General features: G+C 39.8%; 2 long non-coding RNA genes and 2 pseudogenes across 2 annotated transcripts; 1 reads left to right on the forward strand and 3 right to left on the reverse strand.

Annotated features, from left to right (window-relative positions):
* Positions 1 to 19,271: 19,271 nt before the first annotated feature.
* LOC140500191 (uncharacterized) lies at positions 19,272 to 171,997 on the reverse strand. The gene is made up of 3 exons (XR_011965633.1): positions 171,905 to 171,997; positions 28,819 to 28,869; positions 19,272 to 19,385 (listed from the first exon to the last, which is right to left on the reverse strand). It is a non-coding gene; the product is annotated as an uncharacterized lncRNA (long non-coding RNA).
* On the forward strand, positions 27,259 to 95,861 carry LOC140500192 (uncharacterized). The gene is made up of 4 exons (XR_011965634.1): positions 27,259 to 27,375; positions 28,504 to 28,591; positions 67,731 to 67,902; positions 94,099 to 95,861. It is a non-coding gene; the product is annotated as an uncharacterized lncRNA (long non-coding RNA).
* Positions 99,388 to 100,923, reverse strand: LOC140498186 (vasculin-like; annotated as a pseudogene).
* A 48,870-nt stretch (positions 171,998 to 220,867) lies between the features above and the next one.
* Positions 220,868 to 222,144, reverse strand: LOC140500187 (vasculin-like; annotated as a pseudogene).
* Between the last annotated feature and the right edge of the window lie 11,268 nt (positions 222,145 to 233,412).

Consider the following 233,412-nt stretch of genomic DNA (forward strand, 5'->3'; position numbering starts at 1 on the left):
TTCACTTCTTGTGTTCTTTTCATAAGACACTGGCATTCCTATATCCCTCTTACATTTACAGATCCCCTTGTGACTCTGTCACTTATTCTACTGTGTCCCTATAACAGTCACTATCCTTCCATCTCCTCCCTATCACAAATATTAAATCTCCATATCCCTGTTTCTGACCTCAACCTACCTATGTTCCCATCACATTCAATGACACATCTTTTCCCATCACAAATGCTGAATCCCTGGGTTCCTATCAAATATCTCCTTTCTCCCTCTCTTCTGTTTCTTCCTTGTGTGATGGAGACCATCTGACCATTGAGCTTCATTTCCTCACCTTTCTCTGTTTCACTCCTCCTTGAAATGGCCACATTGACCTCTTTTTTATTTCCCAGAACTTGAAAGCTGAAACCTGAGGACGGAGGCATGATGCTACTGAGATTTTTTCTTCGACTTTGCACAATCATTTATTGCTCAATCCATTCTCTTATAACCCGTAACTACCTTCAGATTCTTCTGTGTTTCTCCTCTTTCTTCTTCCTCTCTGTCTCAACACCTTCTTAGTGCACTGTTCTGTCTGGAACCCCTCATTTGCTGTTTAGGTAATCCTGTCTTACATATAGCAAACCAGAATTTCATCCCAACATTTGATAAAGTACACCATGATTCTTTGTGGACACTCTGGAGATATAAGGAATGTGTGCCAGATAGCAGAAATCTTTCTCAGAATTCATCTATGAGGATCTTTGTCTTGGAAAGTTTTCATATTTTATTAATTTCTATGATCCCTGAATTCCACCTCAAAGTCCATAGTCATTTGTACCTTCCCAGGCCCTCAGCTCCTTTGGTTTTCTGGACTGAGATATTGGCCATACCCCATTCTTAATTACCTTTTCTCTTCTTCTGCCATTGCCATTGCACCTCATAAATGAATGCCATAGTCTGATATCTACTCCCTCTTTCACTTCTTGCCATTGTCTCTCCATCTTCCAGATGATGAGTGATTCTTTTCTGAGAGCTGAATACAAGAAATCATACATAATATACTAGAAAGAGATGATTAGAATTGCACTTAAAGGAAACATGCAAACTAGATGATATTTGAGTTCCTTTTTTGTCTAGTTAGAAATCATCTCTAGTGATTCTCTAGTGACATGGAATGATTATTCAAGAAATACAGTGGAATGAGATAGAGGGTCTGGGTTTAAGTCTAATCTTTGATGTTCACTTCTCCACTTAACCTCCCTGACTCTGTTTCCTCATTCATGTAACTGGGGGTTGGGATAGATGGCCTGTGAGGTCCTTTGAACTCTAGCTCTATAATCCTAATTATTGTCTCTTTCACTAAAATACCTCCAAACTCTTCCACAACACAAAGGATAGAGATTCTTCAGGTTCTTCAATCCTAGGTTCAATCACAGCCAATCAGAAAGTACCACAATCAGCCATCAAATGAACAAGTAGGACTTGTGCTGGGACCTATTCTTGGTTAGTAAATGAGAGGCAGAGAAATTTGGATTCAAAGGCATAGTCAAGAAGCTCTATTTGAATCCCAGTGGGCTTTATCAAAGCCTTGTTTGCCAGAGCCATATTTCAAGAAACCGTGAATGGAAAATCACATGAATGAAAGAGTTAATTGTCCCAGTTTAAAAAGAAATATGTAGAATAAATAAATGGGAAAGAAGAAAAAAAACCCAAGCCACCAAACCCCAAGATATCTTGAGAATAAGCAGTCACACAGCCTTGTAAGCCTCCTAGATCATGAGTTCGGAGATCGTCTTCTCTAATTGTTTGAATTCTTAGAAGCAGCAAAAACGTGGCTCCATATGGGTAATGAAGAATTCAAGAGAGAAAGAAGAGGCAAAGGAAGGAAACCAAGGGTATTTGCATAGAAAATTGTTAGGTTGTTGTTGTTTGCCCTTGCCATGACATCAGGAAGGTGATGCCATGACTTTCAAATGAATTGGACTGAAGCGAGGCAGAGCTGTGCAAAGTCATTGGTCTCACTCTTTCCTACAGAGCCATCTGGGTCCAGTGGCAAGATATGGATCAGGACAACTGGAGATGCCTCCTGATGCAGTACAGAACTTTGGCCTTTTTAAGTTAAGGGCTTTCCCAGGTCTCATTTTGACTGAGGCAATGCCCATTCGGTGATTAGGGCTAGGTAAGAAATGAGGCTCTACCTAATTAAAAAAAAATCAATCTGGGAGGGGGAAGACCCTCAGGGATTCTGGCAAAAGAGAAATAATTGCTATGTGTACTCACTCTGAGCCATCAGAGCCCAAACAATGACCAAGTGAAGTTTGGACTGGGCCCTATTGGTGATCAATCTATGAGACCTAGTGTTTTGGTTTTAAAGGTTTGGTCTTTAAGGAAATAATCAGTGGGGATAATAGCACCTACCTCACAGACTTGTTATGAAGATCAAATGAGGTGATATTTGTAAGACACTTAGCACAAGACTTGGCACATAGTAGGGACTTAATAGATAACCCTTCCTGTCCCCCACCCCAGACAGTTTAAACTTGACATGTGCAAAACTGAACTCATTACCTTATAAGCCCTCTTCCCTCCCCCACTGTATTACAGTAGAGTACCAGCATCCTCCTATGTCCCAGTCTGGGATCCTAAGGGCCTTCCTTTCTCTCTTGGCACCCCCTTGCACATAGATATCTCGTGCATGTTGTTGGAGTTCAAGTCCAGGGTATAGCCACTTCTATGCATTGTTGACATAGATTGGTGACAGAAGCATGAACCGCAGGGCTAGCAGTTTCCTTAAGATAGGAGTAGAGAAGTGGAGTCTCCTCTTGCCCGTTGCATGAGTATCATGAAGCATCAGGGGATGGCGGAATGGTGAGGTTGTGGACCATCTGGCACTAGAAAGGAGAAAGCACAGAAGGTGGGAAGCAACACCTCTCCCTTTCCTGAGAAGGATGTACGAATGAGAGATGCTGTCCTGGTAGTTGGGTGCTAGTACTAGCTTTATACAAAATGAAGACTCACCTTAAACAAAGAACAATACCTTTTGTAAAATCAGGAAAGCTTTTATTAATTCTTGCATTAATTCCCAGTCTATAGCTGGAAATATTTTACATAATTGCACATGTACAACCTATAACAGTCTCAGGGAAGGGGGGAGGGAAGGAGAGAGGGATAGAATTTGGAACTCAAAACTTTAAATAAACATGTTAAAAAAAATAATAAAATAAAATTATCCTTAGAACAGGCAGCAGAAAGACGATGCTCTTAGCATTGCCAAAATTCATTGTAAACATCATTATTACAATATAGGAGGGAAAATATCCAGCTTTGATACGTATTATTATTGTGAATGTGATCAAGATCAACATGAAGCTCCAAGGAAACCAGTTCATCCAGTCCTCCTTGAGAATAAACCCTGGAGAGGAGAACAAAGCTTGTTACTTCTTAGAAACTTGTCCACGGTAGACTATGCAGATTCCCTTCCCAGTGGCTGGAGCCACTTGTCTCTTTTACCCTCAGTTATAGTATACAGCTAGCTTTCTCCCACCATCTCTGGATTAGCAGTCACACCAAATTATACACAGCCTGTTCCACCCTCAGGAATCCTCCCCTCTCTCCACACCCAAATTCCTCAAGACATCTCTCGGCCACTTCACATGTGGAGAAGAGAAATCACTATGCCACTGTGGGAACCTGGGGTGAGTTATGCTAGTCTTTTTTATCATTATTATTCATTTATTTTTTTACAACTTGAAACAATCACTTCCATATGTTTTCAGTTTTCTCCCCATCCCTGCCATCTCCCTCCCTGTGATGGCATGCAGTCTTATATGGGTTCTACACATACATTCTTATGAAATACATTTTCACATTAGTCATGTTGCACAGAAGAATTAAAATGAATGGGAGAAACCATGTGGAAAACCAAACCAAAACCAAAATACAACAAATGAGAAAATAGTTTGCTTCATTCTGCATTCTGACTGTATAGTTCTTTTTTTTGATGTGGATGGCATTTTGCCTTAAGAGTCTTTTGAAAAGGTTTTAGGTCCTTGCATTGCTGTGAAGGGATAAGTCTATGAAAATCAGTACTTGTACACTGTGACTGTTACTGTGTACAATGTCCTCCTGGTTTTGCTCCTTTCACTCAGCATCAGTTCATAAAAGTCCTTCCAGACCTCTCTGAAGTCATCCTGTTCATCATTTCTTATAGTACAATAGTATTCCATTACATTCATATACCACAACTTGTTCAGCCATTACCCAATTGATGGGTATTCCCTTGATCTCCAGTTCTTGGCCACCACAAAAAGAGCTGCTATAAATATTTTTGTACATGTGGGTCCTTTTCCCATTTTTATGATCTCTTTGGGATACAGCCCTAGAAGCAACATTGCTGGGTCAAAGGCTATCTTCATTTTTATAGCCCTTTGGGCATAGTTCCAAATTACTCTCCAGAATGGCTGGATCACTTCACAGCTCCATCAACAATGAATTAGTGTTACAACTCTCCCACATCTTCTCCAACATTCATCATCTTTCTGTTTTGTCAATTTGATAAATATGATGTGGTACCTCAGAGTTGTTTTGATTTGTGTCTCTCTAATCAGTTGTGATTTAGAGCATTTTTTCCTACGTCTATATATATCTTTAATTTCTTCCTCTGAAAACTGCCTGTTCATATCGTTTGACCATTTACCAATGGGGAATGACTTCCATTCTTGTAAATTAGACTCAGTTCTCTATATATTTTAGAAATGAGGACTTTATCAAAGGCACTAGTTGCAAAGATTCTTTCCCAGTTTTCTGCTTCCCTCCTAATCTTGGTTGCATTGGGTTTGTTTGTACAAAAACTTTTCAATTTAATGTAATCAAAATTATCCATTTTGCATTTTATAATGTTCACTATCTTTTGTTTGGTCACAAATTTCTTCATCCTCTATAAATGTGACCAACTATTCCTTCCTCCCAAAATTTTTTTATACTATCAGCCTTAAGACCTAGATTGTGTACCCATTTCGACATTACTCTGGTGTAAGATGTCATTCACTGGTCTATGCCCAGTTTCCACCACACTTTTATTCAGTTTTCCCAGCAGTTTTTGCCAATGAGTGTGTTCTTATTCCAGAAGCTGGAGTCTTTGGGTTTATCAAACAGTAGAGTGCTATAATCATTGATTAGTCCATGTTGTGTACCTAACTATTCCACTGATCTACCCCTCCATTTCTTAGCCAGAACCAAGTGACTTTTATGATTTCTGCTTTATAATACAATTTGAGATATGGTATGGGTAGGCTATCTTTTCTAACATTTCTTTTCATTAATTCCCTTGGTAATTCCCTTTGTTCTTCCAGATGAATTTTAATGTTATTTTTTCTAGCTCTAGAAAATAATTTTCTAATAGCTTGGTTTGTATGGCACTGAATAAGTAAATTAATTTAGGTAGAAGTCTCATTTTTATTATATTACCTAGGCCTACTCACAAGCAACTGATGTTTTTCCAGTTACTTAAATCTGACTTTATTTCTGAGAAAAGTGTTTTGTAATTGTGTTCATAGAGTCCCTGGGTTTGTTTTCGCAGCTGGATTCCCAAATATTTTATAGTGTCTACTGTAAATTTAATTGGGAATTCTCTTTCTATCTCTTGCTATTGGACTCTGTTAGTAATATATAGAAATGCAGATGATTTATGTGGGTTTATTTTGTATCCTGCAATTTTGCCAAAGATTTTATTATATCAAGTAGTTTTATACTTGATTCTCTAGTATTCTCTAAGTATATCATCATATCATCTGCAGAGAGTGATAACTTAGTTTCTTCTTTGCCTATTCTAATTCCTTGAATTTCATTTTCTTTTCTTATTGCTGAAGTTAACTTTTCTAGTACCATATTGAACAACAATGGTGATAATGGACATCCTTGTTTCATCTGATGTTATTGGAAATACATCTAGCTTATCCCCATTATATATGATGCTTGCTGATGGTTTTAGGTAGATACCACTCATTCTTTTAAGGAATTCTCCACTTATTCCTATGTTCTCCAGTATTTTCAATAGGACTGGGTGTTATATTTTGTCAAAAGGTTTTTCTGCATCTCTTGAGACAATTGGATGGTTTTCTTCTGTTATTTTAGTTTTGTTGTTGATTTTATCAATAATACTGATAGTTTTCCTAATATTGAAGCAGTCCTGGATTCCTGGCATAAATCCACCTGACCATAATACATTGTTCTCATGATAAGTGGCTGTAATCTTTTTTGCTAATATCTTATACAAAATTTTTGCATTTGTATTCATTAGGAAAATTGGTCTATTATTTTCTCTGTTTTGGTTCTTCCCAGTTTAGGTATTGGAATTAACTGTTCTTTAAATGTTTGATAGCATTTTCTTTTTCTTTCTTTCTTTCTTTATTTAACTTTCAACATTCATTTTAAAAAAATTTTGGGTTCCAAATTTTCTCCCCTTCTGTCCTCACCCCCCCCACCCCAAAACACCGAGCGTTCTAATTGCCCCTATCTGCCAATCTGCCCTCTCTTCTATCATCCCTCTCTTCCCTTGTCTCCATCCTATATCCCTTTACCTCTATTTCTTATTTCCTAGTGGCAAGAACAGTACTCAACAGTTGTTCCTAAAACTTTGAGTTCCAACTTCTTTTCCTCCCTCCCTCCCCACCCCTTCCCTTTGGAAGGCAAGCAATTCAATATAGGCCAAATCTGTGTAGTTTTGCAAATGACTTCCATAATAGTAGTGTTGTGTAAGAACTAATTATATTTCCCTCCGTCCTATCCATTCCCCCATTACTTCTGTTCTCTCTTTTGATCCTGTCCCTCCCCATGAGTGTTGACCTCAAATTGTTCCCTCCTCCCCATGCCCTCCCTTCCATCATCACCCCCACCCTGCTTATCCCCTCATCCCCCACTTTCCTGTATTGTAAGATAGGTTTTCATACCAAAATGAGTGTGCATTTTATTCCTTCCTTTAGTGGAATGTGATGAGAGTAAACTTCATGTTTTTCTCTCACCTCCCCTCTTTATCCCTCCACTAATAAGTCTTTTGCTTGCCTCTTTTATGAGAGATAATTTGCCCCAGTCCATTTCTCCTTTTCTCCTCCCAATATATTTCTCTCTCACTGCTTGATTTCATTTTTTTAAAGATATGATCCCATCCTCTTCAATTCACTCTGTGCACTCGGTCTCTATGTGTGTGTGCATGTGTATGTACATGTGTGTGTGTGTGTAATCCCACCCAGTACCCAGATACTGAATAGTTTCAAGAGTTACAAATATCGTTTTTCCATGTAGGAATGTAAACAGTTCAACTTTAGTAAAGTCCCTTTTGACTTCTCTTTGCTATTTACCTTTTAATGCTTCTCTTCATTCTTGTGTTTGAAAGTCAAATTTTCTTTTCAGCTCTGGTCTTTTCATCAAAAATTCTTGAAAGTCCTCTATTTCATTGAAAGACCAATTTTTCCCCAGAAGTATTATACTCAGTTTTTCTGGGTAGGTGATTCTTGGTTTTAGTCCTACTTCCTTTGACTTCTGGAATATCCTATTCCACGCCCTTTGATCCCTTAGTGGAGAAGCTGCTAGATCTTGTGTTATCCTGATTGTATTTCCACAATACTGGAATTGTTTCTTTCTAGCTGCTTGCAATATTTTCTCCTTGACCTGGAAACTCTGGAATTTGGCCACAATGTTCCTAGGAGTTTCTCTTTTTGGATCTCTTTCAGGAGGTGATAGGTGGATTCTTTCAATATTCATTTTGCCCTCTGGTTCTAGAATCTCAGAACAGTTTTCCTTGATAATTTCATGGAAGATGATGGCTAGGCTCTTTTTTTGATCATGGCTTTCAGGTAGGCCCATAATTTTTAAATTGTCTCTCCTGGATCTATTTTCCAGGTCAGTTGTTTTTCCAAAGAGATCTTTCACATTATCTTCCATTTTTTCATTCTTTTGGTTTTGTTTTGTGATTTCTTGGTTTCTCATAAAGTCATTAGCCTCCATCTGTTCCATTCTAATTTTGAAAGAACTACTTTCTTCAGTGAGCTTTTGAATCTCCTTTTCCATTTGGCTAATTCTGCTTTTGAAAGCATTCTTCTCCTCATTGGCTTTTTGAACCTCTTTTTCCAATTGAGTTAGCCTATTTTTCAAGGTGTTATTTTCTTCAGCATTTTTTTCGGTCTCCTTTAGCAGGGTGTTTACTTGTTTTTCATGCTTTGCTTGCATGTCACTTATTTCTCTTCCCAGTTTTTCCTTCACCTCTCTAACTTGATTTTCAAAATCCTTTTTGAGCTCTTCCATGGCCTGAGCCCATTGAGTGGGCTGGAATACAGAAGCCTTGACTTCTGTGTCTTTCCCTGATGGTAAGCATTGTTCTTCCTCATCAGAAAGGAAGGGAGAAAATGCCTGTTCACCAAGAAAGTAACCTTTTATGGTCTTATTTTTTTTCCCTTTTCTAGACATTTTCCCAGCCAGTGACTTGACTTCTGAATATTCTCTTCACACCCACCATGCCTCCAGATCTGCCCAGTCAGCGCTTGGGGTCTGAGATTCAAATGCTGCTTCCCAGCCTCAGGGCTTTGGGTGGGGGCGGGGCTGCTATTCAATGTTGGATCAAGTTCAGGTGCTCAGGTGGGGGCAGGGCCACCTCACAGGCTCAGTTCCCTCAGTGGGTTTATGCAGAGACCTTCAACAATGGATCCAGGCTCCTGCCTGCTTGGGGAGCCCTGGTCTGCTCCCACCTCTGCTGCTGCCTCCCGAGGGGGCCTGAGTTATGGGGGCACCCCACTCCCCTCTCGACCCACCAAAGATACCCTCTCACCGACCCTTGTCACCTGTGGGTGGGGGGACCCACGCGGCAGCTGGAGATTCTGTCTCTGAAGCCTGCTTGGATCCGCTCCTTTCAGCACAGTGCTGCAGAGGCAGGGTTGGACTCTGCTCCGGGTCTGGGTGTGAGGGACCTTTTGCGAGAGGTTTTCAGTCTCTCTGGAACAGAAATCTCCTCCACTCCGTTGTTCTGTGGCTTCTGGTGCTCCAGAATTCACCGTGAGTTCTTTTTTTACAGATATTTTATGGGCAGTGGGTTCAGAGCTAGCGTATATGTGTGTTTCTACTCCACCATCTTGGCTCCGCCCCCTTGATAGCATTTTCTTGTAAATCCATGTGGCACTGGAGATATTTTTTCCAAGGGAGTTCATTGATGGCTTGTTCAGTTTCTTTTTCAGAGATGGGGTTATTTAAGTATTTTACCTACTTTGTTGTTAATCTGGACAATATTTATTGTTCATCTGTTTCAATTAGATTGTCAAATTATGGGCATACAGTTGGGCAAAGTAATTTCTAATTATTTTTTAAATTTCCTCTTCTTTGGAAGTGAGTTTACCCTTTTCATTTTTGATATTTGTAATTTAGTTTTCTTCTTTCTTTTTTTTAAATCAAATTTGCCAAAGGCTTATCAATTTTATTGTTGTTTTTTATAAAACCAACTCTTAGTTTTATTTATTAGTTCAGTAATTTTCTTAATTTCAATTTTATTAATCTCTCCTTTAGTTTTTAATATTTCTAATTTGGTATTTAATTAAGGATATTTAATTGGTTCTTCTAGCTTTTTTCAGTTATGTGCCCCAATTCCCTGATCTCCTCTTTCTTTATTTTGTTCATGTAAGCTTTCAATGATGCAGAACTTCCCCTAAGAACTGCTTTTGCTGCATTTCGTAAATTTTGATAAGTTGTCTCATTCTTGGCATTCTCTTGAAAGAAATTATTTATTTTTTCTATGATTTGTTGTTTGACCCACTCATCCTTTAGGATGAGATTATTTAGTTTCCAAATAATTTTTGACCTATCTTTCCATGGTCCTTTAATACATATAATTTTTATTGCATCATGTTCTGAAAAGGATACATTAACTATCTTTGCCTTTCTGCACTGGATTGTGTGGTTTTTATGCCACTAGCACATGGTCAATTTTTGTGTATGTGCCATATGTACACTGAAAGAAATGTATATTCTTTTCTACTCCAATTCACTTTTCTCCAGAGGTCTATGATGTGAAACTTATGCAAAATTCTATTCACTTCCTTAACTCTTTTATTGTTTATTTTTGAGGTTAGATTTATCAAGTTCAGAAAATGGAAGGTTGAGGTCACCCACAAGTATAGTTTTGCTGTCTGTTTCTTCCTGTAATTCTCTTAACTCCTCCTCTAAGAATCTGGATGCTAGGGGGTGGAGCCAAGATGGCAGAGTGGAAAGAAGCACAGACTCTAGCTCTTTCCCCACAGTCCAAAAAATATCTTTAAAAAATGACTCTCAGCAAATTCTAGAGCAACAGAAGCCACAGAATGACAGAGTAAAAGATGTTTCCAGCAAAAGGTAACCTGGGGGGTTGACAGGAAAGGTCTATTGTATGGGACGCTGAGAAGAGTAGAGCTCAGCCCTGGCTGCATGGCACCAGGAGGAACAGTACTGGAACAGGCCTCTGGGGCAGAATCCCCAGAAGAAAGGGTGTCAGATCCCTCAACCCACAAGTGCCAAAGAAAGCTTCAAAGGTCAGTAAGAGGGTTTTCCCAACTGGATGAGACGGGAGCAGGGTCCCCCTCATGTGGGCTGAAGATGGCAGTGGCAGTAGCAGCACCAGTGGTAGTAGCCCTGCCCTGCCTAAAGCCTTGGGGGAATTGAGCAGCTGATGTAAATTTCAGCCCTGAGCATGGTCCTGGGGTGAGAAAGAGCACTACGATACTCCTCTTGACAAAAGATTCAGAAGTCAAGTAACTGGCTGGGAAAATGCCCAAAAATGGGGAAAAAATGGGATCATAAAAGGCTAATTTCTTAGTGAACAGGTATTTCTTCCCCTTTTTTGGATGAGGAAGAACCATGCATACTGTCAGAGGAAGTCAAGGCTTCTGCATCCAGTACCTCCAAAATGAATATGCAATGAGCTTAGGCCATTGAAGAACTTGAAAAGCAAGTCAAGAGCTTGGTAAAGGAGACCTAGAAAATACTGAAGAAAATAACACCTTTAAAAATAGGTGAACTCAATTAGAAAAAAAAGGCCTAATAAGCCAATGAGAAGAAGAAGGCATCAAAAAGCAGAATCAGCCAAAGGGAAAAAGAGATTCAAAAGCTCACTGAAGAAAATAGTTCCTTAAAAATTAGAGTGGAGCTGAGGGAAGCTAAAGAGTATATGATAAACCAAGAAATTAGAAAATAAAGCCAAAAGAATGACAAAATATAAGATAATGTGAAATATCTCATTGGAAGAACAACTGACCTGGAAAATGGATTCAGGAGAGATAATTTAGAAATTATGGGATGATGTGAAAGCCATAATCAAAAAAGAGCCTAGACATTATCTTTCATGAAATTAGCAAGGAAAACTGTCCTGATACTCTAGAACCAGAGGCTAAAATAAATGTTGAAAGAATCCACTGATCACCTCCTGAAAGAGATAGAAAAAGGGAAACTCTGAGGAATATTGGGGCCAAATTTCAGAGTTCCCAGGTCAAGGAGAAAATATTGCAAGCAGCTAGAAAGACACAATTCAAGTATTGTGGAAATACAATCTGGATAACCCAGGATCTGGCAGCTTCTACATTAAGAGACAGAAGGTGTTGGAGTAGGACGTTCCATCAGTCAAAGGAACTGGGATTGAAGCCAAGAATCACCTACTCAGCAAAACTGAGTATAATACTTCAGGGGAAAAAATGGTCATTCAATGATATAGAGGACTTTCAAGCATTCTTGATGAAAACACCAGAGCTGAAAAGAAAATTTGACTTTCAAACACAAGAATGAAGAGAAATATTAAAAGGTAAACAGGAATGTAAAATCATAAAGGACTTTCTAAAGCTGAACTGTTTACATTCCTACATGGAAAGATAATATTTGTAACTCTTGAGACTTTTCTCAGTATTTGGGTAGTTGGAGGGATTATACACACACACACACACACACACACAGAGACACACATATAAACACAAAACACAGGTTGAGTTGAATCAGAAGGAATGATATGCATAAAAAATAAAATTAAGGGGTGAGAGAGGAATATATTGGGAAGACAGAGGGAGAAATGGAATGGGGCAAATTATCGCTTATAAAAGAAATAAAAAAAATCTTTTTCAATGGAGGAGAAAAGGGAGGAGGTGAGAGGGGAAAAGTGAAGCTTAATCTCTTCACATGTGACTTATGGAGGGAATAACATGCTCTCTCAATTTGGTATGAAAATCTGTGTTACACTACAGGAAAGCAGGGGAGAAGTGGACAAGTGGGGTGGGGGGGATGATAGAAGGGAGGGCAAATGAGAGAAGAGAGTAATTAGAAGTAAACACTTTTGGTAAGGGAGAAGGCCAAATGAGAGAATAGAAGAAATGGGGGACAGGGTAAGATGGAGGGAAATATAGTTAGTCTTACACAGCATGACTATTATGGAAGTCTTTTGCAAAGTGACACATATATAGCCTGTATTGAATTGTTTGCCTTCTCAGTGGGGATGGGTGGGGAGGGAGGAAGGGAGAGAAGTTGAAATTCAAAGTATTAGGAATGAATGTTGAGAATTGTTATTGTGTATTTCTGGGAAATAAGACATACAGGTGATGGAATGTAGATATCTATCTTGCCCTACAAGATAAGACAGAAGATGGGGATAAGGGAAAGGTGGGGTGTGATAGAAGGGAGGGCACATTGAGGGAAGAGGTATGCAAGGTGTTATGGGGTGGAGGGAGGGGAGAGATGGGGAGAAAAATTGGAACTCATAATTTTGTGGAAATGAATGTCGAAATATAAAAATAAATAAACAAAACCATAAAAAAAAGAATTTGGATGCTATACCACTTGGTGCATATATGTTTAATAATGATACTATTTCGTTGTCTATGGTGACTTCTAGCAGCATATAGTTTCCTTCCTTATTGATTAGATCTATTTTTGCCTTTGCTTTGTCTGAGAGTAGGATTGTGACCCCTGCTTTTTTACATCAGCTGAAGCATAATATTTTCTGCTCCAATCTTTTCCCTTTTCCCTTTGTGTATCCCCCTGTTTCAAATGTGTTTCTTGTAAACAACATATTGTAGGATTATGGTTTTTAATCCATTCTGCTATCTACCTCCATTTTATGGAAGACTTCATCCCATTCCCATTCACAGTTATGATTCCTATTTGTGTTTTTCTCTCCATCTTATGCCTGTTCCCCCATTTATGCTTTATTCCTCCCTTCTCCCTTCCCCTCCCCAAAAGAGCTTTGCTTTGACCACTGCCTCCCTCAATCTTCTTTCCCTTCTATCAGTCCCCCCTCCCTTTTATTTCCCTTTCCCTTACCAGGTCTTCCTTCCCTTTTAACTCCCCCCCCTCATTTTCTTTCCCCCTTCTCCTTCTACTGCCTGTAGGGTAAGTTAAATTTCTATAGTTAACCAACTGTGTTGTTCCCTCCTTGAACCAAATCAGGTAAGAATAAAGCTCAAACAATGCTCATCTCCCTCCTCTCTTTCCCTCAACTATAATTAGTTTTTGTGCCTCTTCCTGTGATGTAATTAACTTTTTCTGCCTCCTCCTTTACTCTTCTCCCATTATAGTCCCTTTGCACGCATTAATTATGTTTTATATCATCACATCAGCTAATTTATACCCACTCCCTCCATCTATGTATATCCCTTTTAAATGTCATAATAAATATACAATTCCCAAGATTAACAAGTATCTTTCTCCCATATAGGGATGTAAATAGTTTGCCCACATTGAACAAGAAGTTTCTTTTACCTGTGTTTGCCTTTTTATGCCTCTCTTGAGTTTTGTATTTGAAGATCAAATTTTCTACTGAGCTCTGACCTTTTCATCAGCAAGGTCTGGAAATCCCTTATTTCATTGAATGCCTGTCTCCTTGCTTGAAAGATTATGCTCAGTTTTGCTACATAATTGAGCCTTGCTAGTAGTCTAAGCTCCTTTGTCTTACAGAATTATTATATTTCAGTCCCTCCAAACTTTTTTTAAAAAATTTATTTATTTAAGTTTTCAACATGCATTTCCACAAAATTTTGGGTTCCAAATTTTCTCCCCATTTTTCCCCTCCCCCACCCCAAAACGCCAAGCATTTTAATTACCCCTTTCACCACTCTGTCCTCCTTTCTAATAGCCCTCCCTTCCCTTATTCCCATCTTCTCTTTTGTCCTAAAGGGCAAGACAACTTTCTATACCCCATTATCTGTGTTTCTCATTTCTCACTTGTATGCAAGAACAATACTCAACATTTGTTCCTAAAACTTTGAGTTCCAACTTCTCTTCCTCTCTCCTTCCCCATCCACTCCCTTTGGGTAGGTAAGCAATTCAATATAGGCCATATCTGTGTAGTTTTGCAAATGACTTCCATAATAGTCGTGTTGTGTAAGACTAACTATATTTCCCTCCATCATATCCTGCCCCCCCCCCCCATTGCTTCTATTCTCTCTTTTGGTCCTATCCTTCCCCAAGAATGTTGACTTCTAACTTCTTCCTCCTCCCACTGCCCTCCCTTCCATCATCCCCCCCACTCTACTTATCCCATTCTCCCCCACTTTCCTGTACTGTAAGATAGGTTTTCATTCCAAAATGAGTGTGCATTTTATTCCTTCCTTTTGGTCCAATGTGAAGAGAGTAAGCTTCATGTTTTTCTCTCCCCTCCCCTCTTTTTCCCTCCACTGAAAAGTCTTTTACTTGCTTCTTTTATGAGAGATAATTTGCCCCATTCAATTTCTCCCTTTCTCCTCCCAATATATTTCTCTCTCACCACTTAATTTCATTTTTTAAAGATATGATCCCATCCTATTCAATTCACCCTGTGCTCTGTGTGTGTGTGTGTTTGTGTGTGTGTGTGTGTAATCTCACCAACCACCCAGATATTGAAAAAACTTTCAAGAGTTACAAATATTGTCTTTCCATGTAGGAATCTAAATAGTTCAACTTTACTAAGTCCCTTATGATTTCTCTTTGCTGTCTGCCTTTTCATGCTTCTCTTCATTCTTGTGTTTGAAGGTCAAATCTTATTTTCAGCTCTGGTCTTTTCATCAAGAATGCTTGAAAGTCCTAGATTTCATTGAAAGATGATGTTTGCCCCTGAAGTATTATACTCAGTTTTGCTGGGTAGGTGATTCTTGGTTTTAGTCCTAGTTCCTTTGACTTCTGGAATATCCTATTCCATGCCCTTCAATCCCCTAATGTAGAAGCTACTAGATCTTGTGTTATCCTGATTGTATTTCCACTATACTGGAATTGTTTCTTTCTAGCTGCTTGCAATATTTTCCCTTGTTCTGGGAACTCTGGAATTTGGCCACAATGTTCCTAAGAGTTTCCCTTTTTCTATCTCTTTCAGAAGGTGATTGATGGAGTCTTTCAGTATTTATTTTGCCCCCTGGTTCTAGAATATCTGGGCAGTTTTCCATGACAATTTCATGAAAGATGATGTCAAAGCTCTTTTTTTGATTATGGCTTTCAGGTAGTCCCATAATTTTTAAATTGTCCCTCCTGGATATATTTTCCAGGTCAGTTGTTTTTCCAATGACATATTTCACATTATCTTCCATTTCTTCATTCCTTTGGTTTTGTTTTGTGATTTCTTGGTTTCTCATAAAGCCATTAGCCTCCACGTGTTTCATTCTCTTTTTAAAGAACTATTTTCTTCAGTGAGCTTTTGAACCTCCTTTTCCATTTGAATAATTCTGCTTTTTAAAGTCTTCTTCTCCTCATTGGCTTTTTGAACCTCTTTTGTCAATTGAGTTAGCCTATTTTTCAAGGTGTTATTTTCTTCAGCACTTTTTTGGGTCTCCTTCAGTAAGGTGTTGATTTGTTTTTCATGCTTTTCTTGCATCTCTCTCATTTCTCTTCCCAGTTTTTCCTCCACCTCTCTTACTTGATTTTCAAAATACTTTTTGACCTTTTCCATGGCTTCAGACCATTGAATATTTATTTTGGATGTTTGGAATACAGAATCCTTGACTTTTACATCTTTCCCTGATGGTAAGCATTGTTCTTCCTCTTCAGAAAGGATGGGAGAAGATATCTTCACCATGAAAGCAACCTTCTATACTCTTATTTTTTGCCCATTTTGGGGCATTTTCCCAACCACTTACTTGACTTTTGGTTCCTTTGTCAAGAGTAGGCTATTCTCTGGGAATCTGTAAGATCTCAGTTCCTTCTAGTTGGCAAAATCAAGCATGTACACTGGTCTGGGAGCAGGTAAAGATCTTTGTGCCCAGAATCTTAGCAGTTTCCTCTCCACAGCTACGTGGCCTCCAGTTCCACTGTTATTCAGTGTGAGATAAAGATCAGCTCCCTCAGGGCCTCTACACAGGGCTGAGGCAATATTCAGCCCCTTAGTGCCCTCAGCGCTTTTATGATCCAACAGTGGATGCAGGCTGCTGTAGGAGCTGTGGTGGGTACTGTTGCCGCCTGCCTGACGTGGCCTCTGCGGGTGCTGTCTAGGAGCGGAGCTATGGGAAGGCCCTTCTCTCTTCCTGAAAAAAACCCATCACTGATCTTTGGCGCCTATGGGTTGAGGGATCTGCGGACCTGCTGCTGCTGGGACTGGAGATTCTTCCCCTGAGGTGTCCTCCTCCCTGAGCTGCACTGTGCCCCACCACACCAGTGTGGCCATGGCTGGGCTGGGCTCCTCTCTGCGTGTTGTAAAACTGACATTTCCCATGGGTCTTTCAGGTCACCCTGGGCTGGAAATCTCCTCCACTCTGTTGTTCTCCACTTCTGCTGCTCCAAAATTTGTTGAGAGTTCCTCTCTATAGGTATTTTATGGACTGTGTGGAGAGAGCCTCCATATGTGTGTCTTTCTAGTCTGTCATCTTGTCTCCACCTCCCCACCCCCCAGTCTTTTAATGTAGAAGTTTTAAGATCCTGTGTGATCCTGACTGTTGTTCCTTGATATTTGAATTGTTTCTTTCTGGCTGTTTGCAGTATTTTCTCCTTAACTTGATAGTTCTGGCATTTTCTGTTTGGGATCTCTTTTAGAAGGTGATCAGTGGAATCTTTCAATGACTATTTTCCCCTCTCGATCTAGGATCTCAGGGCAGTTTTCCATGATGATTTCTTGGTAGATATTTTCCAGGCTTTTTTTTTCATCATGGACTTCTGGTAGACCAATAATTCGTAGATTTTTCTCTCCTGGATACATTTTCCAGGTCAGTTGCTTTTCCAATGAGATATTTTACATTTTCTTATATTTTTTTCATTCTTTAGACTTTGTTTGACTGATTCTTGGTATCTCACAGAGTCATTAACTTCCACTTGCCCAATTCTAATTTTTAATAAATTGTTTTCTTCAGTTAGCTTTTGTACTTACTTTTCCATTTGTCCAGTTTTCCTAGTTAGGTTTTAAGCCTCCTTATCCATTTGGCCAATTTTACTTTTTAGGGAACTGATCTTTTCATTGAATTCTTTTTTCATTTTGTCAATTTTGTCAATCATTTTGTCAGTCTTTGGTCAATTTTTCTCCAACCTCTGTATTTTGGCGTTTAAAAATCCTTCTTGAGCTCTTCCAAGAATGCTGTTTGGGTATGAGATTAGTTCATATTCCCTTTTGAAGTTTCAAGTATGGGTATATTGTCAGTGCTGTCCTCTTCTGCATTCATATTTTGGTCTTCTCTGTTCCCATTGTAAAATTCTATGGTCTTTGCTTTTCTGATTTGCTTGTTGCCCATGGTAATTCCCTTTTCCTCAGTGTTGGTGCTTACAGGCTTCACCCTCCTTGGAGCTCAGAATCTCCTGTTTTTATGCTGACTTCATACTTGCTGGAATGCCTCTGATCCTGTACTAGTCCCCTTCAGCCAAAGCAAAATATACTCTTCTCATTGATCTCCCCAGCCTTCCAAGCTGAGAGACTGCTATGCTCCTTCTTCCAATTCCCTGGGGAAATATTCTCTGGGTTTTTCAGGGACAACAAGGGTAGGATGAGAACATTTACATTTACTCTGACATCTTGGCTCCCAGATATTCAGGTCAGTGACATTCAAACACCTAATCTGTTGGCTGATAGTCTCAGGAGTGGCTTCTGTTGTCACTAGGGGATCTGGATTTCTCTCTCACTTAGTTCTGCTAGACTCCTGTCCTGTGCTGATATGTTTGAGAGTTTGCATTGCTGCCTCTGCTTGAGTCCACCTGGGGCCATTTATATTGCCCTTTGCTATGGCAGTCTGCCCCAGTGCAGCTTATGCACTCTGTGCTCCCCCAACCCCATGTAAAAAAGATGCTTCCCATTGACCTTCTGGGCTGTCCTGAGTGGGAAATCTGCCAAACTCTGTCTTCTAGTGAATTCTACCACTACAAAATTTGTTCATATTCACTTTTTAAAGGTATGTGAAGGAATTTACGGTAGAGCTCAGGTTCATCCCCTCTTTCCCTCCCCCATCTTGGCCCACCTTTCCATCCCTGTCTTTGAAAGGGAAAAAGGGATTCTTGAGGTCAGAACTGTCCAGAGATTGGAGTAAGAACAGAATGAGTACAGGGAGTTGACTCCCAGTGAGTATTTCATGAGGACTGTCCTTTAATATTGTCCAAATGCCCTCCCCCCATCCCTGCCCCAGGTCAACATTACCTGGGCAACCGTGTGAGGCCCAGAAATAGCAAATACAAACACCCAATTCTATCGAAAAAGTCACTGTCAGGACCCCAATCCGGTGCCACCAAAAGCCACGTTCCTGAAGAATTTCTGAAAGAGGATGAGAAGAGTCAAGGGCATAACCACTCAGACTGTCCCCTAACTTCTGAACTATCAACTCTGACTGAAGGGCTCAGGAGCTGCCAAAGAATAGGAGTACTAGTTTTCTCCAGCTAAATCTGGCTCATAGAAGATGACCACTGATACAACACTCTTGCTTAATAGAAAAGGTACTGAAATGGAGAGATATGAATCTCTTGTAGTCCCCAAAGACAGGTTATTACCACTTCTTTGAATCCATATTTTCTCACACAGAGAACATTCCAGAAGAGGATAGAGGCCACCAGCCGCAGGAATAGAAGATGTAAGTTGTAGGATCTAGGTACTTAGAGATAGTTCCTTAGCTCCAATCATAGACCCCTGAGGAAAGAGGAGTTCTGAGAATGAGATATGTCTTGTACTCCTGTAACTTTTCTGTCTATTATCTTGTGAGCAAAGCACCACAGAAAATCCTAAAGGGTGTTTATTATAGGTGTTACTGGTGCTCTTGTAGGGTTAATGTGTTAGGAGAGGGGTGGATGCACCAAGTGCTCATATCCCTACACCTTCCCTGCTGAAATTGTCCCATAGGGTTCAAGAGAAATTCCTTGCCATGACTTTCATTCATACTTACCTTTTGTGTTGAGAAGTAAAAGGGTAGCAAATAAAGATAACATTATCCACAAGCCAGTGATGTTCCTTATCATATTTGACAACTGGGGATCCATTGGAATGGTCTCTTCCTCACCTGAAACATAACATGCCAACTCAGGAGAATCTGACCTGCATATTCTGTCCCGGCACAGGAATAGACATTCCATATTAGTCTTTGGGAAGCTTCTCCCCTTCTTCAAGTAGAAGAAGGTCAATTAAAGGGACATCCTTCCTGTGGAGAGGGGCATCTTTGACCCTGCTTAGGGAGGAGGATGAAAATCTGGCTGAGCATAGGAAGAACAGGGGCCATGGCCATACACTCCAGGCTACCAACCACTAACCCCATCCCTGGCTCTTTCTATCTCCTGATGCTCCCTCTTCCATTCCTTGCACTCATTCCTCAACCATAGTTACCTCCGTTCAAATTCCAGAAACTGTCTACCAACCTCGGGACAGAGCATATCTATTGTGAACAAAGTTAGACTATACAAAAGGGTCTATAAGGAATATATTAGTGTGGTAGGTGTGAAGAGTTGCTACTTTGTACATTGTGGGGATTCAACCAGTTAGTCAATAAACATTTATTCAGTGCCTACTATGTGCCAGGCATTGTGTTAAGTGCAGGGGAAAGAAAAAAGGCTAAAAGACAATCTCTGCTCTCAAGGAGATCAGTCTAATTGGGAGACAATTTCAAAAGAGTAATGTACAAATATGCCTATTTTGAAAACAAAGCGTAAATAGTCTTTCTTTCCTCCCTCCTTCTCTTTCCCACTCCTTTCCTTCCTCCCTTCCTTTCTTTCTTCTCCCCTTCCTTCCTTCTTTTCTTTCCTCCTTTCTCCCCTTCCCTCCATCTCTTTTTCTCCCTTCCTTCCATCCTCCCTTCCTCCATCCCTCACTGCTTTCCTCCCATTATTGTTCCCTTTCTCTATCCTTCCCTTCCTCCCTCTCTTCCTTTCTTCTTGCTCCTTCCCTTCTCCTTCCCTTCCTCTCCTTCTTTCTTCATGCATCCATTCCTTTCCTCGTGCTTAGCCCAGTGGTTGATACAAAGAAGGTGCTTAATAAACTTTTGTTGAATTGAATTGTTCTCACTTGATCCTCAGCAATAATCCTGTATGGTGTGTACTATTATTAACACTAATTTACATAAGAGCAAAACTGAGGTTAAGGGACTGGGCCAGGGTCACACAGAGAGTAAGTGTCTGAGGCAAAAAGTGAACTTTCTGACTCCAACTCCAAGCTGCACCACCCAACTCCTTTTGAACCATGATGTTCTCAAGGTCTCACTTCCTTAACTGTGTTCTATGGCACCTCATGAGAAGATCAAAATGCTAATGTGGATACCAGTGACAATTTTCCTCTTAATTTATTAGCCACTAAAATCATACATGTGTCAAAAAAATGCAATTGTTTCCCACAAGAAAATAATATCAGTCACTTCCCACATCAAAATCACATCAATTACATAACCTTTGTAACTGCCAAATTTAGTTTGAATCTCCCACTGTGCTTCTGTAATCCCATGGCATGTTCCATGGCCCATTCTGATTAACATTATGAGTTCTGTCAATGTATTTGAAAACCCAAAACATTCCTTAGTCAAGTTAACTTGGGAACTTCTAGTCTTTGGAACTTCTTCCTTTCTATCAATATAATAATTGTGGTGGTGGTTGTGGTGATGGTGGTGTGTGTGCGTGTGCGTGTGTGTGTATGTATGTGTGTACATGTGAGTGTGTACATGTGCACATGTGTGAGTGTGCATGCGTGTGTATATGTGTGTGTACATGTGTGTGCATGTGTGGGTGTGTACGTGTGTGTGTGCACATGTGTGTATGTATACGTGTGTGCTAGGTCACTAGAAGCTGCCAAAATGATACTAGTTTTACACCCCTCCCTTGATACTTTCTTCTTTCTTCCTTGGTTTCCCATTTTTCTATCTCTCCCTCCCAATCTTCCCACTTCCTTTCTTTTTCTCTTTCTGTTGAAACCTAAAAATTGGCATTGGAACCTAGCACAATAGGGAGAAAGAAATAGAATTAGAATTTCTCCTCTGCATAAGAAGGAAGCGTCAGGTGGAGAAGAGGAATAAGACAAATCTACATCTTATCTAGAACACACACTTCCAATGTGTTTTCTCCCAGATCTACTTAGGAGTTTTCTAGACTTCAGACCAGAGCTATAAATTCTTTTTCCACACTGGTTTAACCCCTTGGATTTGGTTACTCTTGAAACTGTGATGCAGTAGGCTGTTTATACTCTCTCAGGGTAGAAAAACACCCTTTTTTCTCCTCTGATGGGACAGATGGGCCTAATCAGGAGTGACCACATGCTATCAGGAGACAGGATTCAAAGTCTTGTCTCAACAGAAATCAGAACAGATTTGTTCCCTCATTCTCACGTAATGCATAAAAAGTTTGAGAGACATAAATTCTGGGTTATTAGTAATTTTATTAATTATGTCTAGCAAATAACTAAGAAAATGAAGGTCATTTGGCCATCTCTCTTAAACCAAAGATGGATCATGACATCCTATTGATGCTTATGTGGCCTTGCGAAGGTGGGTGTTCTCCACAGATGGCAAACAACTCTGATTAGTTAATTAACAATTAATTAGAAGAATCAATATTATGATGAAAAGGGACCTATTCTAATGAGGGGCTAGGGGAATATGACTTTGATTATATCACTCTTACTCTCAGGCCACCCTCATCCCCCAGCCATCTAAACCGAGGAACTACTCTCCCCCACCCAAGCCTAGCAGAACAAAATGGGGTTCCCCTGTTGGGTGGGGTCTGAACAGGATTGAAGAGAATGTTATAGTCAATCTCATTATCAGCCCTATTCTTCAATGGCTGATTTGACCTAGTAGAGGATGAAGAAATAGGAAGGGAAAACATCCTAGATTTCCCCATAGTAATTGGTTATGAGTGAAATAAGGATATTGTGAAGACTTCTCATAATAAAATATGGGGAATATTATATTTTCTAAATAAAATTTATTTTCCATAAGGCCTGTCTCTCTGGATGCCTGATTTCCAGGAATCCAGGGTTTGTGGACAGTTAGGGCCCTTCCCTAACTTCCCTCCCTTCTGTCTCTGATAGTGCTACGTGAACAGTGGTATTTTACCAAATAAGGACATAATGGACTGTAGCTGGAATTTCTTGGAAGTTAATCAAATCTTTCTTTGTTCATTATAATATGGCCACATCATACAAGTTGCCTCTTCACCCCCTCCCCTCGTTTTTACTTTAGTTGTAGAATAACCACATCAACAATTAGTTAGGTATTAGATAAGGAAGTGTGTTTGGATAGGTGGATCCTGGTTACCTGATTTCTGGGGTCTTGTCTAGTTTTTTGCACTTAGACTGTAAACCCGCCTGCCAGCCAATGGAGAGGTGGGATAGTAGGGGTCAGGACTCTCTGTATTAGGGTATATGATGGTGCTTTGTTCTGTGTAAGCTGCCTCCTTCCACTAGTCCCATCCTGGTGGAGGGACACCCCTTTCTTGTGAGAACTGAGTAAAACACTTTCTGTTCTTACCTCGAGAAGCCTCTTTATTATTTTATAAAGTTTTGGGTAAGGGTCTCATAACCCACAAAGTCTTTAATACAAGAGAGCAATAATAATTTCTCTCACTTGGTTCATAAATTAGCAGAATCATAGTCCTTGTAAGCCTTCTAGATTGTAAGGACTCTAGAGAATATCTTCTCCGATTGTTGGAAGTCTTAGAAGCAGCAAAAACAGTGGCTTCATATGGGCTAGTGAAGACATGAAGAGAGAAGGAAGAGGCAGAGTGGTTACTGGGAAGGTTGTTAATGATAACCATTTAAAATCATCTGAACCTCAAAAAGGACCAGAGCTTGAATTAATCAACCACAAGAAAAAGCTTTCAGTCTAACAGATGCTTCCTTGTTTGTTCTCTGAGTGTACTCAGAGAATACCTCTTCCTATGTCAACAAGGTCAGATGGGGGTGACTGAAGAGCATTTTTTCTTTCTATGGCCTTTAAGGATGAGACACTTAACCTAAGACATTATCTTAAATAATGAAATTTTTTCCTATCTTAATATTTTATGGACACATACTATTTTATGGCATGTTAATGGTAAAGAAAGCAAATATCCTGGGTCATAATTTCAATTGACACTTTGTGAATTATTTTATCTTAATGTATTTACCACCTATTCAGTTAATAAAATTCCTTTGTCATATTATGGTTAAACACATATGGAGGTCATAAATTCAAGGGACATAGAGACCCTGAGTTGGGATTGTTCCAAAATGTATTTAAGCCTTTTCGTTCCTCTTGTCAGGCAGTCAAACTTGATCTGGCTGTATACATATATGTATTCTGCTAGCTTGAAGGGAATAAATAATACATGTGTGTACCATCTAGCCTGTTTGCCTCTTTTAACCAAATTTTCAGGTCAATATTAGGTAATAAGTAATTGAAAGACTTGAAAGATTATGGGAAGGAAAAAGAACAGAATCTCTCAGGTTCAGGGATTCTCCTACTCTGTTGTTAATTAGGCCCTGAGAAACAAACCAACAAAAAAGTAATGATATATCTGGACCCTCTCTGAGTAAGAGGGCAGTGTTAGAGATCTCACCGGGGATGTAGTTTAAAACTTCTCTGAGAATTCTGGAATTTGGAGTTTTGCTCATTTTCTCATCCAGGGAAATATTGGGAATTAGCAGATGAGAATGATGCAACAACAGAGATGGCTTGAATGAGTCTTTTAGGAGTTTCAGGAAGGAGATAGAGAAGTAGACACTGATTCTGGTAGAGGGGGTGAAAATGGAGTCGAGCATGGCACTAGGGCAGCCAAGCTCTTCATTTATCCCAGGGATAACGCTGGTCATTAATGGATGTCCTCCTCACCCCCAGCCATGAATCCAGATGAGTGAAAAGCTGTCTTTTTTCTCCTCCCACCCTTCCAGTCAAGGACTTAAATTCAAAATTTTCTGTTCCATTTAAACTGTTCGTTAATGTTTAAAGGTAGTTTTGTTAAAATTCATTTTTCTAGATCAAACCTGCACAACATACAGCCCTCAGTGTCCTTGTGGCTGGCCCAAGGATTTTGGGCAGCCTTCCACTGCTCACTCTCTCCCATTTATCACCTGACCTGGGACAACCAACCATCACCAGTCTCTCTCTAGTTACCTTTACTTAGAAAGTGAGCTTTCAAAAATCTCTCTTTGGCCTGAAGAAGTTCAGCCTATTTTAATTTTGACCCCTGCCTACTGCCAAGTTGAGCAGGCCTGCTCTAGATAAAAGAAATCAATCTCTATTTTGTCTTTGAGTTTTGTACTCCTTGAAGCTACCCCATGGGGGATGGGTATCAAGCTGCACTGGCCATCAGACTGACACTTTAAGACTGGAACTATGGAGCTGGAGCTTTAGCCCAAGAGTCTTTCTTCAGGTGATAGGGCCAGGGAAGAAAGAGCTGGGACCATGACCAGTACTCCCCTGAATCTGAGGCACATGGAGATGAAAACTAGAGTGGCTGGGTCTGGCAACTAAAAATCTCATTAGTTGCTGAAATGAAAAGAGAGGGGGCTCTCTGCCACTGTGCTTTCCTAAGGTCTTAGACATGTAACCCCAGTTTTTAATCCTATTCACTACTTATAAGTGTGGGAGTGATTGGGGGTGGGGGCAGAGGTTTCCATGTAGACCCATTTAATGCTTTTCTATTAATTTTTGCTATATGTAGTTAACTATATGGCCACAGCATGCTGAGTGACTGTGTCCTTTAACGTGAGAAGCAGGTTTACTTGACTGACAGAAGAAATTCTAAGAGCAGGGTAGGGACTACAGAGTTATCGTGTTCATCTTTGGATATTTTCACCAAGAGGCCATAGCTGCATGCCCACTGCTGGCCATTGTGCCAGATCTCCAGCCTGGTCTCTTGCCTTTGGGAAGGGGAATAACATGATTCCTTCAGCTGCAATTATACCTTTACTTACTTTTTTTAGAGGACTCCACCCTAAGGGACTCCAAACCTCTATGTGAACAAGGGCACCTAAGTGGTACAGTGGACAGAGCCTTAACTTGAAGTCTTCTAAGAAGATAAAGGCCTTTCTGAGTTCCAATCTAACTTTATTCACTTATTAGCTATGTGAACCTGGGCAAGTAATTTAACTTGTGTCTGCCTCAGTTCCCTCAACGGCAAATGGGGATAATGATAGAACTTATACATAGGGTTGTTGTGAGGATCAAATGAGATATCTACAAAATGCTTAGCAGAGCATCTGGCACATAGTAGATACTTAATAAATGACTGTTTCCTTCCTTCTTATGGAAAATGAAAATCTACCTAAACACGTTCCTCAAATGAACAAAATTTCCTCTGGTCATAACCTGCCCCCGTACCGATGATTCTAAACTCCTGGTCATCATTCAAATGTCATTTTCCACACCCTCCCTGGGCTCATCCCCCATCCCTTATTGCCATTCCCCTCAGCCCCACCCAGTGTCCCATTCAACAGTTACCCATTTCTTCTACTGTGGTCTCTGATATGTCTGCTCCAGAGACACAAATTTGCTATCATCTTCAAACCTTTCCTTTCCCACTCCTTCCATCTATTGACCCTCACTGAGAACTGGCTTTCTCTTAGTAACAGAATCTTCCTGGTCATATTTCTCCATCTCACTGATCAAGATGGGGGACTTGCAATTCTCCTTGCTCTTCATTCCTGTCTTCAGATTTTCTCTCTACTACTATTACTCAGTAATCTCTCCTCCTTTAAGGCTCACTCAGTCTACATCTACCATCCAATTATTTCTGGTAGCTATTGTCTATAGACTTCCAGGACATTCCCATCCTTTACTTCAGGAGTTCAGTACTTGACTCACAGTCTCTCCTCAACTCCTGCCTTTATGCTAGGGGACTACAACTTATTTACATCGTTCATCAGACACCCCAAATTCCTAGTTCTTCAATTTATTTATTCCCCTGACTAGTTACCCCTCTACCTAATTTAAGCTGCCCATAAAATTATGCCCTTGATCTTGCCACTTCCACAGATGTACCACTTCTGTGCTCATGCGCTTTGAAACTCCCTTATCTAATCATATTCTATTATCATTTCATCTTTCCTTCTGCCTTGCCACCCCTAACCTTGTTCTTCATCCACATCATAACCCTCAGTCTCTCAGTCCCTCAGTTATCTCCCAAGCAATCATCACTCTACCAGCTACACTCTCCTCCTTTCTCCATGTTTACGTCTTGGTGAACTGGTTTAAATATACATTGTCCTCCTCTCCTGAGTCCCTTACCCCTTAATCTCTTGTAAATCTTGCCCTTCCATAACTCAGCCTTGGATTCCTCTCACATTTTGCTTTCTTGTCTACTATACAGTGCTGCTGAATGAAGCTGGAGAAAATGATGAACCTGTGCTGATTAGGTTCACTACAACTATGTGTTATATAACTTCAACTGGGTCTTGAGCAAGACAATCCTTTTATAACTCCCATATCAACTCACTATCCTATTCTCCACAGTGGTTCTTCCAAATCTTTTAATTCATCTTCAAAGCTCCCATGGCTCCCCGCTTCTTCTACCTTCCTAGTTGAGGACTTTGTTTCATATTTTACTGAAAAAAATTTGAGATCATTCATGGATAGCTCCCTTTTCATTCCTCATTTCACACCACTCACATACCTTTTGCTACCATCTCCATGCTTTTCCTTGCAAAGGAAAACTTTCTACATGCACAAGTGATCTCATTCTAGTTCAGCCGATTGATCCTAACATCTCCACTCTCTCATTGATCTTCAAACTTACTCTGTCTTTTGTCTCCTTATTTACTGCCTACCTACACACATCCTCAAAAACCACTCCCTTGACCCAACCATCCTGGCTCACTTTTCTCTTCTTGGTGACTATACTTCTTGAGAAGGTGGGGGCCATTTTACTGTATGCTGACTAATGTCTTGCCACTGTACCCCTTTGACTCTGGAGGAGAGAGTGAGGCAGATGGCTTTGCATAGGCCTGCCTCACTTAAGTCCAACTCACTTATTAGTGAAGATATACACTCCTGATGACACTGGTTCTTTTTGAGAATGAAAGGACAACAACAGTCTGTGAGTAGTACTAGCTAATCCTTTGGGGACCCAAATGAGTAGTTCCATTTGGGCAATGCTGCTATTTCCTCCCTCCTTCTCTTCTGCCACCCCCATTCTCCTTCTCTTTTCCCTCTATCCATGGGGAGTGTCATAACCTTATAAGTGCTTTTGATTGTGTACATTTTGCAAGATATCTTGAAGATTGGAGAGTTGGCTTCTTTTCTTCCCTATTTATTTATTGTATTTGTTTTAAAAACCTGTTACAATTAAACTTTTTTGCTTCATGTAGTTTTCATTCATGATTTTTTGAAATATAGCTCTGATAAACCAGGTTTTGATAAAGCCTATTGGGATGCAAATAGTGCTACTTGACTATGCCTTTAATCCCAAGTCACTCTGGCTGTTTATTGTCTTTTCTGCCTCAATTCCTCAACTGTAAAACGGGAGTAATGATAACACTTAGTTCCTAGGATTGCTGTGAGGACTGTGTGTGACTGGTATTGCAAGTACCAATTTGCTACTGGGGTGATTATTCCCAAATCTTACTTACTTACTAGACTTATTTCCAGTCTCATTTTCCTTTCCTTCTTGCTCTGAATGTTCAGGAACTTGACTGTACCTTTTTTTCTCAATTATTTTTGTCCCTCATTCCCTGACTCCCCTTAGTCCTCCTGGTTCTCAAGTGCCTCCAGCTCTCAAATTCCTTCAGCCCAGTTTTGGTCCTGATGCCTCTTGTCCATTCAGAAACCTGAAGAATGACAGGTTCCAATGGTGACCTGGTCAGAGTTCATATTTTATATCCATTTAGAAATATCTGATATTGTGTTGTCTTGGGCAAAGACAAGAGTTAATAGTCAGTCCTTTTTCTCCAATAACAACAGTGTTATACTCTTTGCATCTCATTTTGAAAACTGCAAGACATTTTACAGACATCATTTCAAGTAAATCTCACAAGAACTCTGAGAAGTAGGTAATATAAGTTTACTACTCCCATTTTACAGATGAGCCAACTGAGTATCAAAGAGAGTAAACTGAATATCAAAGAGTTTAAGGGATTTTCCCATAGTCATAGAGTTAGTGTCACCAGTGGAATATGAGCCCAGGTCTGCTTGATTCCAATACAGTTCATCTTTGCTTCACTCCCAGGTTTTCCTCCACTGAAAGTTCATGCCTTCCTCCCACAACAGACCCCAGAGACCTCCCAGGAAGTTCTCTCTCAAGCCGTCAACCTCTGGTAAAGTATTGTGGGGTGGGGGCAGTGGAGGGAGTGGGATATCATAATATTGTGGAGTCACAAAGAGGGAAGAGACCTTGGAGATGTTCAGGTTTAACCTTCCCCTACTCCACCACTACATCTCACTCCACATTCACTCTGTCTACACATTTTAACACAGAAGAAACAGCCAAAAGACAGAAGGAGACTTATGGAAGGTCACACATGGTATTTCTGACATTGCCTACCTTGGCACGTAGGGGAGGTCTCCTGGAGTGGGGGTAGATTCTGTGTTCTACCTAAAATGAAAGTTAAAATCAAGTACAGAAAGCCAAGACAGTGAGTTTGCAATGTTGGGAGCTCATTGCATAAAGGTGGCTCAGATGATAGGGCTAGTAGGTGGAGCTGAAACACTATCTGGACCCAGAGAGGTGGGAGCCATCTTCAAATGGAGGCTGGACTGTTAGCAGCCCTGCTGTAAAGCAGGGGATGAGGAGGAGTCAAAGGCTATTGTGAATGGAAAAGTGAGACTCAGGAAAGAGAAGAATGGTTGTACAAGGCAGTTATTAGGGAAAGTTTCTAAAAGGGCCTTGTACTGGAAGCCTTTGGTGCCATGGAATATTCTCTGCATAGATAAATTTGGAATCATGCTAAAAAAATGACTAAAATGTCTACATCTTTATCCCAAAATTCCACTGCTTGGAAAATACCATAAGGAAAGCAAGGTCAGAAAGGAAAGCACATAATATGCCAAGATATTTCAAGTAACCTTCTGTAGGAGGAAATAACTGGAAACAAAGTAGATCCGATTGATTGTGGAATGGCTAAAAAAATTTGTGAAACGTGAATGTAAGAGAATATCATTGTCTTTTAAGAAATTATAGGTAAAAAGGATATAGAGAAGCATAAGAAGACATATACATTGATGCAAAGTGTATTAAGGAGAACCACAAAAACAATACATACAATGACTGGAAAGAATAACAACAAATAAAACTTAAATTATGTGTAAATTTTTCACACAGTGTACTTCTCTAGGTGGAACAGGCTGGCATTTTGGTTGAACCCAAGTGCCTTTTTCTTAAGCTTCCCTGTTGTTCTGATAGTTTTCCTTTACTCACTTCAGGAAGCTATTTATGCTCTTGGAACGCTTAATATGCTCAATGTGCACATTAATTGTCTAGGTTAGAATCTTGCCCTTAAACTGTTTGTTTACAACAATGCCTACTGCATGTTCAATAATATTATAGACCTATTCATTCTTGCCATGGTAGCATTTGTGGAGTATTCCTGGCTGAACTGTGCTCATACCCTTGATGTCTACAATATCACAACATATGTATGCATATACATAGCCAAAAGGACAACGGTATGTTTTCAAAAGGGCTTAGAAAGCATGTATCATGTCCCTCTTCTTTTTCCTTTTGTGTTTGTCATTTTACCAACTCATTGGAATATAAGAGCTGGCAGAAAATGTAGTTGGCATTTCTTTTTCAAGTGTAGATTGTACTACATCACAGAATTACACAATATTAGTGGGAAAAGGTTCCTCAGAGACCACCCAGTGGAGCACATGCATAGAAAACACTCCCTACTACAGGGTACCCAATATGCTTTTGCTTAATGACCTCTTGCCATAGTGAACCCACAATGCTCTGAGGTGGCTCATTCCACTTTTGGACAGCTTTAAGTGTTAGGACATTTTCCCTGGCATCAAACTAAAATTTGCTTCTTTGTGACATCTACTCCATTGTTACTAGTTCTCTCGCGTTGGGTCAGATAGAATAAGTCTAATCTCACTGATTTCTCTTTCAGCTTTGACATTCTGTGATACAAAAACGACAATAATAACAACTGATTAAGAACCAAGTTTTTAATATTTTAAAATGTATATGTACTTTTTAAATGTTACTATATTGAATACTCGTAATACCCTAACTATACAGAATGAAAGCTTTCAAAATAAAGACCTAGTGGAAAACATCTCTGAACCATGTGGAAACAAGATGAAGTACATGTAATTCCCATCATCCTCTCTGCTTTCAGAGGTTTCCTGAAGATACCTTCAGGGGTCTACAGAAAGCAAGTTTGCATGCTAGCATTTTTACTCAGTTTTTGCTCAATGACATAAAGTAGTCATAAAATTCATCTGTGCAATAGAAGGAAGAAATTTGGTTAGCCCTGTTGTCTAGGGTGTTAGATGAGAGACCTAGCTCCTTTGGGCACACTCATTGTTCATTACTGAAAATGAATAAAGGTGATCAGGAATTAAATCTGTGACTCAGAAGGTCCTCATAGAAATCCAGACTGCAAGAGATCAATCAGGATGGGCTTCAGGGTGGGCGTTTTTGCCCTATGTCAGCAATGGTCTCAGTGTACCATGGGTTATGGGAAAACCAGACCTGTCCTGGGGAGAAACATGAGACCTGAGATTCCTCAGGATATGTTTCAAGATTTGTCCAGAGTCCTTGCTGTAAGAAGGACACTGGAGGAATATTTGCTGGGAAGGATGAAGAAAGTAGAACAGATATTTCAAAGGAAATACAGCCCAACAAGGAGTTAGAGCTATTGGGGCAAATTCACTGGGGGTGGAAGGGATAGGGACATGAGGTGTGTATGGTTTGGAGGTCAAATCAATGGTACAGCCCAGGGGTGGGGAATGTAAGGCCTTAAGGCCACATGTAGCCTTAGTTAACTTTAAAAAGAACAAAGAGTTTTCATTTTTTGAAATTATTAACTACATAGTACTCAGAGTTTTACAAAATAATATACATTTTAAAATATATCTAATTGATGTTTCTTGAATGTGGCCTTATTTGATTACAGCTAAATTAATAACATGAAAAGCTTCCCCCTCCCTGATAGAACCATTCCCATGCATTGCTGACATAGATTGAAGACAGAATTATGAATACTGAACTTTCTGTTTCCTTGAGTTAGGTGGAGAGAAGTATAGTTCTCTTTTCCCCTTTGGGAAACTTCCTCAGCCAAGGTTCACGATTATCATGAAGCATTAGGTGTTGGAGGGATGGTGAAGTTGTGAACCAGCTGGAACTAGAAGGGAGAAAGGATAGAAGGTGGGAAGTAACACCCCTCCCCTTTCTAGGGAGGATGTAGGGATGAGGGGCACTGGCCTGGTAGATTGGAACTATTTCCAGCTTTAGACAGAAGGAAGGAGAGAGTAAGCAGGAAAAAGAAAAGTGAGGGAGTGCAGTGAAAGAAAGAAAAAAGATGGAGGGAGGGAATAGGGATGGAGTAATAAAGGAACCATGATCTTGCTTTTTGTCCTAGCCCACATCTTCTTCCTTAGATGCCTCCAGCTCCAGTTCAAGTCTCCTCGCCTAGCTTCTTCCTTGGTCCATCCCTTTCCCCTGGCTTCATCTTTGTCAGTCTCCCCCCTTGTGAACATTTTCCCATTACTCCACCCCCCCAAACAGAGTATCAAGTGAGACTCTGGGTCAAACCCTGGAACATCTTTATCTCCTTCTCCAGGGAAGTCTGACCATTTTCTGTATGCCAGCTGGTCTGATCGAAAAGCCCCACTTTCCAGAATGACAAATGTGTAAGGATTAGTTGGATATGGGTTAAAAACTTCTTTAGCACTGGCAGCACAAGGATGGTTTTCTCAGTATTGGTGACATTCATTGAAAACAGCAGTATTGTAGGAAACGGTAAAAAAATTATGTAGAATTGCCCTAACTATTATTCCTAAGATTGTGAAGAAGACCAAAATGAGGCTCCAAGCAAGCCAGTTCATGCAATCTTCCTTGAGAATAAACCCTAAAGAGCAGACTAATTAATGCTTGTCACCTTTTAGAAACTGGTCCAGGGTCGACTATATAGTTTCCCTTCCCTGTGCTCTCCTCTAGAATGGCTGGAACAACTCTTCTCTCCTTCCACCCACATTCTCAGCCTACAGCTGGCATTTTCCACCACCTCTGGATTACCTGACATACCAAATTATATAGAACCTGTTTCATCCTGAGGAACCCTCCCCTCTTCCCATCCCCAAACCTATCAAGAGCAAGAGACATCTGCATACTGCTGTGGGAAACTGGGGTGAGTCACACTTGTCTTTGATAGGAGAAAAGGGATACTTGGGGTCTGGATTGTGCAGAGATTGGAGTAAGAACAAAATGAGGATGGGGAGTTGACACTCAATATATAGGAGGACAATCCTTTAATATTATCCACATACTCTGCCCCCCAAACTCACCCCCATGTCACCATTACCTTGGCAACCCTTGGCAACTGTCCTGTGCCCACAAATAACAAATATAAACGCCTGCTTCCATTGAAATAGTCATTGCCAGGATCTCATTAAGCTTCCACCAAAAGGCATGTTTCAAAATATCTTCTATTGACCTGAAAGTTTGGTTTAAAAAAGGCAAACAGGCTAAATGCATATTATTTATTCCCTTAAAGATAGTGGTTATGTGGCCATGGAGCCAGAGACGGAAATCTCTGACTGATTGTTACAGAAACGACCAGGCTTAAATCTGTTTTAGGACAAGCCTAGGGTGTCTGTGTCCCTCATATTTATGGTCTCTATATGTGATCAACTACACCATGAGAAAGGAATTTCTTAATTGGATGGGTTGCAAATACAATAAAATAATGGAGTTGACAGTTTCAATTGAAATTACAATCCAGGATATCTGTGTTTTCTTTACCATTAACATTCCATAACATACTATATGTCCACAAATATTAAGACATGGAAAAAGTCCCATTATTCAAGATAGTGTCTCACATTAAGGGTCTTACAAAGTATGCTAAGTCAACCCCATCTGACTTTGTTGACGTAAAAAGAGGTATTCTCTGAGTTTACTTTAGACAACAAAGAGTCTGTTGGGTCCAGGCTCTTCCTCTGAATGATTAATTTAAGCTCTGGACTTTATTAAAGTCCAAAAATGATATTAAATGTTATCAGTTCTGAAAGAGGATACCAAGGGTCAAGGTCATAATCACTCAGGCTCTACCCTACGCCCCTTGAGTGTCAGCTCTGACTAAAGGAATCAGAACCTCCAAAAGACTGGAAGTAGGAGTTTTCTCCAACCAATCTGTCTCATAGAAGATGACCACTGGCCCACCTCTCCAGCTGAAGAGAGAAGGTAGTGAAGTAGAGAGAAGTGAATCTCCTATGATCCCATGGTTCTAAAAGACAGCTCATTACCACTTCTTTGCACCCATGTTTTCTCATGCAGGGGACATTCCAAGAGGGGACTGAGACCACCAGTCACAGGGATGGAAGATGTTAGTGGGAGGATCCAGGGAATCAGAGACAATTCCTTAGCTCCACTCATAGACCCCTGAAGAGAAAGGAACTCAGACTGTGATCCATATTGTACTACTGTAACTTTCTTATCTCTATTGCCTTATGAGCAAGGCACTCCAGAAAACTCTCAAGGGTGTTTATTATAGGGATTATTGGTGCTATTGTTGGGTTAAATGGGTGGGGAAGGGTGGAGGCACCAAGTTTTCAAATTCTCTACCTTCCTAGCTCAAATTGGGTTCAAGAGGAATTCCCTGCCCTGGCTTTTCATCATGCTTACTTCTGTAGAAGATTGAGAAAGATAAAGAAAATGAATATAAAATTGTACACACACCAGTCATGTGCTTTATCATCCTTTTCATCTGTGGCTGCACTGGAATTGTCTTTTCCTCATCTGAAACATATCATGCCAACTCAGGAGAATCTGACCTGCATACTTTGTCCTGGCATGGGAAAAGGCATTCTGTATTGTTCCTTGGGAATCTTCTCTCCATGTGGAAGGTCTGTTATAGGAACATTCTTCCTGCAGAAAGGGGTATCCTTGTCCCTACTCAGGGCAGAGGATGGAGCTGTGGCTGATCACAGGAAGAGCAGGGGCCATGGCCATACACTCCAAGCTTCTCAATCACTAAACTCAGCATTGGGTCTCCCTGGTACTTACTTGCACCCATCCCTCACCCACAGATATCTCCCCCCAAACACCAAAAACTATCAACCTCAGAGCAGAACATCCTTACTGAGAATAAAGTTATACTATATAGAGGAGGCAACAAGGAGTGTATTAGTATAAAGAGTGGAAAGAGGTGCTGCTTTGTATATTTTGGGGAGGCAGTCAGTCGGTCAATAATCATTTATTAAGTGTCTGCCATGTGCCACACATTGTACTAAGTGCAGGGGATAGAAGAAAAGACAGAAGACAATTTGTACTCTCAAGTTCACAATCTCATGGGGGAGACAACTTGCAAATAGTTATTACAAATACGTAATATTGAAGATAAATAGGAATAATCCTTCCTTCTTTCCTGGCTTCTTTCCTACCTTTCTTCCTACCTTCTTTCTTTTCTCTCTCCTATCCTGTCTTCCCCTCCCTTCCTTCCTTCCTTTTTGCCTTCTCCTTTCTTCCTTCTTCCTCTTTCCCTTCCTCTCCTTCTATTCATCCCCTTCCTTTCTAACTTCCCCTTCCTCCTTTCCTCCCTTTGTCACTTCCTCCCCCTTTTTCTTCCTTCTTCCTTCTTTCCTTCCTTCCTTCCTTTCTTCCTTCCTTCCTTCCTTCCTTCCTTCCTTCCTTCCTTCCTTCCTTCCTTCCTTCCTTCCTTCCTTCCTTCCTTCCTTCCTTCCTTCCTTTCTTCTCTAGTGCTTAGCACAGTGCTTGGCACATAGAGGGCACTTAATAAATATTTATTGAATTGAATTGTTCTCACTTGATCCTCAGCAATTATTATGTGTGGCATGTGCTGTTATAAATCCCATTTTACATATGATCAAACTGAGACTGAAAGGTTGAGGGACTGGTCCAGGTTTACACAGTTATTAAAAGTGTCAGGCAGAAAGGGAAATCGAATCTTTCTGCCTCCAATTCTGAGCATCCACTGTAACCATCCAACTCCTTCTGAACCATGTTTTTCCCAGGATCTCACTTCCTGAACTACATTCTATGGCACCTCACAAGGTGAAGTTCAAAGGTATAATGCTGATACCAGTGATATTTTTCCTATTAACTTATTAACCATTAAAATCATAACTGTGCCAAAAAATGCAGTAGGTCCTCGTATGAGAATTTCAGCCACATCATAATTGTATCTCTCAGAAAGCAAAGATGGATCATAGCAGCCTATTGATGCTTGTATACCCGGGGAAGAATATTCCCTACACATGGTAATTCCCTGATTAGGTAATAATTAATGAGAATGAATATTATAATGAAAAGTGGACCTATTCTAATGAGGGGATAGGGGAATGAGGCTGATTATATCACTCTTATCCCTAGACCACCCTTAGCCCCCAGCCATCTATACAAAGGTTCTACCCTCCCCTACTCAAGCTTAGTGGAACACGATGGGCTTCCCCAGCTGGGTGGGGTCTGAACAAGATTGAGGAGAATGTTAAATGCAATCTTATTATCAGCCCCATTCTTCAGGGGCTGATTTGACCTAGAAGAGAATGAGGAAATAGGAAGGGAAAAAATCCCAGATCTCCCAGTAGTTATTAGCTATTGATATAAGAGAACAATAATAATTTCTTTTACTTGGTTCATATTTTGGCAGAATTATACGCAGCCTTTTAAGCTTTCTAGATCATAAGAACTCCAGAAACTGTCTTCTCCAATTATCTGAAGTCTTAGAAGTGGCAAAAATGGTGGCTCTACAAGGGTTAGTGAAGACATGGAGAGAGAAAGAAGAGGCAAAGGAAGGAAACAAAGAGTAGTTAATGGGAAAAGTTGTTAGACAGTAAGAAATTGAATGACTTGAAAGACTATGGGAAGGAAAAACGAACAGAATCTCTTAGCTTTCTCTCAACTTTCAGTGATTCTTCTTAATCAAGCTCTGGGAAGCAAACAAACAAGCAAACAAACCACAAAATAACAATACATCTGATCCCTCTCTGTAAGAGAGCAGTGTTGGAGATCTCATGGGGAAAGTAGTTTAAAATTTCTCTGAGAATTCTGAGATTGGGAGTTTTTCTCACTTTCCTGGTCAGGGAAATATTGGGAATTAACAGATGAGAATGATGCAGCTCCAGAGATGGCTTGAATGAGTCTTTCAGCAGTTTCAGGAAGAAGATTGAAAGACCTACGCTGATTCTGGCAGAGGGGGTGGAGATGTCTGAGGAACAATCAATATATACTGGAACATGGAATTAGGCAGTCAAGGTCTTCATCTACCCCAGGGAGATGGGATGGCAGCACCAAAGTAGAAGAGAAATCTGATCATTAATGGATGTCCTCCTCATCCCCAACCATGAGTCCAAGTGAATGAAGAGGTATCTTTTTACCCGCCACTGTCTCTTTCCTTCTTTCCATCCATCCTTTTGGGCAGAGACTTAAAACCAAAATTTTCTCTTCCATTTAAGTGTTTCTTTAATGTGTAAAGGCAGTTCTGTCAAGCTTGGTTTATCTAGACCAGGCCTGCATAACATACTACCCTCAGTCCATTTGCAGCCCACGAAAGGATTATGGACAGCCCCCACTGCCAATACTCTTCTGTTTGTCATGTTACCTGCAGCACCCAACCTTCTTCAGTCTCTTTTTAGTCACCTTTACTTAGAAAGTGAGCTGCTAAAAACTTATGTTCAGCGTGAAGAACTTTATCCTCTCTCAATTTTGGCTCCTATCTACTGCCAAGTTGTGCAGGTCTGCTCTAGATAAAAGAAACCAATCTCTACTTGGTTTTTGTTCCCCCTGAAGCTGCCCCATGGGGGATGGGTATCAAGCTGCCCTGGTCATCAGATTGACACTTTAGAATTGGAACTGTGGAACTGGAATTTTAGCCCAAGACTCTTTCTTTTGGTTAAAGGACTGTGGAAAGAAGAGCTGGGAACATGACAGTGGTCCCCTGAATCTGAGGCACGTGGTGATCAAGAGCAGAGTAGCTGGGCATGGCAACTCTTGAAAATTCCATTAGCTGTTGAAATGAAAGGGAGGTAGCTCTCACTGTGCTTTCCTAAGATCTTAGACATGCAATCCCAACTTTCAATTCTGTTCACTACCTGTGATTGTGGGAGAAAATTGGTGGGTAGAGAATTCCACGTGGAAGCACTTAAAGCTTTTCTGTTCATTTCGGTAATGTGTAGTTACCTATATGACCATAGTATGCTGAGCAACTCTGTCCTTTGAATGTAAGAAGCAGGTTTGATTGACTGACACAAGAGAATCTAAAAGTAGTTTAGGGCTGTAGAGTTAGCATATCCAACTTTGGATATTTCCATTAAGAGATCATAGCTGTGTGCCCACTTGAGGCCATTCCACTAAATCTTCTGTCTGGTCTTTTGTCTTTGGAAAGGGGAACAATGTTCCTTCAGCTCCAAGAACCCTTTCCCTAAGCTCTTTTAGAGAACCCCACCTCAAGCAACTCTAAACTGCTATGTGAACAGAGGCACCTAAATGGTACAGTGGATAGAGCATTGTATCTGAAATCTTCCAAGAAAACGCAGGCATTTCTGAATTCCAATATAACTGTAGACAACACATATTACCTATGTGAACCTGGGCAAGTCACTTAACCTTTGTCTCAGTTGCCTCAACTGTAAAATGGGGGTAATCATAGCATTTATTCCCAGTGTAGTTGTGAGGTCCAAATGAGATCTCTAAAAAGTGCTTCACAGTGTCTGGCACATAGTAGGTACTTAATAAATATTTGTTTCCTTCCTTCTTATGGGAAATGAAAATATACCTAAATTTACTCCTCAATAATTAACAGACTCCTCTCTGATCATAACCCTCCACCATCCCAATGTTCCCAAACTGCTTGTCATCATTCAAACACTATTTTCTGTACCCCACTGCCAGATCCCTTATTCCCATTCCCCTCAATGCCACCCCATATCCCATTCTACAGTTACCCACTCCTTCAGCTGAGCTCTCTGATATGCCTGCTCCAGAAGCAATAAACTTTCTTTCATCTTCAAATCTTTTTGTCCCCTCACTCCTTCCATCCTTTGTTCCTCACTGAGACTTGGCTTTCTCTTGATAACAGAATCTTCCTGGCCAATATTTCCAACAGTGGCTGCACTTTCACTTATTTCTCCAACTCACTGATGAAGACGGGAGAGTTGCAATGCACCTTGCTCCCCACTGCTGTCTCCAGATTTTTTCTCTACTACTATCACTCAGTAATTGCTCCTCCTTTAAGGTTCACTTAATCTCTGTCTATAACTGAATCATTTCTGGTAGTTGTCTAGAGACTTCCACGTAATGCCCTTTACTCACTTAATAAGTTCAGCGCTTGGCTCACAGTCCATTCTCAACTCTTGTCTTCACACTAAGGGACTACAACACACACACACACACACACACATGTTGATAGATAGATAGTTTCTTAGATACCCTAGACTCCTAGTTCCTCAGCTTATTCATTTCCTTTGACCAGTTACTCCTCTACCTCATTTAAGCCACCCACAAATATGATCATACCCTGATTCTTGCCACATGCATTAATGTACCATTTCTACGTTCATGAGTTTTGAAATTCTCTTATCTTATCAAAATCTATTCCTTCTGCCTTTGTATCCCTAAACCTTGTTCTTCATCTACTTCATGATCCCCAGCATCTCAGCCCCTCCGTTCTCTCCCAGACAATCACCTCTTTACTAGCTACATTCTCCTCCTCTCACCATCTTGACCTCTTGGTGAACTGGTTTAAGTCTACACTTTCTTCTTCTCTGGAGTCCTTTACTCCTTGATCCTCTTGTAAATCTTTCCTTTTTGTATCTCAGCCTTGCATCACTCCCACTCACTCTTTGCTTCCTTGTCTGCTACACACACTGCTGCTGAATAAAGCTAGAGAAAATGATGAAATTGTGCTATTAGGGTCACTGTAAATTTGTGGTATATAATTTTAATTTGACCTTAAGCAAGGCAATCCTTTTTGAGCTCCCATATCCACTCACTGTCCCACTCTCCACAATGGCTCTTCCAAACCTTTTTATCCCTTTTCATGGTTCCTTTCCCCTACCTTTCCAGCTGAGAACCTTGACTCATATTTTACTGAAAAAAATTGAGGTCATTCATGGATAGCTCCTTTTCCATGCCTCCTCCTCATTTCACAACCCTCAGATGATGTGCTACCATCTCCATGCTTTTCCTTGCAAGACAAACTTCTCTACATGTGCAGGTGATTCTGTTCTAGTTCAGCAGATTGCTCTTTTCTATTAACCCTGCTTTCTCATTCGTTTTCCATCTCTCTCTGTCTAATGGCTCTTTCCTTACTGCCTAAAATGCCCATCTGCAAGAACCCCTTACTTGACTCATCCATCCTGGTTATCTTTCTCTTCTTCTGTGGCTAAACTCCTCAAAAAAGTGTGGGCCATCCCCAGTAATCCCAACTTTTTTTTTGCCCCTGGACTCCATTGACTATGGAGGAGAGAGTGAGGCAGATGTCTCCACACACCCAATTCACTTGCAAGTCAAGACATCACACTCATGATGTTACTGGTCCTCTTTGAGAATGAAGAACAAGCAACAATGTGTGAGTAGTACTAATTTGCCCCCTTGAGAATGTAATTAAGCAGCTCCAGTTGGCAATACTGCTAATTCCTCTGTCCTCTTCCTCCTCTTCCTCTTTCTCTTCTTCTTCTTCCCCACTTCATCTTCTCTTTTCCCTCTGTCCACTTGGGGAGTCATATCTTTACATGTGCTTTTGATTGCTTATATTTCAGAAGGTATCTTAACATTTGGGGCCTAGACTTTTTTCTTCTTATTTACTGATTTAATTACTTATTCATTCATTAATTTATTTATTCTATCCTTTTTTAAAAACTGGAACAATTAACTGTTTTGTCTCATGTAGTTTTCATTCCTGATTTCTTGAAATATAGGTCTGCTAAACAAGGCTTTTTACAAAGCCTATTGGGATTCAAATTGAGCTACTTGACTGTGGTTTTAAACCCAAGTAATTCTGGTTCTCACTGATTGGCCATGGATAGATCCCAATCCAAGCCTCACTTGCTCATTGTTTGGGGACTGATGGATGAATTTTTGTCAATAGCATTGTTTCTGTTCTGGTCACAAACTCTGAGGATCTTTTCCTCCCAGATTTCTCCTTTTGGGAAGTCTCACACACATATGTCCTACAATTCAGTAACACTGGCCTCCTTGATGCTCCTCAAAGAAGACATTCCATCTCCTGTCCCCAGACATTTTCTCTGGCTGACTGCATGTCTGGGATGCTCATTCTCCTCCTCCTGGCTTTTCTGATTTCCTTCAAAATCCTGCCTTCTATAGGAAGACTTTTTCTATCCCCCTTAATCCTAATGCCTTCCCTCTGTTGATTATTTACCAATTATTATAGATATAGTTTGAATGCATGCAGTTATTTATAACTTGTCTCCCTTATTAGGCTTTGAAATCCTTGAGTGCAAGAATTGTTTTTTTCTTCACCTTCCTTTGTATCCCCAGGGATATCCCCATAATATCTAAAACAAAGTAGGTACTTAATAAATATTTATTGATTGACAGAGAGGCTATTGTGGTCTTTTGGAAAGATGTCTCCTACATATGCCTGAAGCTCTCAATAGACTCCTTGGTTTGAGTAGAGTTTCACCTGGCAGACAATTTAGAGAGGACATTCCCTCACTGTGAAACATCATGTTACCTGGACTTTATGGAAGTTTAAGGAAGGTAACTCAAGAACTAATTTGGAATACTTACAAGGCAGTGCCAGGACTGTAGGACCACAAGCATCATACTGTGGTGGTTCTGGGGGAAAAAACATTTACATTTGGGAGCTTTTCCTTGTCCCTTGCCCACTTGGGTGGCTGTGTAGGGACAGAGCAGGGGACTATCTGTTTAGCTAAGGGTTTTCATGATACTAGGGGTATGAGTGGAGCATCCAAAGCTTACCTAATGCCTGAGAATCATCCTTTGCTTTTATATAATCAAATTTAATCTACTTTTGTCCCCTACAGTTATTTAATTTGTTATACAACTAAAAATGTTCCATTGCTCCACAACTATGGTAGAACATGTGGGAAAATTTCTAATGTTCTCTGATCTCATAGTACTCATTTGAATGTGCTGAATGACTAGGTACAAGAAAGGAAAGGTTAAGGAAAAGTTAGAGCAGCATGAAAGGAAGGAAAGTAGGAGAGAAAGAAGGAAGGAAAAAGGAAAAGGAAAGGAAGGAAAGAAGGAAGAAAGGAAAAAGGAAAGAATGGAAAGAAGGAAAAAAAGCACTTTTTAATACTTACTTATCAATCATTTACTAAGGCGCTGTGCTAAGGGATGGGCATGATCAGGAGACCAATGATTAGGGGGAAAAACAGGGTTTGGTAAGGACTGGTTCTGAAGATAAGAAGAAAGAAATGAGTCAGCGATAGTGCCAAGACTCCCTGGAAGACTAATTGAGACTTCCTTCACAGTTGTCTGAGCACAAGGAGACTTTAACAGAACGACTTCTTGAGATGTCTTATAAATAAAAGTTTACCTTTGATATGGGGGTATTTTTATCCATTTCCCTGAGCATATGTTTGTCCTTCATTTTGGAGGAAGACCATGACACCAGAGAAATGATGATGTGACTTGCACTTGACTTTGTTTTTAGTGAGGGAGAGCTGTGCCAGGTCACCAATCCCACTTTCTCCTCCTGAGCCATCTGGGTCCAGTGACCAGGTATTCATCAGGATGACTGGAGATGACCCAGGATGCAATGGAGACCTTGGTCTTTTTAAGCTGGCCTTTTCACATACTCACTTAGAGGGAGGTAATGCCCGTTGAGTGAGTAGGCCTCTTTAAGAAGCAGTCAGGGAATGGCCCTTTTAATGAACAAAAAAAAATGACTAAATCAACAGAAACGGTTACTAGTGATAATCACTCTAAGTCAGCAGTTAAGTAGAGCATGGGCAGGGACCTGTTGTTGTCCTGCCCAGGGGCTTTAGAGTACACTGGCTTTAAGGTTTTTGAGACAAGAAGGAAGGAAATAAAGAAGGAAGGAAGGAAAGAAGGAAGGGAGCAAAGGATGAAGGGAGGAAGGAAGGAAGGACATCTAGCCAGTAAATCCCTAAGCCCCAAAGGAAGGGGAGAGGGAGACAGACTTGCACTTGTCTTTGTTTTGAGTGAGGGCTGTGCAAAGTCGCCAACCTCACTTTCTCCTCCTCCCTGAACATACAATGCTCATGAGCAACATACATAAATTTCTTAGAGGTCTCTGTCATAATTATTTTACCACCTGACTTGTCATCTTCTCCTCCACCACACCCTCCTTGGTGACTTTGACGTTTAAGTTAACACTGCTATCTCCCTTGGTTCTCAGTTCATCAAGCTCAACATCCTCAGAATTTGTCTCCTTTCTTCACCATTTATCCACAGGGGTGGTGATAGTTCCAACATTACCTGAAATTGCTCACCTCCAACTTCATAAACTCTGAAATTCTCCCATCTGATGACAATACCTTGTCCTACTTTCCTTGCTGCCTACTCTTCATCCTCAACATAACTTATGATGCATCAACCCTTCCATATTCTTCTAGTCTGTGACCTTTGTTTTGGTCTTACTTCCCTTCATTCTCACTCTTGACTCTAAGGTTAATCAGCTCAAAACCATTTGGAAGCATCCCTGAACTTTCCCCAAACATACACATCCTTGTCCTTCTAACATTCATCCTTTTAAACATCAGTTTCTAATCTTCACAACTACCACCTGCCTTTTACTCTCTGCTTGTCTAACAATGGGATCCACTAGAGACGGAATAATAAATGGTTAAAGGCTATGAACAGGCAGCTGTCAGGGGAAGACATTAAAGCTCTCTGAAGCCATATGAAAAATCATTAATAATAGAGAAATACGAATTAAAGCAATTCTTAGATCCCACCTCATACTCATCAGATTGGCAAAGTTGACAAAAAAGGAAAATTCAAATAGTGGAAAGGTTACAGAAAAACAAACACTTTAATGCACTTTTGGTGGAGCCTTGAATTGGTCGAACCACTCCAGAGAACAACTTGGAAATTTGTCCAAGAAGTTACTAGATTGTGCACGTCCTTTGAAAGAGTATTGGGCTTATATCCCAAAGAAATCAAAGAGAAAAATGTCCTATACATACAAGAATTTTTATAACAGTTGTTTTCATTGCAGCCCCAAACTGGAATCTAAAGGGATACCCATTAATTGGGAACATTGCTGAACAAATTATGGAATATGAATGTGATAGAATCTATTGTACAGGAAAACATAAAGTGATTTTTTCCAGAGAAACCCGGAAGGCTTGTATGAATTGATGAGAACAAAGAAAACATTTGTATTCTAACACCAACATTGTAGAGATGAACAATCTTGAAAGACTTAAGAACTCTGATCAATCATGATTCCTGAGAACTGATGATGAAAAATGTTACCCACCTCCTGACAGAGAGGTGATGGACTAATAGGCAGGCTAAGACACATTTGTAGGCTGCCAGTTTGAAATTTGTTTGGCTTCATTCTCTTTGTTCAAAGGGCTTTTCTTATTCCCCACTCTTACATCCCCCAGTGCTGAATGAAAGTGGATGGCAGAAAAAGAAAATAAATGCTCCATAATTGAAAAACAATTAATTAGAAAATAATAAAACCTTCCCTTGACCATGTCATTACCCAAAGTCATATCCTCTTTCACTTCTACACTGCTGGAAAGAGCAACCCATACTTTGCCGTATCTACCTCTTCACCCTAACCCTAACCCTAAATGCCTCTTGAGAATCTAGATTCCATCCCCACTACTCCTTCTGGAACATCTATTTCCTTTGCCACTAATAATATCCTTGCTGCCAAATCCAGTGACCTTTTCTTCCCCTGCCATTGTCTTCCTTTATCTCTCTAAAACATTCAACACCATTGACAACCTCCTCCTTGACATTTTGCCCTTTTCTGCTTCCCATGGTATTATTCTCTCTGGGCTCTCTGCCAGTGAGATACTCTTGCCATGTCCTCCTCCTTTCACCTGAAGTGTTGATGTGCAACAAGGTTCTCTTCTCAGTTTCTTACTTCTCCACGTTTTCTCCCTTGGTGATCTCTGCCACTCCCAGGGCTTATCACCTATTTGGATAATTCCCAAACCGACATCTCTACCCAAGTTTCTCCCTAACACACTCTCCAGTTACCTACTGAACTTCTCTGCACCTTTGTCCAGGAAGTATCCCATCTGGCAGATACAGTCCCTTTATCATTTCTGACAGATAACATCTTTCTCTTCCTTCAAATCCACTTTTAGGTGCTGTCAGAAATTAAAATTCAATGTGACTCAAGCTGAAGATTTCTCCTGCTCTCACTAAATAATCTGTTTCTTTTGATGACATCATCACCCACCCCCCTCTCAGTCATGCAGGTCTGAAACGTTAGAGTCCTCTTTCCTTTCCATCATCTCTAAATCTAAACAATTATCGATTGCATATAAAATTATATGTGGATTCTATTTCTGCATCATCTTTAGAATCCATTTTCTTCTCTCTCTTCCCCCAGCACCCACCCTTCCTTCACATATTTATCACTTCTAACATGAACTACTACTATGACAACTTCTGAAGTTGTATCCCTATGCCTGATCTCTCAATTATGTCATCCCTCCCCAGCTGCCAAGACACAAATTCCCCTGGCATTTAAAGCTCTTCATAAGTTAATCCTTTCCTACCCTCCCAGTCTTCTTACACTTTACTCCCTACTCCCACCCCCACAAACTCTCCAATCCAGCCTCATCAACCTACTTGCTGTACTTTGAACAGGACCCTCTCATCTCTCTGCCTTTGTGATGGCTGTCCCCTTTTCCTGGAATGCTCTTCCTCCTCATCTCTGCCTCTTAGTTTCCCTCAGCTTCCTTCCAGAAATAGCTCAAACCCCACGTTCTGCTGGAGCACCATCCCTCTCTAAGAATGGCCTCAATCCACTCTCTCTATACATTTTGTATGTCCCTAGTTATTCACCTGCTTTCTCCCCCTCACATTAACAGGTGAGCTCTTTGGGGCAGGGATTGCTTTTGCCTTTCTCTTTCTCCTTGGTGCTTAGCACAAGCACCTGAAAACACTAAATGAATGCTGGTTGACTCATGATGCAGATGTGACCAGATCACATTTCTGCTCAAAAAATTTCAAGTTAGCTACTCTCCAGAATACAGACTTCTTTGCCTGGCACTCAAGGTCCTCCACTCTCTTATTCCTGTCTTATTTCACATGATACTCCTGTACACACTCATGCAACCTAACTGTGCTCTTATTCCCCAGTCTTCATTCCATCTCTCATCTCTGTGCATCAGGCCCCCCTAGACCCCGAATATTCTTCCATCATCTGTTGTAACTCTTCTCTTTCTCCAAGTACCATTTCAGGAGCCATCTCCTTGAGTCTCCAGCTGAAAATATTCTGTCCCTCTTCAGATTTTCCTAGAATACTTTGCCTAGCTCTCTCCCTTGTCCCTGTCTTTCTCAGTCTTGGAGAATACCTATGTGAAGTGTGTCTGAAAAGTTTTAGAGCACATTTTATCTTAAATATATGATCAATATAGCCTTCTGATAGATTGGAGGATTCTTAAAGGCAAAGAATGGGCTATTTTTCATTTTTTCTCCCTAATCCATCTTACAAAAAAAAAGAGGTGTCTCTTCAGTTAATGTCAATAAATATTTATTAAGTGTCTGCTTTGTCACTACCTCCCAGAGTGATTGTAAGGATCAAATGATGATGTGTCCAGCTAACTAGCTTAGTTAATTAATTGTCTGGGACACAAAAATGTTAACACTAAATATGTTTTTGTTGAGTTATATAGAAATTCTGCCTCCTGCACGAAATTTCAGCTGAATGATATTGGAAACCAGGTTGCAGAGCATTTAAGAAGAGAGGGAGACTAGTGGGAGTAGAGGCAACAGACTGAGGTTCGCTAGAATCATCCAGGGGTGAATTGAGACTAATAGCTTGCTTTGCCTTCAGCTGGTGGCCTAGGAGGAACTAAGCCCTGTTGGGAGAATGGGTTGTGACTTCCAAGAACACAGCAGTCCCTGGAACTCAACCGAGTGAAGGAAGGGAAGATTCAGGAGGTACATTGTGATCAAGAAGTACTTCTTGTCTTTATTCTGGCAACAGACCCCTGAGCCTCCAAAGGGAGAAGACTTTTTATGTGCCTGATTGCCTACCTCTCAACAGGACACCTACAGGATTTATTCTAACTGTTGCACTGATCCATGGGACCCTGAAGAGTCATTCATTTGAGCTGGGGAGTGGCAGGTTGCTAAATGTACCCAAGAAAGATAAGGAAGGTTGAGGCAGGGGAAAACTGACACATATGTCCTCTGTGAAGGAACATACCCAAGTGATCTCTGAGAGGAGGGAAATATTTGAGTTCTGGGGAGGCAGTACAAGGTGAGGGGGCGGGGGTACAAACCAGTAAGAACTTTAAGGTGGGAGGCGGTGTGTGCTGGAGGGATAAAGCAGGAAATAGGATTTAACATTCACCCTGGGGTGATTTCAGGAGGCCCTGGGTCTCTGGATGTCCCAACCGGATGAGTCTACAGAAGAGACAGACGGGTCGAAGCTGCAGCCTTGCTACGCGTGAAAAACGGTCGTATCCAGGTGGAGACTCCTGTTTGGGGATCCATCTGTAGGAGGAAGGGGTTCTGCTGGCAGGGCGGACTCAAAGGCAACTAGCTTCAGGGACTCAGAAAGCGAAAGTGACAGTGGGGACTGGCAGCAAAGGAAACAAAGGAACTGTCCTAGACCTCGGGCAGGTCCCTGATCCCGCCCCTGCAATTTACCACCCTCATCTTCTCTACATCTTTGTAGACCCGCCCTCATGGCCTCAGCTTTTACTTCATCCTCTTAGCCCCGCCTTCGCCAGCCCTCTGGGTCCTCTGCACAGGGAATCCAGCTCAGCCTCAAGGCCAGTTTCTGGAGGTGAGGTTGCCCAGCGCACCCTCCTGGACGAGGCAGGTGCTGCAGTAGGCAGTGCCTACAGTCAGAGGACCACTGAGACCACTAGGCCTTCGTAGACACTTGAGTGCCCACGGATTGAGTAGACTTCGTGACAGGGGCGGCGGCCCTTTTCTGGTCTGACTCCTGCTGTAGAAGTGGCTTGGTGCCACCCGAGCCTCGAGCTGAAGCCCATTGTGGTGCCTGCCCCAGGTGAGCCTCCACCCCCAGCCTGCCCAGATCCACCAAGCGCAGGATCCTCCTCTTCCACTCTCTCCTAGTTCAGTGCCTCCCTCTTCCCTCCATCTCCCATTCTTCTCTTCTTCCTCCTCCTCAACCCCCTACCCATCCGTCCTCCCCTTCTTCCTTTCCTCTATTTGTTCCTCTATCTCCTTCACTTCAGTCCCCTGCCCCTCCTCCACTCTTCATCCATATCAACAGTATGTCCATCCACTCTTCCCTTCCTCAGCTCCTCTCCACATCCCTTTCTGGCCCTTGCCCCTCCATCCTCTAGCTCTGGATCCCTCCATCCCTGTTCCTTCTACCCCATTAATCCCTTCCCCTTTATCCCCTCTACCTCTTTTCCTGTCCTTTCCATTTCTCTCCCTTCATTCTCCTTAGAGTTTTGACCCTTTATCCTTTCCCCATTCTGTTACTCTAGCCCTGCCCCTTCTACCTCCCTATTCCCACTCCCTTGTGTTCCTCCATCACCCCACCCCCTTCTCCATTCCTACTTTCCCTCCCCCTTCATCTTCCTCAGTTCCCTGCCCCTCCCTTCTTTTCTTCCTCTTTCTCTCCTCTGCTGTTTCTTCTCCCCTCCTCCTACTCTCTCAGTCTCTTCCCCTTATACACCACACCTTCTATCTATCCATTTCATTCCCTCCCCCCTCTCTTCTGGATCTCTCTCATCTTCATTCATTCTCTTCTGTTCTCTGCCCATCCATCATCCTCTTCATCCTTTCCCCTCTCTGTTCCTCCATTTCCAATCCATCCCTTCCCTGTTCTACTTTCTGCTCCAGCATTCCTACCCCTGCCTTTTCAGACCCCTCTATACTTCTCTTCCTTCTCCATCCTCTGTCCCCTTCTCCTTGTTGCTCTGACACCATGCCTGTTCCTTCATCCTCCCTCCCTCTTTCTACACCTCTGTTCTTTTTTCCCTAACCTCCTCAACATGTTCTTACCAATTCTTTTTCTCCCATCCCAAAACCTAGCTTTCTTCCTTTTCCTTTTCTTTACCAGAACCATCCTCTTTCTCTGTTTCCCTCTTTTCCCTCACCTGAAACCTGCCCTTCCCCTTAACTCTTCCCTTCCTCTCTTGAGACCTCTCCTCACCCTCTGGTCCTCATTATCTCTTCTCTTTAGACTTCTTTCTCCCAGTCCTCCCTTCAAGGTTTACTCTGCCCAGTATTCCCCTGGCCTGCCTGGGTATGGAGTAAGGATTCCTTTGGTATCTATTGATGGGGAACTTCATGTCCCCACAGCCTAGCACAGTGCCTTGCACATAGTAGGTGCTTAATAAATGCTTGTTCATTGGTTGCCTTCCTGGGTTCCATGTAGCATCACTCTCATCTCTATTCACCCAACATATGCTTCTGTTGAGTTTGCCGCCCAGCCCTGAGGATTCTTCTAGAAGTCACCCTGAGTCTCTTATGTGATTTTGGGACTTAAAGTAAGGGGCAGAATAGCTAATAGAGTAATAGCTAATAGGGGCTAGGTAGCACTTCTATAGCTTTTCATGGTTTGTAAAGCACTTTATGTTAGCTCACTTGATCCTCACCACAACCCTTGAAGTAGGGGCTATTATTATCCCACTTTTGCAGATGAGGAAACAGACTAAGTCGAGTGACTTGCCTATATTTGTACAACTTCAGTAGGTTTCTAAGCCAGAATTCAAACCAAGGTCTTCCTGAGTCCAAGTTTTGTGTTCTAGCTTCAGTGCCACCTAGTTGCCATAGAAATAAAGGGTGGTCATGTCCAGCAATGGATGTTCCTTTCTGGAGACTGCAGCATAGGAGGAAGGTTCTCTATTGCCCCTGTGATGTTCTTATGATACTACCCCCACATTTCAAGTGTCAGTATTTTTGACCCGTGGAGGGGGAACAGAAAGGAGACCTTCAGCCTATATCCTAAACCCTGGTCCTCTAACACTTCTGTGGATCTATGATCTCATCAATGTATTCTTCCCATTTACTGTAGATTGCAACCCCTCTACACCTTTTGATCTTATGCAATTGATGTTTATGTTCTCCTGTAGGACCTCCCAGAGAATCTACCTAATGTACTTTGGGCCTTTCTCCAGGACCTTTTATATTTTGTGAGTACTAATGTAGCAATCTGACTGTCCTTCTGTTCTCTCTTTTGCCCCATGATCACCCATTTCTTTCTGTTCATTTATAATGAACAATATGTTTTATTTTGCTTATTCTGCATAAAATCTCTTTGGAAATATGCTCCAGTTTATTTATTCCAACCATGTACCTTACTAGTATTTTTGCTGGTATTAGCCAGTAAGTTTGATTCTTTGAAGATTGTAGAATTTCAAATTCCAAACCATATAGTATTATCAGAACTTAGTTCAAAGACAGATTTTCATGTCAGATTCATCTTGGGGTAGTTAAAAACTTTTTTGAATTTCTGAAATGCAGGGTTCTGGACTCAACTCATTCTCCATGAGCTGTACCTGTTTTAGATCCAGGAGACTGGCTTTTCAGGTGCATGTCATTTTCTGGATAGTAAGGATTTTTTTTCATTTATTTGATTTTTCTTCTGTGGACAGTTAGGCTAACTCCTTCTGATATCCATGGACTTCCTTAGAAGGCAGGCCCCTATTATTCTGGAGAGTGATGTAATAAACACAAGATTACCTACAAACAGGAACATCTAGAAGGCATCATTGGGAGGGAAACCTTCTTCAGACTGATATCTGCATAGGACATCCACCATGGTAGTGATACTCCTCTTTGTGCACATATCTTCCTGTGGGGGCAGCTAGGTGGTGCAGTGGATTGAGCACCAGTGCAGGAGTCAGGAGGGCCTGAGTTCAAATCTCAACTCAGACACTTGACACTCACTAGTTGTGTGAACTTGGGCAAGTCACTTAACCCCAATTGCCTCATCCTGGGTCATCTCTAGTCATCCTGTTGAATATCTGGTCACTGAATTCAGGTGGCTCTGGAGGAGAAATGAGACTGGTGACCCACACAGCCCTCCCTCACTCAAAAACAAAGACAAGTGCAAATCATGTCATTATTTCTCCGATGGCATGGTCTTCTACAGCAAAGAAGGATGAACACACATATCTTCCTGTTTTATTCCTCATGTGAATAAATATGAGGAATATTTAATAACAGAGGGTCACTGAATAGAGTTATCTGTTGCGTTTATCAAGGAATCCTGTCTGACCTCGACATACACAAGAGATTTCTTGTGGAAGGGAGGGCCTTTAAAGCTACGATTTACTCTACTGACTCATAAGCTTTTTTGCATTCAAATGTAATGGTATCTTAAAGGAACTCTGAACTTTTCCATTAATTGTGTAACTCTAAAGTCTTTTATTAAAAAATAATGTACAAAAGTTTATCTGTCATTCTCATATTTTCATTCCATACCCAGTAAATAGGTGAAGATTATTCTCATAAAGACTTCAAATAGAAGCATATAAATCAAATACTTGATGATGTCCTCTAACTTACCCCTTGGGGGGTATTATTACCAGCAATGATGGTTATTTCCCCCATTCTTTGGATTTCTTCCTCTTGAGATTTTGTAAAAATGATCACCTAGTGCTTTCAAGATTATGTTGCCCTCTGGGCTAGCCATTCTTTTCGACTTTCTCTTCTGTTATTTCTACTTCCCCAGCGTAGCATTTCATAGATTAAAGAATTCCCTTTCAAATGTGATGGTTCTGATGATATCGTTGATGAAAATATGCAGTTATGGAATAGCTGAGATGAGGATCCTAAAATGGCTAAGTGAGAGGTTATAGCTGACCTCATCTCCCTAAGTTCACCCCAAAACAGCAGGAACTGTGCCACATTTTGTAAAAGAGAACAAGTGAAAAGGAAAATGAAAATCATTAGTGGGAAACTAACCTTAAAGGAAAATGAAAAGTAACCAAAAAGTGAGTAAGAAAAAAATGTCCCTCTGAATGTTCCATTCATCCATTCTTCTTTACAACATGACTCATTTGAAAATATGTTTAATATGAATGTGTATGTAGAGCCTATATGAGATTGCATGTTGTATTGGAGAGGGGGAGAAATTTGAAACTCAAAAGCTTGTGAAACTGAATGTTGTAAACTAAAAATAAAGAAATGAATTTTAAAAAATAACCCCAAAAGTGTAAAAAAAAGATAAAAATGTCCCAATATGATGAATATTTGGGGGTTTAAAAAGAGGAGAAATTTATAGAAAGAACAATAGATGCTCCGAAGCAAAAATGAGTCTGCCTGAAGAATCTTCAAAGTGGTTAACAAACTTCGAAAAATGATGAGAGGAAATGTGGTAGCTATAAAATTGGATATTAAATCAATAAAGAAGAAGAAGACAAGCATAAGTCTTGATAGCTTCGAAGAACTGGTGGACAAAAAATATGTTTTACATGACTGATTCTTTGAAGAATAGAATGGCCCAGATCTAAGAACAAATTATGTGGTGGTAGCAGAATCAATTAGTAGCAAACTAATGTTTTTTTTAAAAAAACTTTTATTCATGTGTTCTCTTTATTCCATTATAAATATTTACAGTTTGTCCCTTTTCCATGAGAGGACTCTCACAAGAAAGCAAAACAATTAAGTGAAACTCATACTATAATGACCTCATTTGAAGGCAAAAGCAAACCAGTTTTTAAAAATGGCACAAGTGAATGTGTGATAGCTTTCTGGATGCCCTCTATTCCTTGGGTTTTCATCACACTACTCAGACCAGTTTGAGTATTCCCTCTCTATCTCCTTTGATGGATCATCTTTCATAACTTAATATTACATGAGTGTATACCCAAAGGATCTTTGTGGATCTGTTCTCTCTGTCTCTCTCTTTCTCTCTCAACTCCTCTGGATTTAGCTATCATCTTTAAGTTGTTGTTCAGTTGTTTCTTAGTCATGTTCAATTCTTCATGATCCCATTTGGGGTTTTTGTGGCAAAGATATTTAAGTGGTTTGCATTTCTTCAGCTCCTTTTTCAGATGAGGAAACTGAGGCAAACAGGGTTACATGACTTATCCATAGCTGGACAGCTAGTAAGTGTATGAGGCCAGATTTAAACTCCGGAAGATGAATGTTCCAGACTCCAGACCCAGCATTCTCTCCACTGTGCCACCTAGCTGGCCCTCAACATCTTTAAGTAAGTGACTGAAATTCACATTTCTACTTACAGTCTCTCTTCTGAATTTCATTTCCAACTGATGTCCTAGAGGGATATCAAACTCAACATGTCCATATTGATCATAATTCTTCTACCCCAGACCCACCTCTCTTCCTAACATACCTGGGTTCGTTATCTCATAGTTTTAATTCGCTTGGTGTTTATTAGGTTTCCACTGGGTGAGAGTAAATGCTGAGGATATAATGACAAAACAAAAAAGTTTTAGTCTCAAGGAACTTACATTCTTCTGGGAGAATATATAACATTGATATACTAGAAAGTATCCACAGGAGAGTGACCAGCATGGTGAAGGGCCTTGACTTCATGTGACAGGGAGATCAGTTAAAAGACCTGGGGATGTTTAGCCTAGAGAAGAGAAGATTTAGGGAAGAAATGATAGTTATTTTCAAGCACTTAAAGGGCTGTGATGTGAAAGAGGGATTAAAGTTATTCTCTTTGGCTTCAAAGGGTAGAATCAGGATAGATGGAAGTTTCAAAAAGGTAAATTTGGGCTTGCTATCAGCAAAAACTTCCCAGTAATTTCACACACACACAGACAGTTGTGTGCACGTATGTATATATTATACTGATAATTATAATGTTTTATATATATACTTACATACAACTAGATGGTATGGTAGATAGAGTGGTATGCTTAGGAAGACTCATCTTCTTGAGTTCAAATCTAGTCTCAGACACTTAGTAACTGTGTGATCCTAAGCAAGTCATTTAACCCTTTTTGCCTCAGTTTCCTCATCTGTAAAATGAACTGTAGAAGAAAATGGCAAATCATTCCAATATCTCTGCCAAGAAACTCCCACATGGGGTCACAAAGAGTCAAACATGACTGAAACAACTGAACAACAACAAATGTGTGTGTGTGTCTGTTTATGAAATGAGCTGCTTTGATAGGTGACAGGGTGCCCTGCACTGGAGCTCTCTAAAAAAGGCTGGATGACTACTTCTCAAGCATATGGTAGTGGGGATTCTTTTGGGGAGCATGGGTTAGGTTATATATAGTTGGTTGCTAAGGTTGCTTTCCAAATCTTAAGTTCTGTGTATATAGTCACAGAAAACTAAAAATAATATAATTTGAAGAGGAAGCAAGCAATAACAATGAGGAGGATGAAGGAAGTAGCTCTTGGATAAGTCCTTGAAAGAAGATAAAAACTCTAAGTAAAGAAAGGAATATAAAGAGAGGCAGATGGAAGATGGACTATTGTGTCTAGGGAGCAGCAAGAAGGTTCGTGGGATGGAGCATAGAGAAGGGAAAGAAAGTGAAATATGCTTAAAAATGTTAGTTGGAGTCTGAGGAAGGCCAGAACTAGGGTGATAACCATGTAACTGGAGAGACAGGAGAGATATTGTAGAGGCAGAATTAACAAAACTTGGGTTATTGGTTGGATATGCAAAGTAAGAAAGAGGGAAGAGTCAAATATGACTATAAGTCTGTGAATCTGGGCAAGTAGAAGAATGATAGGAAAGAAATAGGAAAGTTTGGAGAAAGACAAGTTAAGGGAGGAATATAAGGAGTTTGAATTTAAGATGCCTAGAAGACATTCAGGTGGAAAAGTCCATTGGGCATTTGTTGAAGGAGGAATGGAACTGAGCAGAAGGGTTAGTTAGGGTTGAACATATAGGTTTAGGAGTCATCTGCATAGAAATGACAATTGAATCCTTAGGAACTGATAAGTTCAAAAATAGATTATAGAAGGAGAAGAGGTAATATCCCAAGACAGAGCCTTGAAAGAGATCTATGCTTAGAGAATTAGACATGGATGAAAATCCAGCTAAAGGGACTGAAAGGGTGGTATGGGGGCAGAATAGGAGAAAGCATTTTCATGAAAGTCAATAGTGGAGAGAATATACAGGAGAAGAGGGTGGTCAATAGGGTAAAATGTTGGTAAGAAGTCAAAAGGGATGATCACTGAGAAACAGCCACAGGATTTAGCAGTTAAGAACTCATTGGCAACTTTGGAGAAAGCAGTTCGTTGAGGTGTGGGATTAAAAGCCAGATTTCTATGGGTTCCACAGTAAGTCTGAGAAGTGTGTTAAGTCTTGGAGACTGGGTTAGAAAACAACCTCATAAGTTGCCTGGAGGAAACATAACTAAAGCATAGGGATGTAAAAATATTTAAAGCTATATGACAGAATAAAATTTATTCTATTTCAGTTGAAGCCAAAATATCCAATTCACAAGATTACAGATTTAAAGGTAGAAAAGAATTCAGAGGATATTAAGTCCAAACTCCCCATTTTATAAATGAGTAAACTGGGGCACAACCAGGTTAAGTGATTTTCCCCAAGGTCATGCAAATAAAGAGAAACAGCCAGGGTTTAAATTAAGTTCTACTAATTTCAAATCCACTGTACCACTGTATCCACTGTATTAATGTTGTCATTAATCATGATTTCAGAAAAGGCAGAAAAAATAGCTTTGAGAGAGAAAAATAAGAAGCTACACTGTGGCTAAACAATGGAATACTATCAATATTAAATATATATTCACCAAACTGCATAGAAGCTAATCACTTAAAGGAAAGGCTAATTGAAATACATACATATATATATATATATAAAATGCCTATATATGTACACATATATATGATATATGGATACATTTGTATATGATGTTCATTAACAATATTTTGGAATATGACAAATATAATAGATAAAAAATCAGAATTGAACAGAATATTTAAAATGCTTATTTTCATACATTTTTGGAGAAAGCTGAATGGAAATCTTAGAGAAAACAGTTTAGAGGGATACTTGATACATGTTTTAAAAATCATATTCTAGGCCATAAAGAATTCATAAATCAATACAGAAAGACAAATTATTGGCAGATAATAATGTATTAAAAATAGAAATAAGTAAAAGAAATATAAATAAGAGATCCAGGCCTCTGCCCCACAACACATTGCTTGTGGTAATTTCTTCAGTGACCAAGCAAGGCAAGTCTTCTAACTTGTTCACATGTGGGTCTTTCAAATACTTCAGGATCATTTTCCTACAACTCAACTCTCTTCTTTAGACTAAAGATCTTCAGGTTCTTTAACTATTCTTCGTATTGCCTGGTGTATTTTTTTCTTGTGGTCCTTGTCCTCTGGAAGCCATCTTTTCTGATACCATCTTTACTAAAATGTGTTACCCATAACTGAATACAGTGTTTCAGAACAGAGTTCAGTTAAAACTATTCCCTCTTCCCGGACACTGTGTCTCCTGTTATTCTTTTTCATATTATGCTTTTAGCTCTTTAAAGCTCTCAGGTCTTTTCCATGTGCCTTTTCAGTCATGTCGTCTCCCCAGGATTTGCTGGAACTTCTCAAATATTTGCTGACCTGGATCAGTGACTAGACCCTATTTCTTCTTCCTGGAGGAACATGAACAGGAATAGGAACAGGAACATGGTTCTGGATGGCATTGCATGGCACTGAGATCAAAGACAAAAATCTCTAAGTCCAGTCCTACCTGGATCTTTGTGGCAATGTGGAAATAGCAAGGGTTCACCCTCACTGAAGGGTATGAAGAAGATACTGGATGATCCAGTTTCTCATATTTGTAGATTCTTTTTCAGGTATAAGTTAGACTGAATGATGTCAGATTCCCTTCTAATACTAAAATGCTGTGAAATTCTGTCCAGTGTTTCATATTATTATGGTTCCCATGGTTTCTCTTCTAAGATTAGGCTCATCATTTTCTCAGCACCTCACCCTCATCTATCATGTCCCTGATGGTCCCCCAGTTACAGGCAGTTTGGAACAAAAGCAGGTACTTTAGAGGCAAAGATGGGAGCCTCAGGAGCCTTTGTGAATTAATCTCTTACTCTGCTCTGTGTCAGTGACTCTTCCCTAGGGTCAAGTAGAAGAACAAGTCATAGAAGTAGAAGAAAGTAAGAGTACTTTTGCATAAGGACATAAGGATGAGTCAAAGGCAAAGGGTAAAGGAAGTTGTAGTCTGTTTGCATTGGCATAGCTCAAATTTAGGGTTTGAAAGTAAAGGGTTTTGAAATTTTGAAAAGGAAATTTCAGAAAAAGTCTTAATTCTACTGAAATAGAAAAGATTTAGCATAAAATACATCTTAATTAACTCATTGATAGAGAAAGAATTATATCTTTGCTCTGCTTTAAATAGTTATGCTAAAGGATTAGTAATTTAGAAAATTCAATGGAATTGGTGTGGCTCTTTGGGTAACTCAAAGAAACAAAGAAGCACTAACGGGAAATTGAAAATGTCACCATGAATTTTTTTGAGTGTGAGCCAACTAAAAGTAATGGAACCTTGTGCAAAATGAAGTTTAGTTATGGCCACTAGTCATTATAAATCAAAATTGATTAGGTTGAAAATATTGTAGTGGTAGTAAATCAGAGAATCTAATCTGCCCTTGTACGTACAAAGGGAAAAATAAATATTTACACCTATCTCCCAGGGTAGTTAGGAGAAACACATATTTGTGAAGTACTTAACACAGGGCTTGGCTTGAGTAAAGGAAGAGCACTGCAGAGTTCAGACCTTGCAGAAATACAAGTGAACCAAATGCTGTCTTATTCACAGGCACTTCTTCTGAATGGCATGCAATGTTAACGAAACTGAGATATTATAGACTAAACATTTCACATTATTAGTAAAACAAGCTTAAGCAACTTTGAAGATAGAAAAAAACCTGGCACATGGTAGGTAAGACATAAACTACTGTAATTAGCATGAAAATGCAGGGGTAATAAGGTCAATGGGTTTGGATGAATTGACAAGCTTTAGAGGCATTTAACAACATTATTATTACTTGATTGATGATGCTTTAAGTACAAGAAGGCTGAGGAGCAGTTAAAGCAAATTTCTTCTTCTTTTCAATATGAATACTGTTATATTATAAACATATCTATTATATGATTATTAGAATATGTATTCTTAAAACTAGAAAATTATGATACTAGTAAATGACTTAATGCTGGGAGAAAACCATGGTAAATCCTTTTAAGAGATCTTTGTCTCTGAGGTTCCTGGGAATGAGTCCCACTAACAGGGTATTGTGAAACTGGGCAGCACTTCCACTCGAGGAACTAGGACCTCTCTTTTCCAAAATGGAGAAATGAAACTTTTGAATAATAATTAGGCATCATTTGGGATCATATGGAAATTCCTGTAATTGTATCTTTTAATGCTATTATTTTGAAGCAACTATTCACTATGAATGAACTTGTGGTGAAGAAGTGGAAACAGCAGTACAATGCTAGGCAATTCTCTTGTGTCTGAGTGACTGGGATAGGTGAGCCACTCCTCCTCAGGTTTACCTTTTTTTTTCTTAATTCATTAAGGGGTTATTGTGACACAGAAGGTATAACAGATTTAATTAAGAAAGAGTGGATTTCTCCAGACATCACCCTAGTGCAACTTACATGACAGCTGCTTGTGTAACTTGTGAAGCTTGCCTTTCAAGTCACATTCATCTGCCACCTCTTAGAACACTTACAGAAAAAGATTATTATTGTGCCCAAGTCAGTCCCTGCCCAAGGTTGAACTAACCTGTAACACTTCAAAGATTTGAGGCTTGTCAGTTACTCTCAGTGTGATTTAACCTGTCTGCTGAGACAGTTTTACTGGGGTGTGACTGTTATGCAGGCTGTAGATTTTTTGGAGTCATAGGGTGGTGAAAGGTGGCTACCAGAGGTTGGTGAGCAGCTGTGAAAAGGACTTGGTAGAACTCCTTTTTTGCCTAGTATTCCAAATTGTTTATTGAATATTGAAATGAGCTGATCATTAAATATTTGGAAGAATTCACTTGTAAATCTGTCTGGTCCTGATGTTTTTTTCTTAGGAAGCTCACTTTTGATCTACCTAATTTCTTTTGCTAAAATAGACTTATTTAAATATTCTATTTCTTTTTCTGTTAATGAGGGCAACATATATTTTTGTATTTCACTTAAATTGTTAAATTTATTGGAAGAGAATTGGGCAAAATAACTCTTAACAATTATTTTAATTTTGTCTTTAGTGGTATAGTCACCATTTTAATTTTTATATTAGTGATACATTTTCTTCTCTTTTTAAAAATCATGTTCATCATTAATTTATCTATCTTCCTGTTTTTTTAAAAACAGAGTCTAGTTTTATTCATTAATTCAATGACTTTTTTCATTCAATTTATTCATATCACATTTAATTTTCAGAATTTAGAGTTTATTGTGTAAGGATTTTTAATGTGTTCTTTTTTCTGGTTTTTAATTACATATCAGTTTAATTGATCTGCCCTTTCTCTATTTTGCTGATGCAAGCATTTAAAGATAATATTTTTCCTGTGATAACTAGTTTTGCTGCAGTCATTATGTTTTATTATCTTTTTTCATTGTTACTATTCTGTTTAATAAAGTTTATTTTTATATGATTTGTTTTTGACCCACTCATTCTTTAAGATTAGGTTATTTAGTTTCCAACTAATCTTTAATCTGTGTGTCCATGATCATTTATTAAATGTAATTTTATTGCATTAGGTTGGAAAAGGTACACTTGATATTTCTACTTATCTTCATTTGACTATAAGATTTTTATGCCATAATATATGGTCAAATTTTGTAAAGATGCCATATACTCCTGAGGAAAATATTTATTCCTTTCTATTCCCTTTCACTTTTGTCCAGATGTCTGTCATATCTAGCTGATCTATGATTCTATTCATTACCTTGACTTCTTATTTATTTTTGGTTAGATTTCTCTAGTTCTGATAGGAAAAAGTTGAAGCTCCCCACTATTATAGTTTTGCATTCTATTTCCATCTGTAATTCCTTTAGTTTTTTCCCTATAAATTTGATGCTATGGTATTTGGTGCATATATATTTAGTTCTGATATTACTTCATGATCCTATGATATCTTTTAACGTAGTGTACTTTTCCTATTTATCTCTTCTAACTAAATCTATTTTAGTTTTAACTTTGTCTGAGATCATGATTGCTTCCTCTGCTTTTTATTTTTTTATGTCAGTTGAAGCACAATAAATTATACTTCAGTCCTTTATTTTTTACTCAATATGTGTCTCTCATTTTTAAATGTGTTTCTTGTAAACAACATATTGTCAGGTCCTGGTGTTTGATCCATTTTATGGGTGAGTTCATCCCATTCCTTAGTGGCTGCCCAGTCTCTCATCTGGCCAAGCAAACACATCCAACAAGTAAGCTCCAAAGTAAAACCTCACCTCAGTTATATAATTTTCAGAGCCACAAGGCATCACAACCCTTGAGAAGCAGCACTTCATTAGAAATTAACAAAAGGTTTGGACCTTCCTACAAAAACAAATCTCCCCGAATCAAGCTTCCCTTAATGGGCAGGCCTATTGATGGGTGATTTTCAACTCTTATAATTACCATTACATATGATTTTACAGTTTTTGAGTTGGGAATGTCCTTAGTAGTCCTGCAGCTAGTCATCATAAAAAGGAATCCCTAATCTGAAATATAAGACAAGTAATTATAGTTCCCTTGCTTGAAGATCATTGTTGACAGAGATTGTAACACCATCCTTGGCAGACCATTCCAACACCGGATGATTCTAAATGTGAAGAAATTTTTCTTACATGAAATCTCAATTTGCCTCTTTTGCAACTACCACCCCATTGTCCCTGGTTCTGGCCACATAAAATATGTCTAACTCTACTTCCACTTCACAGTCCATCAGATACTTAGAGACAGTGAACATACATATCCCCACTAGGTTCATCTTCTCCAAGCTAAATGTCACCAACTCCTGATATGATTTGGACTTTTCATCATCCTGGTTACTTTCCTCTGGATAATCTTGACCTTATTAATTTTTCTTTCTTTTGTTCCTAGAACAACACAGTGCTCCAGAAATATCCTCATTAGTGCGGAGTTTCACTTTGTTTTGTTGGTTACTGGGGTCCAACCCTTTGCGATCCCCTTTGGGATTTTCTTGGCAAAGAAACTGGATCCAGTTAATTTTATAGATGAGGAACTGAAGCAGGGTTAAGGTCACACAGCTAGTAAAGGTCTGAGGTGTGATTTGAACTCAGATCATCCTGACTCCAGGGCTGGGACTCTATCCTCTTTAACAACCAGCTGCCCTTAGGGTGAAATGTTGCTTCCTTATTTGTGGAAACAATGCCTCTTCTAATGCAGCCCAAGACTGCACTAACTTTTCAGAAGATATATCATAATAATGATTCCTATTGGGCTTACTGTGCACTAAAATTCCAGATCCTTTTTTCAGACAAACTTCGATATAACCATAGTTCCCTCTTATTTGTAAGTTGATTTTGTGAAGTTGGATTTAAAAGCCCAAACTGTATATATACCACTATTGAATTTCATCACCTTAGACTTAGCACAAGGATTTAGCCTGTCAAGATCATTTTGGATTTTGTATTATCCTCTAATATACCTTTATTTATCTTTTAAATAAATTCTTTGAAATATTTTATCAAATGCTTTTCTAAAATCTAAGTATCTATAGTAATAGCATTTATTGATTTACTAGCTACTAAGACAACTCTATGGTATAATGGATAGAGTTGACTTGGAGTCAAAAAGAGATGAGTTTGAATCCTGCCTTAGACAGTTACTTGTTATTTAAACCTGGGCAATTCATATAACCTTTCAACCTCAGTTTTATCATTTATAAAATGGGAATAATAATGGCCCTTATCCCACAGGATTGTTGTTGGGATCAAAGAAGATAATATATGTAAAGTGCTTTGCAAACTTGAAACGTGCTGTAAGTGCTAGCTGCTAATATTGCTAGTTTAATAACCCTATTGAAAGAAGAAATAAGCTTGGTTTGATGGAATAATGTGATTTGTAATGACCATGTCCCTCTTTTAGATATTTATTAATAATTTATTTATTGTCTACTTTTGAATAGTCCCAATAATTAGAATCACAATTATAGTGTATACTATATTGGTATAGAATATGTGTGTACATGTGTGTATATACATGTATATGTGCCTCAAACTATGAGTCCTTGGGCAAGTCACTTAACCTTTATGTACGTAAATGAATGTGTATATATACCCACATGTACATGTATATGTTAATTTATGCAATATTCTTAATATATTTGTATACAGTATTATATACAATACATTGGCATAGTATAGATTATATGTGTTCATACATGTATATATATATATGTATGTGTGTGTATGTGTGTGTGTGTTCAAATCTAGCCCCAGACACCTACTGTATATCCTGGTCAAGTCACTTAATTTGTGTTTGCCTCAGTTTCCTCACCTGTAAAATGAGGATGGTAATAACACCTCCCATGCTTTTGTGAATGAAATGAGATAATTTTTATAAAGTGCTTTACAAAGCTTAAAATGTTATATAGTGAAAGATATTAATCGAATCTACACTTTGCAGACTGTATTCTTTCCCACTTAAAAAAAAAATCTGGATAGCCTTTGACTTTCCTCTGGTCCGATGGTAATTTTTCCATTTTGCATGCTTTTTTCAAATATTCATGGCAATAGCTCAGTAACCACATCTTCCAGTTCTTTCAGTAGGTGTGTAGTTTGTCTGCATCAGGTGACTTGAAGACTTTCTTTTGGGCTCCTTAAAGACCTGAAACAGCCTTTCATTTGTGTGTCTAGTTTATCCTTGGCCCTGAATGAAAATATTGATGTTAGCTTCTGCTTCAAGGGATACTGCTGGGACTTCAGTGAGAAATCTAACTCTCTGAAGTTCACAAAATTGTCCTGTAGTGAAGTGAGTTTGGAGGAAGGAGTCAGAGGCTCTCTCCTGCCCCCCAAGAGAGTCCTCCTCTGGGGCTTGTCTAGACAACTCTCTCCTCTAGTCTGCCAGCTGTTTGAATTTGCTTTCTTATATAAAATTACATGCAAAATCAATGCAAAGAAATTTTGAGGGGATCACTAGCAGCTTAGGGGTAGAGATGAACTTAAAAGGACATAGGAATTCTAAGAAGGGGAGGTAAGGAAAGAGTGTATTCTGAGTCTGGGCAAAGACACTGAGACAGGAGATAGATTGTTGTGACTGAGAAACAGCAAATAGGTCAATTTGACTAGCACATGAAATTGCATAAACTGGAGTAATATATTTTAAGTTTAGATAGGTAGATAGATTAGAGGCTGAGAGTGGAGGGATTAAAATTCTATGGTGTGAAATTTGTATTCTAAAGACAACAGAGAGCCACTGAAGCTTTTTCAGCAAAGGAGTGAATTGGTAAGCTGTGTATTTTATAAAGATTATTTTGGCAGCTGAGTGGAAGTACAGTTAATCAGGGGAGAGACTGGAGGTAGCAACACTGTTATAATGGCCTGAGTGAGAGGTGGTAAAAGCCTAACTCAAAGTGGCAACTGTGAGAGTGAAGAAACGGGGACAGCAACTGTGAGAGTGAAGAAAAGGGGACAGTATTGTTGTGTAGACAGAGTTAACAAGATTTGGTAAGTAATTAGATGTTGGGGCTTAAAGTGAGGGAGAATGAAGATGCAAGAATATATTGAGGCATAAATTAGGGGAGAGGAAACAAAAGTCCACAATTTTCTTAGCAACAATTAGAATGATTACAATGTGAGCTCCAGGAGGGCAGGGCAATTTTTGCCTTTCTCTGTATCCCTAATGCTTAGTGCAATGTCTGGCATATAGTGAGCACTTAATAAATGCTTCATGACTGAAAAATTATGTGCTGAAAGAAAGGATGCTGGGAATGGCATAAGTTGTTTTAGAAGAGAAAAGTTGGGGGTACTGTGGGGAGAGTGTTTTGGAGTCAATTAGGGAAGAATAAAATAATTCTGGTGTAGTAGTAAGGTCCCAATTTAAATAAGATAACATGGATTTGTGGTGTGCCTTGACAGCACAGTTAAATGACTAGCATTGTTCAGTAATGGTGGAGGAGGAGTAGGGAAGGCAGATGGTGAAGATGACCTAGGGCTGAGGATTGGCAGGGCATGAATATCACTGAAACGAACTTGCAAGTGATTCAAAGGTGGAGTAATCTGCATAGTTTTTTTATTACAATATAAAAATTCTTAACAATGACTGTATAGCAGAACTAGTCACCTCGAGGGTCAAGACTGTGAAGAGAGGGAAATAAGGACAGAGCAGAGATTATTATTTGGAAGAAGAGAGAAGGATGGAAGGATGAGAGATAATGGTAAGGTGGTGGGGGGAATAGAGAAAGAGGGAGAGAGGGAGAGAGAGAGAGAGAGAGAGAGAGAGAGAGAGAGAGAGAGAGAGAGGGAGGGAGGGAGGGAGAGAGAGAAGATTGGTAATAATGATTAGAAGGGGAATTACAGAGTTCAGAATCATGGATGATAGTTATCTAACTCACAACCATCATTGTGGGTAGCTGAGGTAACTAATTATGTATGAAAATATAGGGTATGGAAATGATGTTGATGAGGATAATGATGGAAATCAACATGAATTTTGAAGTTCTCCTGCAAGGAGGCAGAGGTAGAGTTGGAGAGGAAAACGGTGCCACCAGCATTGACCTGTCTGTGAAAGTAAGATGTGTGAACTAGGGACTGGTACTTTGCTTCAACAAACATTTGGATTGGGTGATGTGCTTCAGAATAATGGCAGGAAAGGGAAGTTCTGGAAGTGGCAGAGTTGACTGGGAAGTAGGCAGCCTTTATTTCTTCGTATCTTTTGATATAATCATATGGTATTTTGGGGGAGCTTTTTTGGATCACATATTTTATGGTGTAGTTTTTATATACTTGAATGCACCTTGCATTCTTGATTTAGGGATCCCATGTGCTCATGATGGCTACTTTTGAAACCATCTAGACCAGGGTTTTTGGTGTACTAACAAACACTTTGGTGACTTGTCTTAGTTCTTGCTCTAAAATTGACCCATTTAAATTATTCATTTTCTGTGGTTTCATTTTTGGCATTTTATATTTTTGTACATAATCCTCTACTTCCTTTAAATCCTCTAATTTATTAGTCTATGTGTACCATTTTCTATTAATATTCTGGATTTCTGTTGTGTTTTTGTAAAATCATAGAGTTAAAACTAGAAGATCTTTAAGGTTATTTAGTCCAACTCTATCATTTTGCAGATGAAGAGCCAGAGCTAGAGGGGCCACAAATTTGACAAGGGCACACAGGTAGTAGTGTCAGACCTAGCATTTGAACGAAGCTAGGTCTGTTGACTTCACACTTAGCATAATTTCCATTTTATGATCCTGCCTTCCATTTGCTTTGTTATCTCCTTTTCCATTTGTATTTTTGTTTTCTTCCCACTTTTCTCATATTAGCTTTATTAATTTTAGGGGCTTTATTGACATTTTTCATATTTCACTTTTTTCATTGGTTTTAAAGAAATTCAAGTGTTCTTACCTTTTCTATTCTGTTTATTTTATCCTTTACTTCAATATTTTTCCTCTCTTTTTCTTTCCTTTGAATTATTGCTTTGTTTCTTTTCTCATGAGGTTAGTTAATTTATTTTCTACTTTTCTTATTAATGTAGCTATCATATGCTATCAATTTGCCCCTAAGAATTGCTTTTGTATGGTCCTGTAGATTTGTATACAGATTATTATTCATTTCAGGTTATTTATGGAATGGCTGAAAAACTATGACATTTGAATGTAATAGAATATTATTTTGTAATAAATGGTAAATATTGGTTCAGAGAAACATGGGAAAGACTTGTATGAATTTATGGGGAGCAAAATAAGCAGAACCAAGAGAATAATATAAGCAGTGATTAAAATAACAAATATGTAAAAAACTATGAATAGAAAGTTGAATTCTTTCATCTAGAGACCAGACAATGGGATAGACATTCTTCCTCTTAATGAAGAGGTAAGGGATGACCAGGACAGAATATTGTATATATTATTAGATATAGTCACTACGTTTTATGTTTTTGTTTTATTGCTATTCTCTGTTATAAAGGAGAGAGTTTATTAATGGTGTTGAGATGGCATATAAAAACAAAAGGCATGAATAAAACATGCTGTTAAGGTAAGCTCAGTTCTCACGTGAACGGTCTAGGGTCAGGTAAAGGTGAGGGCTTCTTGAAACCGCTGAACTCTCATGAGGCCCCCCGGAGAACAGCTGGGAATTGAGGAGTGAGTCATGAGTTATCTCCTTTTCCACCTCTTCTCAGTGGAAACTTTCTGGGGAGAGCATCCCACCCTTGAGACTGGTCCGTGGTCTGAGTGCACCTTTTGTATTAGCTAAGGGCCTGAGAGTATGCCTGGTCCACCAGCAAACTATGCATCTGGGAGAGCTTAAATGGTGATAGGAAAGCCTGAGAGGTTGTTGTTGGTTGTTTTTCCTTTCTCCTGGGGATGGAGAAGGAGGCTCCCACAGGGAGCCTGACATGTAGCTTGTATCTGGAATACAGCCTACACCTCTGTTTGACTCTGGAGGTCTCTTCTCTCATATATTTATCTGGCTGGCCACTGAAGACCTGATAGGTAAGAGGACCTGGCAGCCAACAGCATTAGGCTGGTCAACATGCTAAAATAATTTACTATTTTTCTTTAAGTAAACTATTGGTTAATGAACATATGCATAGTATATTAATTAATTTTTTGGTAATATTATTGCTGTTTAGTTCTAATTTTTTCATATGATCCGAAAATATACTATGGATAAATTCAACCTTTTTGAATATAGGTGGGCTTCTGTCACTTATGTATAAGGTGTTGTTACAAGTACTGGGGATAAAAAATAAAAATAAAATAGTCTTTTGACTCAAGAAGTTTACTTTCTACTTAGAAGTAGAACATGTACACAGAAAAAGAAAATATTAAAGATCCTGCATTGAGGTGGGCCCTGCCCCAAGAGAGATAGCAGTGTTTTTGGTGTCTTCAATAGTTGCATGAACTGCTATGTCTGTGAGAGCCGCTAGGTGACACTCAAAGCTTGCTTTATCTGCTTACAAGTTAATCAGCCTTTACTGCCTGCTGTGGTTCCAGGCATTGTGCAAAGCATTAGGGATAAAAACAAAAGCAAAAACCACCTGCTTTTAAGGACGTCATAGTCTAATGGATAATGGATTCTATGTGTTTGAAGACATGGAAGATATTGTGTATAAACAAATGAAGATGCGAAGTAGAATGTTCTGTGTAAGAGGGTCCATTTGGCTGAACTACAGAGTATGTGAAGGGAAATTGTGTACAATAAGGGAGAAAGGGAGGTTGGAGCCAGATTGTGAAGACTTTAAACACTAAATATAATAGTTTGATCTATACACAATAAGGAGCCACAGAAATTTATTTTCTGTAAGTAGGGGAGTGACATGATCAGATCTACATTTTAAGAAATCACTTTGGCAGCTGTATGGAGAATGCATTGGAGAGGGGAGAGATGAAGCAGGGAGACCATTTAAGAGGCCAGTGCAATAGTCTAGGTAAGAGATGATGGAAGCCTGAACTTGGGTCAAGGCCATGTGAGTAGAGGGATGCTGGAGTAGGTGGATGCTAGAGATGGGAGAGAGATAGACTTGACAAGACTTGATTGGTAGCTGATTGTTTATCAATTAGTATAGGGAAGGAAAATAAGGTATTGAAGATGATTCTAATGTTGTAAACTTAGGTAACAGGAAGGATAGTGGTTCCTTTGACAGATGTAGTTATAAAAGTGTGTGTCTACAGCTGCCTTGCCTCCTTCTGACATGTGCTTATCTAGACACTTTGGGGATGTTAAAGCTCCTGACTGATTCTTGCCAGCCATGTGTGTTTCAGTTCTGAAAGACAATAGGTATTTTGAATGTGCCAAAGTAATCCTTTCTTAGTCACTCAGCAGAAGTACTGTCAACCCAGTGGATCTTTAAAAGGGGGATCATCCCTTTTCAATTCCATCTTCTCTTTCTGTCTACAGTCTGAAGATTCTGTTAATACTATTCAATTCTATTTCTGAATTGAAGGAGAATGCTGACAACAAGAACGGGGGTATTCTGAGCCAGGGTCTCTAGCCACCTCTTTTGTTTTATGGCTTGTTTTTGTTTTTGATCTAATCATAGGTAATGTTGAACAGTGATCCTGAGACAAATTCATCAAAATCTGGAGCCAAGTTCATGCGTTTGTGAAATTGGAGATTCCGGATCCCTTGGTCAGAGACTGGTAGAAGACAGAATTTCTGGACCAGAAAAGACACCTGCAAAGAAGAGAATGAATACAAACTTGGACTATCAGGTAGGTCATTTATCCTGAAGGAGACTTCCTTGAAGTCAATGGTGAGATACCTATTCAGTAATCCTATGAAATGCTTCATGATCTGATGCTGAAACTTGAACTTCCCAGGAGAGCATAAAAACAATTATAGGTGTGTCAAACATTTATTTTACATATTCAAAATAACTATTGTTCCTTACATGATTTATACTGAACGTTGAATTCCTTTCTATTCCTTCTCTTGAGGAGTCACTAGACATCAGCTAATGCAGAGCTAATAATGAAGGTTATCATTCATATAGTATTTTAAGTATTTTGAATGAAATGAGAGTGCTAGAGGGGAAAAAACTGGAAAAGAAATGAGCTCTGTGGAAGAAAGGATTGGAAAAGGAATAAATAACTTGACACAGGAGGTAAAAAAAATCTTGCCCAAGCAACAAAATCACTGAAAATTAGAATGGACCAAATAGAAGCCAATGATTTCATGAGGTAACAACAAATATTAAAACAAAATCAAAAGACAAAAAAAGAAGAAAATGTAAGATATTGTATAGCAAAAGCAACTGAACTGAAAAACAGATTGAAGAGAAAAAAGTTGGGAGTCCGTGAACCATCTGAATTCCATAACCAAATAAAAAAGCCTAGACCAAAAAAATCTTTAGAGAAAATAGCTCAAATTTTCTACAACCAGAGGACAAAGTGAAAATAGAATCACCATTCACTTCCTGAAGGAAACCCCCAAATAAAAATTCTTAACAACATCATAACCAGAATTCAGTTTCCAGGTCAAAGAATGTATTGCAAATATCCAGAAAGAATTCAGGTTCTAAGGAGCCATAGTCAGGCTCATATATGAGTTGATTACCACTAGTGCAAAGGAGTAAAGGACTTGGAATACAATATTCCAAAAGGAAAGGAATGTAAGCTTATAAGTAAGAATATTTTACCAGCAAAACTTAGTAAAATGCTTCAGGGGGAGAAAAAGACCATTAATGAAACAGATTGTTTCCAAGCATTTCTGATGAAAGCACCAGAGGTATGAAGAAAACTTGAAGTTCAAAAATAAAACAAACCATCAACAGGAATCATAATGAGGTAAACATGACAGGATAATGATAGAGGACTAAATGAGGATTAAACTGCTTACATTCTAATAGGGGGAGAATTGGTACATGTGTCCCCTCTGAATTCTATCATCATCAGGAGTTATGGAAGAAGTTTAACTAGACAAGGCCTGGGAATGGTTTTGTTATGTGTTGATGATTTTAAGAGAAGAATGGAAATATAGGAATACACTATGGTGGAAGGGAAAGGAAAGTTAGGGAAAATTAGGTCATATAATCAGAATTTATAAGTGGACATCTGTACAAACAAAGAGAGGGATAAGGGAGAGCAGCTAACACTTAAACTACACTCTCATCTGAACTGATCAGAGGAAGGAAGAATATATAGATTAAGGGATGGATTAGTTCTAAGTGAAACAAACTCTAACTAAGAGAGCACAACAATTTTGGTAGCTCTTTTCCACATACCAGAATGCGAATCTGAAGGGTGACCCTAAACTGGAGAATGTCTGAAAAAATTGTAATATATAAATGTAACAAGATGCTATTGTGCTATAAGAAATGAGAAGTATGGGAAGACTTTATATGAACAATATATAGAAATAATATATGGTAAAGGAAAATAGTTTTAAAAGAATTAGGAATTGAGCAAATGATCAACTATGATCCTAGAAAATTAATAATTAAATATGCTATCCACCTCCTGAAAAAGAGGTGAAGGACTCAGCACTAAAGGAGACAAATTGCTTTGTCCATGACCAAAGTGGACACTTGTTTTGATTGGCGATATATATTTGTAATGAGTTTTGTTTTTAGTTTGGGGGGGATTGGCAGGGAGGATGAGAAGACAAATTATTGTTGATGGAAACAAAATATAATTTTAAAGTATTGCCTTTATTTTTATTTTTTAACTTCAATTCCAAATTCTTTTCCCTCCTTCTACCCCAATGCCATTCATTGAGCAGGTAAGAAATATGACATCCATTATACATATAAAGTTATGCAAAACATTTCCACATTAGCCATGTTGCAAAAAAATGCTAGAGAAATAAAGTGAGAAAAATATGCTTCACTATATGGTCAGAGTTCATCAGATCTGTCTTTGAAGGTGGATAGCATTTTCAGTTCTTTCGAATTTTTGTGAATCCTTGTATTAATCAGTGTAAATCTTTCATAGTTGATTACCATTAAAAAATTACTGTTACTGGGGGCGGAGCCAAGATGGCGAAGTAGAAAGATGCACATACACATAGCTCCAAACCCACAAACCACAGAACGGCTAGAGGGGACCAAGCCAGGGCAAATTCTGCACCCAAAGACCACGGAATATTGGAGCGAGGGAGATTTCTGCTCCGGAGAGACCTGCAAACCTCTCACGGGGGGTCCTTCGCGCTGCGGACTGGGCGCCGGGACTGGGAGCTGAGTGCAGCCCTGCTGCGGCCACGACACCGTGAGGAAAAGATCCGAGAGGGCTACGGGGACGGGATCTCCAGCGGCCCCGCGGGTCCCCCCACCCAAAGAGGGACCTGCAAACCTCTCGCAAAAGGTCTGTCGTGCTGCAGACGCGTAGCCCAGCCCGGAACTGCGGCGGCGGTGGCCGCGGCTCCGAGAGGCACAGATCCGAGAAGGCTCCAGAGACGGGATCTCCAGCGGCGGCAAAAGCCCCCCCACCAACAGGTGACTGACGGGGGTAGGTGAGAGAGTCTCTTTGGCAGGTTGAGAGGGGAGTGGGGTGCCCCCATGGCTCGGGGCCCCCCTAGGAGATAGAAGCTGAGAGGCGGCTACAGACAGGGGCTCCCCAAATGGGCGGGAGCCTGGATACATTGTGGAAGGTCTGTGCATAAACCCCCTGAGGGAACGAAGCCAGAGAGGCGGCCCTGCCCCTGACCTCAGCACCTGAACTTAATTTAACACTGAATAGCAGCCCTGCCCCCGCCAAAAACCCTAAGGCGGGAAGCAGCATTTGAATCTCAGTCCCCAAACGCTGGCTGGGAGGACCAGGAGGTGAGGTGGGTGTGAGGAGAACATTCAGAGGTCAGGCCACTGGTTGGAGAAAATGCCAAGAAAAGGGAAAAGAAATAAAACTATTGAAGGGTACTTTATTGGAGAAAAGACACTTCCTCCCTTCCTTTCTGATGGGGAGGAACAATGCTTGCCATCAGGCAAAGACACAGAAATCGAGGATTCTGTGTCCCAGCCCACGCAATGGGCTCAGGCCATGGAAGAACTCAAGAGGAATTTTGAAAATCAAGTTAGAGAGGTGGAGGAAAGACTGGGAAGGGAAATGAGAGGGATGAGGGAGAAGCATGAAAAGCAGATCAGCTCCCTGCTAAAGGAGAACCAAAAAATTCTTGAAGAAATTGGCACCTTGAGAACTAGCCTAACTCAGCTGGCAAGGGAGGTGCAAGGGGCCAATGAGGAGAAGAATGCTCTCAAAAGCAGAATTAACCAAATGGAAAAGGAGATTCAAAAGCTCACTGAAGAAAATAGATCTTTCAAAACTGGAATGGTACGGATGGACGCTAAGGACTTTATGAGAAAGACAGATATCTCAGAACACACCGTGCAGATTCGAAAAATGGAAGATAATGTGAAATATCTTATTGGAAAAACAACTGACCTGAAAAATAGAATCAGGAGAGACAATGTAAAAATTCTGGGACTACCTGAAAACCATGATCAAAAGAAGAGCCTAGACATCATCTTTCATGAAATTATCAAGGAAAACTGCCCTGAGATTCTAGAACCAGAGGGCAAAATAAATATTCAAGGAATCCGCAGAACACCACATGAAAGAGATCCAAAAAGAGAAACTCCTAGGAACATTGTGGCCAAATTCCAGAATTCCCAGGTGAAAGAGAAAATATTGCAAGCAGCTAGAAAGAAACAATTCAAGTATTGTGGAAATACAATCAGGATAGCACAAGATCTGGCACCCTCTACATTGAGGGATAGAAGGGAATGGAATAGGATATTCCAGAAGTCAAAGGAACTAGGACTGAAGCCAAGAATCACCTACCCAGCAAAACTGAGTATAATACTTCAGGAGAAAAAATGGTCTTTCAATGAAATAGAGGACTTTCAAATTTTCCTGATGAAAAGACCAGAGCTGGAAATAAAATTTGACTTTCTAACACAAGAATGAAGAGAACCAGGAAAAGGTGAACAGCAAAGAGAAGTCATAAGGGACTTACTAAAATTGAACTGTTTACATTCCTACATGGAAAGACAATATTTGTAACTCTTGAAACATTTCAGTATCTGGGTACTGGGTGGGAGTACACACACACACACTTGCACACACGCACACATACATAGAGACAGAGTGCACAGAGTGAATTGAAGAGGATGGGATCATATCTTAAAAAAAAAATGAAATCAAGCAGTGAGAGAGAAATATTGGGAGGAGAAAGGGAGAAGTTATATGGGGCAAATTATCTCTCATAAAAGAGGCAAGCAAAAGACTTATTAGTGGTGGGATAAAGAGGGGAGGCAAGAGAAAAACATGAGGTCTACTCTCATCACATTCCACTAAAGGAAAGAATATAATGCACACTCATTTTGATAGGAAAACCTACCTCATAATACAGGAGAGTGGGGGACAGGGGCACAAGCAGGGTGGGGGGGAGGATGGAGGGGAGGGCATGGGGAGGAGAATGCAATACGAGGTCGACACTCATGGGGAGGGGAAGGACCATTAGAAAATAGAAGTAAAGGGGGACAGGATAGGATGGAGGGAAATATAGTTAGTCCTATATAACACAACTAGTATGGAAATCATTTGCAAAACTAAACAGATATGGCCTATATTGAATTGCCTGTCTTCCAAGGGGAAGGGGTGGAGAGGGAGGGAGCTAAAGAAGTTGGAACTCAAAGTGTTAAGACCAAATGCAATGTTCTTACCACTGGGTAACAAGAAATACAGGTTAAGGGGTCAAGAAAGCTATCTGGCCCTACAGGACAAAAGAGAAGACGGAGACAAGGGCAGGGAGGGAGGATAGAGGAGAGAGCAGATAGGTCACAGGGGCAATTAGAAAGCTCGGGTTTGGGGCGGGGGAGGGGATAAAAGGGGAGAAAATTTGTAACCCAAAATTGTGTGAAAATAAATGTTAAAAGTTAAATAAAAAAAATTACTGTTACTTTGTATAATGTTCTCCTGGTTCTTCTTACTTCACTTAGTATCAGCTCATATAAATTTCACTGGGTTTTTCTTAAACTGTCCCTTTCATTATTTCTTACAGCACAATTACATTACATTCAATATTACATTACAATCATATACTACATCTTGTTCAGCCATTCCCCACCTTATGAACATCTTCTTAGTTTCTAACTCTTTGCCACTGCAATGAGAGCTACAATAAATATTTCTGTACACATAGGTTCTTTTCCTTTGTTCTCATTTGAATATATATTTAGTAGCAGTATTTTTGAGTCAACATTTATGTATGGTTTTATAGAGCTTTGGGTATAGTTCTAAATTGATCTGCAAAATAATTGGACCAGTTCATAACTCTACTACCAATGCATTGGTGTCCCTAATTTTTCCACATTCCCTGCAGCATTTTTTTCTTGCCTGAGTTGCTTTAATGTGCATTTCTCTAATTATTAGTGATTTAAAGCATTTTCTTCATATGATTATTCATAGCTTTGCTGGAAAACTGTTCGTATCCTTTAACTGTTTATCAATTTATATCAGTTCTTATTGTTTTTAACTAATGTGGCTCAATTCCCTATATATTTTAGAAATGAAGTCTTTATCAGGGAAACTTGCTGAAAAATAGCCTCCCCTACCCCAGTTTCCTGTTTTTCTTCTAATTTTACCTGCATTAGCTGTGCAAAACCGCTTCAATTTAATATAACTAAAATTGTTCATTTTACCTTCTATGATCCTCTATTCTTGTTTGTATCTGAAAGTTAATTTTTTCTGTTCTCCTTTGATTTACTTATGATGGTATCCTTTATGTGTAAAGCATATCCCCATTTTTAACTTATTTTGGTATGCTCAAATGTAAGATGCTGATCTATTCTACTGTGGTCATTTACTTCTACATATTTTGTACCTAAACTATTCAACTTATCTACCACTTTACTTCTTCTCTAGCAGCAGATTGTTTTGATAATTACTACTTTGTAATAGAATTGGAAACATGATAGTGCTAGGCCATGTTCTTTTTCACTTTTTCTTAAATTGATTCCCTTGGTTTTCTTAATTTTTTTTGCTTCTTCTAGATAAAGTTTGTTAAGATTGTTTTCTAGCTCTATAAAATAATTCTTTCGCTGTTTGATTGGTATGACAGTGAATAGGTCAATTAATTTAGATAAAGTTATCTTTTGTTTACGTTGGCTCGGTCTGTCCATAAGCAATTAAAAGCTCTCTGTTTGTTTAGATCTTTGTGTGAAAAATGTTTTGTAACTGTGTTCTTATAGTTCCTCTGTGTGCATTGGCAAGTATATTCCCAAGTATTTTATATTGTTTACAGTTATTTTAAATGGAATTTTTTTCTGTCTCTTGGGGCTGTACTTTGTTGCTAAAAGACAGAAATGTTTATGTTTCAGGTGTGTTACTTTTATATCTTACAATTTTGTTTAATGTTGTTAATTATTTTTGAGTAGTTTTTTTTAGTTGAGTCTCTAATATTCTTGAAATATACCATCATATCATCTGAAAAACAAATGATAGTTTTGTTTCCTTATGGCCAATTCTTATTCCTTTAATTTCTTTTTTTTTTTTTTGATTGCTAAAGCTATCATTTCTAGTACAATACTGAATAAAAATGGGGCAGGCTTTTCATTTATCCTTATTACAGACAATACTTACTTTCGGTTTTAGATAGATACCATTTATCATTTTAAGAAAAGCTCCATTTATTCCTATACTTTCAAGTGTTTTTAACAGAAATGTAAGTCGTATTTTGTCCAAAACTTTTTCTGCATCTATTGGTGTAATCATATGATTTTTATTGTTTTTGTTACTGATCAATTATATTGATAATTTCTCAAATATTGAACTAAACTTGTGTTCCTGGTACAAATCTAATGATCATAGTGCATGATTTTTATGAATATTGCTGTAGTCTCCTGGCTAGCATTAAAGTACAGTTTTTGCATGAATGCTGATTAGGGAAATGGTTCTATAGTTTTCCTCCTGTTTTTGCCCTCCCTGGCTTAGGTATCAATACCATATTTTTGTTATAGCAGGGATTTGAAAAGACTACATCTTTATTCTTCTAATTGTTTACATAGCACGGCAATTAATTTTTCTTTAAATGCTTGGTAGAATTTATTTATAAATCTGTTGGGTCCTGAGATTCTTTTTTTCTTTCAGAGTTCATTTTTGGCTTGATCAGGTTTTTTTTAAAGTATTTCCTATTTCCTTGGGTTAATTTGAACAATTTATCTTTTTACAAACAACCATCCGTTTCGTTTAAATTGTCAATTGGCATATAATTGTCAAAATAACTTTTAAAATAACACCTAATTTAAAAAAGAGAAAATTGGCAACTTCGATGAGAGTGATTTCCTAGCTCTTTTGCCTTGTTACCCCAACCTTGTTTCTTTTCCTTGAGATTTTTCTCCTCCTTAAGTTACATTACTATTTATCTTTACTAGGTTTACTAAAGTGAAATTGAAAGTAAAAAGTATAGTTTTTCAAGCTCTGGAGCTGTTGATCTTCCCCTTTCAGATTTCCTCTGTCTTACCTTCTAAGGTGCGCTTTTATGGGCATCCCCAAGGACCTTTTGTACCAAGTGCTGATTGATTTTATAATTAAGTGGTGGGAGTGAAAGAATACCTCTCCACCCACTGTCTGTTCCCACTCGATAACTGTTTCCATAGTGACCTGAAACGCTTGACCAATTATGAGATCCATCCATGGTCAGGTAGATCTCTTCACAATCATTTTGCAGTGTCGTTGCAGGTCGGAGTAAAAGAGTGATTTCCCATGAAGAGACAGTTAGAACATAGAGCTTCCTGGGGGGAGGATTGCAACATGCTGGTTTGCCCTTTTAAAATCCCTTATAGTCACATAATTTTGATCTTGTGTAATTCCCCTATGATAATCTTGCACTTTCCCCTTCAGCCTTCTTTCTCTTTTGTTATCTAGAAAAATGAAGATGCAGGGAGAAGATGGTCTTCCGTTGAAAGGGCATGGAAGCAAATGTTATAGAATGAGGAAAATTGAGGAGAGAAAGAGCATTAATAACTTTGGGGGTCAGAGAAGGCTGAGATGATACCTATTAAGAATCCTGAAGGAAGATAAGGATTTATAAATGTAGAGATGAGGAAGAAACACATTTCAGGAATATACATTGTATGTGTATTGTGTATGGAAACAGGAGATGAGATATAGAGTTCAAAGGGAAGCTGGTGTACCTGTTTTATGTTGCAGCCTGGGCTAATTAGGGCTACTTTGGATTTGGAATTGGAAGAAAATGAGACATTGAGAGACCATTTAACAGTCAATAAAAGGAGATTTACTTACCTATAGCCTGGAAAGATTTTTTTTAGCGGGTATATAACATTGATTCATTTGAGTATGTCCTCCTTGTCTCTAGATTGGCTGTATCAGTGAACCCTGAGGGAGAGCAACTTCTGTTTCCCTATGGACTAGTTTTTGTAATTAGGCTATCAGGAAACTATGTCATCAAGGAGAATCTTAATCTCTTGAGTAAGTTAAGTGATGAGAATGACTTCATGAATTTTTAAGGGAAAAACTAGTGTAGATTTTCCATGAAGTCAGTCCTCAGAAAAAGCTAGCCCCTGAGAAGATCTGGGAAGATGGTAGAGTAGGTGAGAATACTTTTGGCTATCCAAATTTCCTCTAATAAAACTCAAACAAACAGAACATCACTTCACAGCAGCAGAAATAAACACAGGGTGAAGCAGCTGTCTTCCTATGACAATTAGAGAAGACCTTAGGAAAGACTTGACCTCTAAACCGCCAGGGGTGGAGGTTTGGTCTGAATGAAATACAATCACTCCAGGCTGACTCTGCTCATTCAACAAGCAACAAGTGCTGGGGGCAGCTGGGTTGAGAGGCATCCTCATCCTTATAAATTTTCATCTCATAGACATTGTGGGAATCTGAAGGCTGAGGAAGTCTGAAGGACCTTCTACTGTTGAGGAACACCAAGGCCAAATGTGCTGACCAGAGGCATCCTGGGCAGTGGTTGAAGGGAGAAGGCCCTAGCACACACCTGATGAGTGCAGTAGTGAGGAGCAGGGACTCTATTGGCAGTAGACACTAGCAGCAGAGCAGAGTCCCTGGTTTCAGTTCTGGGGCAGAGAGGACATATAGTTTGCAGCTGTAGTTTGCAGCCACCTGAGAGACCAATGGAAGCAAAATCATTTGCAGTTCATTGTGGCTGAGGACCCTATATGTGGCTTAGGAGCAGAATGGAAAGCCCACGGTTGGACCTAAGATGGACCTCAGAACATAATAGTAAGAGGGACCCAAGGCCTAGGGTATCATTCCCCATACTTCAGGGATACAACTTGATTACACTAATAGCTGCTAAAAAAACCCCCCAAATTTAAGCAAATAAAATCAACAAAATTGAGCAAGCAAAGGAGAAAGAACCCAACCACAGATAGTTATTATGGGGATAGAGAAGATCTGGGCTCATATTCAAAGGCAGATAATGGAATGAACGCCCCCCCCCCCCCTTTTCAATGAGAAGAGTCAAATAATCCCAAGCACAAAGAATTCTTGGAAGAATTTAAAAAGGACTGTCAAAAGTAAAGAAGGTCAAATTCAACCTCAGCCACTTACTAGCTGTGTGACCTTGGGCAAGTCACTTAATCTTGCTTGCCTTGCCAAAAAGAAAATGAAATAAGGGAGATTAAAAAAAAAATTGGAGGAAAGAGAACAATCCAAGTAATTCCAGAAAACTACGAAAAGAAAGTAAACCAACTGAAAATAGAGGATGAAAAACTTAAGGAAGTAAATAATTCCTTCAAAACTAGAACTGGGCAAGTGGAAACTAATGCCATTCTAACATATCAAGAAATGATAAAACACCATCAAAAGAATGAAAAAATAGAAGAGAAAATGAAACATCTCATCAGAAAAACAACAGATTGAGGAGAAAGAAGAATAGTTGAACTACCTGAAGATTACAATAAAAAAGAATCTTGATACCCTATAACAATCAATTATGAAGGAAAATTGCCCCAAAGTCCTAGAACAAGAAGGCAAAGAAGAAATAGAAAAAAATTCACCAGTCACCACCTGAAAGAGATGCCAGGAGGAAAACTTACAGGAATATCATGGCTAAGTTTCAAAGCTCCCAAGTTAAGGAGAACATATTGAAAGCAATAAGAAAAAAAAAAAAAACATTTTAAACATCGTGGAGCTACAATATGTATTATACAAGACCTAACAGCTACTATGTTGAAGGACCATAGGTCTTGGAACAATATATTTCATAGAGCAAAAGTGCTAGGGTTATGACCAAGAGGAGCTTACCTAAGAAAGTTAAGTATGATCTCGAACGAAAAAAAGGGACATTTAATGAACTCAAAAACTTTCAGGGTTTTGTGGCAAATCCCCTAGAAATTAAGGAAAAATTTGACATATAACATCCAGGAGAAATGTAAGGTAAAAATTAAATACCAAATAGAAGGGACTTATTAAGATCAAATTATTTACTTCATATATGTTAATATATTAGCAGCACTCTTATGATTGTCATCATTATTTGGGTAGTTTGAAAGAAAGGGATGGGCTGAGTTGAGTGGGATGGGTTGAATCTAAAAACATGAAACTATAGGGAGATATAGAAAGGAGTAATTATCTCACACAAATGAGATACAAAGTGAAAAAAATATAAAGAAGAAGCTAGTGGGGGGAAGGGCAGGAAGTGCTGGAAGCTTGCTCTCCTTGAGAATGGGTTAAAGAGGAAACAATACACACACACACACACACACATGCAGGAGGATATAAATATCTTCTAAATTCAGAAAGAAATAAGAGGGCAAGGAGGGAGGTTTGGGGGAGAGGATAAGGGAGGAATTCTTAGAGGGATGGGTTGGTTAAGGAATAGGAAGGCAAGGTAGTAAGTAGAAATACAGCAGGGGAATGAGGAGAGATAGAGTAAATAGGGTGAGAGGGATAGTGAGAAAAAATAGGAAGGAGGAAAGTAACATGTTAAGTAATTGTAACCTAGAATTTGAATGGGATAAATTTACCCATAAAACAGAAATGGATAGCAGATTAAAAAAATTGAATTTGATGTTTTCAGGAAACATTATAAAAATGAGAGATACACGTAAAGATAAAATAAGGAGCAGGAGTAAAACTTAGTATGTCAAAAAAGCAGGGATAGTTATCATTATCTCAGACAAATTTAAAGTTAAAATAGATTTAATCAAAAATGAAAAATAGAGAAACTATGCTATGTGTCCGCAATATTTTCCAGTATTGTTTTAGACCATTTAAAATATCTAGACAGCATAAAATACCTGAAGGTATAACTAGTAAAACAGGCACAGGAACTATATGAACATAAATACAAAACATTTTTGTACAAATAAACTCCGTTATAAATAATTGAGGTAATATTTATTGTTCATAGGTAAGTAAAGCCAAGATAATTTTAAAAATGACAATTTTACCTAACAAATCTATTTATTCAATATTATACTAATTAAATTATTTTAAAATGCATTTTACTGAGTTAGAAAAAAATTGCAAATTTCATTTTCAAGAACAAAACATCAGGAATTTGGAAGAAACCAGGGGAAAAGGATGTAAAGGAAGTAGATTCAGTAGTATCAGACATAACCTGTAAGATGAAAGTATTTTTGAAGAAGAAAAAGGACAATTTTGATCATTTTAAATTAAAATTTTCTTGTACAAATAAAACCTATATAGCCAAGAATAGAAGGAATGCAGAAAACTCAGAAAAATAAACTTTCATAGGCAATCCCTCTGGATGTGATTGGGTTGGAATATTGCTGTGGGTGTAGGAAATGATGATCTGGTTGATTAAGAAAAAACTGGAAAGACTTGAAATTATAAAGGAAGATGCTATCCACCTTCAGAGAAACAGGTAATAGGAAGAAATAAGCATGGTAAAGTTTTACATATATGTGTATGAGCTTATATGTGTATATATATATATATGTATGTATGTTTATAGATATCTGTGCATATGTATATATACACATGTACACATGCACATATATGAATACACACATATCGCTATGCTTAATTGCAGTCTTCTTTAGGGAGGTTGGGAGAAGGAGGAAAAAATAAAATAAAAAGTGCACAGCAGAGAACAAAAGAAAGCCAACAAGGAAGCAAAGAATAGCTGGGTAGCTTTGAAAACAATATATAGTGTTTATTATATAGGTATTCTTGAAATGGAAATTTTTTGTTTTATAATGAATCCTCTCTTATGGTCTGCTGTATAAAAAACAATTTTTTTCTTTTCTCATTTTGTATATAAGTTTAAAGCAATTTTTTAAGATAATAAATAAAGAAAAATATAATGAAAAGAAAATGAAAAGTTATTTCACCCTATGCACCAGGGCAATATTCCTGGTACCATAGTTGGAATGTGGAATTTATGAAGGGAAGCAGATATAAAATAAAGCTAAAAGTGTATATGGGAGCCAAATTATGGAAGATCTTAAATTCTTCCTATAGGCAAAGGAGATTTTTAATCAGGGAAGTAACATGGTGAGCTCTGTGATTTCAAAAGATTACTCTGGCACCTGTGTGGAGAATGGATTATAGAGTGGAAAGACTGGGAGCCAGGGATCCAATCAGGAGGCTATTACAATAGTTGAGTCAAGAGATGATGAATACCTGAACTAGGGTAGTGAATGTGTGACTGGAGAGAAGGAGGTGGATGAGAGATTCTAGGGAGGCAGAATCTATAAGACTTAGCAAATGACTGATTTAGGGAGTGAGAGAGAATGAAGAATCACAGGCAGCTCTGAGGATGCCAACTTTTGAAGGATGACCGATAGGACCACAGGATCTTAGATTTACAGCTGATAAGCTTTAGAGATCATCTAATTCCAACCCTACACTTTGCAACTAAAGAAAGTGAGGTGTAGAAATATTAGGTGATTAAGCAATGTGAGCTCTGGGGTAGAGGGTGAGGTTATTGACCCATCTAAGATGCATGAATTGGGACATTTATTGACTGAATCTTGGAGGGAGTCTCTGACCTATAAGAGGACTAAGCTCAAGGGGTTACTAACCTGAGTGAACCACCCATGGGGTAGATAGAAGGTGAGACACTAATCCTTTGTGAGTCCTGGAGTGTACACTAAGTTACATGAATCCCAATCAATCAACCAAGTAACATTTGTAGGTAGTTTTTGCTTTACTTAAATTCACATTACTCAAATTTGACTTCACATAAAGAGTTCTGAAAGAAATTAGCATTCCAAAAAAAGACAACTCCACCTATGTCAGTTTTATTGCATAGTACTATGCTTGTTCTCTGTGCTCCTGCCTCTCTGTTCATCCTCTCCCCACTCCCATCCCCAAACTATCCATCAAAAATGCCTTCCAGTGAAATAGTCCCTCCTGAAGAGACTGACATTTTGCCGAGACTGGGGGGTTTGGCTTAAGACTTCCGGTGCTAAGAGAGCAGACTTTTGCTCTACTCTGCCCACCCAACCTGTGTCCAGCCCCCTCTTGTCTTTCTTCCATCTATCCATGCTCAGGTATCCTGTTTCTGTTCCCAGTCCCAGAGTGCTGCCTGTCCTCTCCTGTCTGTGTCTGACCCTAAGTGTTTTTCCTTTTGGTTCTGCACAGTCACATAGGTGCATGGCTTTGTCTCCATGTTCTTCTTACCATTTTCATCTTGCATAAAAGTTACTTTATGTAGAGATCTGCTGAACCTCACAATTGAATAAAGTGAGAACTATCTGTAGTAAGTTTCTTATGTACTAACAAAATGGCACAGTAGATGGTGTGTCTGGACTTGAGTCAGGAAATCTTATCTTCTTGAGTTCAAATCTGGCCTTAGATGCTTAATAGCTATGTTATGCTAGATAAGTTGCTTAACACTCTTTGCCCCAGTTTCGTCATCTGTAAAATGAATTGGGGAAGGAAATGACAAACCACTCCTGTATCTTTGCCAAGAAAACCCGAATAAAGCTGCAAAGTATCAGACATGACTGAAACAACTCAAAAGCAACAAAACATGTTGGGAACTGTTCTAGGTGCTGCAAGCATAAACATTAAACATAACATAGTTTCTATCTAAAGGAACTTACCTTCTATTAGGTGTATGCAATGAGTTCTTGGATTAATACAGGATGTAAAAAAGAAAGTGATTGGGTAGGGGCCCAAAACCTGAGAGAATTAAGAAAGGCCACTTGAAGGATGTATCTCTTGAGTTGAGCATTAAAAAAAACTAGGAATTCCAAGAGGTGATGGTGAGGAGGGAGGGCATTCCAGAAATGGGAACTCTTCAATGTAAAAATCACAGGGGGAAAAGGAGAGGGGGAGGATGGAATGTTATGTATGGGGAACAGTAGTAAGTCAGTGGGTTTAATTGGAGCATAAAGTGAAGAAGTGTAATGTATAATCAAGATAGAAAGTTAGATTGGAGCCATCTTGTGGAGGACTTGTTTGCTTTACAAAAAGAGTTTGCAGTTAATCCTCATGAAATTAAAGTAGCGTTTCTTTAACTGGGGGTACTGATCTATGTGATGCATGTAACCTTTGGGAGAAACTACAAGATGGAGTAGATACAGTCAGGAAGACTAAGATCTAGGACTGCAAGCCAGATCAAAGTATAGGCAATTCAACAGTCTTGACTCTGGTGGTGCAAAGGGATTCCAGTACATCTCCTTCTCGCTGTTTGTCTGATCCCCTTACTGTCTATGGGTTGAGAGGTCTGGAAACTTCCAAGGCTTTAGTTGCCTTGAGGCCTGTTCCTAGTTTCCTGGGGCCTGGTCTGCATTGGTGGGGCCCATTCTACTTTTGCATAGTTCTAATTGTTAGGATGGAGTAAGGAAGACTACCCCAGAAACTTCTAAGTTGTATGACCCTGGACAGGTCGCTTAACCTCTTTCATCCTCAGTTTCTTCATCCTCATTTCTCAATGGGGATAAGAGTATCTACCTCTGTTGTTGTGAGGATCAAATGAGATCAGGTATATAAAGCACACCACTGCAATTGAAGTGCTACATAAATGTTAGCTGTTATTATTATTGTTATTGCCATGAAATTTTTTGTTGATATCAGTATAATTTGCCTCTTTAAAATCTGCACCCATTACTTCTACCTTCTGGAGTCACACAAAATCAGTCTGATTCCTCTTACACATGAAAGCTTTCCAGATAGTTGAACAAAGCTATCATGTCCTCCCCTGAGTCTTCTCTTCTTCCACATTAAGCATTCCCAGTTCCTGTAGCCATTCTTCATAGAAATAGGAGCTCAAGGCTCTTCACCATGCTGGGTGTTCTCCTCTGGATCTTCTCCATCTTATCAATGTCTATTTCTTTGTTTTTTTTTTAAATTTATTTATTTAATTTTTAACATTCATTTTCCCAAAATTTTGGGTTCCAAATTTTCTCCCCATTTGTCCCCTCCCCCCACGCCATAACGCCAAGCATTCTAATTGCCCCTGTCACCAATCTGCCCTCTCTTCTAACATCCCTCCCTTCCCTTGTCCCCATCTTCTCTTTTGTCCTGTAGGGCCAGACAACTTTCTATATCCCATTAACCATATTTCTTATTTCCTAGTAGCAAGAAGAGTACTCAACAGTTGTTCCTAAAACTTTGACTTCCAACTTCTCTTCATTCCTCCCTCCCCTCCCATTCCCTTTGGGGAGGCAAGCAATTCAATATAGGCCATATCTGTGTTGTTTTGCAAATGACTTCCCTAATACTCATGTTGTGAAAGACTAACTATATTTCCCTCCATCCTATCCTGCCCCCCATTGCTTCTATTCTCTCTTTTGAGCCTGTCCCTCCTGAAGAGTGTTGACTTTAAATTGCTCCCTCCTCTGGCTACTCTCCCTTCCATCATCCTCCCCACTCTGCTTATCCCCTGCTCCCCCACTTTCCTGAATTGTAAGATAGGTTTTCATACCAAAATGAGTGTGCATTTTATTCCTTCCTTTAGTCGAATGTGATGAGAATAAACTCCATGTTTTTCTCTCACCTCCCCTCTTTTTCCCTCCACTGAAAAGTCTTTTGCTTTTTTATGAGAGATAATTTGCTGCATTTCATTTCTACCTTTCTCCTCCCAATATATTTCTCTCTCATCCCTTAATTTCATTTTTTGAAGATATGATCCCATCCTATTCAATTTACTCTGTTCTCTCTCTCTCTCTCTCTCTCTCTCTCTCTCTCTCTCTGTAATCCCACCAACTACCCAGATACTGAAAAAAGTTTCAAGAGTTACAAATATTGTCTTTCCATGTAGTAATGTAAACAGTTCAACTTTAGTAAGTGCCTTATGACTTCTCTTTGCTGTTTACCTTTTCATGCTTCTCTTCATTCCTGTGTTTGAAGGTCAAATTTTCTTTTCAACTCTAGTCTTTTCATCAAGAATGCTTGAAAGTCCTGTATTTCATTGAAATACCATTTTTTCCCCTGAAGTATTATACTCAGTTTTGCTGGTTAGGTGATTCTTGGTTTTAGTCCTAGTTCCTTTGACTTCTGGAATATTCTTTTCCATGCCCTTTGATCCCTTAATGTAAAAACTGCTAGATCTTGTGTTATTCTGTTTATATTTCCACAGTACTTGAATTGTTTCTTTCTAGCTGCTTGCAATATTTTCTCCTTGACCAGGGAACTCTGGAATTTGGCCACAGTGTTTCTACGTGTTTCTCTTTTTGGATCTCTTTCAGGAGGGGATCAGTGGATTCTTTCAGTATTTATTTTGCCCTCTGGTTCTATAATCTCAGGGCAGTTTTCCTTGATAATTTCATGAAAGATGATGTCTAGGCTCTTTTTTTGATCATGGCTTTCAGGTAGTCCCATAATTTTTAAATTATCTCTCCTGGATCTAATTTCCAGGTCAGTTGTTTCTCCAATGAGATATTTCACATTATTTTCCATTTTTTCATTCTTTTGGTTTTGTTTTGTGATTTCTTGGTTTCTCATAAAGTCATTAGCCTGCATCTGTTCCATTCTAATTTTGAAAGAACTATTTTCTTCAGTGAGCTTTTCAACCTCCTTTTCCATTTGGCTAACTCTCCTTTTGAAAGCATTCTTCTCCTCACTGACTTTTTGAACCTCCTTTTCCAATTGAATTAACGTATTTTTCAAGGTGTTATTTTCTTCAGCATTTTTTCGGGTCTCCTTTAGCAAGGTGTTGACCTGCTTTTCATGCTTTTCTTGCATCTCTCTCATTTCTCTTCCCAGTTTTTCCTCCACTTCTCTAACATGATTTTCAAATTCCTTTTTGAGCTCTCCCATGGTCTGAGTCCATTGAATATTTATTTTGGATATTTGGGATACAGAAGCCTTGACTTCTATATCTTTCCTTGATGGTAAGCATTATTCTTCCTCATCTGAAAGGATGGGAGGAGATATCTGTTCACCGAAAAAGTAACCTTCTATGGTCTTGTTTTTTTTCCCTGTTTTGGGCATTTTCCCAACCAGTTACTTGACTTTGGAGTCCTTTGTCAAGAGTAGGGTATACTCTGGGAATCTGTGAGATCTCAGTTCCTCTGAGGTGGCACAATCAAGCGTGTACTGGTCTGGATGCAGAGAGGGATTTTTATGCCCAGAATGTTTGCATTTACTTCTCCTCAGCCACCTGGGCTCCAGTTCCCAAGTCAGCATTGGGGGCTGGTCTTCAGATAAGCTGAATGGGCAGGGCTGCCATTCAGTTTAAGACAAAGACCAGCTCCCCCAGAGTCTCCACCCAGGGCTGAGGTAAGACTCAGCTCTTCAGTGCCCCCAGGTGTTTTTATGCTCCAACAATGGAGCTTCCTTATGGGCTGCTGTGCTGCCTCTGTGGCCACTGCCTGCTGCCAGAGCTATGGAAAGGTCCTTCTCCCTTCCTGACCAGGTGATAAAACCCTGTCACTGACCTTTGGTGCCTGTGGGTTGAGGGATCTGAGGACCTGCTGCTGGGACTGGAGATTTCACCCCCAAGGTGTCCTCCTCCCAGAGTCTTGTTGCACTGAGCTGCTCGGCCAAGGCTGGGCTGGGCTCTGCCCTTGGCTCAGTGTCCTACACTACCGATGTTTGCATGGGCCTTTCAGGTCACCCTGGGCTGGAACTCTCCTCCACTCTGTTGTTCTCCAATTCTGCTGATTCAAAATTTGTTGAGAGTCCCTCTCTACAGGTATTTTATGGGCTATGGGGAGAGACCCTGCTGTAAGTGTGTCTTTCTAGTCTGCCATCTTGGCCAGAAGAGAATATTCTTAATGAATTGTCACAAGTAAAATTTAATGAAAAGGCAAACCAAGGCAATTCTCTGAGCAAGATAGCAGTTTATTAATAGGGCACCGAACCTACTAATCAAGGGGTCTCTGGCTTGCTTCTATTTGTGCTAAAAGTATCAATGTCTATTTTAAATTGGGGTGCCCAACTGAGCACAGAAATCTAGACAAAGTCTGATGGGCAGAGTTTGGAAGGACTATCGCCTCCGTGTTCTTGGAATCCTGGCCCACTTAATGCTGACCAAAATCACATTACCTTTTTTGGCTGCTCTATCACTGCTGACTCCTATTGAGCTTCCAGTCCACTCAAACTCTCTGATCTTTTTCAGATAGTCCAACAGTCTCTCCCCTCTCTGTTACTTGTGAAGTTAATTTTTTTACCCCTGAGCATAAGACTTTACATAGATCCCTACAAAAATTTTACCTTATTAATTTCAGTCCAGTTCTCTAGCCTATCAGAATCTTATTAGATTCTAACACTATTGTGTACTGTACTAGCTGTTATTTTCAACTTCTTGTCATCTGCTAACATTCAAATGTAACATATGTGCTCTTGCTCACTCCCTGAGAACCCAGCAGGCTACATCCATCTCCTCTTCTGAGTTCCAGGCAAAGGAAGTATTTTTGTCTGGTGAGGTGTAGAGGTCGTGGTGGTGGTGGTGGTGGTAGTGGTGGTGGTGGTGTGTGTGTGTGTCTACTGCCATTGGCTTGAGGCCCTACTAGTTGCATCTCCCTCCATTCTGTAGTTAGGTACCAGTTTTATTGCATTTAAGTAAACGGAAGACAGTGTTGGTGATGAGAACATCATGTGATGCACAAGTCTTCAGCAGTAAATGACATTTGCTGTTGCTGTTTCCAACTCCATTTCTCCCTAGGAGTCCCTGCCGAGTCTGGTACCAATAATGAGCATTCCAGTTCCATTTAACACTTAACATCAATGAGCTTTTATTAAGGCGTATTTTCAGTGAAGACACAGCTAGAACAAACATACAAACATTTCCTCTCAACACCTCAGGAATACACTCTTCATTTAATTACTACATAATATGGGTCTCCTCAACTTCCTGCAGCCTGACTGACAGATAAATCCTTATGTCAAGCATGACTGGCCTGATTCAAGAAGGTAGCTGCCAAAGGACACTCATTTGCATGACCGCAAAACCCAGACTTTGGAACACCAGTGTGCTGGAGAGTTCTCTGGACCTTTTGAAACTCACATTATAGGAAATTTTATTCTCAACCCCAAATAAACAAAGGACATTCATTACAGAGGCCAAGGACCGAGGTGAAGACCACATGGCCAAAAAAGGGACAGCTCCTCAAAAATGCTCTCCTTGTACTTCTGTCTCTCACCAGATACTATGATCCAGGTCAATGAGATCTTTCCAGAGAGCATTTGAAGAGAATGAGGCAGACATTAGGCCAAAGGTGACAGACAGCCTTCTTGACAACGCCCCTAGTTCTGTCTATACCACCAATGGACAAAAGCTCCTCCTAGCCACATGATTAACAGTCTAGAAGCAGTTATAGAATGCCTGTGCATGCTCCATATTATTTCCAAGGTATTTTCTGGAGCCAAGCTCCTTAGTTTTCTCCACATGGGGATTTCCTTCAATGGAATGCACCAATGCACTTGTCAATGTTCCAGTTTCCCATTACACAAACAATTAGTGAAAATATTAAATAGCATTAAGAGGCACAGATCCCTGGGACCCTCCACTGGAGACCTACTGCCACACTGAGTTTTGAGCTATGAATGACTTCTGTGAGTCCAACCAACCAGCTGGCTCTGAATCCATCTAATTCTCTTATCATCTAGTCTACATCTCTTTATCTTCTCCAGAGTATAATTTATTAACAAGCCTTGTTAAGACATAGGCAAACTATATTTAAGGCATCCCCCTCATCTACCAATTTAGTAACAGTGTTAATAAAAAAGTCTCGGAGGTCAGCATGGCATGACCTGTTCTAGAAGAAGCTGTGCTGGCTTCTTGTAATCATCATTTTCCTTTCTAGATGTTTTCCATCCATTGCTTTAACTCATTTTTTCATAGTGAGAATGGGAAAGGAAAAGTGTGTAGTCACTTCAGGAGTCATCTCAATAGTTATTCTTAAGTTTAGCCAAGACCAGACATCCCCAAGGGTCGCCTTCCTGGGATCCTATCAAGCAAGGGACCCTGGAACATTCTCTGAGTCTGCTTTGACCTGCCCTCAGCCAGAACCCAATATGTGGCCCAGCACGGTTTTTAACCATTCCTATGTTTTGTTGACATAGAGAGCTCTCGGTAAGGAAATTCTCTTCAGCAATGGAGAGCAAAAACTTCTCCATAACTTAGTCTTAGAAAGTTTACTGGGACATTGAAGAGTTAAATGACTTGCCCATGGTCATACAGTAAGTCCATGCTGGAGTCAGAGTTAAACCTAAGTCTCCTGAGCCTAAGGCTATATTATTCTGTCATGTTACCTTTTAAAGTCCCCCATTTTATTGGGGCTTCATGAACTTGGTGCATTCTCATGAGCATGAAAACAGATGTCTCTGCCTCTTTCTTCCTAGATCCTGCTGTTATCTTCCAACACACCTCCTGCCAGTTTCTGTTTCCTCTCCCCTTCCCCAGGATGAAAATGTAGGTTCTTACCTGTGGCACAGAGAGCTCAATGGAAAAATTTTGGTCCTGGAACAGAAGTGACTGTGCTGCCACATAAGTTTCCATGTTCTCAACTGGGTGGGAGAAGATGGGCAGGGATCCTATTCCATTGGACCTCCCAAAACCTGTAGGATTATGAGATGAATCTTGGACTGGGCTGATGACCACAGTCATCCCCTACCCAAGCCTGTGGTGGTTATGTGGGGTATATTCCATAGCCAGCCCAATCTTCTTATGCTAGGATATTCCACTCCTGACTCCAGGAATCCCCAACACTAGTGAGTCTCTAAATCTTTGAATCCCAAACCTAAGAACGCAAAGGTATTGATGTTGCGGTTTTCTGATCCTAGGAACCTAACCTTCCAATCCCAAGAAATTCCCCAAACCTGAGAAATTGTTGAACCCAGAGAGTTTCCCCTCCCTTTCCCCTCTTCTCCCCCTCCCTCCCTGCCCTGCCAACCTCAAGAAAAGACGTAATTCCTGGGAACTCCTGAACCTTGTCAATGACCATGTTTGCCTGTTCATGTAGCTATGGGACTCATGTCTTCCATTTCTTTCCCTATGATATATCTAAAGAAAAATTGGTCCCTGACTTTGGCACCTAAAGTCCGGAAGGAGGGGTAAAGGATTTAGGGCAAAATGATATTTAGGAGACATAAGGACTCAAGACATGCACTCCTAGGAGGAGGGATCGAAAACTCTTCCTCCCTACTCTGCCCCCATCACCCTTTTCCTATACAAGAGATGAGATACTGCTGAAAGAGTTGGGGGAGTCCCACACCTGGGTGGAAGAACAATGAGCCTCAAGTGACAAGCACCTGGCTTTCAGTTTAATGCGGGAAGACTAGGCTAGTACCTTTGGTCCCCTGGACATGCCCCATTGTGGCTGACCAGCCTGGATACCACATTGTCAGAATCTAGAAGGCCATATCACCTCTGTCAGGGAGGACACCAGCTGTCACATTTCTCTCCAGATTAAGGACTTTAGCCTTGGTGACTATCATTACATAAGAAGGGTTGGTCATGGAGGTGATACAGACAGGATGATGTTTGCTTCTGGGAAAAATGTGGCTGTGGACCCTGGTGAGTACCACTTCTTCCGTTTTAGTCTGATAGTCTCCATGTCTCCCACTCTGATAATGTGATGCCCCAGGGTTCCTCATGGCTGTGTTATAAAGCATGACATAAACAGCCTAGGTACGTGATAGCTCAGGGCTCGGAGCATGTGCATAAGGGCTCAGTGTGTGTAATGGTTTAGGGACTGAAGGGAGTGATGACCTAGACCTTTAGACTATGTGAAGATCCAAACTTTAGGGAACATGCCAGTCCAGGGCTCAAGGTGGGGACTAGCTCACTTCTATTCTTCCTCACTTTCTTACCTGCTGTCATCCCTCGGTAGTTCCCACCTTGTCTGCTCCTGGTTTGGGGATGCTGAGTCTTAGTGAAGGAAATACTCAACTTGAATTAACTTCATTCATTATAGATTTATGCCATAGCATTTAAACTGGGTCCTCACTCTGAATTCATATTTCTAACTTTTCTTTTGTCACTATAATAGAGGTCAGATCTTCAAGTTAGGAAAACCCAGGTTTGAATTACGCCCTTAATATATACTGGCTGTGTGCCCCTGGGCACATTGTTGTTGCAGGCTGATCTCTAACATAATAATTTGCAGAGAAAATATCAACCTGCATTGATGGAGGGAGTTACTCCCAGGATTGCCTTCTACCAGTAAAATGAATCCTGACACCATCTCTAGCTTTATTCCCTATAGCAGTATAACTTATTTTTCTCCTTTACCCTCTCATCAGCCCACAACTCTCACAGCTTTAGGAGACATCTCAGCATTCTGTTTCCCTAAGGAGCCTGAGGCCCTCCTATAGGGGTGATGTCCCTCTTGGTCCTCACTCTTGTGCTCATGCTTTTTTAGCTTCATCATATACATCCACCCTCTGACCAAAGAATAATGTTTGCTAAGATGTATCCAGCAGTTTAAGGTCCACAAATGACTTTACATACAGCATCTTGTTTGAGCCTCATAAGTGCCCTGTGAGGGAGGTACCAGTGGTATTGCCTCCTCCTCCTTCTTATAAATAAGAAAACTGAGCTTCAGAGAGTTGTATTGATTTGTCCATAATTATACAGTTGATAAAAAGGGCAGCCAGTGGCTTAGTGGACCTCTAGAGTACTGGGCCTGGAATCAGGAAGACCTGAGTTCAAATCCAGCCTCAGATACTTCGTTGTCCTGTGATGTGGGGGAAGTCATTTAACTTCTCATTTCCTGACAAAATGGATGTACTTGAGAAGGAAGTGGCAAACCACTCCTGTACCCTTGCCAAGGAAACCCCAAATGGGATCACAAAAGGTTGATCACAACTGAAATGACTGAACAACAACAACACACAGTTGTTAAATGTCAGAGTCTGGATTTTAACTTGCAGTTTGCTCTTCATTTCAGGAAAGTCATTTTGGTGGTTGTTGAGAATAAGCTTGAGTGGTGAAAAACCTAGGGCAGGGAGACCCAAAGAGAGTGCTTCATAGTAGTCTTTCTTGACTCTTAAGTCTAGCACTCTTTCTAATTCACTCTGACCTTGAGCAGTCGCTAGTGCAGCCTCTGCCATTGAACCTGTCTTCTCCTGACTCCTCCAGGGCCTTGCTCCATTTCTAATGTGTCCTGTACTCTTACCTCCTTCCCTCTGATGATGAACTTGGGTCTTCCCAAATCCCTTGACCTTAATTACCACCCACTTCTATGGCAACACTCCTCTCCCCTTCACTGCCAAAATTCTAGGAGTTGTCATTACTCTCTAGTCACTTTCTCCCCAAGCTCTTCCCTCTGTTTTCCATACTCCTCCCCTCTGCACAGTGAATTCTCTCAGTGACTTCCTAACCACCAAATCCAGAGGCCCCCTTCAGTCTCCATTCTCCTTTGACCTCTTTGCAGCTTTTTACGCAGACTATCAGTCATAACTGAACACCCCTTCCACTGTCCTCCAGAAACACTATATTATCTTCATTTTTCACTCTCCTTTCTAATTGCTCCTTCTCCATCTCCCTCTCTGGACCCTCTTTAGTGTGAATACTCCTTAAGGATCATTCCAGTACTTTTTTCTCTTGTCCTCCTTTGTCAATCTCCTTCACTTCTTGGCTTCACTACCGAGACCCCGCTGATGACTCACAATCTGTATCTCCAGGCCTTTACTTCTCTTACTGGTCCATCAAACTGAACATGTCGAAAATGGAGCTTATTCTCTTTTCTCCCATTTTTGGACAAATTTCCCTTGTTTGGCTGCTATTCAGTTTACCTCTTCTCCTATCTTGGAAGTGACTGTTAGTTCTCCAGCTCTCTTCAGACTTACAGTGAATTAGTCACCAGGTCCTGCCATTTCTGCTTCTACAGTTTTTATTCCTGTCAGCACCTCTTCAATCTTATTGTCATTTTGCTAGTAAAGGCTCTAATTATCATTTTCCTAGATTGTTGAGATATTCCCCTGGTATATTTTCCCACCTCTGCTCTCTCTTCTACATCACAATGCAATCACCAGAATAATCTTCCACATACATGGAAGATTTTACACACACACACACACACACACACACACACACACACACACACACACACACACAGAGTCATTTCACTTCTCTGTTCAGAAATTTTTAGTGACTTCCTTTGGTCTCCCACATGATATCCTAACTCTGTTGTTTGGCATCCAAGGCCTTCCACCATCTGATGTCACCCTGATCTCATTTTACTCTCTTCCATAAAGTCTAAGCTCTCATCAGTCTGACCTACTCATGGCCCTCTGAACATACCATCTCATTGTTCACTTTTTTGCATTCCTTCAGGTTTTTCCATATGTGTTCAATAACTTCTCAATGTCCCTTTCTTGGTATGTTGAATTCTTGCCCACCTTTCAAAACCAAATTCAAATTCTACCTTGTCCATTTATCCTTCCTTGAAGCTCCTATTCCCCAGTGACTTCACCCCTCAGACTTCAGACAGCAGATTGTTTTGTACCTTTCTAATGTACTCATTGTACATAACGTACTAATTGTATATTGTAATTAACTCTGTGTATGCCTTGTTGCTGTGTTTGTCCTTCGTTTGCGAAGGGGACCATGACACCAGGGAGATGATGACATGACTTGCACCTGACTCTCATTTGGGTGAGGGAGGCTGTGCAAGGTCACCAGCCTCACTTGCTCCTCCAGAGTCATCTGGATCCAGTGTCCAGATATTCGTTACGATGACTGGAGATGGTCCAGGTGCAATGGGAGACCCTGGCCCTTTTCAGGTAAGGTCTCTTCAGGATCTCACTTTGAGTGAGGTAACACCCATTCACTGAATAGTCCTCTTTAAGAAGCGAGTCAAGGGATGGCCCCTTTAATAAAAACATCAAACGGGGAAGGGAAGACCCTCAAGGTTGATGTCCAAAAGAAAAAGAGTTTGTGCCTAAAGCCCCTACTACACTCTCAGCTTTGTGAATGTGGGTACTATATATCATCAAAACATTTTATCTCCTTCAGCACATAACATAAAATTGGTATACATTTTAATAATGAAGAAAAGAAGAAAGCCAGGGTTCAGAACCTGTCATAGCTTCCTAGGGGCTGAGAAGAAGAATAAGCCAAATTTTAGTGTCTGTGCTAGTGCCAAGCTCAGAGTATGTAATAATCTAGGAATTGGAATGTGTGATCACCTGGGAAAAGAGTGGAGTAACTCATGTTCAATGCTTGTGATAGCCCATGACACAATAACCAGGAATAACCAAGTGGCCAAAGTGTATGTGATAATCCATTGCTCAGAGTACATGATATCTTAGTGACTGAGATAAGCCATTGTTTAGGGCATGATTTCCCTTGGACTCAGATTCTGAGATGTCTCTTGGTTCAGTGTGTTTGATAGCTCAAAACTAAGGGTACATGTGATAAAACAACACTTAAAGCATGCTGTAGGATGCCATGCTGGGGGAAAGTGTATGCGAATACCCAGCATGTGTGAAATACCCCCTTCTCTAGAGGAAGCTCATAATGTGGGCTTATTTTCCTCAGACTGTAAGGTCTCATCATTGATTCCTAATTAAGCCAAGATACCTTTCTCCCCTCACCTTGACCTTTTTCTCTTTTACCAGGGGAACCAGGACCTGAGCAAGGGAACCAGGTGTTCCTGGGACTGCTAGGCTTGAGGCTGTTATTGATGAAGACTGTGGCTATCAACATCCTGTTCACCACTGTGGTCTTGATCTTTTGATGTTCCTCCCTCCCATGAAATTATCCTATTAATCCTTGTCTATTATTTGCTCCCTCATATTTCCATCTGTCTTTCCTCCCCAGCCCCCATTCATACTCAGCTTCTTTTTTCTCAGTCTTCTCCCTGACCCTTCATCTCCCCCTACCCTAATCTTACAATCTCATGCCACTTCCCCATGGCATTCAGAATCTTCTCTGCCTTCAACCCCTCTGATCCCTTAGACTCTTCTTTATTTTCCAAGTCTCCTCTCTTGCTTATTATTCTTTCTATCCCTGTGATATCCCTTCTGTGGGTGGAAAAGGGAAATAAAGAGAAGGGAATAAGTTGCCTCAAGACAAGTTTTGCCTTTGACTCCCTGACTCTCGACTTCTGACATTTGCTTCTCCAGAAGCCTGGGAAACAAAGTTCTGGGAGACACCATTTGGACCCTGTCATGACCAGTTGAGTCCCAGAATGATCTCAGTGAGCTCAGTCACATTCATTTCCCCTTAAGATTCAAAATAGTCAATCCTCAGTCTGCGTCCCCTGAAATAGTGTATTCTTTTCTTTAGAGATCAGAATATGGAAGTGGGAGTGGGGGACCAGATATTCACAGCCCACATTCTCCAGGTTTCCACACTTTGGGCAACAGCAACAGTTCCCACCATTACCCTTTTCCTATATGAGGCTTATTTTGAGGTTGTGACCTCCAGTTCATGTTCATGGGATTATGGCATGTGGGCTGCTTGGATTCAGTAGGAGTTATATACAGTGACAGAAGTCAGACTGTGAAGTTTGGGGACCCATGGGAGAGAAAATTGACCTCATCGTTTTCCAGTATCTACCTTCTCTTACTATATCCCTGGGAAGGTCACCATCCTCCATTCTTATAGGTGAGGAAGGAATCACATGGGGGAGGAGTCTTAATTTGTAGGTCAAATATAGGGAGAGACTTCTTGGTGGAAGATCTCCTTGAGCCCCTAATACTGTCTATGTCCTATACCTCTCCCCAGGGCTATTCCTGAAGTAAGGGTTATCAAGATACTTTAGGACACAACTCAGAGCCTAGATTTCCTTGAGATGCAACTGAGTCTAATCAGAGTCCTGTGTACCCTCAAAGATCAAATGTTAGTGTGGTGTGAACCACTGTTTCCCTGGTAAGAGAGGAAATAGAAGGAGGCCCCAGGGAGTACACACTTCTAGAAGGAATCCAGGAGGCCCAAGGGGTCCAGGAAGAGACAAACCGTAATGGGAGATAAGGACCAATGACCAAGAATGGGAATGGATAGGACAATTCCTCAGTCTGTAAGAGAAAAGAATAAGGAAACGACTTCGAGGTCTGGGACTTAAGCTTAACCTCAAATGCTGACACTCCCTGAGAAGGAAAGAAGCAAGCTTTTATGAAGTAATTGCTATGTACCAGGAATCATATTGAGCTCTGGAGATGCAAATATAAGCAAAGAAAGGAAGTGCCTGTCCTCAAGTTCACATTCTAGTCAGAGAAGAAAACACACAAAAAGGAGCTAATAAGGAGGAAAAGGAAAGAATGAAGACACTCAAGGGCACAGTTTTGAAGGACGGAAGCCAGGAACAGGGCCAAGGGAACAACAAAGGCCTGCCTGAGTCCCTCCACGAAATGGAGACTCCAAGGGGAATTCACCAATGGGAAAAGAGGGTGGGCCCCATAGAGACATATCCCAGGTTGAAAAGACTGCAGGCACATTAGGATGTTACAGGGTGGGGAGGCCCCAGGTGCTAACGGAAGGCAGTGCTGGGACATTGTTTTGAAGACCAGAAGCCAAGGAGAGACCCCTTGGTCACAAGTGTGAGGAAACAACAACAACAAAAACCACAAATGAGCAAAGAAGTGTTCATGGAATAAACTGAATGAGTGAGATGATATCAGAGGAGTCTGGGTCATAAAACTGACTCATCATCTTCCCTGAGCTCATATCAAATAAATTAGTTGTCTGAGGCTCATGGACGGTGAAACCTGCCAAACTTTTGTGTGGATATCAACCTACAATGATGAGTTCATATTGAGACTGCCATGCTGCCTCTATGGGCAGTGACAATGAAGGTGGGGAATGAGATGCTGGGGTTATGGACATGCCAGCATCTTCCTTGTTCATGCTTCCTCCCTGTATTCTGAGCCTACTTCTTCCCCCCCTCTCGGCCCCCCATCCTTATCCCATGCCATTCATTCTCAAGCCTGTGCATTAAAGGTTGTTCTCAAGACTCCTGGCTCAAATATGTGAGACCCACATCCCATCCCCCAGTTCCTCTTGTATACCTTCCTTGCCCAATCCTGCTTGTGGGGAAAAAATTGCCTTCACAGATTGGGGCTTGTGGCAGCTCAGGAGTCACTAGGTAGATAGCAGGAAGAGGCAACTTGGTAGAACCCAAAAGGAATGCAGACCTACCTAGCTTTCGATTAAACTGATAGGGAGGGGCTTCCCACAAACGTATAAGGGCCACTCTACCCACTCTTGTTCAATTTCTCATCTCTGAAAGGATAATAATAATTAACATTTACATAGCACCTATGTGCCAGGCACTCTTCTAAGCACTTTACAAAGATTACAACCTGAGAGTTAGGGGCTATTTTCACCCTCATTTTACAGATGAAGAAACTGAGTCGAATAGCTGTCAGGTGACTTGCCCAGGGTCCCCCAGTTTCAGAGGTCGCATTTGAACTCAGGAATTCCTGACTCCAGGCCCTGTACTCTATCCCCTGCCCCACCTCCTTGTCCTAATCCTTGTGCTATCTGTTTTATACCTGGGTGGTCAATAAGTCCTTCATTCTGGTACTGCTGCTTGAGAATGATATCCACAGCATCTTATTTCAGGAACCACTTGCTTTCATACCCAGACTCCTAGGGGTACCTGTACCAGGTAAGATCCTTGTTAGAAACAAGTGTCAGAGTTGGCAGGATCATGTGCAATGGCCAGAGAGGAAGTTCAGAAAGAGCGGCAGTCAGGAAGACATGACCTGTCCCCTCCCTCTGAAGCTAAAATGGCTTAATATGGCCCCTGGAATCTGATCACACAAGAACTATGGGACCTGTGAGACAAATTCCAACTTGGGATTGGGAAGGATGTCCCCACTGAGCCTGAGGACAGAGATAGATGCATATAAAAAGATAGGAACCTACAAGGACTAAACAGTGGAAGGGAGACTGTCCCCTGTCTGGTCTTATTGTAATAAAGAAGCAAGAGAGGAAATAGCCTGACTTTGCTAGGATATAAAGGAGGAAAGGGTGACAGGAGCTTTCTCTGAACTGCCTGTAGGCTCGGTGACCCCCACTTAAACCCTCTGGAAGCTGGGTCTTCTAGAGCTGAGTTTGGGTAACCATAGGATATGGAAGGTAAGATCTACAGATAGTGTGTGGTGGGTGGGCAAACTCCAATCTATCACCCACTCTGCTGCCAAAGTGGAAGTCTGACTCTGACCTTCCCACCTCCCAACTCAATAAACCCCAGTGCCTCTTTATAACCTCCAGGATCAGATATAAAATGTTCCTTTTGGCATTTAAAGCTCTTTATAACCTAAACACTTCCTACCGTTCCAGCCCTTTTTACTTTAACTTTCCTAAGTATATTCTACATCCAGAGACAACAGTCTTCACACACTCCACCCCACTTCTCTACTCCCCATCCTTTCACTGACCTTTTTGGTCCTACCTATTCCCTCCCTCTGTAGCAAATGACTGTTTTCTGAAATTGCTTTCCATTTACATGGTATATGGTAAAGTAGTTTGCATGTTGTCTTCTCCCTTAGAATGTGAGCTTCTTGAGGGGAGGGACTGTGTTTTGGCCTTTCCTTGTATTCTTGGTGCTTAGGACAGCCCCAGGCATATAGTCAATGCTTAACAAATGATTTAATAATTGACTGAATGGAAACTCCACACAATCATCCTGGGTTGGAGTATGGGGCACTCCATTTTGTAGTTTGGTACAGACCTTTCAAAGCTCCTTTTCTTTAATCCAATGGGAGGAAGCCTACCTAACTGTCATCCCCAATCTAGCCTATAAGGTGGGGTAGGTACTAAAAGTCAAGTTCTGAGGAACTGGGTCAGTTACAAACCATATTCCTTCAGTGGTCTTGGGAGATGCTTCTCAAATGGCTTCTTTGGCCACAATGGTGCTTGTTAAGTTAACCTTACTGACAGTGATTTGAAGCACCTGAGAGTCCTGACCACTAACCCCTTGATGCCATGGTAGGTTCAACTAATTACTTAAATGTGGCCCCAGCAAGGGGATATATCCTGTTCCAGTGTAGTTACAATGGCTCCCAAAGTGGGACTTTCCCCAGGAATCTAAACCAGGTTGGTAAACTGATCTACAGATATGGGCTGCCTCCCAAAAGAATTTCTGAAAGCAACCCAGCAAGCCCAGAGACCTCCCTGGCATAGTTGAAATGATCTAGGGCCTCCTGCCTGGGGCTTCCATCTACCCTTACTTGTGGCCAGCCCTGGGGAGATTTAGGACCTTGTGCTCATGAACTTAAGGAACTTAGCTCAGGCAGATTTAGGGCACCAGGCCCTAAAGATGACATTATCTGGGGCAAAAGGACCCTCTGCAAGCTATGAATGAAATAGATCCTCTCCTATGGGAGCTAAAGATTTCTTTTTCAGGTTTTAATAAAACCTGAGACTCCTTAGGAGCAGCTAGGTGGAGAAGTGGACAGAGCTCTGGTCCTAGAGGCAGAAAGAACTGAGCTCAAATTCGACTTCTTGGGGTTGTCAGAAGGATTAAATGAGATAATATTTACTACTTAGCACTGGTTCTTGGCACAAAGGAGTCCCTTAATAAATGCTTGTTGCTTTCCTTCCTAAGGAAGAAATGGATAGGAAGAATTTTAGCACCTTGGTGTGGAGGCTCTAGTGGCTCAGGGCAGGGGGAGGAGAGGCCAAATGCTCCTGCTCCCCCCAGTCCTCTTACCCTTTTATCCAGACTTAAAGAGGTTGAGGGAAGAGTATGGCCCATAGGGCAGGGGTCAATGTCTTCCAAATTGACTAGTGCATGGCTCTATCATTCTTTTTTTTATTTTTCTTTTTTTTCAGTGTAAAATTGCCCTTTTTCTTAAAGACCTGGACATTTTAAGACAGAAGCTTTGCAAAACATTACACAATTTTTTTTTTTATTAAATGAGAAACAATCTTATTTGTTATATCATCACATTGCTAGTCAGAGAAATGCTGCAGTGATGAAGAAAGTTAATGCTGGATCAACCAAAGTCCTCATTTCTGCAACACTCATTTACAAAGAAATTATAGTAATGTTCACCACAGCCCAACACAACATTCTTGGTTTTCTTTCTAAAGAAGTCCCCCCAATATTTTCTTCTGATGGGGTATTTTACTACATAAATTATAGTTCTTCCTTTTTACAATTCACTCCAAACTGTATGGGATGTATCACACTAAAACTTCTAAAACTGTTAGAGAATCCTTCACACATCATCATCATCTGATGTGTCACTGCTGCTTGTCTCTGTGTCATCATTCCCAAAAGTGGGTTTGAAAATGCTGTTTTTCCAGGGTCCAAACTCGAAGTCCCAGATCAGGCCATTTTTCAAAATACCATGTTTTCTAAGACCGTTCTTCTGTAACTGTTCACTAATGACTCGGAATTCCCTCATCTCATCCTATGTTAAGGGAGCACATGTGTCATCATTTTCACTGTCTTCCTGCCAAGCCATCTCCTTTAGCAACTTATGTTCTGCCTCAAGTGAACTTGAAAGGACATCAGCTTGTGGAAAGGTAAAAGACCAAATGATCTCTTGGGAAACCATGGAGGCGCTGCCATCTGCTTGAGAAATTTCATTTTCATCAAATTTCAGTTTATGTCGCCTTCCTGGTGAGTGTTGTTGCTATTATGCAAATTAAATGAGTCATCATCCTTTTCTGGTCCAATATGACTTCCATCTTCATGTTCTTCCTCCACTCTGTCCCTTTTCAAAGCTTTTAAGAATTCACTCTTCTTATCAGTGGGCATTCGAGTCAGTTTGGTTAGATGAGGCTGATTGAGTTTGTCCACAGGAGAAGAGGAATTTGAGAGATTACACTCTTTAACTGAATTTGTTGATACACTAAAATTCCTGGCAGTTGATTTGAAGGCATTGAATTTGCCAATGCTGTACGTAGACTCATGAGGACAAGGAGTTCCAACTTTATTTTCTTTGGTTTGGCTTTTCCATTGTGTAGGCTTTGTAGGTGGAGCAGCAGTTTTAGGGCCTAGTCCTTTATAAACAGTTGGACCAGTTCCATTTTTCACTGGCTGAGAATGAAGATTTCCTATTGCAGGGAATCCAGATACCTGTAAATCTCTTGTACCAGCTTTTTTAATGACCAGTCTTCTTGGAGCTCTAGATTTAGGATTCAGAGGATATTCCCATACACCTGCAGCTAAAGATTTATTTTGATTTGTCTCTCTCTCTCATATTCAGGATTTAAAGATGGAAAATCCTCAGCCTCAAATTATTTGTATTTTTCCTTGTCTTCTTTTTTCCCAGTTTCATTGTCAGGGGTATTGTTTTCATGCAGTCCTTGGCTTTTTCCAGAATGGAAAGCACTGCTTCAGGAACTTCGGGAACTTCTACCATGGTATCCCCCTCGATGGTTTATGTTTTCAGCACCATTTCTTCCATGTGCAGGCCATCCAGTTTTTTCTTTCCTTCCAAAGTTTCCAAAGTTAGGACATCCAATACCAGAATTAAAGCCATCTGAAGAGTTGTGTCATCTATGATTGACATAAAAATGATTCTCTGTCCACTGGAAGTTTTCAGAGTGTTTCTCAAAATTCAGTGATGACTTCTGTGTTCCAGAAATCCCACTGGAATTTCTATCCTTTGTTGATGATGGAGTAGGAAAATTAAGCCAGGCTGGAGCAAAGTCATACTGCGCCTTTTAGGTCCAGTCCCTCCAACTCACTTGAACAAAGTTCCAACACCTTATAGCAAGCCCAAAACCCAACAGGACTGTACAGGAAGATGTTTGTTTTCTCTCTGGAATCTTCATTCTTTTCAGTTTTCTTTTAAATTTTGTATCCTCTGAAATGATATCCAAGTTCCTTGAAGGTACCTGACCTTTGGCTATTTGACATAGAGCTACTTCAAGTTAACTACCCATCCTTTTGTTTTAAATTACTCATATGGCTATTTCCAAAATTAGTCTTGCATTTAACAATGTAAAATTTTCAGAAACCTTTCTTCTTTATTATCTGGTGTACATGTCACTGTCATAAGCAACCACTCAGATGAAATAAAAGTTTTGTAACACAAAAAGTAAAAAGCAAAAAGCAGATTTCACATCTGAAGTGAAGAGCCTTCCTAAGCATCAGCGTATGCAGAGAGACAACAGCTATCTCAATACCACGACACTGCTGGTTAAGGGCAACATTTTAGAAAATATATTTACACTTAAATAGAAGAAGCAAAAGACTTCTGGATTCTATTATCTCTTCATCTAGAAAAGAGGATGCATGGCAAAGTGAGAAGGGTGGACTTCCAAATACCTAAAATTTATAATAATGGTAAAAATATCTGCCATGAAACTTCAGCAATGTTTAAACAGTATTTTGAAACTGTTTAAATTATTCATTACACAGATTGAACATATCTTACAGTTCTGGCTTAAGAACATTAACTAAAATAAAAAAAAAATCAGCAAAATTCTTCCAGGTGAACTGCTTTAACCCTTAAAACAACTTGTTATGAACCCAGATACTGAAGTGTCTGTATTCCTGTGGTGAAGCAGTAAAATTGTTCACTGTTGTCAACTCACTTCCCAGCTGTTTCTTGCCAGTTTTGATAAACTTCTGGGTCAAAAAATACTTGGTCATCATAATTCCAATTAATGACCACTCCAAATATCCAGGGGATTTTTTACAGAAATAACTTTCTGCCCCATCAGAGGTGTCCCTGGTTCGGGGGTGTCGCTGCACTCAGTCCCAGGAGGAAGTTTTCGGTACCTTGAATAATCCCCTTTTGCCCCTTTTCTCTCCCTCCACAGCTCCCAAATGGCCCTGGTCCTATCATTCTTGTCAGGAAGTCTTATGCTAGGGTAGTGGTGAAATAGGATGGAGGCATAGAAAACAAATGTTCCCAGGACTATTGGATATAGGATCACAAATTGCAATGATCTAGGGAGATCTAATCTAAGACATGGGGGAAGTGGGTAGTGGAGTGGGATAGGATTCCTGTACAATTAGGATGATTTGGAAGAGTGGACACCTTTAGATCTATAGTCAGGACTCACATGATGGCTGGACACTGACCATTTACCTGAATTTTAGTGGAGATGGCTATCAACTTTAATTGATTATTGCATCATCAACACCATCTCTATGTGGTGTTTTAAGTCTTGCATAAGCTTGCAAAGCATTTTTACAGTTACATTATTTCCTATGACCGCTAAAAATATTATTTCATATAATCCCCATGACAACCCTGTGAGGTGTTATTACTATCACTATTTTACAGGTGAGCAAATAGCCTGAGAAAACTTGCCCAGGGTCACACATCTAGCAAGTGTCTAAGGTAGGATTAGAACTCAAGTCTTACTAGTTCCAAGTCTAGTATATCTATCCCCTGTACCTCCTAGATGCTAGATAATTTAAATAACCAGGAGACTCTCCTCGTTGAGTTGATAGGTTATCAAACCCCAGGGGGTTCTCCGTAAGTAGAACTTAGGCAAGAGACACTGGATCTGCTGACTTCTACCCTAGTCCCCAGTGCAAAACAGTACTACATCTTGAAGACAGAAAAGGACATCACTGCATTAACTGATGAGGTGAACCAAGCTGGGATCTTGTTATAAGCCAATTCCTTTAACACCATACTGGGGGAGGTAGAAAGCTAGTAGTATATCACTATGGAACTAAGCAAGGTGGCGCCCACACTTTCTGGTTTTCTGGAGCAGTCTCTAGCTTGAGAGAGTGTGTCCAAAGTTTTTAGAGAATGATATGAGGTCACTGACCTACCTAATGTGTTCTTGTCTTTCTGGGCATATCCCTACAGTAAGGGGAGAAATAGATCTGAAAGAACTCCATGAGTTGATCTACCCATGAAAGCCACCAGGTGGCACACTAATATTGAAAAACATCAGCTCTTTTTCATTAACTTATGGGCTATTTGACCTTAGCAGAATCATATCTCAGCAACCTTTTCCTCCTATCGCCTTCCCTATATAGCCTATGGGTATACCTGAATTTCCATCATTTTCCTAATTTGTAACTCATTTTTGCTGCATCTTATTTGGTCCTTGGTCTATTCTTCAATCCTTGGCATGAACCCAGTAGGACTGTTTAATCTACATCTAGGTTAAATGTTTACTAAAACAAATAGAAAGCGATACTACACGATTTAAGAAAAAGAAGCTCCAAAGGCAGCCCCAGCTGAATTCCATGCCTCCCTTCTCTGCTTTGCCTTTGCTCAGGCTCTCTCCATCAGCAGACATAAGCAGACTAAAAGACCATGTCGTTTTTAGCTCACTGCATTCACCTCCCTCCATCTCCTGAACCTGTGATCTCCTTAAACTCCCTGTCCCTAGTAGGTGAAGCCACTGCTTGATGATGTCATGCCTAGTTAGCTTTCTTTCAGTCACCAATGTGAACACTGAGAGCTTAGATTACTGGAAGTGTGAGCAAATAAAAGCCCCAAAGAGAGAGATGCCTCATTTCATTAGAATTTCCACTGGAGCTTGAGACCTCTCTAGACCCTACAAGAAAGGCTCTTTATGTTAGCATTCCTTGTGGCTATTCAGATCCACACTTCTGTGTCCCTTTGGAGCCCAACAATTCAGACAGCATAGAGGAAACATGTCAGATCTTCACAGTGGGTAGCTGTTGTACATATGCTGTACAAGCATAATAAATAGCCTAAAAGACATGGGAATGTTAGGTCACTGTGCATGTTCTAGGCAGAGAGTTGTCCAGTTTGGTCAGAATGTAGTGTATGAATAGGGGAGTAATATAAGACAAGGTTGGACAGGGAGAAGGAGAAAGTAACAAGTTCACTCACCAGGCAACATTACCTTTTCTTTAAGTAGAGTTCAAATTTGCCCCTGTGCAATTCCTACTTGTGAATCCTTGCTATCTGGGCCTAATTTATGTAAACAATTATTACCAAGTCCCTGCTAGTGGCACAAGACTATGCTGGGCAAACAGAAAAACAACAGCTTGGTCCTCTTAGTGCTCATATTCTTCTGGGGGAGACTATCATCACAGATCAAGGTAGTGAAATATAGGGCGTAAGGAGAAGACAAAGGAGAGATCTGAAAAATAGCCCCCTTTCTAGCTATTATTTCCCTGCTTCTCTGCTGAGGTTTTACATTATTCATTTGGAGTCACTGAAATCAACTGGATTTTTGGTGATTTTCTCCAGTAGTATTCAGGGGCTCTGAAGTAGAAGAGAAACCAGGGAAGGAGAATTCAAGAAAAGAAGAAGCAGATTGGGAACAATGGGAGTTTCCCCAAGTGAACTGAGTAGACTTGGGTTGTAAATTCCATGAGGGCTTGCTTCTATGCCTCGTCCATGTCTCATATCTCCCTCAAAGCCTTGTCCAATGGTAGGTACGCAATAAACGTTTATTGAAAAGAAAGTGGCTCAGCTCATTAACTTGATCTTGTCCACTCCCCCCTTCCCATTCCTTACCTCACCCCCTCCACCATGGCCTGGAAGAGTTATATGGTACAGTGGATAAAGTGTTAGATCTAGGTCCTGAAGACCTGAGTTCAAATCCAGCCTCAGATACTTACTAGCTGTGTGACCTTGGACAAGTAAGTCACCTGAGGTCTTAATGCCTCAATTTTCTCATCTGTAAAATGGGCATCACAATAGTACCTACCCCCCAGGATTATGAAGACAAAGTGAGATAACGTGTGTGTGGTTGGTTGGTTGGTTGTTGTCCTTCATCTTTGAAGAGGACCAAAATGACATCACCATGATAAAGTGAAATTTCAGTGTGTCTGACTGTGACTGAACAGACCAATACAAGCTCGTAATGCTCTACCACAGGTTGGGTACAGATAATGTGTGTGAATATTTGGGGTGGATATTCCAAATTTGCGCATCTTACATTTACTTTGTGCTGACTCAATTCTGCTTTGCTCAAAGAGCACAGCACCCTTTCTGATGTGGGCACATCATGCTGAGCAGTCCTGTGCCAGTGTATCCCACATTGCACAGTCAAATCCAAAGTTCTTGAGAAAGACCTTGAGAGTGTCCTTGTATTGTTTCTTCTGACCACTATGTGATTGCCTACCTCAAGCTAGCTCTCCATAAAATAGTCTTTTGGGCAAGCGTATAGTTGCATTCGAACAATGTGGCCAGCCCATTGGAGTTGTGCTCTCTGGAACATAGTTTGAATACTTGGCAGTTCAGCTCGAGCAACGATTTCAGTGTCTGGTGTCTTATCCTGCCAGATGATCCTCAGAAGGTTTCTAAGACAGTTCAAATGGAAGCAATTCAGTTTTCTGGCATGGAGCTGGTAGACTGTCCATGTTTCACAAGCATATAACAATGAGGTCAGCTTTGAAAACCTTAGTGCTATGTAAATGCTAGCCATTATTATTATGAACACTTTACTCTATGTTTAGAACATCCAGTATCCCTTAGAGCCTTTATCTCATTTACTCCAACCTGCTGACCCTCCATGTACTCTACTTAAAGAACACCTGCATTCCATTGGCAGGACCCTGGATGCTCCATCCCATATTCTACTGCAACACATCTTATCGACCCCATCTTCAGCATATCTCCTCAACAACACCTTCTCTATTCAACTATTTCACTTCATTGTTTCCACTCCATTCCATCCACTCTGGCTTATCTACTCTACCACATGCCACTATTAGCCCTCATGTACTACCATGTCCACCCAATCTCATCTACTCTTCCTTGTTCACTCTACTATATTCATACCACCTCTTCCTCTCAAACACATCTACCCCACTTGACCAGCATGGCATAGTATAAAGTGTACTCTAAAGTCACAAGCCCTGGGTTGAAATTCTACCTCTGCCTATCTGTTTACCTTGGGCATCATTGAATTTCACTGTACCTTGGTTGTATCATTTGTAAAATGAATGGGATTGGACAAATGGCCTCTGGAGTCCAATAGCAAGTATTTATGTCGAGTGTTGAGGATTTCAAATTGCTTTATGAATATCGTCTCTTTTGATCCTCATAGCAATTCTTTTGGGAGATAGGTACACTTGTTATCCTCATTTTACAGAGGTGGAAACTAAAGCAGATAGAAGTTAAGTGAGTTGTCTGGAGTCACAAAGCTAGTAAATGCCTGAGGTTGAATTTGAATACAAGTCTTCTCGACTACAAGTCCAAGGTCCTTATCCAATGCACCAGCTGGCTGCTCTAAATTTCTAAGCCTAGTACTCTATGAACCATTCCAGCTTACTTATTCCATTGTGAACGCCCCAGCCGACAATGCTCCCTCCTTCCTCTCCTTGACTCCATAGTCTGGACATGTCATCTGGACCATGGGTACCTGAGAATCCAGAGTAGCTCTTGGGCCTGTTGTGATAATGTTCTACTCCTGGATTCTGGTGTTGCTTCTGAAGGTCTAGTGTCCAAGAATCCAGTTTCCTCAGAGTCTTGGAATATAGAGAAAGAGGGACGACTGGGTTGAGGTAAAGCAAGGAGACTGCTTAGGAAGGCCAGACCTACCTTCTAATCTGTGCTGAGTTAGACTGTATAGCTATGGTGTTGACCTCAAGATGTTGATCTATGTCCCAAACATCCCCATCCTTCAGGAGACTAGGTGCACACTCCACATCACTAGAATCACTAAAGGTGAGTGTTTGAATGCCAGTAGAACTAGAAATTAGCCCTGCAGTCACAGTTATTCTGTGCTACCTTCCTTCTGCTCCCCAGGCTCCTGTTTATTTACCTCATGCTCCACTCCCTCTTTGAGAGTCCTGGGTGAGGGTGGTGTGGGAGTGGGGGTGGACGTGGGGTAGGCACAGCTCATTGAGTTCAGCTTCCTTCTTAAAAACATTCCCTATCTGGGTAGAACTTTTATCTGTGCAAATATTATCAGCCCTAGACCACAATTGCTGACCCCATCCTACCTAGAAAGCCCTGCCAGGGTCACCAGTATGTCTGTCAGGGTCCTCACTCTTCTTTCCAGTATCTACCTCCTAGGGCTATTGTTTATTCTCCCAAGTATCTGTCCTGTCTACACTGCTTCTCTCCTCTTCCTCACCCTCTGTATGGGACTGAGGCTCTAAATCAGCTTCTAGATGCCTCTGTCCCTTTCTCCTCCCTGTTATCTCTTCCCTGGTGGTAGGGTCCTGGAAGCTTAGCTTTTCCTTCTATTAGTTGCCTGACTTTTTCTCCTTGGCAACCTGGGTTGGGGTTGGAACCTCTAACTGGAATCTCTGGGCATCCACTTCTCATGGAAGTTTTGTGTAGGATTTAATCTTTTTGGTACGTGTTCTGCAGGGTCCTGGTCCAAGGTGCAGGTAGTAGAGACAGGAGGAAGGTGACATCTGAGGGCCAGTCTGTGACCCTGATCTGCAGGGCCTCTGACTTTAACTTCAAGAATTATTCCATGTCTTGTCACTGGTACCCAACTGAGAACCACAGGGAGTTCATGGCTGGCATCAGTCCCAAAACTGGCAGTATCAGACAGTACAGCCCAGAATTCAGGTCAGGGCTTTCATCAGCAGGAACAACAAGCCCAAAGTGTGTCCCTGCCCTTGCTCCAGCTGCAAAAGGAAGACAGGTAAATATTACTGCACCAGATTCACTCTTCTAGGGCCCAGGTAGAGGCCTTGACACAAATCTGGGATTAGAGCCCCAGATGCTAATACTCTGTTATGCTCTTTCTCTCTCTGTCTCTCTCCCTTCCCTTCCCTTCCCTTCCCTTCCCTTCCCTTCCCTTCCCTTCCCTTCCCTTCCCTTCCCTTCCCTTCCCTTCCCTTCCCTTCCCTTCCCTCCCCTTCCCTTCCCTTCCCTTCCCTTCCCTTCGCAGAAGAGACTCAGGTCTGCTCCTGAATTTCCTGCTTGCAGATCCTCTGTCCCTTGCACTTTACCTTGGGTCTCTTAGGCTCTCAACAGTGCATTGATCATTTGCTAGCCTGTAAGAATCCTCCTTTTCAAGTTCTTTTAACCTCTAATTTGGACCTAGGAATGGGAAAGGCTCCAAAGGTGCTGTCAAGGATGCAGTCTTCTTTAAACTTGTGTGATAATCTTGTCACCACCAAGTCCTTTGGGGCTTTTTGTACTTCAGACTTTGGTCAGCTCTGCAGTTCAGCATGTTGTGAAAGACTCAGATGAAGGGAATAAATACACATAGCAAGGAGGAGCACAAGGAGAGAAGCCCAGAGACACTTGATCCCTATTGCTGTGCTTCTCCAGAGCACCTAGGTCTCATGAAGGTCTTCTATCCATCTTCTATCCCTCTTCTCTATTTGAATTACAATGGGATTTTTCAAAGCCTGTTTTTTTTGGGAGCTATATTTCAGGAAAGCAGAAGTTAAAACTGTAAGGAAAAGAGCTAATTGTCCTAGCTTTAAAACAAATTGATGAAATAAATAAATAGGAAAGTAAGAAAATGTAGCCACCGAACCACAAGATATCTTGCAAAATACCAGTGACCAAAATTTATATTTCTTTGGACAGAGTACCCACATGTAAGGGTATGACTCCCCTGAGGACAGAAGGACCACGTGTGATGAAGGAGAAAGAAAAGAAGAAAATAACAGCAATGCTCAACTTGAATTGCAATAACTCAGAAAACAGTGGGAGACCTTGACCTTTTGAAACTAAGACTTGCAGTCAGAAAGACCTGAGTTCAAGTCTGACCTCAGACACTTACTAGCAGTTTGACCCTGGGAAAATCACTTAATATGTATTTTACTGGGTTTTCTCAGCTGTAAAATCGGGATAATAATAGCCCCTACCTCCCAGAGTTGTTGTCAGGATCAAATGATATAATCATTTTAATTCACTTGGTACAGTGTTTGGCATATAGTACTATATAAATGTTGGTTGCTACCATCATCATCATCATCATCATCATCATCATCATCATCATCATCATCATCATCATCATCACCACCACGATCATCTGACCCCAGTCTTGCCAGACTGTTACTTTCCCAGTCCTGGCTACTATAACTCTTAGTTCAGAGTAAGATTGCACTAACTTTCTTAAGTGCCACATTGAACCTGGGAGTCCATTAAGGCTCCAAGATCTATTTTTTCCTCAGGAGAATTTTTCTCTAGCCACATTTCCTCGATCTTATACTTGTGAAGTTGTTGTTGGTTTTTTTTTTTTTTTTTGCAACTCAAGTATAAGACTTTACATTTACCCCATTTCAATTCCACTGTATTAGATTTTGTTTGATGGTGTGGCTTGTCTTGTGTAGATCTTTTTGAATCCTAACTCATCAAGAATATTAGTTTCAAATAAGTTCATATCTAAACCAGGGAGAGTTAAAAAAATAGAAAGAAAATTATGGATCTATTTCTCTAATTAATTTTGATTCAAAAATTTTAAATAAAATATTAGCAAAGAGACTACATAAAGACAATATACTATACCCAGGCTGGATTTATATGAAGAATGCAGGACAGGCTTCATATTAGGAAAAGTTATGAACATAACTGACCATATCAATGACAAAACAATAAAAATTATATAATTACTTCAATGGATGCAGAAAGACCTTCTAACAAACTATAAGACCCAATTGCTGTTGAAAACACTAAAAAGCATGGGAACAAATGGAACTTTCTTTAAAGTGATAAGTACTATCTAAAACCAAGAACCAGCAGTATATATAATGGGGATAAGCCAGAAACTTTTACAAAAAAAGGTAGCCATGTAAGATATCCATCATCACAATTACTATTCAATATTGTCTTGATTAGCCTGGCAGAAGCTAGGAAGAAGCCAACATCTTACAACAAAATGAACTCAAAACAGGCATATACTTTAGATATAAAGGGTGACATCAAAATAAAATTAGTGGAACATGGAAGAATTTTCTTTTCAGATCTATGTATAAGGGAAGAATTTATGACCAAATAAGAGAGAGAGGTTCACAGGTGGTAAAATGAGATAATTTTGATTGCATACAATTAAAAACTTTTGCACAAACAAAACCAATGTAACTAAAATTGGAAAAAAATCAGGAAACTGGCGGGAAATATTTGCAGTAAGTTTTTCTAACAAAGGGTTAATTTCTAAAATTTTTAGAGAACCAAGTCAAATTTACAAGAAAAAGCTTCATTCTCCAATTAATTAATGATCAAAGTATATAAATAGATAATTTTCAGAGAAAGAAATCCAAGCCATCAATTGTCATATGAAAAATGCACTAAATCACTCATATTTGGAGAAATACAAATGAAAACAACTCTGAGTTACCACTCCAAGTTACCCCTCCACATATATTAGATTAGTTAAGAGGACAAAAAAAGAAAATGACAAATGCTGAAGAGGCTGTGGGAAAACAGGTACTCTATGTACTGTTGATTGGATTGTAAACTAGTCTAACCATTCTGGAAAGCCTTTTGAACTAAGCCCCCTAAACTGTTATATTCTATATACCCTTTAGCCAAAATACTACTAGGTCTATATCCCAAAGAGACAAAAGAAAGAAGAAAAGGACTCATTATGTTAAAAACTATTTATAGTACCTCTTTTTGTGGTGCCAATAGAAAGTTGGAAACTAAGAAGATGCCCATAAATTGAAGAATGGTTTAACAAGCTATGGTATATGAATACAATGGAATACTATTGTGCTGTAAGAAATGATGAAGGGGACAATTCCAAGACTCATGATGTAAAATGCTATCCACATTCAGAGAAAGAACTATGGAATCTGAATGCGTATTGAAGCCTACTATTTTCATTTTTTTTTCCATGGTTTTCCCCTTCTCTTCTGCTTTGTCTTTCACAACATCACTAATGTGGGAAGATGTTTAATATGATTGCACATGTATAACTGATATCATATTGCTTGCTGTCTTGGGGAGGAAGAAAAATTTGAAACTCAAAATTACAAAAAATTAATATTAAAGACTATCTTCATATGTAATTGGAAAAAAATACTATTTACAAAAAGAAAAGAAGTGATGAATGGGATGGTTTCAGGAAAAACCTGGGAAGACTTGTATGAACTAATGCAAAGTGAATACAATAATAGCAGCAATATTGTAAAGAAAATCAACTTTGAAAGACTTAGAAACTTTGAAGAACACAGTGGCCAATCACAATTCCAAGGGACTAATGAGAAAACATATTGTCCACCTTCAGAGGTGAACAATCAGAGAGCTGATTGACTCATAGGGCAAATTTAAGCATATTTTCTTCTCCTCCTATTGCCCTTCTTGATATAATGACCACATCTAACAGTAATGACTGTTATGAAAATGACAGTAATGACAACAATGACAGTAATGACAACATTCTAATTTCTATAAAAGGAAAACATGGAGGTACATTTCCTTACATGTTCTACAGAGCCAGAATTACTCATTATAACTATACAGTGCTTGACTTTATTTTTAGCATTATTTTCACTTAAATTATTGTGCAGTTGTATGCATTGTTTTCCCATTTCTGCTCATTTCATGCTTCAGCAGTTCATTCCCAAGATACGTATGTCTTTCCATTTTCCTCTGAATTCCTCATATTTTTTCTAGTGACAATAATAATCCATTGTCATATACCATAATTTGTACAGTTATTCCCCAGCTGACCACTACACACTTGGTTTCCAGTTTTTGTTTTTGTGGTTTTTTTTTGGTACCAGAAAAAATGCAGCTGTGAATACTTTGTTATATAAGGTATCGTTTCTATCTTTGTCCTTTTGGGAACATATGTCCAACAGTGGAATATCTTCCAGATAAGGAATATAAGCAGTTTAATGACTTTTCTTGCCTAATTCGAAGTAAGTTGGAGAAGTTCTCAGCTCCACCAACAATGTTTCAGTGTTCCATTCTTCCTTTAGCCCTTCCAATGCTACTTATTTTTCTTTAGTGATCTTTGCTAATTTTCTGGGCATGAGGTAAAATCTCAGTATTGTGTTAATTAATATTGCCCTTTTTGTTAGTGATTTGAAGCTGTCCTTTTGTTTGTTAATATTTTTTCCTATAGTTTCAAAAAATGATCTAGGACAGATTTTTGTTAAGATACAAAGGACTCACAGCATGCATGAACAAGTAGAGGAAAAAAACCCACGATGATATTTCATTATATGCCTTCCATGAGGTAAAGATACTTTCCAGTTACCTCATTCTACCTATTTCCCTCAGACCTGCTTGTGTTTGTCCTTCATTCTTGGAGAAGACCACAGCATCAACTTGATGACATGACTTGCAATTGACTTTGATTTGAATGGAGGAGGACTGTGCAATGTCACCAACCTCATTTTCTTCTCCTGAGTCCTCTGGGTCCAGTGGCATGATATTCATGAGGACAACTGGAGATGGCCCAGGATGCAGACCCTGACTTTTTCAAGCTTAGGTCTTATCACAATCTTATTTGAGTGAGATATACTGATGCAATGCATAGGCTTCTTTAAGTTACTCAAGTAATGGTCCCTTTAATAAAAAAAAAAAAATCAAACTGGGGAGGAAGACCATCAGAGTTCCTGGGTAAAAGCAAAACAATTACTATTTAGCTATTACATCCACTCTGTGCTAGGTGGGTGGGGACTTGTTGTTCAGTCTTTGAGCTCCAGAGTGAATTGGGTTTAAGGCTTGATCTTTGAGCAAGAAATGGAGCCAGTAAACCCAGAGGAAAAAAGGAAGCTTTTGGTCATGGAGTTAACTTCCCCTGGGCAGAACACCAGGACAGGAGAGGAGAGGAGAGACCTCAGAATTGCACCATATGAGCAGCTCACAGTGAAATCATGGAATGTTGGTAGATCCAAAGCTCCTGGATCCTCATGGTAGGGCTTCAGCCTTTCACCTACAGAATGATCCTGTTAGCAGTCTTCTCCCTTCTCTGAAAAGTGTGCTGTTGAAAGTGTGCAATCTCCCTTTGGGTGGTTGGTGTCCAGCTCTTAGAACTCAGGAAACCTTAGCACTCTGAGGACCCTTGAATTCAGAATTACCCGTGAAGTAACTCCTAAAATGAAATGTTCGTAATTATAGTTCCTACTCTCTGCCCTGTTCTTAGAAAGGGAGAAAGAAAGAATAGCAGAGGTAAGCAGCTCAGGCTTAGAAGGGGAATAATTCCCCTCTCATGCTGAATGCATTCCACTGCCATGTGTTCCAACTTTAAGTTGCTTTCGCTGTTCTTTTTGTAGAAGGTTTTGTGTATGGTGGTGGTAGATGAAATACTCCCCTTTCCCACTGTCCCATCTGTACACTACTCTGGGAGTCCAAAGGAGAGAAAATGAACAAAAATAATCCCTCCTCATAGCTTTCAGCTGAAGCTACTCAGAGTTAATAAAATCCTTAAAAAAAATCAGTGCTTACTATGGTACTTCATAACCCTCTTGACCATGACAATGTGTTTGGGGAGCAGTAACATGTGGACCCACTCAAAGAACAGGTAAATCATCTGTTGAGTCTGTGTATCCTCTGAAAGAACCTATGCAACTTTTGGGACGGGCTTATCCATCTTCTTTTTTTAAAAGTTTATTTATTGATTTTTAGTTTTCAACATTCATTTTCACAAAATTTTGAGTTCCAAATTTTCTCCCCATCTCTTCCCTCTCCCACCCCAAAACACTGAGCATTCTGTTTACTCCTTCCCCCAATATGCCCTCCCTTCTATCACACCCCTCCATTCCCTTATCACCACCTTCTCTCTTCTTATAGGGCAAGATGGATTTCTGTAACCCATTACCTGTATTTCTTATTTCCCAGTTGCATACAAAAACAGTTCTCAACATTTGGTTCTAAAACTTTGAGTTCCAACTTCTCTCCCTTCCTCCCTTGCCACCCACTCCAACTGAGAAGTCAAGCAATTCAATATAGGCTATATATGTGTAGTTTTGCAAAAGACTTCCATAATAGTCATGTTGTGTAAGACTAACTATATTTCCTTCCATCCTATTCCATCCCCCATTTATTCTATTCTCTCTTTTGACCCTGTCCCTCACATAAGTGTTTACTTCTAATTACTCCATCATCCGATTTTCCCTCCATTCTATCATCTCCACCCCACCCCACTTATCCCCTTCTCCCCCACTTTCCTGTAGTGTAAAATAGATTTTCATACCAAATTGAGTATGCATGTTATTTCCTCCTTAAGCCAAATGTGATGAGAGTGTCACTTTTCCCCTCTCACCTCCCCCCTATTCCCCTTCATTGAAGAAGCTTTTTCTTGCCTCTCTTATGAGAGATAATTTGCCCCATTCCATTTCTCCCATTCTCCTCCCAATATATTCCTCTCTCACCCCAAAATTTTAGTTTTTTAGATATCATCCCTTCCTACTCAACTCACCTTGTGCTCTCTGTCCATGTATAATGTGCACAACCCTCCAACTACCCAAATACTGAGAAAAGTTTCAGGAGTTACGAATATTATATTTCGATGCAGGAATGTAAACAGTTCAACTTTAGTAAGTCCCCTATGATTCTCTTTCTTGTTTACCTTTTCATGCTTCCCTTAATTCTTGTGTTTGAAAGTCAAATTTTCTATTCATCTCTGGTCTTTTCATCAAGAATGCTTGAAAGTTCTCTGTTTTATTGAATGACCATGTTTCCCCCTGAAATATTGTACTCAGTTTTGTTGAGTAGGTGATTCTTGGTTTTAATCATAGTTCTTTTGACTTCTGGAATATTATATTCCAAGTCCTTCAGACCCTTAATGTGGAAGCTACTAGGTCTTGTGTTATCCTTGTTGTATTTGCAGAATACTCCAATTCTTTCTTTCTATCTGCTTGCAATATTTTCTCCTTGAACTGGAAATTCTGGCATCTTGCTACAATATTCCTAGGAGTTTCTCTTTTTGGATCTCTTTCAGGAGGTGATTGGTGGATTCTTTCAATCTTTATTTTACCCTCCGCTTCTAGAATATCAAGTCAGTTTTCTTTGAAAATTTCATGAAAGATGATGTCTAGGTTCTTTTTCTCATCATGGCTTTCAGATAGTCCCATAATTTTTAAAAAAATTTATTTATTTAACTTTTAACATTTATTTTCACAAAATTTTGGGTTCCAAATTTTCTCCCCATTTCTCCCCTCCCCCCCCACGAAAATGCTGAGCATTCTAATTACCCCTATCACCAATCTTCCCTCTCTTCTAACATCCCTCCCTTCTCTTGTCCCCATCTTCTCTTTTGTCGTGTACGACCAGATAACTTTCTATACCCTATTACCGGTATTTCTTATTTCCTAGTAGTTAGAACAATGCTCGACAATTGTTCCTAAAACTTTGAGTTCCAACTTCTCTTCATCCCTCCCTCTCCACCCATTCCCTTTGGGAAGGCAAGCAATTCAATATCGGCCATATCTGTGTAGTTTTGCAAATGACTTCCATAATTGTCGTGCTGTGTAAGACTAACTATATTTCCCTCCATCCTATCCTGCCCCCCATTGCTTCTGTTCTCTCTTTTGATCCTGTCCCTCCCCAAGAGTGTTGACTTCAAATTGCTTCCTCCTCCCACTGCCCTCCCTTCCATCATCCTCCCCCCCCCATGCTGCTTATCCCCTTCTCCCCCACATTCCTGCAGTGTAAGATAGGTTTTCATAGCAAAATGAGTGTGCATTTTATTCCTTTCTTTAGTCGAATGTGATGAGAGTAAGCTTCATGTTTTTCTCTCACCTCCCCTGTTCTTCCCTCCACTGAAAAGTCTTTTGCTTGCCTCTTCTATGAGAGATAATTTGCCCCATTTCATATCTCCCTTTCTCCTCTCAATATATTTCTCTCTCACTGCTTAATTTCATTTTTTAAAGATATGACTCCATCCTATTCAATTCCCTCTGTTCTGTGTGTGTGTGTGTGTGTGTGTGTGTGTGTGTGTGTAATCCCACTAACTACCCCGATACTGAAAAATTTCAAAATTTACAAATATTGTCTTTCCATGTAGGAATGTAAACAATTCAACTTTAGTAAGTCCCTTATGACTTCTCTTTGCTGTTTACCTTTTCATGCTTCTCTTCATTCTTGTGTTTGAAAGTCAAATTTTCTTTTCGGCCCTGGTCTTTTCATCAAGAATTCTTGATAGTCCTCTGTGTCATTGAAAGGACATTTTTTCCCCTGAAGTATTGTACTTGGTTTTGCGAGGTAGGTGATTTTTGGTTTTAGTCCTAGTTCCTTTGACTTCTGGAATATCCTATTCCACGCCCTTCTATCTCTTAATGTAGAAGCTGCAAGATCTTGTGTTATCCTGATTGTATTTCCACAATACTTGAATTGTTTCTTTCTAGCTGCTTGCAATATTTTCTCCTTGACCAGGTAACTCTGGAATTTGACCAAAATGTTCCTAGGAATTTCTCTTTTTGGATCTCTTTCAGGAGGTGATTGGTGGATTCTTTCAATATTTATTTTGCCCTCTGGTTCTAGAATATCAGGGCAGTTTTCCTTGATAATTTCATGAAAGAAGATGTCTAGGCTCTTTTTTTGATCGTGACTTTCAGATAGTCCCATAACTTTTAAATTGTCTTTCCTGGATCTATTTTCCAGGTAAGTTGTTTTTCCAATTAGATATTTCACATTATCTTTCATTTTTTCATTCTTTTGATTTTGTTTTGTGATTTCTTCTTTTCTCATAAAGTCCTTAGCTTCCATCTGTTCCATTCTAATTTTTAAAGAACTATTTTCTTCAGTGAGCTTTTGAACCTCTTTTTCCATTTGGCTAATTCTGCTTTTTAAAGCCTTCTTCTCCTCATTGCCTTTTTGAACCTCTTTTTCCAATTGAGTTTGCCTGTTTTTAAAAGTGTTATTTTCTTTAGTCTTTTTTTGGGTTTCCTTTAGCAAGGTGTTGACCTGCTTTTCATGCTTTTCTTGCATCTCTCTCATTTCTCTTCCCAGTTTTTCCTCCACCTCTCTAACTTGATTTTCACAATCCTTTTTGAGCTCTTCCATAGTCTGAGCCCATTGAATATTTATATTGGATGTTTGGGATACAGAAGCCTTGACTTCTATGTCTTTCGCTGATGGTCAGCATTGTTCCTCATCTGAAAGGATGGGAGGAGATATCTGTTCACCAAGAAAGTAATTTTCTATGGTCTTATTTTTTTTTCCTTTTTTGGGCATTTTCCCAACCAGTTACTTGACTTTTGGGTCCTTTGTCAAGAGTAGGGTATACCCTGGGAATTTGTGAGATCTCAGTTCTTCCAAGGTAACACAATCAAGTGTGTACTGGTCTGGATGCAGAAAGGGATTTTTATGCCCAGAATTTTAGCAGTTACCTCTCCACAGCCACCTGGCCTCCAGTTCCAAAGTCAGGACAGGGAGGGCTGATTTTCAGATAAGCTGGATGGGCAGGGCCACCATTCAGTTTGAGACAAAGATCAGCTGGGCCAGGTCCTCCATCCAGGGCTGAGGTAAGACTCAGTGATTCAATGACCCCAGGGGTTTTTACTCTCCAACAATGGAGCTTCTCTAAGGGCTGCTTTGCTGGCTCTGTTGTTGCTGCCTGCTGCTAGAGCTATGGGAAGTCCCCTCTCACTTCCTGGCCAGCTGATTAAACCCTGTCACTGATCTTTGGCACCTGTGGGCTGAGGGATCTGAGGTCCCGCTCCTGTGACTGGAGATTCCGCCCCCGAGGTGTCCTCCTCCCAGAGTCTCATCCCATCATGCTGTGCACCAAAGCTGGGCTGGGCTCCGCGCTCATCTCCGTGTCCTGTGCTATCGATGTTTCTGTGAGCCTTTCAGGTCACCATGGGCTACAAATCTCCTCCACTCTGTTGTTCTCCACTTCTGCTGCTCCAAAATTTGTTGTGAGTCCCTCTCTACACGTATTTTATGGGCTGTGGGGAGGATCCTGTGTAAGTGTGTCTTTCTAGTTCACCATCTTGGCTCCACTCTCTAGTCCCATAATTTTTAAATTGCCTCTTCTGTTTGTATTTTTCAGGTCAGTTGTTTTTCCAATGACATATTTGACGTTGTCTTCTATTTTGTCATTCTTTTGGTTTTGTTTTCTAATTTTTTGGTTTCTCATAAAGCCATTAGCTTCCATCTGATCCATGCTAATTTTTAAAGAACTATTTTCTTCAATGAGCTTTTGAACCTTCTTTTCCATTTGTCTAATTCTGCTTTTTAAAACATTCTTCTCTTCATTGGTTTTTTGGACTTCCTTTGCCAGTTGAGTTACCCTATCTTTAAAGGTGTTATTTTCTTCAACATTTTTTTGGGTCTTCTTTATCAAGCTGTTGAATCACTTTTCATGATTCTCTTGCATTGCTTTCATTTCTCTTTCCAATTTTTCCTCCACCTTTCTTACTTCATTTTCAAAATCCTTTTTGAGCTCTTCTGTGGCCTGAGACCACTGCATTTTTATTTTGCGTGCTTTGGATGCAGAGGCCTTGACTTTTAGGTCTTCCTCTGATGGTGTGCATTGTTCTTCCTCATCTAAAAGGATGGAAGAAAGTACACGTTCACCAAGAAAGCCTTCTATAGCCTTATTTTCTTCCCCTTTTTTGATCATTTTCCCAGCAAGTTACTTTACTTTTGAGTCCCTTGTTAAGAGGAGGGTGTACTCTGGGGAACTGTAAGTTCTCAGTTCCTCCAAGGTGGCACAATCAAAGGAGAAAAGTTTATTCTTTTCCTGGCCTGTTCTCTTGTCTGTGAGCAACCAAAAACCCTCTGTTCTGCCCAGGATCTGCCAGTAGGATTCCCTCTCCAGAGCCTCTACCAGCTCCACCAGGCCAGCCAACACTCCTCCTCACCCCAGGGTTGCCACTCAGGGCTGAGATCCAGATTATCCACGCAATTCCTCCAGGGGCTTTAGGCTGAGGTCTCCTAAAATGGATGCTGTGCAGCAGCAAATGCTGCTACCCTGGGGCCACCAGGGCCAGAACGTGTTCCCTTCTCATGCAGGTGAAAGAACTTTCTCACTGACCTTTGAAGCTGCGTTTGGTGTTTGTGGATTGAGGAATCTGGGAACTGCAGCTGATGCCAGGGATTCTGCACTCAAGGCTGCTCCAGTCCTGTCCCTGCCACACGGTCAACTGGGCTGTGCTCTACTCCACGCCCAGTGTGATACACCTTTCCTGTCAGCCTTCCAGGCTGTCTTGGGCTGGAAATGTCTTTCACTCAGTCGTTTTGTGTTTTTTTCTGCTTTAGAATTTGTTCAGAGTCATTTTTTACATGTATTTTATGGGCTAAGGTGGAGGGAGAGTGGGGCTTCTACAGGTCCTTCCTTCTGCTCTGCCATCTTGGCTCCACCCCATGACAACTTTTCATCTTATTTATCTTCTGAATGAACATAAGCATCCCCTGTGATTCTTCCATATTGCACTGGTTCATCTTTTGCTGGACCTGCATGTTCTCTGCAACAACCTGGACATTCTTCTTGAATCTCTACAACCTCTGTAAGTTGTTTGTTTTCTTTGCCTCTTCTATAGAACCTCTGCATTCTTTAAAGAGGGACATGCATTCACTGGAAATAGAGATACATTCTCAGCAGAGCCTGGGCATCCTCCTTAAGGATCCTCTATATTCTCCATCAAGGGCATGAGCATCTTTTTCAGGGCCTGTTTATCCTTTGTTTGTCCTCTATAAAGACCACTATGTACATTGTAAAGAGAATGGGCCTCATCCGACCTCCAGTTCAGTCTAGCACAAATTCTGTATAGAACCTGTACATCCCCTGTACACTTCAGTGTACTCTTGTCAGGGTCTGTGCCTCCTCTTTGTAGATCCATAGCTTGTTTGCTTGACTTGTGTATTCACTGTAAGAAACCATGAATCTTCTTTAAATGCTTTGGCTTATTTTTCCTAGATCTGTGAATCCTCCTTAAGAACCTCTGTAGCCTTGCCAGGACCCCATTGCTCTCTGGGTTTATAGTGAGCCATGTGTCACTGTGGTGATAAGGAAGGGAACACAGTGATGTGATCTCAAGGACACCTGGGATAAAAACATGCTAGACATTTGGAGGGGATGGTGCCTGTGGTAGGGACACCTGGGACTTATAGTCATGCAGACATACCTTGATGCTACAATATCCCTGAAACCTTGATCAATGTGGACTTAGCTCTTCTGCCACCAGAGAAGGTGCGGGTAGAATGGAAGGGGACAAGGCTACAGATGAGAAATTCAGTCCTTGATGTAGGTCCCCAGTAAGATGGAGCCCTTATAGAACTGAACAGGCCAATATCAGGCCTTGCCTTGGCTAATTCATTGGAGGCTTCCTGGCTCTTTCCCTCCTTTAGTACCCTTTTGGATAAAAGTCCTTTAAGTAATTGAAATATTATCATGGGGAAGAGAAATTAGACTTGGTTGTCTTGGTTCCAGAAGGCAGAACTGCATAGAAGTTTTGAATGGACAGATTTTGGTTCAATGTAAGGGAAAATACCTAAACCATCAGAAATGTCCTGAAACTGAATGGGTTTCTCTTTGGATTAGTGATTCTTTACCCCTGAAGGTCTCCAAGTGAAAGCTCACTCATTGGTAAAGTTGGTTAGTTACAAGTTCATTTGCTGTTTATTTCTTCATGTGATTAATTTAACTTCTCTAAGAATTAGGATGTTATGCCACTTGGTGCATAAATATTTAGTACTGATATTGCTTCATTGTTTATGGTACCTTTTAGCAAGGTACAGTTTCCTTCCTTATCTCTTTTAATTAAATCTATTTTTGCTTTTGCTTTATCTGAAATCAGGATTGCTACCCAGGCTTTTAAATTTTTCTTCAGCCAAAGCATAATAAATTCTGCTCCAGTCTTTTATCTTTACTCTGTGTGTATGCCTCTGCTTCAGATGTTTTTCTTTTATACAACATATAGTAGGATTATGGCTTTTAATTCACTCTGCTATCCACTTTTGTTTTATGGGAGAGTTCATCCCATTCCCATTAACAATTATGATTACCAGTTTTGTATTTCCCTCCATCTTCTTCCCTGCCCTGTTTCTACTTTTCTCTCTCCTTTTCCTCTATCCATCCTCACAAGTAATTTACTTCTGAACACCACCTCCCTCAATCTGCTCTCTCTTTTATTGACCCCTTCCTTTTTCTTTCCCCTTTCCCCTACTACCTCCTTATAGGGTGAGAGAGATTTTTATACACAACTGTGTATGTCATTCCCTCATTGAGCCAAATCTGATGAAAGTCAGTTTCAAACAGTGCTTATCTCCCTCTCTTCTTTCCCTCTACTGTAATAGGTGTTTTGTGGCTCTTCATGTGATATAATTTAACATTTTGTGTACCCCCTTTTCTCTTCACCCCTTAATTCTTTATAATATTATGTCAAAGTCAACTTATATGCACATCTTCTGTCTATGTAAACCCCTTTTAATTGCCCCAATAAAGACACAATTCTCAAGAGTTACAAGTGTCTTCTTCCTGTGTAGGGATGTAAATAATTTAATCTCATTGAAAGCATAATTTTTTCTTTCCTGTTTACCTTTTTATGCTTCTCTTGAGTTTTGTATTTGAAGACTGAATTTTCTCATCAGCTGTGGTCTTTCATCAAAAAATGACTGAAAGTTCCCTTTTTCATTGTGTGTCCATCATTTCCCCTGAACGATCATGTTAAATTTTTCTGGGGAGTTGATTCTTGGTTGTATTCCAAGCTCCTTTGCATCCCAGAACATCGTATTTCAAGTCCTCCAATTATTTAATGTAGAAACTGCTAAGTCCCGTGTAAACCTGACTGTGGCTCCATGATATTTGAATTATTTTCTGGCTGCTTGCAGTATTTTCTCCATGATAATTCTGGAATTTGGTTATGATGTTCCTTGTATTATGTGCCTTCTTCTGTCTTTGTCTTAAGAATCTCTGGGTTAGAAGTATAGACATTTTAATAATTTTCTTAGCATGATTTCAAATTGTTTTCCTCAATACTTGCATCACCTTGCAGAACCCCCAGCAGTACATCAGCATGGCTATCTTTTTACAGCTGTGACAACATATAGATATTCCTAATTTTTGTCATCTTTTCCAATTCACTAGAGCAAATTTAATTTGGAGGAAATTTTACATTTTCAGTCATTTAACACTTTTTTGTCTCATATTCTTTGACCATGTATCCATTAAGGAATGGTTCTTAGCCTCATATATTTTTCTAGTTCTCTACATATACTGGGGTATCACACCTTTTGAAAAGAGATGTTTGATGCATTTCCCCCCCAGTTGGCCACTTCCTTTTTAATTCTGATGAAGTTCATTTTATTCACACAAAATATTTTTAATTCATGGAATACAGATTATCTATTCTAGAGAGAGGTGATCCCTTCTCTCTCTCTCTTTCAGCATACTTCTGAAAGATATCTGGTTCTCATTTTAAATATTTAAATATTCATATTTTATGTAATAAATTAATGATATTGAAATATTAATATTTAATGTTCAGGTCACATCTATTTTAAGCTTTTAGGGTATATAGTGGGATTAGGCTAAGGGATTTTTTTTTCAAATTTCTTTCAACTTAAAGTCATGTCTTCCTGACTCCAATACTTTACCCATCCACTGCAACACCTTGACTCCTCAAATAGCTAGCATGTATATAACACTTTTATGTTTGGAAAGTCCTTGATTACTCCATCATTTGATGAGACTCAGTAAAGGTGTAGTTTTCATTATTGTAGTCTGAGAATGATCATTTTTCATTCCTTATCTTCCTAAGACCCAGCTCAGTCATCACTGCTTCCAAAGAAACCTTCCTAAATCCCATAGATTAGAATAGCCCTCTTTCTCTCCTCCCACTGCTTGACTTCTCCTATTCACTTATGATATTCTATCCTGTATCATAGTGCTATCTACCTGTTTGTCTGTCTATCTATCTGTAGATCTCTCTCTGTCTCTCTCTTTCCCTCTCTCTCTCTGTCTCTCTCTCTCTCAGTACTTACCTATCTCTTCCATTGCTGAGAACAAAGCCTTTCCTGTAGCAGGTGCTAAATAAATATTTATATTGAGGTTGAATGCTTTGGATGAGCAGCTCCTCTTCTCACTGGGTGTCTTCTTCCCCCCCCCCCCCCCCCCCAGCATCTCGTGATCTGGTTTCTATGCTGCTTATTCCCTCAGCCCAGCTCATTATTGCCAGTCACATACCAGAGTCCCCTTTATCAAAGAACATAAACAGGGAATAGAGAGCCATGAGATTTATCTATGAAGAGAACAACCTATGGCACCAGAGACCACCAATCCAAGGGCACCTCAGAGATTGTCCTTGATAATGCCTTATACAACCACCCTGTTCTTTCACTTTCCCCTTCCCAATAGTCTTTGGCTCTAGCTGATTCCCTCTTACAACTGGGCTACTAACAGTCCAGCCTCCATCTGAAGATGTCATTTGCCTTTCTTGGCCCAGCTCCACCTACTGGGTGATTTGTCACCACATTCTGTCACCTGACTCAGTCCTACCCAATGAACTCCTGCCATTTCAAACTCACTGCCTTGGCTTTCTATACTTTATTTTAAATTTCACTTTAAGTAGAATACAGAATCTATCCTTATTTTAGGAGACCTCCTCCAGATGCCAAGGCAGACAATGTCACAAATACCACGTGTGACCATACACAAGTCTCCTTCTGTATTTTGGCTGCTTTTTTCTACATTAAAATGTGTAGATTGGGTGAATGTGGAGTGGGATGTAATGGTGGAGTGGGGACATTGTTGGACTTGATCATCTTCAAGGTCCCATCTCACTTTGTGACTCCACAATGCTATTATTTCCCACTACCTCTGCTGCCCTACCCCCAATGTTTTATCAAATGAAATGGACTAGAGAAGCTGATGACTTGAGAGAGGACTTCTGGGAGGTCCCTGGGGTCTGCTAGGGGAAAGGTGAGTGTGTGTGTGAATTTGCTGTGGAGGATGGGATACCAGCAAGTGAAGCACAGATGAGGTAGAGGATAAAAAGTTGGGATCAAGCAGATCTGAGCTCATATCTCACTAATGACACTAACTCTGTGACTATGGGCAAATCTCTTAACTCTTTCATATGCAATTTCCTCATCTTTCACAATGGGGATAGTAAAACTTGTAGTAACTTACTTGTCAGAACTCTTATGAGTTTTATTTGAAATGATGTCTGTAAAATGTTTTGCAATATTCAAATTGTGATGCAAAAAGTTTATCACTGTCATTATTATTATCACTATCTGTATCATTAATTGTACAACAATACACATAATGTTGATATTTTAATAATATTGTAGAGAAACAATAATAACACAATATTAATATTGTAGAGAAAGGACCAGTTATTTATCTTCTCTTTGTGAGACTCAAGGTCACACAATATCAGATACTTTCAAATAGGTCCAAACTATAAACTCTAACTAGGTCCTCAGTAGAACCTGTAACTCTTTAAGCTTTTGAATGGAGAAGAGCCTTCTGGACTAAAATAGGACTAAAGAAATTTGAGAGTTGAAGGCACCTCAGGACCAAGGGAATTAAGGGGGCTCAGGGAATGAGAGACTGAAATAATGGAGGGATATACGTATAGTTCAGTGCCTGAAAATGATTCCAGAGCAAGAAAGGCAGGATAAATGAGATCAGAGGGGAAGAAATTAACTAGAACTAGGGGAAAAATCAGTCCAGTAGCAAATTATCTGTTACTAGGGCAGTCAGTGTGAAAACTAAATTTCCATTGACATATGGGGCTTTCACTCAGGAACTGAGAGCAGACCACAAGTATGGGACTCATTTTTGGGCTTCCATATACCCTATTCTGGGGAGTGGTAGTTTTCATCTTTGAGCTCAGGTCTCTCTTCTGGTTTATAACCCTACTCATGGTCAAAGACTATAAGAGGGAGAGGCAGGGTACTCAAGAGGCTAACCCAAAGTGGGAAGTGATAGTTCAGTGCCCAGACAGAGGATCTACCACATCGTAGCTCTGAGAAAAGAGGACACTTCTTTCTATCTAAGAAGGAGAGGGTAGAGAATCCATGTCCCCCAGATAGGGTACACTCTTCCCAAAGAAGGAAGCAACTGCCCTCCCATATACACATACAAAAGACGTTGCCACTAAGGGACCCTCTCTTAGCAAGGAAGAAAGTATATTTTACTCATTTTGAGGTGTCTGAACCTTGTTGTATAGCCTCAAATGGGAAGACAGCCTTCTCTCCATCAGAGGAAATCCTAGCCATCACCCCAAGTGTAACATAGGCAGAGGGTCCACTCTACTGTCTGTAGAGTCTACTGTCAACTTACCTCTTGCTCCCCTCCCAATAAAGTTTCATTGAATCACACTATCCCAGTTTACATCTCTGATCCCTGGGGAATTGAGGGCAGAGTGAGAACCAGAAGTAGCTATACTAACACCCTGTCCCCAAAGGAAAAGATATCTTTGTCACCATCCCCAAGGTATGTTCTCTTTTCACTAGACTCATATTGGTCATTGCTCCTGAGATTGGTTTAGAGATGCTTCCTTATTTCCTTGAAGTCTCATATATCATCTCTGCTTTTATTTTTGGCATTAGTGCTGCTAAAGCCATCTCTCACAGACTTCTTCCCTCTATCTCTTGCTCTTTGCTGAAACCATGTATGAGGAGACACAGGCATCCTTCTCCAGAGTAGGGAGCTGAACTTGGTCCAGATTGAAGTCAGAGGTATTTGTATGTAGGAGAAAGCTTGGCACATTCCTGTATTTCTGGAGAAAGTTACTCCAGGACACTACTGGCAGCTACCTGATTCCAGAACTCTAATCAGTAAGTCTGTCCCATTTACTGATTAACATCCCCTGCCCCCATCACAAGCATTCACTTCTTGCGTTCTTTTCATAAGACACTGGCCTTCCTATGTCCCTCTTACACTTACAGATCCCCTTGTGATCCCTGTCACTTACTATACTGTGTCCCTATAACAGTCACTATCCTTCCATACTCCTCCCTATCATAAATACTAAATCTCCATATCCCTGTTTCTGACCTCAACGTACCTACGTTCTTGACACATTCAATGACACATCTTTTCCCATCACAAATGCTGAATCCTTGGGTTTCTATCACATATCTCCTTTCTCCCTCCCTTCTGTTTCTTCCTTGTGTGATGGAGACCATCTGACCATCGAGCTTCATTTACTCATCTTTCTTAGTTTCCCTTCTCCTTGAAATGCCCACATTGACCTCTTTTTTATTTCCCAGAACTTGAAAGCTGGATCCTGAGGACTGAGGCATGATCTTACTGAGATTTTTCTTCTCTTTTGCACAATCATTTATTGCTCAATCCATTCTCTTATAAGCCAAAACTACCTTCAAATTCTTTCCTGTTTCTCCTCTTTCTTCTTCCTCTCTGTCTCAACACTAGTGCACTGTTCTGTCTGGAGCCCCTCATTTGCTGTTTAGGTAATCCTGTCTTACATATAACAAACCAGAATCTCATCCCAACATTTCAAAAAGTACACCATGATTCTTCATGGACACTCTGGAGAGATAAGGAATAGGCGACAGAGAGCAGAAGTCTTTCTCAGAACTCATCTATGGGGACCTTTGTCTTGGAAAGCTTTCATATTTTATTAATTTATCTGATTCCTGAATTCCACCTCAAAGTCCATAGTCATTTGTACCTTCCCAGGCCCTCAGCTCCTTTGGTTCCCTGGACTGACATATTGGCCATACCCCATTCTTAATTACCTTTTCTCTTCTTCTGCCATTGCCATTGTAACTCATAAATGAATGCCATAGTCTGATATCTACTCCCTCTTTCACTTCTTGCCATTGTCTCTACATATTCCAGATGACATGAGCAATTCTTTTCTGAGAGTTGAGTATAATAAATTATACATAATATGCTAGAAGGAGGTTATTAGAATTGCATTTAAAGGAAACATGCAAACTAGATGATATTTGAGTTCCTATTTTGTCTAGTTAGAAATCATCTCTTTTTTTGCCTCCACAGTGATTCTCTAGTGACATGGAATGATTATTCAAGAAATACAGTGGAATGAGATAGAGGGTCTGGGTTTAAGTCTCATCTTTGATGCTCACTTCTCCGCTTAACCTCCATGACTCTGTTTCCTCATTCTTGTAACTGTGAGTTGGGATAGATGGCCTGTGAGGTCCTTTGAACTCTAGCTCTCTAATCCTAAGAATGGTCTCTTTCACTAAAATACCTCCAAACTCTTCCACAACACAAAGGATAGAGATTCTTCCCCCATTGAAGAATCTAGAGGTTCTTCAACCCTAGGTTCAGTCACAGCCAATCAGAAAGTACCATAATCAGCTGTGAAATGAACAAGTAAGGCTTGTGCTGGAACCTATTCTTGGTCAGTAAATGAGAGGCAGAGAGATCTGGATTCAAGGGCATAGTCAAGAAGCTCTATTTGAATCGCAGTGGGCTTTATCAAAGCCTTGTTTACCAGAGTCATATTTCAAGAAATCATGAATGAAAAATCACATGAGATGAGAGAGTTAATTGTCCCAGTTTAAAAAGAAAAATGTAGAATAAATAAATGGGAAAGAAGAAAATAAAGTCAAGCGACCAAACCTCAGGATATCTTGTGAAGTGTAAGCAGTCACAAAGCTTTGTAAGCCTCCTAGATCATGAGTTCAGAGACCATCTTCTCTAATTTTCTGAATTCTTAGAAGAAGCAAAAACGTGGCTCCATATGGGAGAGAGAAAGAGAGAGAAAGAAGAGGCAAAGGAAGGAAACCAAGGGTATTTGCATAGAAAATTGTTAGGTTGTTGTTGTTTGTCCTTGCCATGACATCAGGAACGTGATGCCATGACTTTCAAGTGAATTGGACTGAAGTGAGGTAGAGCTGTGCAGAGTCATTGGTCTCACTCTTTCCTACAGAGCCATCTGGGTCCAGCGGCAAAATACGGATCAGGACGACTGGAGATGCCTCCTGATGCAGTGGAGAACTTTGGCCTTTTTAAGTTAAGGGCTTTCCCATGTCTCAGTTTGACGGAGGCAATGCCCATTCAGTGATTAGGACTAGGAAAGCAATGAGGCTTTACCTAATTAAAAAAAAAAAATCAGTCTGGGAGGGGGAAGACCCTCAGGGATTCTGACCAAAACAGAAATAACTGCTATTTATACTCACTCTGAGCCATCAGAGCCCAAACAATGATCAAGAGAAGTTTGGAATGGGCCCTATTGGTGATCAATCTTTGAGAGGCAGTGTTTTGGGTTTAAAGGCTTGGTCTTTACGGAAGTAATCAGTGGGGACAACAGCACCTACCTCACAGACTTGTTATGAAGATCAAATGAGGTGATATTTGTAAGACACTTAGCACAAGACTTGGCACATAGTAGGGACTTAATAGATAACCTTTCTCTTCCCCCACCCCAGACATTTTAAACTTAACATAGGCAAAACTGAACTCATTACCTTATAAACACTTCCCTCCACCTACTGTATTACAGTAGAGTATCAGCATCCTCCCATGTTCCAGTCTGGGATCCTAAGGGTCTTTCCTTTCTCTCTTGGCACCCCCTTGCCCATAGATATCTCATGTATGTTGTTGGAATTCAAGTCTAGGGAATAGCCACTTCTATGCATTGTTGACATAGACTGGTGACAGAAGCATGAATCCCAGAGCTAGCAGTTTCCTTGAGATAGGGGTAGAGAAGTGGAGTCTCCTCTTCTCCTTTGCATGAGTATCATGAAGCATCAGGGGATGGAGGAATGGTGAGGTTGTGGACCATCTGTCACTAGAAAGGAGAAAGCACAGAAGGTGGGAAGCAACACCCCTCCCTTCCCTGAGAAGGATGTAAGAATGAGAGACACTGTCCTGGTAGTTGGGTGCTAGTTCTAGCTTTACACAAAAACAAGACTCACCTTAAACAAAGAACAATATTTTTTGTAAAATCAGGAAAGCTTTTATTAATTCTTGCATTAATTTCCAGTCTGTGGCTGGAAATATTTTACATAATTGTACATGTACAACCTGTAACAGTCTCAGAGAAGAGGGGAGGGAAGGAGAGAGGGATAGAATTTGGAACTCAAAACTTCAAATAAATATGTTAGAAAAGATAATTAAATAAAATAATCTTTAGTACAGGCAGCAGAAAGATGATGCTCTCAACATTGCCAAAATTCATTGAAAACAGCAGTATCATAAGAAAGAAGGCATAACGTCCACTTTTCAAAGCTATTATTACTACGAGTGCGATGAAGATCAACATGAGGCTCCAAGGAAGCCAGTTTAACCAGTCGTCCTTGAGTATAAACCCTGGAGAGGAGAACAAAGCTTGTTACTTCTTAGAAACCTGTCCAAGGTAAACTATGCAGATTCCCTTCCTAGTGGCTGGAGCCACTTGTCTCTTCTACCCTCACTTACAGTATACAGCTGGCTTTCTCCCACCACCTCTGGATTAGCAGTCACACCAAATTATACACTACCTGTTCCATCCTCAGGAATCCTCCCCTCTCTCCACACCCAAATTCCTCAAGAAATCTCTGGGCCACTTCACATGTGGAGAAGAGAAATCACTATGCTACTGTGGGAACCTGGGGTGAGTCACACTTGTCTTTTTTATCATTATTATTAATTTATTTTTTTTACAGCTTGCAACAATCACTTCCATATGCTTTAAGTTTTCTCCCCCTCCCTTCCATCTCCCTCCCTGAGATAGCATGAAGTCTCATATGGGTTCTATACATACATACTTATGAAACACATTTTCACATCAGTCATGTTGCACAGAAGAATTAAAATGAATGGGAGAAACCATGTGGAAAACCAAACCAAAACCAAAATATAACAAATGAGAAAATAGTTTGCTTCATTCTGCATTCTGATTCTATAGTTCTTTTTTTTGATGTGCATGGCATTTTGCATTAGGAGTCTTTTGAAGATGTTTTAGGTTGTTGCATTGCTGTGAAGGGATAAGTCTATCAAAATCAGTACTTGTATACTGTGGCTGTTACTGTATACAATGTTCTCCTGGTTTTGCTCCTTTCACTCAGCATCAGTTCATAAAAGTCCTTCCAGACCTCTCTGAAGTCTTCCTGTTCATCATTTCTTATAGTACAATAGTATTCCTTTACATTCATATACCACAACCTGTTCAGCCATTACCCAATTGATGGGTATTCCCTTGATCTCCAGCTCTTGGCCACCCCATTTGTACATGTGCATCCTTTTCCCATTTTTATGATCTCTTTTGGATATAGCCCTAGAAGCAACATTGCTGGGTCAAAGGCTATCTTTATTTTTATAGCCCTTTGGGCATAGTTCCAAATTACTCTCCAGAATGGCTGGATCGCTTCACAGCTCCACCAACAATGAACTAGTGTTACAAATCTCCCACATCTTCTCCAACATTCATCATCTTTCTGTTTTGTCAATTTGATAAACATGATGTGGCACCTCAGAGCTGTTTTGATTTGTGTCTCTCTAATCAATTGTGATTTAGAGCATTTTTTCCTATGTCTATGTATATCTTTAATTTCTTCCTCTGAAAACTGCCTGTTCATATCTTTTGACCATTTACCAATGGGGAATGACTTCTATTCTTGTAAATTAGACTCAGTTCTCTATATATTTTAGAAATGAGGCTTTTATCAAAAACACTAGTTGCAAAGATTCTTTCCCAGTTTTCTGCTTCCCTCCTAATATTGGTTGCTTTGGGTTTGTTTGTACAAAAACTTTTCAATTTAATGTAATCAAAATTATCCATTTTGCATTTTATAATGTTCACTATCTCTTGTTTGGTCACAAATTTCTTCATCCTCTATAAATATGACCAACTATTCCTTCCTCCCAAAATTTGTTTATAATGTCAGCCTTAAGACCTAGATTGTGTACCCATTTGGACATTACTCCGGTGTAAGATTTCTGGCATTGGTCTATGCCCAGTTTACACCACAATTTTATCCAGTTTTCCCCGCAGTTTTTGCCAAACAGTGTGTTCTCGTTCCAGAAGCTGGGGTCTTTGAGTTTATCAAACAGTAGAGTGCTATAGTAATTGATTACTCCATCTTGTGTACCTAACTATTCCACTGATCTACCCCTCCATTTCTTAGCCAGAACCAAGTGACTTTTATGATTGCTGCTTTATAATACAATTTGAGATATGGTTTGGGTAGGCTATCTTTCCTAACATTTCTTTTCATTAATTCCCTTGGTATTCTGGATTTTTTGTTCTTCCAGATGAATTTTAATGTTATTTTTTTCTTGCTCTAGAAAATAATTTTCTGGTAGTTTGGTTTGTATGGCATTGAATAAATAAATTAATTTAGGTAGAAGTCTCATTTTTATTATATTATCCTGACCTACTCACAAGCAACTGATGTTTTCTCAGTTACTTAAATCTGACTTTATTTGTGAGAAAAGTGTTTTGTAATTATGTTCATATAGTCCCTGGGTTTGTTTTCGCAGCTGGATTCCCAAATATTTTATAGTGTCTACTGTAAATTTAATTGGGAATTCTCTGTATATCTCTTGCTATTGGACTTTGTTAGCAATATATAGAAATGCAGATGATTTATGTGGGTTTATTTTGTATCTTGCAATTTTGCCAAAGATTTTATTATATCAAGTAGTTTTATACTTGATTCTCTAGTATTCTCTAAGTATATCATCATATCATCTGCAGAGAGTGATAAGTTAGTTTCTTCTTTGCCTATTCTAATTCCTTGAATTTCATTTTCTTTTCTTATTGCTGAAGTCAACTTTTCTAGTACCATATTGAACAACAATGGTGATAATGGACATCCTTGTTTCACCTGATGTTATTGGAAATACATCTAGCTTATCCCCATTATATATGATGCTTGCTGATGGTTTTAGGTAGATACCACTCATTCTTTTAAGGAATTCTCCACTTATTCCTATGTTCTCCAGTATTTTCAATAGGAGTGGGGGTTGTGTTTTGTCAAAAGGTTTTTCTGCATCTATTGAGATAATTGTAGGTTTTCTTTTGTTGTTTTAGTTTTGTTGTTGATTTTATCAATAATACTGATAGTTTTCCTAATATTGAATTAGTCCTGCATTCCTGGCATAAATCCTACCTGACCATAATACATTATCTCATGATAAGTGGCTGTAATCTCTTTTCGTAATATCTTATACAAAATTTTTGCATTTGTATTCACTAGGAAAATTGGTCTATAATTTTCTCTGTTTTGGTTCTTCCCAGTTTAGGTATCAGAACCATATTTGTATCATAAAAAGGATGTGAGAGGACTCCTTCTTCACCAATTTCCCCAAATACTCTATATAGTATTGGAATTAACTGTTCTTTAAATGTTTGATGGCATTTTCTTGTAAATCCATGTAGCTCTGGAGATTTTTTTCCTAGGGAGTTCATTGATGGCTTGTTCAATTTCTTTTTCAGAGATGGGGTTATTTAAGTATTTTACCTACTCTGTGGTTAATATGGACAATATTTACTATTCATCTGTTTCAATTAGATTGTCAAATTATGGGCATACAGTTGGGCAAAGTAATTTCTAACTATTTTTTAAATTTCCTCTTCTTTGGAAGTGAGTTTACCCCTTTCATTTTAGATATTTGTAATTTTGTTTTCGTCTTTCTTTTTTTTAAACCAAATTTTGCAAAGGCTTTTCCATTTTATTGTTGTTTTTTATAAAACCAACTCTTAGTTTTATTTATTAGTTCAGTAATTTTCTTAATTTCAATTTTATTAATCTCTCCTTTAGTTTTTAATATTTCTAATTTGGTATTTAATTGGGAATGTTTAATTTGTTCTTCTTCTAGCTTTTTCACTTATGTGCCACAATTCCCTGATCTCCTCTTTCTCTGTTTTGTTCATGTAAGCTTTCAATGATGTAAATCTTCCCATAAGAACTGCTTTTGCTGCATTTCATAAGTTTTGATAGGTTGTCTCATTCTTGTCATTCTCTTGAAAGAAATTATTTGTTTTTTCTATGATTTGTTGTTTGACCCACTCATCCTTTAGGATCAGATTATTTAGTTTCCAAATAATTTTTGACCTATCTATCCATGGCCCTTTAATACATATAATTTTTACTGCCCCATGATCTGAAAAGGATACATTAACTACCTTTGCCTTTCTCTACTGGACTGTGTAGTTTTTATGCCCCTAGCACATGGTCAATTTTTGTGTATGTGCCATATGTACACTGAAAAAAATGTATATTCCTTTCTACTCCCATTCAATTTTCCCCAGAGGTCTATCATGTGTACCTTATGCAAAATTCTATTCACTTCCTTAACTCTTTCTTTGTTTATTTTTGAGGTTAGATTTATCAAGTTCAGAAAATGGGAGGTTGAGGTCACCCACAAGTATAGTTTTGCTGTCTGTTTCTTCCTGTAATTCCCTTAACTCCTCCTCTAAGAATTTGGATCCTAGGGGGTGGAGCCAAGATGGCAGAGTGGAAAGGAGCACAGACTCTACCTCTTTCCTCACAGTCCAAAAAATATCTGTAAAAAACTACTCTCAAAAAATTCTAGAGCAACAGAAGGCACAGGTTGACAGAGTATAAGAGGTTTCTATCCAAGGGTAACCTGGAAGGCTGACAGGAAAGATCTATTGTATGGGACGCTGAGCAGAGTGAACCTCAGCCCTGGCTGCATGGCACCAGGAGGAACAGTACTGTAACAGGCCTCTGGGGCAGAATCCCCAGAAGAAAGGATCTTAGATCCCTCAACCTTCAAGTGCCAAAGAAAGCTTCAAAGGTTAGTAAGAGGATTTTCCCAACTAGGTGTGATGAGAGCAGGGACTCCCCCTATGTGGGCCCCAGATGGCAGCAGCAGTAGCGGGATGAAGGTGGTAGCCCTGCCCTGCCTAAATCCTTGGGGGAATTGAGCAGCTGATCTGAACCTCAGCCCTGAGCATGGTCCTGGGGTGAGGAAGAGCACTAGGATACTCCTCTTGCCAAAAGATTCAGAAGTCAAGTAACTGCCTGGGAAAATGCCCAAAAAAGGGGAAAAAATGGGATCATAAAAGGCTAATTTCTTGGTGAACAGGTATTTATACCACTTTTTTGAATGAGGAAGAACAATGCATACTGTCAGAGGAAGTCGAGGCTTTTGCATCCAGCACCTCCAAAATGAATATGCAACGAGCTTAGGCCATTGAAGAGCTTGAAAAGCAAGTCAAGAGCTTGGTAAAGGAGACCCAGAAAATGCTGAAGAAAATAACACCTTTAAACATAGGTGAACTCAATTAGAAAAAGAGGTCCAAGAAGCCAATGAGGAGAAGAAGGCTTCAAAAAGGAGCATCGACCAAAGGGAAAAGGAGATTCAAAAGCTCACTGAAGAAAATAGTTTCTTAAAAACTAGAGTGGAGCTGAGGGAACCTAAAGAGTATATGATAAACCAAGAAATTAAAAATAAAGCCAAAGGAATGACAAAATATAAGATAATGTGAAATATCTCATTGGAAGAACAACTGACCTGGAAAATATATTCAGGAGAGACAATGTAAAAATTATGGGATGACGTGAAAGCCATAATCAAAAAAGAGCCTAGACATTATCTTTCATGAAATTAGCAAGGAAAACTGTCCTGATACTCTAGAACTAGAGGTTAAAATAAATGTTGAAAGAATCCACTGATCACCTTCTGAAAGAGATAAAAAAAGAGAAACTCTGAGAAATATTGGGGCCAAATTTCAGGGTTCCCAGGTCAAGGAGAAAATATTGCAAGCAGCTAGAAAGAAACAATTCAACTATTTTGGAAATACAATGAGGACAACCCAGGATCTGGCAGCTTCTACATTAAGAGATAGAAGGGCTTGGAATAGGATGTTCCAACAGTCAAAGGAACTGGGATTGAAGCCAAGAATCACCTACTCAGCAAAACTGAGTATAATACTTCAGGGGAAAAAAATGGTCATTCAATGATATAGAGGACTTTCAAGCATTCTTGATGAAAAGACCAGAGCTGAAAAGAAAATTTGACTTTCAAACACAAGAATCAAGAGAAGTGTGAAAAGGTAAACAGGAAAGTAAAAACATAAAGGACTTTCTAAAGTTGAACTGTTTACATTCTTACATGGAAAGATAATATTTGTCACTCTTGAGACTTTTCTCAGTATTTCGGTAGTTGGAGAGATTATACACACACACACATAGACACACATATAAACAGAAAGCACAGGTTGAGTTGAATCAGAAGGGATGATATGCATAAAAAATAAAATTAAGGGGTGAGAGAGGAATATATTGGGTGGAGAAAGGGAGAAATGGAATGGGGCAAATTATCGCTTATAAAAGAAATAAAAAAATCTTTTTCAATGGAGGAGAAAAGGGAGGAGGTGAGAGGGGAAAAGTGAAGTTTAGTCTTTTCACATGTGGCTTACGGAGGGAATAACATGCTCTCTCAATTTGGTATGAAAATCTGAGTTACAGTACAGGAAAGTAGGGGAGAAGTGGACAAGTGGGGTGGGGGGGATAATAGAAGGGAGAGCAAATGAGAGAAGAGAGTAATTAGAAGTAAACACTTTTGGTAAGGGACAAGGGCAAATGAGAGAATAGAAGAAATGGGGGACAGGGTAAGATGGAGGGAAATACCGTTAGTCTTACACAACATGGCTATTATCGAAGTCTTTTGCAAAGTGACACATATATAGCCTGTATTGAATTGTTTGCCTTTTCAGTGGGGATGGGTGAGGAGGGAGGAAGGGAGAGAAGATGAAATTCAAAGCATTAGGAATGAATGTTGATAATTGTTATTTTGTATATCTGGGAAATAAGAAATACAGGTGATGGAGTGTAGATATCCATCCTGCCCTACAAGATAAGACAGAAAATGGGGATAAGGGAAAGGTGGGGTGTGATAGAAGGGAGGGCACATTGAGGGAAGAGGTATGCAAGGTGTTATGGGGTGGAGGGAGGGGAGCGATGGGGAGAAAAATTAGAACTCAAAATTTTGTGGAAATGAATGTAGAAATGTAAAAATAAATAAACAAAACCATAAAAAAAAAAAGAATTTGGATGCTATACCACTTGGTGCATATATGTTTAGTAATGATACTATTTCATATTCTATGGTGACTTTTAGCAGAATATAGTTTCCTTCCTTATATCTTTTGATTAGATCTATTTTTGCTTTTGCTTTGTCTGAGAGTAGGATTGTGACCCCTGCTTTTTTTACATCAGCTGAAGCATAGTATTTTCTCCTCCAACCTTTTCCCTTTTCCCTTTGTGTATCCCCCTGTTTCAAATGTGTTTCTGGTAAACAACATATTGTAGGATTATGGTTTTTAATCCATTCTGCTATCTACCTCCATTTTATGGAAGACTTCATCCCATTCACATTCACAGTTATGATTAATATTTGTCTTTTTCTCTCCATCTTATGCCTGTTCCCCCATTTCTGTTTTATTCCTCCCTTCTCCCTTCCTCTCCCCAAAAGAGCTTTGCTTTGACCACTGCCTCCCTCAATCTTCCTTCCCTTTTAACCCCCTCCCCCCTCCATTTTCTTTCCCCCTTCTCCTTCTACTGCCTGTAGGGCAAGTGAGATTTCTATACTTAACCAACTGTGTTGTTCCCTCCTTGAACCAAATCAGGTAAGAATAAAGCTCAAACAATGCTCATCTCCCTCCTCTCTTTCCCTCAACTGTAATTAGTTTTTGTGCCTCTTCCTGTGATGTAATTAACTTTTTTTCTGCCTCCTCCTTTACTCTTCTCCCATTACAGTCTCTTTGCATCCATTAATTATGTTTTGTATCATCACATCAGCTAATTTATACCCACCCCCTCCATCTATGTATATCCCTTTTAAATGTCATAATAAATATAGAATTCTCAAGATTAACAAGTATCTTTCTCCCATATAGGGAAGTAAATAGTTTGTCCACATTGAATAAGAAGTTTCTTTTACCTGTGTTTACCTTTTTATGCCTCGCTTGAGTTTTGTATTTGAAGATCAAATTTTCTATAGAGCTCTGACCTTGTCATCAGGAAGGTCTGGAAATCCCTTATTTGATGGAATGCCTGTCTCCTTGCTTGAAAGATTATGCTCAGTTTTGCTACATAATTTAGACTTGTTAGTAGTCTAAGCTCCTTTGTCTTACAGAATTATTATATTTCAGTCCCTCCAAACTTTTTTTAAAAAATTTATTTATTTAAGTTTTCAACATTCATTTCCACAAAATTTTGGGTTCCAAATTTTCTCCCCATTTTTCCCCTCCCCCACCCCAAAACACCAAGCATTCTAATTATCCCTATCACCAATCTGTCCTCCCTTCTAACAGCCCTCCCTTACCTTATCCCCATCTTCTCTTTTGTCCTAAAGGGCAAGACAACTTTCTATACCCCATTATCTATGTTTGTCAATTCCCACTTATATGCAAGAACAATACTGAATATTTGTTCCTAAAACTTTGAGTTCCGACTTCTCTTCCTCTCTCCCTCCCCACCCATTCCCTTTGGGAAGACAAGCAATTCAACATAGGCCATATCTGTGTAGTTTTGCAAATGACTTCCATAATAGTTGTGTTGTGTAAGACTAACTATATTTCCCTCCATCCTATCCTGCCTGCCGTTTCTTCTATTCTCTCTTTTGATCCTATCCTTCCCCAAGAATGTTGACTTCTAACTTCTTCCTCCTCCCACTGCCCTCCTTTCCATCATCCCCCCCATCCTACTTATCCCATTCTCCCCCACTTTCCTGTATTGTAAGATAGGTTTTCACACCAAAATGAGTGTGCATTTTATTCCTTCTTTTAGTCCAATGTGATGAGAGTAAGCTTCATGTTTTTCTCTCACCTCCCCTCTTTTTCCCTCCTCTGAAAAGTCTTTTACTTGCCTCTTTTATGAGAGATAATTTGCCCCATTCCATTTCTCCTTCCAATATATTTCTCTCTCACCACTTAATTTCATTTTTTAAAGATATGATCCCATCCTATTCAATTCACCCTCTGCTCTCTTCCTCTCTCTCTCTCTCTCTCTCTCTCTCTCTCTCTCTCTCTCTCTCTCTCTCTCTCTCTTTGTAATCCCACCAACTACTGAAATACTGAAAAAACTTTCAAGAGTTACAAATATTGTCTTTCCATGTAGGTATCTAAATAGTTCAGCTTTACTAAGTCCCTTATGATTTCTCTTTGCTGTTTACCTATTCATGCTCCTCTTCTTTCTTGTGTTTGAAGGTCAAATTTTCTTTTCAGCTCTGGTCTTTTCATCAAGAATGCTTGAAAGTCCTCGATTTCATTGAAAGACAATTTTTTCCCTTGAAGAATTATACTCAGTTTTGCTGGGTAGGTGATTCTTGGTTTTAGTCCTAATTCCTTTGACTTCTGGAATATCATATTTCATGCCCTTTGATCCCTTAATGCAGAAGCTACTAGATATTGTGTTATCCTGATTGTATTTCCACTATACTTGAATTGTTTCTTTCTAGCTGCCTGCAATATTTTACCCTTGATGTGGGAACTCTGGAATTTGACCACAATGTTCCTAAGAGTTTCTCTTTTTGGATCTCTTTCAGGAAGTGATTGGTGGAGTCTTTCAGTATTTATTTTGCCCCCTGGTTCTAGAAAATCAGGGCAGTTTTCCTTTATAATTTCATGAAAGATGATGTCAAGGCTCTTTTTTTGATCATGGCTTTCAGGTAGTCCCATAATTTTTAAATTGTCCCTCCTGGTTATATTTTCCAGGTCATTTGTTTTTCCAGTGAGATATTTCACATTATCTTCCATTTCTTCATTTTTTTGGTTTTGTTTTGTGATATCTTGGTTTCTCATAAAGTCATTAGCCTCCATTTGTTCCATTCTATTTTTAAAGAACTGTTTTCTTCAGTGAGCTTTTGAACCTCCTTTTCCATTTGGCTAATTCTGCTTTTTAAAGCCTTCTTCTCTTCATTGGCTTTTTGAACCTCTTTTGTCAATTGAGTTAGTCTATTGTTCAAGGTGTTATTTTCTTTAGCATTTTTTTGGGTCTCCTTTAGTAAGGTGTTGACTCGCTTTTCATGCTTTTCTTGTATCTCTTTCATTTCTCTTCCCAGTTTTTCCTCCACCTCTCTTATGTGATTTTCAAAATCCTTTTTGACCTCTTCTATGGTTTGAGACCATTGAATATTTATTTTGGATATCTGGGATACAGAATCCTTGACTTTTACATCTTTTCCTGATGGTAAGTATTGTTCTTCCTCTTCAGAACGGATGGGAGAAGATATCTGTTTACCATGAAAGCAACCTTCTATAGTCTTATTTTTTTCCCTTTTTTGGGCATTTTCCCAACCATTTATTTGACTTTTGGTTCCTTTGTCAAGAGCAGGGTATACTCTGGGAATCTGTAAGATCTCAGTTCCTTCTAGGTGGCAAAATCAAGCATGTACACTGGTCTGGGAGTAGGCAGAGATCTTTGTGCCCAGAATCTTAGCAGTTTCGTCTCCACAGCTACCTGGCCTCCAGTTCCACCGCCATTCAGTGTGAGATAAAGATCAGCTCCCTCAGGGCCTCTACACAGGGCTGAGGCAATATTCAGCCCCTCAGTGCCCCCAGCGTTTTTCCTATCCAACAATGGATGCGGGCTGCTGTAGCAGCTGGGGTAGGAACTGTTGCCGCCTGCCTGATGTGTCCTCTGTGGCTGCTGTATAGGAACAGAGCTATGTGAAGGCCCTTCTCTCTTCCTGGCCAGCTGAAAAAACCCCGTCACTGATCTTTGGCGCCTATGGGTTGAGGGATCTGCAGACCTGCCGCTGTTGGGACTGGAGATTCTTCCCCTGAGGTGTCCTCCTCCCTAAGATGCACTGCACCCCACCACATCAGCATGGCCAAGACTGGGCTGGGCTCTGTTCTGTGTCTCATGAAACCAACGTTTCCCATGGGCCTTTCAGGTCACCCTGGGCTGGAAATCTCCTCCACTCTGTTGTTCTCCACTTCTGCTGCTGCAAAATTTGTTGAGAGTTCCTCTCTACAGGTATTTTATGGACTGTGTGGAGAGAACCTGCATATGTGTGTCTTTCTACTCTGCCATCTTGTCTCCACCTCCCCACCCCCCCAGTCTTTTAATGTAGAAGTTTTAAAATCCTGTGTGATCCTGACTGTTGTTCCTTGATATTTGAATGGTTTCTTTCTGGCTGTTTGCAGTATTTTCTCCTTAACTTGATAGTTCTGGCATTTTCCGTTTGGGATCTCTTTTAGAAGGTGATTGGTGGATTCTTTCAATGACGACATTGCCCTCTCGATCTAGGATCTCAGGGCAGTTTGCCATGATGATTTCTTGAAAGATATTTTCCAGGCTTTTTTTTTCGTCATGGACTTCTGGTAGACCAATAATTCTTAGATTTTTCTCTCCTGGATCCATTTTCCAGGTGTTGCTTTTCCAATGAGATATTTTACATTTTCTTATTTTTTCATTCTTTAGATTTTGTTTGACTGATTCTTGATATTTCACAAAGTCATTAACTTCTACTTGCCCAACTGTAATTTTTAATAAATTGTTTTCCTCAGTTAACTTTTGTACTTATTTTTGCATTTGTCCAATTTTCCTAGTTAGGTTTTATGCCTCCTTATCCATTTGGCCAATTTTACTTTTTATGGAACTGATCTTTTCATTGAATTCTTTTTTCATTTTGTCAGTTTTGTCAATCATTTTGTCAGTCTTTGCGCAATTTTTCTCCTACCTCTGTATTTTGGCTTTTAAAAATCCTTCTTGAGCTCTTCCAAGAATGCTGTTTGGGTATGAGATCAGTTCATATTCCCTTTTGAAGTTTCAAGTATGGGTATATTGTCAGTGCTGTCCTCTTCTGCATTCATATTTGGTCTTCTTTGTTCCCATTGTAAGATTCTATGGTCTTTGCTTTTCTGATTTGCTTGTTGCCCATGGTGATTGCCTTTTCCTCAGTGTTGGTGCTTACAGGCTTCACCCTCCTTGTAGCTCAGAATCTCTTTTGGTATGCTAACTTCATACTTGCTGTGATCCCTCTGATCTTGCACTAGTCCCCTTCAGCCAAAGCAAGATATACTCTTCTCATTGATCTCCCTAGCCTTCCAAGCTGAGAGACTGCTATGCTCCTTCTTCCAATTCCCTGGGGAAATATTCTCTGGGTTTTTCAAGGGCAACAAGGGTAGGATGAAAACATTTACATTTACTCTGCCATCTTGGCTCCCAAACATTCAGGTAGGTGACATTCAAACATCTGATCTGTGGGCTGATAGTCTCAGGAGTGGCTTCTGCTATTACTAGGGGATCTGCATTTCTCTTTCAGTTAGTTCTGCTAGACTCCTGTCCTGTGCTGATATGTTTGAGAGTCTGCATTGCTGCCTCTGCTTCAGTCCACCTGGGGCCATTCCCATTTCCTTTTGCTATGGCAGTCTGCCCCAGTGCTGCCTATGCTCTCTGTGCTCCCCCAACCCCATGTTAAAAAGATGCTTCCCATTGACCTTCTGGGCTGTCCTGTGTGGGAAATCTGCCAAACTCTGTCTTCTAGTGAATTCTGCCTCTAAAAAATTTGTCCAGATTCACTTTTTAAAGGTATCTGAAGGAATTTATGGTAGAGCTCAGGTTTATCCCTGCTTTCCCTCCACCATCTTGGCCCACCTTTCCACCCCTGTCTTTGAAAGGGAAAAAGGGATTCTTGAGGTCAAGACTGTCCAGCAATTGGAGTAAGAACAGAATGAGGACAGGGAGTTGTCTCCCATTGAGTTTCATGAGGACTGTCCTTTAATTTTGTCCAATTGCCCTCCCCTCATCCCTGCCCCTGGTCAACATTACCTGGGCAACCGTGCCAGGCCCAAATATAGAAAATATCAGCACCCATTTCCATTGAAGAAAACACTGTCAGGATCCCAGTCAGGTGCCACCAAAAGCCACGTTCCTGACGAATTCCTGAAAGAGGATAAGAACGGTTAAGGGCATAACCACTCAGGCTCTCCCCTAACTTCTGAACTATCAACTCTGACTGAAGGGCTCAGGAGCTCCCAAAGGAGTAGGAGTAGGAGTTTTCTCCAACTAAATCTGGCTCATAGAAGATGACCACTGACCCAACCCTCCTGCTAAAGAGAAAAGGTACTGAAATGGAGAGATATGAATCTCTTGTAGTCCCCAAAGACAGCTTACTACCACTTCTTTGAATCCATGTCTTCTCATACAGAGAATGTTCCAGAAGAATTTAGAGGCCACCAGCCGCAGGGATAGAATGTGTAAGCTGCAGGATCTAGGTACTTAGTGATAGTTCCTTAGCTCCAGTCATAGACCCCTGAGGAAAGAGGAGCTCTGAGACTGAGATATGTCTTGTACTCCTGTAACTTTTCTGTCTATGTTATCTTATGAGCAAAGCACCACACAAAACCCCAAAGGGTGTTTATTATAGGTGTTACTGGTGCTCTTGTAGGGTTAATGGATTAGGAGAGGGGTGGAAGCACCAAGTGCTCATATCCCTGCAACTTCCCTGCTCAAATTGTCCCATAGGGCTCAAGAGGAATTCCCCGTCCTGACTTTTATTCATACTTACTTTTTCGGTAGAAAAGGAAAGCTGTATAATACAAAGATGACATCATCCACAAGCCAGTGATATTCCTTATCATATTTGCCAACTGGGGATCCATTGGAATGGTCTCTTTCTCACCTGAAACATAACATGCCAACTCAGGAGAATCTGACCTACATATTCTGTCCTGGCACAGGAAAAGGCATTCCATATTGGTCTTTGGGAATCTTCTCCCCTTCTTCAAGTAGAAGAAGGTCTGTGGAGAGGGGCATCTTTGGCCCTGCTTACGGAGGAGAATGAAAATCTGGCTGAGTATAGAGAGAACAGGGGCCATGACCGTACACTCCAGGCTACCAACCACTAACCCCATCTCTGGCTCTCTCTGTCCCCTGATGCTCCCTCTTCCATTCTGTGCACTCATTCTTCAACCACAGTTACCTCCGCTTTAATTCCAGAAACTGTCTACCAACCTCAGGACACAGCATATCTATTGAGAACAAAGTTAGACTATACAGAAGGGTGTACAAGGAATGTATTAGTGTGATAGGTGTGAAGAGTTGCTGCTTTGTATATTGTGGGGATTCAACCAGTTAATCAATAAACATTTATTCAGTGCCTACTATGTTCTAAGCATTGTGTTAAGTGCAGGGGATAGAAAAAAGGCGAAAGGCAATCTCTGCTCTCAGGGAGCTCAGTCTAATAGGGAGACAATTTCAAAAGAGTAATGTACAAATATGCCTATTTTGAAAACAAAGAGTAAATAGTGTTTCTTTCTTCCCTCCTTCCCTTTCCCACTCCTTCCCTTCCTCCCTTCCTTTCTTCTTTCTTTCTTCTCTCCTTCCTTCCTTCTTTTCTTTCCTCCTTTCTCCCCTTCCCTCCATCTCTTTTTCTCCCTTCCTTCCATCCTCCCTTCTTCCATCCCTCACTGCTTTCCTCCCAACATTATTCCCTTTCTCTATCCTTCCCTTCTTCCCTCTCTTCCTTTCTTCTTGCTCCTTCCCTTGCTCTCTTTCCTTCTTTCATTCATCCATTCCTTTCCTAGTGCTTGGCCCACTGGTTGCTACATAGAAGGTGCTTAATAAACTTTTGTTGAATTGAATTGTTCTCACTTGATCCTCAGCAATAATCCTGTATGGTGTGTGCTATTCTTAACACTACATTACATAAGAGCAAAACTGAGGTTAAGGGACTGGGCCAGGGTCACACAGAGAATAAGTGTCTGAGGCAAAAAGTGAACTTTATGACTCCAACTCCAAGCTGCACCACCCAACTCCTTTTGAACCATGATGTTCTCAGGGTCTCACTTCCTTAACTGTGTTCTATGGCACCTCATGAGAAGGTGAAAATGCTAATTTTGATACCAGTGACAATTTTCCTCTTAATTTATTAGCCACTAAAATCATACATGTGTCAAAAAAATGCAATTGTTTCCCACAAGAAAATCATATCAGTCACTTCCCACATCAAAATCACATCAATTGCATAACCTTTTTAACTTCAATGTTTAGTTTGAATCTCCCACTGTGCTTCTGTAATCCCATGGCATGTTCCATGGCCCATTCTGATTAAAATTATGAATTCTGTCAATGTATTTGAAAACCAAAAACATTCCTTAGTCAAATTAACTTGGGAACTTCTAGTCTTTGTAACTTCTTCCTTTCCATCAATATAATAACTGTGGTGGTGGTGGTGATGCTGATGTTGGTAGTGGTGGTGGTGGTGGTGGTCATGGTGGTGTGTGTGTGTGTGTGTACATGTGTGAGTGTGTATGTATACATGTGTGTGTGTGCTAGGTCACTAGAAGCTGGTCAAAATGATACTACTTTTACACCCCTCCCTTGATACTTTCTTCTGTCTTCCTTGGTTTCCCATTTTTCTGTCTCTCCCTCCCAATCTTCCCACTTCCTTCCTTCCTTTTTTTCTTTCTGTTGAAACCTAATATAATAGTGAGAAAGAAATAGGTTCAGAATTTCTCCTCTACATAAGTAGGAAGTGTCAGGTGGAGAAGAGGAATGAGACAAATCAACATCTTACCTAGAACACACCCTTCCAATGTGTTTTCTCCCAGATCTACTTAGGAGTAATTTTCTAGACTTCAGACCAGAGCTATAAATTCTTTTTCCACACTGGTCTAACCCCTTGGATTTGGTTACTCTTAGAACTGTGATGCAGTAGGCTGTTTATACTCTCTCAGGGTAGAAAAACACCTTTTTTTCTCCTCTGATGGGACAGATGGGCCTAATGAGGAGTGATCACATGCTATCAGGAGACAGGATTCAAAGCCTTGTCTCAACAGAAATCAGAACAGATTTGTTCCCTCATTCCCATGTAATGCATAAAAAGCATGAGAGACATAATTTCTGGGTAATTAGTAATTTTATTAATTTTGTCTAACAAATAACTAAGAAAATGAAGGTCATTTGGCCATCTCTCTTAAACCAAAGATGGATCATGGCAGCCTATTGATGCTTATGTGGCCTTGGGAAAGTGGGTGTTCTCCACAGATGGCAATCAACTCTGATTAGTTAACAATTAATGAGAAGAATCAATATTATGATGAAAAGGGGACCTATTCTAATGAGGGGCTAGGGGAATGTGACTTTGATTATATCACTCTTACTCTCAAGTCACCCTCATTCCCCAGTCATCTAGACAGAGGATCTACTCTCCTTCACCCAAGCCTAGTAGAACAAAATGGGCTTCCCCTGTTGGGTGGGGTCTGAACAGGATTGAGGAGAATGTTAAAGCCAATCTCATTATCAGCCCTATTCTTCAATGGCTGATTTGACATAGTAGAGAATGAGTATATAGGAAGGGAGAACATCCTGGATTTCCCCAATAGTAATTGGTTATGAGTGAAATAAGGATATTATGAAGACTTGACAGAATAAAATATGAGGAATATTGCATTTTTTAAATAAAATTTATTTTCCATAAGGCCTCTCTCTCTGGATGCCCGATTTCTAGGAATCCAGGGCTTGTGGGCAGTTAGGGTCCTTTCCCTCCCTTTTCTCTCTGATAGTGCCACCTGAGCAGTGGTATTTTACCAAATAAGAACATAATAGACTCTAGCTGGAATTTCTTGGAAGTTAATCAAATCTCTCTTTGTTCATTATCCTATGGCCACATCACACAAGTTCCCTCTTCATCCCCTCACCTCTTTTTTACTTTAGTTGTAGAATAACCACATCAACAATTAGTTAGGTATTAGATAAGGAAGTGTGTTTGGATAGGTGGATCCTGGTTACCTGATTTCTGGGGTCTTGTCTAGTTTTTTGTGCTTAGACTGTAAACCCGCCTGCCAGCCAATGGAGAGGTGGGATAGTAGGGGGCAGGCCTCTCTGTATTAGGGTATATGATGGTGCTTTGTTCTGTGTAAGCTGCCTCCTTCCACTAGTCCCATCCTGGTGGAGGGACACACCTTTCTTGTGAGAACTGAGTAAAACACTTTCTGTTCTCACCTCGAGAAGCCTCTTCATTATTTTATAAAGTTTTGGGTAAGTGTCTCATACCCCACACAGTCTTTAATACAATAGAGCAATAATAATTTCTCTCACTTGGTTCATAAATTAGCAGAATCATATTCCTTGTAAGCCTTCTAGATTGTAAGGACTCTAGAGACTATCTTCTCCAATTGTTTGAAGTCTTAGAAGCAGCAAAAACAGTGGCTTCATATGGGCTAGTGAAGACATGAAGAGAGAAGGAAGAGGCAAAGTGGTTACTGGGAAGGTTATTAATGATAACCATTTAAAATCATTTGAACCTCAAAAAGGGCCAGAGCTTGAATTTATCAACCACAAGAAAAAGCTTTCAGTCTAACAGATGCTTCCTTCTTTGTTCTCTGAGTGTACTCAGAGAATACCTCTTCCTATGTCAACAAGGTCAGATGGGGCTGACTTAAGAGCATTTTTTCTTTTTATGGCCATTAAGGATGAGACCCTCAACCTAAGACACTCTCTTAAATAATGAAATATTTTCTTATCTTATCATTTTTTGAACATATACTATTTTATGGCATGTTAATGGTAAAGAAAACAAATATCCTGGGTCATAATTTCAATTGACACTTTGTCAATTCTTTTATCTTATTGTATTTACCACCTATTCAGTTAATAAAATTCCTTTTTCATATTGTAGTTAAACACATATGGGGGTCATAAATTCAAGGAACATAGAGACCCTGAGTTGGGACTGTTTTAAAATGTATTTAAGCCTTCTCATTTCTTTTGTCAGGCAGTCAAACTTGATCTGGCTCTAAACATACACGTATTCTGGTACCTTTAAGGGAATACATAATACATATATGTACCACCTAGCCTGTTTGCCTCTTTTAACCAAATTTTCAGGTCAACATTAGGTAATAAGTAATTGAAAGACTTGAAAGATTATGGGAAGGAAAAAGAACAGAATCTCTCAGCTTTCAGGGATTCTCCTTCTCCATTCTTAATTAGGCCATGGGCAACACACCAACAAAAAGGTAGTGAGACATGTGGACCCTCTCTGGGTAAGAGGGCACTGTTGGAGAACTCATTGGGGATGTAGCTTAAAACTTCTCTGAAAATTCTGGGATTTGGAGTTTTGCTCATTTTCTCATCTAGGGAAATATTGGGAATTAGCAGATAAGAATGATGCAACACCAGACATGGCTTGAATGAATCTTTTAGGAGTTTCAGGAAGGAGATAGAGAAGCAGACACTGATTCTGACAGAGGTAGTGAAAATGGAGTCGAGCATGGCACCAGGGCAGCCAAGCTCTTCATTTACCCCAGGGATAACCCTGGTCATTAATGGATATCCTCCTCACCCCCAGCCATGGATCCAGATGAATGAAGAGCTGTCTTTTTTGTCCTCCCACCCTTCCATCCTTGTGGGCAAGGACTTAAATTCAAAATTTTCTGTTCCATTTAAACTGTTTGTTAATGTTTAAAGGTAGTTTTGTTAAAATTCATTTCTCTAGATCAAAAACCTGCACAACATACAGCCCTCAGTGTGCTTGTGGCTGGCCCAAGGATTTTGGGCAGCCTTCCGCTGCTCACTCTCTCCCATTTATCACCTGACCTGGGACAACCAACCATCACCAGTCTCTCTCTAGTTACCTTTACTTAGAAAGTGAGCTGTTAAAAATCTCTCTTTGGCCTGAAGAAGTTCAGCTTACTTTAATTTTGACCCCTGCCTACTGCCAAGTTGAGCAGCCCTGCTCTAGAGAAAAGAAATCAATCTCTACTTTGCCTTTGAGTTTTGTACTCCTTGAAACTACCCCATGGGGGATGGGTACCAAGCTGTACTGGCCATCAGATTGACACTTTAAGACTGGAACTATGGAGCTGGAGCTTTAGCCCAAGAGTTTTTCTTCAGGTGATAGGGCCAGGGAAGAAAGAGCTGGGACCATGACCAGTACTCCCCTGAATCTGAGGCACATGGAGATGAAAACTAGAGTGGCTGGGTCTGGCAACTAAAAATCTCCTTAGTTGCTGAAATGAAAAGAGAGGTGGCTCTCTGCCACTGTGCTTTCCTAAGGTCTTAGAAATGCTACCCAAGTTTTTAATCCTGTTCACTACCTGTAAGTGTGGGAGTGATTGGGGGTGGGGGCAGAGGTTTCTACACAGACCCACTTAGTGCTTTTCTGTTCATTTTTGCTATATATAGTTAACTATAGGACCACAGTATGCTGAGTGACTGTGTCCTTTGAATGTAAGAAGCAGGTTTACTTGACTGACAGAAGAAATTCTAAGAGCAGGGTAGGGACTCCAGAGTTAACATGTTCATCTTTGGATATTTTCACCAAGAGGCCATAGCTGTGTGACCACTGCTGGCCATTCTGCCAGATCTCCAGCCTGTTCTCTTGCCTTTGGGAAGGGAAATAACATGATTCTTTCAGCTGCAGTTATACCTTTACTTACTTCTTTTAGAGGACTCTACCCTAAGGACGCCAAACCTCTATGTGAACAAGGGCACCTAAGTGGTGTAGTGTACAGAGCCCTGAACTTGAAGTCTTCCAAGAAGATAAAGGCCTTTCTGACTTTCAATCTAACTGTATTCACTTATTAGCTATGTGAACCTGGGCAAGTAATTTAACTTGTGTCTGCCTCAGTTCCCTCAACTGCAAATGGGGATAATGACAGAACTTACACATAGGGTTTTTGTGAGGATCAAATGAGATATCGACAAAATGCTTAGCAGAGCATCTGGCACATAGTAGATACTTAATAAATGATTATTTCCTTCCTTCTTATGGAAAATGAAAATCTACCTAAACTCATTCCTCAATAATGACCAAATTTCCTCTGGTCATAACCTGCCCCCATACTGATGATTCTAAATTCCTGGTCGTCATTCAAATGCCATTTTCAATACCCTCCCTGGGCCCATCCCCTATCCCTTATTGCCATTCCCCTCAGCCCCACCCAGTGTCCCATTGAACAGTTACCCATTTCTTCTACTGTGGTCTCTGATATGTCTGCTCCAGAGATACAAACTTGCTATCATCTTCAAACCTTTCCTTTCCCACTCCTTCCATCTTTTGACCCTCACTGAGAACTGGCTTTCTCTAAGTAACAGAATCTCCCTGGCCATATTTCTCCACCAAACTGATCAAGATGGGGGAGTTGAAATTCTCCTTGCTCCTTATTACTGTCTCCAGATTTTCTCTCTACTATTATCACTCAGTAATCTCTCCTCGTTTAAGGCTCACTCAGTCAACATCTAACATCCAATTATTTCTGGTAGTTAATTGTCAATAGACCTCCAGGACATTCCCATACTTTATTTCAGGAGTTCAGTACTTGACTCACAGTCTCTCCTCAACTCCTGCCTTTATGCTGGGGGACTTAAACTTATATACATCGTTCATCAGACTCCCCAAATTCCTAGTTCTTCAATTTATTTATTCCCCTGACTAGTTACCCCTCTGCCTAATTTAAGCTGCCCACAGAATTATGCCCTTGATCTTGCCACTTCCACAGATGTACCACTTCTGTGCTCATGAGCTTTGAAACTCCCTTATCTAATCATAATCTATTATCATTTCATCTTTCCTTCTGCCTTGCCACCCCTAACCTTGTTCTTCATCCACATCATAACCCTCAGTCTCTCAGTCCCTCAGTTCTCTCCCAGGCAATCATCCCTCTACTAGCTACACTCTCCTCCTTTCTCCATCTTTACCTCTTGGTGAACTGGTTTAAATCTACATTGTCCTCCTCTCCTGAGTCCCTTACCCCATCATTCTCTTGTAAATCTTGCCCTTCCATAACTCAGCCTTGGATTCCTCTAACATTTTGCTTCCTTGTCTACTATACAGTGCTGCTGAATGAAGCTGGAGAAAATGATGAACCTGTGCTGACTAGGTTCACTACAACTATGTGTTATATAACTTCAACTGTGTCTTGAGCAAGATAATCAACTCACTATCCTATTCTCCACAGTGGTTCTTCCAAATCTTTTAATTCATCTTCAAACCTCCCATGGTTCCCTGCTTTTTCTACCTTCCTAGTTGAGGACTTTGATTCATATTTTACTGAAAAAAATTTGAGATCATTCATGCATAGCTCCCTTTTCATTCCTCATTTCACACCACTCAGATACCTTTTACTACCATCTGCATGCTTTTCCTTGCAAAGGAAACCTTTCTACATGCACAAGTGATCTCATTCTAGTTCAGCAGATTGATCCTAATATCTCCACTCTCTCATTGATCTTCAAACTTACTCTGTCTTTTGTCTCCTTCTTTACTGCCTACCTACACACATCCTCAAAAACCCCTCCCTTGACTCAACCATTCTGGCTAACTTTTCTCTTCTTGGTGACTATACTTCTTGAGAAGCCCTCCCTTGACTCAACCATTCTGGCTAACTTTTCTCTTCTTGGTGACTATACTTCTTGAGAAGATGGGGGCCATTGTACTCTATGCTGACCAATGTCCTTCCACGGTACTCCTTTGAGTCTGGAGGAGAGAGTAAGGCAGATGGCTTTGCATAGGCCTGCCTCACTTAAGTCCAACTCACTTACTAGTGAAGATATACCCACCTGATGACACTGGTTCTTTTTGAGAATGAAAGGACAACAACAGTCTGTGAGTAGTACTAGCTAACCATTTGGGGACCCAAATGAGTAGTTCCATTTGGGCAATGCTGCTATTTCCTCCTTCCTTCTCTTCTGCCACCCCAATTCTCCTTCTCTTTTCCCTCTATCCATGGGGAGTGTCATATCCTTATAAGTGCTTTTGATTGCATACATTTTGCAAGACATCTTGAAGTTTGGAGAGTTGGCTTTTTTCTTCCCTATTTATTTATTTTAGTTTTTTAAAAAACCTGTTACAATTAACCTTTTTTGTTTCAAGTAGTTTTCATTCATGATTTCTTGAAATATAGCTCTGATAAACCAGGTTTTGATAAAGCTTATTGAGATTCAAATAGTGCTACTTGACTATGCCTTTAAACTCAAGTCACTCTGACTGCTTATTGTCTTTTCTTCCTCTGTTCTTCAACTGTAAGATGCGAGTAATGATAACACTTACTTCCTAGGATTGCTGTGAGGACTGTGTTTGACTAGTATTGCAAGTACCAATTTGCTGCTGGGCTGATTATTCCCAAATCTTATTTAATGGCTTCCCCCTAGGTTATTTCCAGTCTCATTTTCCTTTCTTTCCTGCTCTGAATGTTCAGGAACTTGACTGTACCTCTGTTTCTCAATTATTTTTGTCCCTCATTCCCTGACTCCCCTCAGACTGCCTGGTTCTCAAGTGCCTCTATCTCTCAAATTCCTTTAGCCCAGTTTTGGTCCTGAGGCCTGTTGTCCATTCAGAAACCTGAAGAAGTACAGGTTTCGATGGTGACCTGGTCAGAGTTCATATTTTATATCCATTTAGAAATATCTGATATTGTGTTGTCTTGGGCAAAGACAAGTGTTTAATAGTCAGTCCTTTCTCTCCAATAACAACAGTGTTATATTCTTTGCATCTCAATTTGAAAACTGCAAGACATTTTACAGACATCATTTCAAGTAAATCTCACAAGAATTCTGAGAAGTAGGTAATATAAGTTTACTACACCCATTTTAAAGGTGAGCAGACTGAGTATCAAAGAGAGTAAACTGAATATCAAAGAGTTTAAGGGATTTTCCCATAGTCATAGAGTTAGTGTCACCAGTGGAATATGAGCCCAGGTCTGCTTGATTCCAACACAATTCATCTTTGCTTCACTCCCAGATATTCCTCCACTGAAAGTTCATGCCTGCCTCCCACAACAGACCTCAGAGACCTCCCAGGAAGTCCTCTCTCAAGTTGTCAACCTCCGGTAAAATATAGTGGGGCGGGGGCAGTGGAGGGAGTGGGAAATCATAATATTGTGGAGTCACAAAGAGGGATGCGACCTTGGAGATGTTCAAGTTTAACCTTCCCCCACTCCACCACTACATCTCACTCCACATTCACTCTGTCTACACATTTTAATAGAGAAGAAACAGCCAAAAGACAGAAGGAGATTTATGGAAGGTCACACATGGTATTTCTGACATTGCCTGCCTTGACACATAGGGGAGGTCTCCTGGAGTGGGAGTAGATTTTGTGTTCTACCTAAAATGAAAGTTAAAATAAAGTACAGAAAGTCAAGACAGTGAGTTTGAAATGTTGGGAGCTCATTGCATAAAGGTGGATCAGATGATAGGGCTAGTAGGTGGAGCTGAAACACTATCTGGACCCAGAGAGGTGGGAGCCATCTTCAAATGGAGACTGGACTGTTAGCAGCCCTGCTGTAAAGAGGGGATGAGGTGGAGCCAAAGGCTATTGTGAAGGGAAAAGTGAGACTCAGGAAAGACAAGAATGGTTGTACAAGGCAGTTATTAGGGACAGTTTCTAAAAGGGCCTTGGATTGGAAGCCTTTGATTCCATGGAATATTCTCTGCATAGATAAATTTGGAATCATGCTAAGAAAATGACTAAAATGTCTATATCTTTAACCCAAAGATTCCACTGCTGGGAAAATACCATAAGGAAAGCAAGGTCAGAAAGGAAAGCACATAATATGTCAAGATATTTCAAGTAAACTTCTATAGGAGGAAATAATTGGAAACAAAGTAGATCCGATTGATTATGGAATGGCTAAAAAAATTTGTGAAGCGTGAATGTAAGAGAATATCATTGTCTTTTAAGAAATTATAGGTAAAAAGGATATAGGGAAGCATAAAAAGACATATACAGTGATACAAAGTGTATTAAGGAGAACCACGAAAACAATACATACAATGACTGGAAAGAATAACAACAAATAAAACTTGAATTATGTGTAAATTTTTGTTACAGTGTACTTCTCTAGGTGGAAGAGGCTGACATTTTGGTTAAACCCAAGTGCCTTTTTCTTTAGCTTCCCTGTTGTTCTGATAATTTTCCTTTACTCACTTCAGGAAGCTATTTATGCTCTTGGAATGCTTAATATGCTCAATGTGCACATTAATTGCCTTGGCTAGAATCTTGCCCTTAACCTGTTTGTTTACAACAATGCCCTCAGCATGTTCAATAATATTATAGACCTATTCAGTCTTGCCACGGTAGCATTTGTGGGACATTCCTTGCTGAACTGTGCTCATACCCTTGATGTCTGCAATATCACAGTATATGTATGCATATACATAGCCAAAGGGACAACGCTATGTTTTCAAAAGGGCTTAGGAAGCATGTATCATGTCCCTCTTCTTTTTCCTTTGGTGTTTGTCATTTTGCCAACTCATTGGAATATGAGAGCTGGCAGAAAATGTAGTTGGCATTTCTTTTTCAAGTGTAGATTGTACTACATCATAGAATTACACAATATTAGAGGGAAGAGGTTCCTCAGAGACCACCTAGTAGAACACATGCATAGAAAACACTTCCTGCTACAGGGTACCCAATATGCTTTTGCTTCATGACCGTTTGCCATAGTGAACCCACAATATTCTGAGGTGGCTCATTCCACTTTTTGACGGCTTTAAGTGTTAGGAAGTTTTCTCTGTCATCAAACTAAAATTTGCTTCTTTGTGACATCTACTCCATTGTTACTAGTTCTCTCCCACTGGGTCAGACAGAATAAGTCTAATCTCACTGATTTCTCTTTCAGCTTTGACATTCTGTGATACAAAAACAACAATAATAACAACTGATTAAGAACCAAGTTTTTAATATTTTAAAATTTATATGTACTTTTTAAATGTTATTATATTGAATACTCATAATACCCTAACTATACAGAATGAAAGCTTTCAAAATAAAGACCTACTGGAAGACATCTGAACCATGTGGAAACAAGATGAAGTACATACAATTCCCATCATCCTCTCTGATGTCAGAGGTGTCCTGAAGGTACCTTCAGAGGTCTACAGAAAACATGTTTGCATGCTAACATTTTTACTCAATTTTTGCTCAGTGACATACAGCAGTCACAATATTGGGCTGTGCAATAGATGGAAGAAATTTGGTTAGCCCTGTAGTCTAGGGTGTCAGATGAGAGGCCTGGCTCCTCTGGGCACACTCATTGTTCATTACGGAAAATGAATAAAGGTGATCAAGAATCAAGTCTGTGACTCAGAAGGTCCTCACAGAACTCCAGACTGCAAGAGATCATTCAGAATCGGCTCCAGGAGGGGCGTTTGTGCCCTATGTCAGCAATGGTCTCAGTGCACCATGGGCTATGGGAAAACCAGACCTGTCCTGGGAAAAACGTGAGACCTGAGATTCCTCAGGATATATTTCAAGATTTGTCCAGAGTCCTTGCTCTAAGAAGGACACTGGAGGAATATTTGCTGGGAAGGATGAAGAAAGGAGAACAGATATTTCAAAGGAAATATAGCCCAACAAGGAGTTAGAGCTATTGAGACAAATTCACTGGGGGTGGAAGGGATAGGGACATGAGGTGTGTATGGTTTGGAGGTCAAATCAATGGTACAGCCCAGGGATGGGGAATGTAAGGCCTTAAGGCCACATGTAGCCTTGGTTAACTTTAAAAAGAACAAAGAGTTTTCATTTTTTGAAATTATTAACTACATAGTACTTAGAGTTTTACAAAATAATATACATTTTAAAATATATCTAATTGATGTTTCTTGAATGTGTCCTTATTTGATTACAGCTAAATTAACAACATGAAGAACTTCCCCCTCCCTGATAGATCCACTCCCATGCATTGTTGATTTAGATTGGAGACAGAATTATGAATACTGAACTTTCTGTTTTCTTGAGGTAGGCAGAGAGAAGTATAGTTCTCTTTTCCCCTTTGGGAAACTTCCTTAGCCAAGGAGCATGATTATCAAGAAGCATTAGGTGTTGGAGGGATGGTGAAGTTGTGAACCAGCTGGAACTAGAAAAGTGAAAGAACAGAAGGTGGGAAGTAATACCCCTCCCCTTTCTAGGGAGGATGTAGGGATGAGGGGCACTGGCCTGGTAGATTGGAACTATTTCCAGCTTTAGACAGAAGGAAGGAGAGAGTAAGCAGGAAGAAGAAAAGTGAGGGAGTACAGTGAAAGAAAGAAAAAAGATGGAGGGAGGGAATAGGGATGGAGTAATAAAGGAACCATGATCTTGCTTTTTGTCCCAGCCCACATCTTCTTCCTTAGGTGCCTCCAGCTCAAGTCCAGGTCTCCTGGCCTAGCTTCTTCCTTGGTCCATCCCCTTCCCCTGGCTTCATCTTTATTAGTCTCCCCCTTGTGAATATTTTCCCATTACCCAATTACCTCCCCCCCCCCCCACCAAGCTGAGCATTAAGTGGGACTCTGGGTCAAACCCTGGAACATCTTTATCTCCTTTTCTGGGGAAGTGTGACCATTTTCTATATGCTAGCCGGTCTGATTGACAAGCCTCACTTACCAGAAAGACAAATTTGTAAGGATAAGTTGAATATGGGTTAAAAACTTCTTTGGCACTGGCAGCACAAGGATGATTTTCTCAATATTGGTGATATTCATTGAAAACAGCAGTATCGTAGGAAATGGTAAAATAATCATGTAGAATTGCCCTAATTATTATTCCTAAGATTGTGAAGAAGACCAAAATGAGACTCCAAGCATGCCAGTTCATCCAATCCTCCTTGAGAACAAACCCTGAAGAGGAGACTAATTAATGCTTGTCAGCTCTTAGAAACTGGTCCAAGGTAGACTACATGGTTTCCCTTCCCTGTGCCCTCTTCTAGGATGGCTAAAACAACTTGTCTCTTCTTCTACCCACATTCTCAGCCCACAGCTGGCTTTCTCCACCACCCCTGGATTACCTGACATACCAAATTATATAGAACTTGTTTCATTCTCAGGGGATCCTCCCCTCTTCCCACCCCAAAACTTATCAAGAGCAAGAGACATCTAGATACTGCTGTGGGAAACTGGGGTGAGTCACACTTGTCTTTGATAGTGAAAAAGGGATACCTGGGGTCTGGATTGTCCAGAGATTAGAGTAAGAACAAAATGAGGATGGGGAGTTGACACTCAATATATAGGAGGACAATCCTTTAATATTGTCCACTTACTCTGTCCCCCATCCTCACCCCCATGTCACCATTACCTCGTGAACTGTGCTGTGCCTACAAATAACAACTATAGATGCCTGCTTCCATTGAATAAGTGACTGCCAGGATCTCAGTAAGCTGCCACCAAAAGGCATGTTTCAAAATATCTTCTGTTGACCTGAAAGTTTGGTTTAAAAAGGCAGAGAGGCTAAATGCATATTCTTTATTCCCTTAAAGATAGTGGTTATGTGACTGTTACAGAAATGACCAGGCCTAAATCTCTTTCAGGAGAAGCCAAGGGTGTCTGTGTCCTTCAGATTTATGGTCTCCATATGTGATCAACTACACCATGAGAAAGGAATTTCTTAATTGGATGGGTTGCAAATACATTAAAATAATAGCATTGACAGTTTCAATTAAAATTACAATCCAGGATATCTGTGTTTTCTTTACCATTAACATTCCATAACATACTATATGTCTACAAAATATTAAGACATGGAAAAAGTCTCATTATTCAAGATAGTGTCTCACATTAAGGGTCTTACAAAGTATGCTAAGTCAACCCCATCTGACTTTGTTGACATAAGAAGAGGTATTCTCTGAGTTTACTTTAGAGAACAAAGACACTGTTAGGTCCAGGCTCTTCTTCTGATTGATTAATTTAAGCTCTGGCCTTTATTAAAGTCCAAAAATGATATTAAATGTTATTAGTTCTGAAAGAGGACACCAAGGGTCAAGGTCATAATCACTCAGACTCTACCCTATGCCCCCTGAGTGTCAGCTCTGACTAAAGGAATCAGAACCTCCAAAAGACTGGAAGTACAAGTTTTCTCCAACCAATCTGTCTCATAGAAGATGACCACTGGCCCAACTCTCCAGCTGAAGAGAGACGGTAGTGAAGTAGAAAGAAGTGCATCTCCTGTGATCCCAAGTTTGTCAAAGACAGCTCATTAGCACTTCTTTGCACCCATGTTTTCTCATGCAGGGGACATTCCAAGAGGGGACTGAGACCACCAGTCACAGGGATGGATGTTGTTAGTGGGAGGATCCAAGGAATCAGAGACAATTCCTTAGCTCCACTCATAGACCCCTGAAGAGAAAGGAACTCAGACTGTGATCCATATTGTACTAATCTAACTTTTTTATCTCTGTTGCCTTATGAGCACGGCACTCCAGAAAACCCCCAAGGGTGTTTATTATAGGGATTATTGGTGCTATTGTTGGGTTAAATGGGTGGGGAAGGGTGGAGGCACCAAGTTTTCAAATTCTCTGCCTTCCTAGCTCAAATTGGGTTCAAGAGGAATTCCCTGCCCTGGATTTTCATCATACTTGCTTCTGTAGAAGAGTGAGAAAGATAAAGAAAATGAACATGAAATTGCCCACACACCAATCAAGCTCTTTATCATGCTTCCCATCTGTGGATGCACTGGAATTGTCTTTTCCTCATCTGAAACATATCATGCCAACTCAGGATAATCTGACCTGCATACTTTGTCCTGGCACAGGAAAAGGCATTCTATATTGTTCTTTGGCAATCTTCTCTCCAAGTGGAAGGTCAGTTACAGGACATCCTTCCTGAAGAGAGGGGCATCCTTGTCCCTACTCAGGGCAGAGGATGGAGCTGTGGCTGAGCATAGGAAGAGCAGGGGCCATGGCCATACATTCCAAGCTTCTCAGTCAATAAACTCAGCATTGGGTCTCCCTGGTACTTACTTGCACCCATTCCTCACCCACAGATATCTCCCCCAAACACCAAAAACTGTCAACCTCAGAACAGAACATCCTTACTGAGAATAAAGTTAGACTATATAGAGGAGGCAACAAGGAGTGTATTAGTATAAAGAGTGAAAAGAGGTGCTGCTTTGTATATTTTGGGGAGGCAGTCAATCAATAATCATTTATTAAGTGTCTATCTTGTGCCACACATTGTGCTAAGTGTAGAGGATACAAAAAAAGACAGAAGACAATTTGTCCTCTCAAGTTCACAATCTAATTGGGGAGACAACTTGCAAATAGTTGTTACAAACACGAAACATTGAAGATAAATAGGAATAATCCTTCCTTCTTTCCTGCCTTCTTTCCTACCTTTCTCCTTACCTTCTTTACTCTCTCTCCTATACTCTCTTCCCCTCCCTCCCTTCCTACTTTTTTGCCTTCTCCTTTCTTCCTCCTTCCTCTTTCCCTTCCTCTCCTTCTATTCATCCCCTTTCTTCCTAACTTCCCCTTCCTCCTTTCCTCCCTTTGTCACTACCTACCCCTTTTTCCTCCTTCCTTCCTTCCTTCCTTCCTTCCTTCCTTCCTTCCTTCCTTCCTTCCTTCCTTCCTTCCTTCCTTCCTTCCTTCCTTCCTTCCTTCCTTCCTTCCTTCCTTCCTTCTCTTGTGCTTAGCACAGTGCTTGGCACATACAGAGCATTTAATAAATATTTATTGAATTGAATAGTTCTCACTTGATCCTCAGCAATTATTATGTGTGGCATGTGCTGTTATAAATCCCATTTTACATAGGAGCAAACTGAGACTGAAAGGTTAAGGGACTGGTCCAGGTTTCCACAGTTATTCAAAGTGTCAGAGGCAGAAAGTGAAATCAAATCTTTCTGCCTCCAATTCTGAGCATCCACTGTAACCATCCAACTCCTTCTGAACCATGTTTTTCCCAGGATCTCACTTCCTGAACTACATTCTATGGCACCTCACAAGAAGTTCAAAGGTATAATGCTGATACCAGTGATATTTTTCCTATTAATTATTAACCATTAAAATTATAACTGTGCCAAAAAAATGCAATAGGTCCTCATATGAGAATTTCAACCTCATCAAAATTGTATCTCTCACAAAGCAAAGATGGATCATAGCAGCCTATTGATGCTTATATACCCGTGGAAACATATTCCCTACACATGGTAATTCCCTGATTATGTAATAATTAATGAGAATGAATATTATGAGGAAAAGTGGACCTATTCTAATAAGGGGATAGGGAATGAGACTGAATATCACTCTTATCCCTAGACCACCCTTAGCCCCCAGCCATCTAGACAAAGGATCTACCCTCCCCCACCCAAGCTTAGTGGAACACAATGGGCTTCCCCAGCTGGGTGGGGTCTGAACAAGATAGAGGAGAATGTTAAATCCAATTTTATTATCAGCCCCATTCTTCAGGGGCTGATTTGACCTAGAAGAGAATGAGGAAATAGGAAGGGAAAAAAATCCCAGATCTCCCAGTAGTTATTAGTTATTAATATAAGAGAACAATAATAATTTCTTTCACTTGGTTAATATATTGGCAGAATTACACACAGCCTTTTAAGCCTTCAAGATCATAAGAACTCCAGAAACTGTCTTCTCTAACTGTCTGAGGTCTAAGTGGCAAAATATAGTGGCTCCACAAGGGTTAGTGAAGACATGGAGAGAGAAAGAAGAGGCAAAGGAAGGAAACAAAGTGTATTTAATGGGAAAAGTTGTTAAGTAATAAGAAACTGAATGACTTGAAAGATTATGGGAAGGAAAAAAGAGCAGAGTCTCTCAACTTTTTCTCTGCTTTCAGTAAGTCTTTTACCCCATTTTTAATTAGGCTCTGGGAAACAAACAAAAAAGTAATGATACATCTGATCCCTCTCTGTAAGAGAGCAGTGTTGGAGATCTCATGGGGAAGTAGTTTAAAACTTCTCTGAGAATTCTGGGATTGGGAGTTTTTCTCACTTTCCTGGCCAGGGAAATATTGGGAATTAGCAGATGAGAATGATGCAACTCCAGAAATGGCTTGAATGAGTCTTTCAGCAGTTTCAGGAAAAAAGATTGAGAGACCTACACTGATTCTGGCAGACGGGGTGGAGATGTCTGAGGAGCAATTAATATATATTCGAGCATGGAATCAGGGCAGTCAAGGTCTTCATCTACCCCAGGGAGATGGGATGGCAGCACCAAAGTAGAAGATAAATCTGATCATTAATGGATGTCCTCCTCCTCCCCAACCATGAGTCTAAGTGAATGAAGAGGTGTCTTTTTACCCCCCACTGTCTCTTCCCTTCTTTCCTTCCATCCTTTTGGGCAGAGACTTAAAACCAAAAATTTCTCTTCCATTTTAGTGTTTTTTTAATGTTTAAAGTTAGTCTGTCAAGCTTGGTTTATCTAGACCAGGCCCACATAACATACTACCCTCAGTCCATTTGCAGCCCACCAAACTATTAAGGATAGCCCCCCACTGGCAATACTCTTCTGTTTGTCATGTCACCTGCAGCAACCAACCTTCTTCAGTCTCTTTCTAGTTACCTTTACTTAGAAAGTGAGCTGCTAAAAACTTATGTTCAGCCTGAAGAACTTTATCCTCTCTCAATTTTGGCTCCTCTCTACTGCCAAGTTGTGCAGGTCTGCTCTAGATAAAAGAAACCAATCTCTGTTGTGCTTTTGGGTTTTGTTCACCCTGAAGGTGCCCCATGGGAGATGGGTATCAAGCTGCCCTGGTCATCAGATTGACACTTTAGAATTGGAACTGTGAAACTAGAATTTTAGCCCAAGACTCTTTCTTTTGGTTAAAGGACCATGGAAGGAAGAGCTGAGACAAATGGTCCCCTGAATCTGAGGCACATGGTGATCAAGACCAGAGTAGCTGGGCCTGGCAACTCTTGAAAATTCCATTAGCTGCTGAAATGAAAGGGAGGTAGCCCTCACTGTGCTTTCCTAAGGTCTTAGACATGCAACACCAGCTTTCAATTCTATTCACTACCTGTGATTGTGGGAGAAAATTGATGGGTAGGGAACTCCACATGCAAGCACTTAGAGCTTTTCTGTTTATTTCTGTTATGTGTAGTTAACTATATGACCATAGTATGCTGAGCAACTCTGTCCTTTGAATGTAAGAAGCAGGTTTGATTGACTGACACAAGAGATTCTAAAAGTAGGGTAGGTGCTGTAGAGTTATCATATCCAACTATGAATATTTTGATCAAGAGATCGTAGCTGTGTGCCCACTGGAGGCCATTCCACCAAATTTTTTATCTGGTCTTTTGTCTTTGGAACGGGGAATAATGTTCCTTCAGCTCCAAGAACCCTTTCCCTAAGACTTTTAGAGAACCCCACCTCAAGGACCTCTAAACTGCTATGTGAACAGAGGCACCTAAATGGTGCAGTGGATAGAGCATTGTATATGAAGTGTTCCAAGAAGACGCAGGCTTTTCTGAATTCCAGTATAACTCTAGACAACACATATTACCTATGTGAACCTGGGCAAGTCACTTAACCTTTGTCTCAGTTGCCTCAACTGTAAAATGGGGATAATTACAGCATTTATTCCCAGTGTAGTTGTGAGGTCCAAATGAGATCTCTAAAAAGTGCTTCACACTGTCTGGCACATAGTAGGTACTTAATAAATATTTGTTTCGTTCCGTCTTATGGGAAATGAAAATATACCTAAACTTATTCAATAATTAACAAACTCCTCTCTGATCATAACCCTCCACCATCCCAATGTTTCCAAACTGCTGGTCATCATTCAAACGCTATTTTCTGTACCCCACTGCCAGATCCCTTCTTCCCATTCCCCTCAATGCCATCCCATATCCCATTCTATAGTTATCCACTCCTTCAGCTGAGCACTCTGATACGCGTGGTCCAGAAACAATAAACTTTCTTTCATCTTCAAATCTTTTTTTCCCCTCACATCTTCCATCCTTTGTTCCTCACAGAGACTTGGCTTTCTCTTGATAACAGAATCTCCCTGGCCAATATTTCCAACACTGGCTGCACTTTCACTTATTTCTCCAACTCACTGGTCAAGATGGGAGAGCTGCAATGCACCTTGCTTCCCATTGCTTTCTCTAGATTTTCTCTCTACTACTATCACTCAGTAATCTCTCCTCCTTTAAGGTCCACTCAATCCCTATCTATAACTGAATAATTTCTGGTAGTTGTCTAGAGACGTCCATCTAACGCCCTTTATTCACTTCATGAATTCAGTGCTTGGCTCACAATCTACTCTCAACTCTTGTCTCCACACTAAGGGACTTCAACACACACACACACACACACACACACACACACACACAGACACACACTGATAGAGAGATAGCTCCTCAGATACCTTAGATTCCTAGTTCCTCAACTTATTCATTGCCTTTGACCAGTTACCCCTCTACCCCATTTAAGCCACCCACAAATATGATCATACCCTGATTCTTGCCACATTCATAAATGTACCATTTCTATGTTCATGAACTTTGAAATTCTCTTATCTGATCCCAATCTATTCCTTCTGTCTTGCATCCCTAAACCCTGTTCTTCCTCCATGTCATGATCCCCAGTATCTCAGGCCCTCAGTTCTCTCCCAGGCAGTCACTTTACTAGCTACACTCTCCTCCTTTCCCCATTTTGACCTCTTGGTGAACTGGTTTAAGTCTACACTGTCTTCTTCTCTGGAGTCCCTTACCCCCTGATCCTCTTGTAAATCATGGCCCTTCATACCTCAGCCTTGGATCACTCCCACTCACTCTTTGCTTCCTTGTCTACTACACACACTGCTGCTGAATGAAGCTGGAGAAAATGATGAAATCGCGCTGACTAGAGTCACTATAAATTTGTGTTATATAATCTTAACTTGGCCTCAAGCAAGGCAATCCTTTTCGAGCTCCCATATCCACTCACTGTCCCACTCTCCGCAATGGCTCTTCCAAACCTTTTTATCCCTTTTCAAACCTCCCATGGTTCCCCTCCCCCACCCTTCCAGCTGAGAACCTTGACTCATATTTTACTGAAAAAAATTGAGGTCATTCATGGATAGTTCCTTTTCCACTCCTCCTCCTCATTTCACATCACTCAGATGATGTGCTACCATATCCATGCTTTTCCTTGCAAGACAGACTTCTCTATAAGCACAAGTGATCCTGTTCTAGTTCAGCAGACTGCTCTTTTCTATTATCCCTGCTTTGTAATTCATCTTCAAACTCTCTCTGTCTAGTGGCTCTTTCCTTACAGCCTAAAACACCTATCCTCAACAATCCCTCACTTGACCCATGCACCTTGGTTATCTTTTCTCTTTTTTTGTGGCTAAACTCCTCAAAAAGGTAGGGGCCATCCTCAGTAATACTGACTTAACTTTTGCCCCTGGACTCCATTAACTATGGAGGAGAGAGTGAGGCAGATGACTTTGCACAGCCCTGTCAAACTTCAATCCAATTCACTTGCAAGTCGAGACATCACACTCATGATGTCACTGGTCCTCTTTGGGAATGAAGGACAAACAACAATCTGTGAGTAGTACTAATTTGCCCCCTTTAGGATGTAACTAAGCAGCTCTAGTTGGACAGTACCGCTGTTTCCTCTGTCCTCTTCCTCTTTCTCTTCTTCTCCCTCCCCACTCCATCTTCTCTTTTCCCTCTGTCCCCTTGGGGAGTCAGATCCTTACATGTGCTTTGGATTGCTTATATTTCAGAAGGTACCCTGACATTTGGAGACTGGATTTTTTTTTTCTTACTTATTGATTTATGTACTTACTTATTCATTCATTCATTTATTTATTCTATCCTTTTTTAAAAACTGCAACAATTAACTGTTTTGTCTCATGTAGTTTTCATTCCTGATTTCTTGAAATATAACTCTGCTAAACAAGTTTTTTTTTTTTTACAAGGGCTACTGGAATTCAATTTGAGCTACTTGGCTGTCATTTCAAATCCAAATAATTCTGGTTCTCACTGATTGGCCATGGATAGATCTCAGTCCAAGCCTCACTTGCTCATTGTTTGGGGACTGATGGATGAATTTTTGTCAATAGCATTGTTTCTGTTCTCTTCAAAAATTCTGAGGATCTTCTCCTCCCAGATTTCTTCTTTTGGGATGTCTCACACACACATATATCCTACAATTCAGTAACAATGGCCTCCTTGATGTTCCTCAAAGAAGACATTCCATCTCCTGACTCCAGACATTTTCTCTGGCTGACTTCATGTCTGGGATGCTCACTCTCCTCCTGGCTTTCCTGGTTTCCTTCAAAATCCTGCCTTCTATAGGAAGACTTTTTCTATCCTCCTTAATGCTAATGACTTCCCTCTCTTGATTATTTACCAATTATTATAGATATAGTATGAATGCATGCAGTTATTTCTAACTTGTCTCCCTTATGAGGCTGTGAAATCCTTGAGTGCAAGAATTGTTTTTTTCTTCACCTTCCTTTGTATCCCCAGGGATATTCCCACAATATCTAAAACAAAGTAGGTACTACTTTTGTCCTCTACAGTTGTTCAATTTGTTATACAACTCAAAATGTTCCACTGCTCCACCACTATGGTAGATCATGTGGGAAAATTTCTAATGTTCTCTGATCTCATAATACTTATTTGTATGTGCTGAATGGCTAGGTACAAGAAAGAAAGGTAAAGGAAAAGTTAGAGCAGAATGAAAGGAAGGAAAGTAGGAGAGAAAGCAGGAAGGAAAAAGGAAAGAATGGAAAGAAGGAAGAAAAGCACTTTTTAATACCGATTTATCAATCATTTACTAAGGTGCTGTGCTAAGGGACGGTGTGATCAGGAGGCCAATGATTATGGGGAAAAAAAGGGTTTGGTAAGGAGTGGTTCTGAAGATAAGAAGAAAGAAATCAGTCAGGGAGAGTGCCACGACTCCCTGAAAGATTAATTGGGACTTCCTTCACAGTTCTCTGAACACAAGGAAACTTTAACAGAACGACTTTTTGAGATGTCTTATAAATACCTTTGATATAGGGGTATTTTTACCCATTTCCCTGAGCATATGTTTGTCCTTCATTTTGGAAGAAGACCATGACACCAGAGAAATGATGACATGACTTGCAGTTGACTTTGTTTTGAGTGAGGGAGGGCTGTGCAAGGTCACCAACCCCACTTTCTCCTCCTGAGCCAACTGGGTCCAGTGACCAGATGTTCATCAGAATGACTGGAGATGGATGACCCAGGATGCAATGGAGGCCTTGGCCTTCTTAGGCTGGTCTTTTCAGGTACTCACTTAGAGGGAGGTAATGCCCATTGAGTGAGTGGGCCTCTTTAAGAAGGAGTCAGGGAATGGCCCTTTTAATGAACAAAAGAACAAACAACTAAATCAACAGAAACTGTTAGTAGTGATAATCACTCTAAATCAGCAGTTAAGTAGAGCATGGGCAGGGACTTATTGTTGTCCAGCTCCTGGGCTTCAGCGTGCACTGGGTTTAAGGTTTTTGGAACAAGAAGGAAGGAAATAAGGAAGGAAGTAAGGAAAGAAGGAATGGAGCAAAGGATGAAGGAAGGAAGGACATCGAGCTAGCAAACCCAAAGCCTCAAAGGAAGGGGAGAGGGAGACAGACTTGCACTTGACTTTATTTTGAGTGAGGGCTGTGCAAGGTCACCAACCTCACTTTCTCCTCCTCCCTGAACATACAATGCTGATGAGCAACATATATAAATTTCTTAGAGGTCTTTGTCATAATTATTATACCACCTGATTCCCATCTTCTCCTCCACCACACCCCTCCTTGGTGATTTTGATGTTTAAGTTAACACTGCTGTCTCCCTTGGTTCTCAGTTCATCAAGCTCAACATCCTCAGAATTTGTCTCCTTTCTACACCATTTATCCACAGGGGTGGTGATAGTTCCAACATTACCTGAAATTGCTCACCTCCAACTTCACAAACTCTGAAATATTCCCATCTGAGGATAATACCTTGTCCTACTTTCCTTGCTGCCTACTCTTCATGCTCAACATAACTTATGATGCATCAACACTTCCATATTCTTCTAGTCTGTGACCTTTGTTTTGGTCTTACTTCCCTTCATTCACACTCTTAACTCTAAAGTCAATCAGCTCAAAACCATTTGGAACCATTCCTGAACTTTCCCCAAACATACACATCCTTGTCCTTTTAACATTCATCCTTTTAAACATCAGCTTCTAATCTTCACAACTACCACCTGCCTTTTACTCTCTGTTTGCCTAACAATGGGATCCACTAGAGATGGAAATGGCAGACTACTCCAATATCTTTGCCATGGACAATGTCCACAAGGTCACAAAGAGTTCGACATGACTGAATAGGAACAATAAACATTGCTTGAGAAAGTCATGTGATAATGTAAGTGGCTTCAGTACAAATTTGCCCCACTTAACCTCACCTAGATCCTTCAAAAAATATGATTGCTTATTGCATTTCCATAGTGGTTATTCAAAACTTTTCCTCTTTTTAAAAAAATGTATTTTCTTTTCTTTTCTTTTTTTTTTTTACAAAGAAAACCAATTTTATTGAAATGAATTTATAAAAACACTTTTGGTTTTTTTTTTTAAATTATTTTTTAATGTTTAACAATCAGGACATACAGTCAGGATCACACAGGACCTTGCAGCTTCTACATTAAAAGATAGAAAGAATTGGAACCCAATATTCCGTAAGGCAAAGGAGTTGGGACTTCAACCAAGGATCAGCTATCCAGCAAAGTTCAGCATAATATTTCAGTCAAGGAGAAAGTCATTCAATGAAATAAGGGATTTCCAGAGCTTCCTGACCAAAACACCAGAACTCAATAGACAATTTGATCTTCAAATACAGGTCTCAAGAGAATTATAAAAAGGTAAACAGGGGGGAAAAAACAAAAACAAAAACTTGCTACTCAATTAGGGCAAACTGTTTACCTCCCTATAAGGGAAGATGATACCTGTTAATCTTGAGAACTGTGCAGCTATTATGATAAAAGGGATATATGTAGAGGGAATGGGTATAAAGTAAATGATGTCATGTCAAAAATATGATTTAAGTATGAGAAGGGATTGTAATAGGAGGTGTGAAAAGGAGGAAGCAGAAAATGGCAAATTACATCACAGGAAGAAGTACAAAACTATAGTAGAGGGAAGGAGGGGAGGGAGATGAGCATTGTTTGAGAGGTACTCTCATCTGATTTTTTTAAAGGAGGGAACAATAATCTTAAGTAGATAATCCTAACTAGCTCTATAGGTAGTAGGAGGGGAAGGGGGAAGAAAGGGGAGGGAGGCTAAAAGGGAGGGAAGAAGCAATAAAAGTAAAGGGGAGTAAAAGGGAGGGGGGCTAAAAGAAGGAGGAGAAGGCTGCAGGAGGAGAGGGAGAAAAGTGAATACTATTGAGGAGGGGAAGGGAGACGGGAGAGTTAAAAGCACAAATGGTGAGAAAGAGGATGGAGGGAAATACACAGATTGTAATCATAACTGTGAATGTGAATGGAATGAACTCTCCCATAAAACGGAGACGGATAGCAGAATGGATTAAAAGCCATAATCCAACAATATGCTGCTTACAAGAAACACATTTGAAACTGGGGGATACACATAGGATAAAGGTCAAAGGATGGAGCAGAATATATTGTGCTTCAGCTCATGTAAGGAAGGCAGGAGTAGCAATCCTAATCTCAGACAAAGCAAAAGCAGAAATAGATCTAATCAAAAGGGATAAGGATGGAAACTATATCCTGCTAAAAGGCACCATAGACAATGAAGCAATATCATTACTAAACACGTATGCTCCAAGTGGCATAGCATCCAAATTCTTAGAGGAGAGGTTGGGGGAGTTGAAGGAAGAAATTGACAGCAAAACTATACTAGTGGGGGACCTTAAACTCCCCCTCTCTGAACTTGATAAATCTAACCTCAAAATAAACAAGAAAGAGGTTAAGGAGCTAAATAAAACTCTGGATAAGGTAGATATGATAGATCTTTGGAGAAAATTAAATGGGAATAGAAAGGAATATACCTTTTTCTCAGCAGTACATGGAACATTTACAAAAATTGACCATGTACTAGGACATAAAAATCTCACAATCCAGTGCAGAAAGGTAGAGATAATCAATGCATTCTTCTCACATCATAATGCATTAAAAATTACATGTAATAAAAGGCCATGGAAAGGTAAACCAAAAATCAATTGCAAACTAAATAATCTAATTCTAAAGAAGGGTTGGGTTAAAGAAGAAATCATAGAAACAAAAAATGTATTTTTGATCACCAAAGTTCCTGAGTGCTCCTGTTCCCTCCCCAAATTGGGAATGAAAGAATACAATCCTTCCTAACATGTATATCAAGGAAAACAAATTTCCCCGTTGGTCATGTCTAAAAGGTGTGTGTGTGTGTGTGTGTGTTTGCACTCTAAATTCCTCACCTCCCTGTCTTGTAGGTAGCATATTTCATTATTAGTTCTCTTGAATTTTTATGGCCATTTATCAATCAATAAATGGTTAAAGGCTATGAACAGGCAGCTGTCAGGGGAAGGTATTCAAGCTCTCTGAAGCCATATGAAAAAACTTCTCTAAATCATTAATGATAGAGAAATACAAATTAAAGCAGGTCTCATATCCCACTTCGTACTCATCAGATTGGCAAAGTTGACAAAAAGGGTAATTCAAATACTGGAAAGGTTACAGAAAAACAAACACTTTAATGCACTTTTGGTGGAGCCTTGAATTGGTCAAACCATTCCAGAGAACAATCTGGAAATTTGTCCAAAAAGTTACTAGATTGTGCATGTCCTTTGAAAGAGTATTGGGCCTATATTACAAAGAAATCAAAGAGAAAATTGTCCTATACATACAAGAATTTTTATAACAGTTGTTTTCATTGCAGCCCCAAACTGGAAACTAAAGGGATACCCATTAATTAGGAACATTGCTGAACAAATTACGGAATATGAATGTAATGGAATCTTTTGTAAAGTAAAACATAAAGTGATTTTTTCCAGAGAAACCTGGAAGGTTTGTATGAATTGATGAGAACAAAGAAAAAATTTGTAGTCTAACACCAATATTGTAGAGATGAACAATCTTGAAAGACTTAAGAACTCTGATTAATCGTGATTGCAGAGAACTGATGATAAAAAATGTTACCCACTTCCGGACAGAGAAGTGATGGACTAACAGGCAGGCTAAGACACACATTTGTAGACTGCTAATTTGGAATTTGTTTTGCTTCATTCTCTTTGTTCAAAGGGCTTTTCTTATTCCCCACTCTCACATCCCCCAGTGCTGAATGAAAGTGGATGGTAGAAAAAGAAAATAAATGCTCCATAATTGAAAAACAATTAATTGAAAAATAATAAAACCTTCCCTTGACCATTCATTACCCAAAGTGATATCCTCTTCTACACTTCTACACTGCTGGAAAGAGCAACCCATACTTTGCCGTATCTACCTCTTCACCCTAACCCTAACCCTAAATGCCTCTTGAGAATCTAGATTCTATCCCCACTACTCCTGCTGAAACATCTATTTCCTTTGTCACTAATAATATTCTTGCTGCCAAATCCAGTGACCTTTTCTTCCCCTGCCATTGTCTTCCTTTATCTCTCTAAAACATTCAACACCATTGACAACCTCCTACTTGGTATTCTACCCTTTTTTGCCTCCCATGGTATTGTTCTCTCTGTGCTCTCTGCCAGTGAGATACTCTTGCCATGATCTCCTCCTAGCACCTGAAGTGTTGATGTGCAACAAGGTTCTCTTCTCAGCTTCTTACTTCTCCACATTTTCTCCCTTGGTGATCTCTGCCACTCCCAGGGCTTATCACCTATTTGGATAATTCCCAAACTGACATATCTACCAAAGTTTCTCCGTAACACACCCTGCAATTACCTACTGAACTTCTCTGCACCTTTGTCCAGGAAGTATCCCGTCTGGCAGATACATTCCCTTTATCATTTCTGACGGATAACATCTTTCTCATCCTTCAAGTGCCCTTTTAGGTGCTGTCAGAAACTAAAATTCAATATGACTCAAGCTGAAGATTTCTCCTGCTCTCACCAAATAATCTGTTTTCTTTTGATGACATCATGACCCACTCCTCCTCTCAGTCATGCAGGTCTGAAACCTTACAGTCCTTTCCATAATCTCTAAATCTAAACAATTATTGATTACATATAAAATTATATGTTGATTCTATTTCTGCATCATCGTCAGAATCCATTTTCTTTTCTCTCTTCCCCCAGCACCCACCCTTCCTTCAAATATTCATCACTTCTAACACGAACTACTACTATAACAACTTCTGAAGTTGTATCCCTATGCCTAATCTCTCAATTATGTCATCCCTCCCCCAGCTGCCAAGACATAAATTCCCCTGGCATTTAAGGCTCTTCATAAGTTAATCCTTTCCTACCCTCCCAGTCTTCTTACACTTTACTCCCTACTCCCACCCCCACAAACTCTACAATTCAGCTACACCAGCCTACTGGCTGTACGTTGAACAGGACCCTCCACCTCTCATGTCTCTGCCTTTGTGATGGCTGTCCCCTTTTCCTGGAATGCTCTTCCTCCTCATCTCTGCCTCTTAATTTCCTCAGCTTCCTTCCAGAAATAGCTCAAACCCCACGTTCTGCTGGAGCACCGCCCCTCTCTAAGAATGGCCTCCATCCACTCTCTCTATACATTTTGTATGTCCCTAGTTATTCACCTGCTTTCTCCCCCTCACATTAACAGGTGAGCTCTTTGGGGCCGGGATTGCTTTTGCCTTTCTCTTTCTCCTTGGTGCTTAGCACAGGCACCTGAAAAACACCAAATTAATGCTGTTTGACTCATGATGCAGATGTGACCAGATCACACTTCTGCTCAAAGTTACCTAGTCTCTAGAATACAGACTTCTTTGCCTGGCATTCAAGGTCCTCCACTCTCTCATTTCTGTCTTATTTCACATGATACTCCTGTACACACTCATGTAACCTAACTGTGCTCTTATTCCCCAGTTTTCATTCCATCTCTCATCTCTGTGCACCAGGCCCCCCTAGACACCAGATATTCTTCCATCATCTGTTGTAACCCTTCTCTTCCTCCAAGTACCATTTCAGGAGCCATCTCCTTGAGTCTCCAGCTGAAAATATTTGGTCCCTATTCAAATTTTTCTAGAATACTTTGTCCAGCTCTCTCCCTTGTCCCTGTCATTATCAGTCTTGGAGAATACCTATGTACAATGTGTCCCAAAAGTTTTAGTGCACATTTAAGCTTAAATATGTGATCAATATATCCTTCTGATAGATTGGAGGATTCTTAAAGGCAAAGACTGGGCTATTTTTCATTTTTTCTCCCTAATCCATCTTACAAAAATAAGAGGTGTCACTTCACTTAATAAGTCAATATATATTTATTAAGTACCTGCTTTGTCACTACCTCCCAGAGTAGTTGTAAGAATCAAATGATGTTGTATCCAGCTAACTAACTTAGCTAACTACCTAAGTGTCTGGGACACAAAAATGTTAACACTAAATATGCTTTCATTGAATTATATAGAAATTCTGCCTCCTGCATGAAGTTTCATCTGAATGATATTGGAAACCAGGTTGCAGAGCATTTAAGAATTGAGTGGGAGTAGAGGCAACAGACTGAGGTTCTCTAGAATGACCCAGGGGTGAATTGAGACTAATAGCTTGCTTTGCCTTCAGCTGGTGGCCTAGGAGGAACCAAGCCCTGTTGGGAAAATGGGTGGTGACTATCAAGAACACAGCAGTCCCTGGAACTCAAGGGAGTAAAGGAAGGGAAGATTCAGGAGGTACACTGTGATCAAGAAGTACTTCTTGTCTTTATTCTGGCAACAGCCCCCTGAGCTTCCAAAGGGAGAAGACTTTTTACATGCCTGATTGCCTACTTATCAACAGGATACCTACAGGAGCTATTCTAACTATTGCACTGATCCATGGGACCCTGAAGAGTCATTCATTTGAGGTGGGGAGTGGCAGGTAGCTACATGTACCCAAGAAAGACAAGGAAGGGTGAGGCAGGGGGAAACTGCCCCATATGTCCTCTGTGGAGGAACGTACCCAAGTGATCTCTGAGAGGTGGGAAATATTTGAGTTCTGGGGAGGCAGTATGAGGTGACTGGCTGGGGATACAAACCAGTAAGACCTCTAAGGTGGGAGGTGGTGTGTGCTGGAGGGATAAAGCAGGAAATAGGATTTAACATTTACCCTGGGGTGATTTCAGCAGGCCCTGGGTGTCTGAGTCTCCCGAAGGGTTGAGTCTACGAAATGGACAGATGGGTCGAAGCTGCACCTTCGCTATTCGTAAAAGACGGTCATATCCAGCGGAGACTCCTGTTTGGGGATCGGTCTGTACGGAGGAAGGGGCTGTGGTGGCAGCGCGGACTCAAAGGCAACTAGCTTCAGGGACTCAGAAATCGAAAGTGACAGTGGGGACTGGGGGCAAAGGAAACGAAGGAACTGTCCTAGACCTTGGACAGGTCCCTGACCCCGCCCCTCCAATTAACCACGCTCTTCTTCTCTACTTTATTGTAGACCCGCCCTCAGGGGCTCTGCTTTTACTTGGTTCTCTTAGCCCCGCCCTCGCCAGCTCTCTGGGTCCTCTGCACTGGGAACGCATCTCAGCCTCCAGGGCAGCTTCTGGAGGTGAGGTTGCCCAGCGCACCCGCCTGGACAAGACAGGTGCTGCAGTAGGCAGTGCTTACAGTCGGAGCACCACGGAGACCACGACGCCTTTGCAGACTCCGAATGCCAACGGATTGAGTACACTTCGGGACAGGGTTTGCGGCGCTCTTCTGCTCTGACTCCTGCTGTAGAAGTGTCTTGGTGCCTCCCGAACCTCGAGTTGAAACCCACTGAGGTGCCCACCCCAGGTGAGCCTCAGCCTCCGAGCCTGCCCAGATCCGCCAAGCGAGGGATCCTCCTCTTCCACTCTCTCTTAGTTCAGTCCCTCCCTCTCCCCTTCATCTCCCGTTCTTCTCTTCTTCCTCCTCTTCAGCTCCCTACTCATCGGTCCTCCCCTTCTTCCTTTTCTCGATTTCTCCCTCTATCCCTTCCACTTCAGTCCCCTGCCTCTCCTCCACTCTTCATCCATCTCAACAATCCCCCCATCCTCTCTTCCCTTCCTCAGCTCCTCTCCACATCCTTATCAGGCCCTTGCCCCTTCATCCTCTAGCTCTCGATCCCTCCATCCCTGTTCCTTTTACCCCATTAATCCCCTCCCCTTCATCCCCTCTACCTCTTTACCTGTCCTTTCCATTTCTCCCCCTTCATTCTCCTTAGAGTTTTGACCCTTTATCCTTTCCCCATTCTGTTACTCTACCCCTGTTCCTTCTACCTCCCGATCCCCACACCCTTGTGTTCCTCCATCACCCCACCCCCTTCTCCATTCCTACTTTCCCTCCCCCTTCATCTTCCTCAGTTCCCTGCCACTCCCTTTTTTTCTTCCTCTTTTTCTCCTCTGTTGGTTCTTCTCCCCTCCTCCTACTCTCTCAGTCCCTTCCCCTTGTGCATCATACCTTCTATCCATCCATTTCATTCCCTCCCCTCTCTCTTCTGGCTCTCTCTCATCTTCATTCATTCTCTTCTGTTCTCTGCCCATCCATCATCCTCTTCATTCTTTTCCCTCTCTGATCCTCCATTTCCAATCCATCCCTTCCCTGCTCTACTTTCTGCTCCAACATTCCTACCCCTGCCTTTTCAGACCCCTCCATACTTCTCTTCCCTCTCCATCCTCTGTCTCCTTCTCCTTGCTGCTCTGACTCCATGCCTCTTCCTTCATCCTCCCTCCCTCTTTTTACACCTCTGTTCTTTTTTCCCTGACCTCCTCAACATGTTCTTACCAATTCTTTTTTCCCATTCCAAGACCTAGCTCTTCTTCCTTTTCTTTCTTTTACCAGGACCATCTTGTTTCTCTGTTTCCTTGTTCTCCCTCACCTGAAACCTGCCCTTCCCCTTAAACTCTTCCCTTCCTCTCTTGAGACCTCTCCTCACCCTCTGGTCCTTATTATCTCTTCTCTTTAGACTTCCTTCTCCCAGTCCTCCCTTCAAGGTTTACTCTGCCCAGTATTCCCCTGGCCTGCATGGATTTGGAATAAGGATTCCTTTGGTATCCACTGATGGGGAACTTCATGTTCCCACAGCCTAGCACAGTGCCTTGCACATAGTAGGTGCTTAATAAATGCTTGTTGATTGGTTGCCTTCCTGGGTTCCATGTAGCATCACTCTCATCTCTATTCACCCACATATGCTTTTGTTGGGTTTGCCACCCAGCCCTGAGAATTCTTCTAGAAGTCATCCGGAGTCTCTTATTTGATTTTTGGGACTTAAAATTAGGGGCAGAATAGCTAATAGAGTAATAGCTAGTAGGGGCTAGGTAGCACTTATATAGCTTTTCATGGTTTGTAAAGCACTTTATGTTAGCTCACTTGATCCTCAAAACAACACTGTGAAGTAGGGGATATTATTATCCCAATTTTGCAGATGAGGAAACAGACTAAGCCAAGTTGCTTAGGGTTGTGCAACTACAGTAGGTATCTAAGCCAGAATTCAAACCAAGGTCTGCCTGAGTCCAAGTTTTGTGCTCTAGCTTCAATTCTACCTAGTTGCCACAGAAATAAAGGGTGGTCATGTCCAACAATGGAAGCTCCTTTCTGGGGATTGCGGCATAGGAGGAAGGTTTTCTATTGCCCCTATAATGTTCTTATGATACTGCCCCCACATTCCAAGTGTCAGTATTTTTGACCCATGGAGGGGGAACAGAAGGGAGACCTTGAGTCTATATCCTGAACCCTGGTCCTCTAATACTTCAGTGGATCTATGATCTTATCAATGTATTCCTCCCATTTACTGTAGTTTGCAACCCCTCTATACCTTTTGATCTTATGCAATTGATGTTTATGTTCTCCTGTAGGACCTCCACAGAGAATTTACCTAATGTACTTTGGGTCTTTCTCCAGGACTTTTTGTATTTTCTGAGTACTAATGTAGCAATCTGACTCTCCTTCTTTTCTCTCTTTTTTCACATAATCACCCACTTCTTTCTGTTCATTTATGTACTGAACAATATGTTTTATATTGCTTCTTCTGTATAAATTCTCTTTGGAAATATGCTCCCGTTTATTTATTCCAACTGTTCACCTTACTAGCGTACTAGTATTTTTCCTGGTATAAACCAATAACTTTGATTCTTTGAAGATTGTAGAATTCCAAATTCCAGATCATATAATATTATCAGAACTTAGTTGAAAGACAGATTTTCGTGTCAGATTCATCTTGTCGTAGTTAAAAACATTGTTGAATTTTTGAAATGCAAGGTGATTCTGGACTCAACTCATTCTTCCTCTGCTGTACCTGTTCTAGATCCAATCGACTGGCTTTTCAGGTGCATGTCATTTTCTGGATAGTAAGGATTTTTTTTTCATTTATTTGCTTTTTCTTCTGTGGACAGTTAGGCTGACTCCTGATATCCATGGACTTCTTAGAAGGCAGGCCCCTATTATTCTGGAGAGTGATGCAATAAACACAAGATTACCTACAAACAGGAACATCTAGAAGGCATCATTGGGAGGGAAACCTTGAGATTTGTATCTGCATAGGACATCCACCATGATAGTGATACTCCCCTTTTTTGCATATATCTTTCTTGGAGGCAGCTGGGTGGTACAGTGGATTGAGCACCAGTGCAAGAGTCAGGAAGGCTTGAGTTCAAATCTCACCTCAGACACTTGACACTCACTAGCTGTGTGACCTTGGGCAAGTCACTTAATTCCAGTTGCCTTATCCTGGGTTATCTCCAGTCATCCTGATGAATATCTGGTCACTGAATTCAGATGGCTCTAGAGGAGAAGTGAAACTGGTGACTTTCACAGCCCTCCCTCACTGAAAAACAAAGTCAAGTGCAAGTCATGTCATTATTTCTCTAATGGCATGGTCTTCTACAGCAAAGAAGGATGAACACACATATCTTCCTGTTTTATTCCTCATGTAAATAAATATGGGGAATGTTTAATACCAGAGAGTCACTGAATAGAGGTATCTGTTGCATTTATCAAGGAATCCTGTCTGACCTCAACACACACAAGAGATTCCTTGTGGAAGGGAGGGCCTTTAAAACTGCGATTTACTCTACTGACTCAAAAGCTTTTTTGTATTCAAATGTAATGGCATCTTAAAGAAACTCTGAACTTTTCCATAAATTGTGTAACTCTAAAGTCTTCCATTAAAAAATAATGTACAAAAGTTTATCTGTCATTCTCATATTTTCTTTACATACCCAGTAAATAGGTGAAGATTATTCTCATAAAGAATTCAAATAGAAGCATATAAATCAGATACTTAATGATGTCCTCTAAATTACCCCTTAGGGGGGTATTACTACCACCAATAGTGGTTATTTCCCTCATTCTTTGGATTTCTTCCTCTTGAGATCTTGTAAAAATGATCATCTCATGCTTTCAAGATTATGTTGCCCTCTGGGCTAGCCATTCTTTTCTACTTTCTCTTCTGTTATTTCTACTTCCCAACGTAGCATTTCATAGATTGAAGAATTCAGTTTCAAATGTGATGGTTCTGATAACATCATTGATGAAAATATGCAGTTATGGAAGAGCTGTGATGAGGATTCCAAAATAGCCAAATGAGAGGTTATAGCTGAGCTCATCTCCCTAACTTCACCTCAAAATAGCAGTAACTGTGCCACATTTGATAAAAGAGAACAAGTGGAAAGGAAAAAGAAAATCATTACTTGGAAGCTAACCTTTCCAGTTATAAAAATATGTTTAATATGAATGAGTATGTAGAGCCTACATGAGATTGCATGTTGTCTTGGAGAGGGGGAGAAATTCAAAACTCAAAAGGTTGTGGAACTGAATGTTGTAAACTAAGAATAAATAAATGAATTTTTAAAAATAACCCCAATAATGTAAAAAAAAAAAAAGATAGAAATGTCCCAATACATTGAATAATCGGGGGTTTAAAAAAAGGAAAAATTTGTATAAAGAACAATAGATGCTCAGAAGCAAAAATGAATATGCCTGAAGAATCTTCAAAGTGGTTCACAAACTGAGTAAAAGTGATGAAAGGAGATGTGGTAGCTATAAAATTGGATATTAAATCAACAAAGAAGGTAAAGAGAAGCATAAGGCTTGATAGCTTGGAACAATTGGTAGAAAAAAATATTTTTTACATGACTGATTCTTTGATGAACAGAACGGCCCAGATCTAAGACCAAAGGATGTGGTGGTAGCAGTACCAATTAGTAGCAAACTAATGTTTTTTTTTTTTAAAGTTTTATTCATGTGTTCTTTTTATCCCATTATGAACATTTACAATTTACCCCTTTTCCATGAGAGGGCTCTCACAACAAAGTAAAACAATGAAGTAAAACTAATGCTATAATGACCTCATTTGAAGGCACAAGCAAACCAACTCTTAAAAATGGCACAAGTAAATATGTGATAGCTTTCTGGATGCTCTCTATTCCTTGGCTTTTCATCACACTACTCAGACCAGTTTGAGTATTCCTTCTCTTTCTCCTTTGATGGATCATCATTCATAACCCAATTTTACATGAGTGTATACTGAAAGGATCTCTGTACATCTACTCTCTCTGTCTCTCTCTTTCTCTCTCAGCTCCTCTGGATTTACCTATCATCTTTAAGTTGTTGTTCAGTCATTTTTCATTCATGTCCAATTCTTCATGACCCCATTTGTGGTTTTTGTGGCAAAGATATTTAAGTGGTTTACCATTTTACAGATGAGGAAACTGAGGCAAACAGTTAAATGACTTACCCATAGTCTCACAGCTGGTAAGTGTATGAGGCCAGATTTAAGCTCAGGAAGATGAATGTTCTTGACTCCAAACCCAGCATTCTCTCCACTGTGCCACCTAGCTGGCCCTCAACATCTTTAAGTAAATGACTGAAATTCACATTTCTACTTCCAGTATCTCTTCTGAATTTCATTTCCAACTGATGTCCTACAGGCATATCAGATTCCACATATCCATAATGATCATAATTCTTCTAACCCAGACCCAACTCTTTTCCTAACATACCCAAGTTCATTATCTCATAGTTTTAATTCAATTCGGGTGTATTAGGTTTTCACTGAGTGGGAGTAAATGCTCAGAATATAATGACAAAACAAAAAAGTTTCAGTCTCAAGGAACTTACGTTCTGCTGGGAGAATATATATAACACTGATAAACTAGAAAGTATCCACAGGAGAGTGACCAGGGTGGTGAAGAGCCTTGACTTTATGTGACAGCGAGATCAGTTAAAGAATATGGGGATGTTTAACCTAGAGAAGAGAAGATTTAGGGAGGAAATGATAGCTATTTTCTAGAATTTGAAGGGTTGTCATGTGAAAGAGGGATTAAACTTATTCTCTTTGGTCCCAAAGGGTAGAAACAGGATCAATAGACAGAAGATTCAAAATTTGGGCTTGCTATCAGCAAAAACTTCCTAGTAATTTCACACACACACAGACACTTGTGTACATGTATGTATATATAATATTTATAATGTTATACATGCACATACATACAACTGGATGGTATGGTAGATAGACTGCTACCCTTAGGAAGACTCATCTTCTTGAGTTCAAATCTGGTCTCAGACACTTAATAACTGTGTGATCCTAAGCATGTCACTTAACCCTTTTTGCCTCAATTTCCTCATCTGTAAAATGAATTATAGAAGAAAATGGCCAATCATTCCAGTATCTCTGCCAAGAAAATCCCAAATGAGGTCACAGAGTCAAACATGACTGAGACAGCTGAACAACAACACATGTGTGTGTGTGTGTGTGTGTGTGTGTGTTTATGAAATGAGCTGCTTTGATAGGTGACAGGGTGCCCTGCACTGGAGCTCTCTAAAAAAGGCTGGATGACTACTTCTCAAGCATATGGTAGTGGGGATTCTTTTGGGGAGCATGGGTTAGGTTACATATAGTTGGTTGCTAAGGTTACTTTCCAAATCTTAAGTTCTGTGTATATAGTCACAGAAAACTAAAAATAATATAATTTGAAGAGGAAGCAAGCAATAACAATGAGGAGGATGAAGGAAGTGGCTCTTGGAGGAGTCCTTGAAAGAAGATTAAAACTCTAAGTAAAGAAAGGAATATAAAGAGAGGCAGGTGGAAGATGGACTATTATGTTTGGGAAGCAGCAAGAAGGCTAGTGGGGATGGAACATAGAGAAGGGAAAGAAAGTGAAATATGCTTGAAAACGTTTGTTGCAGTCTGAGTAAGGCCAGAACTAGGGTGATAACCATGTAACTGGAGAGACAGGAGAGATATTGTAGAGGCAGAATTAACAAAACTTGGGTTATTGGTTTTATATGGAAGGTAAGAAAGAGGGAAGAGTCAAATATGACTCTAAGTCTGTGAATCTGGGCAAGTAGAAGAATGGTAGGAAAGAAGTAGAAAAGTTTGGAGAAAGACAAGTTAAGGGAGGAATATAAGGAGTTTGAATTTAAGATGCCTAGAAGACATTCAGGTGGAAAAGTCCATTGGGCATTTGTTGAAGGAGAAATGGAAATGAGGAGAAGAATTAGTTAGGGTTGAACATATAAGTTTAGGAGTCATCTGCATAGAAATGACAATTGAATCCTTGGGAACTGATAAGTTCAAAAATAGATTATAGAAGGAGAAGAGATAATATCCCAAGACAGAGCCTTGAAAGAGATCTATGATCAGAGAATTAACATGGATGAAAATCCAGCTAAAGGGACTGAAAGGGTGGTATGGGGGCAGAATAGGAGAAAGCATTTTCATGAAACTCAATAGTGGAGAGAATATTCAGGAGAAGAGAATGGTCAATAGGGTTAAATTTTGGTAAGAAGTCAAAAGGGATGGTCACTGAGAAACAACCACAGGATTTAGCAGTTAAGAACTCATTGAAAACTTTGGAGAAAGCAGTTGGTTGTGTTGTGGGATCAAAAGCCAGATTACTATGTGTTTTAGAGTAAGTCTGAGAAGTGTGTTAAGTCTTGCAGATTGGGTCAGAAAACAGCCTAATCAGTTGCCTGGAGGAAACATAAGTAACGCATAGGGCTGTAGAAATATTTAAAGCTATAGGCCAGAATAAAATTTATTCTATTTCAATTGAAGCCAAGATTACAGATTTAGAGGTGGAAAACAGTTCAGAGGTTAATAAGTCCAGACTTCCCATTTTATAAATGAGTAAACTGGGGTGCAACCAGGCTAATTGATTTTCTCCAAAGTCATGCAAGTAAAAAGAAACAGCCACGTTTTAAATTAAATTCTACTAATTCCAAATCCACTGTACCACTGTATACATTATAGTAATGTTGTCATTAATCATAATTTCAGAAAAGGTAGAAAAATTGCTTTGAGAGAGACAAATAGGAAGCTATATTGTACCTAACCAATGTAATACTATCAATATTAAATACATATTCACTAAATTGCATAGCAGTTAATCACTTAAAGGAATGGCCAATTGAAATATATATATATATAAAATGCCTATATATGTACACATAAATATGACATATGAATACATATGTACATAATGTTCATTGACAATATTTTGGAACATGAAAAATATAACATAAAGAAAAAATCAGAATTGAACAGAATATTTAAAATGCTTATTTTGATAAATTTATGGAGAAAGCTGAATGGAAATCTTAGAGAAAACAGTTTAGAGGGATACTCAATATGTGTTTTAAAAATCATACTCTAGGCCATAAAGAATTCATAAATCAATACAGAAAGACAAATTATAAATATTATTTGCAGATCATAATGTAATAAAAATAGAAACAAGTAAAAGAAATGTAAACAAGAGATGCAGGCCTCTGCCCCACAACACATTGCTTGTGGTAATGTCTTCAATGACCAAGCAAGGCAAGTCTTCTAACTTGTTTACATGCGGGTCTTTCAAATACTTCAGGATCGTTTTCCTACAACTCAACTCTCTTCTTTAGACTAAAGATCTTCAGGTTCTTTAACTATTCTTCATATTGCCTGGTGTATTTTTGTCTTATGGTCCTTGTCCTCTGGAAGCCATCTTTTCTGTTACCATCGTTACTAAAATGTGTTACCGCTAACTGAATACAGTGTTTCAGAACAGAATTCGGTTAAAACTATTCCCTCTTCCCGGATACTGTGTTTCCTGTTATTCTTTTTCATATTATGCTTTTAGTTTTTTAAAGCTCTCAGGTCTTTTCCATGTGCTTTTTCAATCATGTCATCTCCCCAGGATTTGCTGGAACTTCTCAAATATTTACTGACCTGGATCAGTGACTAGACCCTATTTCTTCTTCCTTCAGGAACATGAACAGGAATAGGAATAGGAACAGGAACCTGGGTCTGCATGACATTGCATGGCACTGAGGTCAAAGACAAAAATCTCTAAATCCAGTCCTACCTGGATCTTTGTGGCATTCTGGAAATGGCAAGGGTTCACCATCCCTGAAGGGTATGAAGAAGATACTGGATGATCCAGTTTCTCATATTTGTAGATTCTTTTTCAGGTATAGGTTAGACTGAATGATGTCAGATTCCCTTCTAATACTAAAGTGCTGTGAAATTCTGTCCATTGTTTCATATTATTTAGGTTCCCATGGTTTCTCTCCTAAGATTAGGCTCATTATTTTCTCAGCACCTCACCCTCATCTATCATGTCCCTGATGATCCCCCAGTTACAGGCACTTTGGAACAAAAGGAGGTACTTTAGAGGCAAAGATGGGAGCCTCAGGAGCGTTTGTGAATCAATCTCTTGCTCTGCTTTGTTTCAGTGACTCTTCCCTAGGGTCAAGTAGAAGAACAAGTCAAACAAGTAGAAGAAAGTAAGAGTACTTTTGCATAAGGAAATAAGAAGGATGCGTCAAAGGCAAAGGGTAAAGAAAGTTGTAGTCTGCTTGCACTGGCACAGCTTAAAGTCAGGGTTTGAAAGTAAAGGGTTTTGAAATTTTGGAAAGGAAATTTCAGAAAGAGTCTTAATCCTACTGAAATAGAAAAGATTTAGCATAAAATACATCTTAATTAACTCATTGATAGAGAAAGAATTATATCTTTGCTCTGCTTTGAATAGTTATGGTAAAGGATTAGTAATTTAGAAAATTTAATGAAATTGTTGTGACTCTTTGGGTAACTCAAAGAAACAAAGAAGCACTAATGGGAAACTGAGAATATCACCATGAAATTTTTGAACATGAGGCAACTAAAAATAATGGAACCTTGTGCAAAATGGAGCTTAGTTATGGCCGCTAGTCATTATGAATCAAAATTGATTAGGTTGAAAATATTGTAATGGTAGTAAATCAGAGACTCTAATCTGCCTTTGTATGTACAAAGGGAAAAATAAATATTTACACCTATCTCCCAGGGTTGTTGGGAGAAACACATAGTTGTGAAGTACTTAACACAGGACTTGGCTTAAGTAAAGGAAGAGCACTGCAGAGTTCAGACCTTGCAGAAATACAAGTGAACCAAATGCTGTCTTATTCACAGGTACCTCTTCTGACTGGCATGGAATGTTAACAAAACTAAGAAATTATAGATTAAACATTTTACATTATTAATAAAACAAGCTTAAGCAACTTTGAATATAGTAAAAAACCTGGCACATGGTAGGTACGGCATAAACTACTGTAATTAGCATGAAAATGCAGGGGTAGTAATGGCTTTGGATGAATTGACAAGCTTTAGAGGCATTTAACAAAATTATTATTACTTGACTGATGATGTTTTAAGTACAAGAAGGCTGAGGAGCAGTTAAAGGAAATGTCTTCTTTTCCATATGAATACTGCTATATTATAAATATATCTTTTATATGATTATTAAAATATGTATTTTCAAAACTGGAAAATGACAATACTAATAAATGGCTTAATGCTGGGAGAAAACCATGGTAAATCCTCTTAAGAGATCTTTGTCTCTGAGGTTCCTGGGAATGAGTCCTACTAAGAGGGTGATGTGAAACTTGGCAGCACTTCCACTTGAGGAACTAGGACCTCTCTTATCCAAAATGGAGAAATGAAACTTTTAAATAATAAGTAGGCATCATTTGTTATCATATGGAAATTCCTGTAATTGTATCTTTTAATGCTGTTATTTTGAAGCAACTATTCACTGTCTATGAACTTGTGGTGAAGAAGTGGAAACAGCAGTACAATGCTAGGCAATTCTCTTGTATCTGGGTGACTGGGATAAGTAAGCCACTCCTCCCCAGGTATACCTTTTTTCTTTTAGTTCATTAAGGGGTTATTGTGATACGGAAAGTATAATAGATTTAATTAAGAAAGAATGGTTTCTGCAGACATCACCCTACTGCAACTTGCATAACAGCTACTTGTCTAACTTGTGAAGCTTGCCTTTCAAGTCACATTCATCTGCCACCTTTTAGAACACTTACAGAAAAAGATTATTATTGTGCACAAGTCAGTCCCTGCCCAAGGCTGAACTAACCTGTAACTCTTCAAAAAACTGAGGCCTGTCAGTTACTCTCAATGTGGTTTAGCCTGTCTGCTGAGACAGTTTTACTGGGGTGTGACCATTGTACAGGTTGCAGATTTTTTGTAGTCATATGGGAAGGTTAGGTGAAAGATGGCTACCAGAGATTGGTGAGCAGCTGTGAAAAGGACTTGGTAGAACTCCTTTTTTGCCTACTATTCCAAATTGTTTATTGAATATTGAAATTAGCTGATCATTAAACATTTGGAAGAATTCACTTGTAAATCTGTCTGGTCCTGATGTTTTTTTCTTAGAAAGCTCACTTTTGGTCTGCCTAATTTCTTTTGCTAAAATAGACTCATTTTAATATTCTATTTCTTTTTCTGTTAATGAGGACAGCATATATTTTTGTAACTATTTCCTCATTTCATTTAAATTGTTGAATTTATTGGCAGAGAATTGGGCAAAATAACTCCTAATAATTATTTTAATTTCATCTTGATTATTGGTATAGTCACCCTTTTAATTTTTTTATTAGTGATATATTTTCTTCTCTTTTTAAAAATCATGTTCATCATTAATTTATCTATCTTCCTATTTTTTAAAAAACAGAGCCTAGTTTTATTCATTAATTCAGTGTCTTTTTTTTATTCAGCTTATTCATCTCACATTTAATTTTCAGAATTTAGAGTTTGATGTGTAAGGATTTTTAATTTGTTTTTTTTTCTAGTTTTTAGTTGCATATCAAATTAATTGATCTGCCCTTTGTGTATTTTGTTGATGCAAGCATTTAAAGATATTTTTTCCTGTGATATCTAGTTTTGCTGCAGTCATTATATTTTGTTATCTTGTTTCATTATTACCATTCTCTTCAAAAAAATTTATTTTTATATGATTTGTTTTTGACCCACTCATTCTTTAAGATTAGATTATTTAGTTTCTAACTAGTCTTTAATCTGTGTGTCCATGATCATTTATTGAATGTAATTTTATTGCATTCTGGTTGGAAAAGGTACACTTGATATTTCTGCTTATCTTCATTTGACTATAAGATTTTTATGCCATAATATGTAGTCAGATTTTGTAAAGATGCCATATACTTCTGAGAAAAAAAATTTATTCTTTCCTATTCCCATTCACTTTTGTCCAGATGTCTTTCATATCAAGCTTATCTATGATTCTATTCTTTACCTTGACTTCTTATTTATTTTTGGTTAGATTTCTCTAGTTCTGATAGGAGAAAGTTGAAGCTCCCCACTATTATAGTTTTGTATACTATTTCCATCTGTAATTCCTGTAGTTTTTTTCCTATAAATCTGCATGCTATGGTATTTGGTGCATATATATTTCGTTCTGATATTACTTCATGATACTATGGTATCTTTTAACATAATGTACTTTTCCTATTTATCTCTTTTAACTAAATCCATTTTAGTTTTAACTTTGTCTGAGGTCATGATTGCTTCCTCTGCTTTTTATTTTTTATGTGAAGTGAAGCACAATAAATTATATTTCAGAACTTTATTTTTTACTCAATATGTGTCTCTCATTTTTAAATGTGTTTCTTGTAAACAACATATTGTCAGGTCCCGGTTTTTGATCCATTCTGCTATCCATTTCCATTTTATGGATGAGTTCATCACATTCGCTTAGTAGCTGCCCAGTCTCTCACCTGGCCAAGCAAACACTTCCAACAAGTAAGCTCCAAAGTAAAACCTCACCTCAGTTATACACTTTTCAGAGCCAGAAGGCATTACAACCCTTGAAAACCTAATTAGAAATTACCAAAAGGTGTGGGCCTTCCTGCAAAACAAATTTCCCCTCATCAAGCTTCCCTTAATGGGCAGGCCTATTGATGGATGATCTTTAACTCTCATAATTACCATTACATATAATTTTATAGTTTTTGAGTTGGGAATGTCCTTAGTAGGCCTACAAGTAGTCATCTTAAAAAGGATTCCCTAATCTGGAATATAAGACAAGTGATCATAGTTCCCTTGCTTGAAGATCCTTGTTGACAGAGATTGTAACACCATCCTTGGCAGACCATTCCACCACTGGATGACTCTAAATGTTAAGAAATTTTTCTTACATGAAGTCTCAATTTGCCTGTTTTGCAAGTACCACCCCATTGTCCCTGATTCTGGCCACATAAAACATGTCTAACTCTACTTCCACTTGACAGTCCATCAGCTACTTAGACACAGTGAACATACATATCCCCACTAGGTTCATCTTCTCCAAGCTAAATGTCACCAACTCCTGATATGATTTGGACTTTTCATCATCCTGGTTACCTTCCTCTAGATAATCTTGATCTTACTAATTTTTCTTTCTTTTGTTCCCAGAACAACACAGTGCTCCAGAAATATCCTCATTAGTGTGGAGTTTCACTTTGTTTTGTTGATTGGTGGGGTCCAACTCCTTGTGATCCCCTTTGGGATTTTCTTGGCAAAGATACTGGATCCAGTTAATGTTATAGATGAGGAACTGAAGCAGGGTTAAGGTCACACAGCTAGTAAGTGTCTGAGGCCTGATTTTAACTCAGATCATCCTGACTCCAGGGCTGGGACACTATCCTCTTTAACAACTAGCTGCCCTTAGGGTGAAATGTTGCTTCCTTATTTGTGGAAACAATGCCTCTTCTAATGCAGCCCAAGACTGCACTAACTTTTCAGAAGATATATCATAATAGTGATCCATATTGGGCTTACGGTGCACTAAAATTCCAAATCTTTTTTTCAGACAAACTTCCATATAACCATGATTCCCTCTTATTTGTGAGCTGATTTTGTGAAGTTGGTTTTTTAAAGCCCAAACTTTATATATACCACTATTGAATTTCATCACCTTAGACTTAGCACAAGGATTTAGCCTGTCAAGATCATTTTGGATTTTTTATTATCCTCTAATATACCTTTATTTATCTTTTAAATAAATTCTTTGAAATATTTTATCAAATGCTTTTCTAAAATCTAAGTATCTATAGTAATAGCATTTATTGATTTACTAGCTACTAAGACAACTCTATAGTATAATGGATAGAGTTGACTTGGAGTCAAAAAGAGATGAGTTTGAATCCTGCCTTAGACAGTTACTTGTTATTTGAACCTGGGCAATTCGTATAACCTTCCAACCTCAGTTTTATCATTTATAAAATGGGAATAATAATAGCCCCTGCCCCACAGGACTGTTGTTGGGATCAAAGAAGGCAATATATGTAAAGTGCTTTGCAAACTTGAAACGTACTGTAAGTGCTAGCTGCTAATATTGCTAGTTTAATAACCCTAGTAAAAGAAGAAATAAGCTTGGTTTGATGGAATAATGTGATTGTGATGATCATTTCCCTCTTTTAGATTTTTTTTAATAATTTCTTTATTGTCTACTTTTGAATAGTCCCAATAATTAGAATCACAATTGTAGTGTATACTATATTGGTACAGAATATGTGTGTATGTATGTGTGTATATGTGCCTCAAAGTATGAGTCCTTGTGTAAGCCACTTAACCTTTATGTATGCAAATGTCTGTGTATATATATCCACATGTACATGTATATGTTAATTTATACAATATACGTAATATATTTGTATATAATATTACACACAATACATTGGCATAGTATATATTATGTATATGCATACATGTATATATATGTGTGTGTGTGTTAAAATCTAGCACTTACTGTATATCTTGTTCAAGTCACTTAACTTCTGTTTGCCTCAGTTTCCTCATCTGTAAAATGGGGATGATAATAACACCTCCCAGACTTCTGTGAATAAAATGACATAATTTTTATAAAGTGCTTTACAAACCTTAAAATGTTATATAGTGCAAGATATGAATCGAATCTACACTTTGCAGACTGTATTCTTTCCCACTTAAAAAAAAATCTGGACAGCCTTTGACCTTTCTCTGGTCCGATGGTAATTTTTCCATTTTGCATGTTTTTTCAAATATTAATGGCAATAGCTCAGTAAACACATCTTCCACTTCTTTCAGTAGGCGTGTAGTTTGTCTGCATCAGGTGACTTGAAGACTTTGTTTTGGGCTCCTTAAAGACCTGAAACAGCCTTTCATTGATGTGTCTAGTTTATCCTTGGCCCTGAATGAAAATATTGATGTTAGCTTGTGTTTCCAGGGACACTGCTGGGACTTCAGTGAGAAATCTAACTCTGAAGTTCACAAAATTGTCCTGTAGTGAAGTGAGTTTGGAGGAAGGAGTCAGAGGCTCTCCCCTTCTCCCCCAAGAGAGTCCTTCTCTGGGGCTTGGCTAGGCAACTCTCTCCTCTAGTCTGCCAGCTGTTTGAATTTGCTTTCTTATACAAAATTACATGCAAAATCAATGCAAAGTAATTCTGAGGGGATCACTAGCAGCTTAGGGGTAGAGATGAACTTAAAAGGACATAGGAATTCTAAGAAGGGGAGGTAAGGAAAGAGTGTATTCTGAGTCTGGGCAAAGGCACTGAGAGAGGAGATAGATTGTTGTGCCTGAGAAACAGCAGATAGGTCAATTTGACTGGCACATGAAATTGCATAAACTGGAGTAATATATTTTAAGTTTAGATAGGTAGATAGATTAGAGGCTGAGAGTGGAGGGATTAAAATTCTATGGTGTGAAATTTGTATTCTAAAGACAACAGAGAGCCACTGAAGCTTTTTCAGCAAAGGAGTGAATTGTTAAGCTTCATATTTGACAAAGATTATTTTGGCAGCTGATTGGAAGTACAATTGAGCAGGGGAGAGACTGGAGGTAGCAAGACTGACTACACTGTTATAATGGCCTGAGTGAGAGGTGATAGAGGCCTAACCCAAGGTGGCAGCTGTGAGAGTGAAGAGAAGGGGACAGTATTGTTGTGTAGACAGAGTTAACAAGATTTGGTAACTAATTAGATGTAGGGGATGACAGTGAGGGAGAATGAAGATGCAAAAATGTATTGAGGCATAAATTCGGGGAGAGGAAACAAAAGTCCACAATTTTCTTAGCAAAAATTAGAATGATTATAATGTTTGCTCCAGGAGGGCAGGGCCATTTTTCCCTTTCTCTGTATCCCTAATGCTTAGTGCAATGTCTGGCATATAGTGAGCACTTAATAAATGCTTCTTGACTGAAAAATTATCTGCTGAAAGAAAGACTGCTGGGAATGGCATAGGTTGTTTTTAGAAGAGAAAAGGTTGGGGAACTGTGGGGAGAGTGCTTTGGAGTCAATTAGGGAAGAATAAAATGATTCTGGTGTAGTAGTAAGCCCCCAGTTTAAATAGGATAACATGGATTTGTGGTGTGCCTTGACAACACGGTTAAACGACTAGCAGTGTTCAGTAATGGTGGAAGAGGAGTAGGGAAGGCAGATGGTGAAGATGACCTAGGGCTGAGGATTGGCAGGGCATGAATATCACTGAAACAAACTTGCAAGTGATTCAAAGGTGGAGTAATCTGTATAGTTTTTTTTTTTAATTACAATATAAAAATTCTTAACAATGACTGTATAGTAGAAGTAGTCACCTCGAGGGTCAAGACTGTGAAGAGAGGGAAATAAGGTCAGAGCAGAAATTATTATTTGGAAGAAGAGAGAAGGATGAAAGGATGAGAGATAATGGTTAGGTGGTGGGGGGAATAGAGAAAGAGGGAGAGAAAGAGAGAGAGAGAGAGAGAGAGAGAGAGAGAGAGAGAGAGAGAGAGAGAGAGAGAGAGAGAAGGAGGGAGGGAGGGAGGGAGAGAAGATTGGTAATAATGATTAGAAGGGGAATTACTGAGTTCAGAATCATGGATGATAGTTATCTAACTCACAACCATCAGTGTGGGTAGCTCAGGTAACCAATAATGTATGAAAGTGTAGGGTATGGAAATGATGTTGATGAGGATAATGATGGAAATCAACATGAATTCTGAAGTTCTCATGCAAGGCGGCAGAGGTAGAGTTGGAGAGGAAAATGGTGACACCAGCATTGACCTCTCTGTGAAAGTAAGGAGTGTGAACTGGGGGCTGGTACTTTCCTTCAACAAGGATTTGGATTGGGTGATATGCTTCAGATTAATGGCAGCAAAGGGAAGTTCTGGAGTTGGCAGAGTTGCCTGGGAAGTAGGCAGTCTTTGTTTCTTGGTATCTTTTGATATAATCGTATGGTATTGTGGGGGGCTTTTTTGGATCACATATTTTATGGTATAGTTTTTATATACTTGAATCCACCTTGCATTCTTGATTTAGGGATCCCATGTGCTCATGATGGCTACTTCTGAAACCATCTAGACTAGGGTTTTTTGTGATATAATACTTTGGTGACTTGTCTTATTTCTTGCTCTAAAATTGATCCATTTCAATTATTCATTTTCTGTGGTTTCATATTTGGCATTTTATATTTTGTACATAATCCTCTACTTCCTTTAAATTTTCTAATTTTTTAGTCTATGTGTACCATTTTCTATTAATATTCTGGATTTCTGTTGGTTTTTGTAAAATAAGAGAGTTAAAACTAGAAGATCTTCAATGTTATTTAGTCCAACTCTATCATTTTGCAGATGAAGAGGCAGAGCTAGAGAGGCCACATATTTGACAAGGGCACACAGGTAGTAGTGTGTCAGACTTAGCATTTGAATGAAGCTAGATCTGTTGACTTCACACTTAGCATAATTTCCATTTTATGATCCTGACTTCCATTTGCTTTGACATCTCCTTTTCCATTTGTATTTTTGTTTTCTTCCCCCTTTTCTCATATTAGCTTTACTAATTCTAGCGGCTTTATTGACTTTTTTCATATTTCACTTTTTTCATTGGGTTTAAAGAAATTCAAGTGTTGTTACATTTTCTATTCTGTTTATTTTATCTTTTACTTCAATATTTTTCCTCTCTTTTTCTTTCCTTTGAATTATTGCTTTGTTTCTTTTCTCATGAAGTTAGTTAATTTATTTTCTACTTTTCTTATTAATGTAGCTATCAAATGCTGTAAATTTGCCCCTAAAAATTGCTTTTCTATGGCCCTATAGATTTGTATACAGATTATTATTCATTTCAGTTTATTTATGGAATGGCTGAAAAACTATGGCATTCGAATGTAATAGAAAATTATTTTGCAATAAATGGTAAATATTGGTTCAGAGAAACTTGGGAAAGACTTGTATGAACTTATGGGGAGCAAAATAAGCAGAACCAAGAAAATAATGTAAGCAGTGATTAAAATAACAAATATGAAAAAACAGTAAATAGAAAGATGAATTCTTTCATCTAGAGATCAGACGATGGGATAGACATTCTTCCTCTTAATAAAGAGGTAAGGGATGACCAGGACAGAATATTGTATATATTATGAGATATGGTCACTACACTTCATGTTTTTTGTTTTATAGCTATTCTCTTTTATAAAAGAGAGAGTTTATTAATGGTGTTGAGATGGCATATGAAAACAAAAGGCATGAATAAAACATGCTAAAATAATTTATTATTTTTCTTTAACTAAACTATTGGTTAATGAACATATGTCTAGTATATTAATTTTTTGCTAATATTATTACTGTTTAATTCTAATTTTTTCGTATGATCCGAAAATATACTATGGATAAGTTCTGCCTTTTTGAGTATAGGTGGACTTCTGTCAGTTATATATAAGGTGTTGTTCCAAGTACTGGGGATAAAAAATAAAAATAAAGTAGTCTTTGAACTCAAGAAGTTTACATTCTACTTGGAAGTAGAACATGTACACAGAAAAAGAAATATTAAAGATCCTGCATTGAGGTGGGCCCTGCCCCAAGGGAGATAGCAGTGTTTTCAATGTCTTGAATAGTTACATGAAGTGCCATATCTGTGAGAGCCACTAGGTGGCATTGAAAGCTCGCTGTATCTGCTTATAAGGCAATAAACTGTTACTACCTGCTATGGTTCCAGGCATTGTGCTAAGCGTTAGGCATAAAAATAATAGCAGAAACCACCTGCTTTCAAGGAGGTCATAGTCTAATGGAGAATGGACTCTATGTCTTTGAAGACATGGAAGATATTGTGTATAAACAAATGAAAATGCGAGGTAGAATGTTCTGTGTAAGGAATGGCAAGAGGGTCCATTTGGCTGAACTACAGAGTATGTGAAGGGGAATTGTGTATAATAACCGAGAAAGGTAGGTTGGAGCCAGATTGTGAAGACTTTAAACACTAAATACAGTAGTTTGATCTATACACAATAAGGAGCCACAGAAATTTATTTTCTGTAAGTAGGAGAGTGACATGATCAGATCTACAGTTTAAAAAATCACTTTGGTAGCTGTGTGGAGGGTGCATTGAAGAGGGGAGAGATGAGGCAGGGAGACCACTTAAGAGGCCATTGTAATAGTCTAGGTAAGAGGTGATGGTGGCCTGAACTTGAGTCAAGGCCATGTGAGTAGAGGGATGCTAGAGTAGGTGGATGCTAGAGATGTGACAGAGATAGACTTGACAAGACTTGAATGCAAGCTCATTGGTTATCAATCAGTGTAGGGAGGTAGAATAAGGTATTGAAGATGATTCTAATATTGTAAACTTAGGGGACAGGAACGATAGTGGTTCCTTTGACAGATATAGTTATAAAAGTATATGTCTACAGCTGCCTTGCCTCTTTTTGACATGTGCTTGTATAGACACTTTGGGGATGTTAAAGCCCCTGACTGATTCTTGCCAGCCATGTGTGTTTCAATTCTGAAAGATAATAGGTATTTTGAATGTTCCAAAGTAATCCTTTATTAGTTACTCAACAGAAGTACTGCCAATCCAGTGGATCTTTAAAAGGGGGATCATCCCTTTTCAATTCCATCTTCCCTTTCTGTCTACAGTGTGAAGATTCTGTTAATACTATTCAGGTCTATCCCTGAATTGAAGGAGAATGCTGACAACAAGAATGGGGGTATTCTAAGTGAAGTTGAGCCAGGGTCTCTGGCCACCTCTTTTGTTTTATGGCTTGTTTTTGTTTTTGATCTAATCATAGGTGATGTTGAACAGTGATCCTGAGACAGATTCATCAAAATCTGGAGCCAAGCTCATGCGTTTGTAAAATTGGAGATTCTGGATCCCTTTGTCAGAGACTGGTAGAAGACAGAATTTCTGGACCAGAAAAGACACCTGCAAAGAAGAGAATGAATACAAACCTGGACTGCCAGGTAGGTCATCTATCCTGAAGGAGACTTCCTTGAAGTCAGTTGAGGTACCTATTCAGTAGTCCTATGAAATGCATCATGTTCTGATGCTGAAATTTGAACTTCCCAGGAGAGTGTAAAAGCAATTATAGGTGTGTCAAACATTTATTTTGCATATTCAAAATACATATTGTTCCTTAGATGATTTATACTGGCCTTCTCTTGAGGAGTCACTAGACATCAGCTAATGCAGAGCTAATAATGAAGGTTATCATTCATATAATATTTTAAGTATTTTGAACAAAATGAGAGTGCTAGAGGGAAAAAAAACTGGCAAAGAAATGAGCTCTGTGGAAGAAAGGATTGGAAAAGGAATTAATAACTTGACACAAGAGGTAAAAAAAATCTTGCAGAAGCAACAAAATCACTGAAAACTAGAATAGACAAAATAGAAGCCAATGATTTCATGAGGTAACAACAAATATTAAAACAAAATCAAAAGACAAAAAAAGAAGAAAATGTAAGATATCGTATAGCAAAAGCAACTGAAATGAAAAACAGATTGAAGAGAAATACGTTGACAGTCCTTGAACCATCTGAATTCCATAACCAAATAAAAAAGCCTAGACCAAAATTATCTTTAGATAAAATAGCTCAAATTTTCTACAATCAGAGGACAAAGTGGAGATGGAATCACTATTCACTTCCTGAAGGAAACCTCCAAATAAAAATTCTTAACAACATTATAACCAGAATTCAGTTTCCAGGTCAAAGAATGTATTGCAAATATCCAGAAAGAATTCAGGTTCCAAGGAGTCATAGTCAGGCTCATATATGATTTGATAACCACTAGTGCAAAGGAATAGAGAACTTGGAATATAATATTCCAAAAGGAAAAGAATATAATCTTATAAGTAAGAATATTTTACCAGCAAAACTTAGTAAAATGCTTCAGGGGGAGAAAAAGACCATTAATGAAACAGATTGTTTCCAAGCATTCCTGATGAAAACACCAGAGTTATGAAGAAAACTTGAAGTTCAAAAATAAAACAAACCATCAACAGGTACCATAATGAGGTAAACATGACAGGATAATGATAGAGGACTAAATGAGGATTAAATTGCTTACATTCTAATAGGGAGAGAAATGGTACATGTGTCCCCTCTGAATTCTGTTATCATCAGGAGTTATGGAAGAAGTTTAACCAGACAAGGCTTGGGAATGGTTTTGTTATGAGTTGATGATTTTAAGAGAAGAATGGAAATATAGGAATACACTATGGTGGAAGGGAAAGGAAGGTTAGGGAAAATTAGGTCATATAATCAGAATTTAGAAGTGGACATCTGTACAAACAAGGAGAGGGATAAGGGAGAGCAGCTAACACTTAAACTTCACTCTCATCAGAACTGATCAGAGGAAGGAAGAATATATAGATTAAGGGATGGATTAGTCCTAAGTGAAATAAACTCTACTTAAGAGAGCACAACAATTTTGGCAACTCTTTTCCACATACCAGAGTGTGAATCTGAGGGGTGACCCTAAACTGGAGAATGGCTGGACTAATTGTAATATATAATTGTAAGAAGACGCTATTGTGCTATAAGAAATGAGAAGACTTGAGAAGAAATGGGAAGACTTTATAGGAACAATTTATACAAGTAATGTATGGTAAAAGTAAAGGAAAATAGTTTTGAAAGAATTAGGAATTGAGCACAATGATCAACTAAGATTCTAGAAAATTAATGATTAAATATGCTCTCTACCTCCTGAAAAAGAGGTGAAGGACTCAGCACAAAAGGAGACAAATTGCTTTGTACATGACCAAAGTGGACACTTGTTTTGATTGGCTATATATATTTGTAATGAGTTTTGTTTTTAGTTTGGGGGGGATTGGCAGGGAGGGTGAGAAGACAAATTTTTGTTGATTGAAACAAAATATAATTTTAAAGTATTGCCTTTATTTTTATTTTCAATTCCAAATTCTTTTCCCTCCTTCTACCCCAGTCCCATTCATTGAGCAGATAAGAAATTTGACATCCATTATAAATATAAAGTTATGCAAAACATTTCCACATTAGCCATGTTGCAAAAAAAATGCAAGAAAAATAAAGTGAGAAAAATATGCTTCAATATATGCTCAGAGTTCATCAGATCTGTCTCTGAAGGTGGATAGCATCTTCAATCCTTTAGGATTTTTGTGAATGATTGTATTAATCAGTGTAAATCATTCATAGTTGATTACCATTACAAAATTGCTGTTACTTTGTATAATGTTCTCCTGGTTCTTCTTACTTCACTTAGTATCAGCTCATATAAATTTACCTGGGTTTTTCTCAAACTGTCCCTTTCATTATTTCTTACAGCACAATTACATTACATTCAATATTACATTACAATCATATACTACATCTTGTTCCCCACCTTATGAACATCTTCTTAGTTTCGAACTCTTTGCCACTGCAATAAGAGCTACAATAAATATTTCTGTACATATAGGTTCTTTTCCTTTGTTCTCATTTGGATATATATTTAGTAGCAGTATTGCTGAGTTAACGTGCATGTATGGTTTTATAGTACTTTGGGTATATTTCTAAATTGATCTGCAAAGTAATTGGACAGTTCACAACTCTACTACCAATGCATTAGTGTCCCTAATTTTTTCACATTCCCTGCAGCATTTTTTTTTTGCCTGAGTTGTGTTAATGTGCATTTCTCTAATTGTTAGTGATTTAAAGCATTTTCTTCATATGACTATTGATAGCTTTGTTGGAAAACTGTTCATATCCTTTAACTGTTTATCAATTTACATCAGTTCTTATTGTTTTTAACTAATGTGGCTCAGTTCCCTATATATTTTAGAAATGAAGTCTTTATCAGTGAATACTGAAAAATAGCCTCCCCCACCCCAGTTTCCTGTTTTTCTTCTAATTTTGGCTGTATTGGTTTTGTTTGTGCAAAACCTCTTGAATTTAATATAACCAAAATTATTCATTTTACCTTCTATGATCCTCTATTTTTGTTTGTATCTGAAAGTTAATTTTTTCTGTTCTCCTTTGATTTACTTATGATGTTATCCTTTATGTGTAAAGCATACCCCCATTTTTAACTCATTTTGGTATGCTCAAATGTAAGATGCTGATCTCTGCCTTGTTTCTGGTATATTGCTTTCCAGTTTTTTCAGCATTTTTTTTTTTGAATAGTGAATTTTTGCCACAATATCTAGGATTTTCAAGTTTATCAAAAATTAAGCCACTGTGGTCATTTACTTCTATGTATTTTGTACCTAAACTATTGCACTGATCTACCACTTTGCTTCTTATTTAGCACCAGATTGTCTTGATAATTATTACTTTGTAATACAATTGGAAATATGATAATGCTAGGCCATGTTCTTTTTCACCTTTTCTTAAATTGATTCCCTTGGTTTTCTTGATTTTTTTTTTTTTTGGTTCTTCTAGATGAAGTTTGTTAAGATTTTTTTCTAGCTCTGTAAAATAATTCTTTGGTTGTTTGATTGGTATGACAGTGAATAGGTCAATTAATTTAGGTAATGTTCACATTTTTTTTATGTTGGCTCAGTCTACCCATAGGCAATTAAAAGCTCTACATTTGTTTAGATCTTTGTGTGAAAAATGTTTTGTAACTGTGTTCTTATAGTTCCTATGTGTGCCTTGGCAAGTATATTCCCAAGTATTTTGTATTGCTTACAGTTATTTTAAATGGAATTTTTTTCTATCTCTTGCTGTTTGTCTTTGTTGGTAAAAGACAGAAATATTTATGTTTCAGGTGTGTTTCTTTTATAACCTACAATTTTGTTTAATGTTAATTATTTTTGACTAGTTTTTTTTAGTTGACTCTCTAATATTCTTTAAATATACCATCATATCATCTGAAAAACAAACGATAGATTTATTTCCTTATGGGCAATTCTTATTCCTTTAATTTCTTTTTTTTGTTTGATTGCTAAAGCTAGCATTTCTAGTACAATATTGAATAATAATGGGGCAGGCTTTTCATTTATCCTTATTACAGACAATACTTACTTTCGGTTTTAGATAGATACCATTTATCATTTTAAGAAAAGCTCCATTTATTCCTATACTTTCAAGTGTTTTTTAACAGAAATGTAAGTCATATTTTGTCCAAATCTTTTTCTGCATCTATTGGCATAATCATATGATTTTTATTGTTTTTGTTAATGATCAATTATATTGATAATTTTTTAAATATTGAACTAAACTTGTATTCCTGGTACAAATCTAATGACGACAGTGCATGATTTTCATGAAATATTGCTGTAGTCTCCTTGCTAGCATTAAAGTACAGTTTTTGCATGAATGCTGATTAGGGAAATGGTTCTGTAGTTTTCCTCCTGTTTTTGCCCTCCCTGGCTTTGGTATCAATACCACATTTTTGTTATAGCAGGGATTTGAAAAGACTACATCTTTACTCATCAAATTGTTTACGTAGCATGGGAATTAATTTTTCTTTAAATGTTTGGTAGAATTTATTTATAAATCTGTTGGGTCCTGAGATTCTTTTTTTCTTTCAGAGTTTATATTTGTCTCATTCAGTTTTTTTTAAAAGTATTTCCTATTTCCTTGGGTTAATTTGGACAATTTATCTTTTTATAAACAATCATCCATTTCATTTAGATTGTCAATTGGCATATAATTGTCAAAATAACTTTTAAAATAACACCTGATTTAAAAAAGAAAATTGGCAACTTCGATGAGAGTGATTTCCTAGCTCTTTTGCCTTGTTACCCCAACCTTGTTTCTTTTCCTTGAGATTTTTCTCCTCCTTAAGTTACATTACCATTTATCTTTACTAGGTTTACTAAAGTGAAATTGAAAGTAAAAAGTATAGTTTTTTAAGCTCTGGAGCTGTTGATCTTCCCCTTTCAGATTTCCTCTATCTTACCTTCTAAGGTGTGCTTTTATGGGCATCCCCAAGGACCTTTTGTACCAAGTGCTGATTGATTTTATAATTGAGTGGTGGGAGTGAAAGAATACCTCTCCACCCACTGTCTGTTCCCACTAGATAACTGTTTCCATAGTGACCTGAAACTCTTGACCCATTATGAGATCCATCCATGGTCAGGTAGATCTCTTCACAATCATTTTGCAGTGTCGTTGCAGGTCAGAGTAAAAGAGTGATTTCCCACGAAGAGACAGTTAGAACATAGAGCTTCCTGGGGGGAGGATTGCAACATGCTGGTTTGCCCTTTTAAAATCCCTTATAGTCACATAATTTTGATCTTGTGTAATTCCCCTATGATAATCTTGCACTTTCCCCTTCAGCCTTCTTTCTCTTTTGTTATCTAGAAAAATGAAGATGCAGGGAGATGCTTCCGTTGAAAGGGCATGGAAGCAAATGTTATAGAATGAGGAAAACTGAGGAGAGAAAGAGCATTAATAACTTTGGGGGTCAGAGAAGGCTGAGATGATACCTATTAAGAATCCTGAAGGAAGATAAGGATTTATAAATGTAGAGATGAGGAAGAAACACATTTCAGGAATATACAATGACTTCTGCATTGTATGTGTATTGTGTATGGAAACAGGAGATGAGATATAGAGTTCAAGGGGAAGCTGGTGTACCTGTTTTATGTTGCAGCCTGGGCTAATTAGGGCTACTTTGGATTTGGAATTGGAAGAAAATGAGACATTGAGAGACCATTTAACAGTCAATAAAAGGAGATTTACTTACCTATAGCCTGGAAAGATTTTTTTTTTTTAGCGGGTATATAACATTGATTCATTTGAGTATGTCCTCCTTGTCTCTAGATTGGCTGTATCAGTGAACCCTGAGGGAGAGCAACTCCTGCTTCCCTGTGGACTAGTTTTTGTAATTAGGCTACCAGGAAACTATGTCATCATTGAGAATCTTAATCTCTTGAGTAAGTTAAGTGATGAGAATGACTTCATGAATTTTTAAGGGAAAAACTAGTGTAGTTTTTCCATGAAGTCAGTCCTCAGAAAAAGCTAGCCCCTGAGAAGATCTGGGAAGGTGGTAGAGTAGGTGAGAATACTTTTGGCTATCCAAATTTCCTCTAATAAAACTCAAAGAAACAGAACATCACTTCAGAGCAGCAGAAATAGACACAGGGTAAAGCAGCTGTCTTCCTATGACAATTAGAGAAGACCTTAGGAAAGACTTGACTTCTAAACCTACAGGGGTGGAGGTTTGGTTTGAATGAAATACAAACACTCCAGGCTGACTCTGCTGATTCAACAAGCAACAAGTGCTGGGGGCAGCTGGGTTGAGAGGCATCCTCAGCCTTATAAATTTTCTTGTCATAGACATTGTGGGAATCTGAAGGCTGAGTAGAAGACTGAAGGACCTTCCACTGTTGAGGAACACCAAGGTCAAATGTGCTGACCAGAGGCATCCTGGGCAGTGGTTGAAGGGGGAAGGCCCTAGCACACACCTGATGAGTGCAGTAGTGAGGAGCAGAGACTCTATTGGCAGTAGGCACTAGCAGCAGAGCAGAGTCCCTGGTTTCAATTCTGGGGCAGAGAGGACATGCAATTTGCAGCTATAGTTTGCAGCCACCTGAGAGACCAATGGAAGCAAAATCATTTGCAGTTCATTGTGGCTGAGGACCCTATATGTGGCTTAGGAGCAGAATGGAAAGCCCACGGTTGGACCTAAGATGGACCTCAGAACATAATAGTAAGAGGGACCCAAGGCCTAGGGTATCATTCCCCATACTTCAGGGATACAACTTGATTACACTAATAGCTGCTAAAAAAAACCCCCATATTTAAACAAATAAAATCAACAAAATTGAGCAAGCAAAGGAGAAAGAACTCAACCACAGATAATTATTACGGGGATAGAGATGATCAGGGTTCATATTCAGAGGCACATAATGTAGTGAACCCCCCCCCCCCTTTTTCAATGAGAGGAGTCAAATAATCCCAAGCACAAAGAATTCTTGGAAGAATTTAAAAAGGATTGTAAAAATCAAAGAAGGTCAAATTCAACCTCAGCCACTTACTAGCTGTGTGACCTTGGGCAAGTCACTTAATCTTGATTGCCTTGCCAAAAAGAAAATGAAATAAGGGAGATTAAAAAAAAAATTGGAGGAAAGAGAACAATCCAAGTAATTCCATAAAACTATGAAAAGGAAGTAAACCAACTGGAAATAGAGGATGAAAAACTTAAGGAAGTAAATAATTCCTTCAAAACTAGAACTGGGCAAGTGGAAACTAATGACATTCTAATATATCAAGAAATGATAAAACACCATCAAAAGAATGAAAAAATAGAAGAGAAAATGAAACAGCTCATCAGAAAAACAACAGATTGAGGAGAAATAAGAATAGTTGAACTACCTGAAGATTACAATAAAAAAGAATCTTGATACCCTATAACAATCAATTATGAAGGAAAATTGCCCCAAAGTCCTAGAACAAGAAGGCAAAGAAGAAATAGAAAAAAATTCACCAGTCACCACCTGAAAGAGGTGCCAGGAGGAAAACTTACAGGAATATCATGGCTAAGTTTCAAAGCTCCCAAGTTAAGGAGAACATATTGAAAGCAATAAGAAAAAAAAAACATTTTAAACATCATGGAGCTACAATATGTATTATACAAGACCTAACAGCTACTATGTTGAAGGACCATAGGTCTTGGAACAATATATGTCATAGAGCAAAAGTGCTAGGGTTATGACCAAGAGAAGCTTACCTAGGAAAGTTAAGTATGATCTCGAACGAAAAAAAGGGACATTTAATGAACTCAAAAATTTTCAGGGTTTTGTGGCAAATCCCCTAGAAATTAAGGAAAAATTTGACATATAACATCCAGGAGAAATGTAAGGTAAGTATTAAATACCAAATAGAAGGGACTTATTAAGATCAAATTATTTACTTCATATATGTTAATATATTAGCAGCACTCTTATGATTGTCATCATTATTTGGGTAGTTTGAAAGAAAGGGATGGTCTGAGTTGAGTGGGATGGGTTGAATCTAAAAACATGAAACTATAGGGAGATATAGAAAGGAGCAATTATCTCACACAAATGAGGTATAAAGTGAAAAAAATATAAAGAAGAAGCTAGTGGGGGGAAGGGCAGGAAGTGCTGGAAGCTTGCTCTCATTGAGAATGGGTTAAAGAGGAAACAATACACACATCCACACACACACATGCAGGAGGATATAAATATCTTCTAAATTCAGAAAGAAATAAGAGGGCAAGAAGGGAGGTTTGGGGGAGAGGATAAGGGAGGAATTCTTAGAGGGATGGGTTGGTTAAGGAATAGGAAGGCAAGGTAATAAGTAGAAATAAAGCAGGGGAATAAGGAGAGATGAAGGATAGTGAGAAAAAATAAGAAGGAGGAAAATACATGTTAAGTAATTGTAACCTAGAATTTGAATGGGATGAATTTACCCATAAAACAAAAATGGATAACAGATTAAAAAATCTGAATTCGATGTTTTCAGGAAACATTAAAAAAATGAGAGATACACGTAAAGGTAAAATTAGGAGCAGGAGTAAAACTTAGTATGTAAAAAAAGCAGGGATAGTTATTATCTCAGACAAATTTAAAGTTAAAATAGATTTAATGAAAAATGAAAAATAGAGAAACTATACTATGTGTCAGCAATATTTTTCAATATTGTTTTAGACCATTTAAAATATCTAGACAGCATAAAATACCTGAAGGTATAACTGCTAAAACAGGCAGAGGAACTATATGAGGATAAATATAAAACATTTTTTTGTACAAATAAACTCAGTTATAAATAATTGAGGTAATATTTATTGTTCGTAGGTAAGTAAAGCTAAGATAATTTAAAAAATGACAATTTTACCTATCAAATTTATTTATTCAATATTATACCAATTAAATTACTTTAAAATGCATTTTACTAAGTTAGAAAAAAATTGCAAATTTCATTTTCAAGAACAAAACATCAGGAACTTGGAAGAAATCAGGGGAAAAGGATGTAAAGGAAGCAGGTTCAGTAGTATCAGACATAATCTGTAAGATGAAAGTATTTTTGAAGAATAAAAAGGATAATTTTGATCATTTTAAATTAAAATTTTCTTGTGCAAATAAAACCTATATAGCCAAGAACAGAAGGAATGCAGAAAATTCAGAAAAATAAACTTTCATAGGCAATCCCTCTGGATGTGATTGGGTTGAAATATTGCTGTGGGAAATGATGATCTGGTTGATTAAGAAAAAACTGGAAAGACTTGGAATTATAAAGACACTATCCACCTTCAGAGAAACAGATAATAGGAAGAAATAAGCATGGTAAAGTTTTACATATATGTGTATGAGCTTGTATGTGTATACATATATGTGTTTATAGATATCTGTGCATTTATATATATATGCATGTATGTATATACACATATGCACACGCACATATATGTATACACACATATCGCTATGCTTAATTGCAGTCTTCTTTAGAGAGGTTGGGAGAAGGAGGGAAAAATAAAATAAAAAGTGCACAGCAGAGAACAAGAGAAAACCAACAAGGAAGCAAAGAATAGCTGGGTAGCTTTTAAAACATTATATAGTATTTATTATGTAGGTATTCTTGAAATGAAATTTTTTGTTTTATAATGAATCCTCTCTTATGGTCTGCTGTATACAAAGCAATTTTTTTTCTTTTCTCATTCTGTATATAAGTTTAAAATGAATTTTTTAAGATAATAAGTAAATAAAAAGAAAATTAAAAGAAAAGGAAAAGTTATTCCACCCTATGCAACAGGGCAATATTTCTGGTACCATAGTTGGAATGTGGAATTTATGAAAGGAAGCAGAGTATAAAATAAAGCTAAAAGTGTATATGGGAGCCAAATTATGGAAGATCTTAAATTCTTCCTATAGGCAAAGGAGATTTTTAATCAGGGAAGTAACATGGTGAGCTCTGTGATTTCAAAAGATTACTCTGGCACCTGTGTGGAGAATGGATTATAGAGTGGAAAGACTGGGAGCCAGGGATCCAATCAGGAGGCTATTACAATAGTTGAGTCAAGAGATGATGAATACCTGAACTAGGGTAGTGAATGTGTGACTGGAGAGAAGGAGGTGGATGAGAGATTCTAGGGAGGCAGAATCTATAAGACTTAGCAAATGACTGATTTAGGGAGTGAGAGAGAATGAAGAATCACAGGAAGCTCTGAGGATGCCAACTTTTGAAGGATGACCGATAGGACCACAGGATCTTAGATTTACAGCTGATAAGCTTTAGAGATCATCTAATTCCAACCCTACACTTTGCAACTAAAGAAAGTGAGGTGTAGAAATATTAGGTGATTAAGCAATGTGAGCTCTGGGGTAGAGGGTGAGGTTATTGACCCATCTAAGATGCATGAATTGGGACATTTATTGACTGAATCTTGGAGGGAGTCTCTGACCTATAAGAGGACTAAGCTCAAGGGGTTACTAACCTGAGTGAACCACCCATGGGGTAGATAGAAGGTGAGACACTAATCCTTTGTGAGTCCTGGAGTGTACACTAAGTTACATGAATCCCAATCAATCAACCAAGTAACATTTGTAGGTAGTTTTTGCTTTACTTAAATTCACATTACTCAAATTTGACTTCACATAAAGAGTTCTGAAAGAAATTAGCATTCCAAAAAAAGACAACTCCACCTATGTCAGTTTTATTGCATAGTACTATGCTTGTTCTCTCTGCTCCTGCCTCTCTGTTCATCCTCTCCCCACTCCCATCCCCAAACTATCCATCAAAAATGCCTTCCAGTGAAATAGTCCCTCCTGAAGAGACTGACATTTTGCCGAGACTGGGGGGTTTGGCTTAAGACTTCCGGTGCTAAGAGAGCAGACTTTTGCTCTACTCTGCCCACCCAACCTGTGTCCAGCCCCCTCTTGTCTTTCTTCCATCTATCCATGCTCAGGTATCCTGTTTCTGTTCCCAGTCCCAGAGTGCTGCCTGTCCTCTCCTGTCTGTGTCTGACCCTAAGTGTTTTTCCTTTTGGTTCTGCACAGTCACATAGGTGCATGGCTTTGTCTCCATGTTCTTCTTACCATTTTCATCTTGCATAAAAGTTACTTTATGTAGAGATCTGCTGAACCTCACAATTGAATAAAGTGAGAACTATCTGTAGTAAGTTTCTTATGTACTAACAAGATGGCACAGTAGATGGTGTGTCTGGACTTGAGTCAGGAAATCTTATCTTCTTGAGTTCAAATCTGGCCTCAGATGCTTAATAGCTAAGTTATGCTAGATAAGTTGCTTAACACTCTTTGCCCCAGTTTCCTCATCTGTAAAATGAATTGGGGAAGGAAATGACAAACCACTCCTGTATCTTTGCCAAGAAAACCTGAATAAAGCTGCAAAGTATCAGACATGACTGAAACAACTCAAAAGCAACAAAACATGTTGGGAACTGTTCTAGGTGCTGCAAGCATAAACATAAAACATAGCATAGTTTCTACCTAAAGGAACTTACCTTCTATTAGGTGTATTCAGTGAGTTCTTAGATTAATATAGGATGTAAAAAAAAGTGATTGGGTAGGGGCATAAAACCTGAGAGAATTAAGAAAGGCCACTTGAAGGATGTATCTCTTGAGTTAAGCATTAAAAAAAAACTAGGTATTCCAAGAGGTGATGGTGAGGAGGGAGGGCATTCCAGAAATGGGAACTCTTCAATGTAAAATCACAGGGGGAAAAGGAGAGGGGGAGGATGGAATGTTATGTATGGGGAACAGTAAGTCAGTGTGTTTGACTGGAGCATGAAGTGAAGAACTGTAATATATAATCAAGATAGAAAGTTAGATTGGAGCTATCTTGTGGAGGACTTATTTGCTTTACAAAAAGAGTTTGCAATTAATCCTAATGAAATTAAAGTAGCGTCTCTTTAACTGGGGGTACTGATCTATGTGATGCATGTAACCTTTGGGAGAAACTACATGATGTAGTAGATGGAGCATTGAACTTCCAGTCATGAAGACTAAAACCTAGGACTGCAAGCCAGATTTAAGTCTAGGCAATTCAACAGTGTTGACTCTGGTGGTGTAAAGGGATTCCAGTACATCTCCTTCTCACTGTTTGTCTGATCCCCTTACAGTCTATGGGTTGAGAGGTCTGGAAACTGCCAAGGCTTTAGTTGCCTTGAGGCGTGCTCTTAGTCTCCTGGGGCCTGGTCTGCATTAGTGGGGCCCATCCTACTTTTGCATAGTTCTAATTGATGGGATGAAGTAAGGAAGACTGCCCCAGAAACTTCTAAGATGTATGACCCTGGACAGGTCACTTAACCTCTTTCATCCTCAGTTTCTTCATCCTTATTTCTCAATGGGGAGAAGAGTATCTACCTCTATTGTTGTGAGGATCAAATGAGATCATGTATATAAAGCACACCACTGCAATTGAAGTGCTACATAAATGCCAGCTGTTATTATTATTGTTATTGGCATGAAATTTTTTCTTGATATCAGTCTAATTTGTCTCTTTAAAATCTGCATCCATTACTTCTACCTTCTGGAGCCACACAAAATCAGTCTGATTCCTCTTACACATGAAAGCTTTTCAGATAGTTGAACAAAGCTATCATGTCCTCCCCTGAGTCTTCTCTTCTTCCACATTAAGCATTCCCAGTTCCTGTAGCCATTCTTCATAGAAGTAGATGCTCAAAGCTCTTCACCATGCTGGGTGTTCTCCTCTGGATCTTCTCCATCTTATCAATGTCTATTTTTTTTGTTTTTTTAAAATTTATTTATTTAACTTTTAACATTCATTTTCACAAAATTTGCGGATCCAAATTTTCTCCCCTTTCTCCCCTCCCCCCACGCCAAAACACCAAGCATTCTAATTGCCCCTATCACCAATCTGCCCTCTCTTCTAACATCCCTCCCTTCCCTTGCCCCCATCTTTTCTTTTGTCCTGTAGGGCCAGATAACTTTCTATATCCCATTACCTGTATTTCTTATTTCTTAGTAGCAAGAACAGTACTCGACAGTTGTTCCTAAAACTTTGACTTCCAACTTCTCTTCATCCCTCCCTCCCCTCCCATTCCCTTTGGGGAGGCAAGCAATTCAATATAGGCCATATCTGTGTAGTTTTGCAAATGACTTCCGTAACAGTCATGTTGTGTAAGACTAATTATATTTCCCTCCTTCCTATCCTGCTCCCCATTGCTTCTGTTCTGTCTTCTGATCCTGTCCCTCCCCAAGAGTGTTGACTTTAAATTGCTCCCTCCTCCTTCTGCCCTCCCTTCCATTATCCCGCCCACCCTGCTTATCCCCTTCTCCCCCACTTTCCTGAATTGTAAGATAGGTTTTCATACCAAAATGAGTGTGCATTTTATTCCTTCCTTTAGTCAAATGTGATGAGAGTAAACTTCATGTTTTTGTCTCACCTCCTCTCTTTTTCCCTCCACTGAAAAGTCTTTTGCTTTTTTATGAGAGACAATTTGCCCCATTCCATTTCTCCCTTTCTCCTCTCAATATATTTCTCTCTCACCCCTTAGTTTCATTTTTTGAAGATATGATCCCATCCTATTCAATTTACTCTGTGCTCTGTCTCTTTTTGTGTGTGTGCGTGCGTGCGTGTTTGCGTGCGTGTGTGTGTGTGTGTGTAATCCCACCAAATACCCAGATATTGAAAAGTTTCAAGAGTTACAAATATTGTCTTTCCATGTAGGAATGTAAACAGTTCAACTTTAGTAAGTGCCTTATGACTTCTCTTCGCTGTTTACGTTTTCATGCTTCTCTTGATTCTTGTGTTTAAAGGTCAAATTTTCTTTTCAGCTCTGGTCTTTTCATCAAGAATGCTTGAAAGTCCTGTATTTCATTGAAAGACCATTTTTTCCTTAGAAGTATTATAGTCAGTTTTGCTGGGTAGGTGATTCTTGGTTTTAGTCCTAGTTCCTTTGACTTCTGGAATGTCATATTCCACGCCCTTCAATCCCTTAATGTAGAAGCTGCTAGATCTTGTGTTATCCTGATTATATTTACACAATACTTGAGTTGTTTCTTTCTAGCTCTTTGCAATATTTTCTCCTTGACCTGGGAACTCTGGAATTTGGCCACAATGTTCCTAGGAGTTTCTTTTTTTGGATCTCTTTCAGGAGGTGATCGGTGGATTCTTTCAATATTTATTTTGCTCTCTGTTTCTAGAATATCAGGGCAGTTTTCTTTGATAATTTCATGAAAGATGATGTCTAGGCTCTTTTTTTGATCATGGCTTTCAGGCAGTGTCATAATTTTTAAATCGTCCCTCCTGGATCTATTTTCCAGGTCAGTTGTTTTTTCAATGAGATATTTCACATTATCTTCCATTCTTTTATTCTTTTGGTTTTGTTTTGTGATTTTTTTGGTTTCTCATAAAGTCATTAGCCTCCATCTGTTCCATTCTAATTTTGAAAGAACTATTTTCTTCAGTGAGCTTTTGGACCTCTTTTTCCATTTGGCTAATTCTGCTTTTTAAAGCATTCTTTTCCTCATTGGCTTTTTGAACCTCTTTTGCCAATTGAGTTAACCTATTTTTCAAGTTGTTATTTTCTCCAGGATTTTTTTGGTTCTCCTTTAGCAAGGTGTTGACCTGCTTTTCATGCTTTTCTTGCATCTCTCTCATTTCTCTTCCCAGTTTTTCCTCCACCTCTCTAACTTAATTTTCAAATTCTTTTTGAGCTCTTCCATGGCCTGAGCCCATTGAATATTTATTTTGGTTATTTGGGATACAGAAGCCTTGACTTCTCTTTTCCCTTATGGTAAGCATTGTTCTTTCTCACCTGCAAGGATGGGAAGAGATATATGTTCACCAAGAAAGTAACCTTCTATGGCCTTGTTTTTTTCCCCTTTTTTGGGCATTTTCCCAACCAGTTACTTGACTTTTCAGTCCTTTGTCAAGAGTAGGGTATACTCTGGGAATCTGTGAGATCTCAGTTCCTCCAAGGTGGCACGGTCAAGAGTGTACTGGTCTGGATGCAGAGAGGGATTTTTATGCCCAGAATCTTTGCGTTTACCTCTCCTCAACCACCTGGCCTCCAGTTCCCAAGTCAGGACTGGGGGCTGGTTTTCAGATAAGCTGGATGGGCAGGGCTGCCATTCAGTGTTAGACAAAGACCATCTCACCGAGAGTCTCCACCCAGGGCTGAGGTAAGACTCAGCTCTTCAGTTCCCCCAGGAGTTTTCATGCTCCAACAATAGAGCTTGTGTATGGGCTGCTGTGCTGCCTCTGTGGCTGCTGCCAGAGCCATGGGAAGGTCCTTCTCCCTTCCTGACCAGGTGATAAAACCCTGTCACTGACCTTTGGTGCCTGTGGGTTGAGGGATCTGAGGATCTGCTGCTGGAGATTCTGCCCCCAAGGTGTCCTCCTCCCAGAGTCTCATCATGCCCAGCTGCTTGGCCAAGGCTGGGCTGTTCTCTGCACTTGGCTCAGCATCCTGTGCCACCCACGTTTGCATGGGCCTTTCAGGTCACCCTGGGCTGGAACTCTCCTCCACGCTGTTGTTCTCCACTTCTGCTGATCCAAAATTTGTTGAGAGTCCCTCTCTACAGGTATTTTATGGGTTGTGGGGAGAAACCCTGCTGTAAGTGTGTCTTTCTAGTCCACCATCTTGGCTGCAAAAGAATATTCTTAATGAATTGTCACAAGTAAAATTTAATGAAAAGGAAAACCGAGGCAATTCTCTGAGCAAGACAGCAGTTTATTAATAGGGCACTGAACCTACTAATAAAGGGGTCTCTGGCTTACCTCTATTTGTGCTAAAACTGTCAATGTCCATTTTAAATTGGGGTGCCCAACTGAGCACAGAAATCTAGACAAAGTCAAACAGGCAGAGTTTGGAAGGACCATCACCTCCTTATTCTTGGAATCCTTGGCCCACTTAATGCTGACCAAAATCACATTACCTTTTTTGGCTGCTCCATCACTGCTGACTCTTATTGAGCTTGCAGTCTGCTCAAACTCTCTGATCTCTTTCAGATAAGCTTCTGTCCAACAGTCTCTCCTATTTCTGTTACTTGTGAGGCTAATTTTTTTGCCCCTGAGCATAAGACTTTACATAAATCCCTACAAAATTTTACCTTATTAATTTCAGTCCGGTTCTTTAGCCTATCAGAATCTTATTGGATTCTAACACTATTGTGTAGTGTACTAGCTGTTATTTCCAGCTTCTTGTCATCTGCTAACATTCAAATGTAACATGTCTGCTGTTGCTCACTCCCTGAGAACCCAGCAGGCTACATACATCTCCTCCTCTGAGTTCCAGGCACAGGAAGTATTTTTGTCTGGTGAGGTGTAGAGGTGGTGATGGTGGTGGTGGTGGTGGTGGTGGTGTGTATGTGTGTGTGTGTGTGTGTGTGTGTGTGTGTGTGTGTCTACTGCCATTGGCTTGAGGCCCTACTAGTTGCATCTCCCTCCATTCTGTAGTTAGGTACCAGTTTTATTGCATTTAGGTAAATGGAAGACAGTGTTGGTGATGAGAACATCATGTGATGCACAAGTCTTCAGCAGTAAATGACCTTTGCTGTTGCTGTTTCCAACTTCATTCCTCCCTAGGAGTTCCTGCCAAGTCTGGTACCAATAATGAGCATCCCAGTTCCATTTAACACTTAACATCAATGAGCTTTTAGTAAGGCGTATTTTCAGTGAAGACACAGCAAGAACAAACATACAAACATTTCCTCTCAATACCTCAGGAATACACTCTTCCTTTAATTCCTACATAATATGGGTCTCATCAAGTTCCTGCAGCCTGACTGACAGATAAATCCTTATGTCACCCATTACTGGCCTGATCCAAGAAGGTAGCTCCCAAAGGACACTCCTTGCACCTCAGTCCATGACTGCAAAAACCCATACTCTGGAACACCAGTGTGCCGGAGAGTTCTCTGGACCTTTTGAAACTCACATTATAGGAAATTCTATTCTCCACCCCAAATAGAAATAATAGAAATAGACATTCATTACAGAGGCCAAGGACCGAGGTGAAGTCCACATGGCCACAAAAGGGACAGCTCTTCAAAAACTCTCTCCTTATATCTCTGTCTCTCACCAGATACTATGATCCAGGTCAATGAGATCTTTCCAGAGAGCATTTGAAGAGAACGAGGCAGACACTAGGGCAAAGGTGACAGACAATGTTCTTGACAATGCCCCCAGTTCTGTCTATACCACCAATGGACAAAAGCTCCTCCTAGCCACATGATTAACAGTCTAGGAGCAGTTATAGAATGCCTATTCAAGCTCCATATTATTTCCAAGGTATTTTCTGGAGCCAAGCTCCTTAGTTTTCTCCACATGGGGATTTCCTTCAATGGAATGCACCAATGCACTTGTCAATGTTCCAGTTTCCCATTACACAAATAATTAGTGAAAATATTAAATAGCATTAAGAGGCACAGATCCCTGGGACCTTCCACTGGAGACCTACTGCCACACTGATTTTTGAATCATGAACGACTTCTGTGAGTCTAACCAACCAACTAGCTCTGAATCCATCTAATTCTCTTATCATCTAGTCTACATCTCTTTATCTTCTCCAAAGTATAATTTATCAACAAGTCTTGTTAAGACATAGGTAAACTATGATTACAACATTCCCCTCATCTACCAATTTAGCAACAGTGTCAATAAAAAGTCTCTGAGGTCAACATGTCATGACCTGTTCTAGAAGAAGCTGTGCTGGCTTCTTGTAATCAGCATTTTCCTTTCTAGGTGTTTTCCATCCATTGTTTTAACTCATTTTTTGATAGTGAGACTGGGAAAGGAAAAGTGTGTAGTCACTTTGGGAATCATCTCAATAGTTATTATCAAGTTTAGCAAAGACCAGACATCCCCAAGGGTCTGGCCTTCCTGGGATCCTATCAAGGAAGGGACCCTGGAACATTCTCTGAGTCTGCTTTGACCTGACCTCAGCCAGAACCCAATACGTGGCCCAGCATGTTTTTTAACCATTCCTGTGTTTTGTTGACATAGAGAGCCCTCAGTAAGGAAATTCTCTTCAGCGATGCGGAGCAAAAACTTCTCTGAAACTTAGTCTTAGAAAGTTTACTGGGACATTGAAGAGTTAAATGACTTGCCCATGGTCATACAGTAAGTCCATGCTGGAGTCAGAGTTATACCTAAGTCTCCTGACCCTAAGGCTATACTATTATGTCACGTTACCTTTTAAAATCCCCCATTTTATTGGGGCTTCATGAACTTGGTAGGTTCTCATGAGTATGAAAACAGATGTCTCTGCCTCTTTCTTCCTAGATCCTGCTGTTATCTTCTAACACACCTCCTGCCACTTTCTGTTTCCTCTCCCCTTGTCCGGGGTGAAAATTTAGGTTCTTACCTGTGGCACAGAGAGCTCAATGGAAAAATTTTGGTCCTGGAACAGAAGTGACTGTGCTGCCACATAAGTTTCCATGTTCTCAACTGGGTGGGAGAAGATGGGCAGGGATCCTATTCCATTGGACCTCCCAAAACCTATAGGATTATGAGATGAATCTTGGACTGGGCTGATGACCCCAGTCATCCCTTACCCAAGCCTATGGTGGTTATATGGGGTATATTCCATAGCCAGCCCAATCTTCTTATGCTAGGATATTCCACTCCTGACTCCAGGAATCCCCAACACTAGTGATTCTCTAAATCTTTGAATCCCAAACCTAAGAACGCAAAGGTACTGATTTTCCACTTTTCTGATCCTAGGAACCTAACCTTCCAATCCCAAGAAATTCCCCAAACCTGAAAAGCTGTTGGACCTAGGGAGCTTCCCCTCCCTTTCCCCTCTTCTTCCCCTACCCTCCTACCCTGCCAACCTCAAGAAAAGATGTAATTCCTGGGAACTCCTGAACCTTGTCAATGACCATGCTTGCCTGTTCATGTAGCTCTGGGACTCATGTCTTCCATTTCTTTCCCTATGATATATCTCAAGAAAAATGGTCCCTGACTTTGGCACTTAAAGTCCAGAAGGAGGGGAGAAAGGTTTAGGGCAGAATATTTAGGAGACAAAAGAACACAAGATGTGCACTCCTAGGAGGAGGGATAGAAAACTGTTCCTCTTTCCTCTTCCCCCATCACCCTTTTCCTATACAAGAGATGAGATACTGCTGAAAGAGTCAGGGGGAGGCCCACACCTGGCTGGAAGAACAATGAGCCTCAAGGACCAAGCATCTGCCTTTTAGTTTAATGCAAGCAGACTAGGCTAGTACCTTTGGTCCTTGGGACATGCCCCATTGTGGCTGACCAGCCTTGATAGCACATTGTCATAATCTAGAGGGCCGGCCACATCACCTCTGTCAGGGAGGACACCAGCTGTCATATTTCTCTCTAGATTCAGGACCTTAGCCTTGGTGACTATCACTGCATAAGAAGGATGGGTGATGGAGGTGATACAGACAGGATGATGTTTCCTTCTGGGACAAATGTGGCTGTGGACCCTGGTGAGTACTACTTCTCTCTGTTTTAGTCTGATAGTCTCCATGTCTCCAGCTCTGATAATGTAATGCCCCAGGGTTCCTCATGGCCATGTTATAAAGCATGACATAAACAGCCTAGGCATGTGATAGCTCAGGGCTCAGAGCATGTGCAGAAGGACTCAGTGTGAGTTATGGCTCAGGAATTGGAGGGAGTGATGACCTAGACTTTTAGACTACGTGAAGGTCCAAACTTCAGGGAACATGGCCATCCAGGACTCAGGGTGGGGAGTGGCTCATATCTATTCTTCCTCACTTTCTTAGCTGCTCTCATCCCTCGGTAGTTCCCACCTTGTCTGCTCCTGGTTTGGGGATGCTGAGTCTCAGTGGAAGAAATACCTAACTTCAATTAACTTCTTTCATTATAGCTTTATGCTATAGCATTGAAGCTGGGTCCTCACTCTGAATTTGTATTCATTTAACTTTTCTTTTGTCAATATAATAGAGAGCAGAGCTTCAAGTTAGGAAAACCCAGTTTTGAATCCTGCCCCTAATATTTACTGGTGTGTGCCCTTGGGCACATTGTTGTTGCAGGCTGATCTCTAACATAATAATTTGCAGAGAAAATATCAACCTGCATTGATGGAAGGAGTTATACCCAGGATTTCCTTCTACCAGTAAAATGAATCCTGACACCATCTCTATCTTTATTCCTTATAGTAGTATTTCCAAACTTAGTTTTCTCCTCTACCCTCTCATCAGCCCACAACTCTCGCAGCTTTAGGAGACATCTCAGCATTCTGTTTCCCTAAGGAGCCTGAGGCCCTCCTATATGGGTGAGCTCCCTCTTGGTCCTCACTCTTACGCTCATGCCTTTTTAGCTTAATCATATACTCCCACCCTCTGACCAAGAATAATATTTGCCAACGTGTATTCATCACTTTAAGGTCCACAAATGACTTTACATACAGCATCTTGTTTGAGCCTCATAAGTGCCCTGTGAAGGAGGTACCAGAGCTATTGCCTCCTTCTCCTTCTTATACATAAGAGAACTGAGCTTCAGAGAGATTTAATGATTTGTCCATAATTATACAGTTGATAAAAAAAGGCAGTCAGTGGCTTAGTGGACCTCTAGAGTACTGGGCCTGAATTCAGGAAGACCTGATTTCAAATCCAGCCTCAGATACTTCCTTCTCCTGTGATGCGGGGGAAGTCATCAAAATGGATGTACTTGAGAAGGAAGTGGCAAACCACTCCTGTACCCTTGCCAAGAAAACCCCAAATGGGGTCACAACAGATTTGTCACAACTGAAATGACTGAACAACAACAACATACAGTTGGTAAATGTCAGAGACTGGATTCTAACTTGCAGTTGACTCTTCATTTCAGGAAAGTCATTTTGGTGGTTGTTGAGAATAAGCTTGAGTGGTGAAAAACCTGGGGCAGGGAGACCCAAATAGAATGCTTCATAATAGTCTTTCTTGACTCTTAAGTCTAGCACTCTGTCTAATTCATCACTGACCATGAGTAATCCCTAGCGCAGTCTCTGCCATTGAGCCTGTCTTCTCCTGCCTCCTCCAGGGCCTTGCTTCATCTCCAATGTCTCCTATACTCCTAGCTACTTCCCTCTGATGGTGAACTTGGGTCTTCCCAAACCCCTTTACCCTAATTACCACCCACTTCTATAGCAACAGTCCTCTCCCCTTCACTGCCAAAATTCTAGGAGTTGTCATCACTCTCTAGTCACTTTCTCCCCAATCTCTTCCCTCTGTTTTCCACACTCCTCCCCCCTGCACAGTGAATTCTCTCAGTGACTTCCTAACCACTAAATCCAGAGGCCCCTTTCAGTCTCCATTCTTCTTTGATCTCTCTGCAACTTTTTATGGAGGCTATCAGTCATAACTGAACACCCTTTCCACTGTCCTCCAGAAACACTATATTATCTTCATTTTTCACTCTCCTTTCTAATTGCTCCTTCTCCATCTCCCTCTCTGGACCCTCTTTAGTGTGAATACTCCTTAAGGTTCATTCCAGTACTTTTTTCTCTTCTCTCTCCTTTGTCAATCCCCTTCACTCCCTGGCTTCACTACCAAGACCCTGCTGATGGCTCACAATCTGTATCTCCAGGCCTTTACTTCTCTTACTGGTCCATCAAACTGAACACTTTGAAAATAAAGCATATTCTCTTTTCTCCCATTTTTGGACAAATTTCCCCTTGTTCAGCTGCTATCAGTTTGCCTCTTCTCCTATGTTGGGAGTGACTGTTAGTTCTCCATCTCTCTTCAAAATTACAGTGAATTAGTCACCAAGTCCTGCCATTTCTGCCTCTACATTTTTTTACTTCTGTCTGCACCTCTTCATTCTTATTGTCATTTTGCTAGTAAAGGCCCTAATTATCATTTTCCTGGATTGTTGAGATATTACTCTGGTATGTTTTCCCACCTCTGCTCTCTCTTCTACATCACAATGCAATCACCAGAATAATCTTCCACATATAAGGAAGATTTTACACACACACACACACACACACACACACACACACACACACACACAGTCATTTCACTTCCCTGTTCAGAAATTTTTAGTGACTTCCTTTGGTCTCCCACATGATGTCCCAACTCTGTTGTTTGGCATCCAAGGCCTTCCACCATCTGATGTCACCCTGATCTCATTTTACTCTCTTCCATATAGTCTAAGCTCTCATCAGTCTGACCTACTCATGGCCCTCTGAACATACCATCTCCTTGTTCATTTTTTTGCATTTTCTCTGGTTTTTCCATATGTGTTCAATAACTTCTCAGTGTCCCCTTCTTGGTATGTTGAATTCATGCCCACCTTTTAAAATCTAATTCAAATTCTACCTTGTCCATTTATCCTTCCTTGAAGCTCCTATTCCCCAGTGACTTCACCTCTCAGACTTCACACAGCAGATTGTTTTGTACCTTTCTAATGTACTCATTGTACATAACATACTAATTGTATATTGTAATTAACTCTGTGTATGCCTTGTTGCTGTGTTTGTCCTTCGTTTGCGAAGGGGACCATGACACCAGGAAGATGATGACATGACTTGCACCTGACTTTCATTTGGGTGAGGGAGGCTGTGCAAGGTCACCAGCCTCACGTGCTCCTCCAGAATCATCTGGATCCAGTGTCCAGATATTCATTAGGATGACTGGAGATGGTCCAGGATGCAGTGGGAGACCCTGGTCCTTTTAAGCTAAGATCTCCTCAGGATCTCACTTTGAGTGAGGTAACACCCATTCATTGAAGAGTCCTCTTTAAGAAGGGAGTCAAGGGATTGTCCCTTTAATAAAAAACATCAGACTGGGAATGGAATAATCTAGGAATTGGAATGTGTGATCACCTGGGAAAAGGGTAGAGTAACTCATGCTCAGTGCTTGTGATAGCCCACAACACAATAACCAGGAATAACCAAGTGGCCAAAGTGTGCATGATAATCCATTGCTCAGAGTACATGACATCTTAGTGACTGAGATAAGCCATTGTTTAGGGCATGATTTTCCTTCAACTCAAATTCTGAGATGTCTCTTGGTTCAGTGTGTTTGATAGCTCAAAACTGAGCGTGCATATGATAAAACAACACTTAAAGCATGCCTTGGTATGCCATGCTGGGGGAAAGTGTATGTGAGTACCCAGCATGTGTGAAACACCCCCTTCTCTAGAGGCAGCTCACAATGTGGGCTTATTTTCCCCAGACTGTAAGGTCTCATCATTGATTCCTAATTAAGCCAAGATACCTTTCTCCCCTGATCTTAAACTTTTTCTCTTTTAACAGGGGAACCAGGACCTGAGCAAGGGAACCAGGTGTTGCTGGGACTGCTAGGCTTGAGGCTGCTATTGATGAAGACTGTGGCTATCAACATCCTGTTCACCACTGTGGTCTTGATCTTTTGATGTTCCTTCCATCCCATGAAATTATCCCATTAATCCTTGTCTATTATTTACTCCCTCATATTTCCATCCATCTGTCCTCCCTCGCCCCCATTCATATTCAGCTTCTTTTTTCTCAGTCTCCTCCCTGACTCTTCATCTCCCCCTACCCAATCTTACAATCTCATGCCTCTTCCCCTAGACATTTCAGAGTCTTCTCTCTGCCTTCAAACCCTCTGATCCCTTAGACTCTTCTTTATTTTCCAAGTCTCCTCTCTTGCTTATTATTCTTTCTGTCCCTGTGATGTCCCTTCTGTAGGTGGAAAAGGGAAATGAAGGGAAGGGAATAAATTGCCTCAAGACGAGTTTTGCCTTTGACTCCCTGACTCTTGACTTGTGACATTTGCTTTTTCAGAAGCCTGGGAAACAAAGTTCTGGGAGCCACCATTTGGACCCTGTCATGACCAGTTGAATCCCAGAATGATCCTAGTGACCTCAGTTAAATTCATTCCCCCCTGAGATTCAGAATAGTCAATCCTCAGTCCGTGTCCCCTGAAATAGCATATTCCTTTCTTTAGAAGTCAGGTATGGAAGTGGGAGTGGGGAGGAACAGATATTCATAGCCCACATTCTCCAGATTTCCACAGTTTGGGTAGCAGCAACAATTCCCACTATTACCTTTTACTTATATGAGGCTTATTTTCAGGTTGCAACCTCCAGTTCATGTTCATCGGATGAATACCAGTGTGTAGGTTGCTTGGAGTCAGTAGGAGCTGCATACAGTGACAGAAGTCAGACTGTGAAGTTTGGGGACCCAGGGGAGAGAAAATTGGCCTCATCATTTTCCAGTACCTACATTCTATTACTGTGTCCCTGGGATGGTCACCATTTTCCTATAGGTAAGGAAGGAATCACATGGGGTAGGAGTCTAAATTTGTAGGTCAAATGTAGGGAGAGACTTCCTGGTGCAAGATCTCCTTGAGCCCCTAATACAATCTATGTCCTATACCTCTCCCCAAGGCTATTCCTGAGGTAAGGGTTATCAGGATACTTTAGGACACAACTCAGAGCCTAGATTTCCTCTGAGATGCGACTGAGTCTAATCAGAGTCCTGTGTACCCTCAAAGATCAAATGTTAGTGTTGTGTGAACCACTGTTTCCCTGGTAAGAGAGGAAATAGAAGGAGGCCCCACGGAGTACACACTTCTAGAAGGAATCCAGGAGGTCCCAGGGGTGCAGGAAGAGACAAACCCTAGTGGGAGATAAGGACCAATGGCCAAGAATGGGAATGAATAGCACAATCCCTCAGGCTGTAAGAGAAAAGAATAAGGAAATGACTTGGGGGTCTAGTACTTAAGCTTAACCTCAAATGCTGACACTCCCTGAGAAGGAAAGAAGAAAGCATTTATAAAGCACTTTATATATACCAGGAAGCATACTGAGTTCTGGAGATACAAATATAAGCACAGAAAGGCAGTGGTGGTCCTCAAGGAGTTCCCATTCTAGTTGGAGAAAAAAACACACAAAAAGTAGCTAAGGAGGAAAGGGAAAGAATGAAGACACAGAAGGGCACAGTTGTGAAGTACAGGAGCCAGGAACAGGACCAAGGGAACAAAAAAGGCCTGCCTGCGTCCCTCTACAAAATGGAGACTCCAAGAGGAATTCACCAATAGGAAAAGAGGGTGGGCTCCACAGAGACATATCCCAGGTTGAAAAGACTGCAGGCACATTAGGATGTGACAAGGTGAGGAGGCCCCAGGTGCTAAGGGAAGGCATTGCTGGGACATGGTTTTGAAGACCAGAAGCCAAGGAGAGACCCCTTGGTCACAAGTGTGAGGCAACAACAACAACAAAAACCCACAAATGAACAATTTGGGATTAAACTCAATGAGTGAGGTGATATCTGAGGAGTCTGGGTCATAAAACTGACTCATCATCTTCCCTGAGCTCATATCAAATAAATTAGTTGTCTGAGGCTCATGGATGGTGAAACCTGCAAAACTTTTGTGTGGATATCAACTTACAATGATGAGGTCACAATGAGTCTGCCCTGTTGCCTTGAAGGGCAGTGACAATGAAGGTGGGGAACGAGATGCTGTGGATATGGACACGCCAGCATCTTCCTTGTTCATGCTTCCTCCCTGTATTCTGAGCCTACTTCTTCCCCGCCCCCTATCCTCATCCCATGCCATTCGTTCCCAAGCCTGTGCATTAAAGGTTATTCTCAAGACTCCTGGCTCAGATATGTGAGACCCACATCCCATCCCCCAGTTCCTCTTGTGTACCTTCCTTGCCCAATCTTGCTTGTGGGGAAAAAATTGCCTTCCACAGACTGGGGCTTGTGGCAGCTCAGGAGTCATTAGGTAGATAGCAGGAAGAGGCAACTTGGTAGAACCGAAAGGGAATGCAGACCTACCTAGCTTTTGATTAAACTCATAGGGTGGAGCTTCCCACAGACATATAAGAACCACTCTACCTACTCTTGTTCAATTTGTCATCTCTGAAAGAATAATAATAATTAACATTTACATAGCACCTACGTGCCAGGCACTCTTCTAAGCACTTTACAAAGATTACAACCTGGGAGATAGGGGCTATTTTCACCCTCATTTTACAGATGAAGAACCTGAGGCAAATAGCTGTCAGGTGACTTGCCCAGGGTCTCCCAGTTTCAGAGGTCACATTTGAACTCAGGAATTCCTGACTCCAGGCCCTGTACTCTATCCCCTGCCTCCCCTCCTTGTCCTAATCCTTGTACTGTCTGTTTATACCTGGGTCAATAAGTCCTTCATTCTGCTACTGCTGCTTGAGAATGATAATCCATATCATCTTATTTCAGGAAACACTTGCTTTCATACCCAGACTCCTAGGGTTTAACTGTACCAGGTAAGATCCTTGTTTGAAACAACTGTCAGAATTGGCAGGATCATGTGCAATGGCCAGAGAAGAAATTCAGAAAGAGCAGCAGTCAGGAGGACATGACCTGTCCCCTCCCTCTGAAGCTAAAATGGCTTAATATGGCCCCTGGTAACTGATCACACAAGAACTGTGGGACCTGTGAGATAAATTCCAACTTGGGATTGGGAAGGATGTCTCCATTGAGCCTGAAGACAGAGATAGATGCATACAAAAAGATAGGAACCTACAAGGACTAAACAGTGGAAGGGAGACTGTCTTCTGGCTGGTCTTATTGTAATAAAGAAGCAAGAGAGGAAATAGCCTGACTTTGCTAGGATATAAAGGAGGAAAGGGTGAGAGGAGCTTGCTCTGGACTGCTTGTAGGCTGGGTGACCCCCACTTAACCCCTCTGAAAGCTGGGTCTTCTAGAGCTGAGTTTGGGCAACCATAGGATATGGAAGGTAAGATCTACAGGTATTGAGTGGTGGGTGGGCAAACTCCAATCTATCTCCCACTCTGCTGCCAAAGTGGAAGTCTGACTCTGACCTTCCCACCTCCCAACTCAATAAAACCCAATGCCTCCTTATAACCTCCAGGATCAAATATAAAATGCTCCTTTTGGCATTTAAAGCTCTTTATAACCTAATCACTTCCTACCTTTCCAGCCTTTTTCACCTTGACTCTCCTAAGTATATTCTGTGATCCAGAGACAATGGTCTTCACACACTCCACCCCACTTCTCTACTCCCCATCATTTCACTGACCTTTTTTGGTCCTACCTAGTCCCTCCCTCTACGGCAAATGACTGTTTTCTGAAATTCCTTTCTATTTACATGGTATAGAGTAAAGTTGTTTGCATGTTGTCTTTTTACTTAGAATGTGAGCTCCTTGAGGGCAGGGACTGTGTTTTGGCCTTTCCCTGTATTCTTGGTACTTAGTACAGCCCCAGGCATATAGTCAATGTTTAACAAATGATTTAATAATTGACTGTATGGAAACTCCACACAATCACCCTGGGTTGGAGTATAGGGCACTCCATTTTGTAGTTTGGTACAGACCTTTCAAAGCTCCTTTTCTTTACGCCAATGGGAAGAAGCCTACCTAGCTATGATCCCTGATCTAGCCTGTCAGGTGGGGTAGATACTAGTCTAAAAGTCAATTTCTGAGGAACTGCGTTGGTTACAAACCATATTCTTTCCATGGTCTTGGGAGATGCTTCTCAAATGGCTTCTTTGGCCACTGGACAATGGTGCTTGTTAAGTTAACCTTACTGACAGTGAGTTGAAGCACCTTGATAGCATGGTAGGTTCAGCTAATTACTTAAGTGTGGCCCCAGCAAGGGGATATATCCTGTTCCAGTGTAGTTACAATGGTTCCCAAAGGGGGACTTTCCCCAGGAATCTAAACTAGACTGGTTAAGTGATCTCCTGATGTGGACTGCCTCCCAAAGGTATTTCTGAAAGCACCCCAGCAAACCCAGTGGCCTCCCTGGCATAGTTGAAATGATCTAGGGCCCTCTGCCTGAGGATTCCATCTGTCCTTACTTGTGGCCACCCCTGGGGAGATTTAGGACCTTGTGCTGATGAACTTAAGGAACTTAGCTCAGGCAGATTTAGGGCACCAGGCCCTAAAGATGACATTATCTAGAGCAAAAGGACCCTCTAGGAAGCCATGAATGAAAGAGGTCCTCTCCTATGGGAGCTAAAGATTTCTTTTCATGTTTTAATAAAACCTGGGACTCCTTAGGAGCAGCTAGGTGGGGAAGTGGACAGAGTTCTGGTCCAAGAGACAGAAAGAGCTGAGCTCAAATTCGAATTCTTGGGGCTGTCAGAAGAATTAAATGAGATAATATTTACTACTTAGCACTGGTTCTTGGCACAGAGGAGTCCCTTAATAAATGCTTGTTGCCTTCCTTCCTAAGGAAGAAATGGATAGCAAGATTTTCAGCACCTTGGTGTGGAAGCTCTAGTGGCTCAAGGCAGGGGGAGGGGAGGCCAAATGCTCCTACTCCTCCCCCCCCCTTACCCTTTTATCCAGATTTAAAGAGGTTGAGGGAAAAGTATGGCCCATAGGGCAGGGGTCAATGTCTCCCAAATTGATTCATCCTTGGTCCTATCATTCTTTTTTCTTTTTCGGTGTAAAATTGCCCTTTTTCTTAAAGACCTGGACATTTTAAGACAGAAGCTTTGCAAGACATCACACATTTTTTTTTATTAAATGAGAAACAATCTCATTTGTTACTTTGTTACATTGCTAGTCAGAGAAATGCTGCAGTGATGAAGAAAGTCAATGTTGGGTCAACCAAAGTCCTCATTTCTACAACATTCATTTACAAAGAAATTATAGTAATGTTCAACACAGTCTAACAGAACATTCTTGGTTTTCTTCAAAAAGAAGTCCCCCCAATATTTTCTTCTAATGGGGTATTTTACTATATAAATTATAGTTGTTCATTTTTACAATTCACTCCAAACTGTATGGGATGTATCACACTAAAACTTCTAAAACTGTTAGAGAATCCTTCACACATCATCATCATCTGATGTGTCACTGCTGCTTGTCTCTGTGTCATCATTCCCAAAAGTGGGTTTGAAAAGGCTGTTTTTCCAGAGTTCAAACTTGAAGTCCCAGATCAGGCCATTTTTCAAAATACCATGTTTTCTAGGACCAGTCTTCTGTAACTGCTCACTAATGACTTGGAATTCCCTCATCTCATCCTCTGTTCAGGGAGCACATGTTTCATCTTTCACTGTCTTCCTCCCAAGCCATCTCCTTTAGCAACTTATGTTCTTCCTCAAGTGAACTGGAAAGGACATCAGCTTGTGGAAAGGTAAAAGACTGAACGATCTGTTGGGAAACCATGGAGGCGCTGCTGTCCTCTTGAGAAATTTCATTTTCATCAAATTTCAGTTTGTGTCCCTTTCCTGGTGAGTGTTGTTGCTGTTATGCAAAGTAAATGAGTCATCATCCTTTTCTGGTCCAATATGACTTCCATATTCATGTTCTTCCTCCACTCTGTGCCTTTTCAAAGCTTTTAAGAATTCACTCTTCTTATCAGTGGGCATTCCAGTCAGTTTGGGTGGATGAGGCTGATTGAGTTTGCCCACAGGAGAAGAGGAATTTGAGAGATTACACTCTTTAACTGAATTTGTTGATACACTAAAATTCTTGGCAGTTGATTTGAAGGCATTAAAGTTGCCAGTGCCATATGTAGACTCATCAGGATAAGGAGTTCCAACTTTTTTTTCTTTAGTTTGGCTTTTCCATTGCATAGGCTTTGCAGGTGGAGCAGCAAGTTTAGGGACTAATCCTTTATAAACACTTGGACCAGTTCCATTTTTAACTGGTAGAGAATGAAGATTTCCTGTTGCAGGGAATACAGATACCTGTAAATCTCTTGTACTAGCTTTTTTAATGACCAGTATTCTTGGAGCTCTAGATTTAGGATTCAGAGGATATTCCCATACACCTGCAACTAAAGATTTATTTTGATTTGTCTCTCTCTCATATTCAGAATTTAAAGATGGAAAATCCTCAGCCTCAAATTATTTGCATTCTTCCTTGTCTTCTTTTTTCCCAGTTTCATTGTCAGAGGTATTGTTTTCACGCAGTCCTTGGCTTTTTCCAGAATGGAAAGCACTGCCTCAAAAACTTCAGGAACTTCTACCATGGTATCCCCCTCGACGGTTTATGTTTTCAGCACCATTTCTTCCATGTGAAGGCCATCCAGTTTTTTCTTTCCTTCCAAAGTTTCCAAAGTTAGGACATCCAATACCAGAATTAAAGCCATCTGAAGAGTTGTGTCATCTATGATTGACATCAAAACGATTCTCTGTCCACTGGAAGTTTACAGAGTGTTTCTCAAAATTCAGTGATGACTTCTGTGTTCCAGAAATCCCACTGGAATTTCTACCCTTTGTTGATGATGGTGGAGTAGGAAAATTAAGCCAGGCTGGAGCAAAGTCATATTGCGCCTTTTAGGTCCAGTCCCTCCAACTCAGTTGAAACAAGGTTCCAACACCTTATGGCAAGCCCAAAACCCAACAGGACTGTACAGGAAGATGTTTGTTTTCTCTCTGGAATCTTCACTCTTTTCAGTTTTTTTTTTTAATTTTGTATCCTTTGAAATGATATCCAAGTTCCTTGAAGGTACCTGACCTTTGGCTATTTGACATAGAGCTACTTCAAGTCAACTACCCATCCTTTTGTTTTAAATTACTCATATGGCTATTTCCAGAATTAGTCTTGGATTTAACATCATAAAATTTTCTGAAACCTTTCTTCTTTATTATCTGGTGTACACGTCACTGTCATAAGCAACCACTCAGATGAAATAAAAGTTTTATGACACAAAAAGTAAAAAGCAAAAAGCAGATTTCACATCTGAAGTGAAGAGCCTTCCTAAGCATCAGCATATGCAGAGAGACAACAGCTATCTCAATACCACCACACTGCTGGTTAAGGGCAACATTTTAGAAAATATATTTACGCTTAAATAGAAGAAGCAAAAGACTTCTGGATTCTATTATCTCTTCATCTAGAAAAGAGGATGCATGGCAAAGTGAGAAGGGTGGACTTCCAAATACCTAAAATTTATAATAATGGTAAAAATATCTGCCATGAAACTTCAGCAATGTTTAAACAGTATTTTGAAACTGTTTAAATTATTAATTACACAGATTAAACATATCTTACAGTTCTGGCTTAAGAATATTAACTAAAATTAAAAAATCAGCAAAATTCTTCCAGGTGAACTGCTTTAACCCTTAAAACAACTTGTTGTGAACCCAGATACTGAAGTGTCTGTATTCCTGTGGTGAAGCAGTAAAATTGTTCACTGTTGTCAACTCACTTCCAAGCTGTTTCTTGCCAGTTTTAGTAAACTTCTGGGTCAAAAAAAATCCGGTCATCAGAATTCCAAATAATGGCCACTCCAAATATCCAGGGGATTTTTTTTTTTATAGCTTTTATTTTTTTTTTATTTTGTAATGTTTAACAATCACTGCCATAGAATTGCGATTTTATCCCTCCCCACCTACTCCCCACTACCCCCCCCCCCTCCCCACGACTGCATACAATTCTGTATAGATTCTACATATACTTTCCTATTGAGTATATTTTCACTATAGTCATGCTATGTAGTCAGACTAAGATAAATGAAAGAAATCGTATAACAAATCAGAACATGATACACAAACACATACACATACACAAACATGATCTGCTACAATATGTGAGTGACTTCCATATTTCTCTCTCTGAGTGTGTCAGGCATTTTGCCTTGAGATCCACCGTTGGGATTTTTTTTTTTTTTTTTGGTAAGAAGTTCTTGTGTTATTACAAAAATCTAAGTCTACCAGAAAAAACTCTCACACACTGTGGTTGTTGCTGTGTATAAAGTTCTCCTGGTTCTGCTCCTTTCACTCAGCATCAGGTCATATAAGTCCTTCCAGGCCTCTCTGAAGTCTTCTTGTTCATCATTTCTTATGGCACAATAGTACTCCATTACATTCATATACCGTAATTTATTCAGCCATTCCCCAATTGATGGACATCCCCTTGACTTCCAGTTTTTGGCAACTACATAGAGTGCTGCTATAAATATTTTTGTACATGTGGGACCCTTTCCCATTTTTATGATCTCTTGGGGATATAGTCCTAGTAGCGATATTGCTGGGTCAAAGGGTATGCACATTTTTGTAGCCCTTTGGGCATAGTTCCAAATTGCTCTCCAGAATGGTTGGATGCGCTCGCAGCTCCACCAACAATGAATTAGTGTTCCAACTCTCCCACATCCTCTCCAGCATTTATCATTTTCTTGTTCTGTCATGTTTGCCAATCTTATAGGTATGATGTGGTACCTCAGAGTTGTTTTGATTTGCATCTCTCTAATCAATAGTGATTTAGAGCATTTTTTCATATGATTATAGATATCTTTAATTTCTTCCTCTGAAAATTGCCTGTTCATATCCTTTGACCATTTATCAATCGGGGAACAACATTCTAATTTCTATCCAAGGAAAACATGGAGGTACATTTCCTTACATGTTCTACAGAGCCAGAATTACTCATTATAACTATGTAGTCCTTGACTTTATTTTTAGTATTATTTTCACATAAATTATTGTGCAGTTGTATACATTGTTTTCTCAATTCTGCTCATTTCGTCCTTCAGCAGTTCATTCCCAAGATATGTAAGTCTTTCCATTTTCCTCTGAATTCCTCATACTTTTCCGAGTGACAATAATAATCCATTGTCATATACCATAATTTGTACAGTTATTCCCCAGCTGACCAGTACACACTTTGTTTCCAATTTTTGTTTTTGTGGGGTTTTTTTTTTTGCTACCACAAAAAATGCTGCTGTGAATACTTTGTTATATATGGTATCATTTCTATCTTTGTCCTTTTGGGAACATATGTCCAACAGTGGAATGTCTTCCAGGTAAGGAATATAAACAGTTTAATGACTTTTCTTGCCTAATTCCAAATAAGTTGGAGAAATTCTCAGGTCCACCAACAATGTTTCAGTGTTCCATTCTTCCTTTAGCCCTTCCAATGCTGCTTATTTTTCTTTAGTGATCTTTGCTAATTTTCTGGTCATGAGGTAAAATCTCACTATTGTGTTCATTAGTATTGCTCTTTTTATTAGTGATTTGAAGCTGTCCTTTTGTTTATTCACATTTTTTCCTATAGTTTTAAAAAATGATCTAGGACAGATTTTTGTTAAGATACAAAGGACTCACAGCATGCATGAACAAGTATAGAAATAAAACCTATGACGATATTTCATTGTATGCCTTCCATGAGGCAAAGATACTTTCCAGTTACCTCATACTACCTATTTCCCTCAGATCTGCTTGTGTTTGTCCTTCATTCTTGGAGAAGACCACGGCATCAACTTGATGACATGACTTGCAATTGACTTTGATTTGAGTGGGGGAGGACTGTGCAATGTCACCAACCTCACTTTCTTCTCCTGAGTCATCTGGGTCCAGTGGCATGATATTCATGAGGACAACTGGAGATGGCCCAGGATGCAGACCCTGACTTTTTCAAGCTTAGATCTTATCACAATCTTATTTGAGTGAGATGTACTGATGCAATGCATAGGCTTCTTTAAGTTACTCAAGGGATGGTCCCTTTAATGAAAAAAGAAAAAATCAAACTGGGGGGGGAAGACCATCAGAGTTCCTGGGTAAAGCAAAACAATTAATGTTTAGTTATTACATCCACTCTGTGCTAGGTGGGTGGGGACTTGTTGTTCAGTCTTTCAGCTCCAGAGTGAATTGGGTTTAAGGCTTGATCTTTGAGAAAGAAATGTAGCCAGTAAACCCAGAGGAAAAAAGGAAGCTTTTGTTTATCTTCCCCTGTTCAGAACACCAGAGGACAGGAGTGGAGAGGAGAGACCTCAGATTTGCGCCATATGAGCAGTTCACAGTGAAATCATGGAATGTTGGTAGATCCAAAGCTCCTGGATCGTCATGGCAGGGCTTTAGCCTTTCAACTACAGAATGATCCTCTTAGCAGTCTTCTTCTTCCTCTGAAAAGTGTGCTGTTAAAAGTGTGCAATCTCCCTTTGGGTGGTTGGTGTCCAGCTCTTAGAACTCAGGAAACCTTAGCACTCTGAGGACCCTTGAATTCAGAATTACCCATGAAGTAACTCCTAAAATGAAATGTCCATAATTATAGTTCCTACTCTCTGCCCTGTTCTTAGAAAGGGAGAAAGAAAGAATAGCAGAGGTAAGCAGCTCAGATTTAGAGGGGTAATGATTCTCCTCTCATGCTGAATGCATTCCACTGCCATGTGTTCCAACTTTAAGTTGCTTTCGCTGTTCTTTTTGTAGAAGGTTTTGTCTATGGTGGTGGTAGATAAAATACTCCCCTTCCCCACTGTCCCATCTGTACACTACTCTGGGAATCCAAAGGAGAGAAAATGAACAAAAATAATCCCTCCTCATAGTTTTTAGCTGGAGCTACTCAGAATTAATTAAGTCCTTAGAAAAAAATCAGTGCTTACTATGGTACTTCATAACCCTCTTGACCTTGACAATGTGTTTGGGGAGCAGTAACATGTGGACCCACTCAAAGAACAGGTAAATCATCTGTTGAGCCTGTGTATCCTCTGAAAGAACCTATGTAACTTTTGGGATGGGCTTATCCATCTTCTTTTTTTAAAAGTTTATTTATTGATTTTTAGTTTTCAACATTCATTTTCACAAAATTTTGAGTTCCAAATTTTCTCCCCATCTCTTCCCTCCCCAACCCCCAAACACTGGGCATTCTGATTACTCCTTTCCCCAATCAGCCCTCCCTTCTATCACACCCCTCCATTCCCTTATCACCATCTTCTCCCTTCTTATAGGGCAAGATGGATTTCTGTGTCCCATTACCTGTATTTCTTATTTCCCAGTTGCATGCAAAAACAGTTCTCAACATTTGGTCCTAAAACTTTGAGTTCCACCTTCTCTCCCTTCATCCCTCGCCACCCATTCCAACTGAGAAGTCAAGCAATTCCATATAGGCTTTATATGTGTAGTTTTGCAAAAGACTTCCATAATAGTCCTGTTGTGTAAGACTAACTATATTTCCTTCCATCCTATTCCATCCCCCATTTATTCTATTCCTCCTTTTGACCCTGTCCGTCTCATAAGTGTTTACTTCTAATTACTCCATCATCCAATTTGCCCTCCTTTCTATCATCTCCTGCCCCACCCCACTTGTCCCCTTCCCGTCACTTTCCTGTAGTGTAAAATAGATTTTCATATCAAATTGAGTATGCATGTTATTCCCTCCTTAAGCCAAATGTGATGAGAGTGTCACTTTCTCCCTTTCACCTCCACCCTTTTCCCTTCCACTGAAGAAGCTTTTTCTTGCGTCTCTTATGAGAGAAAATTTGCCCCATTCCATTTCTCCCGTTCTCCTCCCAATAGATTCTTCTCTCATCCCTAAATGTTAGTTTTTTAGATATCATCCCTTCCTATTCAACTCACCTTATGCTCTCTGTCCATATATAATATACACAACCCCTCCAACTACCCAAATACTGAGAAAAGTTTCAGGAGTTACAAATATTATCTTTCCATGTAGGAATGTAAACAGTTCAACTTTAGTAAGTCCCTTATGATTTCTCTTTCCTGTTTACCTTTTCATGCTTCCCTTAATTCTTGTGTTTGAAAGTCAAATTTTCTATTCATCTCTGGTATTTTCATCAAGAATGCTTGAAAGTTCTCTATTTTACTGGATGACCATTTCCCCCCCTGAAATATTGCACTCATTTTTGCTGGGTAGGTGATTCTTGGTTTTAACCATAGTTCTTTTGACTTCTGGAATATTATATTCCAAGTCTTTCAGTTCCTTAATGTGGAAGCTACTAGGTCTTGTGTTATCCTGATTGTATTTGCACAATACTCCAATTGTTTCTTTCTACCTGTTTGCAATATTTTCTCCTTGAATTGGAAATTCTGGAATCTTGCTACAATATTCCTAGGAGTTTCTCTTTTTGGATCTCTTTCAGGAGCTGATTGGTGGATTGTTTCAATCTTTATTTTACTCTCTGGTTCTAGAATATTGGGGCAGTTTTCCTTGAAAATTTCATGAAAGATGATGTCTAAGTTCTTTTTTCATCATGGCTTTCAGATAGTCCCATAATTTTTTTTTAAAATTTATTTATTTCACGTTTAACATTTATTTTCACAAAATTTTGGGTTCCAAATTTTCTCCCCATTTCTCCCCTCCCCCACCCCAAAACGCCAAACATTCTAATTATCCCTTTCACCAATCTGCCCTCTCTTCTAACATCCCTCCCTTCTCTTGTCCCCATCTTTTCTTTTGTCCTGTGGGGCAAGACCACTTTCTATACCCAATTATCTGTGTTTCTCATTTCCTAGTTGTATGCAAGAACAATACTCAACAGTTGTTCCTAAAACTTTGAGTTCCAACTTCTCATCCTCTCTCCCTCCCCACCCATTCCCTTTGTGAAGGCAAGCAATTCAATATAGGCCATATCTGTGTAGTTTTGCAAATGACATCCGTAGTAGTCGTGTTGTGTAAGACTAACTGTATTTCCCTCCATCCTATCCTGCCCCCTATTGCTTCTATTCTCTCTTTTGATACTGTCCCTCCTCAAAAGTGTTGACTTCTAATAGCTCCCTCCTCCCATTACCCTTCCTTCCATCATTCCCCCCCCCTGCTTATCCCCTTCTCGCCCCCTTTCCTGTATTGTAAGATAGGTTTTCATACCAAAATGAGTGTGTATTTTATTCCTTCCTTTAGTCAAATGTGATGAGAGTAAGCTTCCTGTTTTTCTCTCACCCCGCCCTTTTTCCCTCTGAAAAGTCTTTTGCTTGCTTCTTTTATGAGACATAATTTGCCCCATTTCATTTCTTCCTTTCTCCTCTCAATATATTTCTCTCTTATTGCTTAATTTCATTTTTTAGAGATATGATCCAATCCTATTCAATTCCCTCTGTACTGTGTGTGTGTGTGTGTGTGTGTATGTGTGTGTGTGTGTAATCCCACCAACTACCCAGAAACTGAAAAGTTTCAAGAGTTACAAATATTGTCTTTCCATGTAGGAATGTAAACAGTTCAACTTTAGTAAGTCCCTTATGACTTCTCTTTGCTGTTTACCTTTTCATGTTTCTCTTCATTCTTGTGTTTGAAAGTCAGATTTTCTTTTCAGCTCTGGTCTTTTCATCAAGAATGCTTGAAAGTCCTCTGTGTCATTGAAAGACCATTTTTTCCTTAGAAGTATTATAGTCAGTTTTGCAAGGTACCTGATTCTTGGTTTTAGTCCTAGTTCCTTTGACTTCTGGAATATCCTATTCCATGCCCTTCTATCCCTTAATGTAGAAGCTGCAAGCTCTTGTGTTATCCTGACTGTATTTCCACAATACTTGAATTGTTTCTTTCTAGCTGCTTGCAATATTTTCTCCTTGACGAGGCAACTCTGGAATTTGGCCACAATATTCCTAGGAGTTTCTCTTTCTGGGTCTCTTTCAGGAGGTGATTGGTGGATTCCTTCAATATTTATTTTGCCCTCTGGAATATCAGGGAAGTTTTCCTTGATAATTTCATGAAAGCAGATGTCTAGGCTCTTTTTTTTGATCGTGACTTTCAGGTAGTCCCATAATTTTAAATTGTCTCTCCTGGATCTATTTTCCAGGTCAGTTGTATTTCCAGTGAGATATTTCACATTATGTTCCATTGTTTCATTCTTTTCATTTTGTTTTGTGATTTCTTGGTTTTTAATAAAGTCATTAGCCTCCATCTGTTCCATTCTAATGTTGAAAGAACTATTTTCTTCAATGAGCTTTTGAACCTCCTTTTCCATGTGCTAATTCTGCTTTTTAAAGCGTTCTTCTCCTCATTGGCTTTTTGAACCTATTTTTCCAATTGAGTTAATGTATTTTTCAAGGTGTTATTTTCTTCAGTCTTTTTTTGGGTTTCCTTTAGCAAGGTGTTGACCTGCTTTTCATGCTTTTCTTGCATCTCTCTCATTTCTCTTCCCAGTTTTTCCTCCACCTCTCTAACTTGATTTTCACAATCCTTTTTGAGCTCTTCCATGGTCTGAGCCCATTGAATATTTATATTTGATGTTTGGGATACAGAAGTCTTTACTTCCATGTCTTTCGCTGATGGTCAACATTGTTTTTCCTCATCTGCAAAGACTGGAGGAGATATCTGTTCACAAAGAAAGTGATTTTCTGTGGTCTTATTTTTTTTTTCCTTTTTTGGGCATTTTCCCAACCAGTTACTTGACTTTTGGGTCCTTTGTCAAGAGTAGGGTATACTCTGGGAATCTGTGAGATCTCAGTTCCTCCAAGGTAGCACAATCAAGTGTGTACTGGTCTCAATGCAGAAAGTGATGTTTATGCCCAGAATTTTAGCAGTTACCTCTCCACAGACACCTGGCCTCCAGTTCCAAAGTCAACATGGTGAGGCTGATTTTCTGATAAGCTGGATGGGCAGGGCCACCATTCACTTTGAGACAGAGACCAGCTGGGCCAGGTCCTCGACCCAGGGCTGAGGTAAGACTCAGTGATTCAGTGACCCCAGGGGTTTTTACGCTCAAACAATGGAGCTTCTCTAAGGGCTGCTGTGCTGGCTGTGTGGTTGCTGCCTGCTGCTGGATCTATATGAAGTCCCGTCTCACTTCCTGGCCAGCTGATTAAACCTCATCACTGACCTTTCGTGCCTGTGGGCTGAGGGATCTGAGGACCTGCTACTGTGACTGGAGATTCTGCCCCCGAGGTGTCATCCTCCCAGAGTCTCGTCCCACAGTGCTGTGTGCCAAGGCTGGGCTGGGCTCCACGCTCAGCTCTGTGTCCTGCATAACCGATGTTTCTGTGGGCCTTTCAGATCTCCTCCACTCTCTTGTTCCCCACTTCTGCTGCTCCAAAATTTGTTGAGAGTCCCTCTCTACTGGTATTTTATGGGCTGTGGGGAGGACCCTGCGTAAGTGTGTCTTTCTAGTCCACCATCTTGGCTTGGCCCCCTAGTCCCATAATTTTTAAATTGTCTCTTCTGTTTGTATTTTTCAGGTCAGTTGTTTTTCCAATGACATATGTCATGTTGTCTACTATTTTGTCATTCTTTTGGTTTTGTTTTGTAATTTTTTGTTTTCTCGTAAAGCCATTAGCTTCCATCTGCTCCATTCTAATTTTTAAAGAACTATTTTTTTCAATGAGCTTTTGAACCTTCTTGTCCATTTGGCTAATTCTGCTTTTGAAAGCATTCTTCTCTTCATTCGTTTTTTGGACTTCTTTTGACAATTGAGTTAGCCTATTTTTAAAGGTGTTATTTTCTTCAACATTTTTTGGGGTCTTCTTTAGCAAGCTGTTGACTCACTTTTCATGATTTTCTTTCATTGCTTTCATTTCTCTTTCCAATTTTTCCTTCACCTTTCTTACTTCATTTTCAAAATCCTTTTTGAGTCCTTCCGTGGCCTGAGACCATTGCATTTTTATTTTGCATGTTTTGGATGCAGAAGCCTTGACTTTTAGATCTTCCTCTTATGGTGCTCTTTGTTCTTCCTCATCTGAAAGGATGCAGGAAAGTACCTGTTCACCAAGAAAGCCTTCTATAGTCTTATTATCTTCCCTCTTTTTGTCTTTTTCCCAGCAAGTTACTTTACTCTTGAATCCCTTGTCAAGAGGAATGTATACTCTGGGGAACTGTAAGTTCTCAGTTCCTCCAAGGTGGTACAATCAAAGGAGAGGAGTTTATTCCTTTCCTGGCCTGTTCTCTTGTCTGTGAGCAACCACAAACCCTCTGTTCTGCCCAGGATGTGCCAGTAGGAATCCCTGTCCAGAGCCTCTACCAGCTCCACCAGGCCAGCCAACACTCCTCTTCACCCCAGGGTTGCCTCTCAGGGCTGAGATCCAGATTACCCACGCAATTCCTCCAGGGGCTTTAGGCTGAGGTCTCTTAAAATGGATGATGTGCAGCAGCAAATGCTGCTACCCTGGGGCCACCAGGGCCAGAACGTGTTCCCTTCTCATGCAGGTAAAAGAACTTTCTCACTGACCTTTCAAGCTACTTTTCGTGTTTGTGGATTGAGGAATCTGGGAACTGCAGCTGCTGCCAGAGATTTTGCACTCAAGGCTGCTCCAGTCCTGTCCCTGCCACATGGTCAATGTTGGGCTGTGCTCTACTCCACGCCCAGTGTGATACACCTTTCCTGTCAGCCTTCCAGGCTGTCTTGGGCTGGAAATCTCTTTCACTCTGTCATTTTGTGTTTTTTTCTGCTCTAGAATTTGTTCAGAGTCATTTTTTACAGGTATTTTATGCGCTAAGAAGGGGGAGGGTGGAGCTTCTACAGATTCTTCCTTCTAATCTGCCATCTTGGCTCCACCCCTGTGACAGCATTTCATCTTCTTCATCTTCTGAAAGAACACAAGTATCCCGTGTGATTCTTCCATATTGCACTGGTTCATCTTTTGCTCGACTGCATGTTCTCTGCAACAACCTGGACATTCTTCTTGAATCTCTACAACCTCTGTAAGTTCTTTGTCTTCTTTGCCTCTTCTGTAGAACCTATGCATTCTTTAAAGAGGGACATGCATTCACTGGAAATAGAGAGACATTCTCAGCAGAGCCTGGGCACCCTCCTTAAGGATCCTCTATATTCTTCATCAAGGGTGTGAGCATCTTTTTCAGGGCCTGTTTATCCTTTGTTTGTCCTCTATAAAGACCACTACATACATTGTAAAGAGAATGGGCCTCACCAGACCTCCAGTTCACTCTAGGAAGAATTCTGTGTAGAACCTGTACATCCCCTGTACACTTCAGTGTACCCTTGTCAAGGTCTGTGCCTCCTCTTTGTAGATCCATAGCTTGTTTGCTTGAATTGTGTATTCACTGTAAGAAACTGTGCATCTTCTTTAAATGCTTTGGCTTATTTTTCCTAGATCTGTGAATCCTCCCTAAGAACCTCTGTAGCCTTGCCAGGATCCCATTTCTCTGGGTTTATAGTGAGCCATGTGTCACTGTGGGGATAAGGAAGGGAACACAGTGATGTGATCTCAGGGACACCTGGGATAAAAACATGCCAGACATTTGGAGGGGATGGCAGCTGTGGTAAGGACACCTGGGACTTATAGTCATGCAGACATTCCTTGATGCTACAATATCCCAGAAACCTTAATCAACGTGGACTTAGCCCTTCTGCCACCAGAGCAGTTGGGGGTAGAATGGAGGGGACAAGGCTACAGATAAGAAATTCAGGCCTTGACGTAGGTCCCCAGTAAGATGGAGCCCTTATAGAACTGAACAGGCCAATATCAGGCCTTGCCTTGGCTAATTCATTGGAGGCTTCCTGGCTCTTTCCCTCCTCTAGTATCCTTTTGGATAAAAATCCTTTAAGTACTTGAAATTTTATTATGGAGAAGAGAAATTAGACTTGGTTGTCTTGGTTCCAGAAGGCAGAACTGGATAAAAGTTTTGAATGGACAGATTTTGGTTCAATGTAAGGGAAAATATCTAAACCATCAGAAATGTCCTGAAACTAAATTTGTTTCTCTTTGGATTAGTGATTCTTTACCCCTGAAGGACT

Source organism: Notamacropus eugenii, chromosome 4, assembly GCF_028372415.1.
Source record: "Notamacropus eugenii isolate mMacEug1 chromosome 4, mMacEug1.pri_v2, whole genome shotgun sequence".
In the NCBI taxonomy this organism is placed as follows: domain Eukaryota; kingdom Metazoa; phylum Chordata; class Mammalia; order Diprotodontia; family Macropodidae; genus Notamacropus; species Notamacropus eugenii.